This window comes from Etheostoma spectabile, chromosome 19 (assembly GCF_008692095.1).
Source record: "Etheostoma spectabile isolate EspeVRDwgs_2016 chromosome 19, UIUC_Espe_1.0, whole genome shotgun sequence".
NCBI classification, from domain to species: domain Eukaryota; kingdom Metazoa; phylum Chordata; class Actinopteri; order Perciformes; family Percidae; genus Etheostoma; species Etheostoma spectabile.
This window is the reverse complement of record NC_045751.1, coordinates 3,170,551-3,458,908: the sequence shown is the minus strand read 5'-3', so window position 1 is coordinate 3,458,908 and position 288,358 is coordinate 3,170,551. Positions and strand designations below refer to the sequence as shown.

General features: G+C 39.3%; 2 protein-coding genes and 3 long non-coding RNA genes across 11 annotated transcripts; all 5 read right to left on the bottom strand.

Annotated features, from left to right (window-relative positions):
• Positions 1-54,628: 54,628 nt before the first annotated feature.
• On the bottom strand, positions 54,629-100,672 carry elavl2 (ELAV like neuron-specific RNA binding protein 2). 5 transcript variants are annotated; one of them, XM_032544647.1, is made up of 8 exons: positions 100,252-100,672; positions 78,010-78,100; positions 74,454-74,697; positions 68,304-68,407; positions 63,057-63,210; positions 60,170-60,356; positions 59,252-59,290; positions 54,629-57,261 (listed from the first exon to the last, which is right to left on the bottom strand). In XM_032544647.1, exons 2-8 carry the CDS (start codon positions 78,079-78,081, stop codon positions 56,931-56,933), a joined length of 1,131 nt encoding a protein of 376 aa, XP_032400538.1. In that variant the 5' UTR covers positions 78,082-78,100; positions 100,252-100,672; the 3' UTR covers positions 54,629-56,930. The 5 variants fall into 5 exon arrangements, with proteins under 5 accessions (XP_032400538.1, XP_032400536.1, XP_032400534.1 ...); XM_032544645.1 differs by having other exon boundaries at positions 60,131-60,356; positions 74,454-74,694; positions 100,252-100,671; XM_032544643.1 differs by having other exon boundaries at positions 60,131-60,356; positions 100,252-100,668.
• Positions 100,673-103,567: 2,895 nt separating this feature from the next.
• Positions 103,568-250,416, bottom strand: LOC116707317 (uncharacterized). Of its 2 annotated transcripts, none has more exons than XR_004336462.1 (3): positions 250,276-250,416; positions 159,894-159,971; positions 103,568-103,646 (listed from the first exon to the last, which is right to left on the bottom strand). It is a non-coding gene; the product is annotated as an uncharacterized LOC116707317 (long non-coding RNA). The 2 variants fall into 2 exon arrangements; XR_004336463.1 differs by lacking the exon at positions 103,568-103,646 and adding an exon at positions 158,358-158,433.
• LOC116707315 (uncharacterized) lies at positions 170,007-188,288 on the bottom strand. Its single transcript, XR_004336460.1, has 3 exons — positions 188,146-188,288; positions 181,759-181,767; positions 170,007-170,021 (listed from the first exon to the last, which is right to left on the bottom strand). It is a non-coding gene; the product is annotated as an uncharacterized LOC116707315 (long non-coding RNA).
• Positions 201,090-207,704, bottom strand: LOC116707316 (uncharacterized). The gene is made up of 3 exons (XR_004336461.1): positions 207,694-207,704; positions 201,519-201,527; positions 201,090-201,173 (listed from the first exon to the last, which is right to left on the bottom strand). It is a non-coding gene; the product is annotated as an uncharacterized LOC116707316 (long non-coding RNA).
• Positions 250,417-257,162: 6,746 nt separating the features above from the next.
• On the bottom strand, positions 257,163-261,805 carry caap1 (caspase activity and apoptosis inhibitor 1). 2 transcript variants are annotated; one of them, XM_032544630.1, is made up of 6 exons: positions 261,536-261,805; positions 259,730-259,924; positions 258,747-258,831; positions 258,570-258,627; positions 258,392-258,459; positions 257,163-258,273 (listed from the first exon to the last, which is right to left on the bottom strand). In XM_032544630.1, exons 1-6 carry the CDS (start codon positions 261,638-261,640, stop codon positions 257,780-257,782), a joined length of 1,005 nt encoding a protein of 334 aa, XP_032400521.1. In that variant the 5' UTR covers positions 261,641-261,805; the 3' UTR covers positions 257,163-257,779. The 2 variants fall into 2 exon arrangements, with proteins under 2 accessions (XP_032400521.1, XP_032400522.1); XM_032544631.1 differs by having other exon boundaries at positions 259,730-259,921; positions 261,536-261,802.
• Positions 261,806-288,358: the final 26,553 nt, after the last annotated feature.

Sequence of the window (288,358 nt, the reverse complement as noted above, 5' to 3'; positions counted from 1 at the left end):
TGACTGAGTAGTTACAGGACCGCAGTTATAGGAACACTTCTAAACTGTTCTACTAACTAGTCTCCCCCAAAACCGTTTTTGCCATTTGCGTTCACAGTGACCAAGCAACCATAGGAACTGACCTTTTGTTCTTATAACACAGCCATCTAACCACTACTATGCGGAAAAGGGAAAATACCCTGCCCTGAAGCAGGAGCTGAAGGAGTTACAGGAACTGTGGTCAGAGGAACTTAATAATCTCCAAATTGGTCCAGTCGGGACACAAGAAAAACAGGGTTCTAAGAGCGTTGTGTTCTAGGAACTGCAAAAATCCCTCCGGTCGGAAGGCTTCTGATGTGTTGCTACAGATCAGAAAAAAAAGGAGGGAGTTGTAGGAAGGAGTCAATAGGGAAACAGAGCACACACACACACGCACACACACACATTAGCACATACTTATAGCACACATCTCCATTCAGCACATTTGCACATGAAGGGGCAGGAAAGGAAAGTCTTTCCAGTTGAGCGTGGGCGTATTTGAGTGTTGACTCCAAATTGCTAAAAGGGCCCAGAGGCTTGATATTCCATTAAATCTCTGACTTAACTTTGTAGAAACTAGTTCAGGGTACCTGTTCTCTGGAGTGGGAGACAGCAGGGCCTTCGCCTGACTGACTGGTTGACTGACGCCCACCACAACCCAGCACCGCTTCTACTCTTTTGGAGATTGCTTTTAGGCTTCCTCCTTTGAAGGACGACCAGTTATACCCTCAAGGCTGAGAGAGAGAAAAAAGGGGCGCTAGTGTTAAGTCGGTGTCGGCGACACACATTTCCACATTTACTCCAGTTTATTCAGTCAAGATACTGACGCCTGGCCATTTACCACCATTGGGGTGGAAGTAGCTCAGTCTGTGGGGAGCTGGGTTGGGAACCAGAGGGTTGCTGCTTCTGGTCCCTATGTGGACCAAAGTGTGGTGGTGGACTGGTAGCTGGAGAGGTGCCAGTTCACCTCCTGGGCACTGCTAATGTGCTTGTGAGCAAGGCACCAAATCCCCAACTGCTTGCGGTGCCGGTCCATCAACAGCTGCAGCCCCCTCCCACTGACATCTCACCATTAGTGACTGTAAACTGAACATGTGTGTGTATTTCAGGCCTGCTGTTAATGTAAAAAACATTGTAATTTCTCTTGCGGGATTAATAAAGGATATGAAAGTTATTACTAGTATGTTTTTGTGACTTTTTCGACATACTATACCATGACGTTTTTGTGACTTTTTTTTTTACTTACAGTGCGTGGCCATTTATCAACATTGGGGTGGAAGTAGCTCAGTCTGTAGGGAGCTGGGTTGGGAACCAGAGGGTTACCGGTTCTAGTCCCTGTATGGACCAAAGTATGGTTGCTGCCAATGTGCTTTTGAGCAAGGCACCAAATTCCCAACTGCTTGCGGTGCTTGTCCGTCGACTGCTGCAGCCCCCTCCCTCTGACATCTTGCCATTAGGGAATGTTTACTGAACGTGTGTGTATTTCACGCCTGCTTTTTATGTGAAAACATTGTAATTTCCCTTGCAGGATTAATAAAGCATGTTAAAGTTATCAGGATGTTTTTGTGATTTTTTCGACATACTGTACCATGACTTACTTATGAGTTTTTCGACATACCATGAAGTTTTTGTGAAATTTTTTCGACTTACAGTACAATGCTATGACTTTTTTTGACCTACTGTACTTTAACTTTTTAAGAGTTATTAAATATACCATATTATGATTTTTGTGTGGCTTTTTTCGACATACTGTTAGGAATTGGTATGGGTACGGATTCAATTATTGGCAAATTATAAAAGTTGTTAGATCAATATTAATGAAGTTATGAATGGGTATCAATAACTTTATCAACTTGACAATCAATCAAAACGGAGCACCACCCTGGAACTAGGTACCAATAATTGAGCTGTGAAACAGTCTCATAGGGGGTGTTCCCGCGACAATACAGATCTGAATTAATTGGATTAATTTATCTTGTATCTTTTAAAGGAACAAAAAGGGTGATTCTGAGCACAGACCTGTTTAAACAGCTTTTTATTACAATAAATACACAAATAATCACAGACAACTGCTATTTAAAGTATAGCATTAACTTCAAACTGGCAAAAGAATGTTGCTTATGTTTCTGGAGTAACGACCACGTCCATTACAAACCCTTGAATCGGTGTCCTGTGTTGTATCTCTGTGCTCTGGATCAAATTACAACCTTAACAACTATGACTTTCTTTGACATACTATACCATAAAAAGTCAACATGCTATACTATGATTTTTTTCCACTTTTTTGAACATACAATAGTATGAAATATTTCGACATACAATGTCTATCTTTGACATACTAAATATATATTATATATTATTATATTATATATTATATGACTATAATTACACTTTTTTTCCACATACTATACTATGACTTTTTCCAAAAACTATGTTATGTCTTGTTATCCACTCTTTTCGGCATACTATACTACAACTTTTTATCCACTTTTTTTGACATACTATACTATGACTTTTTTCGACATACTATTCTATGACTTTGTCCACTATTGTCCACATACTGTACTGTGACTTTTTTGACATACTATACTATGACTTTTTGTCCACTTTTTTCGACATACTATACTATGTCCATTTCCAACATACTATACTATGAATTTTTGTCCATTTTTTTCGACATACTATACTATGTCCTTTTCCAACATACTATACTATGACTTTTTGTCCACTTTTTCCAACATACTATACTATGACTTTTTGTCCACTTTTTTCCACATATGATACTATGAATTGGTTTGACATACTATAGTACGACTTCTTTCGAAATACTATACCATGACTTTTTGTCCACTTTTTTCTACATACAATACTATTGTTGTGGGTCTGCTGCTTTTTACTATACTATGATAATTTGTCGACTTTTGTCCACATACAATAACAGGAATTTTTGTCCCCTTTTTTCGACATACTATCCAATGACCAGTTTTTTGGACATACGATACTATTGTTGTGGGTCTGCTGCTTTTTCCCCCCATCCTGTGTGTTTCGTATCTCCCGTTCCCCAGTGTGTCTGTCAGTGTTGTCTGTCTCCACATGGATAGAGGAACTAGGTCAAGAGGCGTGGCCACTCATCCCTGCTCCGTCACCTACACAGCTGATTCAAATTCCATGGTTCACCTCTACAGCATTTATACCCGGGCTGACCCCCTCTTCAGCGCCAGGTTGTTACACACGGCTTAGTGGTAACTTGGCTCAGTATTTTTGCCTGTGTTGTTAGCTGCTTGATTGACTTTATTTTACCACGTGTTAATCCAGCTCTTTTGTGCAGATCCCGTTGTTCCTGTCTGTTGCTGCTTCGTTTGCTGTGCTGCTCGCCATTCCCCTCTCGGATCTACCAGCCTGCTACGCCCTGATACCACGGTGGAAAACAATGTTGCTTATGTTTCTGGAGTAACCACCATGCCCATTAAAAACCCTTGAACTTTCTATCGGTGTCCTGTGTGTCTGTTCTGGGTCAAATTACAACCATAACAACTATGTATTTATTTTGACATACTGTGTCATGACTTTTTTTTGACATAGTATACTATGATATTTTCCATTTTTTCGACTTACCAAACTATGACTTTTTCCACTTTTTTACACATGCTCTACTATGACATTTTTTGACATACTATATTATGACTATTTTCAAAATTTTAAACTATTACTGTCCACTTTTATAGACATACCACACTATGACTTTCTGTCTAATTTTTGGGACGTACTATACTGGGACTTTTTCCACTTTTTCAACATGCTATACTGTGACTTTGTTTTGACATACTAAACTATGACTTCTTTTAACATACTATACTATGCCTTTTCATCCACTTTTTTCAACAACCTAGGCAAAGACGTTTTTCGACAAACTATACTGTGACTTTTGTCGACTTACAATATTATCACTGTTTGTCCACTTTTTTTGACATACAATACTATGACTTATTTAGACATACTATACTCTGAATTTTTTGAGATACTATGCTATGACTTCTTTCAACATACCATATGATACTATGAATTATTTCGGCATACTATCAATTTAATTTTTTGACATTATAGTATGTCTTTTTTTCAACATGCTGTACCATGAGTTTTTATCCACTTTTTTTCAACATGCTATACTATGACTTTTTTCAACATAGTATACTATGACTGTCAACTTTTGTCAACTTACCATAAAATGACTTTTTTCAACATACTTTACAATGATTTGTTTCATCATACTATACAATGACTTTTTCAACTTTCTTCCACACGCTATACAATAATTTTTTTTCTACATACTGTACTATGACTTTTTCCATTTTTTTCCACATGCTATATACTATGACTTTTTTTGACATGCTATACTATGACATTTTCCACTATTTTTGACATACTAGACTATGATTTTTTTTTTCAACATGCTACACAATGACTTTATTTACACATACTATGACTATATTTCGACATACTACACTATGACTTGTTTCAACATACTATACTATGGCTGTTTGTCCACTTTTTTCACCATACTATACTATGACTTTTTCAACATAAGACACCATACTATGAATAATTTAAGCATAATATGAAATAATTTTTCTACATACTATACTATTACTTTTTTCAACATGCTATGCTATGACTTTTTTGACATAACATACTGTAACTTTTCCACTTGTTTCGACATACTATACTATTCCTTTTTTTCGAAATGCTATACTATGACTTTTTTGACATAATATAATATGACTTTTTATCCACTTTTTTCAAAAACCTATGCTATGAATTTTTTCGACATACAATACTATAACTTCTTTCTAAATACTATACTATGGCTATTTGTTTTTCAACATAGTTTACTATGCCTTTTTTTCGACATACTATACTATGACTTTTTTCAACATACTATATATAAACTAAGACGTTTCGTCCAATTTTTTTGACATACTAGACCATGACTTTTTTCCACATATTATACTAAGACTGTTCGTTCACATTGTCGACATTCTATACTATGACTTTTTGTCCACATTTCATTATATACTACACTGTGACTTTATTTAAACATACTAAACTATGACTTTTCCAACACACTATACTATGACTGTTCGTCAAATTTTGTTGACATACTACACTATTACTTTTTTGAACATATTATACTATGACTTTTTTTTTTTATTGACATACTATACTACGACGTTTTTCAACATATTATACTATGGCTGTTTGTCCACTTTTTTTGACGTAGTGTACTATGACTTTTTTTTCAACATACTATACTATGACTTTTTTCCACATACTTTACTATGACTTTTTTAAACGTTCTACACAATGACTTTTTTTTTTTTTTACACACTATACTATGAACGTCCACTTTTGTCTACATTCTATACTTTGACTTTTTGTCCACTTTTTTTGACAAGACTTTACTTCAATATACTACACTATGAATTTTTCATCTTACGATACAATATTATTAATTATTTGGGCATAATATAAAATGATTTTTTAACACACTATACTACGACTTTTTTTGACACACTATACCATGACTGTTCGCCCAATTTTGTCGACATACTATACTACGACTTTTTCCACTTTTTTCAACATGCTACACTATGACTTCTTTCGACATACTATACTACAGCTGTTTGTCCACTTTTTTCGACATAATATACAATGACATTTTTCAACATACTAAACTATGACTTCTTTCGACATACTAGACTATAGCTGTTTGTCCAATTTCTTTGACATACTATACCGTGACCTTATTTTAACATACTGTACTATGACTTCTTTCAACATACTATACTATGACTGTTTGTCCACTTTTTTCAACATACTATACCATGACTTTTTTTGACATGCTATACTATGACTTTTTTGACATAATATACTACGACTATTTCCACTTTTTTCAACATACTATACTATGACTTCTTTTGACATACTATACTATGTTCTTTCTCCTCCATGCATGACGCCCCTTGTTATGTCCAAATTTTAGTTTCATCAGTCCACAGCACCTTATTCCAAAAGGAAGCCGGCTTGTCCAAATATGCTTAAGCATACCTCAAGTGGCTTTGTTTGTGATGTGGGCGGAGAAAAGGCTTCCTCCGCATCACTCTTGCGTACAGCATCTCCTTGTGTAATTGCGTGCAATAGTTGTACGATGCACAATGACTCCATCTGCAGCAAGATCATGTTGTATGTCTTTGGTGCTGGCCTGTGGGTTGACTTTGACTGTTCTAACCATTCTTCGCTTCTGTTTATCCGTGATTTTCCTTGGTCTGCCACTTCGAGCCTTAACTTGAACTGTGCCTGTGGTCTTCCATTTCCTGACTATGTTCCAAACTGTCGAAACAGACAACTGATATCTCTTAGACAGCTTTCGGTATCCTTCCCCTAATTCATGATAGTGAACAATCTTTGTTTTCAGTTCATGTGACAGTTCTTTTGAGACTCCCATGTTGCTACTCTTCAGAGAAGATTCACAGAGGAGGGAAACTTACAATTGCCCCCCCTTAAATACTCTCTCATAATTGGGTTCACCTGTGTATGTAGGTCAAGGGTCACTGAGCTTCCCAAACCAATTTTGAGTTCCAATAATTGGTTCTAAAGATTTTCAAATCAGTAAAATGACAACAGTGGCCAAATTTATGCACATGCCTAATTTTGTTTAAACAATTATTGCACACTTCCTGTAAATGGTATAAACTTTGTTTCACTTCTCAAATATCACTGTGTTTGTCTCCTATATGATATATTTAACTGATTTTTTTTATCCTAAGAACCAACAATTTATGAAGGAAAATCATGGAAATTAACAAGGTTGCCCAAACTTTTGCAGACCACTGTATACTGTGACTTTTTTTCAACTTACGATACATACTATCACTTTATTTTGACACACTATACTATGACTTTCTTCGACATACTATACTATGACTTTTTTCAACATATTGTACTATGACTTTCTTCGACATACTATACTATGACTTTTTTCAACATATTGTACTATGACTTTCTTCGACATACTATACTATAACTTTTTTAAACACATTATACTATGACTTTCTTCGAAATACTATACTATTACCTTTTTTGACATACAATACTATGGCTGTTTGTCCACTTTTTTCGACATATTATACTATAATTTTTTTTATTTCGACCTACAATTCTATGACTTTTTTTGACATACAATACTATGACTGTTTTTCCACATTTTTCAACATACTTTACTATGACTTTTTTCAACATATTGTACTATGACTTTCTTCGACATACTATACTATAACTTTTTTCGACATATTCTACTATGACTTTTTTTTCGACAACTATTCTATGACTTTATTTCGACCTACTTTACTATGACTTTTTTCGACATACTTTTTTCGACATACTCATACATACTTTATATTAACACACTATACTATCACGTCTTTCAACATGCTATACTATAGCTCTTTATCCACTTTTTTCAATATTCTATACTATGTCTTTTTTCAACATACTATACTATTACTGTTCATCCAGTTTCTTTGACATACCATACTATTACTTTTTTTGACATACTGTTCTATGGCTGTTTGTCCACTTTTTTTGACATACTATACTATGACTTTTATCACCATAGTATATCTACTATGACTTTATTTTGACAGACTATACTATGACATTTTTCGACATACTGTACTATGACTTTTTTTCACATACTATACTATGACTTTATTTCGACATACTATACTATGACTTCTTTCAACATACTATACTGTGGCTGTTTGTCCAATTTTTTCGACACACTATACTATGACTGTTTGTCCAATTTTTTCGACATACTATACTATAACTTTTTTCAACATACTATACTATTACTGTTCATCCAGTTTCTTTGACATACAGTGGTGTGAAAAAGTTTTTGCCCCCTTCCTCATTTCCTGTTCCTTTGCATGTTTGTCACACTTAAGTGTTTCGGAACATCAAACCAATTTAAACAATAGTCAAGGACAACACAAGTAAACACAAAATACAATTTGTAAATGAAGGTTTTTATTATTAAAGGTGAAAAAAAATCAAAACCATCATGGCCCTGTGTGAAAAAGTGATTGCCCCCTAAACCTAATAACTGGTTGGGCCACCCTTAGCAGCAACAACTGCAACCAAGCGTTTGCGATAACGTGCAATGAGGCTTTTACAGCGTCCTGGAGGTATTTTGGCCCACTCATCTTTGCAGAATTGTCCTAATTCAGTTACATTAGAGGGTTTTCGAGCATGAACGGCCTTTTTAAGGTCATACCACAACATCTCAATAGGATTCAGGTCAGGACTTTGGCTAGGCCACTCCAAAGTCTTCATTTTGTTTTTCTTCAGCCATTCGGTGGTGGACTTGCTGGTGTGTTTAGGATCATTGTCCTGCTGCAGAACCCAAGTTCGTTTCAGCTTGAGTACACGAACAGATGGTCGGACATTCTCCTTCAGGATCTCTTGGTAGACAGCAGAATTCATAGTTCCTTTTATCACGGCAAGTCTTCCAAGTCCTGAAGCAGCAAAACAGCCCCAGACCATCACACTACCACCACATATTTTACTGTTGGTATAATGTTCTTTTTATGAAATGCAGTGTTCCTTCTACGCCAGATATACTTGGGCACACACCTTCCAAAGAGTTCCACTTTTGTCTCATCGGTCCACAAAATGTTGTCCCAAAGCCTTGGGGATCATCAGATGTGTTGTGGAGAAATGAGACGAGCTTTGAGGTTCTTTTTGCTCAGCAGTGGTTTTCTCCTTGGAACTCTGCCATGCAGGCCATTTTTTCCCAGTCTTTTCTGATGGTGGAGGCATGAACGCTGACCTTAACTGAGGCAAGTGAGGCCTGCAGTTCTTTGGACGTTGTTGTGGGGTCTTTTGTGACCTCTTGGATGAGTCATTGCTGCGCTCTTGGGGTAATTTTGGGCGGCCGGCCACTCCTGGGAAGGTTCACCACTGTTCCATGTCTTCGCCATTTGTGGATAATGGCTCTCACTGTGGTTCGCTGGATTCCCAAAGCTTTGGAAATGGCTTTATAACCCTTTCCAGACTGATAGATCTCAATTACTTTCTTTCTCAATTGTTCCTGAATTTCTTTGGGTCTCGGCATGATGTGTAGCTTTTAAGGATCTTCTGGTGGACCTTACTGTGTCAAGCAGCTCCTATTTAAGTGATGCCTTGATTGTGAACAGGTGTGGCAATAATCAGGCCTGGGTGTGGCTAGAGAAATTGAACTCAGGTGTGGACAACCACAGTTATGGTATGTTTTAACAAGGGGGGCAACCACTTTTTCACACAGAGCCATGATGGTTTTGATTTTTTTTCACCTTTAATAATAAACACCTTCATTTACAAATTGCATTTTGTGTTTACTTGTGCTGTCCTTGACTATTGTTTAAATTGGTTTGATGTTCCGAAACACTTAAGTGTGACAAACATGCAAAGGAACAGGAAATGAGGAAGGGGGCAAAGACTTTTTCACACCACTGTACCACACTATTACTTTTTTTGACATACTGTTCTATGGCTGTTTGTCCACTTTTTTTGACATACTATACTATGACTTTTGTCAACATAGTATATCTACTATGATTTTATTTTGACAGACTATACTATGACATTTTTCGACATACTGTACTATGACTTTTTTTTCACATACTATACTATGACTTTATTTCGACATACTATACTATGACTTCTTTCAACATACTATACTGTGGCTGTTTGTCCACTTTTTTTAACATACTATACTATGACTTTTTTCAACATATGATACTGTGACTTTCTTCGAAATACTATACTATGGCTGTTCGTCCACTTTATTTCGACATACTATACTATGACTTTTTTGACATACTATACTATGACTATACTGTGAACTTCCACTTTTGTCGAGATTCTATACTATGACTTTTTGTCAACTTTTTCCAACATACTTTTTTTTAATGTTTTTTTTTATTTGTTTTGTTATAACTGCTTACACTTTTCTGTTCCCTGTATCTGTCTTTTATTGTCTGTAAAGCGACCTTGAGTGTTCAGAAAGGCGCTGTTAAATAAAATGTATAATTATTATTATTATTATTACTATACTATGACTTTTTTTGACACACTATACTATGACTGTTTGTTCAGTTTTTTCGACATAGTATACTATTACTTTTTTCAACATACCATATTATGACTGTTTGACCACTTTTTTTGACACATTATAATATGACTTTTTCAACATACTATATATACTGACATTTTTCGACATTTTATAGTAAGACTGTTCGTCCAATTTCTTTGACATCCTATACTATTCCTTTTATTGCCAGACTATACTATGACTGTTTGTTCACTTTTTTTGACATATTATACTATGACTTCATTTCGACATACTATATTATGACTTTATTTCAACATACTATACTATGACTTCTTTCGACATACTATACTATGGCTGTTTGTCCACTTTTTTCGACATATCACACTATGACTTTATTTCGACATAATATACTAATGCTTTTTTCAACATGTGACTGTTTGTCCAATTTTTTCAACATACTATACTATTACTTTTTTTGACATGCTATATTAGGACTTTTTTGACCTAATGTTCTACAACTATTTCCATATATACTATGACTTCTTTTGACTATAGCTGTTTGTCCACTTTTTTTGACATAGTATGCTATGACCTTTTTTTTGACATGCTATATATACTATGAATTTATTTTGACATACTATACTATGACATTTTTCGACATACTATACTCTGACTGATATTCGACTTTGTCAAAATACTATCATATGACTGTTCGTCCAATTTCTTCGACATACTATACTATTACTTTTTTTGAGATACTAAACTATGGCTGTTTGTCCACTTTTTTCAACATACTGTACTATGACTTTATTTCAACATAACATACTATGACTTCTTTCGACATACTATACTATAGCTGTTTGTCCACTTTTTCAACATTGTATACTATGACTTTTTTCGTCACACTATACTATGACTGTTCTCCAATTTTTCCGACGTACTATACTATGACTCCTTTTGACATGCTAAACTATAGCTGTTTGTCACCTGTTTTTGTCATATTGTACTATGACTTTTTTTGACATAGTATAGCATGACTTTTTTTCGACATACTATACTATGACATTTTTCAACATACTATACTACGACAGTTTATCCAATTTGTCAATATACTATACTATGACTGTTCGTCCAATTTCTTCAACGTACAATACTATGACTTTCTTCGACATACTATGCCATGACTTTATTTCAACATACTATACTATGGCTGTTTGTCCATTTTTTTTGACATAGTATAGTATGACTTTTTTGATATAGTCAAGTATGACTTTATTTCAACATACTATAATATGACTTTATTTCGACATACTATACTATGACTTCTTTTGACATACTGTACTACGGCTGTTTGTCCACTTTTTTCGACATACTGTACTATGACTTTTTTCAACATACTATATATACTATGACTTTATTTCAACATACAATACTATATCATTTTTCGACATACAAAACTATGACTGTTTGTCCAATTTCTTCGACATAATAATATGACATTTTTCAACATACTATACTATGACTGTTTGTCCAAATTATTTGACATACCATACTTTTTTTGACATACTATACCATGACATTCATTATATACTATGACTTTATTTCGACATGCTATACTATGACATTTTTTCGACACACAATACTATGACTGTTTGTACAATTTCTTCGACATAATAACAAATGACATTTTTCAACATACTATACTATGACTGTTTGTCCAAGTTGTCAACATTTTTAATTTTAATAATACTTGACCTTTTTTGACAAACCTTTCTATGACTGTGTGTCCAATTATTTCGACATGCTATACTATGACTTCTTTTGACATACTAAACTACAGCTGTTTGTCCAAATTTTGACATAGTGTAGTATGACTTTTTTTGATATTATCAAGTATGACTTTATTTCGACACACTATACTAAGACTATATTTCAACACACTATACTATGACTTCTTTCGATATACTACTGTATACTATAGCTGTTTGTCCACTTTTTTCGACATACTACACTATGACTTTTTTTCGACATACTATACTATGACTTCTTTTAACATACTATATATACTATGACTTTATTTTGACATACTATACTATGCAATTTTTCGACATACAACACTATTACTGTTTGTCCAATTTGTCAACATACTGTACTATGACTGTCCAATTTCTTAGACATGCTATACTATTTCTTTTTTTGACATGTTATACTTTGGGTTTTTTTGACAAAATATAATAGGACTTTTTCCACATTTTTTGACATGCTTTGCTATGACTTCTGTTGACATAGTATACTATAGCTGTTTGTCAACTTTTTTGACATAGTCTACTATGACTTTATTTCAACATAGTTCAACAGTTTGTCCAATTTCTTCAACATATACTATACACTATACTATGACTTTTGTCGACATACTATACCATGAACTTCCACTTCTGTCGAAATACTATACTATGACTTTTTGTCAACTTTATTCAACCAACTATACTGTGGCTTTTTTTGACACACGATACGATGACTGTTTGTCCACTTTTATCGACATGCTGTACTATGACTCCTTTTGACAAAATAAACTATAGCTGTTTGTCCACTTTTTTTGACAGAGTATACCAAGACTTTTTTTGACATACTATACTATGTATAGTATAGTATGACTTCATTTCGTCATACTATACTATGACTCCCTTCGACATGTTATACTATGGCTGTTTGTCCACTTTTTTTACATATTATACTATGACTTTATTTTGACATACTATAACTATGACGTTTTTTGACATACTATACTATGACTGTTTGTCCAATTCTTTCGACATGCTATGCTATGACTCCTTTTGACATACTAAACTATAGCTGTTTATCCACTTTTTTTGACATAGTATACCAAGACTTTTTTTGAAATACTATACTATGAATGTTTGTCCACTTTTTTCGACATACTATACTATGACTTTTGTCGACATGTTATACTATGACTTTTTCAACACACTATACTATGAACTTCCACTTTTGTCAACATTCTATACTGTGACTTTTTGTCCACTTTATTCAACGTACTGTACTGTGACTTTTTTTGACACACCATACTATGACTGTTTATTCAATTTTTTCGACATAGTATAGTATTACTTTTTTCGACATACTATACTATGACTGTTTGTCCACTTTTTTCGACATGCTATACTATGACTTTTTTGACATACAATACTATGGCTGTTTGTCCACTTTTTTCAATATACTATACAATGACTTTTTTATATTCTATACTATGACTTTATTTCGTCATTCTATGCTATGACTTCTGTCGACATGTTATACTATGGCTGTTTGTCCACTTTTTTTTACATGTTATACTATGACTTTATTTCGACATATTATACTATGTCTTTTTTCAACATACTATTCTATGACTTCTGTCGACATACTATACCATGACTGTTTGTCCAATTTTTTGGACATGCTATACTATTACTCCTTTTGACATACAAAACTATAGCTGTTTGTCCAATTTTTTCGACATACTATTCTATGACTTTATTTCGACATACTATACTTTGACTTTTGTCGACATACTATACTATGAACTTCCACTTTTGTCAAAATATTATACTATGACTTTTTGTCCATTTTATTCAACCAACTATACTGTGACTTTTCTTTGACATACTATACTATGACTGTTTGTCCACTTTTTTATACTATGACTCCTTTTGACATAATACACTATAGCTGTTTGTCCACTTTTTTTGACATAGTACACTATGACTTTTTTTGACATAGTATATAGCATGACCTTTTTTGACATAGTATAGCATGAATTTTTTTGAAAACTATACTTTGACATTTTTCAACATACTATACTATGACTGTTTGTCCAATTTGTCAAAATACCATACTATGACTGCTTGTCCATTTTCATCAACATACTATACTATGACTTCTTTCTTCAAACTATACACTAGCTATTTGTCCACTTTTTCAAGATTCTATACTATGAAATTTTTTTACACACTGTACTATGACTGTTTTTCCAATTATTTCGACATGCTATACTATGACTCCTTTTGACATACTAAACTACAGCTGTTTGTCCAATTTTTGACTTAGTAATGTATGACTTTTTTTGACATAGTCAAGTATGACTTTATTTCGACATGCTGTACAATGACTTCTTTCGACATACTATACTATGGCTGTTTGTCCACTTTTTTCGACATGCTATACTATGACCTTTTTTCGACAAACTTTACCATGACTTCTTTCAACATACTATATATACTATGACTTTATTTTGACATACTATACTATGACTTTTTTCGACACACTAAACTATGACTTTTTTCAACATATCATACTATGACTTTTTTCAACATACTGTACTATGACTGTTCGTCCAATTTCGACATACAATACTAACACCTTTGTTGACATACCATACCATGACTTTATTTCAAAATACCATAATATGGCTTCTTTCAACATGCTATACTATAGCTATTTGTCCACGTTTTTCGACATATTATAAAATGAATTTTTTTTTACATATGATACTATGACATTTTTTTACATACTATAACTTCTTTCAAAACACTATTCTATGGCTGTTTGTCCACTTTTTTCAAAATATTATACTGTGCTTTTTTTTGACATACTATTCTATGACTTTGTTTCGACACACTATACTATGAATTTCCACTTTTGTCAACATTCTATACTATGACTTTTTGTCCACTTTATTCAACATACCATACTGTGACTTTTTTTTACACACGATACTATGACTGTTTGTCCACTTTTTTCGACACATTATACTATGACTTTTTTTTTACATACTATACTATGTCTTTATTTCGACATACTGTACTATCACTTATTTCGACAAACTATACCATGGCTGTTTGTCCACTTTTTTCGACATACTATACTATGAATTTATTTTGACATAGCATTCTATAACTTTTTTCAACATATTATACTATGATTTTCTTCAACATACTATACTATAACTTTTTTCAACACATTATACCATGAGTTTCTTTGAAATACTATACTATTAATTTTTTTGACATACAATACTATGGCTGTTTGTCCACTTATTTCGACATACTATACTATGATTTCTTTCAACATACTATATATACTATGACTTTATTTTGACTTACCAATTTCTGCTCTTGCTGATGTTGCAACTGCCACTTGTGAAAATTTTCTTCAATTTTTTGTTGATAAGGTTGACTCTGTTAGACAGAGTACTAGGAAAGGTTTCAGTAAGGAATTTTTTGTTGCTCCAGTTCATTCTGCTGTGTTTGAGGAGTTTGAATTAGTTTCTCTATCTTCCCTTAGCGAGATAGTGAGATTATTGAAGTCCACAAATTGTCCATTTGATATTATGCCTACCAGAGTCCTGAAACTGGTTTTTGATGTTGTTGAGCCTGGGCTTGTGGATTTAATGAATAGCTGTCTTACCCTAGGAACCATCCCAGCTGCCTTTAAACATGCTGTGGTTAGGCCCCTTATTAAAAAACCTAACCTTGACTCTACACTGCTATCTAATTTTAGACCTGTTTCTCATCTTCCATTTCTTTCTAAAGTTTTGGAAAAAGTTGTTTTCTTCCAGTTGAAACCCTTTCTGGAAAACAACTCTGTCCTTGAAAAATTTCAGTCTGGATTTAGGTTTTACCACAGCACTGAGTCTGCCTTATTAAAGGTACATAATGATATCGCTTTCTTTGTAGATAACAAATGTCCTGTTGCCTTAGTACTACTAGACCTCACAGCTGCCTTTGATACAGTAGACCATACAATCCTCCTGTCACGCCTGGAACAGTTTGTTGGCATTCATTGCACCGCACTGAAGTGGTTTATGTCATACTTATCAAATAGAACTTTCTCTGGGATGATGGGGGATTTGACTTCTTCCTGTGCTTCTCTTTCCTGTGGAGTCCCGCAAGGCTCCATTCTTGGCCCTATTTTGTTTTAATTATATATGCTACCGCTAGGGTCAATTATAGCCAGACACAACCTATCTTTTCACTGCTATGCAGATGATCTGCAAATATATCTGCCATTGAAGGCTGGTGATGTACGAGGTACCTTAGTTGACTCCATCACGGAAATTAAGCAGTGGTTTGCCCAAAATTTTATGCACTTAAATGAGGATAAAACTGAATATATTGTGTTTGGAGAATCTGTGTCTAACGGGTTTGGTCCCTGGTTTCCAACGGCCAGACAGACGGTTAAGAACTTAGGAGTGATTTTTGATAGTTCCTTTAACTTCAACAAACAGATTGATAATGTTGTTAGATCGAGCTTTTTTAAACTGCGCCTTCTGGCAAAGGTAAAATCGTTTTTAAACAGTCATGACCTTGAGAAGGCTATTCACGCTTTAATAAGCTCTAGACTGGACTATTGCAATGCCCTTTATATGGGTGTTTCCCAGTCCTCTGTTGACCGTCTCCAACTTGTCCAAAATGCAGCAGCCCGCCTGTTAACGGGCACGAAAAAACGAGACCACATAACTCTGATTCTTTATTCTCTCCATTGGCTCCCGGTACACTTTAAAACATTCTTTAATTTCTTGTGGTGATATATTACCTTGGTTTTGGGGTCCCTAATCTTGTATATTGCATTGTCTGCCCGTTGTTTCCTTAGTCTGTATGCTAATAGTTTTGAATATTTGCAGCCTCCTTTATAGTACTTTTGTTTTGTATATAGCAATTTCTTTTGAATCTCTAGAGAGTATAATTCTTCAATCTGGTTCCTTTTCCTTTTTATTTCTATTTTAACCTTGGGGTCTGTAGATTCTTCATGTACAGTCTCAAGGTTTTTGAGTTCAGTCTGAAGAGTCATTATTTTTACTTCTCTTTGTTTTTTAAGAAAAGATGACACTGCGATTACCCTACCCCTCATTACTGCCTTACAAGCGTCCCAGAGTATGGGTGGAGAAACTTCACCGTTATCATTAAACTCCAAGTATTCTTGAATTTCTTTTGCTAACTGTTGGATCCTGCTGTTGTTGAGTACATTAGGATTTAGTCTCCAGAGTGTAAGTTTCCTTCTATTGGTTATTTTCAGGGACAAATAGAGTGGGCAGTGGTCTGAGAGGTCCATAGCCCTAATATGGCAGTCTTGAACTTTGTTACTGTCTGTTCCAAATAATAAAAAGTAATTGATTCTCGAATATATTGAGTGTGGGGATGAATAAAAGGTATAATCTTTGACTGATAGATTTAAGTGTCTCCAAATATCAATTAGTCCTAATTCTGATAATAATAGGTTAATTTTCCTTGCTATTTTTGAATTTGTTGAATCAAGGTTTGGGTTAAGCGTAATATTAAAGTCACCAGCACATATTAAAGTCCCCTGTGTTTCAGTTGCTATCCTTTCAATTACTTGGGTATAAAAATGTGATTCTGAGCCTGGAGGGATATACACATTGTATAAGGTAAATAAATTTCCATCAATTTTCCCACAAATCATTAAGAATCTACCCTCCTTGTCTTTAATAGTAGACATGTATGTTCGTATGTCATCTTTCCTGAAATTAGTATTACTACTCCCATAGTGTGTTTGGATCTATTTGAGGAGGAGAATACATATTTAAACCCCTGTCATTTAAGTTTCTCGTGCTCAGCTTCCATCAGGTGGGTTTCTTGCAGAAATGCAATATCCATGTTTTCTCTTTTAAGTTTAAGAAGGGTTTTGCTCTGTTTGACTGGGCTACGAAGCCCATTCACGTTTAGAGATATTACTTTCATTTTCCGGACCCTGTATGTAGCAGCTTATGTCTAGAATGGTATGATGCTATATCCTCAACAAAAGCAGATTCCCCTTGTAGAAAAAATACAGAAAAAAAAACCTTACCCTGTTCTGAACAAGAACAAACATTTACACTAATCATAACAAAAATAATAAATGTGAGAACTTCCTGTAGCAGAGGAACCTTTGTCCCTCTAAAGCCCCTGTTGGTGGGTGGAGGGAAGAATCCCTCCTGGGTGGTTGGGGCCCACCTTAGTGGGGAAGTGGCTGACCTGCTGGTGCGTCCATGTCCAACAGTACTATTCCGTTCAGTCTGTGATTTGCCGTAGTTTCAATAGATAAAGTTTTGAAGTAAAGAGAGAGGGAGAGTAAAGAGGAACATTTCACCTCCCTTGTTTTGCAGTCCACTCCCATATTGTAATGCTTTTAACATTGTGGTTATCTCCTGAAGTCTTGGAGCTTTCTTTCACTCGCTTCTCTATTTGTTTTCCTCCATCGCCCGCTCGTTGCCACGGGAACGCCTTCAGTAACATCTCTTCCAATTTGGAAGCCGGGTCCTCTCTGACGGCGGGCACCTCCCACCCCTGTGTCCGCAGCTCCCGTGCGGCCTGACGTGCGTCCTCGTAGGTCCGCAGGTTTTCCATTAGCTTTATCACCGAGTCGCCCTCCGAGCCCTCCGGCACCCCGTATACTCGGATGTTGTTTCTTCTGGACCTGCCTTCCAAATCGGTGACTTTTTCTTGCAGCCTGCGTTCAACAGACTCAACAGAGCCTCTTTCGTTGCTGCACCGCTTGTTTCCATATCTGAAATGCGCTCCTCCGCCTCGGTGATCGCATGGTCATGACCCTGGAGCCTGGTTCCGACTTCCCTTAGCTTCTGGTTTAGCTCTTGTCTCAGCGTCGCTAGCTCGTCCTTGAAATCCTTCCTCAAGTCTCCTTTGAGGTCGGAGATACAGTGGTGTGAAAAAGTGTTTTCCCCCTTCCTCATTTCCTGTTCCTTTGCATGTTTGTCACACTTAAGTGTTTAGGAACATCAAACCAATTTTAACAATAGTCAAGGACAACACAAGTAACACCAAAATGCAATTTGTAAATGAAGGTGTTTATTATTAAAGGTGAAAAAAAATCCAAACCATCATGGCCCTGTGTGAAAAAGTGATTGCCCCCCTTGTTAAAACATACTATAACTGTGGTTGTCCACACCTGAGTCAATTTCTCTAGTCACACCCAGGCCTGATTATTGCCACACCTGTTCACAATCAAGGCACCACTTAAATAGGAGCTGCTTGACACAGTAAGGTCCACCAGAAGATCCTTAAAAGCTACACATCATGCCGAGACCCAAAGAAATTCAGGAACAATTGAGAAAGAAAGTAATTGAGATCTATCAGTCTGGAAAGGGTTATAAAGCCATTTCCAAAGCTTTGGGAATCCAGCGAACCACAGTGAGAGCCATTATCCACAAATGGATGTCATGGAACAGTGGTGAACCTTCCCAGGAGTGGCCGGCCGCCCAAAATTACCCCAAGAGCGCAGCAATGACTCATCCAAGAGGTCACAAAAGACCCAACAACAACGTCCAAAGAACTGCAGGCCTCACTTGCCTCAGTTAAGGTCAGCGTTCATGCCTCCACCATCAGGAAAAGACTGGGCAAAAATGACCTGCATGGCAGAGTTCCAAGGAGAAAACCACTGCTGAGCAAAAAGAATATCAAAGCTCGTCTCAATGTCTCCACAACACATCTTGATGATCCCCAAGGCTTTTGGGACAACATTTTGTGGACCGATGAGACAAAAGTGGAACTCTTTGGAAGGTGTGTGTCCAAGTATATCTGGCGTAGAAGGAACACTGCATTTCATAAAAAGAACATTATACCAACAGTAAAATATGGTGGTGGTAGTGTGATGGTCTGGGGCTGTTTTGCTGCTTCAGGACCTGGAAGACTTGCCGTGTAAAAGGAACTATGAATTCTGCTGTCTACCAAGAGATCCTGAAGGAGAATGTCCGACCATCTGTTCGTGTACTCAAGCTGAAACGAACTTGGGTTCTGTGGCAGGACAATTATCCTAAACACACCAGCAAGTCCACCACCGAATGGCTGAAGAAAAACAAAATGAAGACTTTGGAGTGGCCTAGCCAAAGTCCTGACCTGAATCCTATTGAGATGTTGTGGTATGACCTTAAAAAGGCCGTTCATGCTCGAAACCCCTCTAATGTAACTGAATTAGGACAATTCTGCAAAGATGAGTGGGCCAAAATACCTCCAGGACGCTGTAAAAGCCTCATTGCACGTTATCGCAAACGCTTGGTTGCAGTTGTTGCTGCTAACCAGTTATTAGGTTTAGGGGGCAATCACTTTTTCACACAGGGCCATGATGGTTTGGATTTTTTTTCACCTTTAATAATAAACACCTTCATTTACAAATTGCATTTTGTGTTTACTTGTGTTGTCCTTGACTATTGTTTAAATTGGTTTGATGTTCCGAAACACTTAATTGTGACAAACATGCAAAGGAACAGGAAATGAGGAAGGGGGCAAAACCCTTTTTCACACCACTGTAGCTAATTGAACGTCATTTTTGAAGTCACAAATGTTTTTCGAGATAATTGATAGTTCCAGATGCAGCTTGTCTGTAGACGTACCGCCATCTCCGCTAGCTAGCAGATCGGCATTTTCTTCGTCGGCTGGCTCCATTTGCTTTTCGTTTGAGTTTAATTGTTCAGTTACCTTCCCTCTCCGGATCGTGTCATCTCTTTGTCTCCCCCCACTCATGTTTTGTTCTTACGAGTTTTCAAGTTGAGGTTTTCGAGTTTTGGGTATTTTTGATAACGACTGAAACGGAGCAATTGACTATGCGTCCATCTCGTGCATGGCTCCCCGGCAGTCTCCGTTAAGAATTTTTTTAACATCCTATACTATGACTTTATTTTGAAATACTTTACTATGAATATACACTACCGTTCAAAAGTTTGGGGTCACCCAAACAATTTTGTGTTTTCCTGAAAAGTCACACTTATTAACCACCATACGTTGTGAAATGAATAGAAAATAGAGTCAAGACATTGACAAGGTTGGAAATAATGATTTGTATTTGAAATAAGATTTTTTTTACATCAAACTTTGCTTTTGTCAAAGAATCCTCCATTTGCAGCAATTACAGCATTGCAGACCTTTGGCATTCTAGCTGTTAATTTGTTGAGGTAATCTGGAGAAATTGCACCCCACGCTTCCAGAAGCAGCTCCCATAAGTTGGATTGGTTGGATGGGCACTTCTTGCATACCATACAGTCAAGCTGCTCCCACAACAGCTCAATGGGGTTCAGATCTGGTGACTGCGCTGGCCACTCCATTACCGATAGAATACCAGCTGCCTGCTTCTGCTCTAAATAGTTCTGCACAATTTGGAGGTGTGTTTAGGGTCATTGTCCTGTTGTAGGATGAAATTGGCTCCAATCAAGCGCTGTCCACTGGGTATGGCATGGCGTTGCAAAATGGAGTGATAGCCTTCCTTATTCAGAATCCCTTTTACCCTGTACAAATCTCCCACCTTACCAGCACCAAAGCAACCCCAGACCATCATATTACCTCCACCATGCTTAACAGATGGCGTCAGGCATTCTTCCAGCATCTTTTCATTTGTTCTGCGTCTCACAAACGTTCTTCTTTGTGATCCAAACACCTCAAACTTGGATTCATCCGTCCACAACACTTTTTTCCAGTCTTCCTCTGTCCAATGTCTGTGTTCTTTTAGCCCATCTTAATCTTTTTCTTTTATTGGCCAGTCTCAGATATGGCTTTTTCTTTGCCACTCTGCCCTGAAGCCCAGAATCCCGCAGCCGCCTCTTCACTGTAGATGTTGACACTGGTGTTTTGCGGGTACTGTTTGATGAAGATGCCAGTTGGGGACCTGTGAGGCGTCTGTTTCTCAAACTAGAGACTCTAATGTACTTATCTTCTTGCTCAGTTGTGCAACGCGGCCTCCCACTTCTTTTTCTACTCTGGTTAGAGCCTGTTTGTGCTGTCCTCTGAAGGGAGTAGTACACACCGTTGTAGGAAATCTTCAATTTCTTAGCAATGTCTCGCATGGAATAGCCTTCATTTCTAAGGACAAGAATAGACTGTCGAGTTTCAGATGAAAGTTCTCTTTTTCTGGCCATTTTGAGCGTTTAATTGACCCCACAAATGTGATGCTCCAGAAACTCAATCTGCTCAAAGGAAGGTCAGTTTTGTAGCTTCTGTAATGACCTAAACTGTTTTCAGATGTGTGAATATGATTGCACAAGGGTTTTCTAATCATCAATTAGCCTTCTGAGCCAATGAGCAAACACATTGTATTAGAACACTGGAGTGATAGTTGCTGGAAATGGGCCTCTATACACCTATGTAGATATTGCACCAAAAACCAGACATTTGCAGCTAGAATAGTCATTTACCCAGAGGTGGGTAGAGTAGCCAAAAATGTTACTCAAGTAAAAGTACTGTTACTTCAGAATAATATGACTTAAGTAAAAGCAAAAGTAGTCATCCAAATAATTACTTGAGTAAGAGTAAAAAAGTACTTGATGAAAAAACTACTCAAGTAGTGAGTAACTGTTGAGTAACGTCTGATTTATTTCTTAACACAAGCATCAATCAGACAGAAAAAATACAAAATAATCATATTTAGGCAAACTATTGTTCATCCAATCAATAAAATAAATGAAAATGAATGTATTAATTACAAAATAGCTTAAGTGAGAGACTTGTCACATTAAATTAGGATGGATACTGCATGTGTAAAACATACTGTATGTAACCTAAAAGACAAACATCCACCTCTCCACAGCAAAAACTAAAACCACCGCTACGTTTCCTCAGGTTAGATGTTGACTTGTTGAACGCTCACATGTCCGTTTGTTTTGGTCGACACAGAAGACGCCGCATGACGTAGCTGCTGTTTTGCACTTTTCCTAAAAGGTAACCATGCTTTCACTATGAGGCGGGGGGGTTCCTCCACGTCTATGTTGCCTTGGCGACATTCTTTGTTTTGCTACGACTGTAAGGTAACACGTCCCGCCCATAGATATATACAGTCTATGTTCCCGCCGCTGAGAACGAGTATGGTCACGTGACTGCACAACGCCGTTTGATTGGTGGAACACAGTCACGTGGTAGAGCCTTAAGCAGAAGTCTCTCTCTCTGTCAAAATAAAACATTTAAATGAGACGTATGCGGGGGTAAAAACAATGACGCTTAGAATACCAAAGAGGTAAAAAGAAAAGTAACGAGCGCCTTGTAGCCTAATGTAGCGGAGTAAGAGTACAGTTTCTTCTTCACTAATCTACTCAAGTACAAGTAAAAGTATAGTGATTTAAAACTACTCCTAGAAGTACAATTTTTTCAAAAACTTACTCAAGTAAATGTAACGGAGTAAATGTAACTCGTTACTACCCACCTCTGCATTTACCACATTAGCAATGTATAGAGTGTATTTCTTCAAAGTTAAGACTAGTTTAAAGTTATCTTCATTGAAAAGTACAGTGCTTCAAAAATAAGGACATTTCAATGTGACCCCAAACTTTTGAACGGTAGTGTAAGTCTATATTGTTTGACTTTATTTGACATACTGTACAATGACTTTTCACACGTACTTTACTGTGAACTTTTTCCCCATGCCATACTATGACTTATTTTCCACTTTTTGACATACTAAACAATGACTATACTATGGCTTTTCATCAATTTTTTCCGACATACTACACCATGACTTTTTTCAACATACTGTACAATACTATGACTTTATTTCAACACAATATGACTTCATTTCGACATGCTATCACTTTTTTTTCGACATGGTATCGTATGTCCACTTTTTGACATTCCATGACTTTATTACAACATACTATGCTATGACTATTTTTGACATGGTGTGATGAAGTGAGGACCTAAATGCAGAGACAGGCAGGCAGGCAGGCAAGTGTTTAGTGGAAGATTTATTTAAAAAAAAAAATGTCACAACCAACACAGGAATTCAAAAGGGAAACCACAACTGCAAAAAACAAAGTCCAAAAACCAAATGAGAAGGAAAACCGGACACAAGAACACAGATAACTTGGGAACGCAGAGACTTAAACACACACTAGCAGAAGCAAGCAAACAAACAAAAAGATCTGACAAGAGACAATGGGAACACAGCCACTAAATACACTGGGTAATGAGATAACGAGAGGCAGGTGACAAAAGGGTTGGGAAACAGGTGAAAGACATTAGGTAATCACAGAAGAGAGAAAACACAGGAAATTAAAAACTAAAGACTAGACAGCACAGAAAACCAGACTATCAAAATAAAACAGGAAACAGAACATACAGACACTCAAGGGACACTGTCACACACAAGACAGAAACTACAACACAAGACAGGGGAGGAAACTAGGACACAAGCACAAGGAGACAAGACAGAACATACTATACTATAAAAAAAATGTCAACATGGTATACTGTGACTTTTTCCACATGCTATACTATGACTTTTTGTCTATTTTTTCGACATACTATAGTGTGACTTTTGTTAACACAATATACTATGAATTTGTTCCACTTTTTGACATCCTATACTTTGACTTTTTCTACTTATGAGTTTATTTCTACATACTATTGTATGACTTTTATTAACATACCATACTGTGACATTTTTCCACATACTATACTATGATCTTTGTCCACATACTGTGATTTTTGTCTACCTTTTTTTAACATACTATAATATTACTTTTTATTCACTTTTTTCAACATACTATACTATGACGTTTTGTCCACACTATACAGTCCCTGACAAAAGTCTTGTCGCTTGTGTACAAATTGACCTGAAGTGCCGCTGAAATATATTTCTAATCAAGATTTCTTAACAAGAAATGGCTCATTTTAATCCCAACAGCTTTTGTAATAATGTTTCAGTGCAAAAAGAAACAAATGTTTACAGCTTGGTAAAGCCCATTGAGTCAATTTTTGCAAAGACATAAGTGTTGTCGCCTTGTCATATGAGCTTCACCTGTGACTAATAATGGATCAATTACGTCTCAGGTGTGTATAAAAACAACCCCAGTACACTAGACCTTCACATCAACTGCAACTAGACCTCTGCAAACATGCCTAAGATTCACCCTGAGACTAAAGTTTGGATTATCAAGAGGCTGAAGACCAGATCCACTGCTGATGTGGCAGACACCTTCAATGTGTCTCAGCGTCAAGTACAGAGGATTAAAAAAACATTTGACGACACTGGAGATGTTTTTGACAAGCCCAGGTCAGGCAGACCCCGCAAGACAACTGCTCGAGAGGACCGTTTGTTGGCTCGAAAATCTAAGGCCAGCCCATTTTCCACTGCAGCAGAGCTCCACTTCAAGGGACCAGGTCTGGTCCCCTGAAGTCCCTGTGTTGACCAGAACGGTTTGTCGGATTCTGTCTCGAAATGGTCGAATCAGTGCCCAGAAGCCAGCACTAAACAAAAGACAATTGAAAAACCGTGTGGAATTTGCCAAGGCACACAGCCTGCTAAAAGGATGGACGCTGGAGAAGTGGAAGAAAGTGGATTTTTCAGATGAATCTTCTGTTGAATCACACCACAGTTGCCGTAAATATTGCAGGAGACCTACTGGAGCCCGCATGGATCCAAGATTCACCCAGAAAACAGTGAAGTTTTGTGGCAGAAAAATCATGGTCTGGGGTTCCATCCAGAATGGGGGTGTGCGAGAGATCTGCAGGGTGGGAGGCAACATCAATAGTCTCAAATACCAAGAAATCTTAGCTACCTCTTATATTCCCAACCATAAAAGAGGCCAAATTCTGCAGCAGGATGGTGCTCCATCGCATACTTCCATCTCCACTTCAAAGTTCCTCAAGGCGAAGAAGATCAAGATGCTCCAGGATTGGCCGGCCCAGTCACCAGACATGAACATCATTGAGCATATGTGGGGTAAGATGAAAGAGGAAGCATGGAAGACCAAACCAAAGAATATTGATGAACTCTGGGAGGCATGCAAGACTGCTTTCCTAGCTATTCCTGATGACTTCATCAATACATTGGATGAATCCTTGCCAAACCGCATGGATGCAGTCCTTCAAGCTCATGGAAGTCATACAAGATATTAAATTTGAATCTCACAGCACCACTTTAATTTGCTGACATATTTTAGTATTTGTAGTAAATTTGTTCAATTTATGTATAGGCGACAAAACTTTTGTGTTGCCAAAATTTGACCTGTCTTGTTTAAATAATAAATCTTTTTTTAGTGAAACTAATTCATTTCAATGCATTGAACATCATTTGGGAGGGTTTTAGCTTTTCATATGAGCTATTTCTTACACCAATTGAGTAATTAAAAGTCAGGTTAATAGCAGGTGTTTCTACAAAATAGATAAGCAACAAGACTTTTGTCAGGGACTGTACTATGACATTATTTTGACATACTATACCATGACTTTTTGTCCACTTATTTCAACATATTATACTATGACATTATTTCAACATACTATTCTCTGACTTTTTTTCCACATATTATGGGTGGCTGCAGCTCAGTGGTAGAGAGGTTGCCTGCCAATTGGAAGGATGGTGGTTCAATCCCTGCCCCTGCAGTTGCATGTCAAAGTGTCCTGAAACCCTGAGTTACTCCTGATGCTACGCTACTGGGGTGTAAATATGTGTGAGACTCGGCCGCAGTGTGTGAATGGTTAAAACACTTTGAGAAGTTACATGCTATAAGAACTGTCTATTAAAAATACTATGACTACTTGTCCACGTTATTTGAAATACTATACTATGGCGTTTTTATGACTTCTTTCCATATACTTATGACTTTTTTATCCACTTTTTATCAACTATGTTATATTTTGACTTATTTTGACATGACGTTTGTGTCTTTTTCGACATGCTATTCCATGATGTATTTTGACTTTTTTGACATACTATACTTTTTTTGTTACTTTTTTCCGACATGCTATACTATGTTTTTTTTACTTTTTTGACATACTAAACTATGGTGTTTTTGTGACTATTTTCAACATACTATAATATGGCTTATTTTTGACCTTCTATACTATGTTGTATTTTAATTGTGTACAGAGTCCCGGAGATGACATGGAAGGACAAAACAAAATAAACATATACTGGGGACAAATCCTTTTTTAGAGATCTTGACTTTGTTTTGCATGATCTCAAGTTTCATTTGCGAGGTCAAAATAAAGATTGTATCAAAATAAACAATGGATGTATTTAGACAACTAAAGAGATGTAATCATATCTAGCTATCAAGGTTAGCCTGCAGTCATTGACATCAACAACAATGTAACAAATTGTGACACTTCACTGGCATGTATTAAATAGTAATGTTTATCAAAATAAGCATTGGATGTATAGCTAGCTGCCTAGATACTAGCTAGAGCGCTACTTGCTGGCGCGCTACTAGCTAGCTAGGTTAGCCTCAATGTTTGTTGGATTTGCGAGATCTTGCAACTAAAACTCGATATCTCGCAAAAGTGTTTGTCCCCAGTACATCTTTTTTTTCTTATCCCCCCCCCTCCATGTCACCTCCGGGGCCCCCTAATTTGACTTTTTTTTTTTTTCTGACATAAGCTAAAGTCATCAAAACATCATAGTATGGTAATACTGTGATGTTTTGATGACTTGTTTGGACATACAATGTTGTGTTTTGATATACTATATAAAATGCCTGTTTTTCTAGACATACTAGAGGCTACTATGTTGTAATTTGGTTTTTGTTGACATACCATGACATTTGTGATTTCTTTTGACATGCTGTAATATCACTTTTTTTTTGGACATACTATTGCTTTTGCGGAAGACAGAACAGACCCAAATGCAAGGTGCCACAATAATCAGGTTTATTAAATAATAAGAGGAAGGGAGATGTGGAGAGGCGGACACCAAGAACAGGAACGAGGGCTCAAGGCTGGGGCAGGATGGCGAGGGACCTGAGGGCTGGAGCAGGACAGTGAGGGCTGGGATCGGGAAGGAACACGGAGCCGTGAGGAGGGGACTGAGTGGTGAAGCCAGCTGGCTGGAGACACCTGAGAGGTATGGAGACCGTGGCTGCAGGGAACAAACAAAGAGAGGTAAGTATCACAAACTGGACAAATACAGGGAAGTACTAGGTTTCCAGAGAGCTTAAAGCGAGTGTCACCCGTGTGGCTGATCAAGCGAAGGTTGTGAGTGGATCCGGGGTTGAAGTGCTGGGCTTGATTGTAGATGACTGGCAGGTGTGTTCGGTGCAAGAGGTGATGATGGAATGATGAACAGGTGTGTGTAGTCAGCTGGCAGCAGCAGGCAAGAGGAGAAGGGGAAAACACAGGAGACACAGAGATAGGCAGGGCCAACAAAGAAACTAAATTTGGAAAACAGAAACTAGAAAACTGGATACAAAACCCCCAATCACAACAACACTGACATCAACATTTTTGTGACTTTTTGACATAATGACTTTCTGATTTACTTTTCTGACATACTATAACTATGTTGTTTTTTGACATGCTATACCATACTGTTTTTCTGACTTTTTTTGACTTAATGAGGTTTTTCAGATTTCTTTTTTCAGAATCACACTCTTAATCAGCCTTATTTTCCAGGTTTGCATAAACAAACAAGGAATTTGACTCCGGTAATCTTTGCTCTCAAATTACAACACTCACTTATTAATCAAGAATACAAACCGAATGGACAGTACAAAATATATGTAAAATACTGTTAAGTATGCAGTACAACAACACTATTTACAAATTTACAAAAAAATATACAATAACAATTTCAATGAGGGAATTAACGGTATAATATTCTTTAGTCAGAGTTCAGTGCAATGGTAATATTTAAACAATGTTGTATGAGGTAGATGAGCAGAACAGTGTTGATTGACTGTGTTCAGTTTAGCGGTGTGGCAGTGCCATCATGTATCTCCTACCAGGGAGTCACGTGATCAGCTCGACAGAGATGGCGGCTTAAGGTTTAGATCCTGGCCCAATTTTGCCCAAATAGTTGCGTAATAGGGTTCCAACTCTGATATTCCATCACTTTGTGCTCAATAGAGTCATTTAAAGCAGAATGGCAAACAAGAACTAAACCAAACGCAGCGATACGGATGTCATTGAAGAGGCATTATTGGAGAGACAGAAAAGCTACCTTGACCCACGTTTTTCTCAGATTCAACCAGGTGGGGATTGACAACAACGAGAAGCTGACTGCTATCCATGCCCAACTATGCATCTCTTACTGCAAACCTTGGCTCTATCAGATCTGATGCGGACGATCTAAAAACTACCGAGGAAAGCAACTCAGATGCTCTTGCCAGGCATTGCTACGCTTCCAGCTAAGCTGGAAGGGAAGCTAGCAGATATGGAAGACAGAAACTGAAAGAGGGGCTAAAAGGTGCTAAGGCTATTCAGTATCTCTTGCGCTCCCTGCCTAAGTGGATCCCGAATTTGGCAGATGCTCAGATCGAGATTATGAGAGCCCACCGAATCTACAGGGATAGCCCAAAGACCACCACTACTAATCGCACGCTGGTTTTTAACCAGGCAGGCGATCCTACAGGTTGCACGGAAATCTCCGCCCATGTTTGGGTGCAGAGAGAGTCACTTTTTGCTGTGTAACTGATACAGCAAGTTTAGGGTCAAGGGGCACCAGCCCTATCAAACCATGGATTCAGGATGAGTTGAGGGTCTGGATTCTTTCCTGGTCCACCCAGCAACACTGAAGATCAAGGATGGCTCCCAGTGCAGAGCTTTCACCTCCGCTAGGAGACTACGTCCTCTTTATAAACTACTGGTCATGCCAGACAAAGTAAAGCTGATAAACAAATAAACAGCAACAAAAATATCAGAGCCCGGGACTAAGCTTGAGGGAAAAGTACACTAGATAACAGCAGTCAGAAGAGAGAGAGAGAGAGAGAGAGAGAGAGAGAGAGAGAGAGAGAGAGAGAGAGAGAGAGAAAAAAAATGTAAAACTGAGAGAAAAAGGGGGGGAGGTATAAGCAGCACTGCCTATCTAGTGGAGGGTAAATGTTTCTGTGTTTGTGCTCTCACATTGGCGAGTGAGGCTCAACACTTCCCCTGTGGAGTGGATGAGTGTAAGCGTGTCGCGGTTGGAGGCTGGAAGGCCGAGCTGTGATAGCATGTGGTTACCAGGGGCCTCTCGCAGTTGGTTTCTCCCACTTACAATAGAGGTGGCTGTTGGAGAGGAGGTTCAGGGCCTGGAAAGCCAAGAAGAAATAGGCATTTTTAAAAAATGTCCCATACATGACAGAATAACCAGAATACAGAGCAAATTCAATTGAATTTCAGTTTGTAGCTGGTCTTCAGCACAGATATTTGAGCTTTTTACAAGGCAAATGGAGATCAAAAGAGGCAAAATCATCTCTGCCCAAAATGCAGGCGTATTGCATAAAAATAAATAAAAATTATAATTAACCAACAGAGATATGACACAACTGTGTTAGGAGCTGCAGCTTATTTGCATAAAATAATAATGTCATACCTTTGTAGCAAACAAAAACCCCAACCCACAACAAGTGTTTGCAATGGGGATTTTTTTGGTTTATATATTGTCTTTTGTTTCCATTAAGCTGTATTAGTGATGATAATGAAGCATTTACTTTATATCCGGAGATACTACCAAACAGGTGGATTAGCTGTCTTTTTCTTCTTTTAAGAAGTACAGTACATTTAAAACACACCTTACATTTATCCCACATCACAACAACAAATTGTACAACACAACAGCAAATCCCACAACACAACAGAAAATCGCACAACACAACAGCAATTCACCACAACACAACAGCAAATCCCACAACACCACACCTGCAGCATGGTGGCCCAATGGTTAGCACTGTGGCCTCTGGGTTCGAATCCAGGTCGTTCCGTGTGGAGTTTGTAGGTTTCCTCCACCATCAAAAAAACCAAAATAAAAAATCAAGGCACTTGCTCAGACTGTGGCTGCCCACTGCTCCCTTGGGATGGGTTTGATGAATTTCACTACGTGTATGTGACAATAAAGTACCTTTACCTTTCACAGAAAATCCTACAACACAACAGCAAATCACCACAGCACGCGAGCAAATCACCACAATATGACAAATATAACATAATATACGGCCATAACAGAACAGTAAATTACCACAACAAAACCACAAACCCCAGAGCACATCAGCAATTCGCACATCACAAAACACCACAGCATTGATGAGATTTAGGTACGTATTGGACACTTATCCTTGTCTTGATTGGTTGTGTGGAACATATATTTGACGCTGGTTTTCTTTTCATATATTATTTAATTTTGTACATTTGCTAAAATGACAGATACCCCAATTTCCCCAAATGTATTCCTCATGTGAGTACAAATGCACCAGATCATTGTCCAGTTTGCGCTGTCTTCTTCAGTTTTGCCTAATGTCTGAATTAATGTTTGAGTAAACTTGGTACTGAAGACCAGCCAATGAACTGACAATTGTTTAATTAATTTCTTTTGGGTGGGTAAATGTCACCATAGCACATTTACATGTGTGTCAGTGATTTCATTTAAACAATAATTTATGTTAGAAAACATAAAAAAAGTGCCAAATACCCCCCAATGTGCCAGTGTCACATAACCAATCAGGACGAGGATCAGCGTCCAATACACACCTACCCTTTCCGTTTCAGTCTCACCAATGCTGTCGTGTTGTGGTGAATTGCTGTTGTGTTGTGGGATTTGCTCGTGTTGTGGGATTTTCTGTTGCATTGTGGGATTTTGGAACTCAAGATGCAACCATTGTTGTAAGATTCTATACATATATGAGCTGCCAATTTATCTTTATAGTATTTATAAGTTAATTGGGAGGCCATCTGGTCCTGCTTCTTTCCCAGCCTTCAGTAGGCCTACACCTATAGCTTCTAATATTTCAACCGTGTTTAATTGTTTATCCAGGCCTTTTTTACTTTCCTTACAAATTTTGGGGATATTGAGTTTGTTTAAAAATACAGTCTGGACATCCACATTAGTACAAAGCCCCCAAGGTGACATGGAGGAAGGAAAAGAAAAATAAATTAAATTAAAATTGATAAAACATGTAACAACACTTTTGCAAGATTTTGACTTTGTTTTGCGAGATATCAAGTTTTATTTGTAAGTTCCTGCAAATCCAACAAACAATAAGGCTGACCTAGGCAAGTCAAGGCAGCTTTCTTTGTATAGCACATTTCAGCAACAGGGCATTCAAAGTGCTTTACACAAAAACAGTTAAAAAATAAAAACTGATAACAGGAATAAAAGTTACAGTGCAGTATAAGAAATTAAACATTAAAGAAACAAACAACCATTCAAAGAAAGACAACATCAAAAAGAAAAGATCTTCAGCCTTGATTTTATCATTTTGGTTATATCAGCTAGCTAGCTAGAATGTAGCGCGCTAACTAGTATCTAGCTAGCTAGTAGCATGACATGATTACATCTTCTTGGTTGTCTAAATACATCCAACCTTTATTTTGATAAGCATTACTAATCAATACATGCCAAAGTGAAGTGTTATAATCGACATTGTCGTTGACTGTTGATGTCAATAGCACTAGTTTGTGTTGTCGTAGTAACATGCTCGTTCATGACCTTCTTTTTCGTGTTTCTTACAAGTATAGCCAGTTCATTCTCTTAATACAGCCATGGTAGTGTAGCTCGCCGTTTCATTGTATACACATTGTGTTTTTATTGTTCCTGATTTTTTACATGCGTATCAAAACAAACGATGGATGTAATCAGACAATCAAGGAAATGTAATCATGTTGTGCTTCTAGCTAGATACTAGCTAGCTACCAAGGTTAGCCTGCAATCATTCAATTCAATTTTATTTATAGTATCAATTCATAACAAGAGTTATCTCTAGACACTTTACAGATAGAGTAGGTCTAGACCACACTCCATAACACAACCATCAACAGTATACAACAATGTCCATTATAACACTTCTATTTGTATTAATAAATAATGCTTATCAAAATAAACAAATGTATTTAGACAACCAAGAAGGCAGCTCATTGTTCCCACAGAAAAGGTACTATCTGTCCCAGCCTTTATTAATTTTAATTTCTTTTCTTCAATTTGTTTTTTTCCCTCCGTGACAAAGTCAAGCTCTCGCAAAAACAACTCGATACCTCGCGAAACAAAGTCAAGATATCACAAAAGTGATTGTTCCCGTCATAGATTAACAGTCTATGGTTCTAGTACATGTTTTATTAATTTAATGTTTTTTTTTTTTTTTTTTACAATTTTTTGTTTCCTTTATTTTTTAGTAATGTACTTAAATTTGTAGATATTTTAATGAAAAATGTGGAATTCAATTTTGATTTCAATCAGGTCAACAACAGTATTTACATTTGCATCCTAAATGAAATTGCCCTTTCGAATTTGTGTTGTTTAACCCGCCATGCAAGAAGTCTATCCAGCTTTTCTCCCTCATGCTTGAACCTCAACAGGTTTTCAGTAGCCTTATTGTCTGTTATCTAATATTGAGTTCTAAGAAGTTTGGAGATTTCATTTTCATTTTGTTAAACCTGCAAGCATTTATCTTCAAGTACTTTGATTTTGGATTCCAGAGTTCCAATTCTTTTCTGTGCTTTTTTTTGTTTTCCTGCTTGTGTAGCTTATAATTTGACCTCTAGTAAATGCCTTAAAGGCTTCCCATCTAATCACGGCCATTGTCCGGGATGTGTTCAACCCAAAGTGAATATCAATTTGTTTCCCCACGAATTGCAGAAATGTTTTATCCTGCACCCATTTTGTTTTAAATTTCCATTTAGGAGATTTGCGTATAACAACGTTGGCTCCACATAGACCAGTGGTACAGCGTTGTGATCCGATGTGAATGGCATAATGGTAGTCTCTGATGTTAGAAGAGTAGGAAAATGATAGAACCTATCATGGCCACCTTTGTTCTATCTTGATTGTCTTGTTTGCTAATAGGTGTGTTTTTACTGTCAGAACACAATCTTGGCATCTAACTGTTTTAACCTGTTCATAACCTGCTTTACTCTGGTTTGTTTAGGCAGGCCTCGACAGTTCCCTAAAATATATTAAATTAAAATATCTGTAAATCTTTTTACAGAGGGTAACAATACATACACACACAATTAAAATGATGTATTTAATTAAAATATCTGTAAATCTTTTTACAGAGGGTAACAATACATACATACACAATTAAAATGATGTATTCAATTAAAATATCTGTAAATCTTTTTACAGAAGGTAACAATAGGAAAGCTGAAATAACCAAAATGATAAAATCCCTTTCTTTTCTTAATGTCCAAATCTCTATTTTTATATAGGTTTTTTCATTTGTATTTATCCATGCCATGGGCATTGCAATCATTTGTTGATCCAGTCGAATTTGAACACGAGTCTCACGTCATGTCTGGAACTTGATCAGCAGTTGCAATCCAGACACTTTCCTTGTCCTTCCGTGGCTGTTTCTTCCAATACAAATTGTTTTTTCTTTCCTTTAGCCCCCATTAGGATGATAGATGAGACGAGATGCAGGGAGGATGGTTAATCTTTCAAGGCGAGGAAGACCAGAGAGAGGGAGGTGGAGAGCAGCATGGCATGTACATACATAAACAGGATGTAGGGATTTAGCAGGAAACTGTGTGGAGGGAAAAAAAACTCACAGAGAGCATGGAAGGCAGAGAAAATGGGTATACTAGAGGAGGGGACAAAAGCGTGCCCATGTGAAGAGATGTAAAGTGATTGAAACAGAACAAAAATAACAGATGGAATGAAACGCAGAATGGGATGGAAACGAGAAGAGAGAAACTGGGATATAACGAGAGGGAGACGGAGAGCAGCGGGATCCTGGTGGGCGAGGGGAGGGGATTCTGAAGGGCTATATTGAGCTCAGCTTCTCCACAGGAGCTGCTTAATGAGCACAGAGTTTGTAAGTAATTATTGGTTATCAACCTGATAATAGTCATTGCTCCATTTTGCGTAGCAGTTGCCACATACTTTTACAATTACGGCAATTATTAACGAAGTGCGGTGTCTGTGTCGCTGCTTTACATTTCAAGCATACAGTGTGGTCAGGCGGGGCCATTAATGTTGTGTTGCATAATACAGGTTCCCAGGGTGAGGCGAGACAAAGTGAGCACTGCATTCTAAACGATAGGGTAAACAAGGAGGCGCCAATTTAGCTTTCAAAACAAATACCAGAATTGTATAGAAAAACAGACTGATCGTAACCTTGCAGCTGCTAATATTCGCTCGCATGTTCACCGTTTTTTAGCTCCAAATTTGAGATAAAACAAGTGGAAAAAAATAGCAAAAATGCTCCAAATTGAGTGTTAGTATGTTGCAGGAAGGGTGGGAAAGGAAAATAGATGAGAAGAAGAAAAAGAAGAAGAAAAATTGATGGCAGAGCCGAGTGTGCATGGCAGCCTCCACTGTGCAGGGAACTCATCCATTAAAAGAGCTGCAGCAGAGTACCTGCTAGCTTTTCATTAGTAGGTGAGACATGCGGACAGGATGTGAGGATGCCGACGGATGGCCGGCCAGACAGACAGATGGCTCTCCGCTCCATTACCCAGGGACACAGCGCTGTAGTGGACACATCATACTCTCCACTCTGCACACACACACACACACACACACACTGGAGTGTAGGCAGACAAATGAAAAGAGTACTTGAATCTTTTAAGAGAATAAAAGAGGCAGAAAAGCATGCAGAGGATGTATTGGGGGTGATATACAAATGTGCATGAACTGAACGAGGGATGTGAACACACTGGCTGTGTAGCCTCAGGATATAAAGCCTGAAAAAAAAAAGAGTGTTTTCTGAATGAAAATCAGTCTCTTTAAATAACAGAGCTTGCTTTTTACCCTCTTTTGAAAGTATTGGATTTTAAATTTGAGATGAGTGGGTCAGCAGTTACTTTCCATACCGCGATTGATTCAGTCATCAATTACAGCAGCAGCAGCAGCACTCGGGATAAATAAAAGTCAACAACTGACTAGCCCATCGTTGGCACCGACCCAGCACCCACTGCAACAATTCCATACCGCCTGTATACACACAAATCATTGATCTCTAGGAGTTATTTTTCAAAGTCTGCACATTTGATCAAAAAGGTAGCGGAAGGGGGATGGCATTTTTTGAAAAGACCAGCGATACACCTGAGGACAGAATATGGGGGGAAGGGGGGTGGGGTCTCCTCTGCCGCAACAGATCTGGATCAAAAGTACCTATTGCTGAATCAAAGTCAGCGCCATCAATATTTCATCATGGCCTGCCGGTCGTTGCACACAACCCTCCTGCAACCTTTCCTTTTGTCCCTTCCTTGGCTAGTTTTTGTTTTGGATACAGGACTCCATATAACAATTGTTTTTTTCCTCAGATTTCCCGTTGGCATTGGATCCTGGTTACGGACAACATGACTAAATAATTTTATCTCATAGAGTTTATATGGTCAATCCTTTATTCTTAATTGTGAGCCTTAGGTAATTTTTGGGGAACACCACAAACCCTTTAAAAAATTTAAAAATAATATATATATTTATATATATATATATATATATATATATATATATATATATATATATATATATGTATGTATAATAGTCACGTGATTCTGGCCCTACCTTGCCAAATGGTTCCAACATTCTATAACTTTGTGCTCAATAGTACCTGCTACTGTCACTGTTTTAACTCTGAAGGATCTGTCAGCCCTTCAGCTCTCTAAAACTCAAACCGAGCCAAGAGAATGATTGCAACCCGTTGGAAACCACCTCATGACTTGTCTATTGTACTTGGACCCTTTCCTTTCTGGATGTCATGTATATGGAGCTCTTCACAACTCGTTTAAATGGAGGGACAGGAAATCCTTTGGACACTTGGCTCAGCATTGCTGAATCCTTGAAGTCCATGCTGTAGATTTGTGCTACGGCCTTCTCACTTCTATCTGTCTGTGTGTGTGTGTGTGTGTGTGTGTGTGTGTGTGTGTGTGTGTGTGTGTTTGGTCCCTTTTGTCTTATGCCGGTCTTCCTGGCAATGCCTCTTATTTGTTTGTGTGTTTGTCTGTTTCTGTGTGTCTTGTTTGTGAGCTGCAGAAATCGTTCTTGCTGTTGGGTTTTTGTTGTGTCTCCCTCCTTCCTGTATTTTCTCTTTCTTTTGGAGTGAAATATTTGATCTCTAAGAAGGATTGTGGAAAAGGTGCACAGTGCCTTCTTCAGTGTGTGCAGTGTACTTTTATGTATGTTGTCATCTAGACCAATGTTCTGCACTTTTGTTTAACTGTTTAAATAAAAAAATAAAAAAAACTAATCACAATTTCTTTTTTTGTATTACATCTTCACATATTTGGGATATTAAAACCAACAGATTTCCTGCACTAGGCACACTGATTCTTTGAGCTAACTGGTAACATCAGCATGCTAACACGCTCACAATGACAACATGCTGAGTTTAGCTTGTTCGCTATGGATCAGCTGGCAGGGTTTACCCTGTTCATAGTCTCAATTTAGCATGTTAGCATCCTAACAATTGCTACACAATCCCTAAGCACAAAACACAGCTTTGTGTTATTCCTCTGAGATTACAACCCCCCCGTTCTACGCAACCTCCACCTGCTCCCAGTCAAAACACAGAATCAACTTCAAAATACTTCTCACATACAAAGCACTGAATAACCTCGCCCCTCCATACCTCTCTGACCTCCTCACCCACCACACGCCCACACGTCTCCTCGGGTCCGCCGGTGGCAACACCCTCAAGACCATCAGCCTTCTCAGCTGCTGCACCCACCCTCTGGAACGCCCTCCCCGACCACATCAAACAGTCAAGCACCCTACCATCCTTCAAACAGACCCTCAAAACTCACCTGTTCAATCTTGCTTTTTCCTGTAAACAGACTTTCCCAGTTTATTCCTTTTTTTTTGCCCACCTCTCCTGCTGTACCTGTGCTTATCCATGCACCTATGTGTCTTCCTTTTCTTTTGTCTGTCATGTCTATGTACCTTTTGTATGTTCGTAAACCAAAACTTTAAAGCGTCTGAGTCTTTAAAAAAGCGCTAAAAAAATAATTTAATGTACCATTATTATTAAAACAAAAACAACAGATCCCGTTGTTCGGGACGGAGACCAGTGAAAACTATTAGAAGCACTTATCCGGTGATGGCTGAGCGTTACTGCGCAGCCTCAAACTGAGCTTGAAGACGTAGATGTGACGTGAGGAACCTGTCTTAAAGTTGTAAGTCTTCTGGTAGCTTTGCCAAGAGAAATCGCAATCATTAAACTTAAACAGCTAATGTACGTCCAAACTGTCTGCGAGCTTCTCCTGACAATACGGGGATTTGTCGACTATGCGACAGCAAATCTCGTGGTTATGAAACAATCATTAGCCTGTTTTTGTAAAATTGTCTGCTACAGATCCATAACGTGAGATACAAGGTAATGGAGCCCTTAATACATTGTTGTGTTTCTTTAGAAATAAACAATGCACAAGTAGAGTCTTTATATGCTTCAGATGTAAAGTTATTTAATGTCAAAGTGGCGCCAAAATGAATTGCAGTCAATGGAATGCCGACGGCGGGTGATGGCTTCGTAGCATTAAAATGGCGCCATGGGACACTCTTTCCATCCGGACCAAAGTGGTCTACTGACCAACTGACCGACCAACAGCAGTTTGCATTGGATGTAGTTTTTTATGCTGCAAAAATAATTGTAAAGAACAGCCAACAAAAAGGTTACCAAATATCTCTCTAAGCTCAATTGTAGCTGTTATACGTTCTGTTCCACTTTATTATAGTAATAGCTATAAACAAGGCAGCAGACCCACCTTTACTTGAACCTTGGCCTGAAAAGCGGCCGAAACTTTAATAGACAAACCTCCATCATGAAGCCCATTAAATTGGCGGCAGACTCCAGGTTCACTCTAATTAAGGCCAAATGATATTGACAGATGCAGCTTTTTTTAAGGATTGGAAACTGTCTGTGCACAGAATACATTATTTCATTTTGTGTTGGCATACACTAGATTAAAACTTATGAGAAATCTATGCAAATAAAAATAATCAAAAAAAAAACTTTGGCTAGACCGTTTGTCACATTCATGAATACAACCCCAATGTGTCAGAATTTGGATTCTTCTCCAATCCCAAAACAGGGAGGCTGTGACATTCACGCTGTGCAGAAACTAGGCTACGCTGTGCTTAACATGGCACCACACCGAATAATACAGGAAGAGGTTAAGTTAATGCTCCGGAGAGAGGGAGAGAGGGAGAAAGTGGGGGAGCGGTCTCCCCCCACGCAACAGTATTAAAAGACGGGAGGGAAATGAAACTTTGCATTATTTTTAGAAGGAAATTATGTCTGTGCATCTCAGTAATTATAAAGCAATTCAGAACTGACTGATAGGCCTTCCGGTGGATTCCCCCCCACCACCCCCCTACTCTCGCAGTCTTATCTTTTCCCACCACAACTGCACAGACTTCTACATGAATTTTAATATGGCAATTATCGAGAGAATTGTAAACATTAACCAAAAGGAAAAGCTGGCGAAAGCATTTAAAATGGGATTTAGCCACCAGTTTCCTATATCAACCCAACTTGTGCTTCTCTCGCTTCCTGATTAGGAGGATTTATTCACGGTATTTATAGCCCCTATCTCTTTTGTGTCCACTGGCAGGCGTGTTATTTACAGTATTTTGCTGCCGTCATTTGGCTGATTTGCAAACGTGATAGACTTAGTCAATGAATGAGGGAGCTTATTGTTAAAAAAAAATAATTGTTTCGCATAGGAGAGCACTCGCCAGACTGAGCTATTCTTTAAGACATGTATTCATTCCATAGATTACATACATTGTTATGTATTACAATAAAAGAAGAAAAAAAATACTCTTAGACTGCACCTCAGCTGAGAAAAAAAATAGTCTTGTTTGACAACCGTGGTCCCAAAGTTGTTTTTTTGCCAACTAAAATAAATGGATAGAGAAGGAGAGAGAAAGAGTGAGAGGGGGAGGCGAGGACCTCCCTACGGACTCCTCTATCTCCAGGCAAGTTTTCCTCTGTTTGATGGCGCTCAACAGACGAGAGTTTGCTCACTGAGGCAAAGTTAAGGGGAAGCCGCAACTGTGGTGCCATGGCTAAAAAAAACATCTTAGCTTACAACCAAAAAAAATCGGTTGCAGGGGAAGGGAAACCAAAGCTGCTCCTTTTTTCTGCTTTGTTGAGGGGTCATGGCCAATAGATCCATTTGTTTCAAGTTGATGTTGGAGTGGGTTGGACTTATAGATACTCTATTTTTTTCAAAAAGCCCTCTCTTATTGGAGCGCACGTCTGCTGTCAGTCTCCTTCTCACTCTACCTTCAGTGGTGGAATCCAGTTATTCCAGTAGGAGAAAGCGTGAGTGGGGTTGTAGCAAATGCATTTTTAATAGAGTCAAACATATTCTACACACTGTAGCTTGTCGTAGGTTAATGCCAGGGATGTTCTATGTCACCTTCTGAATTCAATTCAGTGTCAAGGTCTCCGAGGTGTGACTTCTCATCCTCTTAATGTTTATTGCAGAAAACACAGTGGGTGTCTAACTCAAAGGCAGGGCTGTAGTACTCGAGTCCGGACTCAAGGCGTTTTTTTCATGGTCTTGGACTTTATGGTATTTGGACTTGTCTCGGTCTTTGTCACTGGTCTTTCCAAATATGGCTTTTGGTCTCAGCCAAGTCCAGGTGTCTTTATTATGTTTATAATAATATTGGTGGGAAAGTGAAACACTGGCAACCTGATAACCAATCACACACTAGATTGTCTTGATTCTTTCATGCATAAGACTTTTTTTTTTTTCTGTCTTGACTTGAACTCAAACCTTTTTGGATTCAGTCTTGTCTTGGTCTCGACTAGTCCTGGTCTTGGACTTGACACAGGTGATCTTGACAACAGCCCTGCTCGATGGAACCAAAACTCTGAATCCATCCCTCTATACTTGATGCCAAACCTGATCTGCTGCCTGCCTTTCCAAAATGTGACTCTGCCATCTACTCACACTCATACGCTTATGTTGAGATTAGTATAGAGATGGAAGCCCAATGATGGCCTGACTCCCCAAACTCCCCCCTCCCCCCCTCCCGTGTAGGTTCTTGGAAGACATTCAACTCAGCATTTGAGTCGATCCCTGGCACCTCACTGATAACCCATGTACAAGTCATGAAATCAGGCATGCTGTGATTGGTTGGGGTCCAACGCCTGCCATGTCTCTTTGCCAATGTATAACTCTTATTGCTTAATTTGACATAGTGACCATCTTGAAAGACCAAAATGTCATGTAGCCTGATCCCGGAATTGGGATTTAATCAAGATGACTAATTCAGCTGTATCGGTCTGCCTAGCTGTGTAATTTCATTATTTTGTGCAGCCTAGCAGGTACTGTAGCCTTACTTCACACAGTTTTATTCTCCTTGTATATATCTATGATTCCCACGCACAATTTGTCCTTTCTTCCATCCCATTTCTCTATCTCTTCCTCCCTCCTGGGTTAGCTTTGCAGCCTAGCCTGTGAGCCCAGGGATGTTGTATTAATTAACTCGCATCACTACACTCTCATCAAGCTGCCGGTAAATGGCCTCGCTCCAAGTTTCCCTCCCGGAGCGCACCAAGATGGCAGCATCCGTAAACAACTTCAAATTTACGGTACCGCAGTCACAGCGGCGAGGCCCCTGCTACTCCTTACACTGAGGGAGGGCAGGCTGGAGCGTGCAATTCAAACAGAGCCTCGCTCCGCATGCCGCTGTGTGGTTTAATATGTAAATGTATTTTCGTTAGACTCAAACTGCCATTGCAGTCATCTATTTTCCCTCCACCTCGCTGACGTCTGTGATTTGCAATTGCTGCTCGGAACAAAGTGCAATCTGTTTTAATGTGCACTGCAGTACGGAATGTGCCTATTGCTCAGCGGTGGAGCAGTCATAAACAACTTTGTATACCTTTTATGTGGCGTAATTAAAATGGGTGCAAATCTTTGTCAATATTAACATGGTTTGACAAGCAGCCATGCAAATGACTCGGCTCCTCAGAGAGTGTGCAGACTGCGAGGTACATTTTACAGTGGGTTTCTGTAGCATTGGAGCTGAGCTGCTGAGGAAACTCAAGGTGGGTAAATACAACCCACAACCCCAGAGGATCCCCAAGCCTTACTTTAGCTTGAAACAGCAGCTACACAATACATTACGAAAATAATAGGTATCTTAGTAAATTGTTTTGTAAGAAAAGCTTACTAGTTTAAATTGTATACTTTTTGGGTTTGTTTATTTCCCCTAAAAGCCACATTTATTGGGTATTCATGATAGTTTATGCTTGTATGTGGGTCTATGAGATGGTTCCACAATGAATCCATCCATGTAAATCAAAATTTAATTAATGCAGAGCTCAAAATGACTTTTTTTGGAGCTTAACCCTCATTAACCCTTTTTTTTGGTCACAAAAAATGGACCGTTGAAATAAGATGAAAATGTCAACATTAAAAATAAAAAATAAACGTTGGAAAAAAACACCAAAAAAGCACCAACATCGAAAAAGTGTCAAAAATGTTGAAAAAGCGATAATAATGTTGAAAAACAGTGACCAAAAAGTTTTTTTTTCATGGTTGACAGGAAGACAACAAAAGGGTTAACAAAACAGATGAGTATGTTTTACAACCTTTAATGGATGGATTCCTAAATAGACCGAATGGAAACACGCCTAGAGGCCAAAGAGGTCCTTGGGTCACTGAGCATAAAGTTTGTCCTCATCTCCACAAACTGCAGTTGGAACATCAGCACCTGAAAGTTTTGCTTTACCAAAAGGAGATGCAAAACGGCAAAAGAAAAGTAAAATGCCAAGACATACTTAGTACTTAGAGACACCAAATGCAATAGAGATGAAAATGACTACGAAGAGATGCAAATCAACTACAAAAGATGCAAAACAACTATGAAGAGAGGCCAAAGAGACTCATAACGACTGCACAAAGAGATTACCACATGGAGACACAAACTACATGGACGTAAAAGGACTACACAAAGACTTTGTGCAACTACAAATAGACACAAAATGACTATAAGAAGATGCTAAATGACTACAAAGGGATCCAAGACAACCACAACAATAGTTACATTGTGTAGCAAGTTACATTGTGTTACATTGTGTAGCAAAAAAAAAAGAAATAACCACTTTTACATGTCTCTGTACATGGTTCTGTGCTATTGAAACAACTCCCTTTCAAAGTTAAAGGAGAATTTCGGTCAATTTCATTATGTAGCTCTGTTGTTTGGAAATGTGTCAGTAGAAAGAAAAATGAAAACAATTGGTGCTGCCTACACCGAGTTATCCTCCTGCTAGAGTTAGCACCCAACAGGCTAAAACAGGGCAAGTTTTAAACATGTTTTTAGCCTCTAAACATGCTCAAAATTTCATTACAAGTGCCTACCCCCGTGCAGGGATTTTGTCCAAGGGAACACAGTGAATCTGACTGCAGCAGATGTGACAGAAAGGCATAAACGTTTTGTTAATCCATGCCTGTTTTTATTTCCTGTTTTCTGGTGAAGTCCACACTGGTCAAAACATGCCTTTCTGTTACATCTATCAGTCTATCTGTCAAATTCTCTGTGTTCCCTCGGAAGTACTAACTGCACATGGATAGGCACTTTAAAATGCCATTTTGAACATGTTTGGAGGCTAAAAAAAATGTTTAAAACTTGCCCTGTTTAACCGTTTTGGGTGCAAAATCTAGCAGGAGGATAACACGGGGTAGACAGCCCTGATTGTTTTGCTACTGATAGCACTCAAAATTTACAAACAGAGCTACATGTTGAAATTGACTGTAATGCTCCTTTAAGAATCTCAAATGCAGCATCCTCACACCGAATCCAACCTGAGTTGGTCAGGAGCATCTAAGTGAAATGCAATAAGCAAAAGAAAAACGAGTGTGAGTCACGCTACCAACAGTGCAACACAGCAGCTCTTCATTCTGAAGGCCAAGCCCAGAAATACACCGACCTAACATCATCTATAAACAATGATCTGAGGCTTTTTCTTTCCTGTGGACATAGCATCTGTCTGTTTTCCCTCTCAGTGGCAGCAGTGGTCGAAAATAGCCCTCACAGAGGCACACCCAGAAGAGTCAAATCAAACATCATTATTCCCTGGGTAAATATTGTGAAGAGATCTCATCACCACTGGCTGCAGAGGAAGTGAGGGACGAGGCACTATTCCTGGTGTGCTCTGGTCAACCTTAAATCAGGCCTTATTATGTGAGAACAGACGCTGGCGAGGAAGCCAGCAGCTACTTCACCGTCGGCCTAGAACACATTAAAACACAGCGATGCGAGACATCGCATCAATGTATGGACACATCATGAAGCTGATGTGCAACACACATAAACTGGCTTCCAGGACAAACAGATAATGCTGACTTTTCATCCCAGCCTCATACATATGTATCAACACACACAGTGAGATGTTGCAATCTGCCAAGAGTGTCTAAAAAGACATATGTTATTAGTCTCTTTGTTACATTTTAGAGAGGCACATTAGATGATGTATGAGCAAAAGAAATGAAGGGACATCAGCTGAGGTAAAATTAAACTTCAGTAGTGATCAGACACTCCCATGCAACACAAGGTGCTCCGCATTGCCCACCATATACATATCACTGCCTGCAGCAGTTGCTGTGCAAGTGATAGAAAATGGCCAGAACTGTAGCCGCTCATCAGTCTGACTAGCTGCGATTAGAGAACCTTACATTCATGTTGATTCCAGCTACAACAGGAGTGTGATTCTCCTTACCTAAGGCGATTTCACTAGGGTAAAATACAGTGACAGGTTTCATTATCATCATAATCCCCCCCCTCCAAAAAAGGTAAAATGACAATAACGCAGTGGCTACAACTATGATAAACCCCTCAATATGTTTCCCATTGCTTTTGTTTTATGGCTATTGGTACCATAATTGGAAAGTCATGTTACTGTTAAAAAAAATGATTACCCTAAACTTTTATATAATAAGGAACTACATGACTCAACAACCACAAGGTGGTAAAGTAAGCTTTATATCCATCTACTGGCCTTGATGGATTCATACTGACACATGTATTCTTTTAAAAAGGGCTTCCATTCGTTTATTCTAATTAACTAGTTTGCGAATAGTTTTATGGTTATTGCCTAATGGATTGTACATTACATTGTAAGCACAAAAGGAGTTACTCAAGAATCTATTTTGGATTTTTTCCCCTTTCACTATACATGAATGAAATTGTGTCGCATTGAGTTACAACGGGAAGCCCGGGAAAACCCTGATGAACTCCCGGCATATTTGAAATTTGCTCTGGTACCACTGAGAGGGGTCTGTTGTCAACCAGGCTATACAATACGAATATGTTATGAGCAAGTTGTAATGCTCCAAGTAACAACTGCTGCTTGCTTACTACAAACCCAATTCCAATGAAGTAGGCATGAAAATAAAAAAACAGATACAGTGATTTGCAAATCCTTTCTAACCTATGTTCAATTGAATATTGAATACACTACAAAGACAAGATATTTAATGTTCAAACGTTTTTTTGTGCAAATATTCACTCAACAAAAGATGGGGAAAGTTGAGGAATACTACTAAAAAACTAAAAAAAGAATCTGACGAATTCACTGAATCACAAGTTATTTGGTCAAGAGTGGGTATGAAAAAAAAAGGAGATCCCCAAAATACTCAGTCATTCATAAGCAAGGATGGAGCAACTTTCACCACTTTGTCAACAACTTCCTGATCAAAAATTCCAGTTTAGGAAAGAATCTCAATGTACAATGGCAGGAATTTAGGGATTTTGTCAGCCACAGTCCATAATATCATCAAAAGATTAAGAGAATCTGGAGAAATCTCTGCACGTAAACGGCAACGCCGAAAACCAAAACTGAGTGCCCGTGAACTTCGATCCCTCAGGCGGCACTGCATTAAAAACAACATCATTATGTAAAGAATATTACCAAGTGGCCTCAGCAGCGCTTCAGAAAACCATTGTCAGACAACAGTTTGTCGCCACGTTTTACAAGTGCAAGGTAAAACTCTACCATGAAAAACGAAAGCCATATATCTACAACACCCAGAAACGCCGTCGGCTTCTCTGGGCCGGAACTCATCTGACATGGACGGACTCAAAGTGGAAAAGTGTGCTGTGGTCTGGACAAGTCCACGTTTCAAATTGTTTTGGGAAATCATGGACATCATGTGCTCTGGGCCAGAAAGGAAAAGAACCATCCAGATTGTTATCAGCTCAGTGTTAGTGCCCATGGCATGGGTAAACTTTCACATCTGTGAAGGCAGCATTAATGCTGAAAGGTACATACGGGTTTTGGAAAAGTATGTGCTGCCATCCAAGCTACGTCTTTTCCAGATAAGTCTCTGCTAATTTCAGCAATATACATACACGTTTTGACAGCGTGGCTTCGTAGTAAAAGAGTGCAGCTACTAGACTGGCCTGGTTGCAGTACTGACCTGTTTCAGTATGAAGCGCAAAATACGACAACGGAGACCCCGGACTGGAAAGAATTCCACATCTTGTTGTAAATGTAGAGAAAATAATTAACATCTTCAAAGTGGCATTCTTTTTTCAGCGTTATTGAATGATCCGCTTGTGATCAATGACGCTCATCTATGTCAAAGCTTCAACTGACAAATTAAAAAAGGTAGAGATCACCTTTTAGTGTTTCCTCAGATCCTGAAGACGTAATTAGGTTCCAATCCATCGGACTCTGTCATTTACGAACGCAGATCAAGTTTCACTCTCAAACCCTCAGATGCTCTGGATCTACCACTATGTGGTTTCTTTTCACGTGTATCTTGTTGTTGACTTGCAAATTACACACACACAAGGGCACTTGCCACTCAGTCTCCAAATGTTTGATATTAAATATATTACAAAGAAGGCTGCATCTGGTCTTGATTTTTTTATATTTCATTAACTGCCGGACAGTTAATTTAACCCTGAGGTTGTCCTCGGGTCATATTCAGTTTTTTTTATGAAAACAAAAAAAGGGCCTTCAAAATAAACGCTGAAAATGTCAAGATTAGAAATATCAAATAAAAAGCACCCACAACATTGACATTTGTTTTTTGATGGTTGCCGGAAGACAACACAAGGGTTAATCTACACAGCGAACACAGGTGACCATTTCACCATAGAAGTCAACTTGAGCTATGTGTCCCTAAACAATTGTGTCTTTTCTCCTCCTATTTGTTACACCAGTAGTTTTATCAAGCTTAATTGAACCAACTAACAAATTAGGTGTTCTCTTATTGCACTCCTGTCTAAATCTCTAATAAACCTGCCTGCTGTATATTTGGTCAACCGGGGGGCAGTGACCCCGTTGTCTGGATAACTTCACTGCTTCAAAAAAAGCCTTGTTCGTTCGTCACTAAAAACTAGACTTGTCAATAGCAATCACTAGCAGAAGCGCCTATGTCCCTTAGATGGGGGGGGGGGGGCTGGAACCCTCCAAGATGAAAGTTATCTTTGATTTGTAAAGTCAACAGTCAGAGGTGGCATGGATTTCCTTTCCTTTCCCCTCCGACTATTGGCGGGAGCTGTAAAAGGGAGAGTGACAGGGGAAGAAGCTTTGTTTTGATGATTTGTAAAGTCAACAGTCAGAGGTGGCATGGATTTCCTTTCCTTTCCCCTCCGACTATTGGCGGGAGCTGTAAAAGGGAGAGTGACAGGGGAAGAAGCTTTGTTTTGATGATTGCTGTACTTGTGCCGGAGGCTTGCCACAGCCGCTATTCTTCGGGCTTGTTTTGCGTGTGGGGGGGAGGGGGGGAGTGAGAGAGAGATTTTTTTCCGTGGCACTGCAAAATGAGAAATGACATGGTTTTTCCCCCCAAACGTGGCGCCTCATCGGTCTGTTATCGATTAGTTAAGGCTGTTATTCTGATCTGCACCCCTTTTCTTCACTGCCTCATTATGGGATGGAGGTGCCAAGGCCTCATAGGGAGAACAACATGGAGTCCTGTTAACAATCGTTAGGCTGCCTTGTTGATGGAAGTCAGTGTGGATCTGACAGGGCTGCATGAAGCCACGCTCCAACCATTTGTGATGTAAGAACTTTAATCCAATCACTGAACATGTTTGACCGTGGACTGCAAGAAATAGGGAGACGGCAGAACAAGGTCGTATACTGAGCAGAATGCCTTTGATGTCTGAAAAATGGAAATATGATGCAAAAGAGAAGCATTCAGCATGGTATACTACGCTGTGTAAGCCGCATGGCATTCCTGCCAGTGGCAGCAGGGATAGAGGGACGCTTCTGTGGTGAATTTTTAAAAAGAAAAAGAGGCTTATTTCCGTTGACCTTCACCATGTAATTAATTTCAAGCCGGTCGAAAATGCTACTTTAACTACATTTTGTAGTTTTCAACTTTGCAATTAACTAATTTGAATTTATAAGCCATCAACAACGACCGCTGATCCCCCCCACTCATGCTCTGGAATAGACAGGTGCAAGACATCTAACCCTTCGTAACAACTCGTTAAAAAGAGTATTTCAGCGCGTGCTTAATGGAAGAAAGCTCTCACAAAGAGAAGGTACTTGGGAATTTACCTGTGAATTATCCGTGACACCGGGCCATTAAAAGGGATCATACACGAGTCACATGAAAGACCAATATTCATCCACTCTACCCCAATCAGCTTAACGGCCTTTTCATTGAAATCATTCAAGAGCGTCTCATCAGTAGATGAAAGACGATGTTCTACACAGGACAAATACTCCGTGATCAGCTGTGCATGGGGATCACAGGGGATCACAGGAGAACGGGATGCATGACACAAAGGTATATTAACCTGGAGGGTCGAGCATGTGAGGTTTGTGTGGTCGTAATGTCAACGGCCACACAAACAAGCTCCGAAAAATGTTTAATGTTTGACGGTGAGCAGTTGATCAAAACGGTATTGTGTTGACAGAGCAGGCATAAAATCTAGGATATACATATATGAATAAAATGAATCAAGACATGGTAGTAAATGTATTGATCTTTTTTCCCCCAATGGTTATATAATAATGTATCCTCTTTAAAATTCTCACAGTAATGTCAAATGTAAACCCCTTTTAGGAATTTCCCCATTCAATGTGAATGTATCAGAGAATCTTATTAAATAAGCAAAACTAGTGTGTGATTGGTCCATGCCTATGTTGTAGTCAAATCAATCCTGTTTGTGGCGCAGCATTTCTTAGACTGACACTAGACATAGTCCTACTCTTCACTTAAATTACAACTGAGGTGCTTGATAACTGGCTTGTCTTCTCTAATCGGAAACATGTCTATGTTGCATCAAGCTAGACGCTTCATTTGGTCTCAACAAGCTTTGCATGCAACCTTCCTCACTCTGTGAAAGTAAATACACTTCATCTTACATTCTTTTGATTCATTCCAATAAAATTAATTGGAGCTAATTTGTTGTGGAATATCTGCGAGAATGAGAAAGTGATGCATGTCGCCATGTTTAATCGTTTCAAAATGACTGGTGGACTCCTCGGGGGTTACACCCAAAACACTAAATCTGGATAAAAACAGTTCCAGAAAGGCATGAGGACAACGACATCATTGGTGACATGTTATTGCCTTCACATGGAAACAGGTACATCTATCTTATCCAGTTCAGAAATCTGTAACTGAATTTATATATATATATATATATATATATATATATATATATATATATATATATATATATATATATATATATATATATATGTCCACAAATGTCATTTGAAACCAATTTATTGGGGGCAGATGACACCATTTCAAGTTAGCTTTCTCAGACTAGCCCTGAATATCAAGTGAAAAACTTTACAGAGGCCAGTCAGATAAATTATTAACTGCATTAAATTATAACTTAAATAATCAAAAGGGCCTGCAAAGGAACATTTTGGTCTATAGTCTTACTGTAAATCCATAAAAACTGGGATTGGATTACAGGTAAGGAAAACAAAACTAAAAAACACTAAAAAAATACTGTCAATGCCAAAGAAATCTGAACTATTCCAACTCAAGCTATCCCGTTTGTTATTAATTTAATGTTCTGAGCCTAGAATAGTTTGGCTTATTATTACTTGTTATGCCTTATGTTGGACCTACAGGAGAGTAGCTCACACTCTGGTCAATCCAGAGTTTTTATAAGCTTTCAATGCATACCAGTTTCATAGTGTTAACACTGGAAAGGAATTTGTATGTGTATGGAAGATGCTGATGTTATAACTTATGCAAATTTGTCACTTTGTGTGTGCAAAACATCCTTTAATTAAATTAAAAAAAAACACCTATCATCCCATTTATCTGTGCATAAATACAAGCTCTCGATGAACGGAGAGAGAATACCACGAGATGAAGGTTTGTTGCTTGGGTTATACTAGGGAATCCAAACAAGGAGCATAATGGAAACCTGGTGGGCCATAAATCACATCAGCCGACAGAGCATATGCAAATATGTTTACGTGCGTCTGCTGACATCAGCAACTCTGGACAAATTGTACAAACATGCTTTATTCATCTCCTGTCCCATTGCTACAGCGTGTTAGGTTACACAAGTGCAAGGGGGGGGGGCAGTTAAGAGCGTGAACGGGTGGCACGATAACAGAGGGACCATCCGTGTGAACCCTCTCTTCATCAACACACTGAAATGTAGGGTAAAGAGAAAATGTAGAGGACAAAGTGCCGGAGTGCAACTCTCCACATGGAGCTCCCACGTCACAGCTACTGTACATCAAGGGCATACAGGATAAAGGATTTCTCTTTATAACCTAGAAAATTCAACAAATATGGATAAAAAGTGCAAAAAAATCTAAGCCACAATCAACCTACTCCTTTGACCAGTTATCCACAATGGGATACTTCTCAGTTGGCATTTTAAAATTAAGATTAGGTCAAAATATTATATCTATATATTCCTGAACACTGCGTTGCAATTAAAAGTGTGTGAACAAGTTACCACACGAGCAAAGAGGTCTAAACTGTTAAAATTACGGTTAGCTGCAAATAATGGTTTAGTTGAAATTGTTAAACATAAATGAAATGGGTAAAAAAAACGTACTAAAAGTAATGAAGTCGAAATATTTAACTAAATGAAGTTGATAAATAGTTGCAATTAATTTAAGTAAGTTAGCCATAAGTAACAGTCAAACAGTTAAAATAATTAGCTAAAAGGAACACACAAAGGGTTAAAATAGTTACCTTAAAGTAACATAACGATTGAAACAGTTAGCCTAAAGTAAGATTATTAAAACAGATTGAAGGAACAGATAACTCTTAACTTAAAGAAATAGCTAAAGCCTCAATTGCCAAATGTAATGGAAATAGTTAAAATAATTATTTAAAAGTGATGGATGATGAAATGATTCCCTGGAAATTAAAAAGTTGTTACATTCATTTTGATTTGGCACTTTAATCACAATTTCATATTTTGGCCTTTGCATAAGAAACACAGAGACGCAACTCAAGATAAAATGGGGTCCTCTTCCGTTTTTGTCCATTTTGGTACCATCACTTGTACCATTTGGTGATCTGAATGAATACTTGCCCAAAGCATTAACGAGTCAATGTAATTTTCAAGCACCAGTAAAAAATGGTGCCAATAGAGGAAACCCACTGAACTGAAAAGTGTCAAGTACGATGGATATGACATACACTGCCTATATAGTATTCACCCCCCTTGTTTCTTTTATACATGAAATAATGGTCAATATAAAGAATTTGCACAAAAAAAAACAAAAAAACTAATATCAAACTGAAGATGGATTTTTACAAACTAATGTAAATTAATGAAAAATATATTAGGTAAAGAAGATGGTGGCATGATTATTTACCTGCTTCAGGTCAGTATTCAGTAGATGCACCTTTGCCAGCACTGAGTCGGTGTGGATGTGTTTCAGTCAGGCCGGCACATCTGGACTCTGCCATTTTTCTCCTTCTTCCTCGCAAAACAGCTCAAGCTCTGCGAGGTTGCTCGGGGATCGGCCGTGTGAACGGCTCTTTTCAAGTCCAGCCACACATTCGCGGCTGGATTGAGATCCAGGCTTTGACTGCCCACTCCAGAACATTCACCTTGTTGTCTGTGAACCATTTTGGTGTAGCTTCAACAGAGTCTGATTATTCTCCAGGAGTCATGTTCTCCTTCCAGGGCCTGCTGCTGTGAAGCATACCCAGAGCACGATGCTGCTGCCCCCCCCCACCATGCTCCACGGTGGAGATGGTGCGATTGTGGTGATGTGCAGTGTTTGGTGTTCGCCAAACGTAGCGTCAATTTTTGTCTCCTCAGACCAAAGAACCTTCTTCTAATTGACTGTGGAGTCTCGCACACACCTTCGGCTTTCTCTCTGCCACTCTCCCATGCAGCTTCGGCAGGTGAAGAACCCGGGGAACCGTCGTGTGTTCTGTCTCTCCCATCTGAGCCACTGCAGCTTTGAACTCCTTCAGAGTGCTCGTAGGTGTCTTGGTGGCCTCCCTCGCCAGTCTTCTTCTTGCCCGGTCACTCAAGATTTAAACAAGTGCATACTGCATCCATTTCTGAACGATGGCTGTAACTGAACTCCTCGTGTTGTCCAGTGAGTTGAAAATCTTTTTGTAACCATCTCCTGACTTGTACTTTTCAATGATCTCTGAGTCGCTTGGAGTGTTGTTCTTATTTTCTTCATGTTGCAATTGTAGTAGAAATACTGATGAACCAGAGACCGGACCTCTGAGACACAGGTGTTTTTTATACTACAATCACTTGACACACATCAGCTGAACTCAGATGATCACCATTTCACTAATTGTGACACTGCTGGCATTAACTAGCTGGACTTCTGTTGATTTAGGTCAGTCACTTTAAAGGGGGTGAATATTTATGCAATCATCTTCTTTACCTTATATAACAGTTTGTAAAAATCCATTTTCGCTTTGGTGTTGAGTGTTTTTTGTTGCAAATTCTTGTCAAAAATGATATCGACCATGAATTCATGTATAAAAGAAACAAAAGGGTGAAACATCCAAGGGGGGTGAATACTTTTTATAGACATTGTACACTCATCTGTGACGGCCATTAACTACTGAAGTCTAATCCCATTTTCACCACCAGCATGTAATCACAACATAAAGCGAGAGGATGCCCAATCACAATGTGTCTGCATTGATAAGACCACTTTCAGCTGGGAGAAGAGCCTCACAGAGCATGCCAGATAAGAACTAAATATGCCGTCACTCAGCCAAAGCTCCTACCATAAATGTTGGTTTCCAGTGAAGGACAACAAGCCAAAAAAGTGCCATGTAACAGTGACATACATGATGCTTTCAACTGCAAAACTGACTCCTTTTATAGTAAAAACTGCTGTCAGGAAAGATTATTACTGCTCTAACATGCAGGCTAATGGAACAGTAAATATCGGAGACTGAAAGCTTTTTAAGCAATGTGCAGATTAGCCTCCTTATCTTCTGCTACCCGAACACACTGCTAGAATGCCTACATGATTGCACATGCCATAAATATTGTTTTCGTTAAACTGAGCAATGTGCTGGAACTTTAACCCAAACAGTAAATGCTTTAAAGCAGCTTTCACCACAAAAAGGCAGTGGGGTTTCTTCAGCTGCCCCCCCACCCCCCATCTGCGTGCTTGCAATGCCACTAAAATAACAGTCGGGCAGTGTAAGGTGGCTGCGCAGTGGGGAAGCACACTTCAAAGCCGGCCATTTCATCTTCAGCGAGGCTGTCTGCCTCAAGTGGAGCATGAGAGAAAAAAAAAGGAAAAAAAGAAAGAAAATCAATTCTCTAAATCAGGCTTCTTCCTTCAGGTCGGGCGCTACTCTTTGTGACGGTGCAAACAAGCCAGCACCTGAACTTGTTGGAGGTCATTTGAGAATATATTAGAATTTTTTCAGACCTCTGAAGTTAAAAACTTTAAAAACAGTGTAATCAAATCACTATGCATCCGTTAATCATTTATCCACAATGCCGTACAAGTATTTTATCGCAGTGTAGAAACACGATCACCACCATGAATACCAAGCAATCAGCAATCACTTGAGCAAAAAACGGTTCTTAAAACATTTAAAAGATAAGGTCAATTCACCAAGAAAAACATACTTATGACGACTGACTAAAACAAGGCAAGACAGTACAATTCAGAGTTTGAATTGGGATAGATCAAAGGAAGAGTTTAACACTTTATGAAATAGACTCACCTGATTCCCTCAAGTTAGATGAGGAGATTGATGCCTAACTTCTGCCAAACAGTTTGCTAAGCTTACATAAATAGTAGAAGCAGAGGGAGACTGCTTTAACCAAAAGGTACAACATTAATTGCCTCCCACTACATTGAAAGCTCACTAATGACATTGTTATACCTTTGTTTAATCTCTACAAATAAAGAAAATGGAAAAATGTTAATTTAAGGTATCAGTGGACTTGGATACCTTGCCCAGGACGAGAAGACTCCAGTGGTCTTCAGAGCTTCTCGTAGACAGATTTTCTTTAGAAAGCAAAGCACTTTGATGAATTAAATACAATTTAATGGGTGTACTCTCTGCTTAGAGTTGGAAAACAAATTAAGAATTTTGATTTAACACAGAATAGTGAGAAGATTATGAATTGCTTACAGTTTTACATATTAAGATTTTTTGTTTAGAGGAATGATGGGATCCATTCACAAAGCTGCATTGCCCTTCAACTTATTTATTGATGTACTGAACATGGAAAAAATCCAAAGTATCCAAACACAAAGTAAATAACATGTACATCCTTTTAAATACTCAACAAAAGATATTCTATTCCAAAAATGCTGTGAACAAAGTCAGACTATACAACTTCAAATAAATAATTATTCTTATACTAAGAATTGAGATAAGAGGGGTGGGAGGGGACATTTCTTCATGCCAGACCATCAGCTCAATTTTTCAACACCAAATCATCATGAAGGAGTTACAAAAAAGTTATTTTCAACAATGACTGGTCAGGCATGAGAAATGTAGTCTCTACCCCACAGCAGCAAGTATCACAACTCATCTAGACTTAAATTTAACTCTTACAAGTAACACAAAGAAGGAATAGATAAACAAGAAAAAGCAGTTGCAAAGATAATTATATAATGCATAGCACACTGCTCATTTAAGGGGAAGCATGACTAGTAATTGGTTTAAACACCAAGCAGGATGCATGTGCAGTATTCAGTGCATCTAAGGCTCGACTAGCCTCCATTTGTTTGTTCAAGATTACCGAGATGTTTGCCAAACACTCGCTATCGTTAATGGAGCTGCTTTACTGACCTTTCCCCAAAGTGAATAAAGCAATATACACCTTTTTACGATTTTAAAGACAGGTTATATGCATTACGTATATATATGAGTATGAAAAAAAACTAATCAAATAGTTTCAAAACTGTGGTTTATATCCATTCTTTACCACATAAATATATATCTATAATGTTTATATATAAAAAACAAAAACATGTCTATAGTTTAATACCTTTTTTTTTTTTACGAAGCAAGACTATCTACAGACCAAACAACCAACAAATTTGATGCACTGTAATGCTAGTCCATGGGACAAAAAAAAACAAAACAAGAATTTCAACTGAAGGAAAACTAAAATGTAAAGGTTAATATCCAAATTAAGAAAAATACCTTACATACTCAAAAGAAAAACGATATATAATATCACACTTTCCGATGAAGTCCAAACTAGAAACCAAAAAAGTCTGCCAAATGCTCAACATAAAAAATGGACTTATTTACATAGCTCAAAGCTCAGGAGTAATCCGTTCTATTCTTCAGACTAGTTTTTCTTAAGCTGCTGCCTTCATTGGCTTGTCCTCAATCTTTCATACAAAGTATGTAAAAACCCTTATTGGTCGATATTAAGACAAAATCAGTCTAATGATATATCGTAGGTACACCACAAAACACCACAAGCTTTGTCTGGCGGGAATCCTTTAGGAAGAACTGCTTTTTTATCCCCCATTCACGTTTTAAGATATCTCCACGTTATGATTTTGCATGCACTTTTTGTGAATAAACCTTTGTATTTTGTCCGTTTCCAAATCATCAAAAAGCGAATTGCTAGTCATAACAACCAGGATGACGGGGCACCCACAGATGATTTTACAAACAAAACCAGCACTGCCATTGATTCTATAATCTAAAGATAATACAAAGATCTCAAAAGGTATCTTTTACATCATAAATCTCCGCAGATATTTCAACCACTGCAAACTTTCCTGTAAAGTTCAAAAGCTCACAAGGTGTCATATGAAGATATTTCTCAAAGTATCCAAGTCAAAATATTTTGTTCCAGGTCCTGTAAAAAGTTTCTCCAAATTTTTCTTTTATAAAAATAGATGCTTTTTAAACCCACATCAAAGAGGTTCTTAGCTCTTTGGCAAGGTACTGCTTTAAGAAGTTTTTTTTTGTCTTTTAGCCATTAAGTTTACAATAAGCAACATTATGCAGCCAACCAATAACCAACTCATAATACAATAAACTGAATACTTACAAAATCAACAAAACTGCAAATAGTTCAAAATAAGTACTCGGTAACCACTGAAGGCATAACGCACCTAAGGCAAATCAGAACACAGAAAAATACAAAGAAAATCACTACACATAACCTTACAAGACTTACTTTTTCAAAGCAGATGTGCAACAAAATGACAAAACCTATAGTACCGTTATAGATGGTCCATCTGTAAAGACAGCAAGAGAATTCAACATCAGGCAATAGAGCCTGCAGTATTTTTTCTGTTTTAAAGTATATAGAGAAGATTCAAAGCGTAGCAAGAAAAAAAAGAAGAAAAAGAAAAAAAAAGAAGAAAAAAAAAATCACATTGTTCACTAAGTTTTGTTTTTCTTCGTAACACTGATTTACAAAGCTGTTTTTACTAATGTAGAAAGTTACGGTCAATGCGGTTCCATTTTCTGTTTCCATTTTCTGCTGAGTTTTCTAGAAACATTCTCAGTGGGTATTAGGCTTTGTGTGTTTTGTTGGTCTTGAACGAGACTTGCAGCACTCTGTCCCCGAGGCGGTATCCATTCAAGCTGGCGATGGCCACGGCTGCCTCATCGTAGTTGGTCATGGTGACAAAACCAAATCCTTTGCACTTGTTTGTGTTGAAGTCGCGAATAACCTTGACATTTGTGACGGCACCAAACGGCCCAAACATCTGCCAAAGGATGCTCTCATCTGCGTCTGGAGCCAAGTTGTAGACAAAGATACACCAGCCAGTGCCTGCGTGCCCTGGGATGTTGATGCCAGCCAAGCTGGTCACCCCGTCAATGGCCATGGGAGAGAACCTGCTGTAAAAGACAAAAATTAACATGGTTTAAGGCAAAATGAGGACAAAATGGCCCTTTTAGAAGACGAGATTGTGCCAACAAGCATAACAGAATCTGACAGACAGTCTCTACAGAGATCAGCTCTAGCCATGCTTCATTCTGAGCAGTGTTTAGATTGCTTCTACAGTTGGTGTTAATACCCTCCTTTTTATTAAAAATCATGAGACGTTTATTATATTTTTTTGAAGTTTATATTTTTCTTCAGCTGACAATAAGTTAAAAAGTCAACCTGGTCAAATAAGAAAAGGCGAGTCGTCATTCTGACTGAACATGCATGCACATCGTCTATCTCATGAGTTACAAGAGTATGAAGCCAGCATAACACTTAAAAAAAACTGTTGCTGACAGACAAACTGTATTGGTAAATAAGTAGTGGAGTATGTGTCAAGACTGTAATGAAAAGGCGCGCAACAGTCCTAGTTTTTGGTAAATGTGGTTTTGCAGTTTAAAGAAACAAAATTCAAAGTGCATGAAAATTATTGCAGCAGGTGTCACATAAGATTAGCTGCTCCAGTTGGCCTCTCAGGGAACATCCACCATGACAGGTATGCTTCCAGCATCAAGGACACGCAGAGAGATTTGGGAACGAAGACGTCAGGCAATGAGCAGGGCAGAAGAGAAATCACAGGTCTATTGTCGCCGGTGACGGGCCTTTGAGTTTTCAGGGGATTGGACTTCAATCATACTTGAGGAAGGCATTCTTATAAAACTGAACTAAGACAAACTGGTATCCTGGCGAATCCTGAAAGATGTCTGACGCAACAAAGTTTAAAACAGGACAGGGCTGTCCATAATAGATCAAGGTAAAAATATGGAGCTCAAAATACAAGTATGCAATTTTTGTGCAATAGCTAGTAAGACATTGTAAAATTCTGTCCTTTGTTATGTAGACAAGCAGTGTAGTCTTTAATCTAGACATGTTGTGACATTATGTCAAGATTAAAGCACTTCACTGCATCACTGATGCTGACCTTATCCTAGATAGTCACTAATCTTATTTTAGAGACAGACAAAATCAAGTTTAAAGCACAAATCACTGAACTTGCTCAAATTTAACTTAAAGAACTTTACATAAGGGATTAAAGTGTTGTATAGTTCGGCTATGACAGGAGGCCATCCATTAATCAGATAAACAGTATCAGATTTAATGTTAGGAAGGTATGCTTGGGGTCATTTACAAAAGTATAATTATTATTTTAACACTCTGCAGTTGAATTAATTTGAACTGCTGTCTCAATGCTAATACTGCTATTTGATATTTAGAAGGTCCTGGGTTTGCCACTGGGGCCTTGTTTTTTGACAAGTTCTCCCTGTGCGTATTGTATAAATTTAGTAGTTATGATGGGCTCATTGTAGGAGAAGTGTGCCAATAAGGATTTAAGATCAGTAAATCAACTGAAAGTGTGCCGATGTATATCAGCAGACCTTATTTATCCCCCAAATCAGCATCCTCCCCAATAATCCAGTATCCAGCTCTACTGTATCGTGGCAGAGGGAAAATGATTGTTCCAGGTCAGAGGAGCAGGAAGTCTTTAGTAACACCCATCACTGGTCTCTTCCTAGGAGCATATGTGGCTCTGGTCCTCCCTTTCCTACTTGTAACATACTGAACACATGTCTACCTTTATGCATCTTGCACACATGCTAAATATTTACATTTCACTTGCGCCAGCCTAATTCATTCCCACCAACTGCATAATGTATATGCCTGAGAGGGGAGCACTAATTCATGCACACAAAAGCTTTTTCCTTTGATCAACAACCTCATATTAGATCAGTGCTACCTTATGCAGTGTTAAATACCTACGCAATGTTGCCAAGAGCTCATGCAGGGAAAAATAAACATAAGAAAAAAAGAAAGGTATACCATCAACTCCCTCATGTTAGGTCTGAATACCCCTCTGGATCAATTATGGCAGGCTATGAAATCTAAAAATGAAAATCAATTTACCTTTTGACTCCATAGGCCATGTTCAGCAGATTGTCCAACCTAACACACACACACACACACACACACACACACACCACACCACACACACACACCACACACACACACACACACACACACACACAACACACACACACACCACACACACACACACACACACACACACACACCACACCACACACACACACACACACACACACACACACACACACCCACACACACACACACACGTTGATGATGCATTTTGGCAGGATGAAAGAGATGAGTAATATCTGATAAAAGTTTGTTCCATTCAAGCAAAGCCCAAGACCATCATTAACCTGTTCACTAAACTTATTAATCAAAATTCAACCTACACAATACAGCCAACCGGATAAATTCTGTTCATATAGAAAGTGCAGGTTAGGTTAAAAATACTGCTGCTTTCACAGCATTATATATAAAAATATAGCATTTCCACAAATTGTGATTTTTGTGACGTCTATCAGTGGACTGAAGAGCAAATCCATCATGGACTCATTTTCACATGTATAGCACCTAAGTAGGCTAACTGACAAAAAAGTTTCAGACCATCTATTGATTTATTCATCAGAGTATTGCTCATCTCATTTTCATATTTGTGGAAATCTGCTCAAACCCAAATTGTGTGAAAGGCCTACATCTGCAACAGGAGGAACACAGCAAAGTTGTAAATGGGAATATGGGTTAAAACTATTCTGTCCAGAGTATTGAGCTCCAACACAGAATATTAAAGAAAAGAAATACTGCAGAGACAATTTAAATGCTAATTTCAAATAGCCTCCCAGGGTCAACAGACTCAAAAGCACTAGCAGTATTAACCATACTTGGGTCTAATCAGAATTTTTGGTGTGCCCCTTTTACCTGAAGCGTTGTGCCTGCTGTGCGAGGGGTCCTGGGTACCTTCGATTGGGTGACTGATACAGCTGGGACAGCAGTGCCTGGCTGGTCTTCTGGCTCGGGTTGTTTGCAAACTTGACTGTAATGGGTTCAGTGGCACCAGGCGGCTTCTGACAGTTAAGACCCTTGATAGCCTCCTCAGCCTCAACTCGCCGATCAAAACGAATGAAGCCAACCCCCCTGGAAACACCTGAGGAATGTACATTAACATACGATTAGTCATATGCAAAGTTTCTCTTAAATGCCATAAACACATTCAGTAATGAATCAGCATTACCTTCACTGTCACAGCCTAAACAGTAAGTTAGGGGATACATAATTACGTTTATTTGGGTGGATTTACACATTAATAATTTACTAAATTTTTTGTGATTTCGTTATGACAGTTGTGCATTACCATGAGCAGAACAAATAAAATGTTTTTTTTGTTTTTTTTAACCACAACCTTTGAGCATTTCAAAATGCTATGAGCTGCTGTGAGGATGCATCACTGCCCTGCAATGCTACAAAGTTCTGAATCAATAGAAGTGAGAATACTTCTAATAGCTAAGAATTTGAAAAATACAAATGATGGAAGAGAATTTTTGATGTAGCAGGCATTCAATTCCCTATTAGCAAAATTTGAGGTATATACAAACCTTAAATATGTTTGTATACGTATTATATATGAGCATAAAGGAAATATGATCCACATCTAAAAATAATACAAATACCAACACATACAAGAGGCAGAAGCACAAACATTAGTAGTGACCCACTCCAAATCAAGAAAAGCAGCAAATACCAAAAGAACAAGAGAAGTGGGCGGAAAGAGAATAAACATGGGAAGGTGAATAAGCAAACTTGTTTTGACTGAGCATCAGCAACAACATAAAGCCTTCCAATCATGGGACATTTGTGGGCAGCAGGGAGACCAAGACCGAAGATCGCGACATGCACAGACGTCCCAAGACAACAGAAAGGGTGGGGGAAAAAAAACAATATTTTTGCTAAACATCACTGAAACTCAAACTTTAAAGACCACTGTATTAGTCCCATTACATTCACTATTGGTTGTACGTTCTGTGTGAAGTGAAGCAATGTTATCTACCTCCTACATTATTAGTTAGCTAGCTATTTAGAGCAAACCTCACGAGTTCAGAAACCTTTAAGTAAAAAATCCAATAAGTTAATTTAAACATTATTCATTGGGACAGCCATGCATGTCTTTTTACTCTTGGTCTTGTTTCTTCCTGCTGGCTGCCAATCAGCCTTGAGCTTCAGCATCTTTGCCAAGTCAAAAAAAAGGTCCATCACTCCAGTACCCCATGTTGCTTGGGGTACTTCTTGCTGCACGTGGTATTGTGATTTGTTTATCGTTAACCCAGATCAAATTGACCCGTTTTCCTGTATCAATGCTTTTTTTAACTACCCAATTGTAGTTACCCAAAATAACATGATTGATACCACACAACGCTCTTTGGCAAGTTCAAATATCTACTTTCATTAATTTTGGGGCGTCTTATTCAATTTTATAGCATTTGAAAAACAAATTGAAGTGGTTTTGAAATAGTATTGAGTAAAAGTTGACATATTCCAGTCTGATTATCCATCAACATACATTCCTTTAATTTTTGTCTAAATAATTCGTAATTACTGCTTTTTTAACTCAAACATTAGGTATTATTTCTAATAAGAGGTTCATTGACCATGTACTGTACAACTAAAGTTAATAAGTTAGTGTTACGTAGTGTTGAAAACGTCAAAAAAGTGACACATTGAAAAAAGGGGCAAAAACGTAAGAAAAACTTAAAAAGTTGAATAAAAGTGTCCAAAGTGTTGATTTTCAATTTTGACAGGAAGACATCACAATGTTTAAAATGCTATAAAATTGAATAACACACCCAAAATGAGTCGTAATTGGTGATTGGACAAACGACCTATGGGAGCGTTTTTTCGGGGAGTCTAAAATCGGATTTAACATTGAAGACAAACATTGAAAAAAGGGACAAAAACGAAAGAAAGTTAAAAACATCGATAAAAAGTGTTACCTTTCCATCGACGGGAAGACAACAAGGGTTAAATAAGTGCATTTCTCTGTTATGGTACAGTATGCATTTGGACATTATGTATGCATTCCAGTGTTTGGAGTTTATTTTGTAATTTTTGTGCTTAAATTCTTCTTTTAGTTTTGCCCTTAGAAAGCCACACATTAAACAGGCATCAGAAAGCATGAGTATCTCTGTATAAAGTGTAAGTCTAAGTTTGTGACCAATAGCATGCTGCTTTCTGGGTTTCCCTTTTTCTTACAGTTGGATCATTAATACTAAAGTAAACCTGAAAGTAAATTCTCCAGATAAAAAGTGGATGTTTGAAAAATAAAGATAACCATAATGCACACCTGAAGGAATATGTTATGTTTCAGCAAGACACAGGCACAGAACCATTGGGAAATGTCTCAGTGAGAAATTCGATTTATTAGTGTTTCGTAAGGGTTCTGCTTCCTTGTGACAGTTGAGAAATAGAGAATATAACTGCTCTAAATGCATTTCATGTCTTGCCATGAAACAGGCATTGCATGTACTGTACACCCTAGGGAGGGCAAGAGAAAGGGGGAGAAAGCAAGATAACCTAAGTGCAGGCAGAACAGAGATTGGAGGGAAAAAAAGAATATGAAGAATTCAAGAATCCTGCTACTTGACACCCATTTCACATTCTATCCATGTATGCACATTTCGGAACACCTTTAGTGGAAAATTGCATTTTTGGGGACCTCATACCACCACCACCTCTGATAAATTGCTCAGGCCTGACTGTGTCATTTTGTTAGGCAGTCACTGGGGGAAGGGAGGGAAGGAAGGGAAGAACAGTAAGAAAATCAACAAAAAGAAAGCTGCCATGTCCTACTCACCAGTCACCTGGTCCACCAGAATGCGTGAGGTAATGATGCGTCCATACTGAGAGAAGAGCTGCTCCAGTTCTTTCTGAGTCATGGTTTTTGGCAAGCCACTGACATACAAATTTGCGTCTCTGATGGAGGCGGAGCTTGGACGTGCATAGGAAACCTATGGATGGAGATAGTTCACATTATCATTAATTACCGCCATTTTTAGCACATGCAGTGAACTCGCAAACCTCTAATACCATTTGTTCAAACTAACAGAAGCAGAGGAGCAGATGCTGTGACACATTTTTAGCAGAGAGAATGCAAACACAAACTCATAATTAACCAGACTAAGTTTTACTTTAATATACTCTTGCTATAGAGCTTGCGTCACTTTGTATGTGGCACGTTGCATTCAATTACTAATTCGATCACATCAAATGCCTTATGCAAAAACAAAAATGCTTAGTTAAAATACTTTATGATGTGTAATTTAAAAACAGTGTGGTTTATTAGGTCACAGAAATAAAAGTGCTGATACTATTTCAGTATATTTAAAAATGCAATGAAATTTTCTCAGACAAACAATTGCTATTGGTTGCATTTCTAATATAAGCACTCTGTTTTCCACTAAAGTAGTTCAGTGTCCATTTGAAACCTGTCTGTATGTAACGGGACGGTGGCTTGGCCTGTGGAATTGCTGCTTGTAGCATTCTCCAGAACCATTGTACCCCAAAATAATTTACAGAAGGACCCCAATGCACTTAATATGCAACTGCATTCTACTAATTGTGTACTTCTAGGAAAACATTGTACTACTACTTTTACCTGACAGAAATGTTACTGGATCACAAGATAACAAAATAAAGTAATCAAACATTTGTCTCCTATATTTGCCACCCATCCGGCCCATAATGAGATCCATTATGAGAGTGGCTTTAATCAACCACCAGAACCGGACTGAGTAGAGAGACGGACTCTTTTTGTTTTAACTACATTTTAGTGTTGTCTTGTTTCAATAACATTGCATGTTGATATTGCAACAGTCAGCATTTAACGACAGCCGTGAATTCAACGCTTCAGCAAAGGTATTCATTTCTACAGGCTTAGGGGCTTGACGGTTATAAAGTACTGTTAAAGTACAGAGGATTTTTGCTGACAGTAATGTTGTTAGTGTGTTGGCAGCACACTTAACACAACCAGACCCAGGGTGAGACAAAGAAAGACGGCTGTCTTAGCCCAATCAGGCTCCGAGTCGGAGATGATTTTATCTTCTACCTCATGCTTAGAAGTGGTATTTTAAAGCTCACAGAAATTTAGAACAATAGTTAGTTTGATATCTAGTATAAAATTAAAAAAACTTTTTATTAAGTTTCCTCTTATTGAAATGCTCTGAGTGAATTTAAGAAGGGCGTTTATTGTGAACGTAAAAGCCAGCACGGAAGAGCCATCATTGTGGCACCGCTTTTTCCCCTCAACCTATATTGTGTGGCTGTTTAGTTATATTCACTTTAGTAATAACCAATGCTGCCGAAGCCGCAACAAATGCCAAACCCCAAGTTCATTGCGTACCCAGGAAGCCAAGTGTGAAGTAGATCGGATGTGGCATTGATATCGGTATAGCTTCCGTAAAGCCACGCCTGTGTTTGCATCTCCCTCTCACAATCTCCCCGGCCGCAAAAACACGGGGAAAAACACAGAAGAGAAGGTGGTTACTATATGTAACGATAGTTTCAGTTCTATGACTAAGAGCAAGTATGACTGCACCTGGACGCTGGCCCTTGACTAGATTATAAAAAAAAGCAGCCCATTGACAACACAGACATTTCATGCACAAGACGCGTGTAACACTGGTGACTCGCCAAAGCGCATTCCACCCAGTGCTGGACCCGTTCACATGAGTCAGCAGTCCGTCACTCTGAACATATGATCCACTTTACAGTAGGAATTTCACAACATTAAAAATGAAGTAGTTGGTACCGATACCACCAAAAATACACAATACCAAAGTCAATACGATGCTGTAATACTTTATAACACTAATAACACTAATTGTTTTATTTAAACAGTGTGACGTCACTCTTTTTCCACTGTCAGGTTTTTTTTGTTTCGTTTCAACTTTGTTTTAGAGTGGAGTGAAGGGGGATTGAGAGCGTGATTTACATGTCTTGGAGAAAACATCAGTCTTCTGGACCCACAGCCCGCTGCTCTGAAGCCCGCATCACAACACAGCCAGCGAACAGTAAAGTCTTCCATGAGTTCACCCGGAACTCCCAGACAGCAAGCATGTTTATTTACGTCTGTTTCTCTCTGCCGTTGTTTTTTCACATAGAACCAGGCTGGTTAAAGTTAACTTAACTGACGTTATAGAGGTCCACTAAAACAAGTGCTAAAGTTAGCTAATATCCGCTATCAGAGATAGCATTAGGATGTGACAGACAACGGCAGAGAGAAACATACTCACTTGTTGGTTTGGGAGTTCCAGGTGAAGTTGTAAAAGCCGCTGCCGTAGACGTACAGTAAAGCCAGTAGCTAAATGCGGTCAAGCCGTCAGTGAGCGCCGTACACAGAGATGAGGGGCTATTTGTTGTTTTTCCATGCTGGTCCACTTTCTTCTTCAGCATTTAGCACCAGTCTAGAACATTTGTAACATTAGGCGTATACACTGCCATCGTCAGGTCCAGAAGGATTGCATCCCCCGGTACCTACGGTACTGTAGAAAAATAACGGCACATTTTTAGAATTTTGGAACCAAAGTACAAGTTCTCATGACATTCCTTTTGCCTTCTGCAGTGTAGATGACACTTTACTTATAAACCAGAGAACTGTACAGCAACAGTCTGCTTCACGATCAAAAAAAGGTTTTGTATTATACACTCCAGTCTGTCACGTTTTCTCTCTTGTCTATGAGCCTCTCCCTTTCTCTCTTTTAATCACTTGGTTATTATTGTTGGAGTGGCTGAAGGAGAGTTCTCAGAGAAGGCCTATTTATTTAATATAGGCTATGTATTTTAGATAGTTTTTCCTTATGTGCTGCAGCTGTATATTTTCAAACAAGATAATCCTGTCTTTGCATTTTTAATCACATTTAAAAAAAAAAAAATCTTACGAGTGGCTTTGAATTCCAACTTTGTAGATAATACTGAGATATAGATATATATATATATATATATATATATATAGATAGATATATATATCTCATGCAGAAAATACAAACATATATATTGTGTATCGCCAGGGACATCACTAGGATTGAAAGGCAGGGGGGGGGCTTGGCCCCAAGGCTATGCAAAACTTTCCCTTGCAAAATCTTACAAACTTAGCTTTTAGATACATCAAAGCTGCATGGGGGTAATTTACTTAGGCCAGAAAGTGCGCTACTGCTGAGTTGTTCTTTAGGCTAAGACTTTACCGCTCTGTCTGTTTGAATGTGTGGTAAAGTGATACCATACCTAATTCCTCTATTAGATAAGTTGCAGTCCAAAATAAGACTTTAATTTAAGAATTTAATTAGTGGGTGTGTAATGATACACATATTCGTATTGAACCGTTCGGTACGAGGCTTTCGGTTAGGTGTGCATTACAAACCAAACAATTCGTTGAACTAATCAGATTTCATTAAAAAAAAAAAAAAATTACAAAGTGTGAAATATAATGTTCTCAGTGCTGCTGCACTCAACAAGGCAGCCCAAACAACGAAACAGGCAACATGCCAGCCCTTCCCACTCCTAAAGAAAAACCCACTACTCCAGTAAGGCATGATACGCTGAACTAGCTCATTACAATATGACTGACAAGGATCCTATTTAAAAGTATGTCTGAATTTAATAACCTGATGGCGAGATGAATAGAAGTTCAAGTATGTATCTATGCATGCATGTTTAGTATGTATGTATGCCTATTCTACATTAAGGCACCATCTACATACTTGTTTAATTTATTACAGCCAATGAATGCAGAAAGTTAAGTTGTCAGAATATAGCATATATAATAAATATCATGAAATATCTAATATATCAGTAGACCACTACTGACCTCAATCAAGCGCCTCCCTCAGAATCAGCTGCCCTGCCAAACTCCCCTCTCGAATTTAAGGATATACTGGTACAATAGTATTAACAATGACACTATGATATTTAGGGACTGATATTTTAATAAATAGCAGGCTATATTAATATTCACTATCACTCACTGTGTGTGCGGTACATTAACTGCATATTATAGGCCTACAGTCTATGTTGCGGTAGCAAGTCCAGACCAAAGATTTGCAACGAGACAAGATAAATCCTACAGCTACTTGCTGACAAACGGCGGTCTGCAGCATTCTGAAAGCTGCCAGTTTAAACCAATGAGAAGAGACAAGACGGTGTGTCATCTTCATAGCCATTGACTCTTTGTACTTCTAAATTTCTGGCTTTTTTGTTGTTTCCAATTATGTATTTGGATAACTTTAATGATAGTGAGATACTTGCTACAGTTTTTACAACTTTGTTTTAATGGTGCTTGGCACTCTCTCTAGTAACTCTCTACCTCGCTTGTCCACATACAGTTACCGTGCAAGCGGCCGCTCGTCAACCTGTCTCTAGAACACTGTCATTTCAACCAGTTGACAGTTTGTGAAATAAAAATAAAACTGCAGTGCACAATGACACCAACAGATGGATGGTGAAGAAAGATTGATTCCACGTAGTGAGTAATACAGAGTGTACTGTAAAAAAAACTAAACAAAAAAAACTATTTAAAATTGGTGCGATTCAAACATGATTTTATATATATACACACACACACACACACACACACACACACACACACACACACACACACACACACACACACACACACACACACACACACACACACACACACACACTATAAGCAAATTAGTTTTTCCACCAACACATTGAGTTCTACGTTGCCTGATGAATGCTAATGGAAGCCACCTCCCTGTAAAGGCATAGAGCAGTGCTGCAGCACATGCAACCATAGAAACAGTTCTGCTCTACTTGAGGCCCAGGCGAAGCCGCATGTGCCCAGATTAACAATAGGCTCTCCCTTTACACCCCACATTTCTCCAGCCTCATTATGCTTTGACTCCAACCCAGAGAGCTAGACATAAACAGAATATCTTGGATTTTGGCAACCAGCCATGAATGGTAAATTATTTCTGTAAGTTGAATATGACTGATAGGGTAGCTTATTGGAGATAAGATTCAACATGTCAATGCCCCTTTGAGATCATAAAAAAAAAAAAAAAAAAAAAAGAAGACATTTTACCTTGATGGTTTTGGTCTGAAGTCTCAAGCCATTTAAGGTATTGATGGCTTTTTCTGCGTCCTTTGGGTCCACGTAATTCACAAATCCATAGCCTAGGCTCTGCCCTTTAATCACAAGACAAGAAAATACATTAGGTTTCACATATAATAGAAACATTTAAAAAGTGATAATACAAGCACTACAACTAAATATGGACAAAACTGCATTTTAGGAATCTTGGTGAATGGCATCAATGCAGTTTTACTCTATGCAAGTGTCAGTAACAATAGGATACACAAATGAACAGTCAGTCTTTATCTGGGAGGGAATGAAGAACACAGGAGGTCACAGGCCCATTTCCAACAACCTATAGTAAATTATCAAACCAACTATTTGACCAACATGTCTTAAATTCAAGATTACAAGCAATTGCTCTGCTTTCCCCCCAACCCATCTCTGACACAGTGCAGTAGCCAAGGCTCAATGTGTTCCCCTCCCTCTACAGTTTATCTCTAAAATGTACAATAGATTGACACCCACTCTTTATGTGCACAGAGGCAATTCAATTTCCTCCACCCACACTGCTGGATCTCTCTGCAATTCCACTGCCGGTCAAGTTCACCAGCTCAAGCAGCAGCTTCAGCATATTAATACAGTACATTAGCAACTGTTGTGTCTTAAACTTTATGATATTAAATCAGGTTAACATTTTCACATAACTATCAACTATTATATTTAAACAAGACATGTTCAGAGAGAGTGAATTTACGAGAGGTCAATATGTGTCCATCCCTTACATATTCAAACTTTTTTCTTTTTAATCACACTCAATTGTGTTTGAGGTTCTGCTTTTACATGTAGTAGACTATGAAATATACACATTTGTGTATATGAATGTGACAATGTACAATTTATTATGTTAAAATAGAAACACATTGGCGTATTAGTAAGGAAAATATGACTTGCAGCATTGCTAGCAATTGCACTTACACATCTGAACACCCTGTATGCATCCATACTGTCTTGATCTGTCTTACCACCATGAGTCACTTCTCTCATGGGGTGTTGTGCCGTGATCAAGTTCATAAACTTAATTTCACATTGCATCTCAGAGACGTTTATAGCCTGGAGAAAAATGTAGAGCCTTTGAAATGAGCTGGTGAAATGACACTTGCTTAAGCCTTGTGGGCAAATTGCCTGCTTTACTGTGTTCTACTGTACATGATGTATGTGCACACCCCCCTACCCTTTTAGAGATTTCTTCATATGGAATGTCTAAGAAGTCGCTTTGACTGGGAGGCCTTTCCATGTTCCTATTATAAACAACTTGCTCACTTTCAGCTGCCATTAAGGAGTACAGGAGACGTGCTGTGATGCACTTTCAAACAGAAAACTACACCCTGCGCTGCCCGTAGTGGGAGGAAAATGACACAAAGACTAAGCTGCTGCAGCACCAGCAGCCAAGGCAAGAACATTAAAAGCAAAGAGGAAGCATGCATCTCTCTGGTGATTACTTAACATCTGATGCAGCACCAGTACACAGATGTAGGCTGGCTTAAATCCATTGCCACAGGGCCAAGGGAGAGACAAAAGCAACAGTCTGGAGGGGATAGGGTTTTATGTAGAGCTGAAATTAAAATCAGAGCACTGTTCCTGATAAATGACTTTGAAGAACATTAAGGGCCTAATTTTTCTCAAACTGAGTTTGAAGAAGTTTTCCCAACTCTATTCAATCTTTAAAAAAGAAGAAACTACTATCTTTACTTCTCAATTTGCAATAGCCTGCTGGTCAGTTACTGTTGATAAAAGATGGCCATCAATCAAATATTATTCCATATCACAACTTGTATAATCAATTGGACGCCTTATAAATGCTGGGAAAACAAGAAAAACTACAGCTAAAAGCAGGGATCAATCCTCTTTTTACTGACCCAGTCCTGGGATTTAGACCCGAAATATAGCAAATTTGACCAAACACCAATGACACTGACCTTGAGATAAATTTGGCACTAAAGAGCAATAACTAGGCACAATTAAACACTTTCAGAGCAAGCATCGGAACAGCAGTCCTAAACAAAACACAAGTTTGAATTTGTTACTGTCAGCGCGGTTTATACATTTGCCTAAAATAAAAAAAGGCAATTTATTTTTGTATGGCTAATTACTTCTAATCAGATTACCAGTGACGATAAGAGCCTTTGGAATTGTGCCGAAACCAGACCCTATCTACCCACAGTTTCACTAAAGATGCCGGTGCAACTGTCATCTCTAATTCAATCTAACAGAAGCTCTCATTCTGAAAACAAAGTGATGCTTGTGTAATTCTATACTCTTCATTACCTATTTCCTTTAATAAAAGGTGTAAACTAGAGATTATCATGGCACATGCAAGTTTTCAAAGACATGTACAACTTTCAAACACTCAAATACAAGATGAATTTGACTGCAATACTACACACAGACATAAACAGATCTAGCAACCAGTTTTAATCAAATCAACAGTTTGGTTTGTCTATAACAAGAAAGCTGAATTAAGGCAGAGGACAAGCAAAGTCAACAACTGACACACAGTTACTATACCATGCGAGGTAGCAGGGGAAGAAACCTTAGAGAACTAGATATTCATTTCAAGCAATGATGACTGCCATGTTTAAAACGTTACTTTTAAAAAGAACTGTTGACTTATAAATTAAATTATATGTACCGATTCTAATGTTGAGTATAGCAAATTTCTCTGACTTAAAACAGATTAATTTGATTACAAAGAAAGTCTTCCTTCAATTTTGTTGTTCAAACCAAAGCGACCCCGTATGCAAACAAAATATAATCTAGTTAGACATGCATTAGAGTTCCAGATATTAAAAACATCTAAAAATCTAAACTGACCTTGTAGACTTGCTCTCCGTTAACGTTAATCAATCTGGTTGGATCTACTCTGCTTTAAATGAAAACTTCAAATTACCTGTGCAAACAAAGAAACAAGAAGGCCTATATATGGCACCATAGAGGAACCCACGCTTTGGTAGTTTTGTTTATCTATAAATGTTTACATTTATTTTGTTTAAAGGTCACCTAAAAGACCAAACTTGATTGAGTCATCAGGGGACCTACAGTAACCGTACGTTCACACCGCCACCGACTTGAGCGTCTAAAGTTACCGGAAGTCATTCATTTTCAATGGAAGCCGGCTTCTCTCAGCTGCAAGGAGCGGCAAATCTGTCAGCGTCGCGTTTTGGGCGTTTTGAGCGTGTTGAGCGTCAATCAGAAAGTTGAAATTTTTCAACTTTATAGTAATGAGCTATGACGCGGTTCAGCGGCAAGCAGCGGCTAACGCCAGCCGCCAATCGGAATATAGACGTCCTTTACGCTGGCTGATCCTGGAGAAACATACGATGTAATCTTTCGTTCCTACCAAAACATTAATTCTGAGGACAAGCTCATAATCGCCGTTGCTGGGTTACCTTTCGTTTATAATGTAACGTTGTTTGTACATAGGAACAAGTTAACGCTACCTGCCGGTCACATCCGCTCACAGTGAAGTCCGGGACGGGTCCCTAGATTAGTCTGGCGGCTGCTCGCTCTGCCTGCATGCCGCTATGGCTCAGCGGCTAACGAGCGAGCTAACTGCTAACAGACCCCGTTGCGACCAATTAATACAACTTCTGTCATTATATATGTAATTTATAAAGGTTTCTAATGTCAGTGTATTGGCCGTGGCTGCGTGCGCTTCTCCCGGTCGAACAGAGAACGCCGCCACGTCAGAGCGGCCAAAGCGTCACTAAGCTTCCCCGTACTTTTTGACAAGCGTCTTTGGCGGGGCGGCCAGAGCTTTTTTGCAGCTCAAGTCGGTGGCGGTGTGAACGTACGGTAAAACGTTTCCTTGGTTAAATCACAAAAAGGTTCCTTTATGTTACTTGTAAAATCTGAAATTACACAGCCCCACTTTAGGGGACATGTAGTATTGCCTCATGTCTTTTTAACTCAGGGCAGACAGATTTAAAAAAAAAAACTTGATTCATTTATTTCCTTGCCCTTAAAAATTATTTTGAGAGCTGCATTCATACTTGTTCTGCTAAATATGTAACCCATCAAAACACATTTATGTGTTCAATCACCCAGGCAGACTGTGCTCCACACTGATTTTAAACGAGGATCACTTGCCAATTCAGCTCAATCCATTTCACACATCAACAATCAAATGCATTTCTTGTAAGCATGGCTACATAAGTGCATTTATTCCATGCAAGACTACACACTTCACAATTTTTATCATTGCTGCATGCCAAAAGTCTAAATTCAGTAAATGCATTATGAGTTTCCTATGACGTCCATCACCACAAATACACCAATCTCGGTGCATGGGCTGCTCTTGCTGCCATTTTCAATACAGCACTTAGTGGCACTCCAGTTGAGCTACAACTTAGTTTTATCTTTAAATAAGTTGTTTTTACTACAAATGCACCTTTAATAGAAATGATTCTTAGAGAAAGCCTAAAGGAAAACCGCATAGTGTGATTATAGAAGCAAGCAGAGAAACCATTTCAAATATTTGGAGTACTTATATATATTTTTTTCAGCTGTAGGGAACAGTAGCAACAATGCCAAGACTATTGTGTGAATACTGGTCAACTAGACATGTTCTCTGCAATAGAACTGGTCCGCCAGTGCCTACATTGGTATGTTTGCTCATTGTGATGCAATTTCCTCTTCTTCAAATGCTTTATATCCCTAAAATCAGTACAACCTAAGCTAAAAGGCTATTTTAGTTAAATTGTGTCATAAAAAACAAAAAACAAAAAAAACAACCACATTTTAAATTTTATTAAATAAAAACAAAAACATATTGATCAAAATTATTCTAAATGTAGAACCATGAAGACACACTCATTTATTTTTGAGATATGCTCATTTTTACGAGCTGAGTGTAAAGGCGTTTCATCTGCAATAGAAACGGTCCGCCGGCCTTTTTTTTTTTCCATCGCTGACAGCTTTCTGTAGCAAAAAGAATAAACGCTCTAGCGGTTATGGTTGTTTAATTTTAGATCTATTCAAATATCATGTAAACAACAATCTTCCGCGACCATTACGAGGAAATACACAGTCGCCACGATTTTAGACTGGAGGTCACATAACGTGATGAGGTCACTGCGTGTGTACAACGTAATGGCACAAAAAACAAAAGCCTTAGCTTTGTTGCAAAATAAATTAATGCTTTAGCGGTTAGTTTTTATTATAGATCGATTTAAACAGGACCATGTAAACGATCTCTCGCAAACCACCACCAAGGATCTCCGTTCTCTAAGGGTTAAGGATATTTCAAATGCAACAGATTAATACATCCTTTAAAAGACCAGAGTGGACCGTCCAAATGTGTTTTAGGAAGCAGATGGAGGAAGGTCTAGGTAACCTTGATCATAACAGCAGGCAGTTAGAACCTAGCAGCCTCAGTCTGTATCTACCTGCTCATGTTACACGGGCAATTTCAGTGTGCAACTCTGCCATCTACATTCCTTCCATTAAAAACAACCTGAAATAATTTGAAAGTCCTCTACCTGCCCAAATATAAGGAATGTAAAATGCACTTAATTTGAGTGTCTCTTGAAATTCCTGTAGTAACAAACCAAGGAAATACCCTTTGAGGCCCAATTTTGCACACATTTATTAAAACCAGTCCGTATGTTGCTGCCTGGTAGGTTTCATAATTGCTACAATGTAGGGTTGTCAAAGTATTGATTTTCTACCGTACAAATTTCCGAAGTAATTCAAACCGTTGTGATTCCCATCATAAAAAGTAATCAACATTTCAGCTGTTTACATACATTCAGCAGGTACGTCATTCAATTCGTCAAGAACACATTCCTTGTTGAAACACTGACTGATAGGCAAACAATGTTTGACAGTTACACACTTCCACAAACAGAAAAACAGCGGTTAAGCCGTGGCAATTGCGTGGCTGACTTTCAAAACAAAGGCTTTTCGCATAAACAATATTACTGGTAGGGCCACACTGATAAAGGTTTTGGGTTCAATGATGACGTTAGGGAAGGTATTTACAATCGGTCTATTTTATATCCAATTTAAAAATCTAATCTAACTTTCAAATGCACATACTTGCAACCAATACATGGGCTCAAGCTACTAACCTGCTATAGAAATAAAAACTTGCTTTACCTGTTATTTTGTCTCGAACTAGTTTACAGGACTCAATTTCTCCGATGCTCCCAAACAAACTCTTCAGCTCTTCTTGGGTCATGTTCTGAGGCAGATAGTTGACTATCAAGTTGGTTTTACTGTCCTCTATGCTCCCTGACTCTACAGGTGAGGAGCAGTTGTTTGAGATTGTTGAGGGACCGTTGCTTGTGTTATTGCAAGTTGGCCCATTGGACAACTGCGTTTCCATGGCAGCAATTACCTGCTAAAGAGACAAAAGAAAAATCAAGTCAAAAACAATTGTACATCAGACATTAAAATACCAACAAATAGTAAAAAAGAACACTGACACATTAAAACATTTTTTTTTAATTACCAACTAACTAATCTGTTTAAACCTCTGAACAAAACATCATTGAAACAACTAAGTTACAGGGAACACACAAGTCAAAAGTAAATACGGTCACAAAGATACTTTTTGCATTAACATAATTGAGTGTAGGATGGTAGAACTAATGTAGAAGCTGTTAATGTATGGCTGCACGATTATGGCCAAAAAGATAATCACGATTATTTTGATCAATATTGTGATCACGATTAATTACCACCATTTGTTGAATTTAACCAAAATATTTATTATTGTCACACCGGCTATTTATAACTGCTTCACATCCATATTAAGCTACATTCTTCTTATGTTGAAGATGTATGTTGTATAGACATACAGCTGCAACACATGTAAATGAAAATTAGCTATCTGAAATAAATAGTGTAGGATTGTTTTTTTATGCATTTCTGAGAAAGCTCCACTTGTTTTCAACAATAACTGATTAAACGAGCTAGGGAGAGAGAGGAGTGCGATGGACGCTACTCACAGAGTGACCGCTGACTCATTATGAATGGGTCCACGGGTCGAATGGCGGCTCAGCGGAGTTACACACGTGTGTATGAAATGTCTGTTTCGTCACTGCGCTGCATTTTTATGAACTATGATATTCTGGCCATGGGTCACATCTTTCGCCCAGGTCCAACAGCCTCCGTCTCACACATCATTACTCTACAAACTGAAGTTAGTTGCATTCAATAACTTCAGTGTTTTTCGCCGTGGCGGCCGTGATAGAGTTACCCGCAGAAACACTGGTATAAATACAGGTTTGCCTCTCATTCTTGATATATAGCTGTTTTAATAACAATTAAAAAAGTAGACAAATGTCAGAAGTGTGGACCGGCGCTGCTGTGTGGCAGGGCTGCGCGGAGAGTAAGAAGAGCAGGAGTAGAGAAGAGATCCAACACAGGCACGGCTTTACAGAAGAAATGGGTCATATAACGATATTGCTATAAACAACATTGCTTTGTCTGTGGAGAGGCAGCGGATGCAAGGACATTAGGTGCACTGGTCACTACAGTTGTCTGAAAAACACAGACAGGACAAAATGTTTACTAGTAAACTGGTAAACCTTGAGGCCGACGTATATCCTCACGTTACTCTGTCCTCGGTGACTGTCTACATCTAGAAACTAAGCTGCGCGGTGCAGGAGACAACTCTGACTGGTACATGATCAGACAGTGGTTTACGGAGCATTAAATTGGCTTTGCAAAAGAACCCAGAGCGGAGCGTTCTATGAAATGACGCATTTCAAATATTGCTTGATCACGCAAATTTGATCGTGATTAAAATTTCATTAATTGTGCAGCCCTATGTGAATGTCCATACTTTGTTCCCCTAGAACAGGTTGAAGCTGTTTTTTATAATGAAGATATGTGTATTTGGCATAAATCAATTGTTGAGCTTCCTTCAGAAGCTCAATAATTATTTAGTAATATTTCTAGTAAAAGTTGGTAAGGGGCATGTTAAAATATATCTTTCAAGGTTAGGCCTAAATGTAGCAGAAGTGAAACACGTAATCTGGCTAAATAAACTAGATACAGTAAACAAAACCTATAGCCTACACATCGGACAACAGGCCTTAAAGGGATACTTCACCAATTAACATTAAGCTTTGTATCAGTAGAAACCCGCTAGTATTTTCAAATGACCATGCTTCCCTCCCTCATGTTCCTTGAGACTAGATTTCTCTGTATTGCGGGTCAAGAAAAAAAGCCTCTGATGACACAAAAATTCTTTCAACCCGCCCATAAGGGGTGGTCTGTCACTACCCGATCGGAGCCGATGTTAGTCGAGTGTCAGCCATGTTGAAGCTACGCTAACAGACTCTTTTCAGCAGCAAACTTTTACAACAATTCTATACACTAAACCTACCGCACATGTGTACCACCGGGATACATACGTATAGATCGAAGAATATGCAGGAAAATTTATTACAGACTGAATACTCAACACACTACGCAAGCTTCGCTTGCTACGGAGACCAGCACCCCAGCCTGCGGTGTTGCTAGATGCCGCTAGCCGGGTAAGGCAACATCAAAATCAGTGTGCGTGAAAGCGGGACGGGACAGGAGTTCAAGCTACGTGGAAAGCTAACGCTAGCTGGGCCATCTGTGTCTGCTCATTAGACAACTACATCTAACTTCAAAAAAACTCCCAACGTGAGTTCAGAGAATGCTGTTTTTATGGAAACATGGCTGAACAACAGTGTACCAGCTACCAGGCCTGCTAGCCTTCCGAGCAGATGCTGCTCTCTCGGTTAAGACTTGTGGAGGTGGGCTGTGTTAACACGGACATTGACTGATGCAGAAATGTGTTGCTTTTATCCAGTTAATGCTAACCGCTGGTGGAGTTTGTGACTGTTACATGCCGACCATTCTACATTACACACAAATTCACGGCTGTGTTTATACCCAGTGTTTACATCATTCCAAGCGCAAATGCAATAAATGCGTTAACTGAACTGTAGCCTGTTTCGTATGTCTTTTCATATTTTAAAAAGGTGTAACACCACTTGAGCCATGCTGAAACATTGTTTTGTGTATATGATTGAAATGACAATAAAACACACTAGAGTTGACTTAACTGCCTCACTGTCTATGCTCACTGTCTAATTAGTAGGCATGGCTCGGGAGTGGACTTGTAGGGAAACAAAGCAAGTGTATTCTGGGAGCTGTCTTTCATCCACATGAGCCGAAAATACAGTCTAAAAGGCACCAATTTCTAAAAAAGAATTCACATTTCTACAACATAAATGACCCAATTTAAATATATTCATCTTTCCAGCGGTGAAATATCCCTTTAAACAATATGGTAATCAGTTAAGGCAACCAGCAACAAGTTGATGTATGAAGAGTCACCCTTTAACAGATTCACCCTGTGCAGAAAGCAGAAACCACTATGCATATTATTCTTAGAATAATCACCTCAACTAATTTGTGCAAGGTCATAAAGCCATCATTTCAAACAGTAATTCTATGAGACAAAGATATCAGCGTAAAGAGTAGCAGAAAGTTTCAGACCATAACAATGCAGTGATACATTAACAAAGTGGGTGCTTTTCTTAAACAAAACTGTGCCTGAATTCCAAATTGAACATGTGATTAATTTAGTTTGAGTGTCAAAATATGAGTGCTTAGACAGAAAGCAGGCTGTCTAGTCAAATGAAATCAAAAGAGAAGTGCCACAGACCCCAGTCCAAGGCTCAGGTGCCCACGAACCACTTCTAAGCAGAGAAGCCACATCACACAGTCTGACTGCCATGTTAGTTTGGAGTTGCCGTCTGAAAATGTGGACAGAAAAAGTACTTCATGTTAGACCAACTAGTACAAAAATCTACAGTCAAAGGTGATCACATGTCATTATTGGGGGAGGGGAGTCAAGAGAAGAGAAACCTGGCCACATCAACACTGACAATTCAGTCAGGAAAACTTGCATCACAGATTTAACCATTTATTGCAACAAAAGGAAATACAGTTATGCTTGGCGCTGATGGCTCTGCTCTTGTTAAATGCTCCCTGAACCAGCCAAGCAGCATGCTAACTGAAACAGGGAGCACCATGCAGAAACCACCCCTGGGTAAAAAAAAAGAAAGAAAAAAAAAGAGTGCGCTAAAATAAACACATTGAAAACAATTTTAAAACTTTGAGTAATGTTAGGACTCTGAACTAGGAAGGTAGAGGCTAGGGTGGTGGAGGCAAAGCATTGCCAGCAGCATCAGTAGTAGTAGTAGCGTCAGTGTCTAGTTTAGTCTAGTTTAAAAGGAACGCCTTAATGTAAGAATGGCTGCGATTGGTGCGTGGTCTGATCGGAATGATAATTCAATCAGCGAGCGTATGACTTCCGTGTCTTGCATGAACTTACGCTAAGATTAGTCAAGCGTAAAGAAGAGCAAATTAGTCAAAAGGATGGGAGTGCTGTACAAGGATGATCAATGAAATTGGAAAGAACTAATCAATTGGTCTGCTCAGATTGCTCACATCCAGCAATATATCTAGTGCTTAAGTTAGACTTACATGTCCGGCATTTGCTATCCAGTCTTTAGCACACACAAAGCATTAAACCGCACACATGAATGTGAAATGATCGACAAGTTAACCATAATTCTTAAATTCATACTTCAAAAACAAAACTGACAAATGATCAAGGTGAAATGAGCCAGAGTTCATCAACACAGGGGCAAAACAACAACTAAACTAAGGCTTATAACTTATAAGATAAAAAAAAAAAAAGAAATTGATGAAGATAGGCTACGCCATAGCAACCCTTGGCAATGTCAATATAACCACCAACCACAATCAATGACAAGTGTACCATGTGTGCAATACCATTCAAACACTTTATAGACATTTGTTATACTTTTTAAAATGTTTTAATCAGGTAATTATATTAACTGATCAAAATTGATCACAGTTAATAGAATTCAAAATAACATTTTGCATCATCAACTACTTAGCTATCAAATATTTGACACAGGTGCTGCTATGTACACAGAGGTCCTAATTAGATTCGTCCACAACACAAGGGTTTCTTAGGGTTGTATGCACTGGTTCAACTGAAATAATGATTGCCTCAGAGCCGCCAGAGGAAATTATTGTATTTTTATATGCATAATTAGGGACAGGCAATATTAGATTATATTAGAATTTTCTACAAAGTGTTAGTTGTAAGTCAAAGCCACATGTGAGATATCACAAGCACTTATTAAAAACAAACTAATCAAAATAAAATGCAAAGAGTGTTTTCCTTCTCGGTGAAAATATACAGCTTAAGGCAGCACGATTATGGCCAAAATGATAATCACGATTATTTTGATCAATATTGAGATCACGATTATTTTTGATTAATATTGAGATCACGATTAATTATTTGTTAATTTTAACCCAAATATTTTTTATTGTCACACGGGCAATTTATAACTGCTTTCACATCAATGTTGTGCTACATTCCTCATATGTTGGAGTTGTATGTTGTACATGCAGCTGCAACACATGTAAATTAAAATTATCTGAAATAAATAGCCAAGGCTACAAAAAAAAAAAAGTATCTCAGAGAAAGCTCCTTCACTTGTTTTCAACAGTAACTGACTAAAAGAGCTAGGGAGAAAGAGGGACCGCGATGGACGTACGCTAGGCCTACACAGAGGGACAGCTGACTCAATATGAATGGGTCCAGCGCAGGTTGAATGGCGGCTCAGCGGAGTTACACACGTGTGTATGAAATGTCTGTATCGTCACTGTGCTGCATTTTTATCAACTATGATATTCTGGCCATGGGTCACATCTCTTGCAGGGTTTCGCAGGTCCAGCAGGCTCTGTCTCACACACTATTACTCAAACTAAAGTTAGTTGCATTCAATAACTTCTGTGTTTTCCGCCGTGGCCGCCGCAATAGCAGAGAGTTACCAGCGGAAACACTTGTAAAAATACAGGTTAGCATCTCATACTTAATATACAGCTGTGTTAATAACAATTAAAACTGTGGACAAATGTCAGAAGTGTAGACTGGCGCTGGCGCCGCTGTGTCTCTGTTGCTGCGGAGCCGTGTGTGAGTGAATGGGGGCGGAGCTGCACGGAGAGTAAGAGGAGAGACCCAAACACATGCTAAGTACAAACTAGGAAAAATGTTAGTTGCACCCTAGAGCCTTGTGAGCTAACAAACACTAACTAGCACTGGTCACTGCTGTTGTCTGAAAAATAACACAGACAGGACAAAATGTTACGGTTATTGGTAAACCTTGTGACCAACTGCTATCTGTTGTGAAATTTTTCTCACATTACTCTGTCCTCTGTGACTGTTTACATCTAGAAACTAAGCTGCGAGGTGCAGGGAACAACTGATTGGCACATGATCAGACAGTGGTTTAAAGGGCAGTACATTGGCTTTGCAAAAAACCCTGAGCGTTCTATAAACAGAATAACGCATTTAAAATATCGCTCGAATACGCAAATTTTACCGTGGGAAGCCCAAATTGTGCTCAAATTGGATTAATTGTGCAGCCCTAATACAGCTGCAATACATGTAAATGTAAAACATAAATAGCCTATATATTAAATAAAAGACCTCTCTGAGGAAGTACCTTTAGTAATTTTCTGATTAAAATAAGGTTTTTCACTCCTGCATTATAAACTGTATCTGTGCAAAAATAACAGGCCTACTTGCGCTGACAAAGTTGTGTGTTTTACTGAGGAAGACAGTAGAGGTGGGTGATGAGGCCTAAGATTTATATCACGGTATTTAGTTTTATTTTTTGCAGTGATGGCATTACTTCACAGTATTACAAAATGAAAAAGATACTCTAGTCAAAACATGATTCTACCTCTTAACTCTATGGGCAACACATCTTTAGAAAGGAAAAAAAATCTTTAGAAAAATTAAAAGGATGTGTTTAAAGACCCAAAATAAAAGCTTTTGGGTATGGGCCCACATGTGTTTGAGAGGGTGGCCGGGCTCCTAAGGCGTTTTTTAATTTTTTTTTTTTTAAAGTATTTTCACCCTGAATTAAGGTCCACACCTGTGCTGACTCAAGATACCGCCAAACGGGATTTATTAACTATACACTAATAATTTACATCTTTGAGAAAGAAAAAAAAAATCTTGTTTTGCTTATAACTGTAAGCTTAATGCCGGGTTCACACAGGATGTCAATTCTCGCGTGAGCAGTAGCCTGTCTGAAGCAATTTTCTCAGCACCCGTCAAAAAGCGATTCATTAGTGGGTTTGATTCCCACTGTGAACACAAACCAATGTGCCCTTTGAGCAAGACGCTTAAACACTACTTGCTCCAAAAGGCGCACAAACCTCTGACATATAAAGCAATTGAAAGCGCTTTTGATAAAAGCAACAGCTAAATGACTGTAATGTAACAACTGTAAAAATATCTGGCACACACACACACCCCAACACAAAACACACACAACACACACACACACACCCCCACCACAAAACCACACACACACACACACACACACACACACACCCCCACCCCACACACACACACACACACACACACACACACACCCACACAACCACACACAACACACACACCACACAAAACCAAACACACACACACACACACACACACACACCACACACACACCACATTGCACTTAAAATAAACGAGCGGAGCTGTCCTAAATTTTAGGTCATCCTGTATCTCATCTCCGGTTTTTCCCTGCATCCACCATGTGTGTTTGTGTGCCGCGTCAGTTGTGGGGGGAACTAAGCACCCCCACCCGCTGCAGAGCCGACAGGATTGAAACACTAGCCGCTTCAGCAAGGTCCGAGTAAAAAAATCATTACAGCGTACATTGATGTTAAAATGTATACAGGTAAGGAGGACGGTCTGAAATGTTTTGAACCGTCTTTCGCTGTACGCTTCCTTGGTAAATTTGAGATGTTTGAGTCACACACGTCTTGTTAAACAAGGAAAAGACTTTGGCCACGTATGTGTGACAACCTGTTCTCACTCCCGCTCAGTGGCTCTCAGAGTCACATACTGATACAGAGTCTGGCACGTGGGACTGCTGGGATTGGTTTAAGTCGTTATTGGTCAAACTTGTAAAAAAGTTGCGGTGACTGGTAGCTCAACAAAACATTCTGTATTTCTCAGTATGGCTTTCTTCAGAAGATCGTGTAACACAATTGAACAATAGTGTACAAAAGTGTACAGTTGTGTAGACATCCTAGTATCAATACACATATTAACCCACGCTTCCTCCCGTTTTTAGTGTTCCTGCTTATTTACTAGGGCTGAACAATTAATTTAATTTGCAATAATATTGTGATATGTTAAAAGGGGATTTCCTAATCGCATAGGCTGCCATTTGGTCACGTGACTCGTGAGAGCAAATCAGTCTGCACTGTGCAGAGAAAGCATCAACTTAGCACGCTAACGCTACGCCGTACTTTGAGCAGGTTTCTGTCATTCAAACAACTTGAGTTGTAGTTTAAAACTTACATCTATGGCATAGACTGTATAAAACAAGTTTGCGGTCAGATATGTCATCTCTAAATGCTATGAAAAGACATTGACAAACAAAAATTATTAATAACATTTACTTTATTTTAGTTAGTTTTGCAAACAGACATTACAGTTTTAGTTACCGTTTTGTTTTTGTAATGCCTTGTTTTTATTTTATTTTAGTTTATGACTGTTTTTCCCCCACATAGTTTGTTATTTCGTTTGTTTTCGTTAACGATTATAAGCCAATTGCCTGTATGTGTGATAACAGCTTTATCTTGCGCATCTGGTTTTTTTGGTAGTAGAAACACTGGAGGTTGTCCTGTTATTGGGGTTGTCATATATTCGGGTCAATACGGTAGTTTCTTGTTGGTTTTATCTCATAAAAAAATGTCAACTTGACATGCTCAAATGCAAAATGATTATCTCTACTCAAGTGATCAACTGTATGGTTGAAAGGTTTAAACCTGACCACTACGTCTTAATGAGAGCATCTCAAACCAATGTGCCATTTTTAGTGTTCCACCATACTCTGCCATGAAGATGTTTACTGTATGAATTAAAAACGTTCCTATTAATTCCTAAACCAGAAACGATTAAATTAGTTATGCCTTCTTACTTGTACCCCTTTTTTTTAAATTTATCTTTACCATCGAAATTATACTGTTAGGTATTCTCATCCATCCAAGTAACCTATATGCACGTCAATTAACGTATGTACTGTATACTGGTGATTTCACACAGCCTCCCGCCCTTTTCCTTATACACCTTCAGTGAAGAACTTTATTTTTTTACAATACTCATGACAATTTTTACTAAATAAAGTCAGTGCAGCTGTCACGATTGTCTCTTAATTGTTTGACAACACTGCCACATCTCAGCTGTCACCACCATTTGGAGCGACTGGCTGTCCTGCAAATCATGATGTACATAAATGCACGCAAACTGACAAATTGAAAACAGCTCGGTCAAACAGCTGTAGATCCGCTCTGGACTCTTATTTGATTAGAAAATAATTATGACCTCAGCTTATCCAAGTGTGAAAAACTGGAAGTGTAATGTGAGTGTGTGTGATCAGAGTTCACTGACAGCTTGACTAAATACGACAATGTACATGATGTGCAACAGTAAATATTTCTGATATTTAGATCTGCTCTGAGAGCAGCGGGTTTCTCTGTGCACAGAAGAAAGCATGTCATTAGTGGAAGTTTTTTTTCCCGGGCGCAAAACCCGAAAAGGCTGTAAAAAATTTTTTGGGGAAAATCATATGGTTGAAAATTTTTATTATTTTAATTTGCAGTGCAAAAAAATGTCAAAAAAATTGTTTGCATCGGACACGATCATGGGGTTTTAGAACAAATCTTTTGGCCTCGTTTGAAAAATCAAAAGTGCCAAGAGATTCCCATCCTAAAAACTTTGGATATTAAAAACAAATGGGGCAATTTGTTGCCCTTTTCCTTTTTTTTTTGCGGTGCTTCACAAGTGATGCTTTTTACCGATTTCTGCTTTCTTTTGTTTTTCCCATTTGTCTTTATTTCACTTTTTTGGTTTTTTTTTTTTTTTTTCTATTTGAAAATTTCAAAAAGCACTAATAGTAAATCATAATTTTAAAAATTCAATATGGGTTTTTTTAAAAAAACAAACAACAGTGGTATTTCCCCAAATTTTGGCCATCCAAATTTTCCCCCGAAGAAAAAACTTTTTAAAGATAGTAAATTATTTATTAAAAATTTTAATTTTTTGTTATGGAATTTTCAAATATAATCGAGATTTTTGTAGACTGAAGCAGATTTCTTAACGTGCATTCCTCTGAGTAAAAACCCTATGTCACGAAAATGTGCTCCCCCCAGTGTTTCCCAATAGTGGAGATCGGGAAGCCCGAGAAACCTTAGAATCCACAGTTTCCCTCATGCAGTAAAAATAACTGAAGCGCATCCTTTGCTTCCGGGTCGAAATACTTTGCTTACTGACTTTCGTTTTTCAGGAAATGTAAACTACTTTACAATTCTTTGTTTCATACTTTTATATTTTTTTATTTTTTCTATTTTTTCCCAAAAAGAAAGCAGAAAAACCTTCGAACCCCAAAGGCCATTTTTACAGTTCATTGCCCGGGGTTTATTTCATAAAAAAGTTTGTAAAACATTAACCCGTTGCTACACAAAATTAAATTTTTTTCAGGACAAAGGGGTTATTAATTTTGGGGTCAGTGAGGTCCTTGAATTTAAAAAATGGTTGAGCCCTTTAAAGCAAATACATAAAAAAAAATGAAAATAATCTCACGATATGTTTTCATATCACGAAAAGCGGTACCCCCTAAGCCATTTTCCCTTCAAAAAACACTTTTTTTTTGGGATCACCATTTGAAAAAATAATCATAATTTATACGTTGAAAAAAATATTTTTTTTCAAAGAGAGTCCGATGCTTTGCCCTCAGACATTTATTATGCCAATTTAAACATACAAGTCATTTATGATATTACACCCACAGCAAGCTACGCACCCTTTTTTGGGGTATAAAACAGTTTTCCCCATGCAAAAAAAAACCACTTAAATTTCCCTAAAACCCGAGATGGCAAAAATCCACTTTCCGTACTTATAAATACAGATACTTGTTTTAAAAAATACTTGGTAAAAAAAGGGAAATACTGATTAAACTTCTTTTCATAAAAATAACAAAGTAAGGGTTGAAATTTACTTAAAGTAAAAAGTAAAATAGCCCCTTTCAAGTACCTGAAGCACAAAATTTCTAAGGGACGCTGGGAATTTGGGCTGGGGGACAGTCTTTTTCAAAGGTACATTTTAAATGGATGCCTGCCATAGGCCCAAAACCTAACATATTGTTATTATGACAGAGACTGGGCTCCGGTTAAAATTTTTGCTATTAGCAAGATTAATTCAGTTGTGATTCTTTAGAAATTTACAGCCAGTTTTTATTTTTTAATCTTTCCCCCTAACATAAAAATTAATCTACATTTATGTGTGTGCTCAAATAAGGGTTCTGGAAAAAAATAAATTAAAGGATTAAAATATGAATGATTAAACAGACATTAATGAAGAAGTTCCCCAGCACATTGGCCAGGAGTCCTTCTTGAGGCCTACTGTCTCAAACATTTCTTTCAGATAAGGTTGAGGATGATGGGAATGTCTTGCTGTTTTCTTCATTTTCAATCATTTTGCCATCCATACTACTATGTGCTAACGTTAACACCCTCCATACTACTATGTGCTAACGTTAACACACTCCATACTACTGTGTGCTAACGTTAGCGCCATCAAGCCTCAATGATTGGCTGTGAATGAATGCAGAATGCTGAATCTGTTGAGTTTTCTTGTGCGTCAAATGCAACGTACAATAGATGTAGACCTATTCCCATCCATTTAGATTGAATATGGCATTGATGACGTAAACAATAATAAGGATAACTCCAGTGAAATTATGTGAAAATTGAGAACTAGATTAGGACTGGATTAAAGCTGATTCTGGTGTCCAACTTGGCCCCAGGTGTGTCTGTTAAAACAGACGGAGACGACTTCTCTCTAGCTAAGTTTCCATCCACTTGTCAATTGAATTACAGTATCTGAAGTTTGGTTAAAAAAAAAAAAAAAAAAAAAAAAAAAACTCATGCGAATAAAGCTGGTGAAAGTGTTGATGCTTCATTACCAAACCACTAGCTAACTTACTTTAAATGTGAAGAACTATAGACCAAAAACAGGCTTATGTGAACTGACAACATGAGTTACAGTGGTGCTCAAAAGTTTACATACACATGCTTAAGTTGACTAAAAAGAGGATAAAAAAAATCATGTTTTGGAAATTTATTTTAATACCTAAATTAAAAAATGAGGTAAAATCCAACCTTTAAGGACACCAATTTTCTTTGTGAATGAATAACGTATTGGTAAATAAATAAATGTTCTTATTTAAAATACAGGGGTCATAAGTATACATACCCCTATGTTAAATTCCCATAGAGGCAGGCAGATTTTTATTTAAAGGCCAGTTATTTCCTGGATTCAGGATATTATGCATCCTGATAAAGTTCCCTTGGCCTTTAGAATTAAAATAGCCCACATCATCACATACTCTTCACCATGCTTAGAGATAGGCATGGGATACTTTCTATAAAATCATCTCTCAATGCAAACAAACCAGGTATTAGTCTAACTGAAATAAAACCATGCCTACTCTAAGCATGGTGAAGAGTATGTGATGATGTGGGGCTATTTTAATTCTAAAGGCCAAGGGAACTTTATCAGGATGCATAATATCCTGAATCCAGGAAATAACTGGCCTTAATAATAAAAATCTGCCTGCCTCTATGGGAATTTAACATAGGGGTATGTATACTTATGACCCCTGTATTTTAAATAAGAACATTATTATTACAATACGTTATTCATTCACAAAGACAAATTGGTGTCCTTAAAGGTTGGATTTTACCTCATTTTTTAATTTAGGTATTAAAATAAATTTCCAAAACATGATTTTTTTATTCCTCTTTTTAGTCAACTTAAGCATGTGTATGTAAACTTTTGAGCACCACTGTATATGATTTACAGTTCTCAAAGACTCTCACACACACAATCTCAGCTGGTTATCCTCCGGACAGCTTGTCTCCTTTTCATTTCTCTCACTTTTTTCTCCGTGTGGCGCGCGCACCCACTTGCGGTGTGTGGCGTGTGTCCGCGCTATTGTCCGACATGGCAACCTCTTGTAAAAACTAAAGTAACGAGCCAATTTTGTAAAATGTAAGGAGTAGAAGTAAAAAGTCGCCACAAAAATAAATAGTAAAGTAAAAATATCAGAAAAATCTACTTGAGTACAGTAACAAAGTATTTGTACTTCGTTACTTCATAAAGCACATACTATTTACATTTCTTCAAAAAAGGCCCAAATACATGCCAAATCTCAAACCAGTGACGCAATTCTCTGTAAAAACGGTAGTTATCCATCTTGTCCACTATAACATCTTTGATCACATACTAGACTAGTATGACTGGGAGGATTGGGAACTTTTCACCCTCCATACTCTTTGGGTTACGTTGTCTCTATCTTTTATGGTTATTAAATGATTAAACTATGAATCAGAGGTGCCGTTTTTGCTCGTGGGCGAGTCTCGAGTTCAGAGGGTTAAGACAGTTTTGGCGTTGAACTTGCGATAGGCATCTGTCTTTGATATTTTAAAACACCAAAAACTGAAAATGATAAAAGTGGAAAATGCCATTCTACAGGAACTGTTTCACTTCACTAATAAAATGTGTGCATGTAAACGTAGTCATTGTTTTCAGGCTTCTGAATAGGTTATATCTGAAAGGTTATACCATCTGACTACGTAACCCAAGCAAACAAAGAAGCCACAGCCTTACAGCAAATAACTTTAACCTATGACCCAATCACACATACATTTCATTCACTAGATGAAACAATAACACTTACAACGAATGTATGGACAAGAGCAGTCAATTGTTCAAGGCCAGTAAGAAGTGTACATGTTCTCAATCTCCAAGGACATATGGCCAATGAGTATCTTAATAGTGATGTGTACTGTTCATAGTGTGATACAAGTAGCCCAACACAGACAGGAGGTCCATCATTTTTATTTGAACTTAAAGCACCATGTCAAGTAAAATGAACCCAAGCCAGGGCCCACCTTCATCCTGAAAATGACCCAAAATACAACTTAAGTGGTCTTGAAATGAATGTGGACCACACCGAATTTAAAAACAGTTTTTCTGCATTGTAATTAGCATAATTAAAGTAGCCTTTAACAAATAAATTATGACAATGATTATATGATCAATCCTTAATCTTTATATTTAAATTTATCTGAAAAGATTAGGAAATAGAAGTGAATCAATGGAACCACAAACAAAGAACAAGTTGGCAACAACAGTGCTGTCCTTAAAAAAATAAGTTAGCCATTTTCGGGGCCCTATGCAAAACAAAAACGTCCCTGCGGGCTGGTGTTTCTTAAAGTTGGAGGAGCTGCTAAACAGGCTGCATCATGTCAGAGAAAGAGGTGCAGCACGTTGCCAAGGACGAAACGCAATGGATTGCAATGAATGAATTGCAGCCCCATGTCTTATAGGGGATGAAGAAAAGTAAGTACCGGTAATTAAAGCTGAGTGGTAACTTCAGTGACATGATTTGAGCTGTTGCAGAGTTTTGACTTTTAACGCAACCTTATCTTTAGCTAACTCACTGTGAATGCAAACGTCGGCTGCTGGTTTGTTGGCTGTTGTAACTGTAACGTTAACGTTGAACAGGCTAACATAAGCTAACTGGTAATGTTAACAAAAAAAATTAAAAACAATTAACGTTAACATACAATAAAGTCGCTAGCAAGCTTACCAACTTGATTTTAATTCCCTATTAGCAGCTGCAGCTGTTGTAAGTTCAGGGTCTGGCTCCACTATGCGGTTTTTTTTTGGTGTTTGATGAAACATTCAACTGCAGCAGACCTGTCTGTGTTGGCTTACTACTTTTTCCAGTGCTGGGGTTTGTTATTTAGCCTACATGACAACACAAACGCAACACCGCCTATTTCAGGTGCTAAATATTGATGTAACACCAACTCAGTGCTTCAGCTTAAATTAACTGTTAGGCTCGGGTTGGTTTAGACCAAAGAGACAATGTATGAACTCGGATGGGTTTTGGACAGAAATATGGTGCCTGAACCGCACTCTGTTACCTGTTATTAAAAGGTTCAGCATATTTGCAACACATGTATAAAGATGGTAGAAAACTAGATACATTAGATGGACAGCTGCAGGTTACAAGTGCTAATTGCTTCAACACTCAAACCTAACACATCAAGGTAAAAACAACTTTTACTTTTCCGTTCTGCCAGGAAATCTACTGTATCACTCTGTATAGCAACATTGTGATAGAAAATCACAATGAAGGATTTTATCAATATCATCCCAATATCATACTTATTCTACAGCATTGATATATACAGTATATGCAATTTACTGAGTTAAAACAACTAAAAACAGATATGATCTATAAAGATAACTCAATTATTGCCATACCCAAAAACATTAACTACTACACATGGGTTTTGCCTGATTACATTAGTCCAAATATTTTATTTAGGCAATTACAACATTAACAAAAATGAATCATCCTTCATGTCAAATTAGTTTGCTCATCAGGTTTACACTCAACTGATTAAAGAAATACTAATTGAGGTTAGTACTGTCAACATTAGGGCTGTAACAATATGCGATATGAAACCGAAAGCTTAGATCCCCAAACCTGTGTTGCAATGTGATAAGGCGTGACACCCCCCTTCCAACTCCCAGAGTTATCCTTTCTGTCCAAATCACAAGAACACATCGCAAGTTGCGTTTTAAGCTCCTCTTTTTTCTGCTTGTGGAGAGCTACGTGACACAAAACTATAATGATAAGGACCAGCGAGAGTGGGCTATACCAGGCAGACACACAACGGACAACCTGCAGGTGGAAGCAGTGGAGACAGGCTCGGACAAACATGCCGTGGACCGCTGTGGTTTCGACAATGCACTAAACATCAACGCCGGTACAAGTGTACAGCTGTGCGCGGACACGGAGTGTGGAAAGTGTGTCAGAGCCTCCCGGACAGGTGAACTGAGACTCCGTTTCCTGTGTTTTCTTTTGGAAGGCCGCCAAAAATCACACCTTACTAGCTAATTAACTAGCCCAAGTCATCAGTAAACAGAAAGTAGTGGCTTGTGTCTGATGTGTACACCAGTGTTTATGCGTTTGTGGTTCAGCCCGGCCCCACATTTGGCGAGTGTTAATTTCGGACCCTGCACAGTATTATGAAACGGTAGCCATTTAATTTACTTTGTGTAAAAGAACTTGATTGAATCTAAAAAATGTTTGAATCATCGCCACAATGGAGTTTAGTTCTGTTTGTAGGCTATTTCGAAGTGTCCTAGCTTTGCTTATTTATTTTACTTAAGTATGTTGTTAAAAATTTGCATAGTTGGTGTTCAGTTTAAACAGGTTTTTCAAATGTTATTTAATAAAAATCTTTTTTTCCTCAAGAATCAACGTTTGTATCGAATTGTGGGTCAAAAAGAGTGATATGAACCAAATCATGGGTTTGGTGTATTGTTACAGCCCTGGTCAACATCAAAACCATACACTGCAAGCATTCCATTCACATAAGGATGGGGGCTTTAACACTGCAGGTCAACTTATCTTACTGCTGCTCTTTACATCGGTTATGTCTTAACATTTTTTTGCAGTTTTGTTAACATGGCAAAAAAGGGCACAAAGACATTTCAAAAAGCCAAGTTTTTCATTTGCCAAAAATCAAAAATTCTAAGACACTAACAGATTCCCCACATGCATGATAACAGGAGAAAAGCAGGCCACAACAAAACATATTGTGTTAAAGAAAATTACTTAAATTTTCATTTCATATATTTTACCTTTTAGTCTAAGTACAAAGCACAAACATTGGCTATTGGCCCGCTTGAGATAGTGCCATAAGGCAGAAATATTTCATTAGATAAACACTTGGAAGAGAAAGCCTGGCAAGATGCATCTCCCCAAAAATTTCAGTCAAGCTTTCACTATGTGCAGCCAGCAGCCTCCTCTTAGTCCAGTCATTTGAGTGCAGAGCATCTTGTTTCCCTAGAGGCCTTTCCTCCCAGTTTTCGTCAGAAACTATTCCCAGATAAAGACCACAAGGTTCTTCTGTTTTCTCATCGTTGCTAAGATAAACCCATCCACCTCCACAATTTTACCCCAATGATCAGGCTGCCTTTTAGGACTCATTAAAGTGTAGTGTGTTTAGTTATTGGTACTCTCAGATCCCACAGCATTCTCACAAGGGGAGAAAACCTTTTGCAAGCAGAATTACTATGAGAGAATACAGAGATTCCCAATTTAAATATGGTGAATGATTTTGACCACACACACACACACACACACACACACACACACACACACACACCACACACACACACACACACACACACACACACACACACACACACACACACACACACACACACACACACACACACACACACACCACACACACACACACACACACACACACACACACGTATCATGCTTCAACCTCTGAAGCTGCTGGCCCTTTTTAGAAAATCAGTGATTGTGCTAATTAATTACATGGAAAAGTCACTGAGTGGGTGTTTAGAAGCAAGATTTCACAGATGATAAAACTCTTAACAGTACAGCTGGAATTCAACTGGTATGGAATCAATCACAACCTTACACTATGTGCTTGCATCCTGTTCAGCCACTGTAAGTAGGACAAATTAAGCAACATGACGTCACAATAGGTTGAGAAATTGTGACAAGCATTATTCAGTTTAATGTTTTTTAGATAAACAATTGCTTAATTATAAAAATAAGATTCACTGGTAAGGAAAATTTTTAGATGCAGCCCTAGTCCTGTTCACTTGTAAAACTCCTGACGCACTACTACCTGAGGATAAACGTTTATGACAAATTTAATCTGCAACCAAGAATACTTCAGTCCTTTGGCTCTAAAGTAAATCAATAAATCTAAATTATTTATTTAAGTCCCAACTTCCACTTGAGGATATAGCTTCAGTTAACAGCAGTTTCAGTAAATGCCATCAATCTAGCAATCTTTACATTTGAGACTACCATACTTTGTATGTCACAAAAGTTGAATTTCTTCTGAAGGATTTGAGCGATAAGGGGAGGCAGGAACAAAGTTAAATACACTAAACTCTGTTAGTATGTCTTAAACACATCAGGAATCCACATCTGTCAGCCTGAACAATGATAGTGTTTATTTTTTCTTTCTAGTCCTACTGATTCATACTTTTAATGCATTGCCAGCAACGTAGCATTCAATGGTTTTATTTGATTGCACATAGGTTGAATGTGTAACCATGCTTTGCATCTGTTTTCTTCAAACAGTCTGTCAATTTCCGTGATTATATCAAACAAAGTATACAATATAGTCAATTTCTAGACTAACACTAGATTGATGAGGGGAAATGCGGTACAACTTTTAAGTGTGTCATACATTAACATTTGGGCAATTCGGTCCATTTACAGATCTGAGTAACGGTAGAACTTCTTGAACTTTAAGCCAAGAGTGAGATCAGCATGTACTGATGTGACACTGAGCACTTAAAGTGAGGAGGCACGAATTTCTGCTACTAGCTCCTCAGAGGATTAAATTGACCAAGTACGCGTGACAAGCTGCAGAGTGAAGAACACACTGACATGCACAGCCTGTCCTTGAAAACTAAAAGCCCACAAGTAACAGTTCAAAATATCCAATCTGAAAACATAGATGTGACCAGTCTACCCACACACTGAAGAGTGCAAAGGCAAATGCTACATACAACATACAATGCTGTAAAATGATCCAGACTACTTGTACCTTGATAAAAAAAACAAGGTGTAGGTAGTACTGTGGAGCAAAAACTTTGATTTTCACCTGGTAAGTTAAATTACGTAGTCAACTTTGAATCATTTTAATTACAAGGACAAGGGAACATGGTTGAGCAATTACGTCACGTGATAGCAGGACGACGACTGTCTTCAACGTTGCTACTAGGCCACACCTCAAACCTCTGCTTAGTGTTACAATGTATCTTTGCTCTACCATTAATACTATAAAATCAGCTTTGTTCACAGATTAACATTTAAAGATCAGCAAAAAGGCCAACATAGAAGCACTCTTAATACTTTATTACAGTTTGTCCTGAAGGGGCAATGCTACAGTGAGTAGGATGAAGAGCGGGTAGTTTTGCAGCAGCAGCAGCTCCCTTACATCAGAATACTGAAAAGTGAGTTATAATTGTCAGCCTGCCCGCTAAAAGTGCACGATTTCTCACCAACACTTTTGAAGAAAAAAAAAAAGAATCCCAAGTCAGTAGAAAAAAAATAAAAAAAATACCACGGAGTCTGACTGAAATAAAATTCAGTTAAGTTTTTTTATTCTGCGAATCAAAAAAAAAAAAAATCCATATCTTCCTGCTCTGTATTACCATTTTCTTTGATTTAATAACGAAAACTGGGAAAGTTATGATCAAATGTGTTGCTTATTCTTGCAACTGTTTAATATGCTGTTGGTAACAGTTACTCTTGCATGTGCTCAGATGGTCTTCCTGGTTTTTAAATGCTTGTGTATTGGGAATGCAAGAATTTTTAAGGTTTGTGCTGCTTTATCTAATATATTGGATGTGGTCATGCTCTCCCACTGTGCTACTCTTAAATGATACCTCCTTATTACAAAAGTTTAAAAAGACGTATTCAAAATGGCATCACTGCTGCCAAGAGAATGCTAGCTTTACATTCAAAACTTCCAAATACATTTGCAAAAGCTTAATAGATTAACATATTGATAGAATTAATGACAAGAATGCATGTTTCTGGAACTGGTCCTATTTCAGCATGGAAAGTGATGGCAGATTAGAAAAATGAAAAATTAGCTATAATCTCCATTTATATTTATTATTGATACATTTTGGATCTTTGCGTCCTGTGAATATTATATGCCTTGTTGCCATTTATACTGTATTTTGCTTGTATAATACATCTGTAGCAAAACAATAAGAAGTTGATCATTGATTGTTATGAATACCGGGATTCCTTAAATAAAAGACCAGCAGTCAATTAAAAGCCGGGCCTCTGATAGTGGCCGGGGGCGCGGTCAACATGGACAAATAAAGGCCGGCCTCAAATTAAGGCCAGGGAAAAAAAATAGTGCAGACAATCTCCTAAGTGCCTTTCATCTAATGTGCATTTAAGTTTATTGGAATGTAGATTTCTACCAATTTGACAGATTCAACAATGTATTAATGCTTGTTTCCACACTTTGTTTTTCTGGATTATTGTTCTACCGGTATTTTAGTCAGTGCAGCTGTATGTGTTACTTAGTTTAGTGAAGTAACGTAGAGGTGTCAATAGATAGCAGTAGCTACATTGGATGTGATGCGGGTCTCATTTAGTGACAGCAGAGAATGACGGCTCTGTTGCTAGTGACGGACTTTTAAACAAAACGAAAAGAGCTTTAAAGTATGCGGAGGAAAACTCGGGTGAAAAAGCTGCGAGACATTTTCAACATTGACCCCCGGAGAATCCGAGACTGGAAGAAACAGAAGGATGAGCCGACGAGATTAGCAGTCAGGAGCAGAGCACAGCTAGCTAGCTGAAGGTGGGAGGAAAAGAGTTAGCCTGGAGCTAGGAATAAAGCTAGCTGCTGTCTGTAACGTTAATCAGATACTGGTCTAACTGCTGAATGCTCTTATAATCTACCAGCAATACCGTAGAACCTATATTTGAAATAAATACCCGGTACATTTACAGGGTTCAAACTGACACATGATTATTTCTGACCCGAATTGCTCTGTCGCCCTTCTGGCTGTTGTTGTATACAGGGATATTTTTGCAAATGTTTCTTAAAAAATTAATGCTCTCTGTCCACTGGAACACTATGGGTTTTCATTTAAAACAGTTTATTTAAAACAATTATACTTACCAAACAGATGGAATTAGAAATAAAAGCCTGCCTCTAACAGAAGCCTGCTTTAAATAAAAGTCGGGTACCTTGTGCGGTTTAGGTAAATAAAGGCCCGGCTTTTATTTGAGTAAGTGTTAACTCTAGGGGTACTTTGATGCTACTTAATATCAAATAATCAATGCCAGACTGACAATTTTGGGTAGGTACATTTTCAGATACTGGCCTTGCTTCTTAAATATTAATAGGTGCACGGGCCATGTCTTAGAAAAAAGGTGACAGTGTGATGCTAAACCTGGGCTTAATATTAGATGCTGATGCCAGTGCTACATAATTACCTACCATGATAGCTGGAAAAGCAAGAGAAACCATATGTATACAAATGACAACACTAAGAGTGGCTAAAACTAATAAGAAAGTGACATTTGGGATCATTTGGTACTGGATTTATCGCTGAGGTTGTGACGTTTCAGTCTGTTAAGTGCCAGTGCCATTTACTAGAGGTCTTTGACTATTAACCTTACTTTGACAAACACTAAAATTAGGGTTCAGACATTACAATGCAGTTGCTTTGAGAGCCAATCTAATAATGTAAAATGAAAAAGAAATGTCTGGAATGTTTAGACAACACAAGGTTTATTTAACCACCTCTGCTTCTCACCATCATAGCCCTACACACCAATACAGCCAAACAAACGCATCACCATATACCACATAACACCTATACAGAGCATGAGATGTGGTTATCTATAAAAGCTTCTGTGATGCAGTGACACTGCATTGCTGGCCTCCAGTAATAACCCACACACATGCAGAGGGAGGGCCACCCTGTGGCCAATTGACAATGAGGACCCAATAAAAACAGTCCTGTTCAGCCTCCAGAGCCCAGACTAGATGCTCTGCAGAGGGGAGTAGAGGGAGAGGCCATGAAGAGGAAAAAGGGGGATGGGATGGACATTTATGTATGGACAAAGGGGCAAAACTGCTTCTTTTTGCTAAAGACACCCACTGTGTACAAGAGCTGTCAATCCTCTATATCATTCAATTGCGTTTGTTGTTTTTTAAATATTCAAATAATATTTGTATATTCAATGCTCAAATGCAGTCTGTTATTCATATTTACTACACTTCTCACATTATTGCATATACAGCTATTAGAAGGTAATATATGAAGTAGATGAAAACAGAGCTGTAGGGCAGCTAACAAAATCTTTAGCTGTCTACATGAAGCTCCCAGCTAAGTTCCTATATCTCGACGCAGTTAGGAACACAAACAAGCTACCAAATGATAACAAGCATTTTGGCTCAGTGGATGTCAATTTTAATGTCATGTTAAAATGATTTCCAGCCGCAGCCCGTCACTACCGCTGTAAGGTTGCTAACATTACTCAGTGAGAAACATTGGCTCCGTGATCTAAGACCTCTCAATGTCTTGCGTTTCTCACTTCCACTAACTTATTGTTCATCAGACGTGACATTATAAAAGCATTTTTGTTTTCACATGCGGGTAGGCCTAGGCGAGGAGAGGGAGATTTGCTAACGTTTATAAAAAATAAATACACATTTGAATAGTAATTTTAGCATTCAAATTATTTTGGACTTTGAAATTTGTTCCAAGAGCCCTACTGTATACTAACCCAGTTTTGATAGCAGCACACATTTCCGTATAAAGCACAGTGATGTGGCCTTTGGAAGTTCACTCACTGTCCTGCATTTTAGTCACTCTGTCAGCAGCCTTTATTTAGAAAGGAAAACGTGGGGGCTCAATAATACATAAAGACAACCGCTCTTATCTCTTGTCACTCTCAGTAGCACAGAGGCTGATGAAATTCTGGAAGTTGCATGAAACCTGAAGAGGAAAAAGGTCTAAAAACAGCATATATGTATATATCGAAATATAAATAACGGGGGCATCTCTGAGTGCTACCTATACTAAAGCTGGACTTGTGATGAGATCAGCAATGACAATTTGAATCAAGATCTCGTCTTCTGCGCGCTCGTACAACGTATATTGTAGCAAATTTTCACAATATCTCTACTTCAGCATGCTCTTAAAACCACCAACACCTAAATAAAATAGAACCTGATTTAGGTAATTTCTTTAAAAAATTGTTTTCGTATTTTTTGCATACTAAAGAATTGTGGTATTTTCATTACTTTAGTGCTTAACTTGTTCAGGTGATTGGTGAATTGCTGCACTGTCAACATTTTCATTTGCTGGGCAGTCCCCTTATGCCCACAGGACCACAGCTATCCTGTGTGTTGGCAACCTCATGGTAAATTAACTGGTCAGGCTCTTAGCTGCTGGCTCCACAATATGTAATCTTTTCATGACCTACCAACTGACGATTACTCACTGCAGACTGCCAACTACAACTCAGATGCCTGTGGCTTCAGCACATTCACCTGCTCAATATTCAAGACCAGATACTACAATCATACGCACAGAAAAATGCAAAGTAGAAAGAATACACCTTTGTTCATTTCTCAAAGCCCTTGAGCACAAAAACTGCAATGAGCAACACCCTGCTCATTTGCCTGAAGTTCAATAAACCCCAAACTGCCTTATTGGCTATGAGTGACAGTATTAATCACCATGAGATCAGGTCGTTAATTATGATTATATTCATTAATGTCAAACATCACATAGCTACGGTTCATGTACTGAAATGATAAACCCATGGGATAAACTATCACAATAATTGCCATTGTGTGCACACATGTGACTAAATATAAAAAATGCTATGTTGAAAACGTCAACTGTGACGCTTGAAACCGACTAATTGCAAGGTGTTTCTAATCAGGCAAACTACAACGTAAGGTGGATAAAAGGGGCGCGTTAAGAGCTGACTTGCTTAATTGATTAATCAGTGACACCTGTGCTACTGCGGGCACCCTGCGCAACCAACTCAACTGCGACTGAAACTAGGTTCATGCGAAATCCAAATTACTGGAGTAAATAATCCCAAACCAACGTTGCCTAACCTATAGCGAACGCCAAACGGCCAAACATTGTTGTGTTATTGCATTTAAGCATAACTTTGTGAAACTGCACCTTCATGCTAGTCTTTATTAACGTTAGCCCAGCATGTGGTGTGGTTTAGTCAAACGCGGTTCGGACAAATTCGCCGAAAAGCAAGTTTTTATTGTCACAGCCACTGCGGCGTTTATTAAACACAGTTGTTGGTCCTCAATTCTCAAAACAGTGAGTTGCATGCTAGCTAGCACCAAAAATTTGGGTCTGCGCATACTAATACATAAGTTATGCATTTAGCTAGCTTAACGCTGGATAATGCTGGCCGTTATGTCACGTTAAAACAAGAATATTTCCTATGAAGTTCTGCCAGCAACATGTCCGACTGTTGGCGTGCTGACAGCATGAGTTGGACCTTGCTAGCAACCGTAACTCGTTAAATGCCCTTTTTCTATGTACATTGCCGGCACAGTTAATTTTGCCAGCACGTATTTTTACATTATTACTTTGTGGTGTCTTACCTTGCGTTGTTCAATCCGCGTCACGTGTATTTATTAATGAGAAGTCCGCAGACATCAAACTGTTGGTCTCAATCTTTGCGCAGTGGAAAAGGGGGCGGTGGCGGGAACACGTCCACCGTAAGTAAACTACTCGGACCCTCAGCCAATCAGCGAAGACCTTGTCTCTACCCCGGAAATGCACTATCAAGTTATTGATTTGCTGCAGGTGTACTTTTGCTTAATGCTACCTATCTAGCCTGGGTGCCATATCGAGCAAAAATGTCGATGCAAAGAAGAAGAAAAAAAACTAACAATAAAAATGCGGGAGCAGTGGCCCTAAACCAGGGTCCCTGGGGTATTTAGGGAAAACAAGCCACATTGTAGATTAGAGTTTAATTTAATGAACTACAATTAGGCCACATCAGGAAATTGTAAGCATTGTTTTCTATTTTAGATGGCATAGGCTCCACTGTTACAAGACAGAAATTTGCATTTTGCATTAATATAAGGAATAAAAAGCAAAACCTAATCAATTGGGAATGCTGATTCTAAGTGGCCTCTGGCATGAAAACGATTAACTAAATCCAGAGTGTGATTTCTTTTAGTAGCCTAGGCTATATATGTTTTACAATTAAGATTATTAAAATTCCATTCAAATCTGCCTATGATAGCAGAATTAAGAACGTATCATCCAGCAACTCCAAGTAGTGCAATACACCGGCTGCCCTTAACCTACATAGCATTACTTCTTTTAAGAGTTACACTGAAGTTCCAACTCAGCCCTATGTGCTATTTTACATTTCCATCGAGGAAGGGGTCCTCACAATAGCCTACGGCTTAGTTGTAATCACATGTGTATATGGCCATGTTTCTAAATTCATATCCTTAATAAAATGCAAGATATTGATGAAATTTCAGATTAAAAATTAAATTGGCAACATTTGATTAGTTCACTGCAGCCATTATTTCAATTACTAATGTGCCGTGTTAGTGAAATATTTCCAACATGATAAGGTTTTTACTTTAGATGCGGTAACATAACCGACTAGGCTACTGTGCGGATCCCACGTTTTTCAGTACTCTTCCAGGCCCTACAATTCTACACACTGGAGCAATACATGAGCCCATGTCTGAATCTTGTGAAGAAATGAGCACATGTGCACAGATAGCCTACTTGTCCTGTCGTGTAAGTCTATGATATGCCAAGGCACCGTAATTCACAGTTAAAATAATAATAATAATCAGCCGTCAGTAAAAACATGAATGCATCACGGTCACTTTCAGGTTTAAAAAAGAATAATAATAATAATAATAATCAGCCGTCAATAAAGACATGAATGCATCACGGTCACTTTCCTGTCGCGTTTGCATGCAATAAGACAGCCTTACACTACAGTGAATGCATGATCTGCTCTACACACTGTCTTCAAAGAAATGTCACAGGATAAAAAAAAATATATATATATATATATATATCGAATAAAAATGTGTTTCAGGTGAACGAGAAAATGTGTAAAAAATATCTTACCGTTTCTATAATTGAAAGTTATGGACGTCCTTAGGCAAACAATCTCTGAAAGAAACACCTGGCCAATAGCTCGTAAAATGATGATTCCGCGCTCTTAGTTCAAACTTGGAAACATAAAAAGCCAACACAAACAAGATAAAATGAGGAAATGAAATATTTATTAAATCAAAACACAGAAATGACTTCCTTTCAGAGAATGCATCAAACAAAAACGAAAAAAAAGGAACAGAAGAAACAAAAGGAATCAAATAATTAAAAAAGCCGGCTTCTGCCTGTCTCGCTCTTTACAGGTGCGCCACACAAATACGCGACATCACTGAGTGGAAACTAACGCTAGGAGGAGGTTGTCTTTAAAAGGAAGATAGTCCTGCCGGCAAATATATAGAGCCGTATCACAGCATGCCTATACCTCTCCGCTCTCTCCGTTTCATCCATTCAACCTACATATGAACACGCATTTGACGCGGAAGTATACCCAGAGTAGCTCCATCCACCGCTTATGCACACAGAAGCTCTCCAATCCGATTGGCTCTAACGCGGTCCTTGTTGGGCTCAACCGTCGTTCCCTATCACACGATGCCATTCGTCCTCGCCCCAATCACTCAATACTATCAAGCAATTTTTTTTTTTCCTAAATATGGCATTTGAAGTCAAACATTGCCTTGCCGAGACACGCACAAATGTATTTCACACCACATCACCACACTGCCACCGTCTTCCAAGAAAAGGGGAAAAAAACAAAACACGGATCCTATTTATTTCCAAGGTTTAGGAATATCTCGTGTAATTAACCGGATGTTTTAATCGACTTCAACCCTCACATGAGACAATAAACAACTCGGAAACATTCTCCTATTGAGCCAACCGTGCTCGTCATCACCCGTGTTTTTAGGGCTTTTTATTATTTTTTTTTGCTTTATCATGCCGCCTCAGTGTCTGCGCCAGTTCAGCACTCTCATATCATTTGTCAGGACATGCTATCTGAAAGCAGAGTCTGATTTTGCAAACCCGTTAGTATCGGTGCAGGAAGCAAATCCCCTGCATTCAGCAGCTTCCAGCACCAAGGACAGCGCAGTTCTCCAGCACGGTCGCTGTGGAGCATCCTACACGCTTCCCACTGTCTGCCTCAGACACTTACAGTCAATGGTCAGCCCTCCATGCTCGACCTGTAGGCTAGAAACATAAACGTGGGCGTTCATCTGTTCATCATTCTGTTGTTCACAATGTGTCAGCTGGAAAACGCTTTATTTGAGCATAGATTTGAGTAATATCGCGGCAACATGATGCACACAGTGGAGCACACAGCAGGAGTGTTAGCAGGATTATCCCATGCACATCTGTTGTCGCCTTTCAGAGGGTGGAGCAACAGTTAGGCTCACATGGATCCAAGTAAAAAGGGACATCGATGCTGTCAAACATATATAATCCAGTACAGAAGCAGTGTTAAAAGGCTATAAACCCATAAACTCACTGCAGAAAACCTTTAACACAATGGGACATGTATCCAACCATGCAGAGTATTTACAAATAAACATATATACATACAGTATACATATATATATATATATATATATATATATATATATATATATATATATGTATATATATATACACTTTATATATGTACAGTATACATACACATATTATACTGTATATACATATACGTATGTATATATACACTTTATATACAGTATATGTATATATGTACACTATACACTATATATACATACATGTATACATACAAACATACATATACTGTATGCATTTTACTGTTTATATTGTATATACATACATATGTATGTATGTATTTATGTATGTATATATGCAGTACGTACATATGTATTATACTGTATATACTGTAAATAAATACATACATACATACATACATGCAATATACTGTATATACACATATACACATATACAGTATATACATATGTGTATATATATATACTTATAAACATATATAAACAGTATATACATACAGTATATACTCTATATACACATGTACACAGTATATACATATATACTGTATATACACATACACATATATACAGAATACACACATATATATACTATATAAACATATACACATAGTATATGCAATATATACATACAGTATAGACTGTGTACACACATATACACAGTGTACATGTAAACACACATATGTACACATATGTATGTGATATATATATATGTACATATATATATATATATGCAGTATATATATATATATATATATATATATATATAGACCCACACATATATACAGTATATATATATACACACACACATTTACTTTATAAAAGGCTTTAAGGATAACAAGCTCTTGATGTGTACTTTATCGAGTGCTACTTGTCTGTAAGAATTCTCATCACTTCCAGGTGGAAGGATGCGTCTTTGACTTTGTACTTCAAGCATGTGATTTGGCAGCAGATGTTAAATTGAAGATAAAACCTAATACGTGCTTGGGAATGCAGCACTAAATGATATAGCAGAGGAACTGCCAAAATAGTGCACTAGTAATATGAATATGTAATCCAAGAGGATATAAAGCAGGTGCTACTGACCCTGCACATTATCAGAATCGCAGAAAATCAGAGGTTCATTAGGTCCTTTGTCTTTTTGCTCCTTAAAATTTGCATGACAAAAAAATCAAACATTTTGGGGTAAAAAAAAAAGTCCATCACAATCATTCTCCTGTACGGCATTTCTGGCCTCTACATCTTGATGACAGCACATGTCTAAGTCTCGCTGCTCTGGTTTCTGGCTTTGGGGAAGTTATTCATGCCCACAAATAGCAATTAGATCATTAGCATTTAGATAGCATATAGGGATTCTTAAAATGAAAGGGAACGTGGAACTATTGCCCCTATTTTTAATGGTAATTTGTAAAAGTGTGTCTCAAAAGAATGTCAGGAAGACTTACTAGGAAGGCAGATTATATTTTAAAGATCAAACACAAGGAAGGGTCAATATATCAGAATCATTCTGTAATTCTGTGTGACTTTCCAGGAATAGAATTGGACAGGAACAATATGGAGGCAGCAAATTAACACCTAATAAAGGGTCAGATGAACAAACTGACAAATCAGCTCTTTCACTCCAGGTACTGATGGGCTTCTTCCTAAAATCTGTCTTACACTAAAGTCCCCAGAGACATTGTCACAGTCTTGCAGTCAATAATTTTGGCTTTGGGTTGAACAAATACAACAACAAAAAAACCTCTGAAAACACTGGCATATTAAATATTATGCTACTCAGGAGAATTCTCTGCGTGGCAGCCAAGGCAACAATCATTAGATAATTTTACCAGACTACTGTAGCTTTGGTCCAGCACCATCTTCCTGTCAGGCCCTCCCAGCATGCTCCTGGCTAGCTACACCGCACCCAGGGAGCTGTAAGAAAACAACCATTTTGAATTCACCAAGTAGACAAAGAAGTGCAGTGTGGGGGAATGGACATATTTGACTTAGCTATAGTTCCATGCCGAAGCGCCGTCTGAGTGGTCAAATGAACGATTAATTAGTATAGAATAATAATGTGTGACTTAAGGTAACAATTAGAATGCATCGCAGAAAAGTGATTTAGCAGGTTCAGGAGGCTTAAATACTGCTTACAGTGATTAACAAATTACATTTCACTGCCTTCTTCCTTTCCCTGTGGATTTGAAAATTGCATGTTAGCACATTGCTACACTCCCCTATGGATAAAGTATTCTACCAGCAGTTTTTTTTAGCTTGTATGCATTAGGTAATTGTTTTCCCATACAGTGTGACCAACAGCAGCAATGGTCCATATAAAGCAGCAGCCTTTGCTTAGTAACTTTAACCCCATCAGTCCCAGGGGAACGTTGTGTTTTTGTTCTGTAACGTAGTGAGCTATCATCTCTGACACCTTCACAACTCTAACAAAATGCTTGAAGTGGCCATGTTTTCAAGGCAAACCTAAATTACACACGGATTTATAATCCATTTAATTCTGCAACTACTCACTTTAAATGCATCTTCAATTTCAGTAGTTAATCTGAAAAAAGCTATACATGCATGTTCTAAACTAATACATGTTTCCTGACCACACCCGTTATGGATTGTGCAAGGAGGGTAGCCTTAAAATAACAACATTGTCACACTATTACATTATTAAAAAGGCAACCTAACATTATAATTATTACTTACATTTGTATAAATAAATGAAAGCCTACTCAAAGCAAGAATTACGTAAGCACAGAAGGTTCTAATGACAGTATTTCAAGGGAAATTGGGTTATAGGAACCTATCATTCATCCAGGAGTTACATTTATGTCATAATGTATAGTGCTTACTGGCCATGGGCGAAAAGGTTCATCAGGGGACTCTTTACTGTAAAGCAATATAACTCTTAGAGAGAGAAAGCCTTGGCATCCAAACCGGACTGCGGATCAGATGGCCATCTATATTTCAGGGCCACAAATATGAACAACTGTGTCATATGTACACCTCCGTGGAGGGATTGTAGGTCAATGCCGGGGTCGTTAACCTAATCCATCTCCGTAATGTGTAGAGCCAAGGCATCAAACCATTTGGACAGTCGGGACAGGGAGCTTTTTTTTTTTTCTTGCTCCAGTTCAATAATTTGGCACTGACTCCTCACAGTAGGGGGCGCTCTCTTCTGCCTAAGTGACTCATGCAGTAAATCACAAAATATCCCAGACGAGTGCTTTGTGGTCTGTAGCTAATCTGGCATGCAAGGGGTGGGGTAATGGAGGACATCCAGCAAGAAGAAGAACAATAAGTCACTTTCAGTGGTGAAGGCAGCATGTACTCAAATACTACTACAAACACATTTTGAGGTAATGGTACTTTACTTGAGTATTTCCTTTATATGCACCATCATACTTCAACTCATTTTAGAAGGAAATAGATCACATATTTAATTGAGGATTTATTTTTTTAGTAGAGTAGTTTTTTTTTTTTTTTAATTGTGGTACTATTAATTTTACTTATTTAAAAGGTCATGATATTTATTCACAACTGCACACTTTAACCTTTGTGTTGTCTTCCCTTTCGGGACCCTCTCATATCCCTCGGGTCAAATTGACCCGTAACTTATTTGGGGTTTAAAAATACCATTCTGAGATAAAATGTTCCTTCATAATCTATTAACAAATATTGTCTTTATTTCAATTTTAAACAATTGAGGTAACATATATGTTTAAGGAATGCAATCAGTCTCTACTAGAACACAATTAAAAATGGAAGTGGGATTTGTTTTTTGTCATAAGGTTATAATTCATGTTAAAAATCCACTATGGAAAAAACACGTGGTCATATCCAGAATAATTTTCTGAATTGAGTCAGGAATACATGTTTATAACAGAAAATAATGTAAGGCCATTCATTTTCAGGTAGAAAAAATTAAAACTTGTACCATTTTTCTTCTTGGAAAAAATTCAAAATGGGTCAATTTGAACCGAATACCGTACAAGGGTTAAAGGAAAATTCCCGTAAGTGATGAATGAAAATGAATGACTAAAAAAAAAACATATGCTTTGTTTTACAGATCACACTGATAAAGCAAAATAAATAAATAAATAAACAAACAGTGCCTTTTGCCCCGAGGACTGACCTGGGACAAGTCATAAAATATTCCCACCTCTATCCCCTCTCCGTTTGGATCCTCTCATCTCCTCTCTGCCCATTGATAATCTGTATGACTGATCCATTGGGTCCCACCTGCTATTAAATGTCAAGGGTGAGTGTCCTTGACGTGCACACTCCCTGCAGACTTACTGGCAACCTGCGAGGGTGACACGCCAGCATTTTATCAGACATGGTTGTTTGGTCTCTCCAATAGATTCTAGCAAAGGGACTGTGATGTCAATAGTGATTCCTTTGAGACTTTTCCGCTCCTTTGTGACAATGGTCTCAGTGTTGCATGGAGGTTATTATTAATGCTCCTGGCTGCAACTGGACAAATATATGTTGAAATGAGTGCCAAATGCTGCAAAAGAGGGTAATAAGCCAAACTATTGCAGTATGTCTTTGAATTCCTTTTTGCGACAGATGTTGAGAGGCAGGGAGTCTCTTGCAGGACAAACTACAACTTTGCTACATTCATTCATAGCTCACAGCTCTATTTTATTTTTATTATGTAAGGACATTTGTTAAAAACTCACATGTTGCACTCCCGACATTTAGTACATTTCATTGTACACACTATGAACCAACTAATGTGTATTTTGTAAAGTCAAAGTTTTCCTTCCCACATGAAGTACAAATTCTGCTACATACCTGTTTGTTTGTAAGTTCAATCACTTTGGACTTTGAGAATGCAAAATCACAAATGTTGACTGAACCATCATCACTTACATGAAAAACTGAGAATTTCAAGTGAATTAGTGAACTACATAGACGGAAATTAGTTTGTGTGCAGTGACAAATGAAACATACAAGTCAGACTGGTCACAGCACACAACAAGAAAGACATAAAGCCATTCAAATAATAACACAAATACACAAAAGGGCATCAGCGTAGCTCAGGAGCCCACCATGTCACTCATTACATTAGTTACGTCAATTAACTAATAAATACAACACCCGCTGACTGTAAGCGATGCACCTATAAGAAGACCAGTAGAAATGGAAGTAGATATAAAAGTAGGCCTACATATAAAACGAGACCTTACACACTATGTCAAAAAGACAACCCAAATCTCCGGAAACAGGCATGTACAGCCATTCAAAATACTTTCTAAATCATTCTGTGGAGCATCTTTTCTTTTACCAGTCCCTCAAAACCCTTTTTACACTTTACACCAAAGAGAAGGCTCACCTTTAATGTAGTATGGTTTAGTATTGCTGTAAAACATTAAGTACAGCTAAGTAAATAACTATGTATTAGAGCACTCAGTATTATAAACATAGCATTCTGGTAGCATTGACATTTAGGTTCTAGGGCAAGTATCCTTTGATACAGCATTACTGTATTGTACTTCAATCGTAAGCCCTTCTTAGATACAAAAATGTTTCAGTCAAAGTAACTTTGTGCGTGTTTTTTTGATAAAAAGAGCAAACAGAAAGAACATCAAATGTCAAACCCCAAAGAACACGATCACTTCACGTCTGTGCTCTTGTGATGCTAATGTCTTGCTGTCATGTCAACTGCTTTAAACCAGAAGAAAAAGCCTTAGGGGGGCTGAGATTACTTCACCTTTTTGTATATTTCCCAATGGAATTAGAGGTTGATGCTTGTGCATGATGTCATTGATTGTGGACCATCCAATATGGGTTCCTGCTGGGAAGCTAGAGCTCCAACTGTGACTGTTTGGGCTATGTAATGCAAGACTGGGTGATGTCATTGCAAGAGCACAGACACCATAGATGACACTGTGACATGGCAGCAGATAATACAGCTAGACACGTTGATATGGGATATGGTGAAAATGGGCTTCATTGAAAAATAATTATTATTTTGTGTATTTTATTGTTTTACCAAATGCACTGGGTTGTTTTGCAAGTAAATTATTTATTTATTGTTATATATTTGCAATAACCAATTCAAGTTTCCTTCCAGGCCATATATATAAATATATATATATACACACTCATTGCGGTTCAAAAAATTGGGCACCCCAGGGAAAAATGTGTATTAATGTGCATAAAGAAGCCAAGAAAAGATGGAAAAATCTCCAAATGGCATCACATAACAGATTAGACATTCGTATAATATGTCACAAAAAGTTAGATTTTATTTTCATCATTTACACTTTCATAACAGAAAACAAAAAAATGGCGTCTGCAAAAGTTTGGGCACCATGCAGAATTAATATCTGGTACTCAATTATGTTGAGGTCAGGAGATTGTGAAGGCCATGGCAAAACCTTCAGTTTACGCCTCTTGATGTAATTCACCGTGGATTTTGAGGAGTGTTTAGGATAATTATCCATTTGTAGAAGCCATCCTCTCTTTAATTTCAGCTTTTTCACAGATGGCATCAAGTTAGCGTCCAAAATTTGCGGAAATTATATTGAATCCATTATTCCTTCTACTCGTGAAATGTTCCCTGTGCCACTGTCTGTAATACAACCCCAAAGCATGATTAATCCCCCCCATGCTTAACAGTTGGACAAAGGTTCTTTTCATTAAATTCTGTACCCTTTCTTCTCTAAACGTACCTTTGCTCATTCCGGCCAAAAAGTTCTATTTGAACCTCATCGGTCCACAGAACTTGTTCCCACAATGCATCAGGCTTTTCTATATGTTCATTTGCAAACTTCAAACGCTGATTTTTGTGGTGAGGACGTAGAAGAGGTTTTCTTCTGATGACTCTTCCATGAAGACCATATTTGTATGAGTATCTCTTTATAGTGGAATGGTGTACTAAAACTCCAGTGTCTGCCAGGTCTTTCTGGAGGGATCGTGCAGTCAAACTTGGGTTTTGACTCGCTTTTCTCACAATCCTGCGAGCTGTTCTGTCTGATATTTTTCTTGGTCTTCCAGATCATTTTTTTGTTTTCTCTTATTTTCAAAGTGTAAATGATGGAAATAAAATCAAACTTTTTTGTGACATATTATACAAATGTCTAATCTGTCATTTGATGCCTTTTGGAGATATTTCCATCTTTTCTTGGCTTCTTTATGCACATTAATACAATTTTTTTCCTGGGGTGCCCAAACTTTCGAACCCAACTGTATATATACATATACAATAATAATAATCCCAACCGGTCGTCACTAATCCCAACCGGTCGTCAGACACCGCCTACCAAGAGCCTGGGTCTGACCGAGGTTTCTGCCTAAAAGGAAGTTTTTCCTCGCCACTGTTGCACTGTTGCTTGCTCTGTAGGAAACTACTAGAACTGTTGGGTCCTAGTGTGGTCTAGACCTACTCCATCTGTAAAGTGTCTTGAGATAACGCTTGTTATGAATTGATACTATAAATAAAATTGAAATGTATATATATATATATATATATATATATATATATATATATATATATATAAGGTCTAGAAGGCTGAAAGAAGTCCTTTAGCAAACATTTTGAGAGAAATTATGACAAATCTATGCATGCAGTCAAATAAATCATTCTGACAAAAGAAGCAAAGTTGTTGGACCTTACATTTTTCACTACCTTTCAGACAAACCAAATCAACCGCAGTCACTTTGTCTACAGAACAAAAAAGGCACCTTTATTGAAAAGCTGCTCCAGCGTGATAAAAAAAAAGCCCTTAAAGCAACAAAAAACAAATAAAACCTGAAAACATTTTCTTTCATCTTGATCCTTGGGGAAATACGGCTTGGGGTAAGACAGAGCGAAGTTTCGGATCTCTGAGAAAATAGGGCATGAAATCTCGATTAGATGTGTCAGGATCCTGGGAAATTTCAATGCTTTTTAACACACACTTGTTTCTGGGAGACACCGAGAAGCGCTTGGCCACCCAGTGCCTCATTCTCCCCCTGAAATATAGCCTGGTCCTAAATAGTCTGATTGGACAGTGGGATGCACAGGGTGGGCCTATCTCTTTTCAGGAGGGGAGAGGAGCGGAGTGGGGAGCAGGTGCAGGGGAGACAACGATCGATTGGGTTGTCCACAGATAAAATAAGAAATCAAGGGGTTTTATGTGGCACCACTCCCTGGCAAGCCTTCACAGAGTCCAGGAGATTAGAAAGTGAAGTTCCCAGAAAACAGACAAAGGGCATCATTAAACATTGGCTCTAGACTGCTTACACTTTTTCTCTTAAGTGCAATTTGATCTTTGGCTCCCTTTTAAATCCAAATGTTTGAGAAGAGGGGGGCGTTTCTGAGGCTGACTGAAAGCCAATTGTCTCTGTCTTCACACAAGACATGCACGGACTTTTGAGAAAATAAGCTCTAGAAATATAAGGAGCAGTTTCTTCTCTGCATCTCTCGTATTTATTCAGTTTTCTGTCGTGCAAGCTCATTAGTATCACAGTAACGCTTTAGCACATTGTGTCTTAATTGATGACACAGGCTTGTGTTGCTTCACCAAGAGCATCATGGTGTGCTCAACACGAAAGACACAGGGACACAGGGGACAAACTGTGACCTGTGGAAAGGAGCTGATTTTATTTAAGATTAGTGTATTTCTTTAAGCTCATGGAACGATTATTTTTCAATTAAGCACAGTCCTTTCAAAGGCTAAGTTTCTGCAGTTGCCATGTAATCTGTGCTTTGAAAACTCAGGTTGCCTTCCACATACTGCACAGCCTTGTGTCATTTCCATCACTAATGTAAATGGACTGTATTTATATAGTGCTTTTCTAGTCTCCACGACTACTCAAAGCGCTTTTACACAGTACAGGAACCATTCACCATTCATACACTGTACAAGGTGCTACCTGCTCATCAGATGAACACTCACACACATTTACACTCCGATGGCACAACATCGGGGGCAACTCGGGCCCAAGCACACTTCGACATGGGACTACAAGGCCAGCGATCAAACCAGCAGCCTTCCGATTGGCAGGTGACCATGCTACCACTGAGCCACAGCTGCAATCAATTATAACTCAGAAGGTGTTTCACTTTAGTTTTATTAGGGCTTAAAAACATGAAAAAACCCTGTTGTAGTGTGGGCACATGCATGAATAGTCAGCCAAAATCTATTTCCTCCTTTGCCTAACATTGTTGCGGTGTTTTGGTCATTGTCACGTGAAAGCCTTACACTGTCAGCTTCTCAAAAACAAATATAAAAGCCACTGCATCCCCACATAGTTCTGTAAAGGACCCAGTGGTGGCAAGTTATTACGTGCGTATTCTCAAGTACTGTAATCATAGATGTGTTTTTTTTAGGCTTTAATTTTCACAGGACAGATGAAGACATGAAAGGGGAGAGAGAGAGAGAGGGAATGACATGCAGCAAAGGGCCGCGGGTCGGAGTCAAACCCACGGCTGCTGTGTCGAGGAGTAAACCTCTTTATATGTGCACCCGCTCTCCCATCTGAGCTAAGCCGGCCACTACTGCACTACATTTTAAATGGAGATATTAAACCTTTCACTCCACTCCATTTTACACTAGTTACTTTAGAAATGAAGATATAAAACAGATACTGAGCTTATACAATATTTGAAATTAGAGCTAAAATGATTAGTCAATTAAAGAATTGGCTCATCGACAGAAAATATTGGCAACAATTACAATTGATCAACCATTTGGGTCATTTTTCAAGCAAAAACAGACAAATGTAAATGTAAATTTAAATGTGTGGATTGTTATTTCAAAGTTTTTGTCTCCAGATAAGTACAAATGAGAAAACAGAGTGACTGAAAGAAAATGGGATAATGGACAACAACTTAGAGTTTAGGCAAGAATGCAGGAAATATGGCCAAAATACTTTTTATTTTGTTTACGTACACATGATCTATTAAGACATACATAAAATAATTAGGCAAAACCCATTAGGCTGTTCATCTACTTTATTACATTACATCTGACCAACTCATGTTTCATGTTCTAAAAAGACCCTTTGCACTATGCTCCATAAATAAAATTTAAAAATAAAAAGTTAATTTGAAGTGAGGACAACATGGGTGTTAAGGCTTAAGCAAAGACAAAACATTTCATTAAAACTTGCGTGTGACAAATATATGTCCAAATTTAAGCTTTGTCTAGCTGCTTTGTCTAGGACGTGATTAGCAAACTCAGATTTCTATGTAAATTTTTGAAATCACGCATGGAAATGTACAAAAAAATTAACAATCAATAATCGGTTTTAATCAAATCGTCTGGCTATCGTGGAGCAGGTGAAGACTGACCCCAGTAAAGTGCTAACTACCTAATCCTAGAACAATGCAAAACCCACAACGTATTAGTCTTAAATAAAGAATTCTGTTGTCACGTGTTTGAAATCCAAAAGGCCTCTTGTTATACCACAAGATGTTCTGACCTTGTATATTAAAAGTGCCATTTAATTGCAATTTATTATGCATAAGCCAAATTAGAACTTTGCCGGACTAAACATAACGAGCCACCATTTTTCTCAAATTAAAGAAAGGATTTCATTAGGAGACGGGATGGAGGGATAAATGTTAGACAGTCAAACAAACAAGTGATGGGATGATTAATTATTCAGCCACGGCAGTTTGCTGAGATAATGGCTTCTCCGCCCAAATGAATTTAACTAAAGAGAAACACGTTAGATCCTATTTTGCTTCACCATCTGAGGTATGATTCAGCTCTGCAGTGTCACATTAGTGCATCACTACAGTTAATTGCTTTCACCCAAAGAAATATTTGTACAAATTAGACCGCCCAGCTTCACTGGGAAGATGAATAGAGCATGTAGCTCATTCATTATTGCAAAGTGATTTACTGTGAGGTGATTGGAAATGCATCCATAGAGGACAAAGAGGACTTTGCTAACTACTTTGGTCCAAGGCCTTGAAGAGAATAGCTTATATGTTTTCATTCCTTCAGTCAGTATCCGTCATGAAGTGGTGGAGAAGGCTGGACCTAAATGCAGAGATGACTGACAAGGTACTGAGCTTGATTCTTGTGATTCTATGTAACAAAATGGCATAAACCAAAATGTATCCACAACAGCAGGTCAAAAACGCAGAAACCAGATGAACAGAAACCAAGAGGGAAAAAAATAATAATCAGGAAACACACAACACGCTGACGCAGAGAACTACACACAAACCCAAAATTATCTGACACAGGACAAGGGGAAGACAAAGGCTAAATACACAGGGTAACGAGGAAACAAGAGGCAGGTGGCACACGGGCTGGGCAGCAGGTGAGAAACATCAAGCAATCACAGGGGGCGGGAAAACACAGGAAGTAAAAGCACAGAAAACCGGACTATCACAATAAAAGAGGAAATAGAACATAATACAAAACAAGACCGGAAATTACACACGCACGAGGAGACAAGACAAGTTAGAATAGAACAGAAAAAGCAAAACACCAAAACCATAACAGTATCATTGGCATAAGGTAGTCACAATGAGCCCCAGTGCACGCTTTTATGAAGGGCCCTGGTGCACGCACGCACATCATTACTTTTTTTGCCCTGATGACTTTGCACCCCTGAATATATAATAATATATTTTTTCTATATAGTTTATAGGTTTTGTATTATATGTATAAAATAGTCATATCATTGTGGACAAATTGACAAAAATGGGGTTGCCTTGTCGAGGGCATTTATAGCAAATGGCTATTTTTTTTATTTTTTTTATTTTCTGAGGTGGTAATTTGAATCACCCGCAAGTAACTCTGACTTTATGCCTAACCCATTGTTGGAGGGCCCACTCTGTCTATGGACCCCACCACCACATGGTCCCCAGCGTGACTGCACTGCCTGCACTGTCTCTACGTATGCCCCTGGTCAGTATAGCGCAGCAAGAAAATAAATCAGTGTGTGTTGTACTGAAAGTTTATTTTACTCCAACAAAAGTTCAAATCCAAAATCTTTCCAGGTGTGTCCACGTTAAACACCCTATCCACCCTAGGATTTGCTTTATAAATGTATATTTCTGTTCTTGTTTGTTTTATTCATTGAGTCAAGGCTAAGTCAATGGAAACAGACACAAAATTGCCATTGAAACAGCTCTACTGAAAACATGTCAAAAGGTTTCGGGGATCAGTCGAACAGTACATGTTTGTGAAGAGCTCGGTGAGTCAGTGATCTTTAGAAGTCTGTCAGAATGTGAAAGAAGAAGGCAAAAATCCATTTCTATTACAGCCTCAAAATGGAACATCCAGGCGAGAGGATCATCTCAAGGTCCTCTTCCAGGGCTGCAGACGCTGATCATACGGGCCTGCGTGTGATTACAGGGAGCTCAATTAACGAGGACCCCGGGGGACAGTTCAATCATAGAGACAAACATTCCCGTAGCATAGCTTACGTGACCTGCAACCAATGATCCATCTTAGCTCTATTGATTGAGATTAACAGGTTTGGGATAGTGGGCCTGGCAGACATCCACTTGAAAGTTACAGGTACGTCAGAGCCTGGAAAGAAAGAGGGAGGCGTTTTTGTTAAGAAGTTCTGTCAGTGAAGAATTATATTCAAGCACTGAAATGAGAAAAGTGAAACAATGAAAGGACAGAGAGGAAAGAAGAAATTTGGGAGAGTCTTAAGCACCCAGCCAGCCAGCCTCAGTCATCATGAGCCCAGTGCCAAGGCCTCCAAATACAAGCATTTGCTCAGATTTTACACTCAGAGCAGCTGTGTATCTGCAATTTTCCATGGACACAGTCTCGAGTATGCTCTCATATCTATCCTCTATTTTAATGCAAAGTTAAATATACCTGCGCTCGCAGTGAAAAAAAAAGGAATGAATAGTCTACCGAGACTGGCATCACAAATCCGTTTGATACAAGTCTTTTTGGCAGATCACATATAGGTCTCGTGCATTACTCCTTTTCCATTTCAAAGCGCTAGAATCTGGGATTTTTACAGCCAAGATATCTCATTTAAAATGGAACCATAATTGAATCTGAGATCACGCGTTCCCAGATATGGTTCCCGTTCCCTTGACACAAGCATATCAGAAGCATCCTACGTTTCAAAGTGGCTTTCATGCCATTTTATGAGAATATGGCTAATACGGTGTGCTTAGGCAGATCCCAATGGGCATAATCCCGTGTTTGGAAGAATACCTCTAAGTGGCGCACAAATAATACAAAACCCTGTCTCCAACAGATAAAATGCTTCAGTCACTCTGATTTGTTGTGACTGAGGGTGAGACTGAACAGCAAAAATGTGACAAGCACAAAAATACAATTGTCTTCGACTTTGCCTCCGCTACTGCATGCGCATCACTCGTGGGCAGCAAGAGACAACATAAACCTGAAGCTACAGTACAGACAGACTTGCATCTTGAAATAGAAATGTTGCAAACAGTATCTTGATTTAAAAACCAAGAAGAGTCCTGTGAAATCACAAAAGTAGCAAAGGGTAGCAAAGGGTTTGAGACTTATTCATGTAATATAGTTTTCCAGGTAATGCTGGGTGGTAAGCCAACTAACTCTCTCAAACAGGACAAAACACCATAGCACACAACAATTTGTGAAATAATTTGTAACATTAATAACTGTACATTTACACCGCCAAACATCATGCTGGGTAACATCATAGCTGCTAGATGGTCAGGTAGTATTACAGTCTGTTAAGGTGGGATAGGCGCCGTTTGATATTGCACATTCAAGAACAGAGAAGAAAGATAGAGGACGAAGAAAGACCGGAGACACAGCAGAAGAACATGTGCACAAGAGAGGAGCTGTCTGCTGTTCCAAAGTTTTTTGGTTTTAACGCTCCTGTTGTCCTGGGCTCAGATTGACCTGTTTTCCTATATTTTTAACTCAATTGTATTTACCCCAAATAACATGATTGATTCCACTCAACGCTCTTTGGGGTGATTCTGATGGGTAATTCTGGGGTGTCTTATTCAATTTTGTAGCATTTGAAAAAATTGAAGTGGTTTTGAAATAGTATTAAGTAAAAGTTGACATATTCCAGTCTGTGATTATCCATCAACATCCATTCCTTTAATTTTAGTCTAAATAATTCAGAATTTCTGCTTTTCTAAATCAAACATTAGGTAGAATATCCTATAAATTAGGTTTATTGACCATAAATTCCTAAAATAACTGTAAAACCAAAGTTAATAAGTTAGTGTTACGTAGTGTTGTGTCAAAAAACAAGTGACAAACATGGGGAAAAAAGCATTAAAAGTGTTGGAAAAAAGGACAAAAACGTAAGACAAAGTTAAAAACATCGATTAAAAGCATCAACAAAATATTTGATTTAAAATTTTTACTGTACTCGCCGTGCTAACATCACTCGGCCGTGGCTGACATTAAGACTCGTCACTTCAAGCATGCAAAGGAGCGACATTATAATATCGCACAATAACAATCCAGACGGTCGAGAAACACAGGAGGAAGACGGGTTCAGAGCAATGATTAAAACGCTGGATTCAAGATGTGTTCTCGCCAAAATACTTCCGCCAAACCACTAACGTTATTCAAACACCCGAAGGAGGCTGGTGGGCGGAGCAACACCAGTTGTTGGTATGTGTACTTGTTTAATTTAAGTTTAATTTACTACTACTTTGCAGTTTGCACAATAAAACTTGTTTAGATTCTGTAACTGTTTCACGCATTCTCCGTCAAATTACTTCATTGTGTAATGCTGTGGAGCCAAGCAAACCCTTTAATAATTGAAACCTTTAGTCAACATGACGACATTGACATTTCAATATTCTTACAGTACTGAATACTGACGGTAAAATAAGCCATTACAAACCTATATGAAGACCCAGTCAAGCAAAAGAAAGAAAATACCGTGATATACCGTGAAAATCTTAAAAAATATGGTGTTACAAATAGTTGGTCATACCGCCCAGCACTAATTCCAGGATCCTTTGTTGCCATCGGTAACCTCTTATACCACTACTTGCTGCCCAATTAACTGAATCTCAATTCACTACCCTCATATTTTAAGCTTTGCCTCACAAAATGTAATTTACAGCCGGCACATTGCTTGTGCTTTTTACAGCCTCTGCTCTCCTGGGAAGAGAAGACAGGCATTTGTAAGCAGATCAAAATCAATAGCTATCTAAAGGGGGCAAATCTCACCACATTAATCTTCTGGTTCCGCCAGTGATTCTCACTGTAATTAATCAATGCTTTAAACTGGAGAAATTTGGCAATTCATCTGTGATTCTCTAATGGAACATACAGACAGAGGCACAAAAGCAACAGTCTGAGTTACACCGACTCAGAGCTTATTCAATACAAATCTAATGAGTTTCTTTTATAAGTCAGATGTGTTCTTTTTGAAGCAGGCGAGTGTGCAGTGTGTGACGTGAAGGGTACAAGTCCTCATGCTCAACATTTTGCAAAATTTGTGAGGAAATATGACTTCAATAACAAAGGCTCAGCTGGTCTCCATGTAGATTTGTCCCTATAAAAATATCTGAGCTTTAAGATCACTGTACATCCCATGCCATTTAATGGACTTCAGTTGAATTTAATCACGCTGTCAAAGGTTTCTGCTGATTTAGTAGTCGTTTCCCACGTTTTGTTAAAAAAAAGAACTTTAATGTTCTTTATTTTGACCGCGAACTTCAATTCGGTTGGCCAATCAAAGGCCTTTCCACACAAGATCAGACATGCATGATCACTCTGCATTTGTGTAGGCTCTATGAAACAGGTGAATCCACCATGGCGCTTACTCAACAAGAGCCTGAGCAGAAACACTAGAGAAGAGAAATCAGTCAAGCCTGTCGCATTGACCTACTTGACAGTGGCGTGTGAGCTGAACAGTGAGAGCTTGAGAAGTCAGTGTCTGTTTTACAATTCAGAACATGTACCGAAGCAACAGAAAAGCGCAGAATAAATAAACCCATTAGCATAAAGGACAAAGTGGCATTTCACTTTGAATACAAATCAATTTCATGAGTCTAATTAAATACCACGGCTCTTATGTTGCGCATTTAGGAACCAAATTAGAAGTGTTTGGGTTGGAAGAAAACGCTTTGAGACAATATATCCGACAGGAAGCTAAATAAGAAAAAGTTGCCAAGGGCACCAGTGAATGCACCTTTTACACATCCGCCAACTTATTTTGGCTGGTTGAGTCAGTTTAACGGAAAGACATGCACTCATCCAGACCAGTTTAGGTCTCGCTCTCTGGTTAAATGCATGGCGCTGGGAAAAGGAGACGGGGGGATTAATTACTAGTTAGGTTAGCCTTAAGCAGCTGTGTGTCTTTGTTAAACCAGCCCAGGTTAGCTTAGCCTTTTAACACATAACTGTTAAAGCTGAGCTGGTAAAGTGTCACAGATCAAATAATAAAAGTTAAACTGACATGGTCTCAGGTAGATTGACATTAATACTGGGAATAACCAGACAGAAATAATGGCTCATAAGCTCTTTCTGTCAGTCATTATACGGCTGCTATAGTAACTGTTGGTAAGGCTTAAAAAAAACAAACATTAAATAACATTTCAGCTAAACACAAGGAGGAAAATAGTTCTCTCTTTTCATGGCTATACCTACATGACTTCAAGTGGTGTATGTGTGACACAGTTGACCGAGTGATTTCTCAGTCTCTGTGATGCGTGAGTGAATACGTGTTGAGGCAGAGGAGGTGGGAGTTGAATCCTACAGCTTGTTTGCGTTTCATGCTACTTTAGACTTCTCACTGTAGCAGTTACAATTCTGAATTTCACACAAGCCAGATCCAACAGACACATTTTACCCAGCACCAAGCTTTTGTTGGCAGCTAGTTAGAACTCATTTGCCTGGTTGTACACTTAAAGAAACAATTGAACAGTTTTGGAAAACATGCTTATTTGATTTTTTTTTCTAAGATTTCAGATGAGAAAATTTATAGCAGTCTCATGTATGTGAAGCCAGACTGTCCTACCCCGAAAAGAAATGCTGTATGGGTCATATTTGCGAGCGGCTTATTATGACCCATATTTACGTTCATTGTGGCGGCAACCTCGAGTGGTCAGAGAAATTAAAAAGTCAATTATGAAGGCAAAGTAGGAAGTCAGGTGACATACATTCTATACCATAGCATACAAACGCTCTGGTCTCTTTGCATTTCTCTAAACCACAATCGTCTGTGAGGCTAGGCTCAGGACGCAGCGACAGTGGCGGCTCGGCAAAATGGTCTCGGGAAGGAACTTGTTTTGGTGGAACATTTGCCTCCTGCAAAGGAAAATGCCACAATATTAACTAAAGTTAACTGTTTACACAATACAATAACGTGAGCTCCCGTAATTCCTCAAATAAAAGCTGGGGCCTTTATTTACCTGAACCGCACAATGTACCGTTTAAATGGAAAGCCATAGCGTTCCAGTGGACAGAGAGCATTTCATTTTTTAAAGAAACATTTGCAAAAGTATCCCCAAAAGGGCGACAAAGCAATTTGGGTCAGAAATAATCACGTGTCAGTTTGAACCCTGTAAATGTACCGGGTATTTATTTTCAAATACAGGTACTGCGGTATTGCTGGTAGATTACGATAAGAGCATACAGTAGTTCTGATTCAGTGTCTGATTAACGTCCGCCGCACTGACTTAAATACCGGTAGGACAATAATACTTTACATGAGTACCATAACATAGAAAAAACATGAATATATTGTTGAATCTGTTAAATTGGTAGAAATGTACATTACGGTAAACTTGAATGCACACTCTATGAAAGGCTTTTAGGAGATTGTCCACACTAATTTTTTCCCGGCCTTAATTTGAGGCCAGCCTTCATTTGTCCGTGTTGACCACAAACCCTCCCCACCCTCCACCCACCCTCCACCCCGGCCACTATCAGAGGCTCTGCTTTTTATTGACTACCGGTCTTTATTTGAGGAATTACGGTATTTAAATTATCCGGATACATGGTTAAACGGAATTTGCTCTTACTAGTGCATGGTCGTGTGTCCATAGCAATCCCCATCAATCGGTCCCAAAAGTTAATTAGGACATGCCGTAAACACTTTATTTGTGAATCTTTACAATCATTCCCCCAAGAGAAAGAACTAAGCAGGCCTGCCTTGTTGCAGGATCCAAATTCTCTTCAAAACTCATCATTTTCACCATGTCGCTTGCTAGCTTGACGTTTGTTGTTGAACAGCAACACACAGAGAGCGGAAGGTGAGGAACATGCAGCTGAACATCTGGCGGGGGCCAAATGTGAGGCATGTATCCTGGGAATGTAACGTCCTTGATCCAGACCTTACAAAAACAGACAAAGCTCACGTAGGGAGGGGGTCGGGGCGGATTGATGGGCCAAACAAACTTTGTCCCAGGAGGCCGTGGTGTGTAAAACCAAAAGTCATCATTGACCCATTTTAACTTACGCAGTTAGGTACCAAACATACTTATTTAACACAAATCCTAACCAAGTAGTTTTGTTTTAATTCACAACATTAACTACATCACTCCAAAAGATGAAATGCTTTGTGCCACGTTTTGCTGCTACTCTCATGGTGAACCAGTGTTGAGCACAGTGCACAGCATATACCAAAGTCTTGTTGTCACAGTGAGGTTGCCAGGTTTGGTGGCATGTACCAAGGCCTAACTCTCTTACTGACTACGTTTGGCAACCCATGCTGTAGACAGAGATGCGGCACAGAACTAAACTGCTGTTTGGCAAATATAGGCTTCAGGATTTGAGATGCTGGAATCGCAAAATTGAAATAATAAAAATAAAAATCAGCTGACTCATGTTTATGGCCCATGAAAAGAAGTAGTCAGATGTAGGCGTTAGTAGGCATATCTTTGAATGGAGAGGGACCGGCTAGCTATTGTCCTCTGCTTTCAGTCTTTATTTTAATTTCAATTCAATTCAATATTATTTATAGTCTCAATTCATAACAAAAATTATCTCAAAACACTTCACAGATAGAGTAGGTCTAGACCACACTCTATAATTTAAAGGACCCAACAGTTCTAGTAGTTCCCTCCAGAGCATTTAGCATTAAGTGTGACAGTGGCGAGGAAAAACTCTTGGTAGGCGGTGTCTGACGGGGCCGGTTGGGGGTGTGATGAACAGTGGCAATAACAGTCACAGTAAATAAAAATGTAAAAAATAATGGAACATTGACTATAAGTAGTAGTTTGTGGCATAGCAGGGTGCTGCAGGGCGTTACAGGGCACAGCAGGACGTAGCAGGACGTAGCTAGGCTAATCTGGTCCCGGCTCTAGGGGACTATTTAATGCACAGACATGAGATTGATATAAATCTTCTCAACATATTCTTGGAAGGAAGACAAACAAGTTCACACAATTGTTAAACTATTTCTTTCACAGAAATCAACAAAACACAAAGAATCCCGCTTAGACTGAATTTAAAAAGAAAGAATATTCTGGCCTTTCACACACCATGTAGAGAGAAAACCAATCCTCACATTGTTCACTACAAACTCTACATTTCACTCGTTTTATTCTCTGTCATGGCAGCTACTCCTGACGGGGGGGGGGGGGAGAGAAACAGTTTAGAATCAAACTGCTAGGAGTCGACAGCTCTGGCGTTTAGGGAGAGAGAGTGTGAGAGGAAAAGAGAGAGAGCAAGCTATGGAGAGAGAGAAATGTGGAGGCACAACAGGTAGCTCTGTCAAAATCCAGGGGTCTACCTAGCTGATCCATGCCTCTCATTAAAACAGAAGGATGACAAACAGGCAGTGTAGGAAGAGGGAAGGATTTGGGGAATGAGGCAGAGGGGGAGGAAAGAAACAAGAGAGAAAGAGTAAGGGAAAAGAAGGCCCCTAAAAGCCCTTCCACTGACAGATTTGGTGTAGCCGAGATATGTTTCAGGGGATGGTGCTGGTAAAACAAAGCTTCGTGAGAGGAAGGGTTGGGTGGGTGCAAGACAAGTAATTGGAAGCTGTGGCATGACAGGCTGCTGGGTGAATCCCCTGACCCACTGACTCACTAGCAGGGCTGTTTCTGGAGGTAACTGGAACTGCAGTGTGAGCTTGGGAAGACGCCGCCCCCACAGCTAGAAAACAAAAAGTCTCTGTGGGTGTGGAGAGAATGAATACACAGGAATCCTCCTCCTCCAAATATGTATAGAGCAACTGCAAACATACATGGTGATGATGGGAGTTTTCAAGTCTCACCCTACAAAAGTCAACATTTGACAGTTTCCTGGAGTAGGGAGGAGGAGTGTGGGGGGGTATTCCACTCTGTATGCATGGTGAAATACCAAAAACCAGTGGCTGGCACGAAAGCACTGTCATCAAATGCAGAGACGGTGTGAGAAGCTGTCAAACACCAGGTACTGTACCAGACTCCTGCTGTCCGTAACGACAGAATTTCATGCTCCAGCGAACATGCAAGGACCACCATGTCACAGAGTAAAGACAGAGAAACTGTGAAGTGCAAAAAATAGAAGAACTTGACACATACTAAGACAAACAAAATGGCCTCCTGTCAAGACAGGTCAGTAATTTCAGCAGTGTGGATAACATGAGAGTGAGTCACGGCTGTGTGTTTTTAACAGCAAGGGCCTTTGACACAGCTCCCTAACAGAATAAAACCTAAAGCTAATTCATGTACTGAAAGACTTTTAGGCACTACTTGTTTGCCAGCTCTGAAATCAAGCACATACAAGGGAAAATGGGTAAAAAACATCTATAAATTATTAAACGTCTGACCAACCAACCTCCCTAAAAAAAAAAGAAAAAAAAAACTAAATGCTGTGTCTAGACACAACATTGTATTACAAACGCTTGACTTGTTGATGTACCAGCACTCAAGTATTTCCATAATTAGTTCAGCTAGATGAACACTGATTAAAGTGGCTGGTTCCAGTGCCCTGTATGTTTAAGTAAGCTTTTAGAGGCATACAGTAAAAAAAATAGAAAATACAATTACTGTAAGTCCAAAACACAGACAAACTGAGTGAGTTAGGTTTTATGTTAATGCATTTTTCGAGTATTGACGACAAATCAAACTAAGTAACACTATCAATCCCAAACATGATTAAAATGTTTTAAAATCCACTGTTTTTTCCAAATTGCTTCCTCCTGGCCTTTTATTCTGATACTTTGTTAAAGCTCCTGTGAAGCTGAGGGCATTGTGGGAATACTCCTGAGAGACGTTTCCATATCACGGTGCTTCCTCCTGGAGAGGAAGAGAGACACCGCAGGGGGAAAAAGTGGGAGGTCAGGTGTTTTTTATTGGAGGGGGGGGGGGCGTATCGACAACCCATAACAATTTTAATGCTCCCACATCCTGCCCTTTGTAGTGAGACACTCAATTATTGATGCCTTTGTGGTCTGTGTTTCTACCTTAAACCGGCAACTTGTCAACTATCCAAATGAACAAGGGAGCAATAACATTTGAATGTCAGAAAATAATCCTTGCAGTAATATTTTATGCAGTATTAGTCACTGCAAAGACCAAGAATGGCCATGGGGGGGGAGGAGGGAGGGGGAGGAAATGACTTCCTGCTTTCGCTCGTGACAGTTCTGTTGAGTTAGAAAACGTTAGAAACAATGTTTTGAAAGCAATGTATTCCTGTTTATGTACTATTAGATTAGATTAGATTATACTTTATTTATATGATGCAGCCAGGTTAGGATAATATGCATTTTGTCTTTCAAATATGGCCCTATTGTCTCTCACCATCCCCCTCTCTTCCTCTGTCTCTAAAGAATTGATTAGGTCATATCTATTATTTAGTTTACATGAGGAAACTCATTGTCCCCACTGGAAAGGTAACTGTTGTTCCCGTCTTTTGGGAGCCGCCCCTGCTGGGCCAGACTTGACTAAGAACAAAGGAAATGCATATCCCAGTAAACTTGAATAGAATTGGCACTACCATGATAAAAGACTTTTACCTGTGAGCTGGAGTAAACCTGATGATTCAGAGGTGAGACTTGATCTTCAGAAAACATCTGACCAATAGGGAAAGATTTAATTTGAGGAACCACCCTCAACTTCTTTGGGATAAAATTGGGACGCGGTGATGGAGAGAAGCATGGATCCAGTCCACTGTCAGCTGCAGTCTTATTATGTTTTGTGTTGTATTGTATTTATCTTATCATCTTCATCATGCTGTTTTCATTAAACCTTTTCTTAATTCTCAATTGGACCCTCAGCCTCTATCAGCCTCTATCTATCTAACAGTTCATAATTCCATTTCCAATATCTTTTCCTGTAAAAATGTAAGGTCGCTCTTGATGTACTTGGCATATCTCATATATGTCTTTTGAAACATAGTTCTCCGTCTTTTGTGTTTTCCTTTGTCTTTCACCGAGATGACATGTGACAGCTAAAGTGAAATCTCCTTTATTATTTGTCTGCCATCTTGTTCCCCTGCATAATCACCCTGAATGAGCTGTAATTACACTTCCCTTGAAAAAGGATATCGGAGGCACTGCTTTATTGAGAATGATGAACCGCTCAACACTGACTTAAACAGCAGTCCTCAGCTCCTGCCTCCTTGTGCAGCGGGTAAACATTTTCTACGGATGGTGTCCCACATTCTTAGGCAGCAGGTTTTCAGGGAACATCGATACAAGTACTTGTCATACCAAGTAAAACCACTTCCACTCATACATCAAGAAAACAAAGAAGCTCCCAAAGGAGCTGTATCCATGAATTGCCGAGCAGGAACTCAATCTACAACTAAAACATCTTCAGGTGGAAGCATCACTCTCCGATTCACGAAATAATATCATTTCACACAAAAAAAAGAAGAAAAAAAAAGAATCGCCCAGTTTCGCCAATGAAATTACTAGCTCTGTGGCTCCTGCTGGACTGTAATTGGAAATAGAGTGGCCCTATTCTGGCTGCCTACTGTCAGTGGATATGCCACATGTAATTTATGGCATCCCGCCCACTCACTCACTTTGAGATCACAACATGGCTCAATGTTGAGCTTGTTTTCCACATTGCTTGGCCACGCTGGCTGGCCAATTTTCAGCTACAAGTTCAAACAACTGCCGTGCATTTCCTCTTATTCTTCCCTCTGTATATTACACAAATACATGTTTGCAAACGGTTGTAATTGCATTTGAAAGGTTTCTCTTTATGCTGGTGTTAAGAGTTTTTTTTCCCCACCATTTCAAAAGTCATGGATTTAGACAAATTAACAGCGTGCAAAATAAAAGAGTGTGAAAGCTCAGCAGCATAGAAATCAGTCGGCTGAGGAGAGAAAGCATGAATGGGAGGCTCAGACACACATGCCCTCAAGATGAGTGATCTTTCACTGGATGCTGACACTTGCCAATTACAAACCACCCACATCCCACTTGTTTTTAAGAGTAATTAGTCAGGCCCAGTGTGTATTCCAAGAGGGTCTTGGGAGTTGAGAGAAATCTGCCACAGGTCAGCCATGCTCAGCGGAGGGTTTAGTGCTTAGAGAGCCCCTCTCCATTCAACTCTGTGCTCGAAATGTGTGGGCTGCATTGAAGTGCAGTAATAGAGTGAAGGTTCGGCACGCTTAACGCCCCCGGGGTCAGCCACGATCATCATCAACACACACACAACTACAGGGAGGGCTTTCCTTTCCTTTTACATGCTGCTACTACACTGCAGATGACGGATTCAATATGGCAGGAAGAGGGATGGTGAAAAGATCTAGGTTCACAAGATAACTTTTTATTCTGCTTGCATAATAGATATGAGATATTTCTGACAAATAGGTGGGAACATTCATCTCCGGAACATATGGCTTTCTGCTTACCAGAGCAAAAGTAAAAGTGTGACTCATTGAGGCCGTTATCACTGGTGAAAATGAGCGATGGTGACTGGATAAAGTTGTCTGGAGCCACACAATGTTTACACAGACTTTGGTGGCGGTAAGAAAGGAGTGTAACTAAGAGACTAAGGGCCCTATCTTGAACCCGGTGCAGCACAGCACAAAGCCCAAGGCAAGTGTCTTTGCTATTTTAAGACCGGCGCATTTGTTAATTTCCTGTCCAGCGCCAACATCGTTTAAACAGCAAATGCACCTGCGCCCATCTTTGTGCCCATGGGCGTGCTGGACTTACAGAGAGGTGTGTTCAGGTGTGTGTGTTCACTATGTTTGTTACAGACACAGATACAAACGGAAGTGAAGCAGCACACACACGCTAAAGATTAAAAATAAAAATAATACGGTGCAAATCCACTCTCATAATAGCAATGAGCCAAGAACGCCTGGCTGTTAAAGGGAATGGGAGATGACACTCTGATTGGTTGAGTGTGTTTTGTTACGCCCAAAACACACCTATGATTAATGAAGACACCAAGTACAAACCTTGTGAACGATGGGTCTGACGCACAGACCCTTCTTTCCAATGTCAAACTAGCAAAAGTAGATTTGGACACTCCCTAAAGGCACCTGCGCCAGGCGCTTCACGCCTTGCACTTGGATTGTTAAAATATGGCCCTATGTGTTTAACCAAGATTGATCTTTATTGTGTGAAAAAATTATAATCAGTTAGTTATCAATTAATTAAGCCACTGCCTACTTGTTAATGAGACGTGCTGACGTTTACGGTAAGCGTGTTCTCTCATTACCGGTGCTCCACTCTCACAGATGATATTTGTCTGCTCCAGCAAAAACGTACTGATATCTTCTTTATTGTTTAAATCTGGGCGCTAAGTGCCAGGAGATAAGTGTTGTGCGTTAAATTACACTTGCTTCGCTTAGAGTCCGCATCAACGAGGCATAGGCATAAGCGTTTGTTTAATTCACGTATGATACTTTTCCTCTCCAGCAAAAACTTACTCCATCCATCCATCCATCCATCCATCTTCGTCTGCATATCTGGTATTGGGTTGCGGGGGGAGCAGTTCCAACAGGGGACCCCAAACTTCCCTTTCCCGAGCCACATTAACCAGCTCCAACTGGGGGATCCCGAGGCGTTCCCAGGCCAGGGTGGAGATATAATCCCTCCACCTAGTCCTGGGTCTTCCCCGAGGCCTCCTCCCAGTTGGATGTGCCTGGAACACCTCCCTAGGGAGGCGCCCAGGAGGCATCCTTACCAGATGGCCGAACCACCTCAATTGGCTCCTTTCAATGCGAAGGTACAGCGGCTCTACTCCGAGCTCCTCTTGGATGACTGAGCTTCTCACCCTATCTCTAAGGGAGACGCCAGCCACCCTCATGAGGAAACCCATTTTGGCTGCTTGTACCCTGGATCTCGTTCTTTCGGTCATGACCCAGGTGAGGTTAGGAACGAAAACTGTCCGGTAGATCGAGAGCTTTGCCTTCTGGCTCAGCACTCTTTTTGTCACAATGGTGCGATAAATGAAATGTAATACCTCACCGGCTGCTTCGATTCTCCGACCAATCTCACCGTCAGGACGACATCACCTGCAAAAAGCAGCGATGAGATCCTGAGCCCACCAAACTCCACCCCCTTTCTACCCCAACTACGCCTAGATATCCTGTCCATAAATATTACAAACAGGATTGGTGACAAAGCGCAGCCCAAGGGGAGGCCAACCCTCACCTGGAAAAAGTCTGTCTTACTGCTGAGAACCCAGACACAGCTCTTGCTTTTGTTATACAGAGATTGGATGGCCCTGAGAAGGGACCCCCTCACCCCATACTCCCGCAGCACAACCCACAGTATCTCCCGGGGGACTCGGTCATACGCCTTCTCCAGATCCACAAAACACATGTAAACTGGTTGGGCATAATTCCAGGCTCCCTCCAGGATCCTTGCAGACTGGAGATCTGATCCATTGTTCCATGACCAGTATGGAATCCACATTGTTCCTCTTCAATCCGAGGTTCGACCATCAGCCGAACCCTCCTTTCCAGCACCTTGGACTAGACTTTACCAGGGAGGCGTGTGATACCCCTGTAATTGGCACACACTCTCTGGTCCCCCTTTTTGAAGAGGGGAACCACCACCCCGGTCTGCCACTCCTTAGGCACTGTCCCAGACGTTCCCGCGCTACCCGTTTAGGCTTACCAGGTCTGCTCAGAGTCCTCCCCCATCCTCTAACCCAGTGCTTCTCAATTATTTTCTGTTACGCCCCCCCTCGCAAGAAAAAAACTATTCACGCCCCCCACTCCCCACCGTGACTATCCAACTCTGCATAACATTTTATCCTTATTAACATTAAAGAAAAGAAAAAAACAGCTAACAGCGCTTGATGGTTTACTGAAGTAGCCTTCACAAAGCGGGATGACTGTTGGCAATATTCAGCACGTTTTCGCTGAAAAAACTCTAGCGGCTTATCGGTGTGATTGGGGTGTAACGTATTTAAGTGACGCGCTAATTTATTTGGCTTCATGCTGTCCACTGCGAGCATTTTTAGACACAGCAAACACACCGATCTTTCCTCTTCTCCAACTGTTGTCACAGTGAAGCCAAGCGCTAAATACGCTTCATCGTATTTCCTCGTCTTAGCTTTCGGGTGACTTTCTTTTGTCTCATTATCTTTGTCTCTTTCCGCTTTTCTTTTCATCCCTGTTAAAAACTTTTTCATGTTGGGGGTTGTTATGTTGAACGGAGGCTATAGACGGAACGCAGTTGGAGCTTTCTGTTGACTCAACACTGCTAACCAAGGCAAACCTGTTGTCTTGTAAGTCGTAAAATGTTGCACTGTCGCAAATGTGACAGAAGTAACAACGAGAGCGCCACTGCCGCCTACTGTAGTGGATGCGCAATTACACTTTATAATAGTACGGCCCCAAAAAAAAGCCTGTTCCCCAGGGTCACACGCGCCCCCCCAGGTATCGCACCGCGCCCCCCAAACTATTTGAGAAGCACTGCTCTAACCCAACTCACCACCAGCTGGTGATCAGTTGAAAGCCCCCCCCCCATCAACCACAGGCGTAGGGAGGCGACCCTCTTATCCACCGGGGGAAACACCAACGCAGCGGCTGGGGGCTTGTGAGTATAATGTGAGGGACACACAAACCTCTCCACCACAATAAGGTGATGGTTCCTGGAGAGACAAAAACTTAACACTCAACACTGAAATTGCTTAAATCTGGTGTCTAAGTGCCTGATTGTATTTAAACACTAGTCATACTCAAGCACTTATAGTTTCATTATCCTACAGCAACTCCCTTGCTTATCTCAAATGTTAGAACGCTGTTAGCTATTCCAGCTTAGCCATTAGCAATGGCTAATTCCTGTCCCTCTCCTGCTCTCTCGTCTTCAATCCCATCTAAAGCTGCTGGCTTAAGATAACCGTAAATACAGTAAGATCATACTTCATGTAGGTGGTAATGATACCCGATTACGCAAATCGGAGATCACTGAACGTTGAGTCACTTTGTGCATATGTAAAGATAATGTCGGACTCAGTAGTTTTCTCTGGAACCCTGTCAAACCTGATCAGCAATGACATGTACAGTCGCATATCATCCTTCTACCGCTGGTTGTCAGGGTGGTGCCCAGCTAATGATGTAGTGTACGTGGAGCGCGTTCTGGGGAAAGCCTGGTCTAATTAGGAGAGATGGCATTCATCCCACTTTGGATGGAGCCACTTGCATATCAAAATATCTGACAGAGTCTTTTATCGGCCATAAACCATGACAACCCAAGTCTGATATTAGTAATCAGAGGTGCAGTGCAATGCGCTCCTCTGTGTTTCCAGTGGAGCAGTCGCCCACTCATAGTCTAATAACCACGGTGTCTGTCCCCCGACTCAGATTGGTTAAATCAAAGGTAAACAAAAGAGGGGCTATACCTAAGAACCTAATTGGAATTAAAACTACCTCTGCAATGATAAAACAGAATAGGAAAATTAGATGTGGACTATTAAATATTAGATCTCTGTCTTCTAAAGCAGTAATAGTAAACGATTTGATATCAGATAATCAAATTGATCTATTCTGTCTTACTGAAACATGGCTGTGCCATGGAGAATATGGTAGTTTAAATGAAGCCACTCCTCCCAGTCTTAATAATACTCAAATTCCTAGAGGCTCAGGCCGAGGGGGGGGGGGGGGAGCTCCAGTACCATATTCTTAATTTATCTGAATTCTCAGAGTCTCCTGAAAAAACTCACCCTCGACCCTGAGGTCTTTGCAAACTATAGACCCATATCTAACCTTCCCTTTCTCTCCAGGATCCTTAAGAAGGAGTCACTAATCTGTTATGTGATTTTCTACATAGCAATACTTTGCGTGAGGACTTTCAGTCAGAATTTAGAAAGCCTCATAGCACAGAGACGGAGCTAGTGAAAATTATTAATGACCTTGTAACTGCTGCAGATGAAGGACTTATTGCTGTACTTGTTTTACTAGATCTTAGTGCTGCATTCGACACCACTGACCATACCATCCTGTCACAGAGACTGGAACATTTAGTTGGCATTAAATGAATCGCACTAAGTTGGTTTAAGTCTTATTTATCTGATCGATTTCAATGTTAATGGTAACGATAAATCCTCCAAGTACCCTAAAGTTAGCCATGGAGTTCCACAAGGCTCAATGCTTGGACCAATTCTATTCTCCTTATATATAATTCCTTTAGGCAATATTATTAGGAAACAATCAATTAACATTCATTGTTATGCGGATGACACCCAATTATATCTAGCAATCAAGCCAGACAAAACCAGATAGTTAGCTAAACTTCTAGCTTGCATAAATTATATAAAATCATGGATGACCCTCAATTTTCTGATGTTAAACTCAGATGTTATTGTGCTTGGCCCTAAACACCTCCAAATGTCATTATCTGGGGATATAGCTACTCTAGATGGTGTTGCTCTGGCCTCTAGCACTATTGTCATAAATCTAGGAGCTATTTTTGATCAGGATATATCCTTTAACGCCCACATAAAACAAACCTCAAGAACAGCCTTTTTTCATCTTCGTAACATTGCTAAAATTAGGAACATCCTGTCTCAAAACGATGCTGAAAAACTATTCCATGCATTTTTTACTTCCAGGCTGTACTACTGTAATTCTTTATTATCAGGATGCTCAAATACGTCCCTTAAGACTCTACAGCTGATCCAGAATTCTGCAGCGCATGTTCTGACATGAAGAAAAGAGATCATATTTCTCCTGTATTAGATTCGCTGCATTGGCTTCCTGTAAAATCCAGGATTGAATTTTTCTAAATGGTCAAGCACCATCTTACCTTGAAGAGCTCTTGGTGCCTTATTGTCCCACTAGAGCACTGTGCGCCCAGAATTCAGAGTTACTTGTGGTTCCTAGAGTCTCTAAAAGTAGAATGGGAGCCAGAGCCTTCAGCTATCAGGCTCCTCTACTGTGGAACCAGCTCCCAGTCTGGGTTTGTGGGGCAGACACCGTCACCACATTTAAGAGTAAACTTAAAACTCTTCTCTTTGATAAAGCTTATAGTTAGTGAGTGATGAGTCGCAGCGTCTGCCTAACCCGGCCCATCTGCTTATCGTTATAGTCGTCAGATTAATTTACCATATAATCTATAATATAATAAAACTAGAGGGAGGCAGGGCAGTACAGCCCGACCAGCCTCCTCTCTTTACCTTGTCCCTCTTAGTTATGCTGTAATAGTTTTAGACTGCCAAGGGACTTCCTTAGGCCCACTCTCTATTATCTTTCCATTGCGTGCATACATGTCCCAGACATGCTTGTTACTAACCTAGCTCTGGGGAGTCATTCCCCAGAGTCCTTATGTTCTTTTTCTCCCAGCATGTTTCCTTGAATCAGGGAGTCATTATGTTCTTTTTCTCCCAGCATGTTTCCTTGGATCAGGGAGGATCCTAAATCATGTTTGCAGCCGTTGCCGTGGTCCTGCTACACGTCCTGCAACGCCCTGTTACATCTTGCTACGCTCTGCGTTGCAGTGCCCTGCTATGCCATGAACTATGACTTTTATTCACTGTTCCATTATATTTAACTGTGACTATTATTGCCACTATTCATCACACCCCCAACCGGCCTTTTCAGACACCGATTGGGGGTGTCTGGGACAGACTCAAGAACCTCGGTCTGTCCCAGGTTTCTTCCTAAATGGGAGTTTTTCCTCGCCACTGTCCCACTGTTGCTTACTCTGGAGGGAACTACTAGAACTGTTGGGTCTTTATAAATTAGAGAGTGTGGTCTAGATCTACTCTATCTGTAAAGTGTCTTGAGATAACTCTTGTTATGAATTAATACAATAAATACAATTGAATTGAAATTGTTATTAATTAAAGACTGAAAGCATGTTATCAGCAAATAAAGAGCAAGCTCGGATGGAAACATCTTGCGTCTCCATGTAGCTGCTACTTTTTTGTTTAACTTCCATATTTGAATCAAAGATCTATTTTCAAAAAGTCCAAGACTGCTGATAATTAAATAATAACATTCAATCCAAGTAAAATAAAATCTGCCACTTGTGAGTCTATGACAACATTACAATTGTACAACAATACTCAATGCTCATGCTTGTTTCAGCAGAACGCAACACAAAGGTCCAAAGAGATGTATTCAGTTGCAGCACATTCCAAGGATATACATCATCCAGCCCAGGAGGGTTACGGATAAAAACTGGACTTGAACTATTTTTGTAGAGGCCCTGGATTACCATTGTTCTAGGTGAACCAGATCACCTTTAGTTAAATGAAGTCTGTTAAGGTCAACTGTAGATTGAATATCCTGTTTAGAAAAATGAGTTAGAATTAGCGGTTTGTACTAGAAAATAGTGATTCTATTATTGCCCATTGATGGGTTATAATGAAATATTGTATTTTGTAAAGAGTATTTCGGCAGTTAATGCTATTTTGTCTACTTTGTATCTATGCTGATTCATAAGTAACATTACTAAATGAACTATTCAAGGCAATCAGAGAAACCTTTAGATGCCACATTGATGACGAGAAAGCAGAAAACTAATGATACCTTTTGTTCATACTGACATAATCGCTTCAGCGCAAGTTTAACACAGCTCTCAGTTTAAGTATGAGAGGGGACATTATTAAAAGAAACTTGTGAAGAAGCAGCTATGGCCTGAGCCAGGAAAGTGTAACAATAGTTGTGCAAATTGCCTCTGGCCTGCTGTCATGACATGATAAATACCTGGCCCTGGTTTTGGTCGACTGGAACACAACAGGGGGATTGTGGGACACTGATGGGAGCTTTGTTTCAGCCCGGCATAAGGCGCTAACTTCGCTATTTGTCCCTTTTGACCCCCAATTCAACATATTTACTTTGTTTAAACAGTAGCAGATGGCGGAGGTTGATCTTTTACTAAGCAGGTCACGAAAATAAAATCTCAAGGAGACAGAGAACAATTTCAAACCCTGAGGGCGTTATTAAGTTTTCAGCAGTGGGCAAGAGAAATGCTCAGTCACCCTAAACTTTACTCCTTATTTCTTTTTGTAGATATATATATATATATATATATATATATATATATATCCACCTCTAATGCTTGTGAAAAACTCAGTAAACTGATTTCCATTTTCTGAAAATACATTGCTTTCTAAAAAATAAAAATAAACTTCCAAGGCGTGTACTTAGGGATTACTTCATGAGAAAAAAAACATTATTATTTCCTGTCTTTCCAGGTTTTATGTGACCTTTTGTGTGGGTGCAACTATCACAACAAAGTGAAAAGAGACGACACGGATACTATGGGATTTTTAAAGCACGCTTGAGAGCTGTAAGAGACATGATGGACGCAAAGTGCTGTAAACGGTGCTAATTGTGTATTTTGCCTCTTGACAGAACAAAAGGCGCCGCTTCAGATGTCCATTACAGGCTGTAAAAGTCACCCTTGCATTACTATTTCTGCTCAAGGCCACTGAAACAAAACAAGCAGGCATCAAAATCAAAAAACGGTCATCGCACAGCATGGATCTCTCTTTCTCTCTTGTCTTTCAGCTAGTGCATTCCACCCTCTTTCTCCCCTTGCTTTATCAGACAGTGAGACCCCCTGGGAGGCTCTGATCTCCAGTGCACATCCTGAAGAATTAATGACTTCTAATGTACCAGTTAATGCAGAAAAGGCGGAACATCCATCATAACTGACAATTTAATGGTGCTTTCATAGATGGGCCACTCACATCTCTCCCATTCTACTTCGCCATTTTTTTCCCCCTTCCCCTTTCTCGCTAACACACACACACACACACACACACACACACACACAGAGAGCAACATTATCTTTCTTACTCACTTCACGTTAAATGTTTCTAGAATGTTGTTAGGATAGTTTTAAAGGAAGCATACATTGAATCCTATCCTGTAACCCCTTCATAATACGATACACACAATTATGAGTAGTTACCATTGCATGAACAGGAACAAATCAGAAACTAACTGCTAGTTAATATATATATGAGTAGTTACCATTGCATGAATAGGAACAAATCAGGAACTAACTACTAATTAATATATACTGTATATATATACTGTATATATAGTTACTGGAGTACATACGGTTAGATACTACGTTAACCAACCAAGGTCTAATGAGTAGTTCCTACATAGATGTGACTGATATTGAACACTTTCTTGATACATTTTTCCTAATTTATTCTGAATCAGCTGCTAAATGGCCCGTAACCACTGACTAATCATTACTTTCCAACATATCAGTTACTATTTATATGTCCTCTTTTTCAAATTAGTGCTTCATGACTTCATAATTACCTCACCATTAGTTACAAGTAAAGCGCTACAGTTGCTGGTGAGTTTCCACTGGGAAATGCGTTATTAGTTCATGAATGAGTTAGAGACACTCACTCCTCTGAAAGACTTTCAAGCTTCAATTCTATTTTCGTCATACTGTTGTTGTAATGTGTGACAAACTTGTTGAGATCCTCATTGCAATTTGTTCTCAAGTATCAAGAGATCTTGGTCTCAATGAGATTTCCTGAAGAAAAAAAGCTATAACTGCCTTAGTAGTCCTAGATTCAGAATTATTTCATACCTCCTACTTTAGAGCTGAATGCCTCTGAAAAAAGTGGTGCACAATGGCGCTTCCGGTGTATCAAGATAGACTGCTCTGGCCATCTGGTCAAACACAATTCCCCATATTTTCTCTTTCCTGCCACCCACTGCGACCATACAAGGGCCGAAACAGTCAACACCCATAGCAAAGAAAGATGGCTGGAACAGCCGCAATATAGCCAGGGGGAGATCTGCCATCTTTAGGATCATAGGTTTATCTCGCCACAGCTGACATTCAGTACCCCTGTGTGATGTCATCCTCTGAGTTTTGGGCGGAGTTTACATAACCCCAATGCCTCTCGGTCCATTGAGTCTTGAATCTTTGCCACTTTTGTTCCAACGAAAACTTTAAATCGACATGAGTCGGACTGCAGCCATGATGGGACTGTGGTGGAGTCTGACCATAAAACAACCTAATGGATGGGCAACGACAGCTATGTGCTGAGTACTTTGGATACTTGGGCTCTTGTAAGTGTCGCACAGAGCTCTAGTCTTGGGATGGTCTGCTGCTTTCTTGGTGCTACCGTTGACCGAGGAACTAGAAAGGTGATTTCCACCTGACAGCTTGGGTCCTTAGTCCTGAGATAGGCTACTGAGCCATATGCACGCTCAGAGGCATCACGGAACACATGCACTTCTTGTTGACTGTTGTCAGGGTCTATCTCTGAGCTGGTGTAGCATCGTGGTTGAGAAATGTGTTTAAGGTCTGGCAGCTTGCTCTCCCATGCATTCCAAACTTGAAGAAGCTGCTCAGGCGGGTTAGGATCATCCCAGTCACATTGCTTAGTCCATAGCTACTGCACTATGGGGGCGGCTGTGGCTCAGTGGTAGAGCGGTTGCCTGCCAATTGGAAGGTTGGGGGTTCAATCCCTGGCCCTGCAGTCGGAGTGTGAATGTGTGTGTGAATGTGTGTGCGTGTTTATCTGATGAGCAGGTGGCACCTTGTACAGCAGCCTCGGCCACAGTGTATGAATGTGTGTGAACGGTGAATGTCTCCTGTGACTGACTTGTGGAAACACTGGCAGACGGAGATTGTAGGATAGGGTCTCTGTGCAGCGGTGCCATTGCAATTCCAGTGTTGATTGCATGCATCTGGGATGGCCTTGCTAAAGATCGGCAATTTCTGACCTGGCTTCAGCTGGGAGGTAACTGATAACAGCTGGTTTGTTGCTTGACCCACTCTCTCAGTTAGAAGCCCCCATTAGCAAGTAGTCTTAGTTTAACAACTTATCCACAAGGATTTAGAAGAAATGCCAAACTGACTGGCGTACAAGCAAATGTCACACAACAAGGACTGTATGTGGTTCCGAATGGGAGAACCCTCCATTCGTAAACTGTGGGAGGTTCCTTTTGCTTCAGATCACGCCACAGGAATCTAAGAAGCAGCTGGTCCGCTAGGAGGAGTCTGACCAGGTGGGATATTGCACAGATATCACTGCTGATGGCAATAGCATGCTCCCGGAATTGAAGTAGCACAGCCAGAAGGGAACACCCCAATGTGGGCCCAGGGAGGAGGAGCTGGTTGAGATTGTCATCCTGGAACTGGAACGAACAGTGGAAAACTACTCTGTTCTTACTGATATCGGGGTTGAGATCAGAAAATGATGATTGAACCTTCAAAGATGACGAGTCCAAAGATTTCAGATCATTTGCAGCTTTATTCAGACAGTGAACAATCTTTCATGACAAAGAGAGCCACCTCTGTACCCTGTGGCAGGACAAGAATGGACCAGAATCAGTTTACAGTGAAAACCCACTATGGTGGTTGCTTTTTTTTTTCTTAACAGAAGAATAAGCAGTGCAGCAGGGTAGCTCCCCCGTGGCGTGGCTAGTGCACAGGGTTAGGTTAGGTCTTAGGGAATTTAGCTGGGTAGGCGAGGTGCAGTAGAGTGGGTTCACCGGTGCAGTGGGGCAAGGAGGAGACAGGAGACCTTGAGTTCCCATGAAGGTTGAAGGGTTGTTTGGCTCCAGTCTTCCATGGTTTCTCTTTACGGGACTTCTGTGTGCAGGAAAAAGAGCAGTGGTTAGCGTCAGTCAAAAAACAAAGACTCCCTTGCCTTTGTCTGCCCGGCTCCTTTTATCCTGGCCTGACGAGGACATACGAGAGGCAGATGGAGGCGGTATATGGTTGTTAAGTGGTTGCCAGCTGGGCTGGCTTCAGGGCCATGTGCTTGTTTTGACAAACACAATGGGAGACTTTTGAAGGCATATACCAGGCATGGCAGCGATTCAGGGGCCAGTCGGCCACATTACACACGGATGTCTATACAAGAGTGACCAAGGAACATCAGAATAACTGTGTTTTTATATTCTTCTTGTCCCGCACATCTCAGTTTATCTATTTCTGTGAGACACAACTCCTTATTTGTGAGACACTACTAACGGTTTTACACATTCCAATCTATTCCTGCAAACTAGTGTCCCATTCACGGTGACCCTGCCAAGGAAGCTCCCTGAGAATAGTTAGATACATTTGAACACCTGCATGCGTAAATACGAAGCTATCACTTACCATTGTGCTGGACCATATGGTGGGGGATGTACCAGCTGTTCAGTGTTTTTTTCTGTTCCTGGCTCCAGCTTCACTACATTCAGTACTTCACTACAGCCTGCTTTCTCGAGCCTATAGACCTCTGCGATGTATGCCTTTGCCTGCTCTGTTGAATTAGCCAGTCTCTTCTCTGTACTGCGTAACCGTTGGAACACTGCCTCTTTTGGTGCTTTCAATTGTGGCATGTTATGAACACGCAGCAGGGGAGTGACATAACGCATAAGTCCATTATCATCTACTCTTATGGTCTTGGCCTCGAGAAGCTTCTTGGTCCTGATGAGACCTGGTGCTGGCCTTCACACTGCAATGGCAGCATGTCCATTTGCCAGTTTCTTAATATTACTGTACAGGTCTCCCTTCAGAAGATCTGAACATGTAAACAGACACTACTGCTCAGCGATGCAGTGCAGCAGCCCCTGAGCTGGACCCTGCAATATTCAACCTAGGCGTGTCTTAATGGCAGCAGGAGCCCCTGTGAGACCGAGGCAAACTGGCTCTATGGGCGTTATTAAGTGGGGATGTCCAAGCCAATAAGCGGCACAGGGCAGACCTGGTCCATGTCTTGTAGCGGTAGACCCCGGATATGTCGGTACTTCTGCATAAGTGAGCTGACTGGAAGTTAAACCCAGTTTCTTGGCAGTGAAGGCAACTTGAATCTGAAAGATTTTCTTTGGTTGAGAGACTGGGGAGAGCCTGAATGATACAGCCGCCCCATATTTTCTGAGCCAAGGAAGATGGTTGTGATCTTCCCAGAAGACTTGGGTTCCTCCCGTGTTTCTTTCCTCGCTGATTTGTCTCCCTTTCAGCCGTGTCGGGCAGTATCCACTTGGAAATGAATCTCAAACTCTTACCAGTCAGAAAGGTCAAAAAGCGTGGGAAAGGGAGTGTGATAAAGGTGAATAAAATGACGTAAACTGTCTCTTAAGTCAAGAGGTAGCTTCCCTAGCTACCTAGCTCCATTTTCTCCTTTCTCCCCAACTGCTCCAGCATGCTCACAAGGGAACACACTTTTAATGAAAACATGAGGAAGGCCTTTACATCCCCGCTGGCTACATTGGGGGGTCCATCAACTCTGCAATCCTCTGTAGAGCTAGCTATACTGCTCAGTAATTTAATTCAATTTCATTTATAGTATCAATTCATAACAAGACTTATCTCTCATGACACTTTACAGATAGAGTAGGTCTAGACCACACTATCATTTGTTTATACCCAACAATTCTAGTAACTCCCCCAACAGCAAGCATTTAGTGAGAATGTGGCAAGGAAAAATGTCCCATTAGGGAGAAACATCGGGTGGTGAGGAAAACGTCCTTTAAGGGAGAAACCTCAGACAGACCCAGGCTCTTGGTGGGAGGTCTGACGGTGCGGGTTTAGGTATTTATAGTCACAAATAAAGATAATGACTAAGAACTACAACTAGAAATAGTAGTTGTAATAGTTCATGGCATAGCAGGGCACTGCAGGGAGTTACAGGGTATAGCAGGGCACTGCAGGAAGTAGAAGGGCGTAGCAGGACACTGTAGAGTGTAGCAGGGTGTCACAGGGCACAGCAACAGCTGCAACCATGATTTAGGTGCCAACCAAATCCAAGGAGGATGGGGAGAAAGTTAGTTACAAGCATTTCTGGTACATTGTTGCACACAGAGGGAAAGAGAGAGGAGAGTCCCCTGAGAGTCTAAAACTATAATAGCATAATTAAGAGCTGGTGCAAGGCAAACCTGAGCCAGTTCTATAAGGGTTGGTAGATAAATCTGACAACTATGAAGAGAGGGGAAGGGGTGCCGTGTCTGCAGTTATACACCCTCCTTGTGCTGGTCTATGCGAATGCTGCAACTCATCACTCCCTAACTATAAGCTTCATCAAAGAGGAGAGTTTTAAGTTTACTCTTAAATGTGGTGACGATGTCTGCCCCCCAAACCCAGACTGGAAGCTGGTTCCACATTAGAGGAACCTGATAGCTGTGGGCTCTAGCTCCTCCTATTTTTAGAGACTCTAGGAACCAAAAGTAACTCTGCATTCTGGGAGCGCGGTGCTCTAGTGGGACAATAAGGTACTATGAGCTCTTCCATATATGATGGTGCTTGACCATTTAGAGCTTTGTAGGTCAGGAGAAGGATTTTAAATTCAACCCTGGATTTTACAGGATGGAGTAAGACAAGTTTGTGAGAGGTACTGCAGGACAATTAATAATTTGATGTTTCAACAGCATCCAAACTACGAAACGCTACTTAAATCATATACCCCTGTCGTCAACAACCATCAGCGTTTGGAGTACAAGGCCTGAGGCCTTGCCACCAGGTGCTCAAGGTAACCCCAACCAACCTGGTGCGTAAACAAAACCAGGAACTACAAGCATGGATCTGGACGTGATAAAGTCGGACATCCTCTCGTCTCTGGGATTGAATATATCAATAGTGCTAAGGCAGGAAGTGAAAAATGTGTGAGCTGACGATTTTGACAAAGTAAAATGTGAACTACAGGCGGTAAAAATATGAAATTGTAAACAACGCCACTGCCATCCGGTCCAAAAATGAGCAAATGAGAGGAAGTATCAGAGACATTGAGGGGGGACTCTCAACATGGTCGGATGAAGTTGTTTCTCTTCAAACCACACTGAGCACTCTTAAAAGTGAAGTGGAAGACCTGAAAGGAAAATGTGAAGATCTAGAGGGGCGGAGGAGACGAGGGAACATCCAGATTGTGGGAGTCCCAGAACAGCCGGGCTCAAGCTCAACCACGGCAGTTTCTAAACTACTGAAAGAGGCACTGCGGCTGGACAAAGATATCAAAAATGGTCGCTCTCATCGCAGTCTCGGGTCTAGGAAGCCAGGGAGATAAACCCTGTGTCATTGTTGTAAAATTACACTTTGAAGAGACCGTATGGAGATTTAAGAAGAGCTCAAGATCTGGCCACCCAAAATTACAACGGAAACCCGGTGGCCATCTACCCGGATTACACAGCGAGTGTAGCCAGAGCAAGAGCGGCCTTTGCGGGTGTCCGAAAACTACACCGAGGACCACAAGGGGTCAGATACGGTCTGCTTTTTCCAGCCAGATTCCGAGTTACACAAAACAGAGAGGAGAAGTAATTTCGTGATGCGGCAGACGCGATGGACTATGTGAAAAGGAGAATAGTCCCAGGGACAGAGACTGAGACCTGATAGACGCACCACTAACCTGGTGGGAAATTGTTGATAAGTACCTAAGTAGTGTCTTTATATGAAGTAAGATCTACTGTCTACTATTTGAAATGATGACCTGATTTATTTAACATTTTTACTTTACTTTTTTGTAGGGCCACAGTGTCCTCAGTTGATCAACCTGATCCTATATTTTGTGGGTCTTTTTAGCTTAGATGCTTTCAACATGCCTTTCCCGAATTTGGGATTTATTTAATTTGTGGTGCCGTTGTTATACATTGCCTTTATTTTACATTGTGGTTATGTAGAAGCCTGTGTAGTGAACATCTGACAATCCCTGTTCATATCTGGATCTGTAAGCAAAGGCAATTACTAATACACGCTACAGCCTAATAGATACCTAGCATAGAGAACATCTTACATAGCTGCTTGGTCGCCTTGTGCAGCTTGGGACTGGGTCCCAAAGAATTAACCTGACATTCATGTTCTTGAGTCAAAGGGAGTTCCCCATTGCTCGGTTTGTTTTGGTCCCAGTGTTCCCCCTGGGATTTTTGTTCATAAAAAAAAACAATGAGAGAGGCAGTTCTTTCCTGAACACAGACTCTCCAATATCCAAATGCTTAGTACTGATATTATGGCTTTGTCACACAGCAGCTGGTTATTTAATTATTCCTCATGTATTTTTTTCTTTTCTATGTCTTTTCATTTTTTTAATTTTCAATTTATATTTTCAATTTGTATTCCTTTCTCCGCCCCCTCCTTCACTCCTATCACAACCATTTAGTCCTACCTTCTCTCAATACCTCCTCACCAGTGATGGAAATAACGGCGTTACTTTTTTCAGTAACGAGTAACTCTTCCCATCTTAATAATACTGTTACCAACAAAAAATGCAACATGTCACTAAAATTGAAGCTGTTTTTTTTTCATCAGACCAACTTGATCTCTCTTGCCTCTTGAGCCAAGAGGCAAAGACTTTTTTTCTTCCTTGGTTAGTGGGCACTGCGCGAGACAAGCGCATAAATGCGTCTAGATTGGCTGAGGTTGAGTAAAATTTCATGGTAAGCCACTCAGAGGTAGAGTTGGGCGGGTGTTGGAAAGCATGCGTAGTCGGACACAACAAACCACAAAAGCGAGTCAGTCAACGAGAGACAGGTTTGATGTTATGAGATCAAAGAGAGGGCTAACTTTTCCTGCTAAAGATTTTCCACCGTGGTCAGAAAACATGCTGAAGACACCTTGTTTCTCTCACTATGACTCCAGACTGGCTACTCCCTCCAAAACTAATTGCTGTCACTCTCTCACTTCTCCGTCACTCTATCACACAGACACAGACACACACACACACACAAAAGTACAAACATCAGGCCACTTATTTTGCATTATTTTATTTTGCCCAGTTGTGGCCTGGTGAGGGGCCATAAATATCCAAAGTTCAAAAACATCTATGTTGTTATTTGTATCGATCCACTACACATATTATCTACGTACATGGCATTTGATTGGAGGCTGGTCTCACTTTGTCCCACAGCAACATTGAAAGAGTTTAGATGTGTGTACATTGTTTCTGTTAATAATGTAATGTATTACGTGTCCATTTCATTATAATATCAGATTTATCATAAATAATTGAACATGCACATGTATTTTAAGTTCCATTAAAGAGGGGTGGAGACAATAATAATAATAATATTTACTTCATTAGTCCCGCAAGGGGAAAGTACAATTTACATTCTGGTGTTATTACCCACATCACACACAGGCCTGAATTAAACACACATGCTCAGTATCCATACATGCAATAATGTTAGAGTGTGTGTGTGGGGGGGGGGGATTGACCCTGGAAAGGCACCCCGAGCAGTTGGGGGTTTGGTGCCTTGCTCAAGAGCACCTTGGCAGTGCCCAGGAGGGGAACTGGCACCTCTCCAGCTACCAGTCCACCACCATACTTTGGTTCATAAAGGGATTGAACCAGCAACCCTCCGGTTACTTTTTGGAAGAAGTAACTAGTAACTGTAACCAATTACGTTTTAAAAGTAACACTGCTTCTCACGCATTTAAGTAATGCATATGTCACAACTGCATCGATTCCCCTTAATTTATATATTTTGAATGGGGTTACTAAAGATAATAAGTTATAACATTAAAGGACTTCCCAGCCCTCTTAAAAGGAAAAATATCCTACGTCAGCCGAAGCAATCTCAGTGTCAGATAGCATTTATACAAGAAATGCATTTATCTGACATGGAGAAAAATTTAAGAAATCATGGGCTGATAAAGTGTACTCCTCATCTCATCCATCGGGGAGAAAGAAAGGTGTATCCATTTTGATCCGAAAACAAGTCAATTTCAATTTGGTCACAATCCATAAGTATATAGAGGGGAGATTTATTTTGTTAAATGGCTCCATTGATGGTATAAATGTGTCTTTTATGAATGTATATGCACCATATGAGGACAACCCAGATTTCATTAGAAAAGTTTTCAACGTGATAACACAGCATAGTTCTGGGATCTTGCTAATGGGCAGAGATTTCAATTACGTTATGTCACAATGTTTAGATAAACAACCAGTCTCCACTTCTCTGCCCTCTCGAATGAGTAAAACATTAAAATATCAATCTACAGAGCTGGGACTCGTCAATGCATGGAGAAGTAAATATCCATATTGGAGAGACTTTACATTTTATTTGCATAGGCATGCATCCTATTCCAGAATCAATTATTTTTTTTACCCCCAAGGCTGAACTATACAGAATAACTGACTTTTACCAATGACTATTTCTGACCATTCACAATCTTAGAGACGCACAAAGGGAATACAATAATTTTGTCACTGAGAAAATTGAAGGCAATCGAAGGTTCACCAATCAGAAGTATTATGAGCATGGTAATAGAGCTAGCCGACTATTAGCATTCATATTGAGAAGCAGTGCTCGTCAAACATAGTACAGAAGATAAAAAGTAATAACTCCCCTAATCAAAGCCGTTACAAAGCCAGATGAAATAGCTGAATGTTTTGGTGGCTTCTATAAATCATTGTATGACAATACTGACACCTGCTCTGATGTTAAGACCCTAACGTCATTTTTGGAAAATATGAAATTAACTGAATTATCTGAGACAATGGCAAAAGACGTAGATGAACCCACTGAGGAATGGGAGATTAAAGAGACAATTGCATCTCTGAAAAATAATAAAAGTCCACGACCCGATGGCTACATTAATGAATTATATAAAAGTTTCAAAGAAATTTTGTCCCCCCTTCTACTGAAAACATATCACCATGCTCTACAATCTGGCACACTGCCACCATCTTGGAGAGAAGCAACTGTAGTAGTAACACACAAAGACGGTAAAGACCCTACTGAATTCCAGTCATACAGGCCCATCTCTCTATTGAATGGTAATGTACTGTACGTACTTTAACAGCCATATTGGCAAAGAGAGTGAAATAGATCATTGCACAAATTATAAATCCAGACCAAACAGGCTTTATCACAGGGAGATATTACAATGACAATCTTTGCAGATTCTTAAATATAATGAGCCACTGAAAATCCAAAGGAGGGCAGACGTTAACATTATCATTGGACACTTATAAAGCATTTGATCGAGTACCTACTCCAAACCCTTAAACGGCTCAGATTTGGTTCAGACTTCATACAAGAGGTTTTTTTTAATTTGCGAGTTTAGGAGTTATACAGTACAGTTTCTTTTGCTTCATCACTTCTTTTTGAGAGGAGCAACAGAGTCTAAGGTTGTCCGTAGAAAGGCCATAGCACTGTCTACAAAATTATCAAAGTTAACATAAAGGTCCTCTGTTATATTAAGGCACAGCTTTGAGTTAAATGCTTCCTTAAATTTAGCTATATCACTGTCAGATAGGCATCTAGTGTATAAGTTCTTATCTAATTTTGTAAAGTCGGGGTACTAAGAATTCGAAAGTTATTAAAAAAATAGTCTGATAATAAAGGATTCTGCGGAAATGCTATTAAATCTTCAACTTCAAAGCCATATGTTAGCACAATGTTGAGCATGTGGTTAAAACAGTGAGTGGCCTTATGTACACTCGGACTAAAACCAATTCAATCTAGAAGTGAGTTGAAAGCAATACTAAGGCTATCGTTGTCAACATCCACATGGATATTAAAATCCCCTACAAGTACTTGGTCTGATTTAAGGACTACACCTGATAAAAACTCAGATAACACTCTGAATTCAGATCAAAATTCAGAATATGGTCCTGGAGCTTGGTAAATAACAACACATGTAATTGTCTGGAATGTTTTCCATGTTGGATGTTGAAAATTAAGAACAAGGCTTTCCAACAAGTTATAATTTAGTTTTGGTTCAGGATTAATTAACAGGCTTAAATCAAAGATGGCTGCAACTTGCCCTCCTCGGCCAGAGCCTCGAGGAATTTGAGTATTATTAGACACATCTGATTACTTATATCAGACTTGGGTTGTCATGGTTCATGACCGATAATAGACTCGGTCAGACATTTTGATATGAGAGCGGTTCCATCCAAAGTAGGATAAATGCCGTCTCTCCTAATCAGACCAGGCTTTCCCCAGATACACTCCAGTTATCCACGTAGCCCACATCATTACTGTACTGTACTGTATTTACAGTTACCTTTAGCCAGCAGCTTTAGATGGGATTCTATATCGCCTGCTCTGGCCCCAGGGACGCACACGACCGCGGGCGCCAGAGCCGCCAGCTTCACGTTCCACAGAATAGAGCTCCCAATAACCAGAGTTGGCTTCTCAGCTAGTGTGTCACTGAGTGGGGAGAAAGTGTTAGAAAGGCGAAGATGTTGGCGGGTCCGATTTAGTACGGCCGCCATGTGCGCTCCCCCTGATTTAGCAATACACTTCCTTCGGACAGCCACCAACCCACCCGGCTCCTCTGGGCCTGCCGAGGGAAGCCACCAGAGCTTCTATTAGCAGTTGGCCCGCACAAGTTACGGAGCGCTGACTAGCTACGGAAGCATTTGATTTTGATTCCATGGTGCAAAGCCGTGCATCAAACTCAATAAGCCTCACCACCAGAGCAGCGAATATACTACATTTATTACATATACAGTATATTTATCCCTTAAGGAGGCAGGGGAATAGCTAAACATTTGACACACTGAGAAAGGGAGAGCAGGAGAGGGAGAGGAATAAGCCATTGCTAATGGCTAAGCTAAAGTAGCTCACAGCGCTTTAACAATTGTCAGATCAGGGAGGCAGTCACTTTAAGAGAACTATGAGTGCTTGAGTATAACTAGTTTAGTTTAAATACAATCCAGGCAAATAGCCGCTAAATTAAACAATAAAGCAGAGTTGAGTAAGTTTACCTTAAACGTCAGCATGAAAGGAAAAAAGATGGTGGTTTGGATTAAAACACTCTTGAGGGGCATGAGCAGCCATAGCGTCTTTGAAAGGGTACTATGAGTTTGAGAAAGAGTTAGCAATGAACAGGGCTTCCTCCAGCTTTAGGTGATAAACTAGACTTTGGAACTTGAACCTTTCATTTGTATCAGCTGGTAGGATGTCGTCCAGTGGAACTTTCAGACGTGCAAACTTTCTAGGATTTGGATAAACAAAGTCTGGTATAGTAGGAGTTGGACCGTTCTTGGCCACCAGCTGGACGGTGGCTCCAGTGTCTGGAGTGGGAGCGTTAGTATCGTGGACCGCCATGTCTTGGTGGGGAGTAATGCTGCTTGGTTTCCTTCCAATTACGTCTCCCTCCTGTATGATAATGGTCAGGGGAACAGACTCTGCGCTGCTTGGCAGTGCGACAATTCTCAGAAGAGCCGGCATGTAGGTACTCTGGGGAGCAGTGGCTCATGGGCTCATAGGCTCCTTGGTGACTGGCTGGGACTCCTCACCAATCTGTGTGAATGTCTGTGATGTATGTGACGATACTCAGGGGAGCGGGCTCTACGTCGCTTAAGAGGGTAATCCATTGGAGATGCTCATTATCTAGCCATAATTCCTCCAGGAGAGCTTTCTGGTCGATCTTTAAAGGTCCCATGGCATAACAATTTCACTTTATGAGGTTTTTTAACATTAATATGCATTCCCCCAGCCTGCCTATGGTCCCCCAAGTGGTTAGAAATGGTGATAAGTGTAAACAGAGCCCCGGGTATGCAGCTCAGCCTTTGAGAAAATGAAAGTTGCCCCTTACAACGTAATAAGGGCAAGGTTACCTGCCCTTTCTCTGCTTTGCCCACCCAGAGAGTTTGGCCAACCCATGAGAGAAAGACATCATGGCTTTCATACGAGCAAAGTGGCAGTTGGGCAAGGCCACACCCCCTAAAGCTACAGACTCAGAAATGGCACATACTAAGGAAAGATCATAGTGGGACTGGCTCTAGTGGCTGTTATTCTGCACCAAGGCTGGATTTTGGGAAAGAGACTTCAGATATGGTATTACGGGACCACAAAGGCCTATATAAAAGAGACTTCAAATTCAGTATTAGGGGACAACTAAGGTCTATATAAAAAATTCCAAAGACCATCATGTCATGGGACCTTTAAGACTCTGTTCTCCGTTCGTAGCGATTCAGTCCTCTTATCCCAGTTGTCCTGAATCTCCCATTGTGATGGGCCGTGCGGCTTCTGTCTTACTGGTGAAGATGAGCGACTGTGGTTTTTACTCCTCTCATACTCCACTTCCTCCCTTGGTTGGTCGGTTGGAGCGTGTGCAGATGTAGGCAGTAAAGTGCGTCTCCTTAGATCTAGACCAGTAAGGTAGTAGTCCATCAAAAGTGTTGGAAATGTAGTTTGCCTCTGCACCATCACTAGGAATTTTGGATAATCTGACATCGTCAACAACAGTGGGCCTGGATCCGCCTCGAAGGACCATGAAAAATGGCGCTACCCATGTGCCTGTAACTGATTGGTAAGTAGTAAATCCGGGTCCACTGAAAGGGGTCCAATAAGAACCAAACAAGTGTCACTTCTTAATTACCCTTTATTGCCACACAACCAACACACGCTCATTTCTCCAACAGTATGTTGATGACTACATGGATGTGGTTCTGAAATAGTATAAGTTCAAAGTAAATAAATGCTACTATAACTAAATTACAAATAAACATTGAATCCTAAATTAAATAGACAGCATTCTGTCATGTCTTGTCCCTGTGTCAAGTTTCTGTTTTCTGTTTTGCATGTGTGCGTGATAATGCGATCTCACCACTATCATGGACTCCGCCGACTTAAGTAACGTGCTAAGATCTCAAGGACAGAAGCTTCACCAGTTAGAGGAAGTGCTGGAGTTACAGAAAGCCGTCTGTCAACAAGTGTCTCTCCTGACTACGCAGTTTCAAGCCATCCAGTCTTCTGCTACGTCACCAGTCTCTCAGAGCTCCACTGGTCTGGTTTCATCTGCTGGTCCCACGGTCAGGGATGGTTCTCCTGCTTCGCCGGTCTGGTTTTCTCGTCATAACCACTCTTGCCAGCTGTCATTTCTCATCAGGCTTCAGCCAGCTGGGTAGGACTCTTCTGACTCTGGAGGAAAGATGGAGGAGAATCTGGGAAGAAGAATGCATATACTGCTCTCAGCGAGGCCACTTCATCAGGCAGTGTCCAGTAAAAGGGGAGGCTTGCCAGTAAAGGAGAGGGTCCTGGTGAGCAGTGCTGCTGTTTCTAATGTTCCCTCTCGTCCCAAGTTCACCATGACTTTGTCCTCCACTGAGATGTCCAGGACTGAAGAGGTTATGTTCAATTCCGTGGCTGATGCTAGCCTCATGGACTTTTCCCTTGCTCAAGGGTTGGGACTGAGCTCTGTCTCTCTGCCTGTGCTGTTGAGGGCCACAGCGCTGGATGGCTGGCTGCCCTGGCGGGTAACTCATCAGACCACCCCTGTAACCCTGGTTTTTCTGGTGGATTCCTCTCAACACCCAATTATCCTTGGGTGTCCCTGGCTCCTCAAACACAATACTCACATTGATTGGACTTTAGGGGTTGTTAAGGGGTGGTTGGAGACCTGTGCAAGGACCTGTTTTAGTCCAGATTCGAAGGGAGTTCTGGAGATATTATTCCGGTGTTGACTCAGTAAAAGGTGATTGTGGTTCCTGCTTCTCTTTCTGTGGACACTGAGGTTCCTGAGAAGAGGGATTTTCTGGATCTATCTCCTGTTCCTTCCTGCTACATGGATTCAAAGGAGGTGTTTAAGAGGCTAGAGCTAATGCTCTACCCCCTCACATACCATGCGACTGCACCATTGACTTGCTGCCTGGCTCTTCACCACCTAGGGGCTGCCGCTGTTTTTTTCTTCGTGGGGAAGGATAAGTTGTTACGGCCGTGCATTGATTATCGTGTACTCAACGACATCACAGTGAAGAAAAAGGACCCCCTCCCATTGATTTACTCTGCTTTTGAACTATTGTAGCGGGGCAACTATCTTTACCAAACTTGACTTGAGAAATGCTTACCATTTGGTAAGGATTAGGGAGGGGGACGAATGGAAGACAGCATTTAACATTCCCAGTGGACATTACGAATACTTGGTTATGCCTTTTGCATTAACTAACGCCCCTGCTGTGTTCCAGGCATTTGTTAATGATGTATTCAGGAATAGGTTATATGTATTTGTTTACCTTGACGATATTTTGGATTTCACCAATGACCTAAAAGAGCATGTTAAACATGTACGTGCTGTTCTTCAGATCTGCAACAGTACAGTAGAACATTTGCAACAGTCATAACCTAATATACCATAATAATAAATACTGAGATTAAACCACATTCTCAAGTATGTTTGGACTGAATATTGCATTCAGTAAACAGATGCATAACATGAACAGATGCACAATATTAGCTCACACATAAAATTGCACCCTCGTGAATTAGCCAACTTTTGCTAACGTACATTCACAGATACTACATAATATCGTACCGTACCCACGGGACATCAGACATCAAGTTTGATAGCGTTCCACGTTAACGCCTTTCCTCACTCGCTCAAAGCCGCTGGGTCCAAGCCGAGGCGCAGAGCATGACCTTACAGCATGCTGCTACGTTATTAGGCCAGGTAGAGCGAGCTACTGCTGACAGGGAGAGAGAGAGAGAAACACTGTATCACTTCAGCCAATCCAGTCTGTTCAAAGTGATGGTCTTTTTCACAGTGTCAATTAATCTGTTTATTGTTAGAAAATCTATTGGCAACAATTTTGAGTATAAATGTTTCATGGCATTTTTAAAAAGGACAGTTCACCCCAGAAACAAACATTAAAAAAAAATGTCCTCCTACCTGTAGTGCTATTTATCTATCTAGATTGTTTATCTGTGAGTTGCCCAGTGTTGAAGATATCAGCCGTAGAGATGGCTGCCTATAAACAGTATAAATTAAATTATAAATTAAATTTTCTCCAGTATAATGGAACTAGATCAGAATCAGAATCTCTGAAGAAGAAGAAGAAGACTCTGTGTTGCAGTTGCACAAATAGAGTAAATATCAAAGTAGAAATGTAAATAAAGAAATATAAGGAGTGTGGATATGTACGGTATTTACATAGTTAAAAGATGGCACTTGGCTAAAGCTAAGTTAAGTAATTGATGTTTCGGTCACTATCTTCTTTTTTCTTTTATAGTTTTTTGGACATTTTGTTTTTATTTTCAGTGCATATTTTTGGCCCTTTCATTCGCAAATCAATTCATTAATTTAATTGTATTTCCTGGCCCACTGATTCTATGGGATTTTACGGTGCTGTTCATTTTTGATTTAATGATTATTTTATAGCGGTACAGGGAAGGCACATGATTTCACTGACGAGAAATGTCACTTAACTGTCTCTGAGGCTTATTTAAAGAACATGCAATTTGCCTTTTTGATATGTCAATCATATTCAAGTGTGCTTGTGACACATGTAAATCTAATGCAATACACTCCCTTATATATGAAGATGTGGAAGATGATCCCTGGCTTACAGACTTAGGCAATGCTATGTATACATCTTCTGCTGGCGGCCCTGCCCAGATGTAAAAAAAAAAGATTAGGTAGATGATACAATATGGATTTTCAAGATGTAACATATCTTTGACTAATGTGGTAAAGACAAAATCCAATGGAAATTTAAGTCAAAAATCTATTTTCAAAGCATTAAAGCATTGGCTCCTCTCAATTCACTAGAAAAGAAATAATTTGTTAAGTTTTAATTATTCATGCACAAAAATAGAATAATGATGAAGAAAAGATTTCAGATACAAGCGCGCCATTAAGTTTCAGTGGCTTAATAGCTACACTAATCCCACCTTGAAGTTACATGTGGTATGCAGTAAACAACTGTCATACAATAAGTTGCTGTAAAACGGCTCCCAGTCCCTGAGCAGACAGAGAGAGTTTCTTGGCTGCCCGGGCTTCTTGACTTGATGTAGAGGACCAATATTCCCTGGAACAGCTTGCACAGGCAGCTAATGTCCCTTTCAACACATCTGAAATTATGTTCAGAGGACTGTCCAATCAATGGGATTGTCCAGCAATGGGAGACCAAGCCACCTGCAGCCAAATGAGTCGCTGTTTCATAATGGGGAGCTAAATATATTGCAGCACCCAAATTGGACTTTGCAGGATTTAGTCTGAGAGAAGAAGGAGATAGTTCTCACTCTGCTATTTCCAGACACACCAAACATAGTGTAGGGGACAAGAAAACTACAGACTACAGTCTTAGTAAATGTCATTGATAAAGAAGTTGGAAGACAGTTATTGAAATTACTGGAAAGGTTGCAAAAAGTGTAAACAAAAAGAGAGCTAAAATCTAAAAGTATTTCAGGAAAAAAAGATTAGTAATGTCACTCCAAAGGCCACTATACATTATATTGCTATTGCATTCTCTGCTCACATTTTCAGAGTAGAGGTTATGTTCTTTTTAATATTTAGTAACATATCATCTGAGACACTGAACTTATAATATATTAAAAGGTATCTTTTTGATTATTTTCAACATCAACCTCCAAATTGACTCAAAGGTTAAAAAATCAGCATGCATTAAAATTGTAATAGGATGTATAACACAATTTGCACGAAAAGCTGTAAACGCAACCATTATCAACTTATATTGGTAAGTCAAATTCATTAGCAAACAGATGCCTATCTAAAGAGCAGACGCAAAGTGAAATTAACATTGGGTTTGCTGTTTTGGCCCCCAACCACTTCTCACTCTGAGGGGTTTATCACCACAGGTGACCTCTGTCATTTCACGCATAGTTATTTGATCCATTGTTAATATGAAAACATGAATAGGTGCTTAACTTATCCGCTTTTCTTTATCTCAATCTTACAGTAATGAGTATTAAAGGATTCATTAAGGATACTAATTGAATTTACTTTATCTATATATCTCTTAAAAGACCAACCATCCAAAAAAAAAAAAAAAAAAAAATAAATAAATCAGAGTAGACAGTCTTTGGTTTAGCTTAAAGTGTAGCAATCTAATTGGGACAACTCCCTGGAGCAACAACAAGCATGCAGTCTGACATGCGAAGACAGATCCTGGCAAAGTGAATGCTGGAGAATGCAGTGAAGCACTAATATTGTATAAGAGCAAATTCATTAAAGTATATTCAAACAAAAATGTCCACACTCAGACACAGCTACATGTTTGATTAGAATGTATTTTGTCTACTTGGAAACCAGCCCCCAACTATTTTTTATTCCAGTTGTCAGTCTCTATACGTCATGCTTTGAGCCGACACAGGATTAAATAACAAGTGCATACAACCGAGCCTTTAGAGAATTTTCCTTCCATGGAAAATTGAATTTGTGACAGATGCTTGCTTTTCTGGGGACACTGCTGCTCACAAGGCCGGACAGGTCGAAAGTACAAGCTAAGCATGTTAGTATTGAGCAGGCAGATGGTAAGAAAATCATTGTCTTTGACCTGCAGCAAACTGATCAGATTACTTGCCACTGTACAAGCAATAATAAGACCTGCAAGTCGGCCAAGCAGTTAAATAGGAAACATTATCCCTGTGGTGGAGTCAATTACAGATCTTTATTTAAGCACAAGGTTTTAAGACGTTTTGGTTTGTTGTCTTGTGGGTACAGTAAAAGCCTTCCTTCTTCCAGTCAGCACAGCACCCAAAAAAAACTGCCTACCACACAAACCGGCACATTCTTTCAAATGTGGCCGAGAAGAGACGCAGAAGCCTCTTGTGCTTTTTGCTCATAAGGTAAAAGTGAGCTTATAAGGAATCACAGCGAATAATGAAAGAAAGCAAAGTCTGGCTTTTTTCAATTCTACCGGCTAAGGAGCAATCTGAAGTCAAATAGCCGTCGGTAACCGGTGGATTATGTTTAGCGCTAGCTCATTTAATTCCTTTATTATTTCTCAGCAAGCTCTCTGCTTCAGAAATCACCGGAAATTGATTCCATTATCTGTATTACTACTCCTCTGTGCATAGCACCTGCATATGAAATGCAACACACCCGCCATCTTAACATCTCTGCCATTGAAGTGACATTACTATTGTCATGGCAACAAACCCCCCTTCTCCATAGAGAAACTGTAGAACACAGCAGCCTGCTTTTGGAGTCAGGTACAACACTTTTAGATTTGTGCAGACCAAAAACGACATCCTTCAGCATGCTAAAGGATTGTAAATCTGTATAAACCGTAGTGGATGTTTGTATGTTAGACTGTTCACAGCACCCTGTCCAAACAGCCCAAGCCTTGGACAGATTAAATGCCTCTAAAGCAGTCCACATGACCAACACGGGAATAAACTATACTACATTTAAAGCTTTCTTATCACTCTATATTCCATAATTTCTGTCCATATCCCACTCCTTTCATGGAAATGTTCTGACATTTACATTAGGAAGTGACCATCATGTACTTTTTTTCTACAAATATTACCTTTATCTGTAGTTTTGATGAAGAACAATTGAACAACGCACACATTCAAGTACATCAATTTAGATGAAGCACATATTTTGACATGATGTACTGTATATTTTTAGTCATCCTACCGTATCTTTTTCTTTTTCTGGATGTTTTTTCTGTGGAATTGTCTATGCAAATATAATGCATATTTTGTACCTTAACATTTACCCTGTGGAGTTTTTGACCGTGTGGTGCTATGGAGCAATGTTGTTATCTGTGGGTCCCCATTTTGTTTGTGGGCAACCCAATACACATTCCTGCTGCCAGTTTCATGCCATCCTGCTGATAGACAATTAGTGGCTGTAAAGCAAAAAGAAGAGTAGCAGTGCACCAAAAAAGGCAGGGAAGGACACTGCTAGATAGCAAATATGAATGTTAACAATGCAAAAATTTTAATATTTAAAACTTTGACTTTGCAAAAGTAATATTTCCCATTCTAAAATGTCAAAGCCATGCGGAAAAAGACTGACTTGTGAATACCAATACTGAATAACGTATAAATGAAGGGATCGCCTGTATTTTAGCACTGAAAGCAAGTATTACACTTACAAATGTGGCTTTTAGATCCTCAAAATGCCTCCTTGCTGTTCAGTTTGCTGTTTATTGCAGATTACTGTCCATATTTGTCAAAGAAAGGACTGCGTGAGAGGGAAGAAAAGGGCTTTTGATGTGCCTATACTCAAGGACATTGACACAGCACCTTGCAAAATCTAATTTCCAAAGTGTGAAATTTCCTCATTCTTTCCCATGATAGCTTCATTTCATAGCCAAAGCTAATTATGGGCGCTATAATTTCTTTCAGCAGTCAAGTCATCAGCTAGTCAAATACAGAGCTGCTCTCCAGATGACATAATGTAATTGCTGTGGCAAAAAACAAATGCCCTTAAGATATAGGTCATCATATTTAAGACATTTTAATACAGACAAGAGGGAAGTATATTGCCTTTTTTGGAATACTTGTTTTATATTGCTTGGGTCTTTGAGTGTGCCATTTGGGGTTACTGGAAACTTTTTCACTTTCTCTGTTTTTCCTCACATCCCCTCACACATCATACTTTCTCATGCTGTGCCTCTTGACATTGTTTCTCCACTGGAGCAGCTGTCTTTCTTTTCAACCAAAGTCTAAAAGCAGAACAACAGTTTTACAAGAAAAACAAACCAACCCACCCCTCTGACATTGTCTTGTTAAAGAAAGGCCTGGCCAGATTTAAGATTGACTGGGGTTGCAATCTGCATGCTAAGGCCCATCAATTTTGCATGGCTCTCACACTATGAGCACTCACAGCCAGAAGGGGGTAATGCAAAATTGATTTGTGTATTAAAACTGCTTAGCCAAGCAAGCATCACTGGGAAATGTTGTGATTACCCCCTTGGGACTTCTTCAGAAGGCCATGTGCAGCCAAAGTGATCGAAAGAGGGACTCTTCTGTCCAAATACAAGAGATAACTTGTAATAAATGTATAACCTAATCAATGTAAACTGAATATACCCAACATTAAATACACTTCTAGCATTTTAAGTAACCATATTGAGACTGCCAGTAGGAAACCAAAATTATTTATGACATTTGTACTTTTTTAAAAATAGTATACACTATGATAGGAGCGAGAAAGACGACACACACACACTCATCCATTGCAAGCCGGTGCAGTGATGTCACAAGCAACACAACAAAAGAGATTTAGGGTTAGATTCAACTGAGATCTATAATCACCCTTTGTTGGCTGAAATGGAAGATTAACTACAGTTTTCAGGGCCAGCCTAATAGCTTTTGCACGATACATTTTTCACAATCTACTTGCTCCAAATTCTGCAGCTTTCGCATAAACCATCGATATGCTGTGCCATTGATATGAGTAATAGTTTAAATTATGACTCTTCAAATTGCTAAACACTTGTTTCACTAGGAAGAGACACCACTGTGTTTGTCTTGTTGAACTGGAAAAAAAAAAAAACTCAGTCCCCTCATGATCATAGAGTGGTGTTTCTTTATCTAAAAACATATGTTTAGCATAGGTGACTTACAGAGAGCATATGGAGCAGACAATAGCCATCAGCTTCATTTTGGCCTTTGGACACATTGGTTCATTAGCTACAGCTGATGTAATCTACCAGTGGCAATGCTTGCAAAAGGGGTGGCCAATAGCTGAGTGTTTGGTACATTCTTCTTTGATTTAATATAAAAAGAAGAGCAACAAGCAATAAACGATTAGATATGAGATATCATAGCCTCACAGCGAAGCAAATATGGGTATTTTGCCAACCTGAAACTGGATGCGGAATTGAGTTATACTAATATACGGTAAATTTGCCTCATTTAATATACAACTCATTCATAACCTCAGGCTGCCTTGGTTGTGACAAAGGACTTATTCTCCCTTTATTCAGCAGAACGGGGAAAAAATAAAACAGCGTGACCTGCATGTGTCTGTCCTGGGTTTACAAATGCTCATTTGTGCAGTAACATTGCCTGACTGTACAAAACACCGCTAACACATGCATATGCATCAGAACACGCTTGTAGGGGTCATCAAAGGCGTTGCGTGGCCTCTTGCCCAGCTCCCCCGACTGCTTATACGGAACATGTCCTTGAGTGACAGAAGAGGTGAATACCTGCACTTCTGGAATATTCACCAGACATCGATCTGGCAGTTCCAACCATTATCAAAGGGATCCCTAATAAGCTACAATGAGCTTAAGTAACAGGCTTTGTGGACAGGAAATGACATGAAGATGATTTTCCATTCAACCTGAATGTACAAAAGAATGATTAAAAAGGAAACACGTATTTGCTTACCAGTGGGCTGTCAGAAAACCCATTTCTTGTGAATAAAGGATTTCATAAAGTTTGGAATTTACAGAATTTCCTGCTGCCACCAATGTGAAAGCAAATTCCTAGCATCCCCATAAATGACATACCCATCAACTCACCCTCCCACATTATGCTTTGACAACTCTTCAACTCTGAAAAGCACTCAAAGGTCATTTATATCCTGCAACATAAAAGGCTCACTCCAATAAAAGTAATTTAATCATTATTTGCAAAAGAGTCATTGTAGCCGCCAAACAAGTGGTGAGTCATAGTCAGTTAATGGTCAGCTCAACAAGCAGAGTTTAACACAAATGGAATGCCATTTCTTGATTATTGCTGGTGTCATGCGAGCTTAATTGAGTGCAGACCTGCATGTCAAAACATGTCCTCAATTAAAGGGCCGCCCTGCGGGTAGGTGGTGAGGGGTTCAGCTGAGTTGAGTCGATTAGGTGGGCTACTCTATGCCCGCAAGGAAAAAAGGTGGTTGTGTGGAATGTAACTAAGTACATTCACTCAAGTATTTTACTTGTTGTTAATGTACTTTACTTGAGTCGTTTCTTTGCATGCCACTTTCTCCTTCTACTTTGCTATATTTCTGGAGAGAAATATTGTATTTTTTACTTCACTACATTAATCTGACAGCTGTAGTTACTTTCCAAATTATTTTTTTGCACACAAAACACATGTAGTCTATCAAAAACAGTATTTTATCATAAATTGAACTACCCAAAAATACACAGGTCTACAAGTCCAGCTGAAATGACTAGCCGATTCAACACTTTGTTAATTGACAGAACTGCTTGGATCGTTTCCAGTTTCTAAAATGTGAGGCTTTTTCTGCGTTGAGTACTTTTACTTTTAATACTTTAAGTATATTTTCCTGAGGATCTGTACATACTTTTACTTAAGTAACATTTTCAATGCAGGACTTGTACTTGTAACAGAGTATTTTTCTTTCCAGTGTGGTATTGGTACTTTTACAAGTTCCCCAAAGGATCTGAATACTTCTTCCACCGCTAGGTTTCAATGGTCAGGGCCAAAAGAAAATCTTAACAAATTGCAATAAATTACTGCCTAGTAAAAACAGATTTATAGACTGCTGAAAAACACCTTTTTCAAACTCCTCTGGCTTACAGAATGAAAAAAAGCGTGTCCCTGCCAAGAAGAGACCACAACCTGTGGATGAAAACGGCAAATGGCAGCGTGGCTCGTTCTCTGTGTTTGAGGAGCAGCTGCTGACCTTTACGACTAAGAGCTATAACATGTCTGCTATATCTGGGCTTTGCGTCTGACAGTCACTGGGCTATTCTGTGATTATGGAAATCTTTGTAGATGTCTCTGCAGGGAGAGAACCCAGGGGAGCATTTACAAGGCCTACCATCAAGCCATTCAACTCCCATCTCTGTGTTGGATTCCTCCGAGTGTGGCTCTGCGGTCGTTTCTTGGCCTGTAATCTAACCCCCCCCCCCAGAAAACATCTTGAGTATCGCCATGGGGATGCTTTTGTTTGAAAAGTCACACATTGCTTATCATCAAACATGATAAAAAACAGGAACCTTCGCACACAATAATCCTGTTCCCACACTGGCTGATATATAGATAATCATAAAGTAAAATACACCTAATCAAAATGAAATCAAATGAAATGCGAGGCTGTGTAACAAGTCTTTAAAATGAAAATAAATCATTACAATTTGGACAGCATAGCGTTCCCCCCGCAATATAGTCAAAATGAAAGTTAAATTCATAATCAAGCACCTTCAATTGCTTGAACAATGGTAGTAATCATACAATAATATTGTCCGTTTTATTATTTTGTAGATATTTAATACTGTATGTATTCCCTTACTTCTGTGCAATATGAGTCATCTTTCTCTAAGCGGCTAATTATTGTGTTGTTGTTTTTTACTAAAAGGCCCATTTCCTTTATGTTGGAATTGCAAAGTAACCTATTGCAATTTGTAGATAAAGAAACACTTAATAATTTGACAGAAATATTAAGTATCCAAGGTTTTGGTATCCATTTATTTTAGCTTTATGCTTTGCAAACAGCATGCACTGTGATTAAGCAACGTGCAGTATTTAGGATGTAAGGCATGACACATCCACAACTCAAATTAAGAAAAACTGTTTATCTTCACTTAATTTATTATTTCGTGAGTCATGAGTCTGCCTAAGCAACACAATGCAAGCCATCATGGCAGGTTGAAAACACTTTGTCTCACATGTGCCACTTCAGTACCTGTTTTGACACTCCCAGAAGCATTTCATTGAATGTTCTTTTAGCAAAAGGGTCAAAATCGAGATCTGAGCTTTCCAAAATGATTTTTTTTTACCATTCAGCTCTAAATACAGATCTGTAAGTGCACTATCTCCAATATGTGGGAGGATCTTATCTAACCTTTCCTGCCTCATGAAAAATTCAGCATCCTGGCCACCAATCTCCGCCGTCTCAGGATGTTATGTCCGATACAGAGGCAGAGGTGCTGGGGAGAGAGGAGGAAATTGCTTTGGACTCCAACACTGTATGATCAGTATTATCATCGCAATGGAACTCATTCAGCCACATATTCTATAGCGCCTTTAGCTGCGCGCATTCAAAGCTGTTAGATCTCATTCCAGCCGTGTTGCTCCGGATGTGTTGGTGTGTGTGTGTGTGTGTGTGTGTGTGTGTGTGTGTGTGTGTGTGTGTGTGTGTGTGTGTGTGTGTGTGTGTGTAAGGCCTTGGGTTTGTGATGGGTCTTAGTGATAGGCGTGGCAGGTTACGCAACAAGCGGGAGGCGGTGGTGGGACGAAGACGATTTGAGAGGCAAACTGTGGCATGACAGCTCTCCGAACATAGAGGGAAGGTCTAGTGCGGGTGAGTGACAGATTTCAAAAATAAAGCTTCCTGTCAGTCTCTAGCAAGTGTCGCCCTCCATCTCTACCAACCCGCAGCACCTTTTGTCCCTGAGGGGCCTGGTAGACAGGACAGAGGAGATCCTAAATATCACACAGCTCCAACATTAGACAGGCCATGCATCTGCTTTGTAAACAGACACAGGGATCTCTCCATAGCATTTTTGTCAATCTCACTCTCTCTGGCAGCAATCTTTCTTTTTTTTTAAAGACAAAACTATCAGAAATCTTTATTCTCGATCAGGTTTTGACTTCTGCAGACAGGACAGAGATGATTAACTGGCAGAAAAAAAGGTTACAAGAATCCACCATAGAATGGTCCCCAGCATTAATGAAGGGCAGATGCGGGATAAAGGAGTTAGGCTACGATGGCTACTACTGTTCAGTGGGTTTAAATTTAAGCCTGCGGCATGAACAACCCACGCAGCCCTGCCAGCCACCAACTGTATGTTTGCTTGACTTTGCACACACGAGTGTGAACAACACCATCAGTTGCACAATCTCACTGTAATGCCTCGGCCCATTAGATGAGAAGTCACAGTGCTTTTATTTCCAGCCCTGCCTCCGCCATGCAGGGGGGAAAACCCTGTCAGCAAGCACCACCCGCTGAGCCGGGCGACACGGAGCAGCCGAGCCAAGGCACCTGACCAGAGGCTTGCCAGCAGGCGGGGCCTGCCGGGCCGAGGCAGTCTCTCTGGCTGGATGTCCACTTGGGAGATAAGCACCACAGACCCCACTCACCCCCCCGAGGGCTCACAGCAGGACGTGGATAGAGAGTCGCTGCTGCTCTTCTCAGATAGTATTACACATTTAAACTACCCTGGTCAATGTTTGGCTTGAGAAGACTTTTTTTTTTTATTATTATTATAGCAAAATTAGAATGGGAGGGGAAAAAAAACCTTACCCTCTAAATGGGATGTTGCAGTATTGTCACAACAAGGCAGGGGACATGCACTGTGTTTTCCCAGTTGTTATTGAATCTTTTGTTTTGAGGTGATCCCAATTTCCCCCGAAAAATAACCTCTTGCTGGCTCCTGCCGGCACTAACCTGTGACTTTGACCTGCTTTACAGATGACGCCGTGAAGGACCCAGGATCAGATCTTCTCCCTCTTTTTCTAAACAGCCCTGTAGAATAAAACAAAAACATAATTTAGCAGTATATTCATGTTCACTGGAAGTGGCCAATTACATTTGTTATGCAGTGTTTCAATCATTATCAGCTTAAAAGTTGCCCAAAATTATTTGAATCAGCGACCATTCATGCACATCAGTGTGTGACATTTAGAGTGTGAGTAGCGAAATAACAGTTGGCCATAGCTGCATTTATTATGTAAAGGTGAGATATGGAAATCAGTGATTAAAACATTATTTCAAAAGACATTTCCAAAAATACAGCCTCTCTTTTGTGTCTGTGTCAGTGCAGCAAACTATTGCTTGCCCCTAGGAAGTCAGTGAATGTAGCAATCAACATATGTATGTTGGTTGCCATGGTTTCTTGTTCTGACGTGTGCTGAGTTGTGATCTACATTTGAGAGTGGGCTTTGTAGTGATGTGGGGGCTTTGTAATAGAAGGAAAGTGATTGTGATGCATGTTCACAAGAAGAGAATAGCTTTAGACTTCAGACTGGAGTTAAGTTGAATCTGGCCAGATACACACACACACACACACACACACACACACACACACACACACACACACACACACACACACACACACACACACCACACACACACACACACACACACACACACACACACACACACACACACACACACATAGTGTATATACATACACACATATATATACACACATGTACTGTATATACTGTATATACACATATATATGTACAGTACATGTATGTATATATGTACATATATATGTATATATACATATATGTACAGTACATATATGTATATATGTACATATATATGTATATATGTATGTATATATATACGCACACACATATATATATACACACATATATGTACACATATATATATGTGTACACACACATCAATGTACACATTTACATATGTATATACACACACACACACACACACACACACACATATATATATACACACACATACTGTATATACATATATATACACACAATATACTGTATATGTATTCCTGTATTGTTTGAATGGTGTTTGTGTATTCTGTTTTTATTGACAGAGAGCACCTTGTCCTTGCAGCTGATTATATCCAAAAAGCCTAACAGCGCTGACTGTAATCAATACCTGCCAAGCTAAAGTGGCCCAAACCATAAAGTGTCCTCACTGTGAAGCACGGACAGATAAATAATCTGAAGGAAATCAAGATAATGACTTCCATTTACTCAATAAGCAGATATTAATTATCTGTCCGACAGATTAGAGGGCCAGAATCATTGAGAGCCTTGAGATAAATGGCTTTCTGATCAAGATATAATGAAAACCTTTTTAGGCCCTCTAACCAAGCACTCATGAATTTAAATATTAATTCCTGCCCTTGTTTTGGCAATTACCGGAGATTTTATTTTAACGCCACATCCTAGCAGCCTACCAGCCCCACAGTGTTTTGTTTTCTTCTGGGAGTTTGATGTTATCACAAACACGGTGTCTCCACCAGCCCCCTCCCCACCGCCACCCTCTGTGGAAAAGTAATGAAATGATGAATTTGTGAAACAACCGCAGGGTGACTATGATGAATTTTGTGGAATCTCTCAGACTAATAGCTCTGTCAACAGGAACAACTCTCTATGGACGAGCGCAAATAGGCAAAGCAATTGTGATATTTGTGGTTTAATGCACAAAATATGAGCAGCGGTAGATTAAACTGAGGCTGCAAATATCTCTCTGATGAGAGAGGTTAATCCAGCATTGATTACTGAGGCCACCGTGTTCCCCCCCCCCCCCCACAAACATTAAAAATGCTGCCTCCGTCCCTGACCGTGTCTCTCTTCAGAAGCGTATTTGCCAGAGGGGCGAGCTGATTTGTGGCGGGCTATCGTGCATTTGGCTGTTGTCCAGTCATTTAACCTGCCAATAGCAGCATGATCTCTCATGAGAGCAAGCATTGCCCTGCAGCCTTGCTGAGCCTGTGGCAGAGAAGAAGTCTGGTCAGGCTACCACAAGGCCAAGGAAACCTTATCTAAGAACCGCCATGGCATTCCTCGAGTTGGCAAAGTGTCGGTGGGCACCATGATCGCAAGCACTACTCCTGGCTATGAGGGGAGGCTCACTGAGGGATTCCTCAGTGAAGCTACAGAAACTCAGACAAACACAGGTCACTTACATGATTATTAATATTTAAACCTGTACAGATACAGTGTGTGGGTGGGAGCAACCTTTTTACCATTTGCCAGCAGCTGCCAGCAGTTACAGTACATCCTTGCTATGAGATTCTCTGATAAGCCCACTGATAAAAAATAGTAATATCACATTGAAGACATGAACTGTATTATCGAGCTACTATTGTCACTGCTGTTCACTGCTGTTCACTGCATTCGACCTTCATCAGGGTTGTCTCAATACAGTACATTCAGCTCTCCGGCCAACAGTAATTCAATGTCCTAAATCCACTGCTGCTTATCTCGTCTTTCATACCAAAAGTGCAACTTCAACTCTACAGAGCAAGGACATTATTTCCAATGGAGGCAGAAGCGGCGCACACTATGGCTTCCACCAGTTTCCGCAGCCAAAGTTCAACTAAATTACATTCTGACCCCAAATATGTTGACCTCAAAAACACGTGAACAATGAGATTATGGCACTGATTATTGGTGGCAGTTGTGACAGCAATAGCTTCAGCTGTAGGGCATGATGGAGGGGAAGATCACTTTAACTGGCACAACAAAGTTATAGTTATTGATTTTTCTTTATACAGTTTAAAGAGTTTGGTCTTACATTATGAATAATAATGTAACACTATTAACTTTGAGCAACACTGTCTTCTAATTATGTTAATCATTTCTCCTTAGGTACAAAAGATTCAAACAGACTCAAGTGTGTTCAATAGGAATATATATATATATATATACAGTATATATATACTGTTTTTGAGAGTCCAAAGTTACATATTCAAATGAAATGAGGTACATCCTTAACTGAAGTTTTCACTTGTAAAATGATGCACTGGTTTTTGACTTTGGTCAATTTTGTTTCCATAACGTGTCTTCCTTTGGACTAGTAGAAAGAAAACAACCAAAACACACCTTTACGTGTTTATTTCCCTACACTTTATCTATTTGCATAACATTTTAGAAAAAGCGTGTAATACAAAAGAATTCTCTTGATGTAAGTTATCAACTGGGCAAGTTAAATGGTGATTTCTATTAGTAAAATGCTTTCTTTATTTACCGGTTTATTCATTTACACACATTGCTTACCACAATCGTGTCTGGGAGCAGGATTTTCAGATGTTCACAGACAATACAGTCATATATGTTGATTATATATATATATATACAGATATAAAATTTCCCAATAAATATCTATATATATATAGATATATGTCTCAATATTATCCTGTTGGCGTTATAATAAATCAAGCTATACTTGCCTGCCCCTTCTTGTATCAGTGGTTTTAAAGAAGGATGTAAATATAAATCAGTTTAAATATGAGTATAAGCCCTGGATGTATCAACACATTTACACATGCTCATGTTTGCAGCTGAGGAACGACAAAACAAAGAAACTCCACTTAAGATGCTTTTAACAGCTAATTAACTTGGTATGGCATCATCATTATGCATTACACACGCACTATTTCACTGTTACGTGTTTGTTCTGGGGAAGGCATGTTTGCACACATGGGAGAAAAGGACCAGCTGTTGAAGTTATGTTATTTTTCTCTCTGTTTTATTATATTGCGTGTGTGTGTGTGTTGTTAGACTGCCCGGTAACCAAGGCCCTACCTCGGCAGAGGGCGGGTCTGACCACATACCAATCAGTTGCCTGGATAATGAGTATAATTGATTGGAGCCTCATTCAGATTCTGTGGAATAGAGCATGCAAATTGTCCTTGCCAAGTCATAATGAGGGCCCTCTTTAATGGCACAATCAAAAATTTCACTTCTAATTTTGCAAACTGAAGCGAATGCTCTGTGTTGATTGCATGGTCAGGTGCCAGCGTCAACAGCATGTAAATAGATAGGTTGGTGGTTTATCTCCATTTAGTGAGAAAATAAGCCACAGCGTATGGACTCACCGATGCAAGCTGAAGACAGAGTGCTCATAATCTATACTTTATTCTTTTTGTGTTATTATTGTGGCATTGATTGGTTCTGACACTGGCTGCAAGAGAAGTTAATGTTTGTGCTCCGTTGAGGACTACTGCAGAGACCCTCCATCATCTTACAATGTCAATATCATGAGCGCTTGATGCTGCATTATCCTCAAAGAAATATTCACGGTGGAGCCCGGAGCACACATCAATTTAATGGGGAGCCCTTTATTCAGCCACAGTTAGGCTATAAACACTTGGATTTTGAGTGTCTGCATTGAAATCTAAACACAATATTAATAAAGTCTGTTTGGGAGAATGTGGAAAACAGTTCCCTTTAAGTTAATGAAATTATTTTGTCTGTCTTGTATTTTGTAAACTGAGCGTCACAGTGTGGCTTTAGTACTTCTGTCATTCCTGAACTAAAGAAGGAAATAACAAATGGAAGAGGATTTGCTTGTCTTGGGCTCTTCATCAGAGGAAGGTTAATTTCCATTCAATATGCTAAACTGCTTAGAACCGAGGACTTTATCCAAGCACTAGCCTTCTGGCAGCAAACCCGCTGCTCTGCCCTGCGACCCCTCGGCCCATCCTTAATCCTTCAGGATCCCGTGGTCAATATCTTAAGATTGATTCACCTCTCCAGTCAAATAAACTATTAAATCCATTAGCGAGATGGCTCGGGCTTACTTTACATTTTGATTACAATCAATTACTATCTCTGATGCAGATCGGATTCTGTGGTTCCGTCCAAATGTTAAAATGTTTGACTGTGCAGACTAGGACAACGGGTTTACAAAGTGGGAATTCTGATTAAAAGGTGCTATTTAAGGGCCTTGAAATTCTGTGCATTTATGGTTTTGCTCAGCAAACCCTAGGCGCTGATCATTATCTTGTTGGCAATTGCTTTGGAAAATGAAATCCCAAGGGCTCTAATGACAATGATTTATAGGTGGGTGTAGAACCATATTTATCATGGATTATTTACAGAGATATGTTATGAGTGTGGATGATGTGCGGTGAGTGGAGACGTGGCACATGAATCAGTCCGAGCTGGATACAGAGTCTGGCTCTGCCACCAAGGACAAAGAGAGAGAGCATAATGACAAACACCACAGGAGAGGGTCGAGTCTCAATGTTAAAAAAAAAGATATTTCCAACTCAGTGTGGTTCATAAAACTACCCAAATACAACCTATTCTTTAAAATTGCTCTAATCAATATTTTATATTAAGAAAGGTTCGGATAAGAGTGTGTAATGTGACATGAGGACGCTTGTAGTGAAAACCCCCACACACACACACACAGAGCATTTTAGCATTTTTCAGCTCATTGTTTTGGGTTCATGGCAAAATGTGTCACTTCACGTCTCAATTCAGCTTGTTTAACCCTTGTGTTGTCTTCCCGTCAACCATGAAAAAGCAAAGCGTTTTTTCAACATTATTATCGCTTTTTCAATGTTGTGGGTGCTTTTTTTTTTTGGGGGGGGGGGTGTTCCAAAGGTTTTTGATATTTTTAATGTTTAATGACATTTTCTTGACATTTTGTTTTGTTACTGAAAACGGGCCAATTTGACCCAAGGACAACATTAGGGTTGAATACAGGGCTAAGAACAACAAAATCTAAGAAGAGCACTTTAAATAACTGATAAACTATGTGGAGTAGTGCTTTGCTAGAGTGAGATACTTAAACACATTATATCTTGATGACATCCAAACTTCACTTTCTAACAATAGAAGCAGTTTCATGCTCTCATCTTATTAGTGTGGGAAACAACGTGAATCATGATGACGAACTAACTAAAAAGGTGCTTTGTAACACTAAATTGTTGACAGTTGATAGTACGTCAGTAATAGCTTTTAGGGGTCCTGTGGTGTATTAGAGCTAATGGACTAATGAATCAATAGGGAAACACTTAAAGGTTCTTGTATGCACAAAACATTGCCACTAAGAACAGAGGTCCTACTGATGTATGTAAGACTAAATCATGCAACCCTGTTTAGGCAATGAAATAAAATACTTCTGGTTGACAAGTGATTGTCGACATTGATTAGCGTTGCACTTTTAATTACAGGGACTGACAAACTGTGCTGATTCTTTTTGCCCCTGAAATATGTTGCTCCACCCACACGTTTGTGTATTTTAGTACTTACTTTAAGTAGCTACAAGTTAGTTTCAAAGCAGTGATTAACTAAATCAGGTTGCCCTATTTAAACTTAAGAAATGCCTCGACTTTAGCTAGACTTTGGTAATGTATAAATCAGTTGCTAGGAAACATCTCTAGTGGCATTCAATCAAAAGCAATCAACTGTTAACAGTCATAATAATAATAAGTCACTGTCATAGACCGTATAAAAAAAGGGACACAGCACCGCCATAGACTTTGACGGAGACCAGTGAAGTCAATCAGAAGCACTTTTCCGGTGATGGCTGAGCATTGCTGTGCAAGTTTTTCTTGACAATACGGTAATTTCTCTACAGTGCAACAGAAAGTTGCACAATCATTAACCTATTTTTACAAAAATGTCTGTTATGGAGCCCTAACGTGAGCTATGCTCGCATACCCCTTGGTCACTGTAGCATGACTAGCATAAGTCAATAGATTATATATTAAACTCACTTGCATACCTTTGTTGTTGTAAATGTATGTATTATTTAAATATGCAGTACAGTGTGTTTTAGTTGGTAGTATTAGACTGAGAGAGAAATATCAATATACGCTAACCTAAGATAGAAAACATTATACTGTTGGTCATTTGGTCTTCATATTTTCATGGTTTATATCATTATTAAACACCATTTTTAGCTAGCAGTCAAGCTAGCTAGTTCAGTTAGCTACGCACATACAACCGGCAGGTATTTGGTGTAAATAGTAACAATGAGAATTTAGTTATGACATTTACAGATTATGTAAAGCTCTTTACATTTGTAAACATGTTACAACAAGGCCAAGTTTCATAAAGTGAGATATCTTGTGGGCTTAAATGTCATAAATGCAAAGAAATTATATTTACTGTGGCAGCAATAAGTGGAGGTATATTCTTCATCTGATCCATTTTTTTACATACAGCCATGTAGGACACTTGTAGGTATGTTACTGCATCTTAATCTTTGAATTTTTGCTAAAAATAGCACCATAAGCTGTCTTCAGTCACACACGTGTCTGTCTACTGTATATTCTGGGTGATAGAATTTTTGGTAATCCTTTTGGATTAAAAAGACTTCTTCTAATACCTGGGGATGCAAGTCAACCACACTTAGCAGATAGTGCATGTAAGCCTGTGTTGCTGCATGAAGAGGAGGGAAACAGAGTGTTTGTGATGAAGACACAGAAAACGTGAGATAGAAGGAGGGAGTGAAGGAGGATAGAGAGGGAGAAAAAGAGCTTTAATGCTGCTGTCCCTTTTAAACTTGCTTTTAATTCCTCTGCAGGAATATCAGCAATATTTAACTGGAAATGTCACAGAATGTCAAGTCGGAAAATGTCACTGGGGAAGGACTGGAGGGTGACCTCAAACATCCCCTTTAAGATGAAATAAATACGCCTCTGTGGTATTGTAAAGACAGATTTTTTTTCAGGGCATGATTTCTCCATTTTACGGAGGCTATTTATTTTCATAGCAACAGAGGGGCGAAAAGGCAAGAGGCAGGCCAGGGAGAGATAAATTAACTCATCAATTGTGGTGAGTGGGGACACGGGAATGCTGAATTCCACCCTGTCATTTCCACCATCCGTTGGTAATAGTTGCAGTATCGCCTCCATGTTGGCTCTCGCCTCCTATATGTGATTAGTCCCGCAAATACTAAAAGGAGTGGTTACCGTTTCCGAAATGATGTATCGGTCCAACAATTGCATATGAAAGCATACATTAGGTGAGTCACACTCTTGATGAAGCATTCACTCTAGCTTCACTCCAAAGTCAAAGCAGTTTCATGAGGAGAATAAGTTGGCTGGTATCCTGTACTTCAACCTTCACGGCACAGCTCAGGCTCTATAAATAGTTAAAAGATAGTGATTCGTTTATCTCGACCTTGTGGAGTATGAAAGAGGTACATTATGACGTTTGCGCCACTGCTGGCAAGCAGGGTTACCAAACACTCCAACAAGATCCACCCAGCGACGTCCTTTTCTTTAGCCATGACAGAGCAAAGATGTGATGCATGGCTGTGCTCCTCCCACCTCCTGCTTGGACATTTTTTTATAAAAAACACACTTCCCGTAGATTGCTGAACAAGGTAGTGTTAAGAAATTAGTTGTGACACTAAACCAATTCAAAAGAGGACTATAAACAGCCATCGGTCTTGATGAGCTGGAAACCTACACTAAGCAGCATTGTGATGTATCTTGCTGTACCAAAACATGGGATACAGGGAAATATAAAACAACTGTAATCTGAAATCAATAAAGCTGGAGACAGAGAAAATATTACAGGAACAGTAAAAGAACAGGGGGCACAGTTCAGCAAAAAGGCACAGGGATTTTTTAGTCTATTTCTTTCAAGCTGCACCAGGGAACATTTTCTAAGGGCAGAAATGATCCACTTATGCCCTACCAACACATTAGCCATGAGTGCTAGGTGTCAGATTAGATACGCATTCGCTTTGCTGCAGTGCATCAGAACATCTCTTTCCCCTTCCCTCTACGTCTCTCCGCTACATCTCCCCTTAGATATCTACCTCAGTGCTTTCAACATTAAGGAAATTGATATTAACAAGATTGAGTCCATTCTCTGCTGAGTTTTATAGTTTCCAATAATGGAGCTAATGCGGATCATTACCAATGGAGGCAATCAAGTTATAATCTGGCCGAGCAAACACATCTAGCTGACCCCAACAAGAATAGCAATAATTTATACATGAAGCTTGGCAGCAGTAAGATAATTTTTCAAAGGAGGATTCACTTTGCATTACTCACCGACCAATCAGGACGAAGCAAAGTCGTCTTTCCAGTGACTCTGTTGGTGATGTACTCGCCGTTTCTGGCTCCATTTGCATGTTTCTCTGGATTAATAGTCTGGATTAACGGAAGTACTTTTCCAGGATAATGCCCAACATCCGGCAGTGCGATACACTTTTTTGAGAAGGTTGTACTTTTTAGAATACATTAAGATGCTTTGGAATAATGTTTTACTGGCTGATTATATAAAAGAAGACTTAAGAATACCGACGTTTAACAAAGTAACGCTGAACTAATGAGTCAACGTTGTCTTCATATTACTTGAAATATGTGCGTGCACTAACAGTAATTTACGTTGCACATGTGTACCTTGGTTCCCAGAAGTCGCTAATGCTTTGGTACACAATATGAATTCAGTTTCACACCTTCACCTACACCTATCATTGATGCAGGGTATGTTCAGAGGTGAATAAACAATTGAATCTTTCAACCAGAGTGGCCCATGCCTGGCATTTATCGTAAAATATCACTGAATATGATTCCAAGATAATTTATGCATTGACATTAACAGGCTTTGTTGCAAGTTTAGTTGATGAAACTAATCTAATAAAAGAGTATGGAGACTAAACTAATGAAAGAGTATGGAGATAGGATTAGAAATCACCTTAGCTACCTACCTAGTGACATTCTTGAACAATGGCAATACAGAAATTGCATAAACAAGACTGACACCACTGTTGTTTCTAGAAACCGACCGTTACTGCAGCATCTGTGTTGACTGGAAATTATGTAGGCGGGACAGATACAATCACTTGCTACTGATTGGTTAGTGGAAAACAAAACAAATTTACTACCCCCTACCTCTACCCTAGAAGCTAACATGAAAACAGTTTAGTTTGACTACCAAGTAGGAGACTAGTAGTAGTAGTTAATAGGGAAACCATTTATTTTTTGTGCAACTAAAGGTACTCTCTATGACTTACAATTTTTCTTAAAACTTTTTCACTCATACTAAATGAGCCTTTTCCATTAGACATTTTTCATCTTTGATATCTATGATTTTTATACTTCTAAAGAGGGGGTGAGAACTGAAATAAGCTACATTATCACTTCTCTATACTTACCTTAATCAATATACCTTTTGAACAAATTCGACACGCCTTATCAAAAAAATACTGATAAGGGAAAGACTTAATTAAACTGTCGGCCTTGGATTGAAAGCCTTCGCTTCACCTAAGGTCCCCAATTCAAATGAAAATCAAGTTTAGGGGGACAAAAGATTTTACGCCAGCAACAATCTAAGTGGCTCACCAAGGGTCAGGCCAGATATAAGGTGACACACAAAAGATGTGTGTGTGTGTGTGTGTTTCACTTCCTGCACTATTGGCAGGTAATTATATTAAAGGTGCATTATTTCAAGGTCCCTGTCCTTTAAATGTGATAAAGTGCAATCTGCTGTCTGTGGCAACTAGCTGAGTGTCCTTTTCTGAGGTCAGCATGTTCCTCCACCTTTCTGCAGTAAGTATTTGCATCTGTCCAGAAAGCTCATAGAATCAAAATCCAAAATATGCCTGAGATACCCGAGAGATTATTATTTCCTGCACATTAAAATGCCTAATAATTGCTCCTTTAAAAGCATTGTTCCCCAAAGCATTTTGTCAACAAGTAGGTGGTCTGGAGCAGCCATTGGGAAGCGTGGGATGCAAATGCTTTATGCAATCGGCAAACAAATGTGTTATGCAAAGCTCTTTTGATGAAGTTACTGTTGGCACAAAGGCATACAGTGACTAGGACTTCGAACGAGGCGAAGAAACAGTTGAACTTCAATACCGGATGCGTAGAGCTGCACTGCATTTTCACACTGTTCCCTATTGAAAGCCACCGACATCGAGTGGCCATAAACCACTTGAAACAGTGCTTTTAATGTGTTGTCATGAATCAGTCAGAAACCCATTTCTAAAATCCCATTGACATCCTCATTATACTGGCACTTCCTTGGTCTAAAAAACAGATCGTGGCTCAGGCTGTGTCCGCACCTGACTCCCCTTCTCAGGGCTGAGTAATGCCAGGGCAGTGTTACATCACTTCCAGAGGAGGATGAAATGCCAGAGATGTTCCTGACCATGTGAACTCCATCCCAGTTCCTGTTTCCATCAGACCCTGTGTCCCCAGGCTCAAGTGCTCCTACATGGGCCGAGAGAACAGGCATTAACCTTTGAGGATGGGATTTTTTTTCTTCTATATACTATATCTGTTTTCAAGACGACGGAAAAATAGGGCATCTGCTTCTATTGATTTTTCCAATGTCTGCTCTGAGTCAGTGGCCAAGTTTTGAGAGTTTCATATATCCTGGCTCCCTCTCAAAACTGCTCCACAGATCTGTTTTTTCAATGCCGGAGGGTGTTATTAAGTGTTTTACTTGTATGAAATCCTAATATGTACTTTAGGTTTGTCTTTTGTACCAAAGGCCATTATTGCCCTCCATTTCCGACCAGATAGAACAGTAATATTTCCATTTTGTCAGTTCAGTTTAAAGTTTTTGTTTAGCATTTATAATTGCACTAAAACTCACAATACTCCTATTATACACAACATTCATTTGAGTGACACAGCAGTAATTTCCTATTTAATGATTGCATTGTTCTCTTCTCTCTTCATGGACATTAACTTTTATTGTATAATAGCTTGGCTTTGACGCTACACTACGTTTGCCTTTATTGTTGTGCATAAACACTGACCACAGTTGCACATTATGACTGACATTTTTAAAGTGTTTAGTAAAACAAAGTCCCTGAAATTATCTATGATGGTTTTTTTTGGATCCACACACATCTCCAATATGTGAAACTAAAATCCTTGGGAATGGAATGGCTGTTATTATTAAGGTCGAAGACAAAGATGCAGGAGTTTGTAACCATAGAAATGAGGTGCACAAACCTGATGTATATGCACTGAAAATTAATCCGCATATTTTAAAGTGGGAATTTTTCATGTATCTGCAAAGACAGCCAAATATCCTAAACTTGGAAATACTACAGTAGTTAGACAAAAGAATCACTATTTGACACTAAAGAGTTACAACCCCCTACATACGACAACCTCCTGTCATAACTGGCTCATGAGTTCAAATTATTGTTTCCAACCCAAAATTGGCTGAGTCGAAAAACATGATGAGAAATTAGCTTGCTAGCCATATCAATGCAGGCTAGCAAAGGACACAGCTAGCCCATCCAAAGTTCAACAATCCTCAAACATTTAAAGCTCACTAATTAGCACATTGTAAAACCTGTGTACAGATTAAATCTTAAACATGATAAAACATCATAATTCTTGAGATTAAAGGTGTTGGTAGGTGTATTTTTAAACTTTAGACTGAGCCAGGCTAGCTGTTTCCCCCTGCTTCCCGTTTTTATGCTAGGCTAATTGGATTTTGGATTTAAGGTAACTCTAGTAAAGACACACATGAGAGTAGTATTTACCCTCTCATCTTACTCTCAGCAAGACATGTAATGTATTAAAATGTCAGACTTCTATTAAGAATAAATAGTGACTGCTTTGCCGATACTACTACCATACCATGTTTATGTACTCTCCTCACTAAGCAGTAAAAAATGCACAACGCTGACAACTCTTTGCTTTTGCTCCTGAACATCGAGGCACCAAGCAAATGCAGTTCGTTATAAAATAAGCAACATAAGTCATGTCGTTAATTTAGCCTTTGTCGTCATTATTGTTCACCAAAACAATTGGCTTCAAACTATTTGTTGATGCTGCTTTGGTGGTTTCCCTGTGAAGTCTGCCACCACTCCAAAAAAAAACTGTCTACCTCCAATCTGCAATTCAAATGGAAAGAATATGCAGAATAGGCCAGATGGTGTATGCCAGCCTGCTATTCCCCAGCCCATCCGCAAGCCCTTGCTGTGACTATTCTTCTAAACCAAAAACTTGCCAAAAATTTTGAAATCTCACAATGAACCGATATGAACATTGAGGGAATTAATTCATAAATAATAGATTAAGGTAAATTCCACATTTTATCATATCACATTTCCAGTGTCTTTTTGACTCTGTTAACATGAACATGCTGCGATGCATGTTCATGTTAACAGATTGATATTTTCCAACATTTGCTTTTGATGTTGAGCCAATCAAAACAATAGGATTCCCATTTTCACCAGACCTCAGGAAATTCAAACGTGTTGACTTGGCTCTTGTTTATGTACTCTGCCAGTTCAGTCCCAAGACAACCAGTCTTAAAGCACTAAATGCTTAAGTGACTTACACCTGCCAACCTTTGGCTTTCATGGAAACAAAAAATAGGAGCAGAAAATTAACATTTGCATCTCTGCCAACCTGTCAAGTCAAACCCTTACTGACAAAATGAATGCTGTCAAGCCCTGACATGATGGGCGATTTTGCACGCACATGCCAACGTGTGACAGGAACTCATCTCCTTACCTGTCCTTCAACAACGCTACGGGGTGCCATCTTGCTTTTACTCACTCTAGTTGATGAGAGGGGGACACAGTGCCGTTCCCCTCCCATTTTCCCCAAAATAGACCCCATGTCTCATGTCCTTCTTGGCAGTAGTGATCCTTCCTTGTCATGATACATTGTCAGAAAGCAAAGCAAAGTAGCAATTTGCCCAAGTATCAGCAATCCAAATTTGAAATACAAGTGAGACATGATCCCTCTAAATTTATAGTAAATCCCATTAAGCTTGCAAACATCAGTGACACACTGTAGGAGGGTGTGGACTCTTACGGCCAATTTTTACATTAATCATGATTGCTATAAATATGCCAGTAATGTCCTTTAATGTTCATACATCGCACACTTTAGCAGCTACTGTGCATTTTCTTAGACAGTTGTCATCCATTGTGAATCGGAATTACGACCGCAGGACACATGTATTTATGCTCAATTCATGAATAGGAATATTTGCCAAAGTAAAAGTAATAGGATATCCCTTTCTTTCAAAGTTATCCTTTTGCAGTGTTTTGGTAAATGTAATGCAAGTAATGCACCCTTGGATTAGGGTGGTACCTAAATCATGGCAGCTGTTGCTATGACCCTGGTCCGCACCCTGCTACACCCTGCTATGCCCTGCTACACCCTGCTAGGCTCTACAGTGCCCTGCTACATCCTGCCATACCCTGCTACGCCCTGCTATGTCCTGCTACATCCTGCTATGTCCTGCTATGTCCAGCTACGCCCTGCTATGTCCTGCTACATCCTGCTATGTCCTGCTATGTCCAGCTACGCCCTGCTATGTCCTGCTATGCCTTGCAGGGCCCTGCTACGCCCTGAGACATCCTGCTATGCCCTGCTACACCCTGCTAGGCTCTGTTACGCCCTGCTACATCTTGCTATGCCCTGCTACACCCTGCTAGGCTCTTCAGTGCCCTGCTACATTCTGCTATGCCCTGCTACATCCTGCTATGTCCTGCTATGCCTTGCAGTGCCCTGCTATGCCCTGCTACATCCTGCTATGTCCTGCTACGTCAAGCTACGCCTCGTTATGCCCTGCTACACCCTGCAGCGCCCTGCTACGCCATGAACTACAATTTCTAGTCAACCGGCACAGTCAGACACCGCCTACCAAGAGCCTGGGTCTGACCGAGGTTTCTCCCTAAAAGGGTTACTGTCACACTAAATTATCGCTCTTGGGGGAAATACTGGAATTGTTGGGTCCATTATAGAGTGTGGTCTAGACCTGCTTGTTGTGTAAAGTGTCTTAAGCTAAATCTTGTTATGAATTGAAACTATAAATAAAATTGAATGTAATTGATATAATGTATGTATTGCTGATGGTGTTGCTTTTAGGTATAACTATATTTATTTTTTGTGGGTAATCCTACTGTACTCATTTTTGAATTAAAAGACTGCAGAGCAGACCACATCCGGCTGAAACCACGTTTATTTGACCTATAGGAAGCTTTTCACACCTGCTTTGAAATTTTCACAGTGGACCTTAACAGCTCTTGATAAAGGCTGTTACTGTCATGCCGCTGGGGCATAGTAACAAGCTGTTAAAAAGCACTAGGATCACTAATATCAGTGGCATTCTCCAGAAACGAAAATAAGCATGTCTATTACGGCTGCGGCAAAAATGTGCTTTGTATTGTCTGTAAGCTGTGATGTCCACTAACGTAAAAGCCCATAAAACAAAAGTCATAAAGCAAGCCAGCCCCAGATTCTTGATTAAAAAGAGTAGATTAACAGCCAACGTGGCTGCTCTGTAGACATAAGTCATACCGCTGTGTGTGAGCACTATAGGAAAAAAGGTCTCCCATCCCTTTTCACATATAACATGGCACTTGGGGGCCTTCCTTGTACATATCATTGCTGCCCTCTACAGTTCTACACTCATTTGCTTCTTAATGAAGATGACATAGTAAAATGAGTTGATACGGCTATAATGGGCTGCTGTAGAACAAGGTCGCATTTCTAAATTGGACAAGCTTTTACTGTTCCATGTTTTTCTTGTGGAAAGGCTAATTAGCATAATACTGTATTTTAATTTTAATTTAAAATGACAAAACAACCATTTAAATTGATATCATCTAAATTCCTCCTTCCTCCGAACTGCTACATTCCACACAAGTCTGCCAAAACAAAATCCATTGTAATAAAAAAACATCCAGAGCTTAGTTCTTAACTTTACACTGTTTCTAGGACAAGTCCACTGTCCTATTTTCTATCCACAAAAGCACAGATCCACAGTGACATAAATGTTCAATCCACACCTGTGGTGTGATGTGCCTTGTGACACACAGCTTACTTCTTCCCTTTGGGCCTGCCCGCTCACCGGCCTGCCTGCCACATAACAAGATAATGCAATTAATGACAGATGGCCAGGCGATGACCACGTCCTTGAACCGCAAGCCTTATTGGCAACTACTGCTAATTATATCACATATAACACAACTAAAAGCATAATAAATCTAGGAGGGAGTGGAAGGTTTTATGCAAGCCGTCTCCGCTTTTTCCAAGTGGTAAATTGCTCTTCTCTTGAAATATCTACAACCTTATAACACCTATACTGCATTAGCTTAATTGCCTTTTTCTCTGCCCAGGTTCCTGGGCCTTGGGAAACAGAATAAGAGAGGAAACAAAGAAGCAGTTGCATTTAAGAAATTTTAGGGATCTCTATACTGATTAACAACAATTGCAGCCGATTAGGTGTCATCGCCTGCTATGAAGTGATTCGCGGCAAGAGGGCATGGAATTATGATGTGCTGTGGCAAAATTGTCAAACACTGTTAAAGGTTTATTAATTTGCATTTTATCACTGTCGATGAGATCATCAGTAGAGTATATCACCATGAGTAGAGATAGATAGATAGATAGATAGATAGATAGATAGATAGATAGATAGATAGATAGACTATGAAAGTTAAGACTTTATGAAACTCCATTAATGAGGACACTTCATCGCCCCACCTGAGGAGTCCCAGAAAGTCTGGCGCTCACACATGTCCATGTAGACAGCTTGTGTCACTGCAGGGTTTTTCCCTCAACACCCAGTGGCACTCCCCACCCTTACCGCCCAACCTTCCCATCTCACCCTGGGCTCGTTATGGGGAGAGTGATGACGATGTCTTGGAGCAGCTGCTGCAGGGACGGCTCCGCCAACACCTCCCCTGCCAACGTGCTAAAAGAAAGCCAGACACATACGGTGCAGGTTCTCAGGTAAATGAGCTATAATATCCTGCTTCACAAATACACCATTCTCAAATCATTACTAATTGATAAAACAGAGGCTGGCATATATTATGCAACTCACTATAACCAAACCCACTTAACGTGAAGCACTTTTTTTTTCATTGCCTATCTCAAACAAAGGGTTCATGCACTCCACACATGTACAATCAATGGCTGATATTGACTCTAACCCGAACAACAGAGCCTTGGCACGTGTACGCAAACACATCCAAGTGATGGGTGGATTGATTAGTTTTCATGCAGCTTTATTCAGCACTTGTTTGGGAATTATTAGTCGCTGCTTCACGATATATGCAAGAACACACAATGAATAATGAGTATGTCCAAATGCCTCAAAGTGCAATACAAATCTGCTTTTACTTAATCTATCCCACTCACTCTATATTATCCGTATTTTCACTGTCTTATCTGCAATAGACTCGTCCCCTCTGATACATTTACCCTTAACCTGACGACCTAGCAAATTAGTCTTAGCCTTCCATCCCATTGTAGATTATGCTGAAACACGGGCCCGGTAATAAGCCGTCAGACAAAGTAAATGCCCACGATGTGATGCACAAATCTTATTTGGCTGGCGCCAAAGTCTACAAAGAAAGCTGAGTCTGCTGCTTACTCTGGTGGAAAAGGGAGATTTATTAGCATATTTCATTAAATATATTGAACAACCAGGGACCATGGGTTCAGATATTTGGATGCAGGAGCTATCTTAAGGGAATGTCAAGGGAGTGAGTCCAGATTTTTCAGAGGATGTAAGCATCATTATCCCTAAAAGGCAATAAGGGAGATTAAATAAAAGATGGGAAAGTAAAAAAAAAAAAGAAAAAAAAAAAGGAAATGCCAGAAAGTGGACGTTTAAAAGCAAATGGCACGCAGATACATATATGTACAAAGAATGAAAGAAAGAGCTCAGGAAGGGGAAAATCAAAGTGACCAATGTCTTTCTTCTCGTTGAAAAAAACCCCTCATTTGATTCAATTCTCTCACAGGTGCAATCGACTTATTTGCATTCCTATTTTCTTGTATCCAACTCCCCTCTGTCCTAAATAATGCTTTTGCTATTGTCCCAGTTTGAGACATGTTTAACTAACAAATCAGCCACAGCTGCATATTCCCCACTACTTTACTAAGTAAACAAAGCAACAACAAAAGTGTTGAATAGGAAAAGAAATGACTAAGTGGACTGTAGCAGTGGTTGCTCATCTGAGTAAGCACAGCAGGACATATTTCCCCTCACCGCAAAGGGGAAGTGAACTGGCAAAACTAACCTTTAAAACCAGCGAGGCAAAGAGAAGGGGTGGAGCAGGACCCACACCCCCGCCGTGCCTGCACTCACAAATACTATATATGTGCAGTTAAACTCACAGCTTCACATGTTCTATATAGACAAGGGGATTTCCACCGAACGACAGACTAAAAAGGAGACCATTGCGGCATGTTGTAGTTAGGAGTGAGAGGAAAAAAACAGATGGGGAAATCAATAAGGGTGTGTGAGAAATGGTCTGAAGGGCTTGCATTTCCTCACTGGTCATCAAAAGGTTATTTTATACCCAAAAGCATGTATTGATTGCACACACTCGCCACGGTCTCTCAGAGAAAGCGGAGAAACATCTGCTGGGGGAATTTACACAGTATTTATTTTTTGCATTAGGATTAGGGTGGGCGTTGGGGACGATCAATGCTTGTTTAATGTAGCGGCAGGGATCAAGACATGAATCATAGGCTCTGGGGCTATTACATTTTATTTGGCATTATCATTGGTGGGCTTAAGGGCCCAGCAATCCTTCAATTTAGTCAACATATGGAATTAACAAGTTCCATGTTAACTCTCATAATGGTGCCAAATATATCTGGCACCAATGTGGACGTCCATTACATAACTGGCTGTGCACAAATAATGTCTAAATATATGACAAACAGGCTCGAGGCACAGATATAACTGAAGAAAAATATTAGGCACCATGTTCTAATTAGGCACCCTCTATTTATTTATTATTTAACTCATTATTTTTATTATTTACTAATCTGTAATACATTATATACTTGCTTTACTTATCACTTATAAGCCATTAACCAAATTTTGAAAGAATAGGTAAGACAACTGGAAAAATGGCCATTAAAATTCCCCTAAGCTGGTGTCATCAAATCACTTGTTTTCTGTCCAAAAATCCCATTTAGAAGCTAGATATTTACTTTCCTATTATAGAATAAGAAGCAAAACAGGAAGTGCTTTACTTCCGTGTTTTAGAAGCGGGAACCTTTGTGTGAAAAATTAATGAACAAATAGGATTTTCAAAATACTCACAGAATTTTCGGAAAAATCCCTAATCAATCAATTGACTAATTTCAGCTCAAGAAAATACATCTGTTCATTAATGCATTTCTCAAAAGGACCGTTTGACCGCTTAGCTTTTAGAAATGTGCAACAGTATGGAGTATCTGGACCAAAGTCCATTTATTAACCTGATGGTTTTCATTTTTAATTACTCAAAAACATTTATAAATTTTGGGGACTTTAAAAATTAGAGATATTTTACCCTTTTTACTGTCGATAATCGCTTAAAACCCCGGACAACGAAAAATTGGGTCTTATTAATGGTCAAAATTTATTACAAAGCTTTTGGCCAATATTTTTAAAACCCATTAGAAAACCAATTATTTTAAAACCTTTGCCCCCCAAGATGTCTTATTAGAATGTGGTACAAAATACCATTTTGAGGAAAAACAAAAAAAAGGTAACTGTGAAAAACAAAGAAAATTTTTTCTTTTTAATCCTAGTTTCCTTTTTGCAAAAGGGGCGGGCCCAAAAACGTGAATGTCAGTTGAAAAAAAACCAGCCCCAAGCCCATTTTCATCCCCCCCTTTTCAGGAATTTTTCCCCTGTTAAAGAAACCTTGGATGCATGTTTTCTGTCAGGGCAGTTGAAAAAATTCCCATTTTTGGGAGATAAATTTCCCCCACCAAAAATCCCTTTAAATCCTGACATAGTACTAGGTTGCTGCGCGGTGGAGATCAATTAAATCACGCTTCGGGGAATGTTGGAAAATTTGGTTATAGGGGTGATACAAAACTAAATAAATAAAAAATAAAAAAGCAATGGGGATAAAGGGCCCGGGATCTTTTTGTGCTGATGAAAAACAGTTATAACCCTTTCTGCGATAAAAAAAAATTTTGGCAAGCGGGGAAAGGGAAATATTTTCCCTCCCCCCCCCCCCCCCCCCCAAAAATTTTAAAAACCACGAAACCCGGCCCCTCACCTCCCCCCAGCCCTTGACAGGACCACATATTTTAAGAAAACACCCGGGGTTCAAAAAAATATTAAACCCCTTAAACCCAATAACCCAAATTTTTTTCCAGGGGCTCAGCCTGTAAACCCAAAAACGTTTACCCACCCCATTTATTTTGGGTTAAAATTACAGAGATTAATAAAAGCACACAAACGGGGAAACCCTAAAAAAACAACCCGCCTTTTTTGTTTTGCATGGATTTGGGGGAGGAATTTTTCCAAAAATTTCTTTGTGTGGCTAGGGGGGCAGAGAATTTTCCCCCAAAAAGGGCCCCCCTCAAAAAAGGGGTTTGGTTGTCAATTTAAACTAATTGAGGTTCAATACATTTTCCAACGGGCCGTGAAATAAACCCTGTTGGAAAATTGAGCCAGGGGGACATGTTTGCAGAAAGAAAACCCCCCCTTTTTGGGGAAACTGCCACATTGTGTTTCCACATTAAAAAAATCCCACTGAAATTAAAAAAATTCATTTTTTTTTAATGGAAAAATTACTTACGAATAAAGTTTTTAAACCATAAATGGGAAAAAAATTTTTTAAAAAAATATTTTTTTTTGCCTTTTTCCGTGCACACAAACTTAACAACCCCAAAACAATTTTTTACTCACACATAGTTTGGGGAAAGGGATACTTTTTCCAATCATAAAGGTTTGGTTTAATTAAGCATCAGAGTCCCCCAAAGGTTTAAAAGATTTTCCCCCAAATGCCACAGCTCTGAAAGGCTGAAAATAAAAAGGGAAAATTGGGTGTTTTTAAAATTTTGTTACAAGACAATGCTTTTCACGCTAATTTTTTAGAATTAAATTAAAAATTGGAAAAAAATTAAGAAGTAGAAGAATAAAGAAGAAAAAATATTTACCTGTTACCATCTTAGTTTGTGTTAGCATGATAAAAAATGAGTCTTTAGATAAACGACTACAGCTAGGTTTGGGGTTTCCAGGTATTGGTCATGAGAAAAGTATTCGACAAACAAAACACAACCTTTTGACTTAAATGATGGTTTTACCAAATGTCATTGCATTCTATCCTATTTAGTTGGGGATTTTTCCCGGCTTTTGGGCCAAAGGTTTTGACCCCCCAGGCAACGTGCCAAACATTGCCATCTTGGAAAAAAACCAGGGTTCACTTATTTGTTTTTTTAATTTAAGTTTAATTTCCAACATCTTTGGATTTGGACTGTCGGTCTGCAAATAAGCAATGTGAAGACATCGTCTTGACCCTGAGAAAACTGTGATTTTCTGAAATTTATATATTTTTTTTAAAACCCCAACACACACAACAAAACCACACCACAACCACACAACACAACAAACCCCACACACAACACACAACACACACACACACACACACACACACACACACACACCACAGATTGTTCAGATTGTTAACTGATGACCACCATACCGGCCCACAGGATACTTTTACTACATCCTTCTTATCCTCATCATATGTGGCTTGCTGGTTTGCACTGCCACAGCAAGAAGGCCTGGCTTTTAGACCTCAAGGCCTGCTCAGGCCTTTCTGTATAGTGGTTGCATGCTCTCCACGTGTCTGTGTGGTTTTCTTTCCATCCTTAGGACGTATTTTAGGGCTTTGCTGTTGATCAATATGCTGGCCTCAGAACTGGAGTTGCTCCAACTAGCGCTGCACTGTGGCTGCACACTGCAAGACAATTTTCCCCACAGGGGCTAATAGTAGTGTCATTTAAAAACTATAACTTTACTTGAACATTAACCGACATAGAGTGCCTGCAGAGCAATGCAAAGAACAATACCAAAATAACTGCAAATCAAAAGACAGAAATAACCTGCAAAAGATGCATGCTTATGTCTTGAAGTTTTCTCAAAGGAAAGATAAAAGGGCCAAGGCTCTAAGGTCTGTGTAATTGTGTCCATCTAAGAATTCAAACACTTTAAAGTTCAGGCTAAAGAGGAATACAGGGACAAGATGGATGTCTTAACGGTAATGGTAGCTGACAGTGTGATTAGCCACTGACAGCACCATTAGCTAGAAAAGTCACCCACTTTAAGGGCCGTCCTCACTTATTTCTTTTTCTTTTTTGTGGCACATCTGAAGCTCTGCATTGCCTGAAATCATACTCTTTTTTTAAATGTATCTTTACACAAGAGTTACAGGGGAAAAAATGGTACTGGTATGGTAAAGGTAGCAACACAAAAAGGTGCTTTTGCTCCCTAAGCATGACAGTTTCTGATATTTCTGCTGTTATTGAAACAGGAAAGCCACATGCACCTCGAGTACTGTAGGCTGCGGTGCAACCGACACACTCAGAACAGCCAAACACTACAGCATGGATCAATATTGCTTTCTCTTGACAGGGAATGATTGATCACAGACCGACATGAGATTCCAAGATGAAAACAGCAGGTGTCTTCTCTGGAGGAGGATGTCGAGTAACAGAGCGGAGCACCCGCTGATGAAACCGACAGGCCGACGAAGACATAGACAAAGACCAGAGCCTTCACTCGCCCACGCACCTTACGTGCCTAGAGAGACTCAATTGAACAGGCTGAGACTGTGGATGCAGCATCTCTTGCTGCTGCTGCTGCTGCTGCCGCCTTGCAAGACTGTTACACTAATCTCCTGCTGTTTTGAAATGATTTTCAATTGAGCTTTTTTAGTTTTGTATCAGTTGCAGGGCAACATGCCACACTGACCAGTGTTTAAGAGAGCTGCTTTTCCACAAAATTTCTGTTCTGATGGTTTCAGTTGGTTGTCTCAGGATCAACTAAATGTTTGCGTGCTTTGTAAACTGGAACATGATGGACACAGTGAACAAGGACGCGTTGACATTTCTGATTAAACCAATCCTGGATTCTTTAAATACTCATTCTTTTTAATAGTAGGCAACACTTTCGCTCACACCCCTGGCTTATGGATTGCTCTCAGTCAAAATAATATACCTCCTCTGCCTCTTTAGGTCTTTCACATCATTTACAGAACAGCTCCCTAAAAAGTCCCAATAGACTGATTTATCATAGTACCATGTTATCACACCAACCACCAATGATAGGGTTTTTTTCACAGAGCAGATGTTTAAAAAGGGACAAAGCATGTCAAATTTCATATGCTGCACAGTCATCTCCCCGATTGTCCCGCTGTCTGTGTCGCACTGACCATATATCTATAAAAGATTACGATGCAAGAAGTGTTCGGAGCGTGAGGCACCCATTCGGGATTGATTTCATGGATATCACATCCCATCAAGGACATCAGTGGGGTCCTGGCAGGCTTAAGTAATTCAGCCGCATGTTCAGACATGTTTTGGCAGGCTTTTGATACTTCAAAAAGGTTGAAATGTTTGTGATAACATCTCTTGGCATCTTTTCATGTGGTGGCCTGAGCCTGGGAATGCACTGTGTTGCAGGCTTTCTAAAGGGCAGCGGTGACCATGAAGAGAGGCATGTTTGAATCATGACATTTCATTTCATTTCACAAAAGGGACAGTTTTAGTAGATGTTTGTGCTGAGAAAAGCAGCACTTCCATTGATATTCTCTGTGCATTAAAATGTTTAACTAGATCTAGAATAGTCTTTGCTAATATGGGCCATTAATGCCATAGTGAAACTTGTCGTTCCGGATAAAATCCACATGAAATTGGTCTTAATTGCATTTTGCACTCACCTTTAAATTTAATGTGCGCGATCAATGCTCCAAAGAAACACACAGGAAATTTGGGGTTGCCATCAACTTGTGCAAGATGAAGGCAACACATAAAAAGGAAGTGAATTAGAGGCTTTAAAGGCAACATCTACTTCAACCCTTGATGCCATGCATATAAATTGCATTTCTTTCTTTGACTGTTTGGTTTGCATCATTCCAAAGGCTTCGACGTCAGCAAAACATGAATCTGTTGCTTTTGCAAAGAAAAGGCTTTTTTTCTCATTCTGTTAATCATCTCATGACCTAAAATATGTCTCCAATGATCTTTTAGGTGTATTTGCTGTATAGTGCAGCATTTTCAAGCCATCTCAATTAAAAATACAACAAATGCCTCAAAGCTTTAGGACATGCAAACAAGCTTAAATCATCAATATATACAATCATTAAAGCTAAAACCAGCCTGTTACTAGTGACTATTATCAATAGCTAATCCTCTCTAACGGTTATATATGTGTGCGCTGTATTATATTTCTTCCACGTCCACTCATTTGGAGGTTTTTCTACATCCATTATCTCAACTCAGCCTGATAAGAGGTCTACATAAACAACCCCCACAGAGTCAAAAGGATCTAATACATTACTAGAGAATGCAGTCAGGTTGAAGCAGGTTAGTGGGAGATGAGTTGCTACATCGAGATGGTCTCCTCCTCCTCCTCCTCCTCCTCAGACAGAAGGGGTCAAGGCTGGGAGGTAATCCAATAAAGCTGATTCACTGCGTGCTTGCTGTAATACGGGGTCACAGTGTTCTCAGAACACTGGTAATTGTCCTTGAGAAACACCACTGGTAGAGTAATGTGCATCAAGCCAGTCAAGAGTTGCACTGACGACATTACTGCAAACCGGCAACTAAAGCTCAAAACTTTGCTGACTCTAATATTTTGGAGGCATTTAAGTCTTTGGCTTGTTGATGATGTGACTTTCCAGACAAGTAAATGGAGAACAACACTAAGATGCATGGCAGCGCCTTCCCCAGTGTTGTGGGAATGGCCTTGAGGGTGCCAATCTCTCTGTTATGGAAATTGCATTGGCTAGTTGTCAATGGTGATGTCTTGGGTGGCAGGCCCACCTAATTGGTTTAAAAAGTATTGTGCCATCGGCGGAAGCATATCGATGCCTGATATCCAGACCTAAATGGAAGATTTAAAGAGCAAGACCCCATGAGTTGACATGATGCAGGAGGAGAGCATATATAGACATGAAACCATTTCTGTGTTCATAGCTGCACATTTAACTAACCTAAATGTGAGAAAGAACCACAGCCTATCAGCCTGCAAATGTCCCTGCTCAGAGGCTCTGAACAGTTGTGTATAATGATCACTCATAAGTACAAAGTTCTTAAAAAGGATCCAATCACTTTATTTTTCCAACTAAAAAGGTCATCTCTCTCTATTTCCGTTTTGCTCATCTCCCTCCTCATTTTTGCTTTTAAGTCTTCATAATTGTTTTCTTTTCTGTCCCACTGCCTCTCCTCCCAGAAGAAACAGTAATATCTAAAGAGAAATTGATTCTACTGCCCTTTCTCCGGATAATTTACATGTTGGACTCGGCTAATCTTCGGTAAATTGTGGTCCAAACTTGTAAAGGTCACGGATCCCGGTACCTTGCTAGGAATACCAAGCGAGACATGCTGTCTGTGCTTGCTCATCAGTGCTCAGGGTGGGCACACGGGAGGTGACAGACAGCTATGGGGTTGATCAATGTGCCGACAGCTATTAGGTAAGTGGGGTTGAAAGGGCAAGTGTGCTTAAGTGAGCCGCCAGGGAAAGCATGCTTTCCATCACTAACATTGAACATCAGCATTGAGATTAGCTAGTGGTGGTGTCTTTACAGCCACAGTGCACAGGGTCAAATCAAATTTAAGACCCTTGTCAACATGACAGGATTAAAGGGGAACTATGCAGTTTTTTAAGCTTCATTTACCTTAACTGAACACTGACTGGTTATATGACTTTTTTTAGTTGAATGGTGGCTTTCTCGCTCCCCCCTAGCACCTGTGAGCGGAAAAATCACCCTTGCAACTTTGGGTCGGCGAGTTGCCGGACTCAGCGTCTGGAAGTATTGCGTGATATCAGGTCTCGCGATGTAACGAATTGCTTCACGGCACTGCACACATTTGCCCATTCAGGAACCGGCTAACAAGGTAGCGATGGAGTTCGTCAGGGCTGAGCCAGTAAAAAAGAAGCAGAACGCTAGGAAAGCGTTGTTGCAGGATCAGAGAAAGAGAAAAACAGCAGACTGACCGAGTGAGGAGTCAGACACAAGTAAACATAGGAGCTGCCAAATGTCTATTCTAAAGCTGTAGGGGGACTCTATAGAGAAACCTGTAGGGGGGAGCTCTATAGACAGACCTGTAAGCAAAAAGCAAAAAAACAGCAAAGAAATTGCCAAAACTGCATAGCGCCCCTTTAAATGGAAATTAAAAATAATTTTTGCTAAAAATTCCATATCTATGGCAATATTGTTTGTTTTGGCTTATATCATTACTCTGTTGTGTGATTCAGGTCTCGGGGCAACGCACTGAAGGCTGAGGTTACAGGACTACCTGCTGCTTTGAGTTATGACAGTCTGGTCTAACACTAGCTAGACCCCCTGCTTTCGATTATACTATACTATACTACTATGACTAACAAAACCGTGACTCTAATGGACAGGTGTAACATATATAACGTGTTTGAAGAGCAGCATCTTGTATAAATCTGTTGATGAGTTGGAGATGAGCATACTGTAGTATTTCACCGGAAATTATCTTCAATCCAGGTGCTAGTTGCATAGCGGCTGTGGCTCAGTGGTAGAGCGGTTGCCTGCCAATCAGAAGGTTGATGGTGTGAATGGTAAATGTATCCTGTAGATGTAAGAGCGCTATATAAATACAGCACATTTACATACTACTGTTTTGCACATTCTAACTAATATCACTTATTAAATAGCACGTTAGCATGGAACTTTGAACGGAACCTTTTTAATATGCCTTTCTCCAATCATTGGCGTAACACGGAAGTCATTGGCGCGTTACCTAGCAACACTGCCTCACTCCTAAATGTCAACTGCTGTCATGGGAAAACGCTCATCTAGGAGGTCTGAGGCTTAAACACAGATGACCAAAAAAACAACAACATGTGAACAATATCGGCAGTTTTATAGCAGCTTGCAGTTAATTACCTTTATAAAAAAGGGAAGAGAAGGAGAATACAAACTTTGGTTCAGTTTTAAAAGTTTTTTTTTTTTTGAAGTGGTGTGTTTTCCAAGCAGTTTCATCATTTCCTTGGCCATAAGCAGTTCCAGGGCCTTTCTTTTAAGTGCTGCATAATTTACCGAGACTAGCTCATTTCTCAGCACCACGGGCCCATATCTGGCAACTGAAAGCCTAAAGCACTATTTCCAAATTCTAAAAAGGTCACTAAGATGTAGAGTAAAGGGCAGTCGTGCCTCCCTCTCATCACCCTGTCACCGATGTCAGTCCACTATTGGAACGGTAAACGACAGGAGGGCCGATGGCAACGACCCCCATAAGGGACCCATGAGCATTAACTAATGCATTCGATGGGAAATTAATCAGCCAACTAAGGCAGTCCTTTTTTTAAACTTTTTTTTACACATTTTGAAATAGGTGGTAAACATTTGAATGACTCATGACTATTGATTCCCATTATGGACCGTGTGGCAGACCCCAAGCTAGGTCACATGGAGGTTGAAAAGGCTTATGCATAGCTAAATGAAAACAAATGAGATGCATGCAGGAATTGTAATTGGGAAGTTTGGGGGAGAACGGAAAGGACGGAAAAAGAGAATGCACACTAGATAAGCATTTTTTCTGAAGAAGAGCTTAACGCTCGCAACATCACTTGGTGGTTTTGTGGTAATTAAATCTATGTTCATGGGAGCATCAGCGTGCCTATTTATTATTCTGTCTTTCACATGTTCCTCCAGTCGTCCAGCTCCAAGCCTTTATCATCTCCAAGTGTGTGCTTTTATAAACCTTTCTTTATTTTAAAACAGACAAGAAACAGTTCAAGGGCTGACGCTTATGTAATAAACGAAAAAGATTTGTCCCAAGGTCTGTATGTTTTGAAGATGCATCTTTGCTTTTTAAAAAGCAAATCACTGAGAATAGCAAAAAGAATTGGGTACATACAGTATACACAACAAGCTTTCATTTAACAACAGCCAAAGAACAACTAGCCATCTGCTTTCTAAAAACATTCTTTTGTGAATGAAAAAATAAAGAAATAGAAATGTATGGGATGTGTATTGTTGTTTAAAATCATCAATATGCAAATGACACAAATTAGAGTCAATAGTTTTGTTCATAATCAATATATCTATAAATGTTATGTGTTTATTTTGGCTCAGAATAATCATTAACATGAATCCAACATATCAATAGGAAAGACAAACTGCCTATTTGTGAAAAAAATATTTACACATTGAAGGTATCCTCGGCGCAGCCGACGTGTTGAGTGCCAGTGTGACGTAACTGGTTATACTCCGGCGTGGTGGTTGCGACACTAGTTGCTGTGTTCTCCTGAACCGAGGTGGTGCTAATGAGAAAAGGCTACCAACTTTGCTATTTCTACGGACTAGAAGAAGAAGAAAAAGGTAAACAACGGCAGAACTGGCAGCAGCATTGCCATCAATGCGTTGATTTGATTTGATTAGGGTTAGGGTTACTACTGGGTCAAGCCTTTCATTCACCATGAAAGATCTCATCTTAACCCAGTAAGTTTACCAGAGAGACTTGCACACACCCTGAGAGTCCTGGCATCCGTTTACCTTCGAGCTCGTCTGACGCTTTGTCATGCGCCGCTGCAAAAAATGGAGTGCGCGTCTCTACTGCACTCTATTTTTTCTACTCTCAGTGAGCTAAAATGACATTTACCGGGGTTTTAGAGAGCCTATTTGCCTCTTAACAGACATACAATTAAAATTCCAACATGAACAGGGCTCGTATGTCATAACAAGATGCGTTTTCAACTCAGACATTGTTTAAATTCACCTACCCTGGTCCCTGTGTCAATCCTGCCGGTAGCTGGTAGCTTGTCGCTGCTAGCTGCTAGCTCCTAGCTGCCATCCGGTTAGTGTGTTCATCCAGGCTTCTGTGATAATCACCCCGACAACAATCCACGGAGCGGCGGTGGTGTGGCTGTGTCCTCCAGGTCATGTTTAGTTCCCCCCTAAAAAAAACGGTAGCGCGGAACAATCTGTACAATGTTTCCCTTTTCCTGCTACACCGGGACTTCAGCAAGACTACAGCTACCTTCTCTAACACTATCACTGTGCATGCAACATACATTATTTGCCCCATTTCCATGTCACAGTCACTGATATGGTCATAACCACTACAGTGCTCAATTACCTAATTTTGAGGGGAATAAACTTAAATTTATCGTCGCAAAGCCATGACCTGTCCTCTGGAGGACATAGCCACACCACTGCGGCAGCTTCGAGCTAGCAGCTAGCAGCTAGCAGCTACAAGCTACCAGCTACCTACCAGGATCGAGACAGGAACGAGGGTAGGTGAATTTAAACAATGTCTGAGTTTAAAACGCATCTTATTGTCATGTAAGGGCCCTGTTCATGACATTTTAATTTCATTTTATGTCTGTTAAGAGGCACAAAGGCACTCGCATAACACACACAATTGCATAACATTAACATAAAAAATGGCCGGAATTCTCCTTTAAGGATTCACTGAGCTTTATTAAATGTATGTTTAACGCTATAACATGATGTATAAATAATATCCATTTGTTTTGATCCATTCACCCCAGTAATATGCAACTCAATTGTATACAATGAATGCAGTAGGGGGTCCTTACTTTATCTATCTTTCAGCTAAGTGGTACCTGGCCTTAAAAACATTGAAGACCGCTGTTTTTAACTATATCTGAAACCTTCAACTTCCAGAAAGTTCCAACTTTGCACTTTTTCACATTTGTAAGAAAGATGGACGCATAATCCTTTAGGGTTGTACAATGATCATTAAAATGATTATTAAAAGAGACAAAGAGAAATAATTTATTGAAATGGTCATCACATAATGTCCTGGAATGTCCTAACATGCCATGTGTTCATTTCCAAACTTCGTACCTCGTCATGACCCGGCTCTATTTATGGTAAATATGATCTGATCTGATGTGACGCAGTCGCAGCGGTGGCAATCTAGCAGTTAGTTGTGTCGGGTATTTCCAAAACACAAGGGAGCGGGGCTGCCAGCTTTCACTTCAATCTGATAATTGGCCTGCCCCAAAGATCTGCAATTACAGCACATCATAATTAATGGCCTGCTTTCCGAAGATGATTCAACTTTTGTCCTTTCACAGGTTTATTTCTTGGTCTACAATTAAAGCTGCCACATGAGGAAATGCTAACGCACAATTACACCAGACGTAAAGGATTGGTCACCATGGGTCAGTGTAATCTCAATAGTCATCACAGGTGAAGGATATTAACGTAAAAGCTGTCCTGTGGAATTAGGCTGGCTGTCATAATGTAACCTCTTTGCCATCATGCACTACACTGATATTACAGAACAGCGCTACATTTAAGTAAAACACCCACAAAACCAAAAATTAGCCTCACACATTCCAATTGTAGCTACATTATTATACTTCATTATACTACTTTATGTAAAAAAAAAAATGCTATGTATGTTAATTATCAAGTCAGCTAAATTCTTTGTTTAGTCAAATGTAACGATTCTTGTTTGTCTGACCAAGTGAGTCATAAGTACTCAGCTTTCAATGATATAAAAATATATAAAATATGATATTTTCAGGTTCATAATTGTATTTTGAGGTTGTACCAGAATAGGTTTATATAGTTTCATTTAAAAAACACATCATTGTTGTACTGGCTACAGAGTGAGACACTTGTTTTAGCTACAGAGTGAGGCATCACACTTCTATCCCATCTTTGTTGGGAGTCGCACATGCACAAGAGCAGTTAAGGATCACATCAGCTAGCTTTCTGTTTCTCAAACTTTGGTCAGTCCAAGGCAGGATTAGCTGGGAGACTTATTCTAAACGAGGGGAACTTGTGGAATACCTGCAGAACAGGGACATGGAAGTAGTTTTTTTGGAGCTTATGGTCAACTCGTGCGTGTTGTAGCAGTGTTTTGCCATTGAGAACGAGGGGGCTAACCGCTAGCATGCTAGCACATGGGCACTTTAAGCAAATATTTTATTTACAAAGCTAAAAATAGCAAATATTTGCTATTTCCAATTGATAAATGACAAAAATGGTCATTGGTAAAAAAATAAAAAATAAAGTCAATCAATCAATTAATTAATTTCAACTCTATTTTCAGACAAAAACATCATAAATCTTGCGTAGGACTTGCAACTAATGGAATGGTTAGAGAAGGGTTTAGGCAACTAAAACACTTAGGGTCCTATCTTGCACCCGGCGCAGCGCGGCACAAGGCCCAACGCAAGTGTCTTTGCTATTTTAAGACCGACGCAGTTGTTAATTTCCCGTCCAGCGCCCACAGCGTTTTAATAGAAAATGCACCTGCGCCCATCTTTGCGCCCATGGACGTGCTGGTTATACAGGGAGGTGTGTTCAGGTGCATTCTGGGCGTTTTGCTATCTTGAGGTAGCGGCAAGTGATCGCACCATTGACCAACAAAAACCTGGTCTAAAGTCAATAACGCAGCATTTCATTGTTATTTTAACAGTGCCTTAATAAAATGAGCCTAGGGTTGTGCACGGCGCACACACTATGTTTGTTACACACACAAAAGGACACACAGCAGCACACAAACATGCAAAAGATTACATATATAGCATCATAGCATAATAGCAATGCGCCAAACACACCTAGGAATTAATGAAGACACTAAGTACAACCCTTTTGAACCATGTGCCCGGCGCACGGACCCTTTTTTCAAGCAAAAGTGGATTTGGACACGCCCTTAGCGCTTCACGTCGTGCGCTTAGATTGTTAAAATAGGGCCCTTAAAGTTAATATAAATAGTAAATAGTGAGGTGTGGAATCATCCAATATGATCGAAAAACCTACGAATATTGGCCTGAATCGTTTAGTTTAGACTAATTACAATTTATTCATTCATTCCCTCAACTGAGTTACATTTATAATTCTATGACACACTTTCTTTATATTCAGAGATTAAATCAACCTCAGATTCAATTAAAACTTGACAGTGGTGTAAAAAGGTGCAATCATTTAAAGCAAAGACAACGCAGAGCGTAATTAAAATGGTAGGTCAAATTTCATTTCTATGACACCTGAACTTACAGCACGACAGAATCTGAGAGGAGTTGAGAAAATGAACAAATTAAGACACAGCTTGCGTTTCATCTGGTAAACAGACTAGTACGCAAGCATCAATCACTGCTGAGGCTGTTTACGCAATGCAGGGAAGATGGAGCACATTAGTGGAAAAATTGGCCCTGGACATTAGGTAACTAACCATTTTTTGCTCTAACAGTGGTTCTATGACCGTGGTAAACCTCTTTAACAATTCTCCTCACAGACATCAACAGATCAAGCGGCTATGCTGCAAACTAATATACAGTACAAATAAACTAAGGGCACCTACTTCTGAAAAGGCGTACTTATCGATTTCTACTTAAAGCATCAATCAATCACACATTAGCATTAGTCAAGGATGCAATCACACCCTCTCTAATTCCCCCGCAAGACCATAGGCTGCAGCTGCTTAAGAGGACAAATCCCACAGAGGTGAACACAAATGGGCGGCGTCACCTTTAGCGTCACTGTCAGTAACGTCTGGCATTAATGCTTTGTCATGCTGAGAATTCAAGAAATTCAACAAAAGAGATAAAGACGAGGAGGAGCGATGATCTTCAAAATGAGGTTAGTGTGATGAGTGTATGTGTGTTCATTTGGTTGAGTGATGGGTGTTCATCACATCATTCAGTCAGTGACTCACTTGTACTGCTTAGAGGAATATGAGTCTCCATTCTCAGCATCGACACAGTGAATTGTCCATGCCTCATTTTGTAAAAGACTGTGAAAATAATCCTAGTTTCCTAACGCAGGGTTACTGTAAACCACAATTTCTCCCATTGTGGGTTGAGAGCTCTTTCCACATAAGGTCATCTACCTAATCCTAAACTTTGTGACAATGTGATCGGCAGCTTGTCATCAGCTGCTTTGCCTTCCTAGCTCATGACTGAGAACCCTCTGCAGATAATCAGCACTATGAGCCGTGCTCAAAGCAAGGTGGGGCGCGCAGAGCAGAGGAGACGGTTTGGGGTGGAACAAACTTTCTTCCTATTAGTCTATCACAGTTTGCTTTCTGGTTACAGACAACTGGGTCATCTCAGTGGTTGTGCATTAACCAGAGTTGAAATTTATCAAGTTGGGCAAACTGCCACTTTGCTCGTTTGAAAGCCATGATGTCTCTCTCTCATGGGTGGGCCAAATTCTCTGGGCAGGCAAATCAGAGAAAGGGGAGGTAACCTTGCTCCTTATGACCTCATAAGGGGCATAATTCCAGATTGGCCTATCTGAACTTTCATTTTCTCAAAGGCACAGCAGGATACCCAGGGCTCGGTTTACATCTATCGCCATTTCTAGCCACTGGGGGACCATAGGCAGGCTGGGGGAATGCATATTAACGTTGAAAAAAACTCATAAAGTGAAATTGACATGCCATGGGACTTTTAAGATATTCTCGACGTGACAGGAGACTTTGGCCAATCGCAGGTCAGGAGAGGGAGCGCATTTCTGTTTGCTGTTCTGCGCATGCATATGCCTGAGCGACAGAGAGGGAGAGCTGCAGGATAAGGTCTCAGTCTACTACAGTTTTAAAAAGAATCAACAGATTAATCAATAATGATATTTGTTAGTTGCAGTGCTGCACTCATATTTGTGGGTTTAAAAACTATACTGTCTGTTGAAGCTTTAACCACATCCCTGGTTACAGTAAGGTGTGGCTGTACCCAGTTGTGTCCTGCTGCATAGGATGTTGCATAGGATGTCCTGCTGCATAGGATGTTGAGAGAGCACAGTCACCACTAGTTGGCATCTCAAGCAAGATTATTTGTTTGCAGATAATCTTTAAAGCAAAGAGGTATGGGCTGCCAAGTATTGTTTGTGCCCAAACACACAGGCCCATCTTGGACTCCAAAGAAAATATTGGTGTAGTATATTTACTCTGCAGCTCCAGTAATTGGACCTCACCCCATAGCTCTGTGAGCTTTCACCATCTAGATGTGATGGCCTTGAGTGTGGAACATGCGGTCTCCATCTCTGCCAAGCTCCCATTGATGTTAGCTGATGTCCCCGAGTGAATTGTTTTTCTCTTTCCCCAATTTATGTAATTTAATATAACTTTACTACAACTTTGGTTGGCCTGGAATCATGTTGAGGGATGATGTTCAGAGCCCAATAAGTATTGGTATAGACTTCACAATAGAACTGTGATGTGCTCCAGTGACTAAAGTGGACCGTATATCGACTTTGTACAGTATATTGATGTATTTTTAAACATAAAATGGGATGAGACAATACTGTTTATATGGATATTGTTTAATGTTGCGTTATATAATCTATTTCTTCCACAAAGCCGTGCTTGTGTTTGCATCTCTCTCACAGTCTCTGGGTAAACAGGATTGAAGACCTAATAAAGTACTAAATGGATGTTAAATCGAATGTATGTTCTGTAGCTTAGCTACATTATTTAAAATACTTTTCAAAAAACCTATCCAGCATAATTTCTGTGTTAAAAAAAATGATCTTTCTACTTTCTGTCTTCTGTTAGCCTGGACAGTTTCTGAGCACAATACAAGCTTCATCCACACTCTCTGGCTTGTCTCCTCCATGCTGGCCTTGGTCCATCCAGCGCAGATCAGCCATTCCATCGGATTATCATTGACAGGAAGTCTGGACCTGCTGAGAGAGGCACTTTCCCTCCTGATTCCCGATCTGACATTGGGACGGACAACAAACAACTCTTTTCCACAGGGAGCGCAGTGCTCCATAATCCATACTGACCTTCCCTGGCTGCAATTCAGCTTTATTTTTAGTCAGGCTGAAAGGGAGAAACCTAACTGTGTGTTGTTGATGCAGATATTGTATCGAGACTATCTCTCCACAGAGTTACATATTCCATATGTACGGGGGACTGACCAACTGGGGAAGTTGACATGGATATCACTTTAAAACACACCACGACCCATGCCAGGGCAGTAAAGGCCCAGGTGGGCATGAGTTCACTGAGCGGTATCCGAGCAGCCTTGCCCTGGAGAGATAGTCTCTCCACTCAGAGAACCAAGGTAACCATGTTACCGGATGTTCCCAGTAGTGCTCCACCTTACTATTGCTTTTATTTTATAAATGGAAAAAAAACTACTTATTTTGCTTCTTGGAGCATAAACTCTCTTTATGAATCAAAATGACTCCCTGCTCCCTATCACAGTGCATGGGTTTCTTTATAATGGTTCTACCTTAAGAAATAAAGGGAGAGAAAGACAGATCAGGATGCTAAAAATGCATTCTGGGAAGGTTGCGGGACGGAAGGTGGATCTGTGATTTAACCAAAACATTAACCTCTGACAAAGTTGTCTATATACACACACACTAGCACAAGTGTGATAAAGCAAGAGGCAAACTCCAACCATGTTCTCTGTCTCCGTCTGTCTCTCTGTCTCTCTGTCTCTCTGTCTCATTGGAGCACGCCAGACAGGTGGCCTTCCCACATGCGAGCGCACCCACAGTGTTTACAAATGCAAAAATAAAAAAATGGTAAAACTAAGTTAAATTATATCACAATTAAAAAACTAAATAAATACATCTAGTGGAAATCGGTTGTTATATTTATGGAAAGCATTTAATTATGGATAAACTGTACATATTAAATATTACAGTTGGGACGGCCAGCATTTAGTTCAGGGCAGTTCAAATTGTATTTTTGGATGGTTTGGGACGGTTGTAAAATATTTAATATACAGCCCTGTTAATAGACATACTGGGGTTAGACAAAATAACATGAACAACAATAATGCCTATAAAAAAAGGATTTACAGTACACAGCTTACTTTCACTGCAAAGGTAATCAACGAGCCACACTGTTGACTGTGACCCAAACTGTGCATCAAATGTGTATGTTTATTAATCTGTGGCTGAAAATAATCCTTAACAAAAGCCCCATTTATTCCTGATTTAGCAACAAATGCTAAAGTCTACAGTGCCTAGCTGTTTTAGACATAAATAATTTGTCTTATTTGGAGTTATGTTAGTCATCACATGTCAATCTAGTTATCACACCTCTTAACCCAATGATGATGCTGCTAGTTGACATTCATCATAATACAGTATGACTATAACTGTGATTAGGTTTAGTTAGTGTTTTACATCTGACTGTCTTATTTCGTCAACCCCCCTTTAACATTTCAAATTCTATACTATATATATATATATATACAGTTTTTTTTACAAGATATGCAGTGGTAAAGTGCAAGTGTGGTAATGCAATAGTTTATATATTTAAAATAGCTGTTACCACAGTGAATTAAATATAAAAGTTAAGCTTCTTGAGCACATACACAATACATGTGAATCTAATAAGGCCATGACGCATACCTATTCATTGATCTGCCAAGCTGTCCACAGTAGTGTAATGCAAGCAGGCATTAAAGGAAGAGATAAACGGTATACAGAATAGATTATCATGTTGGCCCACCCTAAATGCAGCAGTGCATTAACATCAAATGCTGCATGATATGACAATTCTATCAATCACTTAGTTAACGTGTTCACCGCTCTAAGAATGGATGCATCTGTCTGGGGCACACACATTTTCCCCCTCGAATGAACATTATTCAAATAAGCTCACACTCAGCTGAATCACCTCAATTGTGGACACATTAATTATCAAACATTCATCACTGTTGAAACAAAGTAGATATCCATTAAATGAAATCCTCTTGTCCAAAGAATGAAAAACACATCTGTTCTTGTCTTTTATTACATTATCTTCCCGGTTCCCTTTACATGACAACATGCTTAAAGGAAATCGCTGTGTTAATGGATATTGTGTATTTTGCTTTTTTATTTTAGTTTTTAATTACTCTAAAATCTAAACTTGGCTTATTGCATACTTTGGCTGAGCATCAGGATTTGTCTTGAGGTCAGAGACCCTGGAGTAAATTCAAAGAAACTTTGCTGTAGATAATTTGGTGATAAATATTTTGGAATGTTAATTTCCAAATATGTCGCTAAGTAATAATAGAATAATAGTTTTACAATGTGTGTGTGTACAACGTAAGTATGTGTGTGTCTGTGTGGGGTTTTTGTGGCTGTGTGCTTTCAAGCAGCTGCAGTATTTTCAAGTCTAAGAGTAGAAAGTACAGAACCAAAGAAATGAAGAACAGGGGGAGTAAATGTTAAAATTACCATATTGATGGATGTTACAAAATAGGGGCTTCATCTTTTTCATCTGAATTTCAATGATGCATAATCATAATGGTCATTTGCTTTGCCTATTTGAATAGTTCCTAGAATTATTCAATTTTTAGGTCATTTTGGGAACATAGAGAAATGAAGACAAACTTTTTTTTGTGGGTTACGATTGTGTGTCACAAACTACCACTTGCTGCAGTGCACCTAAAGCAGTAAACACACCACACATAGAAACTGCATGAAACGTAATTAAGTGACAACTGCATGATATGAAAATGGGCAAACATTTCAGATCACTGCACAGTCGGATTAAATTTCTACGTCTAACCTCCACAAACTACAAACCACAAAGACATTAACCTGTTCCAACTGTCCACCTTGATCTGCCCTTTCGTCATCGACCATTGCAGACTCTCTACAAACTTAAAAATTAAAACATCATGGCCAAATTCTGTCTATAACTGGGTTGTAAATGTGTTCCTGACTTGACAATGACATATTTGTATAAACAATGGCTTCAAATTCTAATGAAAGCTAATTAAAAGTGCTTTAATGTATTCATAGTTTCTTGCTGTGCCCTGTAATGCCCTGCAGCGCCCTGCTATGCCAAGAACTACACACTACTATATTTAGTCACTGTTCCATTATCTTTTACTGTGTTATTGCCACTGTTCATCACACCCCCAACCGGCCCCGTCAGACACCGCCTACCAAGATCCTGGGTCTGTCCCAGGTTTCTTCCTAAAAGGAAGTTTTTTCCTCTTGGGGGAACATCTAGAATTGTTGGGTCCTTGCAAATTATAGAGTGTGGTCTAGACCTACTCTAACTGTAAGGTATCTTGACATAACTTTTGGTTATGAATTGATACTATAAATCAAATCAAATAAAATTGAAAATCAAATTGAATTGTGACTACTAACTATTAGTTTAATGGGAAACACACAATTGGCCCTATAGGAAGCTGGTGAGCGTTTTTGTCCTTGCAACTTCTGTTTATCTAAAAGTGCAGGCATATAGGCAACCATCATCAGTTGCAATGCAAATTTCCTTAACTACAGAAATAAAATTATTTCTAAGAATGTCACAACTAGAGCCCAACCAGTATTTTCAATAAATCAAACCTTATTTTTATAAGGCTCCCTTGAATTTGGTTATTCATTTTTTTAACCAAGATAAGATAAGATTTTGAGCCAAACACTAACTGCAATTTTAGACAGAGCGGTGCTTTGAGTTTAATGCTAACGTTACCATGCTCACAATGAAAATGCTAACATCCTGATGTTTAGCGGGTAATGATCGCCACGCTTAACTTTTTAATTTAGTGTATTATCTTTAGGGCTGAAATGGTGCGGGGGTCACGGTTTAGTGCACGCAGAATAATGCACGTAAAATACACAGTATGTAGATTCATGCACGTAATGTGAAACCAAAGTTGCGAGTTTTGGAAACTTTCAGCTGTACGCTGTTAGCGACATATGCTAAGGCTAGCACAACAAGCTGATTGCCGTGCAAGTCAGTCATACTATAGCTCCAGAGCCAGTAGACCCGCCTGCGGGTTCCCGGTCAGCTACAACAGCACCGGAGACAGCTGTGTATAAGACGAGTGACGGTGTGTTGTCGTTGCTCCACCGTTGTAGCTGGATGGAAACACATCCACCGTGCTAACACACATTCAAGAGCATCACCCAAATGTGACGATCCCAGTGATGAATGTTCGGGTGCTTTGAATGTTTAAATATAAGGTGAAACTAATTAATACTAACTTATTGCAGTTATTTGTTATTATTCTATGTCATTTTATGTTTAAAATTTCATTGCATAAGAGATGCTTTTCAGTTGTATAGCCTATTTTGACCTGTTGCCTTATGGAAAATGTTTTCTCAGTGTTTGTACAAATACAGAATTGTTTAAAATATTGCTTGTTTATACAATGAAAGTCTTTTACTGTACCAAATTGACACCAATCTGTGACTCCTTAACCAGGATATCAACCGAAACGTGACTTTTCTGTACCGTTACATCCCTAGTTAGGATACCAACATGTGTTAATTAGCACTAAAAATCGAAGTACTAACGCTGTGGGGAATGTCATTATTTGCTTTGAGATGTCCATATGAATTCAACCTCTTGACACCAAAAGAAATACAACACATTCAAATAGTATTTATCATGTGAAATTGTATGTGTTCACCTGTGAATGGTATTCAGTATTGTCTGTATATATTTTATAAAGAAGAATTTGTCTCATTGCTCCTTTGTTTTAATTGAAATACCCAGTGTTGCTGAGACAGAGTTTAACCTGGCTGCCTTTGATGTTTTCCACAAAACAGTGCTATAGATACTCATCTTTGTGTTTGCATAAACTGTCCACGGATAGACTGCTGCAGGTTCCTCGCTAAGGTCTCCATAGCAACACCTTGTCATCTGTGTTTAAGTCTGTCTGTGTAGCAGTGGTGTCACAGGGAAATACAGCCTCAGTACCCATCACAAAGTGACAGGGCAATTTACTTTACTCCCTATTCCTGTTTTCTCCCTCAAAGAAGCATCAAGACCTGCATTACTTAAAGGGAAAAGAGAAAGTGTGTTATCAGTAACTTTAAAAGCTTTTAGTGCCAAAACTAATATTTTGGTATATGACTTTAAATTAAAGTCTAAATAGTAATATCGACCATATACAGTGTCTTCCTATTCAGCCATTTCTCCAAAATCACTATATATTTGCAGTTTGCCTATGGCAGCTCAGATGCCCATTTTGAAATTCACAACAACTCAAGTTGTAAATAGATAAGATTGTTGTCATGGTCTTCATTCCAAAGAAAGATTTGGCACTCACTGAGAATGAAATGAAGCATACAAACTGGAAAAATATTACTGAAAGTGAAACCTGTGATCAATCATGCAATGATCTAGTAACTGCATTCAAAGCTATCTTGTTGAAATATACAAAAACAATTGCCAGGAAATCGAAAACAGAACAGTCGCTGCCTTGGTTCAATAGTGCTCTCTGGGACTTAATGAGAAAAAGAGATGCATCCTTAAAGATGTTTCTTAAATCAAGATTGACCACTGATCATCTCATTTTTATAAGTCTGAGAAACAAAGTCACACAGCTGCTCAGAAAAGCAGGAGCGCACTTTCCCCTGGATATTATCAGAGATGCCAAAGGGAATAGTAAATACTTTGGAAAAGCATTGACAAATTGCTTGGGAAGGAAAAACCCCAATATAAAAACATACAGCTCCAAATCAATGGGGTAACTCAAACTGATAGCCTTGTTGTTGCGTCACATTTTAATGAGTATTTCCTAAACTCTGTACAAAAACTGAGTTTTTGTCCCTTCCACACTGGATAGTGTTAATTCTGCCATAAATATGACACTTACAAATGACGCAGTGGTTGGAAAAATACTCCCAACTCTGTCTAACAGCAAAGCAAAAGATATATATGGAATTGATACGGCATTTTTTTAAACAGCATAGAGAACTTATCACCTCTCTTTTAACTATTTAAATATCATCCTCCCAGCCATTTCTAAGGTTAATAAAAAGTAGTGTCAGAGCACCTAATTGCTCACCTGGATTCCGAGGCTTTTCAACATCATGCAATTTGGGTTCAGGAAAAAACATTCAACTGAAATAGCCTGCTGCTACTTCCTTGAAGTAATCAATACAAACCTAGATCAAGGAGGGGTGGTGGGAGCAGTTTTCCTTGATTTGTGGAAGGCTTTTGACGCTGTCAGTCACAAAATACTGTTAAACAAACTGGCCAGCTACTCCCTCTTCATAAACTGGATTAAATCATATCTGAGTGACCGACACCAGTGTGTGAGGGTGAACAACAACACTGTCACCACTTAACCCTTGTTTTGTCTTCCGGGTGACCATGCATTTAATGTCCTTCTGGGTCAAAATTAACATTTTTTTTCTTCCTTATTACTATTTTTGACACATTTTCTGACGTTGTTGTCCTTTTTTATAGCCCTTTTTCAATGTTTTGTCACTTGTCATGCTTTTTTCACTAACACCAACTCATTACCACTAGTTTTACAATTATTTTTGGAATACATGGTCAATACATTTCATTCATAGGAAATTTTACCTAATTTTGAAATGATGAATTACTTTCACTAATATTAGAGGAACCTGTGTTGATGGATAATCCCAGACATGCATCTCAAAAGTTTAGTCAGGTTTTAAATCCATTTCAATTTTTTTCAAATGATGTGAAATTGAATACCCAACATTCAATGAAAGTAGTAAACTAACTATTAAGTATTTGTAATTGTACTTAACGTTTTGGGTAATTTGGTTAAAAAGAAACCCATATTTCTCTAGTTTTGAAAAGGGGTCAAATTTGACTTGAGGACAACACAAGGGTTAAAGCATCAAAGGTTGATCTTTGGACCGCTGCTATTCAGTGTATATTTACAGTATATATATATATATATATAAATGACTTACTATCTGTCTGCAGTGATGTTTACATACTAATGTATGCTGATGACACTGTTTTATATACTCCTGGTAACTAACCAAGGCAATGCATAGGGTTTCTGACTGGCCGCGTAAGTCCATTCTTACATTGAATGTTGACAAGACTCTTACAAGGTTTTTCACAAACAGGTGCAAACGTAGAGTGTCCTGGCATCTTTGTAAATGGGCAAAATATTTAAAAAATGTGGACCAATTCAAATATTTGGGTGTTACCCTTAATTCAACTCTCAGCTTTAACAAACAAACCAAAAAGCTAGGCAACACACTAAAACTCAATCTATCAAACTACAGAAACATAAGAAATTCCCTTACAATTGAGGTATCAAGTACATACCTTTACACAATGATTTATTCCATTATTCCACATCTTTATTGTATTTCAAGTGATCGCAAACATGTAAAAAAAAAACAAGGCCACTGGAACCAATATATAAAAGTGCCCTCAAGAGCCATGACAAAAAGCCACATAAAAACCATCACTGTCACATTCTCACTAAATACAACATGCTAAATCTTGAAAATGTTATATTTCACTCAAATGTTTGCTTCATTTTTAAAATAATTCATAATGGTTCAGCTCATCCTCTGAAAAGATTTGTTACACTCTGCTCTGAAAAAAAAAAAAAAAAACACGGGTAACTAGATCAGCCACAAATGGAGAATGTAGTCTTTACTAATGCAAAATTGTGTTTAGGAGGATATCTTTCTCCTTTGTGGCTATAAATCAGTAGAATACTCTTCCTACCGACTTATCTTCCTGCACTAAATTGCACTCATTCTCACGCTTAACAAAGCACTGGTTGTTAACAAAGTAGATTTGCTCCCACCAGTGAATGGATGTGTTTTATGGGGAAGAGGGGGGCAATAAGGGGACAATAATGTCTGTTAATTTTTATGACTTTATGTATCTGTACTGTATACTGTAAATATTTTGTGTTTTATTACCCCATCTACCTGCCCAGGGACTACGGGCGGAAACTAGCAATTTGCTATAACCTGGCAAAAGACATCTATCAATGTTTTTTGTGCATTGTCCCTGTTCAAATAAATAAATTACAATCACCCAAGCCTAGCTCATCCAAACACCGCAAAGTGAATCTACATAATCCATCAATACGCTATAAAGCACGGAACCTTCAAGAAGACTCAAGAGATCGATACTTCGCTGCAGGTATTGACAGGACTTTAAATGGTGGCTTAACACAATATGCAAACTCTGGAAATATTTTTCACAGTTTCCCAATTATCCTGTTGCACATTTGTTTCAAAGACAAAGCCGTTCATTCAGGAGAGTGAAGTTCTCTGCTGGGCACAAATGGAGGGAGTTTTAAAGGGAAAGTTAATCTAAATCTGTTCTTTATGTCATGTTTGGATACAAAAGGCTTCACTGAACACTAGGTTAGTTGTTATTACACATACATCATCCAGAATTTACTAAATCAAAGACGATGACATGTCTGTGTCAAGGATTGAAATGAGGAGGCAGACAATTGAGATCTAGCTTATTGGACACTTAAATATTCTATAACAACAATATAGCAGCTAGCAGAATGCTACTGTGTATACTGCAAGGAAGAGCTTGATTAAAAACTATTGGGAAGCATTTAAAGGCTCATTCCAGTTTATCACATTGGACATGTTAATCACACAGATGTAAAAACGAGGAAACATTATTTAAAAAAAAAAACGGACAAGAAACACATGTTGTCAGACGATAAAACTAGTTGTATATAAAGTCTCCGGTTGACCAAACTGAACTGTATTTGCCATAGTTTTGTGGACAAACCTGCTGTGTCCTAATGCCATACTAATTTTGTACTTTTTCTTCTACTGTAGCTGTGTTGTGAGGTTGACGTTTTTTTGCTTTTAGTCAAATGTCCTCCCATCTATTGGATGGATTGCCATGACATTTGACACGGATATAATGGATCAAGAGAAATATCAAAACATCGACTTAATGGATTGGAGGAAAACATTCTTAGTCCGCTTATTCCCCTGTCCTCTAACACCCCCATGAAGTGGGTGATTGTGGTTCTGAGTGACAACAACAAATGTGGTATACACATTCCCCCTTAGAATTAATTCAAACAAATTTGGGGAACCCTTCATATCCGTGTAGCATCACCATCAAGGGTCAAAATTCTCAGTCTCAGCTGTGCTTACTAATTACATTCTGGACACAGTATCATTTTCTGTGCATTTACAGTAATAGGAATACATTACAGTTGCAATCACGTTACATTTTAAAAACTGAAATGGTCAAAAGTATCAAAGTAAGACCCAAGTCGTAATAAAACAACATGGTTTCATGAATTTTAATATTACCTCAAACAGCCATTCTCACTCTTTCCCTCCCACACACACACACACACACACACACACAACACAAACACAAACACAAACACAAACACAAACACAAACACACACACACACACACACACACACACACACACACACACACACACACACACACACACACACACACACACACACACACACACACACACACACACACACACACACACCACTATTTTGGAAGGTCATTGTCATCTCATTATGGGCTTAGCGCAGTGATAATCACACAACACAAGCTGCTTTCTTCACTGTCCAAGCTTGAAAATGGGCTCTGTCAGGCCATTCCTCTGCATTGTTAGAGAAAAAACATGTTTATCTGGACAATCACGGCTAATGTGATCACAAAACAAAGAGGGTCCTAACTTATGCCATAGCAATGAATCACTTAAAAGTCTTGTGAAAGAAAACCATTTCTTTTTTTCATTTTCATGACTTCAATTAAGAATTCTGCCAATGGCAGACCGCTAAAACAAATTCATCCATATTGGCAACTAAAAATCCCACATTGCGCAGTCTTCCGGTTTCCCTTCTGTGCGAGAGATCAGATAACATCTGAGGATTTCGAGAGATTACTCACGTCATCAAGGCTGCACAGTGGTTTAATGGTGAACCCTAATTGACAAGCTGTGTTGTAGAGCAGTGAGGATCTTCATGTGTTAGTAGATGATGCTCAAGTAGATTTTTCCTGACTTGTTAAAAGAGTCACATTTTAGTATCTTATTAACACTGCAAAAACACAATATATTATCCTTTCGAATCGGAGCCGTGTCCTGACAACTGTTATTAACCAAATTAATATGAAACTCACCTGAAGCTGCCTTTTCTTTTCAGTTAAAAGGGAGTTTTGTTTTTGTTCGTTTTTAACATTGCCATTAAGTAATTTGATGAGACTCTAATTACTATATCAAAGAACGTTCGGTTTTAATAACTGAAGACACTGTCTTCTTTCTTTGTCAACTGTCAAATTAATTGCTGGAGAACAACACAACACTGTGTTGCAGTATTAATTTAATGAGAAAAAATGTTGACAACTTGACATGCTGTACCTACCTGTTGTTGCTTGCATTTTCTCTTTCAACAGTAAGACAACTGCTAATTGTGTAGGAAGAAGCAACAAGCATGGGACTAAAGAGCTTTTGCCAATGGACATAAATATTACTGGGGGTCCTTTTGTGAAACAGAAATCTCCCACACTCGTCATGATTATTGCCACTTAATTATAATTTATCTACTGTCAAATGATGCAAATTCACATAATGGACAGCACCAATTGCTCTAAAACAGCGTGCTGTTTGTTTACGCCGAAAGGTCTAATTATCTGCAGACTCTGTACTCAGCCCCCGAACCTTAAACAATCCAACTAAAGCTTTCAAAACACCTTTTTATTTTTATTTTGACTTTCTGCTATCAGTTGTTGTGTGTCCCAGCATGTTGCAGACCCTGTGGAGCATGGTGGGCAAAAAAAAAAAAAGAAGAGAAAAACATCTTGGACCAACATGAAAGGCGAGGAGTGGGGAAGAATGTCTCGATCTCGAAACGTCGTCTCACGTGGTGGGCCCCTAAAGGTATTCTGCTCTGCACTTAAAAAGACTGAAAACTGACGACTTCTCCCCTTTTGCTGCCTATGATGTGCATCTTGCGAGCTTCTAAGGCAGTTTAGAAGAAGTCAATGATAAGCCCGATGCATCGCTGTTGAACTAGTAACAGCAAAGGCTGTGCTGAAGTGCTGGGGGAATATGGGCTAAGTGGGCTGTGAAGGGTTGGAACACTTGGAAGTAGAATCTGGCAGGTTGACACTGCTATTTACATATCTGGATGGTTATAAATGTATGAAAGACAGCGTTATTCAGAGTATTACACTCCGTTATGTTGAACTGCATAGTTAATCAAAGATTATAAAACTAAGTCTTGTCTTTTTATATGAGTAAGGGCTTAATTTAGAGTCACAAACAGCTGGCAAACACAGCTCTACACAACCCAAAGATAATCAACTTATGCAAAGATGAAACAATGAAAAGAGGCAAATCCGTACATTTAAAAAGTTGAAATAAGCACATATTTGCAATTTACGCTTATTAAATGCAGTTTGGAGCGTTTTAGTCTCTTTCAACTCGTCTCCTCTGTCGAGGAGATTATGTTTGCGGTTCAGTTTGTCCGTTTGAGGTACAGTACGTGATTGGCTGCCGATCGACTGGATGACTCGCTACAGCCAATTGAAAATCCAGAACTTTACCTCTTCAGCATTTAGGTTAGCGCAGCGCCACTCCAACCATAGACAACACTGGCTTGGTGGCGGCAACCTCCCCAGTAATACCCTCTCATCCAAAAATCATCACGTTTTCAAAAAAAACAAGATGGTGATGCCCCGATTGCCAAACTCAAGGCTTCAAAACGGTTGTCCACAAACCAATAGGTGATGTTACCTGCTACGTCTATTATTTTCAGTTTATGTGCAGTCTATGAGTTCTTGCTACAAACTGCCAGCAGCCACTGTTGTGATTATTGGCCTACACAGGTGTAACAGTGGGGCCCTTGACTCCCCTTGTCCTAGTCATCAAAAAGTCTGGCCTTATTCTGCCATATCCATCTCCAACTTACAGAAAACTTCTTAAGTGATGGATGAGGACTTTATGGGAAATGGCAGGAGTCTTTATGCCTGTGATTTTTCTTCAAATGTATCTGCCAGTTGGCTGGTGGAGGAAAGGATGGACAACTCTCTTGAAAACTAAACAGGCAGAAAGATGCGTGCCAAGTCGGCAGGGGGTAAAAAGCAAAAGGGTGAATGATTGATAGAGACTTAACATGGAAGAAAGGGGGGGCACGGCACCCACCTTCTTTCTCATCACGTCTAAAGCCACAGTGTCCGTAATTTCCAGTGGCTGGAATCAGGTTCGGCCTAATGAAAAAGGACTGTGCTCTTTTCCTCATCTTCATAGGCTTTCTCTATCTCAATGTGTCTCTGTCCTTCCTTGTTACTCGCACCCAACCACTCTCTCCGCAGACGATTTCTCTATTGACAAAGTGTACTAATGAAATGTCACCTCCGACAGCTGGTCGAAAGGATTTATGTGCCACAACTTTTTTCACTTTATTTGAATTTTCCTTCCCTGCACTTTCTCTTTCTCGCAATTTCTCCATCAATTTTTTTTACTCAATTAAATCTTTGCTCATGCCCATTTGTAACACTGACTCACTGCATTAGTTTGGAAATATCATATGTCATGAATAAAAAGGATGGGCTGTGAGGCCATGATTGGCATTTTATATGACTAGTTTAACAAGAGCAACATGTCAGAAAATGAAGCTTATTACTGTTCTGTGACCCACATATTCAAGTGTGTATTACTATATCCTCCCAAGTCAGTTCAGAGGCCAGAGCTTATGCAGGGTCATGCCAAGTGCTTTATTAGCTGAGAGACATACTGCTGAAATGATGGAAAGAAAGCTGCAGTGGTAAGAAGCACAACACCAAGGTATCCAATTTAATTGGGAAGAAAACATTGTGCTCAGAAAAGCAGCTTGCAGATAACAAGCAGGATAATTATTATTCAATTGTTTCAGGGTGCAACTTTATGAAATCACAGTATACTGTATCTCTTAACGCTATACTGCATTTTGTTGTCTTACACCCTCCTATTTAGAAGTATTAACATTTTTTACATGTTGTGATGTCTGGTGACAATTTTTCTGATAAATCAAATAAGTGGGTATAATGTTGGTATAGGTGTGGTATGGAACACCCTATCAGCGCGCAGTGCAACAGAAAAGATAAGAAGATAAATTAAACTATTGAATTCCCTTAAATCAAGACAACTTGTTGGAGAAAATATGAATGCATGAATATTTAAAGAAGGCTAACTGTTTAATATTTTTCTCTCGGGAAAGAGCATCCAGTTAAGTGTCCGCTAGGCTAATTTACACAGTGAGTGTAAACACTGAAACACTGCAGAACTATGCCATCCATCTTAGTCAACGGGAAATATCTGGCTGAGTCGAGTTATAACATACCAGTCTGATGTGTGTAAAGGTCTGTGTTGTTATACTGTAGCAGCCTGGTGGCGTTTTCAGCCAATTTAACAGTGAACGGCTGTGTGTAATGTCACTGCTGACGCGGGACTGGCTGGCTAAGTCCTCCTGAGTCATGCTGTAAGTTTAAGAAGCATTTGATTTGATATATAGTACAGCGGAGGATTTTTTTTTCCAGCGGAGCACACATTTAAAGCCAATATCACAGTCAATTATAATCATTTAATTGTGAGAAGCCAAAACCATGATCGCAATGAACACTCTAATAGGTAGTGGTAAAAGAGTTCTTAAACCAAGAGCAATCCATGTTTGCGATTCTGATTTTAAGAAAAGGTATATAATATATTTCTTGTGTTTTGTATATCTTAAGTCAAGGCAGAGTCCAGAAAATGTGATGCTTCCGATCAACATAATTAATACGGGTGGATTGATGCACTGCTGTCATTTAAGCCTCATTGGGGATTTCGTAATCATTGTTGCTCTGCAGGGGTGGTTATACCGGGTGAAATGGGGGGGGGTCCTAGAAATCCTAAGAAATCTATATTTCTGGGGACACTCAGAACACACAGAAAAGAAAACAGTACGACTGAGTGACACTTGAATTACTTTGCACTGCATGCTGAGCTGCATCTCAAGGTAAAAATGGGAGTTCAATCAGAATGAAGAGAGTGAATTGGATTTGGTAATTACTGCATTCCTATTAACATAGCTTAAATTAACTAACGAGATACAAAAGAGGTCAAGCTTTTGTTGCTGGGTGTTTTGAACGAAGTTCATATTTATCTCAATATGTGAAATAGCTTGTGCAGTTCATTGAGTCTCATTTAAATTGCAAATGGAACCAGTTTCAGGAGATATAAAAATGTGTGGTAATTTAAAAAGGATTCAGCTGGGGGGAAAATTCACTCTTAGTTAATAATCGTCCATTGTGGTCCAGCATCCAGAGTGATTCATTTACAGGGTTAGGGTTTCAATTATTAACAACAACATAACAATAGCTGTCTCTTTTAATTAGAAATCACTGCTCATATTAACATAAACCATGTACACTGGCCTTCTCTATACAATGTATTTTAACCTACAAGTTATATTTAAGCTGAAAAATTTGCCCAGTTGTGTGTCCTATTCAGCTAAACTTATAAAATTAAACTCAAAGACAGCATCCACCCTAATGCTTACCACCAAATGGCTATACATAGCGCATCAACTTAGAATCACACTGGACAGAAAACCGCTGCTGCTATGCTCTGTAGGCGCCAAAACTTTCCAGCATGTTGGATCTTTCACCCGAGTCATATGTCAAAGCAGGTGTTCCGCCTCTGACAGCTGATGGAGAACACCTGCTTAAATTCAGTGGTCATTTACCCTTAAAAACCCTTGACAGGAAGCTTCCTGGGATGCGCCAACGCCTCAGGTTTTCCTGCAGCCACTCAAAACAACAGATTTATTTGTTGACACAAGAGTCTTCCATATGCCCAGGGCTTAAATATCTGCTATCTGTATTCTGTCACTTTTATTTAACCTTTAGGGGAAGAAAATAACAGCCAAATAATGTTAAATGGGTAACTTACCCCTTTATTTTGCTCTATATTTAAAGCTACAACACCATTCCCTTTAGAAATAACTCAAAACTTTCCCCAATGTAAGGATCCATTTTTTATCCTTGCTGTTGCAGTTCTGAAAATGATCAAGTACATGAATGCATAATTGTAGATATAAAGTAATGAATGTACTCTGCAGCTAAAAACTATGCAGCGCTGCGTTTATTACTAGATTTTCTCTACTATTCAATCCAATGTGTCATAATTATTTTGATTTTTCTAGATAGACATGTTTTCATGTACTTTCTGTCAGAGGTTTAAAAATGTGCGACTTCTCTGTATAACCTAGATTTACATGGATAGGTGACTTCATTAAGTGAAGGTGTGAAGCGCTGAAAGCCAGCAGTCATCTTCATGTCAGATGGAAATGATGTTGTCAGACTGGATTGAGATATTTACAGAGCAACTTACTGCAAGGCAGCATAATGTAGTCAAATCAGCCTCTGTGACCTTTCAGATATGAACACATTCACAAAATGGATACAATTATGTAAACCTGAACAAACACATTACGTTTAAATAGAGATGTGTAGTCGGGCTCAATTCTGACTAGGCTAAGTTAAGGGCTGTGCAATATGGCCAAAATCTTGATAAAGGTAATGTGTATATATATCTATATCTAGATATAGATATAGATATATATCTATATATACTGTATATATTCAAAATTGACATAATGCACAAGGATCAGACAGCAAAGCATCATCCAAATGATTTAAAGGTCCCCTAATACTGTATCTGAAGTCTCTTTTATATAGACCTTAGTGGTCCCCTAATACTGTATCTGAAGTCTCTTTTATATAGACCTTAGTGGTCCCCTAATACTGTATCTGAAGTCTCTTTTATATAGACCTTAGTGGTCCCCTAATACTATATCTGAAGTCTCTTTTATATAGACCTTAGTGGTCCCCTAATACTGTATCTGAAGTCTCTCTTATAGTGGTCCCCTAATACTGTATCTAAAGTCTATTTTATATAGACCTTGGTGGTCCCTAATACCGTATCTGAAGTCTCTTTTATATAGACCATAGTGGTCCCCTAATACTGGATCTGAAGTCTCTTTTATAGAGACCTTAGTGGTCCCCTAATACTGGATCTGAAGTCTATTTTAGATAGACCTTAGTGGTCCCCGAATACTGTATATGAAATCTCTTTTATATAGACCTTAGTGGTCCCCTAATACTCTATCTGAAGTCTCTTTTATATAGACCTTAGTGGTCCCCTAACACTATATCTGAAGTCTCTTTTATATAGACCTTAGTGGTCCCCTAATACTTTATCTGAAGTCTCTTTTACATAGACCTTAGTGGTCCCTTAATACTTTATCTGAAGTCTCTTTTATATAGACCATAGTGGTCCCCTAATACTGGATCTGAAGTCTCTTTTATAGAGACCTTAGTGGTCCCCTAATACTGGATCTGAAGTCTATTTTAGATAGACCTTAGTGGTCCCCGAATACTGTACATGAAATCTCTTTTATATAGACCTTAGTGGTCCCCTGATACTGTATCTGAAGTCTCTTTTATATAGACCTTAGAGGTATCCTAAAACTGTATCTGAAATCTGTATCTGTCTTGATGATGTCTCTCTCTCATGGGTGGGCCAAATTCTCTGGGCAGGAAAAGCAGAGAAAGTGGAGACAACCTTGCTCCTTATGACCTCACAAGTAGCAAGATTCCAGATCGGCCCATCTGAGCTTTCATTATCTCAAAGGCAGAGTAGGATACCCAGGGCTCGGTTTACACCTATCACCATTTCTAGCCACTGGGGGACCATAGGCAGGCTGGGGGAACACATATTAATGTTAAATAACCTCCTAAAGTGACATTTTCATGCCCTGGGACCTTTTAGTATTGCTGTAACGCAAATCAGCCCTTTTTTACATTGCGATAGAAACAATATAGAAAAACATATACATGATAGACTTTATAAATGGATTATTTTGAAGATATACAACATATAACCCAGCCCTTGTTAGGTTTAGGGAAAGACTGCAGTTGTTTAAGGTTGTGGGATAATAAATAGGAACCATCGTTCGACTGCTAGTCAGAAAAGGGAAACAAACTCGTCTCTCGTAAGTCCGATATTTCGTAATAGGGCCACCCTACGTCCTCCTCCTTTGCTCCCGATGGACAGGTTCACTTAAGCTTGACCATGTTTCTGGGACAGTCTCAACAGCAACATTTTTGCATTGAAGCATGTTTGACTGCTAAAAGCTTGAAAACATTGATAACAAAATAAATGTCTATCATTGCTTTCCACACCAACCTGTTTTCCAATATGAAACCCCTATTGGCGAAATCACATTTCTCATAAAAAGGATTCATATGGGGGTTTTGTCTCATACCATTGATATTGATCAGGTTTGGTTAAATTAACACACCAAAATACTTTCGACACTGAGGACAGAAATACATGCAGTAGATGCCATGAACAGAATCACAATACGTGCCAAAGAATTACAATGTTAAAAATGACAATAAAGAGTAAAGCATAATATGAAATATATCAAGTAAAGAAGAAGTTAAACAACGCATAAGTTGTAATATGTAATGTAATATATCGTCACCTTCCTAAAATAATCGCCTAAGTCATTTTTTCACGTTTTTCAGAAAACATAAAAAACTGAACCAAATACTGAACATATTTTGACTTAGGCAGTTATACTAAAGGCGTAGAATCACATGACCTGTTCAACTGAGAATGTAGGAAATGTTACCAGAGGTGGCCAGCACCATGAGGAGATGATATAGGCAAAAAAATACTTTTTGTCAAAAAATGACTTAGGCGATTATTTTAGGAAGGTGACGATATGTAGAAATGTGTGTCTTCAGCTACAGGAATAAAGGTTCTATGAATCTGCCTAAAATTTAAAAAGCAGCAGGTTAAGCTCATTATGAAATTAACATAGTGCAACAAAAGCCAGGAAGAACTCTTCCTGCGTCAGTCATACAGTCGGTACATCCAGAAGCAGGGACATGCACAACAACCTGTGTCAATTTTCAGCAAACGAGGGGAAAAAAACATTTTGTATGCTTTCATCTATGACGTTTTTTTGTTTGTTAACAAACTGCTCCCTCCCCCTTAATTTATGGTATTTGCATTGACTGCAAGGTACTACATGGTAATAATGACATTTTTATTGCTTAGTCTCTTTGGCTCTCTCAACATGGAGATCATAGACACATCCTTAGGCTAAAGAAGGATTACTAGGTATTGAGACACAGGCAAAGCAGACATCACATTAAAACACAGACACCTCCGGGGATCTTATTTGCTTGATTTGTTTCATAGATGGAAACATACAAAGGAATGGAGCAATAAAAAAAAAAGTGGAATACAATAAAAGAATCCCCTTTGCTGGGATTTGATTTCCGGGGGGGGAAAGAGATGTGTGTGTGAGGCGCCCCTGAGTGACTTTTTGACAGCTGTTTGTTTTTGAAGAAGCGCTGGGGTAATTTATTTATTTCTCTGTCAAACCGTGGATATGCAAAGCGCCGTTGCTCTCTTTGCCCTGTTTGCTCTTCGTACGGAAACATTCCTTGAGCCCTCTTTGTTATTCATTGTTTGAACAACACCAAGACGTGGTGTGCAATCTTAAAAAAAAAAACACTTCCCCTCTTAAACGCATAGACTCCTAAAGAATAAATCTGCTGCCGGTAATAATACACAAAGAAACATTTCCCCTTCAAATACAATATAATGAAAGATAATAAGGTAATGCGCCCAATGCATACCACACCCACTTTCATATTAGTGATTACAAATGAACTGCTTCAGTTGACTCTCAGGCTTCAAAGCCAATTTGCCGTTGTAATTGAAGGAGATGAAACTGTGAGCACAATGGACTTGAGGCAGCATGTTGATTAGAATTGATGACTGCATTCAGTGTCTTTACATTTCTTGTGCAATGAAACGCCTGTGCGAAGTGAATGTTTCTGTTCCTTAAAGTCTGGTTTTAATTCTACTGCATGACCATTTCTCCTCTCCATATTACATACATGATAGACAATGGCCTTATGATGTCACGGTCATTTTCTATAGAAGCTTTGAGGACAATCTCCTAATTTACCACAGCTTCAATTGAAATTGTCCTCTACCACCTTATTACTGTGATCTAACGAGATAAGATAGCTAATGATGGTTTTCAAAGAAAGCTGACTGTGGTATTAGGCAGTACTGCAACTCCGGCTGGTCGGTACTCTTACCAATATTAAACGTCTTTCCCAGTTACACCCTCAGTCTGTCAACTATCTAAATACAAGCAAAATACTTAAAAGTGGAGTCTGTGCCCGTTGCTCTGCACAAATGTTGCACAGGATGAGAGGAAGCCTTGACTGTATGAATTATATTTACTATGATTCTCTCCGAGACCGTCTTTATCTGCCAAAGGCCGTATGAATACAGCCATGACTTTTATTAATACCAGCGCTCCACTGAGGCATTGATCAGAGCTTCTATCATGCCGATGAGCTCATTTCAGGCTGTAATGTGAAACTAAAAGGGTCAATAAAGACATCTTATTTAATTCCCATGTTTGGCCGGTTCAGTGGATCGAGAAACTGAAAATGTGCATCTCTACGATAAGCATCTTCAGTTTCATTTAAGAGCGTGTGATAGCTGTACCCCGGGCTGTGTTGCAGTGATATGTTTGCTTAGTTTCAAATGACAAGTCCCTTTGGATTGCACTAGTCTTGGTCTATAGTGCTTTTTCACCACTCTCTTGGCATAGTGTCCTATGTGGGTTCATGTATAATTGATAGATTTTGTATTTTTTTTTTTTTTTTTAAATATAGTAAACACTGTAAAACACTATCAAAGTTTACTTTATATTTCTGAACATTTTCCACCTGCCATAAGAAATATATAGTGATAAGGAGTACCATTTGGCATGAAGATGTATATCTATTATCAAATGGTCTTCAAAAGTCATCAAAACCGCAAAAGTTTCTTTTCTCTATAAAAAACAACAACAACATCCACCACAAATGGCTAAAAACTTTAATTTCCTGCCTGAGTACATTGCATCCAGCTTTTCTGTGTCACCCTGTACTTTTATTTTTAAGATTAGAGAAAATGAGAAAATATACAATGTAACATTGCCAATAAAAGTGAAATGCATTGATATCACCACACTCCTGTGCCTCTTCTTTGTTGACAACGCAACAATATCATATCGAAACCCAAACCTTGGAGAGAAACACTGATAGCTCTGCGGTGTGGTGCCCTTTACTCGCTGATAGGGCTTATAATGAGGCAAAAAGGGGGGAAACATTGGATTAATAATGCATGGTTCATCAATGGAGGGGCATCAGGCCAGTGAATAAGCTTGAGGATTTATTCTGATTGCAGAATGACAATAAAGGGCCATTTACAACCTGAATGGGACAGCTAGTAATTAAGAAGCCTGCTTTAAAACAAAGGAAGAAGGAGTTCTGTGGGTGTATGCCGTTAACTCCGGGGAGAACCACTGCATGTTAATGGGCTTGCTGTATTTCACCTGCAGTTGGTGGACACAACCAAGAAAGCCAGTCCTCCAGGAAAATGTGCAGTAGCCATCCATCTTATTATAATATTTGGACCGCAGTGCAGTATAATACCATTGGCCAGCACTGGATTTGCTGCATTGTGAATGTGAAGTGGAATACATCGTAAATTTAAATGAATGGAGTCAAATGACAAGGCAAATTTGCGCGTGAAAAGCCAACATTGTTAAAAATGTACACCTCATGCTTTGAAATAATCCAAGCTTGTTGTCAAATGTGCAGCCGTTTTCATACCAATCATGACTCTTTCCTCTGGTTATTCTAATTAACTTCCACTTTATTGTACCAGATTGCAAATGCACCAAAAAATCGACTACATTCATTTCAAACTGATTTTATCCCCCTGACAGCATGATGGATTGAGTGCTGGTGGCTGCAGTCAGCCACCTCTTTAATTGGTTTGTCTAAATGTTTTATGAAATCAAGATAAAATTCAATCAATTCCTCAAAACTGCTGAGTCATCCTAAAATGGCGACTGACATTTTGATTGATAGCAGTAGCCAAGGGGGCTGCAAAGGTGATATGTGCCCGAACCGCAACAGCTCAAGGTTAAACAGCGCTAGCAGTGTGTTCTTTATGACAGGGGTTGGGGTATGGTTGTGTATGTGGGGGGGGGGAAACTGCAGGACATACTGCTGCTGCTCCGAATACACAGCACAAGGATCTTTACAGAAGGATGCAATGGCTGAGACAGTCAGGAGACGGATCAATCGCATGCGCTGCAATGAATTGACTGTGCTCACCACATAAGCATTTCACAATCCTTTCATTTGTTTTACCATCAGACTTTCAATGGAAATCAATGGTCATTACTTTTTACCAGCTAAGAATTGTTTTTCTTTATTTTTCTGCTTGGTTTGGCAAATGTATATGCAATGCTGTCCTCCCAATTGCTGATGTTGTGAATCGTCTTATCTGTCAATCATATATAAATATAAAGAAATTAATATGACGTGTGGGGCTGCAAAGCAAGAATAATTTACTTACAATGAATCTACTCATTACGGTTTCTTTTAATCATTTGGTCTACAAAATGTCACAAAATCTTTAAAAAAAAAAATGGCATTACAAATTCTATAACCCCAAGTGGACTTCTTCAGAATGCTTATTTTGTCCAACCATCACAAAGATATTCAGTTTACATTTTATAGCTAGTAGGGGTAGGGGTGGCCCAGAGGTAAAATGGTTGCCCCACAACCACAAGGTTGGCGGAACAATCCCAGGTCATCCGGCCACATGTCAAAGTGTCCCTGAGCAAGACACTGAACCCCAAGCTGCTCCCGTGTACAGTTGTCCACTGGGTTGAATGCAGTAATAGAATTTCACTGCATTGTACGTGGCGATTAAGAATAAAGTGCGATCCTTTGACCACAAGACTCTCGGATTAATTTTTGGATCAGCACAAAAAATGGGGGGATTTAAAACATTTATTAAAAATTAAATAACTTTTAACAACAATTACTTCTTTCACCAGTAAATTGCTGTTAAATGACAAAAACAGATGATAAAAGGGTATTTTACAATAGCTGTGAATTTACCAGTTTTAAGTAAACACGACCATTCAGTGCTAGTTTGTGTCTTTTAGCTCAAATCATAGCGGCAACTTTCTCTGTCTCCCGCAACTTCATTGCAACAAACACACAAAAGACCTTGCAACTTCTATTGCAATTTTTTACAAAGTTCCAAAAATATCAGGCATTTTGGGCCGCAACAATCTAAAAAAAAAAAAGGCAAAAAGGGCATGCCAATCTATTTTATAGCTGTTGAGATATTTCAGTCTGGACCTGTTGTGGTCTGATCTGATCCCACAAAGTTCTCCACACAACCTTGGCTATCGGACCCCACCATTACACCACTAGAACACAGATGTTTTTATACCACCTAAAAGGGACATACGTTCCAGCACAGGTCTGGGTGCAGGAGCCTTTGGGGTTCAGGGTCAAGTACACAAATCCAAAAACATAAGTAGTATAGAAAGTCAGGCATTTTGATAGACATGGGTTTTATCTGTATGGGTTTCTGAATGTAAATGTAAATGTGCTGTATTTATATAGGGCTTTTCTAGTCTTCACGACTACTCAAAGCGCTTTAACATCTACAGGAGACATTCACCATTCACAGACATTCATACACTGTGGCAGAGGCTACCGTACAAGGTGCCACCTGCTCATCAGATAAACACTCACACACATTCACACTCCGATGCGCAGCACCGGGGGCAACTCGGGGTTCAGTGTCTTGCCCAAGGACACTTCGACGTGGGACTGCAGGACCAGGGATCAAACCACCAACCTTCCGATTGGCAGACAACCGCTCTACCACTGAGCCACAGCCGCCGAATACTGTCTATGCACATGTAACAAAGTCAAAAATGCATTTTAATCATCATTTAATGATTTGTTGGGTATTTGTGAATTTGATCTTATTGAGTTTAATGTAATTATCATATTGCTATTGTTTCCGGTGGAGATGTTGTTGCTCACTGCGCCTCTATTGTACGTCCTAAGTTGCCGTAACATCCGTCTCCTCCTCACAAAACCGTCTCGTATTGCTGAGGTAGGTTGTGTGTAAATTGTGTTTTATTGTTTTCTCTGAAAATTGTGTTGTGACTCTTCACTATTTAGTGCCTCAAAGCTAATTCGATATTGACTACTAGTGCTGTTTTTACGGTTAAATATTAGTTGTAACGATGCTTTGTTAATTTTTTGTCTTTTTGCTCCATTTTTATGCCGTTTCTGAGCAATAAGTAGTAGTAGTAGTAAGTAAATAGCGGCAGCTCTGCAGCCCAGTTTCAGTGTCTAAATTCTGTTATTCAATGTTTAGGGGCAGAGGTGCAGTGAAAAAGGAAACAGTAGACCAGAAGCCAATTAATATGATATTGTCTTCTGCAGGTATGTTTACTTCCTTGTTATCTGTGCAGTCACCTAAACCCACTTACTGTTTAACTTCTCATGTTCTCATGTATGTTTTTCACATTTGTTGGTACAATTCAGGTTAGGTTTTCCCTGTCTATTTTAAATGCTCTTGACTAGTAATGTGCAGTTCAGTAAGATACTATACCGAACCTTACTAAACTGTCATTTTGAAATATACATGGTAGAAAATGAGATCACGCAGAGCCAAAACCATCTCATATTGCTGAGGAGCAGCGGTGCAGATAGAAGGATTAATATATTATATATTAATATATTGTCTTCTGCAAAGTAAATAAATCTTGGAAAACCATCAGCTGGAGTTGTCTGTCTTCACACCCTAACTACATATGGTCTCCCTTGTAAATTAGATCTTGACCTTAATGTGATTTCCTGATTAAATAAAGTATATACTGTAAATACTATTGATATCTAGTGAATACAAATAAAATCGCTTACCCCAGTGTGCTTGTTTTGCATGGTTCATTTTAGCATCAGGACCGACGTTGTGGACTGCCAGGTCGACATTGCCATCCCTAAAAATAACCGAAAGGATTAATCACTAATGCCGATTAATATTCTCTCAATCGACTAATTAATTAATTTTCTAATCACTGGAGAAAATGACGCACTACTCTGTATAAAAGATATACCCTGAGAAATGCTCCCTTTTAACTTGATGTGATTTTTAGAGTTTTAATGGGTTTTGTAATTGCGGGTAAATTGCTTATTTTGAATGAGGATTGATGTTTTCATGCAAATGAGATTGATTTCTAATTAAAAGCTAATTAGGAATAAATCAGGACATTTTCTTGTATTGGAAGCTACCAAAATAAACCACTGGGATTTTTCTGATATCTGCACACTTTGTATGTTGGGCTGTGAGAGTAGTTTGCCTGCAGCTGTGATTCACCATATCCCTTGCATAGTTTAATTTTTTTTTTTTTTTTTTTAACAGTGTGACATATACTATCTGGGATGTCAGCTGAAATGAGAGGAAGGCTGAAATGCAAAGCCATTTCCTGCTTGTTCCATTGTGGAGCTCAGCCATGTTGCTCGCCTATTGTATGGCTGCCTCCAAGTTATCTGTCAGGCCTGGCAAGCACCCTATTATTTTATACCATTTGACTGTCCCCTCTGCCACAGTGCAACACTTCTGTCGTGCCATTCGATCAATCTGATTCTTTTGACATCTAGCAAACAGTATCTAGTGATCTGTAATGGCGGTAATGTTTCCTGTCAGAGAACGGTCCCGGGAAACAGGGTGTGGGAGAGGGAGAGAAAGCTAAAGTGCAAATAAGAGACTGAGTGAGAGGAAAAGGAGATTACAGAGAAAACTAGACAACCTTTATGGAAAATATCACAGACCGGTCTTTACCCAAAGACAGAGGCACAGCAGATATATTGTTGATGCTTCCCCTGCCTTCACCTTATATCTGCAGTCTCATTCCATTTTTGTCGACGCCTGTGAGTAAGACAGAAAGCCAATCACAGAACCTCGGTGTGTATGTGTACACCAGAGTGAAGCAGCATTATTTGAGAGGCTGTTAGTCCAAAATGGCTTAATCCTATTGATTCTTTGAAAAGTTGGAGGAAGGAGACAGAAGAAGCAAACAGAAAGGCATTATAATTCCGCTGCTGCTACTTAAGTGTTGCCTTTCAAGGAGACGCCATGGCCGGCTATTACCCTATACGCGGCATCCCTGTCAGTCCAAACTGACAAAGCCGTAAAGTCCCTCTTTAGCCTGTTGCTACTTTCAATGTCACTAAGAAAGGTTGGCTGTGAATAAGGCCTCGGTTGTTCCTAGTTTATTGAAATCCAATGTCAAGTTGGACTATGAAACTTTCATGTCACTTGGCCCAAATTATAAAAGAAAAAACCTTTAGAGCCTGATTAAGACTGTTATCCATTTCGATAGGATATGCACATTGACTCTGTATTGCCTGAACTGTTTGCATACTAATGTACCATTATCATGTATTTATAATTTTGTAATCTGAAGACTGGGTGCATTTAGTATGTGTGCTGTGTGGTTTTACATAGTTGGTTTCGTGCGTGTCAAACATTTCTTTCTGGTACCTATGTAGGAAGGAAGCTTTCTGTAATTAGTTTGGCTTGCACTGGAAATTCTGCATGCAGTCCATTCAGCACATGTCACAACGGCAACGATTGGAGAAGAAATGAATCGACAGAAAGCAATGTGAAAAACCTAACATCCCTAATAATAGCAAACTACATCCGAAAGCATACAAACTTCCTTGTGTGCTTCCACTTACTGTATCTCACTGGGCGACATAACGATGTTTTCTGTTGCACTATAGTAAAAGTCTGCAAGCCTGCATGACAATAAACCACCAGGTAGTAATGTATGTTATGATGGCTACTGCAAACATCACATCCTCTAGACAAAAAACAATCAGAAATATCATCAAGACAGAATCGAGCAAACAAACTTAATCTTGATTTCCATTGTTAAAGATGAACTAATCAATGTTTTGATATTACCGATGGAAATAAAAATGAAATATGAAAAGTGTAACGTGTTGTGACAACCCACAGATAATTATCACCCGACTCTGCAGTCATTTCCGGCCATAGCAGGCTATTTTTAGCAAGAACAAGCTCTTATTAACCCGCTGCATGCTGCCTCCAGCAGCACTCAACACTCAACAAAGAAAGTTAGCTACTAGCTGCTGAATGTAGTGGAGCATTGCCCGATATTTGGACGAGTTGGACGTAAATCTTTAAAAACAAGTAACAAATATATATAAAATTGTTTTTCTAAGGTTTGACAATTTCCTTAAACAGCTGTGCACTGTAATTATTCGCAAACATGACTCAAACAGGAGCAAATTGTGTATTTGTTGGGAGACTGTTTTCAGGTGTGGATTTATACACATCTCCAAAGAGTATTTCCGGCGTTATCTTGGATTGACTGCATTTCTTATCATTTTTGGTTAACAGTATGCTCTATTGCACAGAGGAATAAGCTATATCAAGCTTTGCAAAAAATACCTACTAAACTAGGATACATGTTGTCATTAATCCGGGTACTTTTTAATCAGTTGTTGACAAATAAATAGGATATCATCACATCACTTGGCTTAATAGCCAAGGTAGTTTGTCTACTCAGTCAAATATGCTGTTGCCTTTCTGTAGTCTTATCGTGAGTCTAGACTTAAAACAAACAATACTTAGCACCCTGGAAATGTGTGTCACACTATGTAGAAGGAATAGCGAAAGTGTGATTTTTGCCCAGCGAGCCCCTAAGAATTCAATCTAAAGAAAGCCTGCAATCTAAAAAAGGGAAGAGATGAACATTGCAGCAAGAGGAGCAGTACTTTGTGCTGCATTTCATTTTGTAGAGGCACATAATGAATGTGCAAGTAATCAGAACAGACCAGGAAATGGCTTTGTTTTTTTTTGTTTTTCTGAGCAGGTAAAATCCTCAATCAGCCATTTCCCTCCTGGTGTGTATTTATTTATCTGTTATTTATTTATCCACTGTCACTCAGACTTGGGCAATGTAGTGAAAGTACGTATTCATATAACTATAGCAACAGTAACCAAAATTGTGCAACATGACTAAAGAAACATCCAGAAATCTTAAATGTTTTAAAGTTTGTTTCAATGTCAACAGACCCTCTCCCTCTGTCTCTTCTTTTCACAATGACAGACATTAAACATGATATCCAAATTGGATCTGGGAGATGCAAGCAGAGTCTGCTTCTGCTCTGAGAGACATGTACACTGAGGCGGCTGATCGGTCGTAGCGGCACTGAAAATTGTGCTGTCATGGTGGAAAATGCTGAGAGATTAATATGGGTGCATTTCGCTGCCATCATCTCACTTTCATTATCAAGTAACAAGCGCTGGAGAAGAAAAAAAAAAAATAAAGACGCTGCTCCACTGCTCAACCTGAGATGCGAGTGTGACATTATGTTGACAATTCAGTGTGTGGGTACTGTTCAGACAGACACAGGCATATCAATGCGAGCCATTACTGTCTCTAGTAGATTGGCTTAGCTTTGTGCTGAGCTGTAATTGCGCAGCTGTCTGGCATTAGTCCTCCCAAACAAATTGGCTTGGGGAAGACTGCTTTCCAAAAGTGAGGATACTGTATGATGCGCACAAAATCTCCTTTATGTTTGCTTCAATGACTACAGTATCAGTGCCATAACTTGCAGATATCTAACATTACATATCATTATTGTATTGTATTATTAAAATATTTTACACTCTTTTTGCTCAAAAAAGTGTCATGTCGGACGAGGTGGTGATGAATGAGTGACACTATTGGAGGTTATCAATATGCAAGATGCTGGCTTTCCATCCTAATTTGAGTTTAGGTGTTACACGTGCTAAGGTCGTCCGGGATGTGGGGGGTGACTGCGTTAATCTACTCCCGATCATGCCTCTGTCATAGGATCTCCTTGGGATTTCACGCTTTGTGATGTGATACATGCTCATGAAATGTCACGTCAGACATCCCGTACAAAGCCCAGGGTTACATGATAAACACGCAGGGATAGTGTGTTCCCTGTAAGTGATACTGCAGTGGCCTTCCTGTATGATCTATTGGGAATGTACTGTATGTCTTAGCTAATAGCAAGCTAATAAAGTGGTAAAAACCCTGGAGCTACACAAATAAAAGCTCTGTTGTTTCATGTGTTGTTTGCATGACAACACGTTCGTTTTTTCAGTCCGAGCAGCCGGGTTCATGGGTGGCTAGTTGAGCCATCTGAAAGTCTATCCAACACTTTGGTCCAAAGCAAGACATGTAGTGCCTGTGAGCCAACTATCAATGAAATGTGATATGGATATCCATTGGCCTTAGATAATAAATCCCAATACTTTTGGTGACTCCACTGACTCCATGGCCAACATTTTTAATTAAGTTATGATTCCTAAGATTTTCATGAAATCCAACCCCATTTTTGATTTATGGTCTAAATGTTTTCCTGCAGTAGCCGATTCACTGCATTTATCGCTTTCCTGGTTATTTATCTAAGGGATTTTACAATTAAGAGTAACCGTGCACTAATAGGCTTGTGTCTCCTAACTAGCAAAGAGAGCGATAGGTGCGGGATGGAAAAATGCAAAGAAACAAATATGAATCATTTTATTAAGGATCACTGTGCGTTGCTATAGAAAATTAATTACTAAAAGAAGGTTGGCAGTTTTTGAAAATTTCTGGGGGAGATTCTTTGGGTTTTCTAAACAAAATAATAATCAATAAAGCCAAAGACTGGACACCTGGAATAAGATTATAAAATGTACAAGGTCATGTGATCTTCAAGATTTCCGCGCATTGTAATTACTGTAACATCTGTTTTAATTACCATGTTTCTTTACTTGCCTTTCTTATTTGATGGCCAACTATGTTTGCTGCAGTTGTTGTTTGGTATAATTGGAAAAACTTAATAAAAATATTGTTTAGAAATAGCAATTATCGCTTTATATATTACATATTATTGTTAGTGGCAGAGTCCGTCCTTGTTATTCTGGATTCAGATTGTCTTCACATGCACAAGGGATTCACTAGGAAATTATCAAAATGTCATGGAGTGAAATTTTGTTTCATTGATAACAGCCTCCCAGTCTGCTCTCTTCCCACCATGTCGGAGATGTACTAAGGTTACGGCTAATGTAACTGCCCCTGCTTCACGTGAAAAGCACCAAATCAACTCAAATCTTAAGAATTACAACTTCAAGTGGGAATTTGCTGTGGATTATCATAGTCCTTTTAAGATAAGGCATACATTGAATGCATCAGACACAGAGGAGACAAGGTACAATAATTATCATAATGTAATGCAAAGATAACCATGAAGCTACCCAGCATGCATAATTCTGATCAGGTTTTAACCGAAGGTCCTGTTTCAACTTTGTACCAAACTTGTCTAAAACCAATGACAGGTTTTCCATGGAATGATTCAAGCTCCTATAGTGCCACTATTTTAGCTGCTACTAGTAAGACTGGTAATAATGTATTTTTCCTACATCCCATATTTATTTAATTTGTTGAGTGTAGTAAAAGTCACCAATGTATTCATGGTACTTTTGGTCTTTTAGTGCCGTTTTCCTAAGCAGTATTATTTTAACTCAAGGTAAGATTTTCTTCTGTGGTTGAGTTTGTCTACACAAAACTGTTAACTGAAAAAAAGCTCTTTCAAAAAGGTTTCTATGACAACTTCAAGTCAGCAGTCTTTTAACAGATCAAAACATGATTAATCTCTCCCATAAAGTCTGTGAAATGGAGCCTCCTTTTTTATGAATGGACCTTCAAACTCCTCAAGAGACGATTAATCAATGTCTGCTGAAGACACGAAAAAAACTCTTTTTTTTTTTTAAGGAAAGTATAGAACTTTTGTCAGCTGTGATTCTGATGAGTTTCTCTGTAGAACTGCAATTTACAATTAAAGCTTCTTATAGATTTTCTTTGACTTTTGTATTCACCATCATTACTTGACAAATATTGTCAAATACAACCATGAATTACAAGATCATTTGTACTTAGTAATCCAGTGTATGACATCACATTACAAAAACTTACAAAACTTTGAACATGCCTGAATAAAGTATGCTGTTTGAGTCATTAACAACAATTAATCTAAGCAGATTGGGCAGTGTGGTTATATTTACTTATATTCACTCGCAAAATTCAGAAAACTAATCTTATTTGCAAAGACTCCATCACCATCTTCATGGTTTTGCATGAAAACCATCTTCATCTTCATCTTTTTAACCCTTGTGTTTTAACTTCCCGCTAACCATGAACTTGTCCTTGTTTTCTCAAAATTGAAAATTATTTTTTTTTTTGTGCTTTTCCGATGCTTTTTCCGCTTTTCTGATTATTTGTCACTTTTTCCATGCTTTTGGCGCTTTTTTAAAAACCTGAGCTGGTTTACTGATAGGTTTTACACTTATTCTTGGAATTCATGGTCAACAAAACTCATTTATATCAAATTGTACATAAGGTTTGAGTTGAAAAAGCAGAAATTATGAATTATTTTGACTAATAGTTAAGATCAGAGGATGTTGAGTGGATCACAGATGGGTATATGTCAAAGTTCAGTCCAGATACTGTTTTGAAACCATTAAAAAAAAAAGGAATTAAAATGCTATACGATTAAATAAAACCCCAAAAATTCAATGAAAGTAATCATTAATTTTACCTAAAGAATGTTGTATGGAATCATCCATGTTATTTTTGGGCAATTTGGTTGAAAGAAATCCATATTTCTGATGTAAAAGACAACACAAGGGTTAACAAAGCACGCATTTTTGCAATTATTTCCAGTTGATCTAGAATACAACTGCTTTGTCCATATAATAAATACATGTATACTATTTCATCATGAAATATAAATATCTATATTCAATCTCTTAGTTCTCAGTCAAGCTCCTACCCACTGAAAGGGGTAGTTTTATACCGGTTAGTGGAACAACGTGAAATGTAAATTTGGAATTTTACTTTCAAAGTAGCTTGGAGCATTAAGGAATAGCAAACTGTTCCTATGAAAGTTTTATTCCGACCTGCTGACGGTAATCCCTTTCTCATCACTCCATTGAACGCTTTCGGTGCAGTTAAAAGAGGAAAAATCGATAATGAACTGAATCCGGCCACATTAGAGCCCCCACCTGGGATATGAACGTTCTCTTCCCCCCCATAAATCCATAACATCACGGGTGAAATGCAGTGACAGAGATAATGAGAGAATATGCTCTCAGTGCACAGAGCTTTTTTTAAACTGAAAACAATACAGCACTCTCAACTGTTTTGGAACCCATTGGTATCCATCCACTGAGCCCACTATTATTCCTCCATCAATGTCATTCAGAGGTGTCATCTCAATGTGGGGACTGTCTCAGGATGATGACTGAAATCTAACTGTTTCGTTAATGTCACCTCATCTCGACTCAACTCTTATGCAAGCATGTAAATTAACTTTATAACAGAAAGCGAATATTCTCATTTGCACTGTTAATCTTTGTTCCTTTGTGCCTTTCCCTTTTGTTGAATTTGGTTAAATGTGCCCTATTCGCTCACCTGTTTCCTACAAGGTTACAGTATAGTCCACCCCAGTTAATTGAGTAATTAAATATTTTTTATATCCCTGCTTCCCTGGTGGGGACAGCCATATAAATACTGTAATAACAGGGCAGACTTTCTGCTTTGAAGGTCAAGCATGCTGCACAGACTTTTGTCTGCCCCTTAAATATTTTATTAGTTCAAAATGAAAAATAGTACATCCAATTCAAACATACCTGCAAGTCATTCAGTGGGGCTTTCAGAGTGTTGTTTACAATATGAGCAGGGTTTAGTTTTTCCTCTTTTTTTATCATTGTGCTTATTCATTCTCCTCTATAACCCTTGCATTAGAGAGGAGTCATTGTCAGTAACATCTGAAATGAATGGATCACATTAAGATTACTCTGGTACATGTTTACGGGTTGTATCCTGAATCAGCCTGCTATGATTAGGAACAACAGGGCATAAGGTAACAATCCAGCATGCATTGTATTTATGCAACTGATGATAATCACGATTATTTTGATCAATATTGAGATCACGATTAATTATCACGATGGTAGCCTGTATAATTAGCCTGTCACAAAGGCTAATTAAAACTGCTTCCACATCCATATTGTGCTACATTCCTCCTTTATTGAAGGATACTATTTCTACACATGTGCGTGTACCGTGAAAAGATACAGGCAACACAACTTTCTGTTCACGTTAAATACGAATACATTCAAATCCGTGCGCGGTAAAAAATAGCAACACGGATTTCGGTGTCACTTAAAATGTCTGCGATGCTCTCAGATGCTCCGAAACCCGCGTTAGAGGCAACAAAAACATTGACACATGTCACGCTAGTAAACACTAATAACATGTTACACAGCAGATAACATTTGCCTACCGTAGTAACTGGATTAAAAGTGGCTAAAATGCTGACAGCTAAATAGTGTAAAAGTGTGACTGTATTTAACTGTCGAGGATTCCAACAGTGGGATGTACATCAGTCTGCCGCCAAAGCTATGAGCTGAAAGACACAAACTATGCTTTTGCATTAGATACGATGACCTATAATCAAACATGCGTAACAGTCTATAGACACATTGGTAGCTCTGAGGCTTTAATTTGTATTGTAAAGACAACCAAACTGTGAATAAAACAAACGTATTGGACAGATTAAAAATTGGACCCGAAAAGTCAGGGATCATCATGCATGATAGTCCATCCAACAGCTTTAGAGAAATGTCACTTCAAATCACAAATGGAAGAATTAATTAATTTCATGAATGTCTGCAAAAATGACATGGGAATCCATCCAGTAGTTGCTAAGATATTTCAGCGTGGACCAAAATGGTAGACCGACTGTCCCACAGACCCACAGGCCGATAACAACCGGGCAAAAAGGCAAAAAGTCATTCGAGAGTCATTATGAAAGACAAACACTCAGGCCCCTTCTCCCTTTCCGCTGCTATAAGAGTCCCCTTGATTCAATGGGCAATAAACAAATGAATTAAGAGACAATTAAATACTTTGCACCACATAGCCGCTCACAGGCATGCTAAGGTTAACCCAGGCTCACATTAACATTGATCCAGCTGCGGCCCCTCTCCTCACAGGGTGCCGGGCCCCTGCAGTCCAATCTACACTACCACTCTCACCTCGATGCCATTCGATCATCCACTGAGTAAAGACCCCAATGTTAAACATTAATTATTCCGCAGGCCGAGACTCATTTGCCTAATCAGCAGTTACGGGACTTGGGGGCACAGCAGCCTGAGTGGCAAATGCCAATATCCACTCTGTCAGCGGGGGCTAAGGGCGGGGGGGGGTGACTATGGATCAACAAGCCAATATGGAAGAACTGATCCATCATTTTGTCAGCCATTGTGTAGAGTCCAGAGGGTGACCCATGTGTTTCGCTGATGAGAAGCATCAGCGGTGGTGTTGGGGAGGGTCAACAAACTACGCCCTCATGGCGAATGCGTGGCCATGCTAACGTCACAGAGCTTTTAATTACATCAGAGGAGAAGGCAGAGGTGATGGAGAAGCATGCTGCCCAGTATAACCACGGAATAAAACACTGTTGTGTGGGTAATGGTGCTCTACCAGTAGTGTGACTTTTACTAATTTGTTTGAAAAGGCAAAATGAAGCAAAGGCCACATGTTGCCATCATCATATCATAATACTCTTAAAACCCTGCAATCAAAACAGTCCAGACTCGTGTGAATGACTGTCATTAAAGACATTGGACCAAAGGGTCTCTGAACTCATCTTGAAACAGATTGTGTACACGTTGAAGCCTGTTGAATCAAAGTGGCAAAGATAAACACAAAGTGGCCATATTTCATTGGTGCATGAATTATAACCCTCTCTCGAAAAAATACACTCAATTCCATTCCAGCTTCCCACGCCATGCAAGCACAGCCTTTACAGAGAGCTTTTAACCGATTGCATTATTTAAAAAGCCACCCCGACGCAGAAAAGCAATTTGGTAGAATAGCAGCCATAAAATATAGCTTTCAGTATTCAGTCGTGGGCACAAATGGTTTGTCTTTCATCACTGCTTTTTTTTTTTTTTTTTTTTTTTTTCTGTGACTGCCTCTGTCCTCTTGTCACACATGGCACCCGCTGCCCCCACCATGTTGCAAAGAGCATCCTAAGTGTTACTGCTGCACTCCAATACAATTGATCTCACATCAGGTACACTTGAACCCTTCCAACCCCATCCAATTTACGGAGCATTTGCTCGGTCGCTATTTGAATCCTCTCATTGGATTTTTTTTGCAATACCTTATAGTGAGCGGTAGATGCACAAAGACACCACAGATGTCGAAACTCTCAAAAGGTCAATGACTAGAACTGGCTGTGTTTTCAAAGACGCATTCATGTTTGGGATCTGTAATTCAAAGACATCTAAAAAAAAGAAAATAGACAATAAACTCAAAAATTTCATTTGGTTGAAGTATGAGGAAAAGGAGGGGACCTGTGCAACTAATTAAAATGCTGAAACGGTGTACCCTTCAGAGTTTCTATGTCTAAGCCTGGCGTCTTGCTCCAGCAGAAATTGGCAAATTAAATCAGGTCTGAGCGGTGACACGCCGTGAGAGACAAGTTCAATATGTATGATTTATCTACTTAGACAAATGAAATCACTGTCAGCTTGTTCTTGCGAAAAAGGTTTCAATGTCTCCTCCTTGGGAGCAAATGCAATTTGTATCAAATTTGATTTCGTCAAAACTTTTTTTCTCCTTCCTCCAATAGCCCATGGGAATGGCTTAAAGTGTGTACTGCATGTAGAAAGTGGGCATTCACTGGCATTATAATTGTACAGTATAAGAGCAATATATTGCCCTGTATCGTAACACTTATCTAGTCTGGAGAAGACAAATGGGAAGACAAGTAAACAAGACGTTATATTATGAAAACTGAATTGTAAAATCATTACACACGTTCACATTAAAGTGTGTTTAATGAATTTAATTATCTGCAATAAAAAGTAATATTTACCTTCCTCATCAAAAGCTATGCAGTAGGTTTCATTTGTGCTGTGCTCAAGAGATAATAAGATCTCTTTCGACATTTCGGGGAAGATTGATGAATTAAAGATCTCATTATTTTTTGGACCGAAGAAAAACAGCAGAGAAAGAGACAAAGCTCTCAAAGCATTATGGCCTTCATCTGTCGGGGGCAAAGGACAAAGCCGTTTTTATGTTGTTAAAGAGCTGAACCGTAAAGGAGAGTTTTTAGAGAAAGGAGGTCAGGGTGGATGGAATTGTCAACTGAAAGCTGGACTTTTGAAACAAGACGACACTGGTTTCCTTTACCCATGACGGTGACTGTACCGGTAATTTGGAACGGCATTGGAAGGCACTGACGAATGGTGTCAGATCAGAAAACAATTATACGTCTCAATAGCGAGGGCAATTACAAATTACCTATTTTAATGTTTAATTTGAGGTGTTTGAATGTTTAAAGTGATGGTGCTCTGGATTTCATCTTGAATAAGAAAGTGAGCATGGATCAAAAACTGCAGTTTAAACGTCACCTACTAAACTTAAATGGATGAAATACAATTTATATAGTACTGTAGTCTTGAAATATAGACATTTCAAGATGTATAATTCTATTTGAGCTGAGCAAACTCCATTTGCTGACAGAAAATTTGACATGATTGAGAGCACCACAACAGCTATGAAATGGACCTTAAGGTGAGATTGTTCTTCTACGGTTGCTGATGTAGCATTCAAATATTTACCTATTACTGCAGAAATTCATCCTGTGTCCTCTTTACGGGTGATGGAGCTTTATCAATCTGATACCACAAATGAGAGCGCTTGGCAAAGTTTGCATTATCTTTCCTCGCCACAGGCAACAGAATTAAGTATTTAAAAAGCGCTGACAGTGGATTTGTTTCAAGCAGCCGACCCTGTCCAGTTTTTAAATGTTGCAACTGTCAAATACATTGATACGTACAACGAGCCTCTTCCAAGCAGGACATGTTAGAGCTTCTTAGATATGGTTGACAATGTGAAGGGCGATAGAGCTCTGACTGACGCCAGTGCTCTTTGAAACGTTTAACCTCAGGAAGGTTTGTTGATATCTGTGATGCCGTCACCTATGGATGCACTCCAAATTATTTGTAGACTTTTTCTTCACGATTCTATTATAGAACCATTTCTCCATTTGCATTGTAGACACCTAAAAAGAAGAGCTAACAGATGTAATGGCCACATTTAAGTGCAGTCCCCATTTATCCTCAGCTCCCCCCAGCCTATTTAGGTCCCCCGGTGTCATCATTTCCTGAATAGCTTCCTCAGCGGCCAACACCAGTCTAAATGATAACAATGACAAATGTGCTTTCTTTCATTCCGCAATCACCATCACCTCCAAATCCATAGTCATTTTCTCCAAAACGGATATCCACATTAGCTACGTGAGTGATTTATGAACTTGTCGGCAGAGCTTTAAATACAGAAACCACAAAGGGCCGGTTAGATAATCCCCATTATATCTCTTAGTGGAGTCTTAAATTATGTTAGTTTTCACAGCATGATACAATGGATATTTGGAATTAGGTAAAGAACTACTTTTCAATTCCTTTTCAAAATATAATAAGGGGTTTTATGTAATACACAACCAATGTCTTGGTCATTTCAAATGCATTTAAAGATTACATATTTATGAATATGTGTTTAACTGCAGTTTGACTGTATGCCATAGCCTTCTAAAAAATATCTTGGCTAAGGGATGATAAATCGGCAATAACCTTGGTAGTTTTATTTACTGGATATAAACATAAACAATCTAAGAGGAGGTGTTAAAGATTAAAAAAAAATGAGAGAAGACTGTTTAATTGGAGCTAAAATTGTAGTGCTGTAACTACAGAACTTTTATTCTTGTTTAAACATATTTACTTCCTGTCAGGATGTCAGACTTTCACCAAAGCAAAAGTAAAACGTTTTTAAGACTATTTTGGGGCATTTTAGGTCTTTATTTTGACAGAACAGATGAAGACATGAAAGGGAAGAGTGAGGGGCAACAACGTGCAGCAAAGGGCCACAGGTCGGAGTCGAACCCGCGGCCTCTGCGTCGAGGAGTAAACCTTTATATACGGGCGCACGCTCCTCCAACTGAGCGAACCGGGCGCCCTACAGCAACAGTTTTGATATGAACAAAGGCAAATTCTTCAGATTAGCAGAAAACCTTGTTGTGCATCAAGCTGTCTTTTCACATGAAAAAGAACAAGCCAGGAAGTAATTACTGATGAAGCACAACACAAATATTGAGAATAAAAAGCGTGAATAGAGAGATGCAGAGAACCGATACTACCGGCTGGAAGAAAAGAAAAACTGTCAGCACTAGCATAATACCAGAGAAATGTCATCTATACAAATAAAACACATACAACAGAATAACATCTGAGGCTCAGCAGTGAGGCTGGAAACCCAGGGACGGCCTTGTGGAAGCCGGTGCCAGGAAAATTCAGCATCTACATCCACCACCTGTTCATACAGGGAGTCACAAACGTCTTTGCATCCCAGCTTAGTCGCAAAAGGTAAATTCTAAAGCGGCTGAGAGGAGCAACCACAATAGTTGAAAAGGGAAGATACTCCCTCAAGTATAAATTCATCTCATGACTAAGACAGGGATTTCTAAAGAACATTTATAAATAGTTATAGAAGCTGAAGTGGGAAGTTAGACACCACATTTCTCATATGCTGTCGTTACTTAAGGGGTGAAGGTTAACAACCTACAGCCCAAATGAAAATGAGAAAAGCATTGTGATGACACATTAACTGTAAAACCGTTGAAACAGCTCATCTGGGGGCGACCTCAAGGCATAGGGTTTAAAACGGCAACCATAAATCTCAATGTCCTCAGATAGAGTCCTGCTCGGGATTTCTGTTTTCCCGTCATTTCCTGTCATCTCTCAATATCTGTAGATATGAAATAAAAAAGCTAAATAAGTTGAATAATGTAAATTCTCAAGTTTCATCAAAGGGCAAAAATGTGTGATCAGCAGAGCTTAATTGATAAATGAGCCATGTGGATATATTGGCCTAAATTAGCTTATTGTGATATATGAGATACAGATCATATACTGTACGTCATAAGTAACAATACATAGGTGCGAAAGCTAAAATGTTAGTTATAAAGCTGCGCTTACCTCCGTGTTTTGATTCTCCATTTACCACGGAGGCATGCATTTTTCTTTTTCTTTATTAGTGTCAATAGATAGACAGGAAATGGGGAGAGAGATGGGGGATGACACGCAGCAAAGTGCTGCAGGTTGGATTCAAACCCGTGCCGCTGTTCAACAAATTCAACAATTCTGAGGTTAAAGGAAACAGAGAAGTTTGTTTTGTTAAATGAGAATCTTAATTTGCCTCAAGTCCTACAACTATGTTGCCCACCCATACTTGAGAAAGCATTGATTGTAATTCCTAGCCATGCCGCGTGATTACTACGGAAGAGGATTAGGGCCACTGGTGAAAAATGTATGTGAGTTCTGACTTTATTCTCAGAATGCTGAGATTAAAGTCAGAATTCTGAGATTAAAGTCAAAATTCTGACTTTATTCTTAGAATTCTAAGAATGAAGTCAGAATTCTGACTATTCTCAGAATTCTGAGACTCACATAATTTTTTCAACAGTGGCCCTAATCCTCTTCCGGAGATTACAGATGGGGGATTTCTTCTGTATGTCCAGTTTGTTGCTTTCTATTCTATTATGAGAAGACCCAGGGTAAGAGGTATGGAGTAGTGGGATATAGACTGCCAATCTAGCTGTCAGAAGCAACAAGGTCCAGATCTCATCTGTAAGTACCAGCAGGCTGAAGGGGGGGACTCAGCACTATAGATAAGGAATAGTGTGGCCTTAATCCCCCAAATAAAGCTTCCTGTGGCTTCAGGATGTCAGAAGAAACGGTGCTCCAGCCTGTCCATATCCAATACTCCCTCCCTACAGTATCACTCTGTTGTAGTTTCATTTTTATATCAGGCATTCTGCCAGTAAATGGCTGATGAAACCTTATGTAAACAAAATGCTTGGAGAAAGCTACAGGTCTAATCACAATTACAGAGTATAATTGCTTACTGGTGACTATTCAAAACAGACCAGTAATGATTTCTTATAAAAATATTTTAAAATGCAAAGCTGGGCATCAGTATTGACGGGAATCCTTTAACAAAAATCCCCTTAAGAAGTCACTTCTTTTCATTGCCACCGGCTAATTCATTTCCATGGAAAATATTTACATCACAGGTAATACACTGTTTATTTTTAGCAATATTATGTTGTTCACATACACTATTTCAGCTATGAAATTTGGTCTAGACATAGCACCAATTATGAAACTTCTAAATTTTAGACAAGGGACACATGCTGTATTGCCTTGTCTGAATTTAGAAGTTTCACTAAGTGCACAAGATTACAGTCGTTTCTTGTTACCGGTACCCTCACAGAAAAAGGGTTAGGGTTGGGATTGGGGGTACGCAGCAGCCGAGGGTTTGACTCCAACCTGCAGCCCCTTGCTGCATGTCAATCCCCCCTCTCTCTCCCCTTTCATGTCTTCATCTGTCTTGGGAAATTTAAAAAACAAAAACAACATGATTGTTCATTAAAGTACTTGTAGAGACAATACAATCTGCAAGTCCAGCAGAAAGACGCTCCCCTTCTGAGATGCTCCCGGTGTGGTACGGCGCGTGGCGGACGACGGAACAAAACCAGAAGAAAGGTCCTTTTTAAGGAAACGTAAGTAATGGTGGTCCTTTTAAGTGTCTGTATATAACTAACCATTTCAATACAAAAATGTACTCTGAACTATGCACTTTGAATTCTGAGTGTGTAGGTTTAAAAGTAAGAGTATAGAAATCTCAGTGTGACAATGAAAGAGCCTTCAAATGATAAAAGACTCCTCTTGGGTTGCAGCTTACTGTGCCTAATGGATTATTAGTAGATAACTAAAGTTACTTGACAACAAAATAAGAACAATTAAATCTGTAATGGGCAGTTAATGGATAAGGTGCCTGCTGAGGCATTCTAAAAACTTGACTCAATACTCAGTCCATAATATTATGATTATGTTTTGATTAATACTTGTAGTGAGCTGCAGTGAGCTTCCAGTACATGCAAGGCTGAATGCATTGCCAGGCGCTAAGGTAATACTTCCCTATTCATTACTCATCATTAAGCATCCCTGTTTGGATCTGTAAGGCAGTATTATGAGAAAATATTGCACCAGTCCAACATTTCTCTTGGGTTTTGCTCTTTGGATTCAGCAAACCGGGGAAGCACTTGGGGACTTGCAAACAATTATGACATTTTCACCCTGAGGGACTGCTTCCATTAAATATTAGCACTGACAGGTGTAGATCTCTCATGCCAACAAATCATCCAGGGCTGCAGCCAAGACGGCTGCCTAAGTCACGTGCAAGGTGCAACTAGGTGCGATCAATACCAAATCTAGACCGCGTCCAGAGGGCATCCAAATCAGTCAAAACTGAGACCAGAGATCACAAAAATGTAAATATAAGTCGAGGCAAAAAAAACAACAACAGGGCTTAGGGTTATTGATCTGTACCAACAATTTTTAAATTGCTTCATCAAAGGCTACTAAATAGTGACAAAGTAGTATTACTATATTCCCTAAATGTTTCGATTGGATCTCTGCTCAAATTTGCTAACTTCTTTGTTCCATTGTTAAAGTGTCACTTTTATATTACGGCCCATCTTTAACCTACACAAAGCTATGCCAGAGGCGTGTCAATATTGTTGCCAATTCCTTGGTTGCCAACAGAGGTTGATGAAAGTTATAAATCACTCAATGCAATCTGTAAATAGTTTATATTGCTGGGAAGAAAATAAACAGAGGTGGAGCAGAACATAGATATGTAAAGCTCTCGTAGTTAAAGGTTGAGACCCATAGTAGCTGATGCAAAAGTCAAAACAGGCAAGACAAGCGATTACAACAACATGCATATAACGTTTCACTCTAAAATTTCTAATTGCTATTTTTGCTACATTAAAACCAGTAGGCAATACATGATCTGTCCGATGCTGCGACGGGCTTCACTTTACCATCAGAAATCAATACAGGCGTGTCAGTGTCATTGCGTTCGGATGGTTGAGGTTTCATTTTGGAGCCAATGAATCAAAAGTATGGAACGTAAACATGGACGACGGACGGGGCAGATCTCGACAGCAGGCATCAACTCTTTTACAGGTTTGCTGGCAGAGTAGCACATTGGCCTCAAGGCAAACAGCTGTAGAAACCTGTAATCTTCACAGTCCACTGGCCAAAGGGTCTACTGTTTGAGTATTTTGGAAGACATTCAAGAAACCTTATTTTTTTTCAAATAATTTGTTATTACAGTAGATTGTGTATAAGTGTTTTAAAGCATGAGTTGTTTTAGCAATATGTTTTAAAACCAATTTGGGGGGATGTTTGGTTCATTTTATTGAGTATTAGACTGCACTCATTCCATTACAACGACAGTTATGTCCTATATTTCAACAGCAGAAAAACCCATTTCTGGCTCTTTCTTATAAAGAAGGCAACTGAAATTAAAGCAGACAGACAGTGTTTGAAAAGTATTTTAAAGACACCGCTGATGTATGTAAATCAATGCCTCTTCACTCCTTTGTTTGCCAGACAGGCTGTGGCTGTCTCTAGAAAGAAAGAGGCGGCATTGTTATAAACTCCTACACTGCCCCCTGTTGGTGATACGCAGACGTGCAAAATGAGGCCCAGATACATCTGAATTGTTTACACGCTTATAGAAAATGGTTGGCTGAACCAATGAGGATTATGCCATGTAAAAAAATGAAAAATAGATAGATATTCAGACCACTGTAAATGTTGTATCTCTGTAATGCAGATAGTGTTATTCAGGGCTTTGGCATGTCTGTGCACATAGTGTCTCACCTTTAAATCAAATATTGCATGACAGACTACTCGGCTCTTACTTAAAAAGCAACAAGATGTGTGTGCGCTTGCCCTTTAGAGAGTATTACAAACATTTAAAGGCTTGTTGAAAATATAGGACTCAAAGACATTGTGTAATACTGGCAAATCTGAAACTCCAGGCAAAAAACCTCAACCGTATTTTAAGAGGTTGGTGAATCTTCATTATATGTGGTCTATTGTTGCTTACTGTCTAAGCAGAATGGATAAATCAAACCAATGACCTGGGAACTCTCCTGGTCAGCTGCAATGGGAGAGAGAGGAGGGGATGGTAGGAGTGAAAACTGTGTGCAGGAGCAGAAAGAGAAGTTATAGTCGAGGAAAAAAAAGGAAAGAAAGAAGAGAAGAGCGCTATGGCCATGGATCACCGGTCTTCTCTAGTTCAAGGAAAGTTCATTGGAACTCTTGCTCAGATTCATGTCATCTGTTTAGCTGTTCATTGGTCCCAGGGGTACATCTCTCTGCCTTTACAGTCTGTTCAACTTGACAAGAGGGCAGGGGGCTTATCAAATCCCCAGCAGCCAGGAACAGGTTCTCAGCCAAGTTACAGATATCAAATGAAATTCACAATATTAATAATGGATCTCTCCTAGTGTGGACAAAGCGATTTTAGTTTCTCACTGGCAAATGTAGGCATATGGTGGTTTGGAGCTTCTGAAGGAAAACAAGCAGTATTTTTGGCAGACAGTAATAGTAGTCTAATCTATCAGTGTCAAGTGGGCATGCAGAATGCTTCGAACAATTGCTCCTTCTGTGTTTGTCCAGATGACTGAAAAGCATTAATAAAAAATAAAAAAATTGAGTCATATGTAAATGCAAAAACAAATGCCAAAGTGGCTGTTGGAGACAGTTTCATACAAGTGAACGGGAAAATTTGGCAGAGGACAGCTCACAGACTCAACTCTCTTGTGAAAGCTGTAATCGAAATTAATACGTTTCATGGTCATTGAAAAATCATTACAAACTCAGCCAATACACAAGCATATGAATTTCACTGCTGTTACACATAAAGGACAAAAGAACAAACACTATGTGGAAAAGGATTCAAATTAAGTCAATAACAATTCTGGAGGCTGCTAACCAGGTGAATAATACGGGTGTTTTAAATAAAAATGAGACACAATAGTTTCAAAAAGATAGAATAGTGTCTGAAGTATATTACCCACAAAAAGAGAGTTATTATATATATTAATTATTTCTATACTAAAAATGGATCGCATAACTCCATATAATGTATAAGGGGTCGCTCATATAATGAATGCAGAGAGAAGCTGCAGTTTTCAGCTTTTTTGTTGTTGCAAAAAAGCCACTGTACACTACCTGGCCAGCACCAAACCACAGACAGACAAAGTTAGGAACTAGCTGGTGAACATAGTGGATCATTTATCAGCTAAAGAGCCACATTTTAACCTCAGATGATGGTGGAGAGCAAAAACGGAGCTAAAAAAAGAATGAATTTTCAAGTAACATTCCTCAGGTGGACTCAAACATAACTCCAAACGAACGAACAACAAACGAAGCCTCCACGTCTATGCTAACAAGTTTGCCATATCAAGTTAAAAGATCAGGGTTGTGTAAGGGTTGAAGACAGATTGCATTTCAACATCTTGTTTGTGCTGTCCCAAAGTGGCCAAAATATGAGTTACTGTAGGTTTAAAAGGAGCATTAATAATAAATAGTGTTACTCACATGCAACAAAATAACCCCTATCTATATTAAATACATCCCTCTTGATAATTAATTAGCTAGCCAGTCAGAGCCTTATCCTCCTTTTCAGGTTTATACTATTTATAGTATTTGGGGTTTCTACTAGAACATGTTTACGTGCCTTAATGTTCAAGAAACACAGTGTTTTTTTCATTTACCTGTATCTATACCTGTATCCCTCTGTCTGATTGCTCTGTTTTAGCGCCTGTCTCCCTAAGCCCCCCTCCTAAAAAGCCCAGTCTGCTTTTTTTTGGCTTACAAAAAAAAAATATGGCACACCTATGCAAAGGTAGTTCTCAGGCTGTGGATGGAGATACTCAGACAGGGGCCAGTACGCTATTTTCTAACAAGCCGGCATGTGACATAAGAAGAGGAGCCAAATCTAAACTGACAAAAAACTGGTCGTCTTATTTCACAGTTTGTGTGGGTTGGTAGGCACTCCAGAACCCTTATATGTATGTGCACAAGCACTAAAAATATGAGTTTTGTCACATGTCCCTTTTTTAAATTTATTGATTTACCTTATGCAAGGTCCTTTAAATTGCCTCTGTGTTTGAAAGGTGCAATACAAATTAATTTGCCTTCTTTGGTGCACTGTTGACAAACACCACCTATCCCTTGCACCTCACCTTCTCAGTACTGACCATCTTCCCGTTTGTAAAAGCCTCTGCATGCAACTCCTGCCTTAATGCCATGTATTTAGGGAAAAATATCCCACACTCAAACAAAAAATCATGTTGACTTTAAAGGATCAACTTAAGACCATAAATGCAACAAATGGTATTACTGAAAGACACACGTTCCATTTAATAGCATACTATATCTGTGATGCCTCAGCACTTTATAAGGCTTACCCTACTTTGTCTTCTGAGGGGCATAAGTTTCACCTTGGGAGAGGAAGAGAAGGAAGGGTGAAGAATGGCTTTGCATATTAATGTTTAACAGTGTGATAATTTAACCACAATGTATCTATGGGTAAGATCAAAAATAGGGTTTGTTGTCTGCGATCCCTTTCGTTTGTAAACACCTCAGGGATCTTTCCACCTCTGTGATACCGTCTCAATAATATATTGTGGGTATTGTGCGTCATGATAAAAGTGCAAAGTTCCACCATCTGTGTATATCAACATAAACCTTTTTATATACTAATGCACAGGTTGAGGAACAGTAAAAGAGAACTTGGAAAGTCTCTTAGACTCATGTTTTCATCTCCAAAATGAAATTAAAATGATCTGTAGCGTCATTAAGACCTGGTGTCTATCATTCCCAGCACAAACAAGCACACAGACAGACCCCCATTGTCCCGATGCAGTGCATACAATTTGCAAGAAAATTTTAATTTGAACTAGGAATGCCTATTGACTATTTCACTTTAAAAAAAAAATTAAGATTAGTAAAACTGAGCCAATATAACATGATATAAGTTGTAAAAAATTGAGTGATGCAAACCAGTATAAGCAGGGAGGGAATAGGCCCACTCAAATCACACCCAAATATTCCTTTATGGGAATTTCTGGAGCAGTAAGCGGTCTCGATTTTCGCCTCCATCACGCAAAGAACGGGAGGTTTTCATTCCTGAGGGATGCTTCAACTTCCCACTGCAGTTTAACACAACACGGAAGAATGAAGCTGCTCTGAAGGCCCTATACCTTGCCAGGTAAATAATATTCAAACAATATATTGCCTTGTGTTTCCATTATTTATTTATTTTCTCTACTTGCTCTGTCTCAATATCTCATTGTGATATTCTCATATGTACAGCCTGGGGCTGTGTAAAACTACAAAGACAAACAGGGCTCATATGTTATTGCTGTATTGAAAAATATATAGTGGGAGGGTTGACGACATATCATTTCTATCATGTCTATAGTATGGTCTTGAGTGTCTCAAGACATTCAATGGTATAATATTCAGCATGCATACAAAATACAAACAGCCCTCAAATATACCTACTGGTTGAGTCAAATGAAAAATGAAAGCTGTTAAAAATTAGTCTTCCCCTTTCTTTTATTATTCTGTATAAACCATGCTTCAATGTGATTAAAATAACCGCAGAAAGCTGTAGAAAGGGCTTGGATAATAAACCAAGAGGTTGTGTGCATGTATTATAATGCTTCATTTAGGCACTAATTCAAACTGAAAAACAATATAGGCTCAGAACGGTGACATGATTTGCTCATGCTTGTTTTCAGCGATGGCTTTGCTTAGAGCTGAGAATGTCTTAATTCGAGGAGCTAGGGCACTTTACATATTTCAAACAAAAACAACATTATATTATTTACTAAACCTAAATACAAAGCAAGCCAACTAAAATGCTTTCTTTCCCCAGACAACTTATCAAATGCCTTTCCGCTGGAAATTATATATTTAGAGGAAAGCAAGACAAAATAGAGCTATAAAAATTGAATTTGTCGATCAGTCATATTTAGAAAGAAATCAGTTTTTTAAGCCGTGGGTCACTTTTAGTTTATGTTGAAGTAGTTGCAATTCATATTGCCTTTAGTTTTTTCAATTTTGGAACTTGTGATGACTTGCGCTAACACCATATTAAATTCCATTCTCAAAACATTTTGAATACTACTTTAAAGTTACTATATGTTACATTGTTTTTATGTTTCTGAGACGGTGTCATTTTTAATATATTGACCTTAAATTACTTGTAACAGCAAACAAGATTGACAGCGAAAGGAACGCTATTTTTAAGTAACCTTTATTAGTGCCTTTGCCTGAAACGTGCTATTTTAACTAGGGGTAGGAGAAAGAAAAAAAAATCGATACAGCATCGTATTGATCGATATTTTCAGTGGCAATACTGTATTGATCCACAGGTGCCAAGTACTGATTTTGATTATTCATGTGTTGGTTAGTTTGTCTGCTTGACAATTCCATTTTGCAGCAATGAAATTAAAGTGATATGAACAAACAGAGAAATGTATCTTTTTGAAACAAAACATAATTTGATCCTGGAAACATAATTTGAAATTGGGAATAAATAATAAAATAGTAAAAATGTAATATATCACAGATTATTGCAATATATTTAAAATCGCAAATAGTATAGTATCGAGACATAAGTATCGTGATAATATCGTATCGTGAGGCCTTTGTTGATTCCCACCCTTAACATTAACCTTAGTTATTTTTACGTTGGTTGCTACAACAAACTCTTGATACTTTGGCTCATGACACAGTGACAGTGATACCTTTACCTGGTTAAGCCGACAATACATCCAGGCTAAGTTACCGCATGCAACACTTGAAATGCAACAATGCATCTGTGCCTTATTCTTGTAGATGCAGTTGTGTATGTAAATTAATGATTTTCTGTTTGAGCAAAACATTAATTGCAACTAACTGATCTCTCTGTAACTAGGGATGCAGCGGTTAACTGACTTTGGCTATTAACCGTGCTTTAAAATGTCACGGTTAATTAATCCGTGTATCCGTGTGTGTAAAACTGAGTGTCAACTGACTGCAAGTTACCTCCTTGACGACATAAACGTTTGCGTGAGTTCGCACACACGGCACATAAGACGTCGGACCGGTCACCGCAAGCATTGACTGTCAGAGTGACAGTGGGTCTCCGTGGTATGATAGCCTACTGCTGCAATTTTTTAAGGTTACATAAAGTTAGCAAACATCAGGAAAACCCAGAGCAGAGCCAGCCCCTGACCCCAGGACAGTTGCAGCTGCAACGGGGAATTCAACCCAAGTTGGTGAGCTTGCTAGCGACTTTATTGTTGCGTTTGCTAGCTTGTTGGCATTCCCAGTTAGCCAACGTTAGCCTGTTTAATGTTAACAGCCAAGTCCAACATTTGAATTTACAGTGAGCGAGCTGACGATAGCGTTAATTCGTACAAGTCAAAACTCAACAGCTCAAACATGTCGCTGACCTTACCACTTAACAGTACTTACTTACTCCTATTAAACCTGTTTGAGTCGTGATTCACTCAGAGCTTTCACCCGAGTCTTTAAATTGACTCATGCGTCGCGAGTCTCTAGTATCATTAACGTAGATCATTTGAGTCCTCAATGTAAAGTGGGAACAGCGCCACACAAAAACTTCTTGCAGCATTAGCTTCTATTATGCCTTGCCATCTTAACTGCCAAAAGCTTTATACCGTACAATTTCATAAGAAACCACAACTCCACAAGTCAACTCAAGCAACTTTGTGAGCAGAGAGAGAGTCCGAGGCAGGTTATAGGAACTTCACGACCCGCAGACTCAGAGCCAGAAGCTCGCAGACCATGGGATTCACTCGAGAACTCACGAGTCCTCGATGACTATTGAGTTGTTGAAGTCAATCACGTGAATCAAAGGGTTAGGAGTGGATCTGTCGCAAACAAGCGTGTGAAGCCTCTCCTCGAGCTCAGGGTAAAGCAAATCCACAACAAAAGCCATTCTTTCACTTCTGAAATAACATACAATGTTCAACGCGTAGCCTCGCTTGGCCTACTGTAGGTTTGATGTATCAATGTAGTAGTATGTATGCAATTAGGTCGAGACACAGTCCGAAACATTGCAAGCCCGCGTCGGCTCGCCTATGACTTGTGAGTAGTTATGTTATTTTGAACTAAGACTAAAAGAGTTAGTTCAAAATACATTTAATTACAATGGTTAATTTACTGTTTTTGGAACACAACAGGTATGAAGCATTAGCCAGTGACAGAATAGCACATCAAACCAGCACGAGGTTTCCCACCAAGAGGCAGGCCTCCCTAGCAAACTTCCCAGCTTGCTTACTATTGTATTTGGATTGCCTCCACGCCCTTTATTGCACAATCCATGACAGCCCACAAAGGACATTACAGAGCAGTTTAAAGTGACAAAGCATGTGACTGGAACAAGAAGCAGGGAGGCCATTATCACTGTCTCGGGCCAAGCTGTGGTGCCATGTCCAGCTGGTACCCGCAGCCCCCGGGCGGTGCCCCCATGGCGACTGAGCGTCCGCAGAGTAACACATGGGTCTCACAACTGTCCGGGAATACCTCTGAACGTCATCAGGATTTAATGAGGTGACAGTGCATTGTATCAAAAGCTAGTGGGAGGTCTGCTGCCGCATGCCACTCTCCCCTCATTAAAAACCTTTTAATGGGCTCTGAGGAGGGCAAACCTCTAACGCTTGTTCAAGTTGTCAAGGACAATTATTTTTGTTTAAGGACAAGCTTGCCATTCAGCACTGAAATATTGATTCCAGTAAACTTCAAGGGAGTTGCCGACTGTAACTAATATAATGGCAGTGTCTCACAAACTCAAAGAAATAAGAAAGAATACAGACTGGACTTTAAATTTAGCAGGCTAGGTGAAAAGCAACACTTAAGTGGTTGAAAAGAATCTACGGATATTGACACTCACTCATCACTACTCTGCACAGTTATGTCTAACTGAAGAATGTAGTCAAGTTTAAACAAAAACCAAAGGGTTAAAGTGAACATTGACAATCAATTTGTAGAGTGTGACATTTACAGGCAGGGATTTGCTGTCAAACTGATGGCATTTTCTTACAAATAACAGCATAGCATGTAAACAGACCCGATCAATCAAAGTTTATGTTTAAAGAGCATCCCCCAACAGCAGCGCTTCGTAATTGTGTTCATTATGTGCTTTACACTTTTTGAGTTCACGCTTCAAAAGCAAGCCTCGAGCCAGTCATGATGAATACGTCCTCCATGCAATGTGAAAGCATTAGAACCCTGGATGTTGTGTTTTTTTGTTTTTTTTTCAAGAACAACTAATTACATCATTAACCACATTAAAACAACTTAGCATTTCAGGAAAAGGGCAAACGACTTCTATAGCATAAAATTTAATCTGTTTGATAGTTTGCATGCGTAATTGTAGCGTGGCAATAGAAGATGGTAGCTCTGTAAAATTTAAGACAAGGCCAAATGACGCGTTAATTGTATATTTACTCAGTTAATGAGTGCAGATGCTTAAAAGTAGATAATGGCCAATCTGACCTTAAGGTACTGTTATTAATATAAAATGAGATTTCTTTTTCCAGTCTGGCATTGTCACACTTCTTATCGAGGTTCATGTGTATCACCAGTAACCTAATACAATGTTATATTCATGTCATGTTCAATGTTATATTAATAAATGAACTATATATATATATATATATATATATATATATATATATATATATATATAAGTGATGTTATGCTGGGTAAATGAAAACCTGTAGCCATGTTTAGTTACATAATGCACACATGTGAGAAGACAAACTTCAAAGGACTACATATAAATCTAAATGCAATGGAGAAGATACAATCAGATTACACTATTAGTATTAGATATCCTGTGGAGTTTAACACTATGAGGCAATGTTTTAAAAAAGTCCCAAGGCATGAAAATGTCACTTCATGAGGTTTTTTTTAACATTAATATGCGTTCCCCCAGCCTGCCTAAGGTCCCCTAGTTGTTGGAAATGGTGATAGGTGTAAACCGAGCCCTGGGTATCCTGCTCTGCCTTTGAGAAAGTAAAAGCTCAGATGAGCCGATCTGGAATCTTGCCCCTTATGAGGTCACAAGGAGCAAGGAAGGAGCGAGGTTACCTTCCCTTTCTATGCTTTGCCCACCCAGAGAATTTGCCCCACCCATGAAAGAGAGACAGGGTGGCTTTCAAACGAGCAAAGTGGCAGTTGGCCAAGGCTATACCCCCACCCTCCACCTTGCCCACCCCCCCTCCTTAAAAGCTACAGCCTCAGAAATGACACATACTAAGGAAAGCTCATTGTGGGACTGGCTCTAGTGGCTGTAATTCTGCACCAAGGCTAGAAAAGAGACTTCAGATATGGTATTCAGGGACCACTAAGGTGTGTATATATATATATATATTAACAAAGAAGAGGGGGTTAAAGTGGTGACCTACTGTTGTATTTCCTACATTTCTGAATGAAATGCATTTGTGTTGCAGATGGATGGATGGATGGATGGATGAGGCTCTACCATCAGTTGACCTCTGGACAGTTCTTCTAGGTAATGCTGAGAATGCAAAGACTTTGATAGGATTTATGCTGCCATTACAATTTCTGTCACTCTAATAAAAAAAAGTTCAAAAGGACGACCCCCATACTAGAGATTCTGGTGACAGTGAAGGACACTTCAACCACTGCTAATATTAAAAAAAAAATGTAATACGTGAATCGTTTTTCCACAGACTGCCAGACTCTGTAGTGGGGACTGACATTCAAAAAGCCTTGTCAAAAAGTCTGGAAACAAAGTTTAGGGATGGATATATAGAAATATATATATATATTTTTTTTTAACAAATGCACATTTATCATTTGTTGTGCTCAACTAAGAGACAAACCAGAAATCCCTGAATGATTTTCGCATAGAGGCACTTTCTGTGATGTGAGGGGAAGCTATAACTCTTCAAAACAGCAGTTATCCACAGCAATCTATAAACATACATCATCTGGTAACAACACATTCATCACAGAATGGCAAGAAAAGAGCTGAGGAAGGGAAGGTTTGCATAATACCTCTGATTAAATCTCAGGAAAGCGGCACAAAAGTTACATTCTCAAGCAAAATCATTTGTTCTTGGCAAATTAGTGTGGGCAGGTGCTATTATTCTCGCATGAACTCTTTGGCTTTGGGAAAGAAATTAATCTTTTCAGAAATAAGAGAGAGCAAATCACTGTGAAGTTATTCAATCACTACCTAGTGATTCAAGTAAAATTACCCTTTTGCTTTGTATGCAACTACTAAGCTTCAGCATAGATGGCATTTAGAACAATGATAGTGACTGTCAAAAAGAAGTCGTCCTGGTACACAGCACACAGGGACTGGAGAAATAAGAAACGTACAGGACTCACTGTAACTGCACAATTTCACTTTAAAGCTTCATTTACCCCTGAGATGAATAACCTATTGCTCCCTTTGCAAGGGCAAAATGCCACTGCCTAAGACTTTTCCTTTAAACTCTCTTTAATTTCCACCAACAACACCTCACCGTGTTTAACTGACCCTTTCTTGCAGAACCGCTACTGAACGCTGCTGCAATATGAATAGATAAGCAAACATACGCTCATCTTGTGCCCCTTCACACAGCATACAGTTCTGAACTCAATTTCAAACTCCACTGCCTTCTCAGACAATTTAGACAGGCTGATGCCGACAGCAGAAAGTGAAGAGACAATGCATTTATTTATCGAATTTTTGGCAGAAGGGGGGATTTGTCAAATTGTGTGTGTGCGTGTGTGTGTGTGTGTGTGTGTTTCAGAGAAGTGAGCGTATGTTTGTGCGTATGTGCGCATGTGCCTATGCACCCATATATATGACAGAGACACATTGGAGGGAAGCAAGAGAAATGTGATTCAACCCCGAAGAGACACAGAAAGACCGTGCGAGAGAGGAAGAGCGAGACAACAGGCATATCCAGGGGAATTGTTTTCTTAGTCACTCATCCGGTGTTTGTCCCAGCGTTCCCGCAATGTGTCAGAGGAGGACATGAAATGCTCCGCGTGTACAGAGACACAAACTCCACTCAAAGAATGCTGACATTAAAAAAAATAAAATAAAATCTGATCGAGTTTAAATACAAGTCGGCCAGTTGTGTCAACAACTCAACACAAATATTGTTCAAACATGTTATGTTCATTATATGTTTCAAGCAGTTTAATACAAAATAGTCAGTATATTAGTCCAGCTGTCCACACTGCCCACTGGCACACTCCTCTTGCATACACTTTTATAGAAAAGAATAGAGGAATTAATGAGTTAATCTGTTTATTAAAGGGGCCCTCCACCAATTTCACATGCAAATTTGGCATTAGGTGTAATGCAAAACAGTTACAAGGAGCTCAAGTTGCATTATGGGAAATCCATATACATCCAGTGTTTGTTGAGTTCGACTGTTACTATGGGCTAAAAATATCCCCCCCCCCCGCCCTAAATCTGCTGCATGTCTTCCAACTTAAAGAAAATGCAATGCTAAATTGCAGGAATACCCCTTTAAACAGAGTAATTCCACATAACGTTGAATAACATTCATATTTAACAGAAAAGGAGGCTTATAAGAAAAGTAAAAAGGGCTTTGTGTTATGTTTAAAAGTTATGAGAATATTACTTTCTGCCTATATTTTCTGCCTCACCCGGTCAGTCTCTTTTTGTGCAGGGTCTAGAAAAAGCAGCCCGGGCTCCACTTAAAACACATATTCAAGTCTTTCTTTCATATCAGTTGCTCACACTTTGCAAAGTGACGTCAAGGACAAAACCTTTAAGCTGGCAGAGGGAAAATAGAGTGCCTTGCCAAAGAAGAAATTCTGCCTGGAAATTATTCAAAGCACAGCCGTGTATAAAATATCCAAGTGCTCCCAGAGTAGAACTGAGGGTTCAGGCTCACTGAGCAGCGCCTTATCACAAAGACTTTGTGTGATTGACTCAGACGTATCAAAAAAAAACTTTCTACAAAATTCACAAGTAAGCAGGTATGACATTCTAATGGGCTTCTTCATTAAGTCTTTCGGCAGGGGGTAATGTGTTTGAAATTAATATGACATTTTCAACTCCAAAGAGTTTCAGTCTTCAGTTATTTCTCCTCGCCTAATACTCGCTGTGCATGTAATTTATGCACAGTTGTGATCTAATACAGCGCTGTGTTTTCTAAGCTGCTGGAATCCGACATCTAACACTAAACAACACGCACACGTGCGCGCGTATCAGCGCTGGGAAAAGAGCAACAGCGTGCCGGTGGGGTGTAAACAGGTATCTGATATCTGAGTCACCGGGTCGAATAGATTCCCAGGCTGTGGCTGCTACTTTCTAAGACCACTAAAAAATGTTGGTTTTCCAACTGCAATGAAGGCTTACACAATTAAAATATAACACATATTATAGTATAGTACCCTATTTTAGAACAGGTGACACTCCAAAAGGCCTGTATAAAGGGCACTACAAGTTCTAAAAGAGCACTATTCGCAAATGTGATAGTACAAACTCAGAAAATATTAAAAACCAGCACCACTGTGTCTCTCTGTGCTCTTATTCTTGAGGAGTTACTTTTGCTGTCTGTCAAAGTAAGATGTACGAAATTACAAAAATGAAAGCAATGGATACAGAACACACTTTCGTATTGTAACTAAGGGAACTAGATTAAAAAAAAAAAAAAGCCAAATGCAAAAGATTGCGCAGAAGAAGATGAACGTTGTCTCCTTTCCATGAAGGGGTTAGTCTTCCCCAGTTGATTTTTATCCAACACTCTGCGCTATTATCATCATTTTCCACTAAGCAGAAGCTCCCCAGAGAGTGGCATTGAGCTGTACTAGCGCCTTTGCCATGTTACCATGGAAACATTCCCATGGCATAGCCCATTAAAGATACAGACACTTACACATCACTTTGGAAAAGCTTTCGGGGGAACATTTCAACCCCAGTGCCAAAACCCTGCAATTGTCTTTTACTCAAACTTTAAACCTGAATCTTGCATTACCTGAGCAAGGATATGTTGGAGACTTTGTTGAAGCTTTTTTTTAGGATTTCTGTCCAACGCTTTCCAGATTTGTCATTAAATGAATTAGTTGGGGGGGGGTGGGGGTTTTTTGGGGGGGGAGGAAGCACATGCTGCTGGCCAAAACCTCTAACAAAACCAGGCATCCCAAAATGTTGAAAACACACAACTCTTCTTTTAATACGTCTAAAGAATGCGTTGTAAAATAAAATGCCCTACTGTAATTACCTTTAAACTGCTGACTCATTTCCTCGTGTAGAATTGAAAATAACAAACAACCCCCTAGCAGCTCCTCGCCTCAGCATCGGTGTCCTCCATCACCTAAATGGTCCTTGATGAGGTTAAGTACAACTGTAGCCCCTGCCTGACTGTTTCACATAATATGTGAAACAGTCAGGCAGGGGCCCACAGCTGAACATTATTCAGCTGTGGGGAGCCATTATTCTGGAGGCCTGCTTGGTTTTGATTAAGTCACGTTTTATTTTTGCGGTCTCTGCACCAGTGTAATGAGCCTGGCGTAAGGATGATAAACCTTTGATAAAACATCCAACATGGCTGTTATGACTTCTCAGCCATCTAAAAGAAAAAACATTTTTTTTAAAAAAGGCTTCGGTGAATGCTGAGTCTAAGTCTCGGTGGCAGGATGCGGTTTGTTTTCCTTGGGGGGGACAAAGAAAACAGAGATAGGGTGAGCATCTTTTTGGCCTCTACTGCAAATACCAACCCTTCTCCGCTCAGACATGTACTACATCACAGCTTGCATGTCTTAAGCCACAGTCATCACTCACACCCACAACACTGATTGCTCTGTTATGCCATATCATTACTTCTGTGACTAATGAGTCACGTGGGAATAGGTTGAGGTGAGGTTATAAATATTGAGGAGCACAATCATAGGTGGACCTTTGCTTTGAATACAGGATGACTTATGATGGATCTTTTGGTTTCAGGATGTTGATTTTTGAAGTGAGTCATCACTTTCACATGACCTTTAATTGCGCAAAGTGATAAGTCAATTCATCTTTCAAAAATGGCATAAAAATTGAGGTGTGAAGTCTTAAGGGGGCTGCATCGCCTGCTACTGATTAGCTTGGGTCGGACCAGATTAAACCGAACGGCGAGGAAATGTTGATTAATGTTGGAGCCACTTCAAACTCCCCTTGATTAATTCCACTGAAAATCTTGATTCACGTGCCAAACTATTTTAGACTCTGACAAACAAATAGTTAATAAACTCAACCTCTTGTCTCCACCACTCAAGAACCAAGCATCGGACCTGGGGTGACAGAGCCTTCTCCATAGCTGCCTTCTCCAATCTGTCCATGTTCAAACCACCAGTCAAAACTCACCTTTTCAGAGCTGCTTTTAATGTAATGTAATGTTTGATTAATGTGTCTATTTTAGTGTGGATTTTTTTTGTATGGATTTCTTTTTTTTAAAGCTCTGTAAAATGTCTTTGAGTGTTGTAAAAGCTCTATATAAATAAAATGCATTATTATTATATTATTATATGACAATTTTGCTTAACATTGAACCAAATGGTTGCGTTCTCATTTTTAAGGAATGCATTTGCCAACATTGTTCACCACTGAGTTATTTGCAGAGCATCAACAAATGAATAACAGTGTGCAGTCACACATTGTGCAAACTCACGGCTCCAGGCAGGCTGTACAGGTCCTGAGGAGTTGGAGCCGGTCCCGAAGCTTTAGGCATTTGGTCACGGAAATGAACAGCCGCGTCGTCTCCTCCCAGCACGCAGGCTCCATTTACCAGCGGACCTCAGCAACACCTGTTCCTGCTGAGGAACATATCAGAAATGACATTTTAACATCTGTTCCCAAATCCCTCATTTAATCTGCGCTCACTTAAACATTACAGGTATGATGACCTCGCTTTCAAAAGGCAAAACTTGAGGAGGCTCATTAATTAAGGGTCGTTATCCACCAACAGCACAGCAACTTTAATCACAATTATTACACAGGAACTAGCACGCTATTACCACAATATGTGAGTAATTATTCAATGATATAGAAAATGTGTATATTTTATTTATGATGTGACAAACGAAGCCATCCACAAATTAAACATCTAAGTTAGCTTGGTACCGTGAATGGAATATAAGTCTGAGATGAGGGAAAAAGAACTTTATGGACGATACACTTTTGACATATCTTGTCACTTTCACCAGTAAAACCAATTCATCACATTGTATATACTGTGCGTGAAAATGCCATTCAAGTTTTAAAAGTATTGTTTCTGTATAACCCCTCACAATCATAGCAAGGGATAAGAAATCACTTTGGGGGAGCAGACACTGGCTGCTTAATTAGCTGTCAAGAAGTGCAACTGAAATAGCTCTGCATTTATACGCTGTGATGAAGAAGAGGAGAGTATGGATGTTGGGGATGGAAGTGGTGGTGTGGGGGTAAGCTTTTGTGTTGCACAGATTATTGGTGGTATGACTCATGCCTATATTGTGTAACAGTAACGCATGTCTTTGCATGCGTCATTTCACATGTCTAGACTTATCTTCCATAACTTTTGAACATATAGGAATCTAAAGGTTGTTGAGTTCTAATCAGAAAGGTTATCAGCTATCAAAAGGGACAAATGACATATGCCCCATTTGTTATTATAAACTATAAAAAGAAAGAGTAAGAGTGGTGTCACTGAAACAAAAAACAAAAGAGACATGTAAAACCTGTGTTCAAAACTGTGTCAGACACAAAATGACAATACAAATACATTTTTACTTGTGCATCTACAGTATGACTTTAACCCAGAGAGCTACATGCTGCAATGTAGTTAAGACACACAACAAAGCCATTAAACTAAAGCAAGGAACGTAAAACCCTGATGGAAAGACAGAAACTCATGGAGCAATATACTCCTCTCTTGACAATCCTTTTGACAATTACTTATGTAATACAATTGCTTGCCAGCTGGTGGTGGGAAGCAATTTGACAGTTTAATCACAACTTTGACAAAAGTAATTTACTTGGCTGAGTCCTTCTGAGCTTCTGTGAAATAAATCTTTAAAATAAAAATAAATAAATGGCACCCCACCAGAATTTGACAGTTCAATGTCTTCCGACTGATGCACACATGGTGTAGTCTGAACCAAGCATCATAAAAGTGTGAGTTACCATGGCTGTGTGCTGTGATCCATCATCTGTCTGGGGGACACTTTGGGGGTCCATTGCTGTTCATAGGACAGCTGGGACTATATCCATGCAGCTTTTTAAAGCTTAGCTTCACATAAAATGTGAATAGTTCAAAGAAACTGGCTATAGGATGGTTTTAGACTTTATTCTTCACGTCTAGGTCTTTGAAATGTTTATTCAGTGCCACATTAAGTTAGGATCTGTGTGTGTTCCACGACCGTATACTGAGGATATTTCATCATGTACAGTATACTGTATGTTAGGATTCATTGTTCTTACAGTACAGTATTTTGACAAATTCAATAATTATATTTACAAGAGATCAGGACAACCTTGGCTAACACACAAAAGATGTAATATTGTTGACAAGTTGTTGACATGTTTGTGTTGTTCTATGTTAAGATTTTGTTTTTTGCCTTGCATGGGATACTAGCTAAATTTAAATTACTGTAATAACAGTATCGGTACAATGTGATACACACTGTGAATGTGAAATTTAATAAACTATGGACTGAAAGACAAAAATGAGGCTTTACTTAATAAATTAAAGGAGACATGGCATGGTCATTTTTAGGTTCATATGTATTTTGGGTTTCTACTAGAACACGTTTGCATGTTTTAATTTTCAAAAAATATTTTTCTCACACTGCCTGAATATACCTTTATTCAACCTTTGTCTGAAACGCTTCGTTTTAGCACCTGTCTCTTTAACCCTTATGTTGTCCTTGGGTCAGATTGACCTGTTTTCAGTTCATTTTCTTTCTTTTTTGTCACAAAAAAATGGGCCACCGAAATAAGCGCTGAATACAACAACATTAAAAATATCAAATAACCCACAACATTGAAAAAGTGTCACAAATGTTGGAAAAAAACGATAATGTTGAAAAAAAATGACCATTGTTGACGGGAAGACAACACAAGGGTTAAGCCCTCCCCTCTCAAAATAGCCGAGTCTACTCTGACTGGCTTGCAGGAAAAACATAGCGCACTTTTGCAAAGGTAGTTCTCGAGCCATGGGTGGAGATCCTCAGATGGAGAGCAGGTATATTGTATTGAGCCTGCATGTGACAGAGGAAGGGGATGCAAATCTGAATGGCTTTTTGAATCCCATGTTTTCTTATTTAGGCAGCATATAAAAAAAAAAAAAAAAAAAAGAAACGACTGGGTTGTCTTATTTTACATTGTGTAGGTTGGTAGGCTCCCCAGATCCCTCAAATGTATTGCACAAGCACTGAAAGGGAGTTTTTTTTTTTTTTAAATAATTCCCAATTACTACACAACCACGACCACATGGTAAAATATAAACTCTATTGGTAATGTTCTTGTTCATCAAAGTTAAATGGCTGCATTACTTCAGTCCTTTAAGATTTATTTCTATTGGGTGTGGTGACAGAATGTTTTAAAAGATTGTCTTCTGCTTTCCATGAAAGCGTGAGTTATTATACCCAAATGAGCTTCAGTGTGTTTTGTGTTATTGATGTGTAAAGAAACAATCTGATGCTCAAATAATGACTTTGGATGCTATCGCCCTCAATTCTCAAAAGGAGTGCTAAATCATAGCATACCACTATATTGTCGATTAGTGTTGCAGTCTGCATACTCATTTCACTGGGAATCAGTCGGATTGAAGATAGATTACACGGTCACAACATTTAAATACCACAGATTTTCACGGAGCCTACTCCATTAGATGTAAAATATATTTTCACTTGATGCCATTAACTACAATATTTCGGTGAGTATGCAGTGATACCTTTAGGATTGAACTTGTTGATCCTTGTTGATTGTGTTGCTGTTGCTGTAGCGGTGGGAGTTGGCTTTGATGTAATATTGGGAGATTTCATTTGATTATGCTGATTTGATTGTGCGAGGTCATCCATCCCGCCTGATGTTTCCGATATCCTTCAAAAGCATTTTGCTTTATTGGCTTGCTGGTTTACCCGACAGAATTTCAATGCTTGTTTGATGGTATTAATGCATATTTTAAATGCAGACCCTGAAGTTGAGCAATGCGGAGAGAGCATGCATGGAATCTGAAAGTCAGATGTCAGAGGAGTCAGTGGAGGGGAAGATTTTTTTTCTCAAAATGCAGATACTACACAGGAGTGGAATATCAAATGTTCACATCTTTCCGGGATTTTGGAGTGTGACTAAAAACAAGGGAGCTCTTCCCTTTCAAAAAGCACCATCTTACAATCACCCACTTCACATCTTTTCAAAAAAGGGGCTCTGCCCAACTTAAAGCCTGTGAGTCTTTTTTTTATGAAAGAATTGATGCGCGCAAATGAAGTGACTAGTGAACAGATGTACAGCACATCTGAGATGAAACTACCACAATTGTGATTCTGTTCCATTCAATGACAGGATTCAACAGGGAACAGAAGGATCCTTATTCCCACTTCAAATTGCATACCATATCTTGTCAAAAATATCTCAAGAGTAAGAGTCTCCATAAGATGACTATCGTGATTATCGCCAACGCAACAGCAATTAGCACGAATACAGAATTGGATATTTAAACAAAACAAACTACATCTTACATTTAACATATCATATTTAGCTTGAGAAAAAGGCTGTCTAAAACTTGAAGTAAATGAAGTGTGTCTGATGAGTCATTGCTTGGGGAAATCAATTAATTTAGTCATACAGAGGTGCTAACCTATTTATTCCCTGTCAGCATGAGCCTTTAGTTCGATTTCATTTCTTGCAGCATAAAGAACAGAGATTCTACTGAGGAAATTTAAAGAAAATTACTTTATTTATGCAAACAGACTGTGTATTTACAATGAATAACAAATGACAATTACATTTTTCAATACCATTTTTGTCCCTACAGTTTATCTGTGCTACCTTGGTAACATCTAGTTTTACATAGGAGTGACAGTTTTTTTTTTTTTACCTCAAACATGTGCTTCTAGTGCTACTTTTACAAGTCCCTGTAGCTACTAGAACAACGATTAAGAGAAATGCAACCCGAATCTAAAAATACAGCACTAAAACACATCCCAGACTAAAAGCACAAAAATAATAACATGCTCCAAAACCAACCAAAAATATTTTATAAGTATCCAAACAGCAGAAATGAGCACCAAAACAACGTGGTAGGTCCATTTTTGCCATAGCAACAGCAGAGAGAGTGAAGCTTTCCTACATGGGCTCAAGGCTGTAATATTCACTGCACACAAGAAAGGTAAATTGTTAAATAATAATCAGAAAGATGTGTGGTGCCAAGTTGTAATTCAACAGTGACCAACAGCCTCAGGTAATGTAGAGCTGAGTCTGATAACGTAAGTAGAGACATCCAACAGCCTCAGCGGACATTCCTCAGCATCCAGATGTGCTTTACTCATCTGTACAGTTGCACATGTGCATCAGTGGGGCTGGAGTTGCTACAGTTAGCATGTCATTTTAAAAGTTAGTGCATGTCAACGTTGAACACGTTAGCACATCAAGCACCCTACATACAGGCTTCCCTTAATGTGCTTTGGATTTCGGAACACATTTTGGTATTTGTAGTAGGGATGCAGCGATACGACTTTCAGTCCCGATAGCTCCCTGGGCTTTGGGTACCAACCGATACGGAGTACTGATCAACTACCAGTGATTAATTAATGAGCTGCATGCCTCACTGTGTGGAAGAGACAGATCATTATTTTATGTGTAAAGCAATATCAGATTTGACTTCAATATTGCTTTCCTAACTAAAAAACAAAATGTAACAAACTACATAGATATAAGTGTACTAAACTGTCATAATAATACATTGTGAACCAGCAACTTGGTAAGAAATCTTTAAAATGAACAGGAATTATAATTAAAGTGTAAGCCAACCTTTTAAATGCAGCAGTACACTGGTCAAAATGTAAACAATTTAACTGAACATTGTCCCGATTTTCGTGATACCCAAGCCAGCATCGGCCCAAAATCAGTTATTAGTATCTGAAAAGTGCATCCCGAATTTGTAGCAAGTCTGGATTGGAGCACATTCCAATGTTACTCCTCTACAGGTTTTGTCCATAGAGGCTTTGCAACAAATATCTTCAAACTATCCAAATGTAGAAAACTCTTGTAGTACAATAAATGCACAACCTCTCCTGGCATTCAAACAGGGCTCTGCACACAAGTCATTCCACTATACATTTTAGGAGGTTCATCTAGAAAACTTTGCAGTACAGCAATTGAACTTGATGTCTTTCAGAGAGAGGAGATAGACATATTGAGACTCGTGCACCAAACATTTCCATTTCTACATCTAACGAGCACATGGTATCTAGCACTTGTACCTCTTAAAAAACAGAGGGATTATGATTGTTGTTTCTTCCCGAGCAGAAAAAGTTTTAAGGGATTGTTGCATCGGGAAAAAAAAAGGTTCCGCATAAAGTTGAGAAGATAAACCCTTTTAGGGTTTTCATGTAACAAGCATCACTAACCAGAGGCTTAGTCACAGCACTTGAGAAAATGACAGGTGCGGCTATTAAACCAATGAACGGTGAGCGCACAAACTTTTTATCATACCTTGCTTTTGACACTTACCACAGCACCATTCTTGGAAGCATCATACCTCAATATTTTACCATGGATCATAAGGTTAATTTCAAATAAGAATAAAAATCTAACTCAAAATAGGGCGCACAGATAGCTCAGTTGGTTGACTCCGACCGACGGCCCTTTGCTGCATGTCATTCTCCCCTCTCTGTCCCCTTTCATTTCTTCAGCTGCCATGTCAAATAAAGGCCTAAAATGCCAATAATCTTTAAAAAATAAAACGGTATCATGTCCATCAATCCATTTTTTTGCCTACTCATTCAGAGATCTGCTTAAAAAGCAATTTATCTGCTCATACCAAAATATAATTGACATTCTAACAGTACTAAAATGACAGATAATTACTCACCAATCATAGCCACTACAATCACTTTAAAATCATTTCATCCCTTTTTACTAAAGTGGACCTTTTCCTCTTCACATCATTAACAAGTACAAAGCAACCTGCACATACAAGCATATAGAAAGAGGCATTTAACCCCCATTCCTCCCATGAAATAACCCTTTCAAATGCAGATACCCAAGAGGCAACCGACTTTTTATCAGACATTTCATTGTCTCCTTTGGGGCAGAGAGCTGTTTTGCTCTGCATCTGCATGTAATTGCACCCATACATTGATACAGGAACAACGCTGTCTCTGAATGAATTACAGCAAAAAACGGTATTATACCAGGCGAGAAGACTATTAATTACCACTTGCCTTTTAAAAGTTACTGTGGTGGATAAAAGTGGATAAAAATGGTTCTTTTACTTCATTTGAACTATTTCTGATGTATTTCACTTTTGGGTTCTCTGGATGTTGTCTGTAATGCCATGGGAACTATTTTTGGTTGCCAAACCTGTTGTTAGAAACCAGCCTTAACATTTAGAAGACAGAAAAGAGGTGGAAGGGATGGCAGTGCATGGTATTACTATTCATACTCCAGCCTGACACATCAAACACGTGTTCAGTGAATAAACACCGCATTTTTGTCTACTGCAAATGACAGCACAACACTGCTGCAACCTACGTTGGCTGGCAAAGCTCAGGCCACGTACAAAAGGATCTTCCTGATAGTCTCACATCCTCTAGTATTGTAAAATGTTGTACCCCAAGTGTACAACATTACTAAGAAAACTTGCCTTCCATGCTGCCTGTACCATTCTGGCTGTAATGTGAGCAGATCTCTTGCTCTCCTTTGCACATATTAGGAAATTGCTATGAATGAACAGCGGCAGGTTAACACTGCCATCTAGTGACCGAAGCGAAAAATACATTTGGAAATATCATTATGTTAATCATAAGACATTCATTCAGTGTAGGACAGGCCCAGATGTGTTTAATTTTGCCTTAAATAGTCTGTAATATCATTCCAATATGGAGTAATATCCAAACACGGTTTGAATTGTACACTCAGAACAATAAAGCAGGGGTTAAAAAGATGCCCTAACCAACAAATACAACAGGCTACACATTTTTGGTTACAGACATTTTTTTCCCATCACTTGCTTTCATCAGGGCCTTGATGGCCCTCGCCCTCATTTCCAACTCCAGAAGCTCCAGTTGCTGAATTGACGGCTGACCTGCTGTAGGTGCACGACTTGAAACAGGAGCGCCCTGCACAGGTAAACTAACATCTGTGGACTGCGGCGGTACGCTCTGTTCTTTAGCTTCCTCTTCGTTTGAAGAGGATGAAAGTGCTAATATCTCACTGACACTTTTGTCGATGTCGCTTTGGATGTCTTTTTTTGCTTCGGTTTGTTGAAGGCCTGTGGAAGGTTCAGGGTTTGCTGGGTCAGGGTTTACAAGTGGGTCAGCGCTCTCCCTGCTGCTGTCCACTACTCTCAATGCCCTGTCCACAGCTTTAACAGTCTGCTCCTCTTTGGGTCCTTCTATGTCACTATCGTACGTGTCTGCGTTTATGCTTAGGACGTCACTCTCCTCACCTGAACCACCACCCTCTGTAAAAACAAAAATGAAATTAAACCAAGATTTTAAATGTAAAATTGTCCTTTTTATAGCTTTTTCTGCCTTTGATTGAGTGCCTGGGACATGTTCAGCACATTACATATTAATTACCTTGCTTAGGGTCCTCAGTTTTTGCAGTTTCTTTGAGGCAAGATGTAGAGTCCACATTATTGTCTTGCCTTGATGGGGAAGAAGAATGTAATAAACATAAAAGTATGAGAACATACTCTACTTTCATTCTGAATGAGTAAGAAGGTGCCCTGTATGAGTTATCAAACTGTTCCCTCACTGGCTTTCCAAGGCATCTTCTGTGTTTTCATCACCATTTCCAGATGTCAGCTCCTCCCCTAGAAATATAAATATACAGCTTTAAGTTAATGTTTGCAATACTAGATTGCTTTGAAACGGTTTTGTTCCAGAAAGTTTGTAGTTGTGGAAAAAACGCCAAACAGGCCTTCAGCCTTACCTGCTAAGATCTGTAAGAGATTGTTCTCTGAGATTGGCTCCAGTTGCTCCCAGCACATCTTTTGGATTTCCTCCAAACTACAGTCCTGTAAACGATCATGTGTTTAATAGGATCTTTGACGACGGGTTGCTTTAATCGCCCTCCAAGCAAACAGCAGAAGCCTATGGCAATACTTCTTCATATGTATTAGATATAGGTTAGCAATTTCTAATCAAACATTTCATACGCTTTCTAGAGTTGGCACAAACACAGGTGTGTTTAAACCTCACTGTTCCATTTTACTATACAGCTCCATAGCTAATTTGTAGCTATAGATAGAAATCTTACTAGCAACTAAACACACAGTATATTAAATAACTAAAAGTAGCAATTCTCTAACTTAAAGTGATTTGGAAAAACAAAATGTGGCTAAGGTGACTTTCAAATCGGTTACAATAAAATAAAATATAACAAGTATATGCAACATAACACAGTATACTGTATGCCTACAAAAAGATGGAACAAACCTTTTTTATGAAATGATCACTATTTCTCAAGGTGTTGATGCTTTGTCAGCCAAAGCTGGCACTGTTGGAATGTAGCCAACAGTTCAAAACATTGCTACATATGTTGGAAGACAACACTTGCCAAAGCGCAAAATGTGGTCCTTAAAACCACAAACTTTTCTCAGTAACAATACAGCGTGATGGCAAAAGAGATTTATTTAGGTTTGTGGTGGACAGCTATCTTTAAGACAACATTTAAGGAAGTCCAGCGCTACATAGCATCTGACGAGAAATGAGGCTAATGCGTGTCCTTTTATCCACAAATGCCCTCCGATCAATCGTCGTCGTTACATAATTTAAATCATGAACAACATGGGTTTCAAACTTTCGAACACTGCAATGATTTACTGAATGTAAAAAAAAGCCTGTCTTATTCCAGGCATACAACGATCGTGAGTTTACAATTACAATACAACAAATACATAATCACACATTCACCTTGAGTTCATCAGGCAGCATTTTCCGTAGCTTCTTCTCCCCCAGCACATGGAGACACTGCTCCAGCATCTCCCGCTTGTTGGTGACATAAGCTGTGATGGGCTGGAACGGCAGGGTGAGGTTTAGTCCGCCCTCCTCAATGTCACTGCCAATCCTGTCCAGCTCTGCATCAGCCAGTTCGTCCTTAGAGCCCTGCTATAAGAAACCAACATGTTACTGAGACACAGTGTCTGGAGGTCTTGAAAAAGTAACTAAAATTAAGGAATAAAAGGTTTTGAACACTTAGTTTATATTCAGTATTAAAGACTATTTTTAAAGTTAATTTTTGGGGCATTTTAGGCCTTTATTTGACAGGACAATTGAAGACATGACAGGGGAGAGAGGGGGGAATGACATGCAGCAAAGGGCTGCAGGTCGGAGTAAACCTATATATATATATATATATAAAAATTAAAACCTGTGCAGGTCACACAGCTGCAACCTACACTTAGTTTACTGTATTAGCTAGGTAAATCTACCTAAAATAATGATAATGAAGTAACACAACACCCTTCTGATCAATCCCAATCCTTTCATTGACTTATTTAGTTTTTGTGGATATAACTTCAGAAATATACTGTTCCCACTGTAAGTTCATGAGGAGGCTGTAGTTTATGATGCTGTTGAATTGTATTGGATTCCACACATGAGCTGCTGATTTGGTCATTTGAGAATAACAGACTGGGGAAAATTGAAAACAAATGTCTGTAAATAATTGGCAGTGACCTCAACAGCATTAGGTCTGTGTATGAGGCCAGATCCACACAGAGGGCAATGGCCATTTTGGCGAACACCACTCACCCAGTACACTCAAGAGTTCAACCTCCTACCATCAGGAAGAAGGTATACCTTCCGAATACACGCCAGGTCTAACAGACACCTGAGATCATTTGTACCATCAGCTGTTGGGTTTCTCAGTAAACTATAGGTCATCTGCCATCCTTGCCCATTTCACAGCATATATTTGTCATCTTTTTAAGTGTAGTGTACATATGTTTATCTATTTACTATTTTATGTTTTGTGCTTTTTTTGTGCTAATGTTTAGGAATTGGCTACATGTTTTGAACCAAATTGCCTCTTGGGGACATTAAAGACATCGACTTCGACAGTGGTGTTTTGTTTGTTTTTTTACACTTTTGTTTCTAACGGGGAAAACTGTATCAAAGTCTCATTAATTGCTCTGCTCCATGTTTGGAATAGCCTATCCAAGATGTCTTTGACAACAGGCTGCCAAAGCCAAAAGTTTAACAATACTACGTATTAATGTCATGTTTTCTGCACTGACAGTATTATCAGAACCAACTACACGATAAGGAAAATCCATGTTAGCTTTGGGAATAAATTGGTCTAAAAACTAAACAAATAAAATTGCTATTACATAAAAAAAAACACATTACAGTTTAAGCGTGTGTAGTAGTACGTAGCTACATGAATAGTAAATGAAAAACACAGCTAAAATATTTAGGCATTTTGTTGAAGTTAAACATGTTACGTGATTTAGTCAAACATATGAACGACCACAGCTTGCCTAAAGTTAATTATAAGATTCAACCATGATTGTTTTGGGGAAACAACGTCGGGTAACTAAGTTAAACTCCTGAATTCTGTCTCCCATGGGTCTACGGACAACGATAATACAACAGCAGCGCAGATAACGTTACTGTATCGTTTAATATCTAGCTAGTCTTAAACGAAACACGAGAGTAGCTAGCTAGCACAACACTAGTTGCTAGCTAGCATAACACTAGCTAGCTTGAATATCTTACCTCCAAGAAGGATTCGCCACTTCTGCGTTTATTGTTTTCGTGTCTTTCTTCAGACTGCGAGTGTTTTCGTTTCTTTTCAGTGCTACTTGATTTCTTTTTGAGCATTTTCGAGGTAAATACACGGCCCTTCTACAGAAAGATAGCTATATAACTAGAGCCCGTCGAGTGCTCAATTGCTTAAGTTGAATGTCGCGGGGAAAACATGTCATGAGCAGGCGACGACATGCTTCTTCTTCATTTTTGTTGTTGTTGGACTCTGGCAATGGTCGGACTTCTTCTTTAAGTGTCGGTGAAAAAACAGCCATTTTCTTTGTTATCGCCACCTACTGGGCTGGGTTGCCGTGTGTCTGTCATTATTTACCAAGGAAAAGGCTACATATTACATATAATCCGCTACTTTGGCCCATAAAGGTTTAGCTATGTTGTGGTATCCTACTTAGTTTGTACTAGAGACATTTGGAATAGTTTTAAAACGTGGTAAAGATTGCTTTTACAATTTACTGCATTTCCGACCTACCATACTTAATACTCCATGCCCTTACTTGGTGACTGTAGCTTTAAGTCCCCACATTCTAACAAATCGTCCTCTAGCCACACCAACAAAGACTGGCAGTCTGAAGCTACCACATTCTGTTAATCTTATAGCTGCACAACCGTCTGTATTTTGAATGAACCTTGATGTGCCGTGCCTGTGACATCTGAAGCTGTTGATAGAAGTGCAAATGCATTCAAACTGTATCATCATTTTACACTTCAAAGCTTGCTCGGATTACTAGTGACAGTCAATCACAAGTGCTCTTCCTGTATTTCACACGGTCTTGCCATCTCCCAGTTTCCATCTGCCTCACGATTTCATCAAATACTGTGCATCCGATTCATTACTCCAAAATACTTCAAACCCGCCAACCACTGCTCATTTACATCCTTCAGGTGTTCATATTTAAATCAGACAGCACTATCCTCATTGGTAATGTGTGTTTGTTTCAAAGAAATTTACAAAGGAATTTAGGGTTGCATAATAATGCCACAATGTAACATGTAACAAATGTTTGCAGAACTTAGGCTACATTAATAAGTATGCAACACAAAGAGACTTTATGAAAATGTACTCCATTATAATGCATGGCCCATAGAAAACATGTGACATAAAACAAACAGTGACATTATTATTTTATGTAGGTAAAATGTGAAGCAGAATACAGATGTATACATTGTTTTCAGAAGATATGTTCACTTATATGTTCAAAATCACGTTCTCTGACATGATCACAAAACACTGCATGGCTTTGTAGAGAATAACATCACACCTATATACCCTAAGAAATCCATTCATTTTAGTTAAAGGACAAGCAAACAATTAAAAAGGTAGCAGAATTGCTTTACATTTACATTTTATTCCATTTCACTAATAAACAACGGTCTGCAGTATGTCCTCCTTATTACCACCCAGGTAGCCATGCATTATCTTTAGCTGGACCGAGACACAGGTTTCAGGGTGGTGACGACACAAGCAAGCTGTAAATCACTCTAATTGGCTTGCCCGCCTCTGCCTTAAAGAAGGCGGGAGTCAATACAATGGCTGCAGTGGCGCCATGACGACAGCTGTCTCCTCATAATGCAGGTTGTTACCCTGTTGCCATCCGCCAAATTATGCAGTGGATATGGTGGGAGGTGTGCATCGATACCAATCACGTCACAATGTGTTTTCTTTGCAACATCTGCTCCCATGTGTCTGGATATCACCTTGTTAAAAGGGCAATGATGGAGCTGGCACTGTGGAAGGGGACATTGTATTTGAGAGCCATGAAAAGGATCAGAAAAACAACCTGTGTGTGTGTGTGTCTGTGTGTGTGTGTCTGTGTGTCTGTGTGTGTAAATCAGCCGAACCAATTCTAAAACTGTGTTGCAGAGTATTTCCTGCCATCTACGGGTCGTATTAGAGGAGAGCAATAAACAACCTAAATGGTCGTATGGTTTGCAGGGACCTGTTGGAGACAATAGCACATTGTTGCAATCTTAAAATAGAGGCTGCTCATAGAAATGGTATTATATGATTCTCACTTCTTCTTCAAACATATCTGTTGAATGCACATCAAGGCTCTGTTCTCTAATGAAGACATTATAATGAGGCTATTCAAGAGATGTACTTTACTGCAGTGAGTTCAATGTTTTTGCTGTTTATCCTCATTTGATTTAGTTTAGTCAAATAATGCCAGTAAAATTATGAATCACAGAAACAAGGACAATTAAAAAGCTGCAGGAGCTCACTCCAAAGGAAAATGAAAAAAATCAGAACGGAAATGGATAAGAACCTAAATGAAAACAAACCAAACATAAAGGAAATTGTATTAAACACAATACAAAATAAATTCAGTTTTATCTGCTGCAGGAAAAACGATCAAGTTGGAAGTTACAGTACAACAGTGGTGGGTATGTTTCTGTGTATGACGTTTCATGGGATAATCTAAAATTTTTTCAGGCCATGATACTGTTTTATGATTTTCCAGCTTGAAAGAAGCAAGTACATAATACTTTTTGCCATTTCACTATATATCTAAATATATAGGATTGTGTGCATCATCCTACAGATGGCTTAAACAGTGAGACATTTCGTGCACTTATTTAAATCCACACCCATCACATCCACTAATTTCAGCACTTCTGAACACCTTTCTTGAAGCTATGCAAGTTCTATGCGTGAACAGACTCTCAAACTCTCTAATCAACACCTATTGTTAGCAAACCAACAATTTGGCAGCCGGAATTGTTTAATGTAGAATAACAACTTCTCTGCCAACTGAGAGAGTCGGAGCAGAGCTGTGCATTTTTACCCTGGTTCACTACCTGAGACCATTAGCATCAGATTAAGCTCTGCTTTACAGCTTTGTCCTTTTAGCCAATCATTCCACTTAAATACCAACAAGACTTTACCACTGTGAGGTCAGAGCAATTTGTTAAGTAATTACAGCTGAGTAGTTGAATTCAAGATTTGAAGATAGGACAAGTAGTAATATGGTAAAATACAATTTATGAGGTTTTTTAATATTAATATGGGTTCCCCCAGTCTGCCTATGGTCCCCCAGTGGCTAGAAATGGTGACAGGTGTAAACTGAGCCCTGGGTATCTTGCTATGGCTCTCTGAAAATGAAAGCTCAGATGGGCCGATCTGGCCCGTTATGACCTCATAAGGGGCCAGATTGGCCCATCTGAGCTTTGATTTTCTACCTCCCCTTTCTATGCTCTGCCCCCCCCAGAGAATTTGGCCCACGCATGAGAGAGAGACATCGTGGCTTTCAAACGAGCAAAGTGGCAGTTGGTCAAGGCCACACCCTCAGACTCCCCCCACACCTTCAGACTCCCCCCACACCCTCAGCCTCCAACTCCCCCCTCCCCCCCCCTTCTCCTCAACAGCTACAGACTCAGAAATGACACATACTAAGGAAAGCTCATTGTGGGACTGGCTCTAGTGGTGTAATGCTGTAATTCTGCACCAAGGCGGAATTCTGTAAAAGAGACTTCAGATAAAGTATTAGGGGACCACTAAGGTCTATATAAAAGAGACTTCAGATACAGTATTAGGGGACCACTAAGGTCTATATAAAAGAGACTTCAGATAAAGTATTAGGGGACCACTAAGGTCTATATAAAAGAGACTTCAGATAAAGTATTAAGGGACCACTAAGGTCTATGTAAAAGAGACTTCAGATAAAGTATTAGGGGACCACTAAGGTCTATATAAAAGAGACTTCAGATACAGTATTAGGGGACCACTAAGGTCTATATAAAAGAGACTTCAGATACAGTATTAGGGGACCACTAAGGTCTATCTAAAATAGACTTCAGATACAGTATTAGGGGACCACTAAGGTCTATCTAAAAGAGACTTCAGATACAGTATTAGGGGACCACTAAGGTCTATATGAAAGAAACTTCAGATACAGTATTAGGGAACCACTAAGGTCTATATAAAAGCATCCAAAGAGCACCATGTCACGGGACCTTTAAAGAGCCTGCTTTGGATTGTGGTACTTTAAAACGTATCTCTCCAAGGATGCAATCCAAACAGTTCTTCTGTAGGCATCCCGCTTGATCCAGTGGCACTCCTGATTGCTGAGACAAAATGGGATCAACTTATGTGGTCTGTTTCACGGTGTCTTTAAAAGCAAGCTACTTAAAGTGATGCAGTAGCATAGCAGTACAACTGTAAGTCGATTGACCAACAAAACACACATCTCTACAATAAAAGTGGCAGAAAAATCATCTAACCAAATCCATGTCTAGACCAACTTAACATCTCACATGTAGTCCTTTGAGATTGAATCTCTCTGAGACGCCTTAACATTATGGCACTTGTCCGGAGATGTTGCTACTTTATACAGATAATGGCCCCTCACTGAAGGGTTTGGAGATGGGTCTTCCAGATATCTATTCCTATGACCAAAGAGTCACAATAGCTCCCCAGCAAAAGTGGAAAAAACATCCAGGACATTTTAATGGCTGTCTACTGTCCCTAACTATGTTTTGAGTAAGTATCCTCAGCTGTCATCCCCGATAACAGTTTGCTTTTTAAGGTTCAATTATCCGTACAAAGCTTTGTGCAGCAGGCTGTCACCAATTAAATTTAACATATGTATGAGTTAGTCAGTAGTTGTACAATGGATAGTGAATACCATTTTGTCTTAATAACTACTCTTCTTCACATTTTAGAAGTGTTTCTTTTAATGGGATAGGAAGCAATGTGTCAGCCATTATCTCACCTTGTTTTAACAACCTTGTTACAGTTGGAGCCTCCAATATTGTAACATCTGAGGCAGGTGAGGCAATAATGATTGGCTCACAATTGAAATATTTATATTCACTTTATTACTTTATTTTCACTATGTAACGACGACAATGAGGTAAATCAACTACACAAATGCTCTAAAGCACACGTGTCAAACTCAAGCCCCGCGGGCCAAATCCGGCCCCTTGCTAATTGTGACCCGGCACCTATATACATTTAAGTTATCTATACACCTACTTTTTGTCACTTTTCACGTTTCTTTTTAACCTTTTTTATGCTTTTTTCCAAATGTTTTGGCATTTTCTTTGACATTTTTGTTTGAGTGAGAAGGCTATATGAGACATGCAATAATACAGTTGAAGATATTTGACTTTTCCCATGACATAAAAGCAATAAACTCTAAGTCTGGCCCTTGATGTGATTCTCATTTTCTAGTGTGGCCCTTGGGGAAGTTAAGTTTGACACCCTTGCTCTAAAGGCTTTAACGCCTGTGTTTGCTCACATTTAAAGGGATGACGAAGGAGCCTGTGTTGCATTAATAAGATTGAATGGTTGGATATAACCCTGATATATAATCATATACACAGTTATAGAAGACCACAGCATATGTTGCACATATTGGCTAAATATTCACATGCATCAGTACATTGTCTCTTTAAAAGAACACCGCATAAAAACACCCAATATTGGCACTAAAGAACTAATCACTCTGTTTCTGGCTACAACAGCTCTCCTGCTTCCCTCGTTCAGCATGTTGTTAACTTAAATATCAATTGTTCTCACTTAAGCAGCCACTTTTCTCCACGGTGCTACTACGCAGCTTGTTAGACGACTTCAGTACACAGTTGTTGCCTTGAGTAAGGAAAGCCAGAGATGTCTATTCCTATTGACATCTATTAATTGTCACAAACTGACTTCTAGGCGGGATGATTCCAAACAGGCAAAACAGAAAAAAGGAAACCCTTTTACACTGACACCTCTTGGCTTATATTAGTCAGTGTACACTTTAGTTAAGGATTCTTAAAATATTCATGAGCCCACTGAGGTGGGAATGAGACATGTTCAAGTGTGCCAAGTGTACAGCCTTGTAGGAATAAGACAAGTAAATGGGAGCTTTGAGGGGACATCATGATTCAAAGTTTGTCAGCCATTACTTAAAAACATTTAGGAGACATTTTCTAGATACAGTTGGAATTAGAGTAAATGACGAGTATATAAATAAAGTAGTTTGACCCCGCCCTTCTTTGATGAAGTACATGTGCAACATATAAATCAATGAAGAAATTATGTTTTGGTGTCTTGAAGAAAGTCTAAAACAATATTATAAACTATGTTATTAAAGGACAGTAAAAACAAGCAAAAAAACATCTAATCAGTTGACAAAACAATGAAATGTAACTGTTCAAACTTTGCACAACACCTTAAGGACTTCTCATCCATGACTTGGCTTAAGTTATGCAGCATGTGAAACTGTCAAACATTTTGGAACTAGCAGGAAGTACAGTTGTGCTCAAAATAAAAGCAGTCCAACATCACTAACTTCATAAATCATATTCTTTGGTAGAAGTGATATTTCTACCTGGCAAATAATGCATCAGTAAGTGTTGTAAAGTCATAGAAAACCAAGAGACCCAACAGTCATGACATGCATGCTGCTCCTTCTGTGGAATTGAATCTGTAATTGAAAGGGGCTTGTTCAAAACAATAGCAGTTGTGTGTTCAATTAGTGAGGTGATTGATTCTGTGAAGAATCAGGTGTCTATTATGGCCCATATTTAAGGAAGGAAAGAAGCAAATGGTGTACTTGTTTGTTATAGTGCATTTCACACTGAAATACTCAGCAAAATGGGTTGTTCCAAACATTGTTCTGAGGAACAGCGGACTTTGATTAAAAAGTTGATTGAAGAGGGGAAAACATATAAAGAAGTTCAGAAAATGATATGGCGCTCAGCCAAAATGATTTAAAATGGCTTGAAATCTAAAGCCTGAACAACGTGGGAAGAAAAAGGTCAACTACCATTCGAATGGATCAAAGAATAGCCAAAATGGCAAAAGGTCAACCAATGATCAGCTCCAAGAAAATCAAAGAAGACTTAAAGTTACCTTTGAGTACTGTTACGATCAGAAGAAGGCTATGTGAAGCAAAGCTATCAGCTAGAAGCCCCCCCGCAAAGTCCCATTGCTGAAAAAAGAAATGTACTGAATAGGTTGAAATTTACCAAAGGACACATTAACTGGCCAAAGGAGAAATGGAGCAACATTTGGTGAACTGATGAGAGCAAAATGGTTCTTTTTGGGTCTAGGGGGTGTAGACAGTTTGTTCGATGACCCCTATGCACTGAATTCAAGGCACAGTACACAAGACAGTAAAGCATGGTGGTGCAAAATCATGTTATGGAGATGTTTCTCATACTGTGGTGTTGGGCCTATTTATCACATACCAGGGGATCATGGATCAGTTTCAATACATCAAAATACTTGAAGAAGTCACGTCGTAAGCTGAAGAGGAAATGCCTTTGAAATAGGTCTTTCAACAAGACAATGACCCAAAACACACCGGATAAGATGGATGGGCAGAGCCGTTTGCCAGGGGACTTTGTATGCATTGAGTGGTGATCTAAATTGAAGATTGAATGCGTTTTGTAAGTCAGAGAAGGGAAACAAGCCAACCTCGATAAAAATGTCTTTTAGACAATGAACCTCCCTCTGTTCCGACTGTGGAGCTGTTATAGGCCTCCCGCCAATCAGGAGCGCTGTATTATTGAATAAAGGGGGAAATGTGTGCCATTTACAAGCTATATGGCAATATGTTCCAGCCAATCTCCAAGTTTTGATAAAATGAGAGATAATGGGGCCAAAGTGTAGCTAGTTTTTGATACAGTTCATTGTTGCCATTTTCTCAGCAATAGCCATCAAATGTATTCACATTTTGTAATTACTTCTATAATAAGTTTTTTATTGTTTATGGCAGAGTCTGTCATTACTGCACTTGATCAAAATTGTCTGCCAATGCACAACTCAACTTCAAAGTTCACACAGATGAGAGATGCTCAGGCTCGTTGAAAGTTTCTACATCTAAATGTCAAAGGCAACCGAGCAAACTTAATCTGCTGAGGAGAAATGTGTGGTATATGTGACATCCACCCCCACTCTGCCTGCCAGTCCTGTTCTACTCCTTTGTTCTGCAGGTACTGGGAGTGGGAGTGCATGTACCTGGCCAGTTGGGCATAAAGGACTGTCCTCCTGGGAGTCTCACTCTCTCTCAGCCGGCATCCATCAACATGTTGTCCTTTGTTTGGTTTGCTGCACCATGCAACACACACCACAGCATATATTCACCCAGCCACATACTTCAAACATTCACTGAAGTCTTTCACATTTACCCCCCCCCCAACTACCACCACCATTAAGCTTATGTTTATTTAGGTTGTATTAATATGTTTAGTAAGTTTAAATAAACTACTTTTTGACTGATACATCTGTGTGGCTTCCCTGTTGTTGCCGGCATTGAGCCAGGCGGTAACTTATGGTTGAAAGCTCCAGAACAAGCAAGTTAACAACTGACCGATGAGTAGGGTACGGCATGACTTTGCATGTACATGGCTTTCCATAATGTCATTGCTTCACTCTCTAAAAATGTGGTTTGCCAAACACCATAGTGCATTAGTTTAACTGAGACTGGCTTTTATTATTTCAGCTCTCATGAGAGTTGGAGCAAATTTATGCTTCATTCCTCTATCCCACACAGAAATCATCTGGAGAGGATCCATCTTAACTCTACAGTGTACCCAAGGAAAATAAAAAAAAGGCTTTTTTTCACAGCTGGTGGTGCATTTCACATAAACCAGTCAAGTTATGTCAGTCATATTCATATTCCAGCTGTCACTGCAGTAGTTTTTCTACTGGGATAAGCCTCTCACTACTTATGCTCTAAGCCTTGAAATTGTTTACTAAATAATAAGATAAAAAAGTGCATTTCTTCTAAGGACAGGCAGGGAGATAAGGTAGTGGAAGGGGGATGAAACAGCACTGACATGTCTCATTCGTGTGGGAGCAGCTCATGAATGAGCAACACGTAAAGGAGTGTGTGGGGGGAAAAAGGTAAGGAGATATCGGGAAGTCACCCCGTCTGCACTCCTGCCGAAAAAAAGAGCAACGAACTTTGAAGCTTCTTTGGAGGACGACCAGCAGCTCACTTGCAAGGATCCCAGGAGCTCTGTTACATGTGCGTTCAAGTCAGAAAGAGTGAACAAGCAGGGAGAGATAGCCTGTCGGGTCTAGCAGGATGAGATGAGGACCAGGCACATGATGACATTTGCTCTTCCTTTCGCCTTTGATTCAGTAATTGAGGGCTCAGATTGGGAGAGAAACAGACATGCTTTTAGCCCCCGAGGGCTAACCCCTAGCCTTCCAGAATCCTCGGGCCACTGGTTCCTTCCCAGGAAACTCAGTCAAGGTTGGGTCCATACATTTCTCATTTAACAGAGAATAGAAACAGGGGAGATGAGTTCATTGTTATCTGATTGTCTGAGGCTATACTTACCACCTGCCCGTCTTCTTCAGCCAAAATGAGAGCAACTTTCCCAGAACTAAAGTAAAGGACAAAATTGATTTGAATTTAGAGACAGCAGCAATTGACAACATTTACAAATCCCCGTTTCACCACTTACAAACATTTAAAATCATATCCACTCAACATTTCTTTATTATATTGGCATCTTATATGTGGACAGTGCTCACCATAATGGCACAAATAGTGAAACTGCAAAATAATTAGTCTACAGCGATAGCTGCATGCTAACACTCTCAAAATGAGAATGCTAATAAACAGTACAGCTAATGGGTACCATGTCCAATATCTCAGTTTAACGGGTAAGCATGCTAACATTTAGCAATCAGCATTAAACACCAAAGGGCTGCTGAGGCTGGTGGGAATGTCATTCGTTTTGCAGAGTTGAGTGAATTGCTGATACAAACAACAACATTGCTAAGATATTCATCCTTCAACAGTAGAGCTATACTGGGATGAAGCCAGAAACTTCATACAAGATGTATTAATAAACTGTAAAACAAATATTGATTTGTTTTTTATATATATAACATGGTCACGGTAATTTAAAATGATACAGCAAGCAGACAAATTTATGTTTCTCTCACAGTAAACAGTTAATCTACGAGTCTAAATAACACAAATTAAAATGATCTGTACATCTTTGCTGTGATGGTTAATGGCAAAAAAAGAAGATATGTCCCAGCTCACAATGACCTTTCCATTTAAAATGGGCTCTATCTGCTTAAAAATAACAACAAGCAATCAAATCAAACTTTAGGATTCACCATATAAAACATAACATACACCCTACAAATTCAGAGGCAGGCATGCTGGTAGAAACATAGAAAAGTTTGATAGATTCCAAGGTAGCTTTTGACGGGATAGGCCTTAGCAGCAACCTTTAAGTATGATTGACAGTAGCCAAGCCTGACACATTACTGCCATTTCCAACTGTCAGACGGATATTTACAGTCACATAAGCCCTGGGTTTATCCATGACTAATTTTTTGGAGCAATTTCTCCTCTAACTTTATCTCTTAAAGACATTCTAAGAGGAAATCTGAATCAGGCCAGATAAAAAAAATATGGAAAGCTACCTCAAAGAGCATGATTAAACATGTGTAAACATCTAGAAATTGCTACACCCTGTATGGCTATATAGGAGGAAATGTAATAAAGTTTAGAGTACTGCAATAAATACAGGTCTTTCACTCAGTATTACCATAGATGGCACTGTTTCATCGCACAAGAGAGGGTCTGGCTTTTGCTGCCCAGAAACAATGAAGCAGCGGCAGAATTTAGTTCAACATTAGTATGATGTCATGCTGTGACCAGCATCAAACCAACATTTCTGGTGGGCCTTGATAGATGTTGTTTAAATGAATTTAATATGTGCATATAGAAATTACTTTAGTGCATAATTTAGCTTCCCCTGCATATGACTCCTATTCATGTACATGCCAGAAGTATATCGGTGGTGGAATAGAATAATTATTTTTCTCCCACCAGGCTCTATAGAGGGAAGAAGTGGGAGTGCCTACTCAGGAGTCTGGACAGTGTCTGGACAGAAATGTCTTTTGTTAGTCTCAAGTGTGTATTAAAGACCCTCTCTGCTGAATATTACCTTCATGGCATTATTCACAATTTAATTTTGATTGCACAGAATGGCTGTGGAACAATTTTCATCATGGTGTGATTAATTTACTCTATGTGTTGACTGTGGCTGAGTACAATTTGGTGTAAACTATGCAGGACTGACTTATGATATACATATCAGCCTGATATACAGAAGATATTTTAAGAAGCATTTTGGCTCATTGTGGTTTTAACTGAAATATTTCATATATGTGCACCATTGCATCATGGATGTCTTTAGCCATCAGCTTCAGCTGTAAGCTAGTTTGTGTTGTGCTGATTAGAAAATGTCGCCTAAACTTAGCAGGTTAACATAGCAGACATGTTACCATGGTCACTGTGAGCAGAAGGCTGACATTAGCATGTAGCTCAAAGCACTATCTAAGTGTAGCCTCAGAAAGCTGTTAGCATGGCTGTAGCAGTAGTAGTAGTCTAGTTTTTTTTGCAACCTGTCATTCAATATTAACATGGAAATCTCAGCTGTAAGTAATTATAATAAAATTCTACACAAAACACTACAAGCAGTAAATAAATTAGGCTTGTTTTTTTTCTTTTCTACTTCTTTAACAAAAAAACATTTGATTTATATTGTCTATATGTAGAGGAAAACACAACATCCTCCCTTATTTGAAAATGTACTATTGGTGCATGCATAGTTATGACAGGCTGTTGGCACAATCACTATAATAATAGACGGAGCTTCCACGTCTAAAAAGTGAAATCAATGCAGAATGTGTCTTAGACCTAAACCTGCATTCTCTCTCATTTCCAGCAGGCAGCGACTCCACGGGTTTGCAAAAAGAAGTGGCCTTGTATAGAAGTCAATGACAGAATGACCTTACTTCTCACTTGATTTATTACCCGAGTAAACATGTTCCAAACAAGTGTGTAGTCTCAATTGCTAGTTTCAAGACTTCTTCATTAAGCATAATGCTCATTTTGTAAATCATGGTCCCTTTTATTCTAAAATAGACAATGAACCAGGGGATGCTGTAGGCCATGGCGGCACGCCGACCTGTCGATCAGGACAGAGGCTTGTGCACGTTTATGGCACTGTGTGCATTAAAATAACTGTTAACTTGTTGTGGTGTGTAAACCCTGACCCTCTAGTGTTTTCACTTCATCAAAGTTGATTGTAACATTTTGGTTGCCTAAAAGATTCTTGTCTTGCTTTCGGAGGCACCTTACCAACCAGGCTAGTTAGCTAGTGCTAGCATTAGCTGGTAACTTAGACTACGTTCCTCCCGCACGTCTTAATGCTTAATTTGGATTTTTTTGCTCAGATCCGATTTTTTGTTTGGCTGTTCACATTACCTTTTGTCATGCAGCCTATATCAGATTTCAGTGTGAACTGTTTGCGGTTTTGAACTGACCCGCACGCACAAAAGAACAATAATGGCATTAGACGCAGCACGCTGTTGCATTAAAGTAAGGGAGGTTATGGAGGAAGTAAGCCTTTTTGCTTTTATTTCAAAATGCATGTGTAATGGCAGCCGCAACATGAATGAGCAGGTGCTATTGAATGCAAAAAAAAGAGACAATTTGGCTATTTCACTAAATTCACTACAGAAGTGTGTGATTGGACGACTGATTTGATTTGCACGTCAGGACCGTTACGACCACCAGAGTTTCCTGCCCAGGCCTGGGTCTGATTCAGTACCACATATGGAAGTGGCCTGCATCTGATTGGGAAAAAAATCAGCTCTGGGCTAGATTTGAGTGTTCACATTACTTCTGAAGAAGTCTGACCTGGTCACTTGACCCCAAAAAATGGGATATGGGCCACTTTTGCCTGCAGTCTGAACGTAGCCTTTGGGGAAAGATTGCAGACTTTCAGTGTACAGCCATACATTCCGCATTCGACGTTTACCTGCCACCAAAACTCCCAGATGTCGGTAGTCCACAAACCCATAGGTGTTGTCACTGCTGCTACATCCGTTATTTTTACATTCTATGGTAGCACCTAAAATAACAAATTTCACGTATGTAGGTGATTTTGTCGCTCAAAAAGGAAACAACTATATAATGGGGTGGCAGTAGCTCTGTCCGTAGGGAGTTTGGTTGGGAACCGGAGAGTTGCTGGGTAAGTCCCCGTATGGAGTACAGAGTGTGGATTGGTAGCTGGAGAGGTGCCACTTCACCTCCTGGGCACTGCCAGGTACCCTTGAGCAAGGCGCCGTACCCACCCCCCCAACCGCTCAGGGCGCTGGTCCAGCTGGCAGCCCACTCACTCTGACATCTCTCCATTTGTGCATGAATAGGTCCTGAGCATGTGTTGTGATTACTAACAAAAAAAGTGTAAATTGTAATTTCCCCACTAGTAATCAATAAACAGTATAAATAAATTAATTGATTAATGCTCAAATGCAACGGAAGTGGACGGGCCCAGAGATGTTCCCACCCAAAAACATTGGCTGCTAAGGAGCCCTTGAGCAAGGTATCAGGGTCACCTGCGCTGTAGGAGGCTCTGTTGGAACAAGGCAGCTTAACTCTGGAAATGCGTGTGAAGGTAGAACAGGGCGTTAGTGCTAAAGGAGTTTGCATGCTTAGAAAAACTTAATAGGAATGTTTAGGTTATCTCACACACACACACACACACACACACACACACACACACACACCACACACACTCACACACACTCACACACACTCACACACACACACACACACACACACACACACACACACACTCACACACACTCACACACACACACACACACACACACAATAGGGCAATATCAAATAGGTGGGACCTGGGACTGTCATGCACTGTCAATCAGCCGCCCTTCAGTGCTTTGGTTGGAGGAACAAAAAGGCCTCCAGTGAGCAAGCTGATGACTGATTATGCCTGACAATAAGGTTTCAAAAGCATAACGCCTCCTAAATATGACAAGCGCTGGGTGTGGGCTGCTGCAATCCCCAAAATACTTTCAACTTCAACTGAGTGCTGCAAAACTACAAAATGCAATACATCACTGATGCTTTAACTATTGATGTTGTCCTGTCACTGCTCCACTGTGTACCCTCATCATCTATCACAAGTTCTAACCTGTCGCTTCTTTTTCTCCATACACCTGTACTTTTTACAAATAAGCTCCCAGGATGCATCCTGTCTATCCCACCAATATCAGCCGTTACTATTCTTCACAGTGGAGCTGAAGGGTTAGCTCTCAACATCTGAGCCCACCAGTCAGATCGATAACTGGGGCAGATATGAATGCAGATCATGATTTTGCTCCGCTGTGAATAAGAAAGGCCCCACAAAGGAAGGTAAACAAAGAGCGTGTGGGCTCTACATGGACCTGAAACAGTCCATCTTGATTTTTTTCCAATCAGAATTGCAGATTAGAAATTTGCACATTTATCTAAGATAAACAAATAAAATATGCATATAAACACTTATATACAGTACACTTGGCATATGAGCAGATTACAAGGGTTAACGATAAGGTTATTAGGAATCTGATAATACATACAACCTCCTGTGTTTCTACGCCTACATGGAGCCAATCAGAGTTTTAGTCTGCTGTATGGACCAATCTGGATTTACAATTAAAGTGTAAAATGCAGATGTCTTAGGTGTGAAAATGTTTCCCTGTGGTGTTTACACATTTTTCTGTTTTTCACACACAAGAATGGTGCCAATTCCCAAGATCAAGATCAACTAAGGTTAAGTTCTGAGTGGGAATAACTCTTCTCTTTTCAAATTCTAACATCCACTTTAGTGTTCTTCTTACTGTCCATTTAGGGGTTACATACTGTAAAGCTTTTCTAAAAAAACAAAAACAAAACATGTATTGTCCTCAGATTGGCCCTCAGGTATGTAATATGTCTATTTCATTCATAAAATAACTTTGGATTGCACTTGTGGTTGTACGTCAGTAGTCAACATTAACTTACGTCTCCCTTCCATTTAGCGTGAATGTTTTCTTCCTTTTAGTCCGTGTTTGTGTTGGCCTTCTATTTTCTTTTCCCTTGTCCCCCTTTAGTTGTGTAAAGCGTCCATGGGTTTCATGAAATGTGCTATATTATTCTAAGTTATTATACCTTGGTTGCTAAAACAAACTCTTAATGCTTTGGCTCGTGACCCAGTGAGAGTGATAACGTTACCCGGTTTAGCTGATAATACATCCAGGCTAAGTTACCGTATGCAACATTTGAAATGCAAATATGCATCTGTAACTTCGTCTTATGTTGTAAATGAACGATTTTCTGTTTCAGCAAATCATTAATCACAACTACAGTGGGCAATACAGCACGCTCAAGAAAAGAGCTTTGTGACAGCAGGAGGGGTAAAAATCGTTTTTGTCCAAAGCGGCCGTTAGAATCAACACAAACTGAAGAGATAGGGGACAAAATCCACCTGCAAAAAAAGTAGTTTACATTTAGCTGAAATATGCAAATAGGCTATTACAAAGGCTTTAGCAGTTGATTTAGAAAAATCTAGTATGTATTTAACCAAACTGCTCAGTAGAACCATGTAAATCAAAATGATAGTGTCTACTTGGACCCTGGTGTGACGGCTCCTAGGCCTCAAGACCTTTTTCAAGTCCCTGTGGTTGCTGGGATCTGATGACGGCTAATAATAACTGATGATAGACACCTGGATTAGCTGATGGCTCACATGTCCACAAAAAACGAGTGACTGGTCTCTGTCTCTCTCTTCAAGGTAGCTTTGTTTGTTTGGACTTGGTTGAGTTACTTTTTGCTTTCTTACATCACTACATCTTCACACATTCATACCTTACACAAATGTATAATAAACTGATAGCAGGTTTTACTTTGTTTATTTAAATTAATTAAATTTAATGAAGCAAACGTGTGTTCTTCACCTTTGTTCATGCCTTTGAGGCAGGTCATGACACATGACGGGTGGTAATACAACAATACCACTGACAGTGGTATGGCAGCACAAGTACACAACGCCAAAAACCAGGCAAAGCAAGGACAAAAAAAAACAAAAAAATATAAACGCTGAAAGCAGCCAAGCAGCAATGCTGACCAATTTGCCATTTTTTAAATGTAATTTACCGTATGTTATCATCAGATAAGCAGATGGGTTTGGCATCATCCTTGTGACATGGCAGATCATGGCTATGATGAAGCAACCTAAACTATGTCCCCGTGTCCTACACCGCTTGGCACGACCTGCTCATTAGCAAGTCCAAGGGTCCAAACCTGCCATCTGTCCCGAGGCTAAGGTTCAGAGGGGCTCCCACTGTGCCCCATTGCACTCTTCCTGGCCCTCCAACTCCAGATGCCAAAGAGCAGAAGGTGACATTCCAACTTTCTGTCTCACACTCAACTCCAACTAACTCTGGTTAAGGTTTATTCTGAGGCACTTGCGCTGCCAACACCGACTACAAAAAGAGTGGTTTGGTGCGGTTTGTTGAAGGAGAGGGCGTCTCCATTGGAGTCTCAAATCAGCAGCATCTGGCTTTGAACCACTGTGTGATTCTGTGAACATGCACTCCCCGTGCACATTCACCTGTTCCCACTGGCAGTGTGTGCAGGGGGGGGATGAGGATGGGCAGAAAGATGTTCAAAACATCTCTCTTTTCCCCCAAAACACTTTCCAGGGCATTGACACTTGATAGAGATGTGCAAGTCAAACTCGGCATAACAATGCTCACTCCGCTCTTCTAAAAGTCACACAGAAAGACAGAGGGGAGGTATAGAAAGAGGAGGATTCCGAGTGGTGGGAGGCAAGAATGAGAGATGGGAGACAGTGCTGCAACTCTCCTGTCAGAGCCTGAAGCCTGACTAACGCTGACGCTCATCTCATGTGTCACCCAGACTGAAAAGATGGGCTTTGACAATCATAAATCAGGGGCAGAGCCTTCGCAACTGTTACCACTATAAATGAATTCCCCCATTTAATCACTTTTAATCTTCCTTCTCTACAGGTACATCTTCTCTCAACTGGTCTTAAACTGAATATAGATTTTCATAAAGAATGTCAGTAAAGTCCAATTTCTTTTCATCACTCCATTAGATGTGATTGTTATCCATTTGTTTTCAATCACAGTAATGAAAGATTTGAATGCCCCTGTCAGATGTCGGGAGACGTAGGGAGAAGAACAAGTTCTCCGTATAGAAAGTATTTTTCTTTCTTTGTTGGCATGTGCACTAAGTGCATCATGTTCTGCTAAATCATCAACAATATAAACTACATTAAAAGAGTTACACATACAGCTTAATGTAGTAGATGTGTGGCAGAATTTTCCCTTAGCTGGACAGGTAAAAGATAACTGCTACCACTTTCATAGTTTCACATAATCTTCCATACGCACTATATGTAGCCTACTGTCCAGTAGAAAGATGACATGCGTACACTACATCCACACTTGTGATGCTGCAATCTTATGCTTGACCTGAACCACAAGGGGCCAGTAACAGAACATATGAACAATACGTACACATTTCAAGAATACAGCATGTACTTCTCACAGGTGGACAATTCACAAAAAAATATGCACTCTCCAAAGTGATGCATCTGAAATTTACAAAGGACTGTTCTGCTGATGGGTGAGATGTCAAATGTATTGTCCAATTCGGTTCATAATGTCATAAACAAAAACATAATGGTGTCTACCTTGCTATCACATGCTCTAGTGGGACATAAAGGAAACTTTCCTCTCAGGTATCAGGCCGGCAGCGGGATGTGAGGATTTGATGGGGACGCTGCAACTCCGATGCAGTACAGAAGAGAAGAAATAAAACATGGCATTAATGTTGTGTTGCAAATGACTCCACCTTTGATGCCTCTCCAGTGAGCATTCAACACAGCCCCCTCTTTGTCTCTATATCTCTCTCTCTCTTGTTTTCTCTCTGGTGACAAATTCCAGCCTGAGTCTTATATGTGAAGTTTCTATAGCAACCCTGTTGCTAGCATGGTCTCATCAGTTGATTTCCCTATAGGCTGTCTGACAAAGGGAGAAAAACAAAAAGACTTTGGGCATCAGGTTGAGTCTGCGGGGGTGAGATCTGCTTCTTGCTTCTGCACTTTCTCTCAATGTTTAATCTGCTAAATCACTGCTGAATTGTAACCAGGGTGAGATATTTTCAATCAATGACAAGCAAGACTTACTTGCTGTCACGAAGTAGCAACTTTCTTTCAAATTTTTGGACTTTTAAACATCACAGCCGAAAAGCAATGTCAGTGACCACTGCAAGATTGGTAAACATGTGTTATTATTTGTTAATGTAGGCGCCTCAAGGCAACAAGGCCACGTCCATCCCCTCTTCTCAGGACGTGCAAGGATAGGACGCAGCAAACAGTCAGGAGAGAAAGAACAGGAGTTAGAGTGCAGAGGACAGGGCACAACCTGCCTTGTTAATGTCTCCCCGACAGCCCGAGATGCCTGATGTGGGTGGAACACACACAGCCTCTGCATTGATGGGCATTCGAGGGGGCCGCTCACACGGCTGGAAATCCGGCAGCTTTTAGGCTCTGGCTGTGACTCCAGAGGTCTTTGGAAATGTCAATCATGTGTCCTTGGACCCACATGCTGGGACCTGGGCTTTCCAGCTTACCTCGGCCCTGCAATTCTCTCGCAATCAAAAAACACCTCAACAGGCGACCTCATCTAGTGGGCAAATAACTTATGGTAAATTATAATAATAATGTAATCTTGTATTACTCTCGTAAGCCTGTCACCCTAATGAAGTGACCAACCAGTGACAGTTTCTTTTTTTTTCTTCTTCTTTTTTTTTTTTTTTTAAATCCTGGCCGTTTTGAAGACGATGCTGATTCTTGTACATTTACAGTTCTTAAAGAAATTGTCAGACTTTTACTTCCTTGCAGAGAATTAGAAGATTAACTGAGAAGATTTTTACAACTCTAAATCTTCTCATCTGACTTTGGGTAAAAAAAGATAAGTGCTTTTCGCAAAATGTTTGAAATAAATACAAAATGTGTCTGCATTAATGATCTGGAGGAAGAAAAAAACAAACAGTGATTACGGTTTATTTTACATTTAAAGCAAGTTTCCAGAAATGAACTATTTCTTTTGGCAATAATTATGGACAAAATAGGGACAGTTGTGACTCAAGTCTTTGAATAAACTCATGTAGAAACATATTTCTATGTTCATAAAGATTAGTACCAAGTTCTTTCCAGAAAACCTCCAAGGAGATTATTAGAAAATTACAAGGAGAGCCCGTCCTTTAACTACACCCCTTTTTAAAGAAAGAAGTAAGTGCTTTTAAACCTCTGCCATAAACTTAAAAACCCTGTGAAATATAAGAAAAGTGGCTGCCGCATTGATATTGTCCAACGATCCAAATGCAGGCGAGTACTCGCTGTGTTATTGACCCTGCTGTTTATTTTTATGAGCTTTCCAATTTCCCTGCAAATTGACAAGAAGCAAAATGAATTTGGCTGTGTATAATCACTGAAACATCTATTTGCTTTCCCATATATATATATAGCCTGAAGTAATATTATTTATTACAGCTCAATCATTTTATCTACATCTGTAAACATTTTAAAACATCAGTCTGCCACTTGTCATAATGGACGCATCCTAAGAAGTTCAGGTAGAGCAGCCAGACACTCACATAGACATTGATTCACGGTTCTAATAAACAGCCGGGCTAACTGGTGGTGCTAAAGTTATTACTGCCTGGTATGCTGAAAGCTGGAAATACAAGCAGTCCAATACTAGAAATGAATTTTTAATAGTGGAGGCTTAACCAGGGAAATGTTCCGTAAGTAATAGAAATGTTGGCCAAGGACTGGACTGTGGACAAGGCAACAGCTTCCACAACAAAAGAATGAACTTTTATCAGATACTCACAGACATATTTTAATTTTTTCAAAACTTTGATTCAACAAAGTTTCATTCAACCGTTTCATTTGTTGCCCATTCCGCTCAAGGCTTCAAACCCAGGTATTTATTTGTCTTTTAACACTTACTTTCTACAAAGGTTCACACCCACATCCCCAATTGCATATAATCTTGCAATTGGTGAAAAAAAAGAAGCTTTTTCTGCTTTCTGACAAATGTATTTTAGCCAACTCATGAATTGCTATTGCTCTTTTGTCCTTAAGAGTCAGGAAAAACAAAGAAACTGGAATTGGAAAAAAGATTTCCTGCTCGACAATGACGACAATTCCAATTTTAAGAGTCACGGACCTTCCAGTCTGTCTGGGCGGACTAAATTAACTTTCATTGCTACTTTGTTTAAACGTTTGCTTTGAGGTTGATTCAAAAGTCAATATATGTATACTGTGTTACTCTACCTCTTGACAAATGTAAGAACAGTCTGTATAATATATGGGCCGCTGTCAATGAACTCCAATTAGTAAAAGCTGCAGTTAAGAAGGATAACTTTGCCATTCATCTTCACGATCGTTCTCATGTCCTAACAGCTCATGTTGCATAGAGCAAAGTCCCTTGAAAGTCTGCTATTTTTATAGGTATCTGGCTTCAGAGAGTGCTCTCTCCTTTACCTCGACAAAAAAAGAAGAAAAGAAACGCTAATATAATCATATCGAGCCATGACAGTACTTCAAACCAAGCAGAACAGACAAGACTAAAATGGCATCAATAATATTCCAGCGCAAGGAGGACAGGAAAGCTTCTTAGACTTTTACGTAAATATCCAAACAATTTCATCAGGAACCTTATTCGGTCGGCTCGGTCATGCCAGGTAAAAGCTTTGACATTGCCACCGGCACTTCATAATAAAAACTGTGCGGATGTGCTTCTGCCTGTGTGGCCATGACACCGTCAACTCTATCTTTTCGATTGTGGATGGACCTGCCACTCAGCGCACCCCGCAACCTGTCAATCACACGTTTCACTGCCACATTAATGACCCTCATTATGTGGCGCGGCCATATGGCACAGCGCTGTGTGTGTGTGTGTGTGTGTGTGTGTGTGTGTGTGTGTGTGTGTGTGTGAGTGTGTGCGTGCGTGCGTGTGTCTGCACAACCGTCCTGAAAGCAGATTGCACTGGAGACGAGGCCAAGCTCTTGGTCACCTCCCTTAGACTCTCGCTGCAGTGGTTTACGTTGACAGAGGAAATATGGCTGCGGAGCTGGGGGGCAACCGTAATGGACTCTCTGCATCTGCTTCAAAATGTCATCCCAGATGTCCCCTTCAGTCCAGCAAGAGCAGGAGAATGAGCAACGGACGGGATAATCGCTATGTGAGGCCACCGAGAGGTGACTGGAAGCTTCTGAACGGTACTGAGGGTGCAAGTCATAGTGAACGTTTCACCCTTTATTAAATATTAAAGTGTCCATCTTTGTGACAATCATTTTTTTTAATGTGGTTTCTGCAATCAGAAAATAAACCCCAATGCAGGTAAGCTGATGGCAGAGAACTTAACCAATATCGCTGTCACCTACAGAGAAGATTAAACGGATATTGATTTGAAGATTGGTCGACAACATGCGACCCCTGTATCTTGCGGGTATACATGCAATTATAAAGATGAACTGCTTTGCTGCGGCAACTCAGCTTCCCTCTGTCCAACTATGTAGAAGTTTCACTCTGACAAAATCTTTCCTGGAAAATAATTCAAACAATTTCATGTTTTTCTTTTGTAAAGCAAACTGCCAACAATAACAATTTTTTTTTTTGCATTCCAGCAGAGAGTCAGATGAGAGGATCTATGCAGCGTCTCTGCTGGTTGCCTGGTGACCTGCTCTGATAACAAGACTGAGAAGTAACCGGGACCGGCAGTCTTTATGCTAAGCTAAGCTAATTGCTTCCAGCTCCATAGTGAACAGAGGGTCTTCACGGCGCACACGGCAAAAGCAGCACATCAGCAGAGCAGCAGCATCTCTGTCTGTGTCTTCACAGGATGTGTTCAGGCACAGTACTGAGCGTGGGTCACCCGCGTTTGGGCACATTTAGGCAGCCTGTGTAGAAAGCTGGATTGATTAAAATAGACCTCATATGTAGACACGCAGTAACTCAAATATTAGAGTGGTATCATTTAATTCTTGGCAAATAAGTGAAAAAGTATGCTTCTCAAAATGTAGAACTATTCCAACACATATAATACTCAGGATAATTAAGTCATACGAGGGCATGGTTTGCATGGCAGTTCAGACATTGAAGAGTCGTAACAATCGATGACACCTAAACTGTCCCTGTGAGCAGAGCAGTGCAGCGTCGCTCCTCTCTGTCTGTGGCAGACCAAGTTACTATGGTTATGGAAATCGGCGAGAGTTACAGCGGGAAGAGTGGAGGAGGAATAGCAGAGCATACAGGTAAAGCCGTCGATAATATGTAGGACTTTGGTGGAGCAATTTAGCTCTTACCTTCTCCACGTTAATCTCTATAGTGACGCGGACGGAAAAACACATCCGCCTCCGCAGCATCATAATTGGTCACAGCGGTGGAGATGAGAGAGAGCGGAGACAGCGGAACAGTCTAGAGAGCAGAAATCCATCCAAGTATCTAACTATTGGTCACAAATTATAGGTCACATTTCTAAAAAAAACAACCAGCTAATCAGGCTCTTCTAATTATAATAGAAAAAAATGGTATTTTAACAATAAAGAATAATACATTTTCCCGTCCCTTACAGTTAAAACTTTAGTTTTTTGACATTAAAGCATGCACAAATTACAGTAGAAACCCCATCATATAAGTATCTACCTTAAAATGAGCATTTTTCTCCTTTAAGAGTTGAAACTTGTGTCTTTATTATTTGATTAATTAAATGGTTGCTTGGTGACACAAGTGAGTTTTAGAAGGATCACGTTATAGAGCAAGAAGTCATGTACCGTAACTGTAACATTCTTTGTCTTATTTGCTTTAGTGGAGACTTTTTCCAACTTCCATAATGTCTAAGCATCTATTTTTTCATCCATGAATGTAGAACCACGATCAAATCAGTCTTACTTCTTTCTTCTTCTGAGTGAATCAGAGTGGTTCCTGTGTATGATGCTAGCTCAAAGCTGGTAGTAATGTACCAGAAATGTCCAGGAAAATTAATGATTTCTTTTGATTTTTGGTGGATTTTTCTTTCCTTTTCCAATCACAATAAACAAAATGGCAACATCTCTATCTAGTGAAGCCCGATTCGAGCCCATCTGACATAATGACTAGTCAGATTGACCTATGCTGACTGACTTCCTGCTCTCAAGAAGCTTTTGCTTTGTCAGTCCTATTTTTCATCTGTACATATCCTCTAATGAGCCTCTTTTTTCTCCTATTATCCTTCTAATGCTGCTTTCACATTGTGGACGGTATGATGAAAGCAAATACACATACATTTGCACAAACCGGTACTCATTTTTTACTGAAATTGTAAAAAAAAAAAAAAAAGCTTTCTTTTTATTTCTTTTAGTGAGAACACGTTGGGAAGATTTGGCCGAATCCATGATTATACTTCCCATTCATTCACAGTAAGACTCATATTTAATTATCTACAAAACACACCCAGATAAGACATTTAGGGAATTAAAATAAATCTAATAAAATTAACATTTACAGAGATTGGCCATGGACTGGTTGAACCACTTATTGAGAAGTCAGGTTGCCTTTGCCACCAGCAAGTTTATTTTTAGACCGTAGTCTAAATGGTACATATTCGTCTTCAGCGGGCCCTATCCTCAGAGACGACTGTGTGCAGACGAGCGTTGCCTCCTCCTCTCTACTGTCTATGTGTTCCAGTGATGTGGGATGCCAAGTGGGCTGGAGCACGGTAATCAAAGCTGCTGGAAACACAAACAACCAGCTGCGAGGCCGAGACCAAACACATGCACGCGTTGCGGAGCTCTCTTCCCTCAGAGCCAAGAGCCATTGTGCTCGGTTTTAGGCGGCCCATTTGAGTAAAGTGGTTTGATTAACTGTCTAACAGCGAGGTTAAGATAAGAACATGTGCAGGCTTGTAACACTCGGTGAATGACTCCAGAAATGTGGCTTCGGTTGATAATGAATGACCTGACTCTGAGAACAAATCAATTACTGGTGATAATTGAAAAGCAATTTGTTGCCAAGTTACATTTTAGCTCATTTCTTCTATTTTTGTGCACCTACATTTGTTAAAGAAAGTACTTTCTGTTGCAAAGAACCAACTCACTGCCCTTCAGCACACTAAAACAGTCCAAGATGTGAGATTTTCCTTACCTATATAGGTAAAAAATACATCACAATCAGGTGGTAGAGAAAGTATATACTGGTTTTTAAAGTATATACAAAAACTTCTATACAATGAATCAAGGTGTTAACAAAAACATCAGGCTTGTCACTCTGAGTAATGCTGGGATTTGGACCACAAAGCTAAAGTAACATACTCAAGCTGTGCATTTCTGCTATGGCCTCTTGTTTCCTTACAGGCTTCAGATGCAGTAAGACAACTCGAGGGGGTGTAGAGAGAAGACGTGCTGAATCCAAATGTCCACACTCACCCAGACTTGCTGACTTGTGGGCTTTCAGAGGGGTTAGGGCAGGCCTTTGCCAAAATTCATTTAGTCTGCAAGGGCTCTCATGTGGATATTTGGTGTAGGCTCTGCATGGACTTCCACAGAGTCTGCTAGCGTGTAGATTGTACAAGTGAGATTTCACACAGTTCACTGCTCTGCTGATGTGATCATGAAGACATCAAATAACGGGTGCTTGTTCTTGTCTTTGGAATGAGGTCTAAAACAAGGTCTTCAATTTTGGGTGAGAAGTTGGAGTTCACAATGAAAATGCTATTAATTCATTCATCCACGTTGCCTTTGACGGCATTTTGAAATACTTTAATTCTGTTTAATTCTTTATCGTGGAATGCGAACTCCACGGAGAGGAAATCATTTAACTCCTATAGTATATAAACCTTTGACCGGCATCAAGGCTACATCTGTCCCATCTAGCAGCCTTGCACCCCCTGCAAACTCACATATTCATGGTGAGCGCTTCAATCATTGTCAGACTCCCTAAAATCTCAGTCCTCTTATCCGGAGTCTGGACATCTGAATTCAGCAATAGAACAACCACAGAACAGGAAGCCCACCGAGCGTAGAGCGGCAAGCAGAAATGTGCTCTTTGACTAAAGCTGTTAAGCCTCTGCTGATCGATTGTCCTGGCCTTTTACTCACACACACACACACACACACACACACACACACACACACACACACACACACACACACACAGTAGGACATTGTTCTCTCTTGCCCGTACATGCATGAACAAGCCCAGATGCAAGCGCACACGCACACACACACATATGCACGCACGCAAACACACATACACACACACACACACACACACACACACACACACACACACACACACACACACACACACACACACACACACACACACATACACGCACACACACACACACACACACACACACACACACACACAACCTGCTTTGCTAATGGCCCAAGCGCAATTACACTTGTTGCTATGGATACCATGGAACACCGTCGTCGACGAACACTGTGGAGTGGTAACAAGGTAACAGCAAATGATGCTACGGTACGGTATGTAGCCTAATGGCTAACATATTCACAATTCATTCCCACATTCTGTAGAGTAGCTCATGAGGAGGGAACCAGCATGATTTGTAGATCAATTTCACAAAGAACAAATGCATCATACGCAGTAAGTCCACCCAGCTTGATCACTTCTTCTTCGACTTGTTTGATACAGCGCAAGAAAGGTGTTGGTGTGGCAGGAATGACTAAATTAGCTCTATGTATTTTTAATCAACATCGAAAAACACTCTTGATCCTGATAATAGAATTCAAGTTTGCTCACTAGGGTACTGTTACATTACATTTTATATTGAAATAAAGGCCTACACTACACAGGAGACATAAAAACATATGTTGACAAGCATGGCACATTTATCATCATAACTGTTTTTTTGCTTTTTTAACTAGAAGCCAGATAAAAGCGATGTACCCTTTGGAGGTGACCACCAGTCATTCTGGGGGTTTGATACAGCAATATAATGTCTTGATGTCTTTTTTTTTTTTTAAATATCAATGCTGGCTTCTGGCAGATTTTGCCTTTTCAGAAGAAAATAAGGATTATTTGTCCAGCTGCTGCAGCATTTTGAAGGTCAGTCATTTTGAGTCCTTAAAAAATGTTTTTCCCTGATGCAGCAAAGTAAAGTGATGGTAAACATATGTATCTCTTTCTTTTTTAGCCGACTGCGCTTATCTGTGAGAGTGCAGGGTGCTGATAATGTTAGTTTCCAAGCTGTGGCACCCTATTCAGATCTGGTTTTAAACAGGGGCCTTCTGTCTCGCCTAATTTGTATTCCAACGGCAGTAAGGTCAAACCTCATTTGATTTAAGGGAGGAAAGAATATATATATATATAAATAAACAATCCCCTCCTGTCTGTGGAAAACGTGTGGCTCATATTGCCACAGGCCTTAGAAACAGGCTGCTACCTGGTATTTCATGAGGAGACTCGCAAAAAAGGGAAGACCAAGGGGCCTCTTCAAGTGTGGCCCTGAATCGCTCCATCAAAATAAAGGTCTGGGTAAATCATACTGAGCTCAATGATGCTTTGCTGATCAGTATGCACCTGCAGGCAGATATGTGTGGTGCATTAATACGTTTTTTTCCCCCTTTTAACACCTAACTCTGCACTGCATAACAATTCAAATACAAATGTAACTTTGTGTTTTTGTCGGTTTTTCTAATCCTAGCTCGACTCTTGTAGCATCCCACCAATTCTGATTCTGTTCCAATAAACACAAATCACAACCCTAACTAGACCATTTGTCTTTCAGTTTATTTACCGTGGAAGTCTAGCACAAGGCTTTACTCAGTTGCAGTTTGAAAACAGTGCCACAGCTACAGATTCAAGCATCTGCTCGTGCTCTCACAACAAGCCTGGGCGTAGCTGCTGGGTCATACAACCCTGTCAAAGTGAAT

Excerpts from the sequence above, each read along its gene's own strand:
- elavl2 (XM_032544643.1), bottom strand. The coding sequence starts at position 78,081 with ATGGCAGTCAGACTGTGTGATGTGGCTTCTCTGCTTAGAAGTGGTTCG. Across the intron at positions 68,408-74,453 it reads AGTTCGAGACAAAATAACAG|GGCAGAGCCTAGGCTATGGA; the intron begins GTAAAGCAAGTT and ends TTGTGATTAAAG. Across the intron at positions 59,291-60,130 it reads CAGCAGGCACAACGCTTCAG|GTTGGACAATCTGCTGAACA; the intron begins GTAAAAGGGGCA and ends TGTGTGTGTTAG.
- caap1 (XM_032544630.1), bottom strand. The coding sequence starts at position 261,640 with ATGCTCAAAAAGAAATCAAGTAGCACTGAAAAGAAACGAAAACACTCG. Across the intron at positions 259,925-261,535 it reads GTGGCGAATCCTTCTTGGAG|CAGGGCTCTAAGGACGAACT; the intron begins GTAAGATATTCA and ends GGTTTCTTATAG. Across the intron at positions 258,628-258,746 it reads TCTCTTACAGATCTTAGCAG|GGGAGGAGCTGACATCTGGA; the intron begins GTAAGGCTGAAG and ends TTATATTTCTAG.